The following is a 243,793-nucleotide window of genomic DNA, read 5'->3' as shown; positions in this document are numbered from 1 at the left end:
CCTAAATACAAGCTATGCTATGGTTGAAATATGTTGCCGACTCAAAAAAATACAGAGCGACAAGTCACTTGTATAGCATGGGACACTAAACCTTGCCATTACGAGTGGAATAAAATTTCCATGGTCGAAATCAGCTGATTTGGGTGTTGCTGATGCTGAAACTGTGTCACTACGTAAAGCTAAGTGGCAAAACTTGTTAGGGGTCACAAGACGCAGCGATTTCACAGCACTAGGGGTGGTACGCATAAACAGAAAGGAACCTACTTTGAATTTCCAAAATAAAGCCTACATAAACATGCATGAGAGAAAATTATATGATGCTGAACCTTAAGAGTTGATGAAGAGCAATGAAAATAAAAATATCCGTCTTTTTCTGTGCTCTTTATTGGAGATCCCATCTTGCCCTATGACACTGAAATTATCATTTAGGCATTCTAGATGGACTTTACAGGAAAGACTCTGGTTTACAAATGAGACACAGGTCTAAAAGAAGGCAGCCTTCAGTAGACAAAAGGCAAGTTCAGTGTGTTCAGGCAGGAAAAATTTGTAAGTATCAATAAAATTTGAAAAAAAAAAAAAAAGCTTCAAAAACCACACAGCATTCAAGTTTGTTCTGTTCACATGGCACATTAGCAAAACTATTTAGTCGTAACTTTGCTATCTTGGGTTTCCTTCCATGCACAGGTTTTATTTTTTATTTTTACACCACAGCACCAGAATATTGCAAAAAATATACTACGAAACGCCTTTGTGAAAGGTGATGTTCAAAGATAAGATATCTTATAAAGGTATTCTAGTCATCTGTCAATTCTAATCCCATATAACCTAGCACAGCTCACTCATAAGAGTATAAATGCACTTTGTTTTTAAGCCTCTCTTGATTCACACATTGCATTCCACAACACTAGAGCAGTTGGCAATATGACAAGAGTGAAATTTTGAGATCTTTCTTGATAGGACAGCATGGGCAGACTCAACGCAAATGTCTTCCCAATGCAAACTGCATGGAGCAAAAAGAAAGAATGCTCACAAGCAAATTCATCTGGCCAAAATAAGGTAAAGTAAAAAAAAAACGCAAAAACAAGAAAACCAGTCAAACTGCACACAATCTTTCCTATTCCGGTATTTCATCTTTGACCCAAGACATTAACTGTATAGCACTTGTGGTACAAGGCGAAGCATCTCTTAGCACGAGAGCTGATCAAAACCTTTGTAGCTGCACCTGGTTTAAGTAGTCTCGAAGCACGACTATGAATTAAAATAGACCGTCTGCATTCAGTTTTACAAGGCATGTTTACAATGAACTTGCAAGCCAGCAAGCTAGGCTGTTATATATCGGTCTCTCTGGTGGCTTTGAGTTTTATCGTTGCTTCAAGGAGGTAAACACATGAGAAAGACAGTGGTGGGGACAGAGGACAGAACTTTTAATGCATAACAAGAAAACTTGAAAGAGCGATTGCACTAAAACAGAGTGTTTAACACACTTCATGGCTGGAATGGCTCCTTGTACAAAACATTCTCAATATTCATGACTATAGCTTTTGCTCGTTCATCTTTGTTAGCATACCAGAAGGATGTCTTAATTGACTTAGATTCATGCACTCCACAAACATTACAACGGGGGCCCAACAGAGCATGCACACACCAATAATGTCACCACGAAAGGAACACACTTGCATAACAAAACACCAGTATAACAAAACACCACAGCTCCAAATGCAAGCTGCAGAAGTTGAACCACGCAGGGCACAAACACACCCCATACAAAACAAACACCAAATACCAAAAACGCATCCCTCTAAGCGAGAACAACTTAGTCCAAAAGAGACACATCCTCATCCTTTTCTACATCCACTCCGCACATCTTCAAGCTGTCAACAGAATGCTGATGCCTGCAAAAAATATCTCTGCCCTCCTAACAACACCCTCATTTAAAAAAAAAAAAAAGAAGAAATGAGACACAAGCAGGCCCAACAAGACAACAAATATCCTCTTCAATACACCCCCTCTTCTGGGGACAGACAAGGAACAAAAACAAAGAAGAAAAAGCCAGCATTGGGGGAGCACCGTGCACTCGGGGTGGTTGCACAAGAGGCAGCCATCGGCAGCGGCGGCAGCAGCAGCAGCAGCGAGGAGGGGTGCCCTCACTCAGTCCGTCTTGATGGTGCTGTAGAGGTAGCGGACGAACCTGTAGGCCGCAAAGAAGCTCACAGTGCCCAGGGTGAGGAAGAAGACGTAGGCCGTGAGGATGCTGTAGCCGAAGAACTCGACCGCCTGCAGCGTGCCCCCCATGTTGGAGCGGAAGAAGTAGAAGAAGGCCGCATACAGGAACACAAACGCCCCCGTCGACCTGCACAGGATGATGACGGGGAGTGGGTTCAGCTTTCACGGACTAGTCCACAGTTTGGCAGCAAAAATGCCTGGCCCTGCGATGTTTCGAAAAGGAGACCAGCGAGCAGGCTGGGAGGAAGAGAAAGCAGACCCACCCTCCCGTGCAGATGGCCTTCCACCACCAGTGGTAGTCCTCGGAGGAGAGCAGGAAGTAGGTGAGCACCACGGCGATGCTGGCCGTCACGCTGAGCAGGATCAGGGTCACCACCAGCAGGATGCCGTACAGCGTGTACTGCTCCCGACCCCACACCGTCGAGAAGATGTAGTACAGCTCCACCGAGATGGCACTGCGCAAGCGTCGGCGCAAACTCATCTTCTCCGCTCTCGGCATTCTCTGCTTCCTATGTCCATGTCATTCTCATACGCACTTCCAAGAGCTTAGATCGTGTGCCCCATCACCGATTGCTGCTCAAAATTTGTAAGCTCCAGTTAGACCGAAACACTACTCGTTGGATTAAGGCATTCCTAAGCAATCGCACTTAGGCAGTAAAAATGAATAGTTTTTAACCAAAAGTGCGCACGTCAAATCTGGGGTACCACAGGGCTCAGTATTATGCTCTTAATTGTTCCTATATATATTAATCATGTAGCTAATAATATTACCTCACACATACATCTTTTTGCTGAGAATTGTGTGGTTTACAGAAGAATTAGTTAATCCCGGTTATGTACCGTATAATGCGGAATATAGGTCGAGATTTTTTACAGAAAAATTTGCCGAAAAGTCAACCCTCGACCTATATTGCAGTCATTTGGCTGTTGTCATCTGGCGACCGGGCAGCCCATCGAGCCCATCCCAACCCCAAATGCACCATCGCCACCACCATCAATCGGACGCGTCGCCATCTTTGTTTTGTCGCTTCTCTCGCTGTCGGCGAATGTGTGCGTGCTACTTTCTTCTTGCTCAAAATGAGTTTAGACACTTGGTGCCAGTTCACAGCAGCATTTAAAAGAAAAGTTGGGGGTTTTCCAAGGCCAATGACGTGTCTGCCTTACACCAGTTCGGTGTCACCAAAAGAAGTGTTGCTAAGCGGCGTTAGCTGAAGGGGCAGCTCTCGGTATGCAACACTCGGAAGATCTCGCTTCATGGGCGCTGCTCTGTGCACCTTTGCTGCTGTACAAAGGGGCAAATTTTGTCCGCTAGCGTCGTGCGATGTCTCTACGAATGGATACCCCAAGATGTTTGCTGACTGCCTGCACAGGCTGGCTGTCGCTACGGTCTGCACACGAGTGTCCCATGCTTTGCGCTCGCTTCACGATGACATGGTCTTGCGAGTGTTTAATAAGTGCTGCATAAGCAATTCCCTGGACTTCACCGAGGACGACCTGCTGTGTGGGCGACAACGAGCCAGAAGCAGTCGCCCGACGATACCTTAGACAGTTGAGTAATCTGAGACGAAACAAGTTATCCATGAAACCAAGTAATGGATGGAACCCGTATGGTCGGGGAAACGCATGATACAAATTAAAAATAGACATCGACCAGCAGTGTTTATCAAAAAAAAAAAAAACTTTTTTTTTTCCTAATTTTTTTTTTGCTTTTTTCGGCTACAAGGTAAGGGGGTCGACCTATATTCCACCTCGACCTATATTCCGCATTATACGGTAGTTATTTCACGATTCGAACTAACAAAGTTAACCGGTTTCATACATGGCAGATGCAACTTAATAAGAAAGAGACAAGATATGTAAAATTTCCTACGAGTAGGTATCTATCTTCTAATCGTTACATAATGAACCAGGTGCTAGTTCAACACGTCTTTTTGTTCAAATATTTAGGAGTTACTCTTAATGCTAATCTAACATGGAACTGCCACGTCAAACTTATAACTAGGAAGCACCGAAAACACTTGGCCTTGTAAAGAACTGCTTACAACAGGCTGACTCTGTTACCAGATTTCATGCTATGTTTCATTAATTAGACAATCATTAGAGCACGTGTCTATAATATGGCACCCAAATCACCGTCATCCATTAGAGTCCATCCAAAATAAAGCTGTAAGGTTCATTTTATCATCATATTCTCGGCATCAAAGTATATCATCACTGAAAAAATCCCTTGAACTCCTGGCCCTCACCATGAGCAGAAAGTTTTCCAGGCTAACATACTTCCACTCTTTGTTCCACAGCGTCTGCCCGCTCACAAGCATTCACGTTTGCCCCTCCCCTCATGTCTCATCTTGCCTTGATCATATGCATAACCTGATATTCGCCAGAACAAACACTTATCAAAATTTGCCGCTTCTGTTCAGTATCACTGAATGGAATTCGTAACCGCCCTCTGCAGCAAACTTAAAGGGACACTGAAGTGATATGTAAACATTGCGGGATTACTTGCGCAAATTGTAGTCCGGAGTCCCCAGACCATGTTTCGACCAACCTGGGCGCGTTTACGCGATTTTATTTAGTAGAAAAATTAATTCGAAAATGCTGTCCTCCTCTCTTTACGCTCGCCCATTTTCTGCGGCGTTTTCGTGTGACGTCGAGAGGAGCCGAGCTCGCAATTGGCTGCTCTACTGCACGGCTCCCCACCCTTCAGGCATAGTTAGTCGGCCCAGCGTTTCGTCCGCCGGCCGCCGACGGGTTGTCGCAATTCGTTCGCTCAGTTGAAACGAAGCCAGGACACGTTTGTGAATGGTAGAATCTGCCTTTCTTTACTTGGTTAGTTTGTACACTGTATCTAGCTCCAAGTCAAGGTCGCTTCACACAAGCGCTGCACAAGCGCACATGCGACGCTTCGCTGACTGGTACGCCAGTAGGAAAATATAATGCCTCTTGAAGGCGGGAGAAGAGTCAGCGAAGTCAATATAGGTACTAAGGTAATAAAATCAGCTGATATTTTTACCGTACAGCGTAAAACTAGGGTGCGGGAAGCACTTTTTTGCGGTGGGCGAACAAGCACAGCGGTCGGCAGCACGACTACGCATCTGCGAACGCTTTTCCGTCTACGAAATGCAATTGCTAGACGTGACCTATTGTGGAAACTCTGGCGACGCTTACTGCACGAGCGCAATACAACAAATAGTCAGCTAAGCTACTTGAAATGCCAAAACTAAATGAAAGTGTAAACTGGTTATACAATATATACCCTATATTACCAAGGCCACCCGAGCCGCTCCGTGGCCGAGTTGTTTAAGGCGCTAGATATGCCACCGCAAGTATTTAGCAAGTCAGGAGTTCGAATCCCCGCGGGTACTTGCTTTTTTTTTTGTGTAAGTTAACTTTTTCGTTTTGCGCCAATTTTTTCTATATTGAGTTCACCTTTTTTTGGGCCGCAACGTTCATGGCTCCACGAACTAGTTCACAAAACGCGCGCAGGCTGGCACTGGCGCGCTAGCGAGTTCTCGTTGGCGTGCTGTTGCCATAAGCACCGACTGCTTGCAGGCAGTGGGCACAGGCCAGAATGAACAGACCCTTGGCCTGGTGCGAACACGCTTTTTACGATACAGGCATGAGGGAGGCAAGCTCCAAATATGGGGGAAAAGCGCATGACATTTGGGCGTCTGCGGGTATGCGGAGGGCGTTCATGCACTGCGTAGGTTTCGGCTAGTGAATGCTACGATTCCAAGCAGTCCTAGGAGGCTTATCTTTATGCATTTTTACAGCTGACAACATGGCAGAAGCGCGGTACGATGATTGCTGAGTTATTGAGAATGCCCATCCAACAACGCCACCGGTTGTGTTTTACAGAACCGAAACCGAAACCGAAACTTGTTTGGTTGTTCACCTTGGGCATCGTCCAATCACGGTGCCCGCTCCTCCTAACGTCACAGGTTTAGTTGGTGCGGCCGCCGCAAACCGCGCATGGTAGTTTTTCTTCTTTCGCACCTTGTAAAATAATTACTGATTTGTCAATCGTAAAAACGATGAAAAGTGTGCAATTTGAGCCAGTCTACACAGTGCAAGCAAAAACGGGTGCTTGACAAATTCACTTCAGTGTCCCTTTAACAGAGACGGCAGTCTTCACACACTGCCCTTTTAGCTTTCTTTCTAAATGAATGCTTGCGATGTTTATTGAGGTATTGCAGTTTCTTATTTGAGCGTTTTTGCTGTTCCCATGCTTTTTGCACCTCTACATTTATCCTTTTTTTTACAGTTGTTGCTTCTACTGGCCATGTAACTTAGTTATTGTTGATAACAGGAAGTAGGACATTCAACATTTTTAAAGGTACCCTTTTCCGCATGCAAACAGAAAAAAATTTCGTACGGAGACTTCGTTATGAAATTTCTAATAAAAACCTTTCCAAGTCTATTGAAGTCTTTGTACAATAATAAGTGTCAAAGTTGGCAAAAGTGCCATTTTGTAGTCCTTTCAGACAGAAATTTTGCCTTGTGAGAATCCCCGTAAAAATAGGGGAGGCCATTGCTACGGTAGAAATTATGTTCTACTTTCACTTGTGGGGGCCAAGCCCCTCATATCGGGGCGAGGAGGCGCTAGCGACGTCCTCCTCCTTGGTGGGGCGAGGGCGATCCTCGCGCGCTTCCCTCCTCTCCCTACGAGGCGACGGGGGATGCGCGCAGGAGACTCCCCGGAGAGACCGCCCTTGGGACGCGCAGCGGTCGCACGGTACGTAAATGCCTTTCGGCCACTTCTGGTCGTTTCTTGCATTGGCCGTTGTTTCCCACTTCCGTGGGTCACGGCACCCACCGCGTCGATTAGCGCATGCCTCGATTTGCGTCAGTGCGTTTATCTAGGATGCCCGGCGAGTCTCCGCGGGCATATTCCACTCATTGGTGGGTTGCCCCCGCGTCCGCAATGTGACGGCTTACGCCGTCTGGGGTCAGCGGACGAGCGCCGATGCCGCCCGGTCGAGTCCAGCGGCTTGAAATGTGTAGCGGCCACAGAGAGCCCCCTTCCCTTATGTCAGCGAGCGTTGCGGCCGGCCAATGCCGCCGGACGCTAACTGCTGCCCGACTACGGGCTGGGCACACGCTGACGGCTGTATGCCCCAAGGGCTAGGTGTGTAGTACAGTGTAGTGTTTGTATCGTGGTTGTCCGTGTAATAAACCCCTGTACTATGAAATGTATCGCTTCCATGTGAAGTGACTGACAACGTACACTAGCGGCGAGAGTCGTGGCTCGCTCTCGAACCCGTTGTGGGCAGAGTCTCTCGGCAGGGCAGTTCGGTGCTGTGCGAGAGCAGTGAGAATAGCGACGGCGCGTTATGCTATTATTGTTATTCTATTCCTTAATGGAAAGGATTAAGAATAGGATAGGATAATGCCCACACACTGCAGAAAAAAAATCGACAGTAAAGTTTGTTCGAAGCGAGAACAAAATTTTCGAAGATCAGCACTTGTGCATTGGGGTTCTACATTGCCTCCTAAGGTTGGTTACCTGCCAACTGTCCCCACACGGGTGTTGACTATGGGCATGCAGCAGGCTGTCCAGCTGTGAGAAAAGCGCATGCAGCAGGCAGTCCGGCTGAGAGAAAAGCCCTCACATTATGAAGCCGACATCTATGCGATTGTGCCATTACGCAATTTGGATTTGAAGAGGGGTGCATGGACGTGCAAATTTAGACAGAAAAGTCATGCACCTCTCCGTCTAACGAAGAAGATGGTTGAACACGAAGCTTTCCTCATGCAAAATAAAATGGCAAAGCGTCACAGTCAAAGCCGCTGCGATGAACAGTCCAAACTGTGTGCGAGTCAAAGTCAAAGCTCACCGAGTCAAAATCCAAACCATCTGCAAGTCCAAACTCAGACGAGAACCAAGGAATCCCTCACAAGGCAGCTTCGCATACAACAGATGTCATTGTTAGATGGTGGGGTGCATGATTCTCTTTCCACCTAAGTATGAAAACTTTGTTACAGCTTGGCAGAAAACGTTTCTACCTTGGTTTTTTGTATTTCTTATATTTGCTAAATTTATTGCACGCTGAAAGGCCAGCGACTAACGGGCAGTTATGCAGAAGAAATTTTTAGAACGGGCACAGCTTCCCCTTCCACTGTGATGATCTCGAGAAAAACTGCAAGGTTTAAGCTTTCCCTGGGAAAGCAGGCGCCTTGATTACTCAGTAAGCCCTTCTCACGATTTGCTGCTGGCTGATGATTACATCCATAGTAGGCTTTCTTAGCAAAAAGACTCTTCAAGGTGCGTGACATGAAAGTTTTTCTTTAGCAATTCTTGCAACTATGGACAACCCCTCTCCTCTCTGAATATCCTCTAATTAGCGTGCTCTTCTTTTTTTCCCAAACGACTAGCCTCACACTCCTGTAGTGCATTTCAGGTGTCTCCTGGTAGCTCTCAACACATTACTGTTGTTTTCCTATTTATCATTTTTGAAAACGTCGCGGCTTCTACTTATCCTGTTCTATGGCTCCATGCAACTGGATCCATCATTAAATGCTTTAATTCGTACCCCAGTGGGTGCTGTGCACGTCTACCAAGCACTATATCTACCAACTTAAAGTTCTCAAAAAAAAAAAAAAAAAAAAGACCTTGCTACTCTATTATATAGGACCCATAAAACAACAACCAACTAGATGTTGGTCAACTGCTTTGCTGCCTGGCCTTGGCTTCCCACAATCAAGTAAATTTTTTTTTTCTCTGGACTAAAGGAGGCCACCAATCTGCTATAAATTTAATAGAAAATACAGTAAAAGTTTACTTCTCCTCCCCTTCCCCTCTTTATATTTTTACATACCCATACGTCCCTTCACATTTTTTGGCATTCTTGTGACCATGCTTTTTGCAACGTTTCCCTCTTCTTTTTACAATGTCAATGCCTCCTGACGTCAATGTATTTGGGCATTTCTAGCCAAACTGTCACTTTTTGTTTGCCAATTTCTTTGGCTATACCACTACTTTGGTCCCATCATACCACCACCAATTTCCTAAACACTCTTTCACTATTTCCCCGACGGTTATGCTCTGCTATTGCCTTCCATTTTTCAACAGCTTTTGCACCTCTCACCCACCACTTGTGAGTAGCATTCTATTCTCAACACTTACACAGGACTAGTATTTGAACCATGGGACACCTTCCCCCTCCCTTCAACTCCATTTTGTCTTGGATTTGGCCAGCGTGCATGGCTGGCTTACCTAGGCCTTAAATTCCGCAGTATGTGTACTATCATGGAGTAGGTGCTCACTTTAAACGAATCTTGTGATGAACCGAAAGTAGCTGCCCCCAGCTTCAGCCTAAAGTTTGTTCTTATAATGTCATTCATCACTTGCAAGCTATACAGCTCAAATGATCCTTCCAATTATTGCAGTGGATTACACAAACTACAGGACCATGTAACATATGTTAATAGGTGGCACAAATTTTTGCCCCTACAACAGACGAAGTAAAGGGCAGCAGCGAGGCAATTTGCGACACATAGAAAAGCCAAGGCTGTTTTAGGCACATAAAGTACTCCTGCAATGCTACATGCAAGACTTTTGCTGAGCAGACACCACAGAGCAGAACTTCTTTTACAACTACTTGGTTCTGCCTCCATGTGGTAGCTGCTGTTACACTGCTGCTGTTGCTCTATTGCCAAATGTTGAAGTTGCTCGACTAAAGGCTTTTGACACAGAGCCGTCTTCTAAATTCGGTGGCTCGTAAGCACTCGCGAAGTCGAGGCTTGAGGCGTGCACACCATGCGCTTACGTTAGAAAAGAAAGAACATCATTCTTGGCTCCGAAGGCGGCTCTTTGATGCATTTTCATGCATTTTTTAGGGCACAAGGACTAATTGTTGCCAAATAAGCTTTGTGAATGTTGTGCCTAAGCCTCTTGTAGTTTTCTTGCTTTCACAAAAACTATCAGCTACATTCACCTCCCAGTGCTTAGAAATCCGTGAAATGCTTGAGTGTGTATGCACATAAATTTGCACTTTTGCACCTCTCTCAGTAAATGGAACTCCTGTTAAATGGAACTAACTTTTTCGGTCCCTTGAAGTTCCGTTTATCGAGAGCCTACTGTAATACCGAGCTGGTTTCAGACGCACGTCCAACTCCCCCTCGGGCCTCTTAGCAATAATTAAGTGCAGACACATTGCCGCTAGTCTCGATTCGTTAACTAGCCTTCAGCACTTTGACAGCATAGGCTACCGAATGTTCGCCAATGGGTGCTGCAGCAGCCCCTCTCCGTGAGTATGCAGGAGCTGCTGCTGCTTTGGGCAGGTGCTTTTTTCACGAGGCGCGTGCTGCATTTCTTCTGCAAAGGTGAGGCCCAGATAAAATTTTGTAATGAAACCATATGTGTTGGCACGTGTCTAGCAAGTTCAGTTTACTTGTAAAGTAGCTACTGAGTTCATTTTTGCTGGCGTTTGTCTTGTTGTCTGCTAGAGAAGCATCATCTGCTACGTGCTGCTCAAAAGGTTGAGTTCACCGCGTTTCACGAGTTAAAGTGTGCTGTCGGGCGGTCGTCAGCTGCCGTCGTCAGCTGCCGTTGTCAGCTGCCAGGCGACAGTTGTTAAATTTGTCACAGTGCATTTTTCTCTTGTTTGCTACTTCCGTCATGTGTTCGCACTTTGAACACCCAGATTTTATGGACTGCAGAAACATTGAGGCTTGCCAGAAATGTGATAAACGTGACTGATTCCCACTAACGTATTATTTCTGACCTTTGAAATAATCAGCTGCCTCACATGAAAGGTGCATTAAAAAGGCACATGCTATTAAAGGGGTGCACTGACAACGCCACATTTCCATTTTGCTTGTCTTTGAAGTAATTTGTTCCCAACGTTCGTTACAGAGATTGACACGCTTGGAGCACAACTATGGGTTTGGGTGACAGTGCGGCGGGAACAACCGAACAGCTTGTCAGTAGTTGGGACTCCGCCAATGTTACATGCCTGTTTTCTGCTATTTCTCTGTTTGTTTTTTATGACCGTGTAAACACTGCTGCAACAAAACATGGTTGCCTTGTTGTGCAAAAAGCGAGCCTGCTGCGAGTGGAGGTGGCTTCATATGGATTTCAGCAGGTGCAAAAACAGTGAAGAAACTAAATAAAAGGAAGGCCTCCGTTTTTTTTTTTCCGGCCCCTTTCTTTTTGTTTCTTTTTTTTTTTTTCCTCGCTCTCTACTCCTCGCTGAATGGCTAGTTCTGACAACCATATGTGTAACTCTATCTGCGCACACCAGCACTTGCTGAGGGCCTTCCGTCTCCCCATACTGCCTGTGGCATCCATCCCCACACTCACAAATGCGAACAAAGCCTCTGCTGGCTGCATGAGCCACTCAACCCAAAAAGTGCAAAGCACAAAGCACTCCAGGAACCTCTCTCCCTCTCAAAAAAGCCAAGGCCCCGTTTTTCGAGAAAATCAGCACTGCCTTATCTCAGCAAACTTGAGCTTTGCCATCTATGGCTGGTGAATGCAGCTGCTTTTTTCCAAAATGCTTCCTAAGTGATGAAGTAATGCCATCGCATCTCACATCTTATGTCCTCTGCAACCTTTCTTTTTTTTTTTGTTTTTTTTTTTGCATGCACGTGCCCGGGGAAGAAAATTATTCCAGCAAGGTTGGCACCTCTTGGTCAAAACTGGCCAAGCCAAGAATCAAGCGAGTGCTGGCCAAGAATCAAGCGAGTGCTGCAACTCATGTTATTCTCAACAAAGTAATGCGCCAAAAACTTCTAGCCAGCTACTTCAAAGTTGTGCACTGTGCATATTATCCTGCACTTACAATATTCAGCATCTCTAGTAAAAATAGTAACAAAAATAAAGGTAAGGTGCCCATGGCCGCACAGTATGTGGAATCTGCCACAGCAGATGAACATCCCATGCAGCCCATTGACATAAATGTCCCTTTCTTGCAGAGCCCTCTCCAGAACAATACCACATGCTGCATGTAATGTCAGCATTAAATCCATTGCAGGTACACAGACACCCTCAATGCATGACGCAACCAAGGCTATGAAGAACAACAAAACATACGCCAACGGCACCTGCCGGGAGGCTGCGAATAGTCCTGTCAGACAGCATTACAGTCCTACTGGTGTTGCCGAAAGTTGCTTATTCAGTGTTGCTGTGCTGTGGTTCTTTTAGCTGGTCACCACCTGCGACAACGATAGCTGTTCACCAATTTTTCCAAGCTTGTTTTAGAAACATTCCATTTCCTAGGTGGGCTAACAATTCGATCGAAAATAGCTTGCCTTTTGCCTCCAGTGTTCTCTTAGTGACCCCCCCCCCACACACACACAAATTCATACCTGCCAGATTTGCCGGGATGGCATTAGGGAGATCTTACCGGGAGGGGGGGGGGGGGGGGGGGGGGGGGCGGCGCAACAACAGAATGGGAAACTTTACACACATTTTTTTATTTACTTACAAGATAGCAAGAAATGAACTGTTTCTTCGCCCAAACTACCAACAAGGTACACCACTTAAATGTTCGGCATTGCTAACGCCGCCCTTTTCAGAAAGTCCTGGAAATAGTACATACTGCAAGCGCAATACAAAACAGCAGGAACTGAACTGTTTTGTTGTTTCGTCTAAACTAACAACAAGCTACACCACTGGAGACTTGCTAAACCTTCAGAATGGTCGTGCTCGTGCGTAAATGAAAGTTGCGGCGGCGAACTAACAATGGGACGAACAGGTTTACCGTCTGCGCATGGCCGACTACGCTTTTTAAGCACTTCACTGATAACGATGCCAAATGGTGTCGGGTTGGATTGTCAGGTATACCTCCGGCACATTGTGGCCATACTGGGAAAAGGATTAAGCCGAAGACGGGTGCATTTTCGGGAGATTTTTGTTTCGGTCGTACAATCGTACAAAACCATGAAAAATTCGGGAAACCTGGCAGGTATGCAAATTCAAAGGTACACGAATTCCTCAATTGTGAATTCCTTTCAAAGTGACGTCAATGGATATTCCCACTACTTGGAATGCCGTTACAAGCCCCACACTACTCCTGTGGTGTAAATGACTGCTCAGAATTCATAGAAAAACCCACAAGCCTCGTTCCAGCTTGTGCGACCGCTTGAGAGAAAAAATGGTGGCCCACCCACCTGAAGGGCAGGAATCCCCCGACGAAGCAGTGGACGGGCAGGGAGTGGTACCAGGGGATGGGCGGCACCCCCCGTGCAATCAGCTTGGCCCTGCAGGGGGCCTCAAAGGGGCCCGCCCAGTTCTTGCCCAGGATGCCCCCCATCAGGGTCAGCGGGTAGCCGCCTGTGGGGCCGAGCCAAGACTAGTCAGAGGGCCGCTCAAGAGCACACACGGCTGCACGTTACTGAACTGTGAAGGCCAGGCATGGCAAGTGAACATGGTTTGACGTGATTGAACAGAACACTGCTTTCACTTTGACTCTCTCTAGGGACCCTGTGTTTTCTTCAATGCCCTCACGTATAACAGATGCTCCCGCAGGTATGCAATTCAGGTCGCCTCAATGTTTGCACTGTTTGTTCAAGCAATTATGTTTAATACCCGTGCTACACGAGTGTTTGAAAAGACATCTGAGTTGACTGGCCTTTGAAATTTAAAATGCCTTCAAACTGGAGGAGTTCCGTATCTTCTTGAACCGCGCTGTTTTAAAACAGGACAAGGAAAGAGCACACAGGACAAGAAGAAGCGCGACACCGTATATTTCCGTATATTTGTACAACAATTCCCAAAGCCAGTGGAAAGTTTCTGCATTCACCTGCCATGTTTTGGTGTCGCCACTAATGCCCAGTTTCGTTTTCGTAATTTGACAAAAAATATAAATTTCAATATTAAAAAACATCTTTTGTGACTGTTAAAAACACCTTTGTGAGAGATTTAATTGATTATAAAATACACACATGCAAAAGACATGCACAAAATAGCAATATGCAGGAGTGGAACAGGGTGCATGGGCTTGGGAGCAGACCTGGGAGCAGGCGAAATTGCCTTTAGTAGCAGCCTAGGAGCTACCAGAAAGGCCGTTAGGCAGGAGGGTAGCATGAGCTGCTGTGCCAGCCCCTTGCCAATTAACTCTTTCGTTACCACGCCTATTCAAATCGATCACCAGTGATTGATGATTTATAATGCCTATTTCGACATATTGTAGTCGTTTCGTAAACCTAATTCGGCCAATGGTTAGTCTGGACTTCGCACCTTTAGAATCAGTTTAAATCTTCCCGTTCCGGCGACATTGAGATTTTTGACGGCGTTTTTTGTGAGCTTGGGTGCGTGTGTTTTTGAGGAAGGGGGCGTGGCTGCTGCACATGACAAATAAAGTATGCAGATTGTGGTTAGGCTGCATTACCAAAATATTTTTTTGTCAAAAGGCTCCTGGCAAGTCAAGTACCAAATAATGCTGTCAGCTTTGTAGTCCGACAGTGTGGTTAAAATTACTTGAAAATGACACCAGCTATTCACTAGTGATCTTTGGTTCAGGAAAAGGGCAGCTTTATTCTGCCAAAGCTAATTTCTGATGGTCCCCCACATGTGGCATTTTCAGCCAGTTTCCAGCAGTTTTGGTTTCATTTGTGTGTTGCGAAAATCTTATTTGGCGCTACTACACAGTTACCCAACTACAAGCTCATTTGCCATGGTGCCTCCGTTGCCCGCTACTGTTCCTCGAAACAAGCATGCTACTCGAGCTTCCACTTTATTTACGCCTTACTTCTGCGATAACAGCTTCTGCTAAAAGTCAAAAGATAACACCAAGTCGTCGGGTATCAGTTCAGACGAGGAGAACGCTTCCCATTGGCGTTGAACACCGCTAGCTGTTCACCAGCCAGTTTCGGTTTCACACGAGGCCTTTTCCGGAGGTCTAGTGTCACTGCTCAATAAAACTGTCTATTCTGACAAAGTCTCCAACAGCCTTGTATTTGTTTCTTTCTGAAATTGTTAAGTGGCGCTGCAATGTAGTAGGCTCGTAGTGCTGAACTCGCTTCATAGCACCACGGCAGCTTGGTGAAAGCTTGCTGGGCACGATTCTAGCGCATCGTACCTTATTCCTGCAAGCACGGCTACCATAGCGAGTCAGAACATGATAATAAACCACAAATGAAAGTTCTGGCTGATAAGTGATCCTCAGAACATCAACAAGCATCCACCAAAGAGTTTGGTTTTAAACTCCAAGCGGATTTTTTCGCATCACTTGCTTGCCTTCAATATTGTGCTGGTCATAATCATCGACAAGGTGTTTTTACATCACGTGGCGGCTAATTGGGGCCTTTAATAATGTCAACCCACCAGATTTCTTCTAGAGAACCATCCAAAATAGCAAAATTTGAAATAGTGGTTGGGCTTCACCACAAGGCACGGGCACCACGCGGGCTCACGTTTTTTTTATATCTGACAAACTGTACCGCACAACTCAATTTTTTTTTCTAGGATAGGTTTTTGAAATGCTTACCTACAAAATGTATATTCTAATTTTTTTCTACTACCGGTGGTTTATTATACACAACTTACTTTTTTTTATTTTCTTCCACGCCTGGACAAAAATTTTACATTCGATAATTTTCGCAATCATTACTTATGAAAACATTATTAAAACTGGTGTCGTTGGAAAGAGCGCGGAACCATCTGCATTTTATGTCACTGCAATGTGTGCCTAATCAATATGTATAGCACAGAAAAAATGTTTTGTTAGACCCCTCAAAATTGGTCAATTTCCTGCGGTAACGAAAGAGTAAGGGCATTCTATTTATCTACTACATCAGGCACTCTACCATGCATTAGAACATACTCCGAACCAGTGATGGAGTTCTTGTACTAAATCTTAAAATTTACAATATGCGGAGTTATCTACCTTTGGCCCCAGCGAGTGCGCTGCGTCATCACCGCTCAAGGATGATTCTCGCACACGGAGCCGAGAGGTATCAGATAACAGGCCTCACTTCGTGCTCAGTAGACGGTGGTGTGGAGCGAACTCACAGTGGCATTCCGTGAAATAGGGAGTGTGCTTGCATTTTCTTCGATCAAACATCGGTTTCGGTGTAAGCGAAGAACATAGCGTTGTCTTTGCCCATCACAGGGTTGCAAGAGTCGACCAACGTGCGCTGTAGACTACGCAAAGCAAGTGTGTTAGAAGGTATAACTAATACTGAACCATCCTCACATAACCAAAACTAACCGCAAAGTTCACAGGCAAAAATGAGTAATAACCTCACAACAAAGGCAAACCGAATTAACAAGCAAGGGCAAAGCGTCCAAGACACTTTGTTCAATGGATGCAGCTAAGCTCGTCATAAATGTTCGGCTAAATTGAAGTTTACTTCCAATAAACTGCAACCTTTCAAGCGAATATTATTCTGTTTTCTATATGTTTGCGATGTGGCACAAAAACATTATACTGACTTGTGGTCACTTTCCATTGATTGTGGCGTAACAGCTGGCATCGGCAAACAAAACCATGCAAATGCGACACAAATAAATCCAAAGCAAAGGCGGAGAAGGCACATAGTGCCTGCGGCCTTACAGTTAATAGCCAACTTCCATACCTGCTCATAGCTTTGATGAAACCGAAACCATAATCCATCAGATGTCGATATCTGCAGCATGGTGGCCGGTGAATTGAAATACGTAAACCGCAAACGACGTGCTAATACGTATGTTACTGTTTTCCATGGTAAACGGAAACACCAGTGACACCATAACCATAACCGCATTGAAATCGAAAACACAATGTTTCAGCAAAGTTTTCGGGCACGAGGCATTATGGCGGTCATATCTCGGGGCTCAACTAGGGCTTTGCGGCGCAGAAAGAATGTTGCGCGGTCCCTCCAAGGTCGGCAGAAAAGGCCTAGCGTCACCGCAGTTATTGAGCCATCGCTTTACAAAGCTGCGCTTACAACAATCACCAGTGCAATATTTCACTGCCCTATCACCCCCTCTCACGCATTTATAAACTGATTTTCAGTTAGAGTCCCGCTCTGGCGGATGGTGACAAGTTTTAGCTGCTGCAATGTATGCCGTATCGAGCATACACCGTACATTGGGCTCCTTGTCGACCGTGCAGGTAGATGTTTGCCGCGGTTGCGCATGTCGCGGCGTTTCTGCCTGCAGAGACGCTCCGTGTTTTTAAGCATAATTCATACCTTGTAAACGATGCGCTGTATCTACGAACACAGCTAAGCTCGTGTGACGGATGGCGACAATCGACATTCGTCCCTACTAAGATACGCCGTGCCGTTAGTGCCGGAGTGCTGCTTGCCGGAATTTCACCCGCATTTCCCCCAGAGCCGGGAATGCTGATTGGCTACAGCATATAAAGCACACCAATAGCGGCGCTGTACTGCTTAGAGTTTCATGCACCATAGAGGCTGTGTCAGAGCATTCTGTTGCATGTCGGGGTGCGGCAGTATGACGACGAGGACCGGTCGGTAAACTAGGAAAAAAAGATCTTTTTTGCATGTTTGTGTGGCCCCTGCTTTACGCAGAGGTGCAATATTTGGCATACCTTGTCGTGAAGGTGTACTCTAGCGACTGTGTGATTAAAATGGCAACCTTCCGAAGTCTATTTAGGGCCCCTTTAATTGTTCCATCCAACACCTGGGCTTCAGCAACTCTCATGATCACCAGAAATAACGAGACACAAATATTGTGCTCCTTTCATTTTCACAGCGAACTTGTTCACGGCTAACATTCTGTAAATTTTCAAGGTTCACCAACAAATCTCGATGCAAAAAAAAAAAAAAAAAAAAGAGCAGCTAGCGAATTTGATGTAAAAGCACGGGGCATTTGTGTAGATGTGTGTTTGCCTGTTTGCATGCTTGGTTCCTTCAGGCTCAGCACTTGCTTTAACGCGACAAATTAGAGCACTGCACGGGCCTGATTTTATGGCCCGAGCCCGGCCCGAGCCCACTTCGCGAAGCCCGAGCCCAACCCGGGCCCGTAACACCTAGCCCGAGCCCGGTCCGGGCCCGGGCATTCATAAGTGAGCCTGGCCCGAGCCCGGCCCGGGCCCGCCATCTCAAGCCCAGGCCCGGCCCGGCCTGGTAATTTATTTTTTGGCCTAGGGATGGTCCGCACGTGTGACCAGGCCCGATTTTTGATGCTGAAGCAAGTTTGTTTATTATATTCCGGGCGATCAGATGGAGCATCTAGTCTGTACAAGCACGTCATGAACTGAAACGCAACAAATAAGGGTTTAAAAGTGCACGTAGTTTAGTTTTCGCCATTTGCAGTTCACGCCACATCGGCGTAATAATAGCTCGTATTCTTGCACGAAAGACATCATCACCTTTGATTACCAGACTCTTGGCAACTTCACGTGGTTGTCTAGGCCACAAGTTGGTATTGCCGAAATTTTTGATCCGCATTTGAATCAACGAGTATGTACGCGCGTTGAAATACTTCACCTGCAGTGGTTGTTAAGCGGCGGTGTTTCTCTGGCACACGAGTTTGATTCCCGGCCACGGCAGCCGCATTTTGATCGGTGCGACATCTAAAACACACGTGTACATACATAAACATAGGTGCAAAGCCCCAGGATATCTGAATTAATTCATTCCTCTCTTGGGCATTCCTTGTAATCGTATCTTTGGTATGTAATACACCAAAATATAAAATCTTGATGCAGTACAAGAAATGTCATTAAAATTGCAGTATAGTGACCATCAGACCTAGCAAAGCACGTTTCTAAAACAATGCGTACAAATAACAGCAAGAAGCTCGCAACAATAAACCAAGAATATTCATTTTGATGCTCTTTCTTCCTACACTTCACGTCGGACCTATTAACGGCCGTGCCTATGAATTCAAGCCCGAGACCGGCCCGGGCCCATGGTGTCGAGCCCAAGCCCGGCCCGGGCCCACGGCATTGAGCCTGAGCCCGGCCTGTCGACTTCGGGCGGCCCGGCCCGGCCCACGGGCCGGGTCGGGCCCGGGCTTTCGGGCCGGCCCGGGCCCGTGCAGTGCTCTACGACAAATCACTAATTTTTTTTTTTTTTTCTGTCGTCGTAATGGGGAGGCCTCGCATAGTCCTGACACCGGAGACGTAGTAAATTTTCAGTGTGCTGAACATGTGAAGACAGTGCACATAAAGGTGCTGTGCCCCGATTTTCTAACATGAATGGATACGTCCACTTTTTTATTCCAGACCATCTGCCAAGACTGAATGACATTGAGAACTGGCTAGTCACAGAACAGCTTCCGTCAAGAGCTTTGTTCCAAAATGTCCCCTCACCCCTCAGCATCACTGGTCGGTCACTTACCTTTACAGAGTGGAATGTCTTATTACTTTTTTACTGGAATTTCCTGGTAAGCTGGTAAGACGCTTACACTTTTTTTTAACCATTTTTCTTTCTTCCCTTACGCTTAACCACAAGCAAAAGTAGCAGTAAGGAAAGCTAAGCTAGCCGGTAAAGTTGCCTTTCGAACAGCACTAAGAAGATGGGGCTACAGGAAGACAGATGATGACCCTGTCCTTCGATGAAACAATGCCCTAATATCAGCACGGTGATAAAACAACCAGTGAAGTAGTAGAAGTATTTCACATGAAAAGCTGTGGTGATAAATGCATAAGCCACCCATCTTTACACCTGTCAGATAAGAAAGTCAGGTGGCTAAGTTCAGAGCTAAGAGTGTCAGGGTGGTCAAAAGATTGCAGTCATTTATTGATGTAAGGACTCATTGCACATGACCAGATATGTGTGTACATATGTGCTGCTTTTTTAAAATAGACCTTGGTTGACAGTCAGCACTTGTATTGTCAGTCTTCTGAGTCTTCCTGGTCTGCTTAGAGCCGTTTAAAATGACACTAGCAACAGGCTTCTTTTTATTTCATAGATATTTTAATTTTTTTTTTCATAATAATGCTCTGAGACATACGTGCCATGTTTGTAGAGAAGCCACACCAACCCACCTAGCAGTGCACTTGCAATCCCAGATCAAAGGAAAAAATATACACTGGCACTGGCATATACACTGGCAAAGGAAAAAATATACACTTCCAGTGCTCACACATTCAATTTAAAAGAAATCAAGGTTTAACTGACAGTCTGATGTGCTACCACCAACATTAGGGTCCACGCAAGAAATTATCGTACATTTTCAACCTTTCACTTTTTATCACATTACGGTTTTCATAGGAGGGCACGATGGCACCTCCCGCAAGCTCTTCGCTTATGGCCTTGCCATTTTGCCACTGCTGTGAGAAAGCTGCCCTCAAGTGAGTAGGCTATCCCAACCCATTGCCCCATCGGAAACCTAGAGTCTGCTTACAGTTTAGTGGCTCTCTTAACCGCTCGCATCCTCTTGACCTAGCACCCTTGTGCTTTAGTGCATACTCACAGCAGATCCAGACTAGAAGCAACAAGACAACTGTTGTAGCTGGCAGGGCTTGGGTGGAATTGTAGACCCAGGCAGTGGAGTTTTGGATACTCCACACAAGGAACAGGGGAACTGTTCGGGAAAACACAAGACGACGGGGGAAGGTGAACGCTAGCACACTAGGCCAGATACAAACACGAAGCAATTCTGCTTAAGATACAAACATACAACAATTTTGTTTGTGGTCTACACTGTCCACACAATTTGTGGTCTACACTGCCCACACAAAGGTAACGACAAAGCTCAAATAATTACTTCCCAAGCATAACAGTCTACTTTGCAAAAATTCTTCAGGTGTATCTGGAGGTTTTGCAAGATTTTCCTAAGCAAGTTGCCACACCCAACGAACGAAGCCATTACTCAATGCTCTATGCAAGCCGAGTAAATGGGGGTTTTACCACACCAGCTTAGTCGCATTTTACATTGTAAGTCTGCGCCCAATGTCTTGTGAAACAGTAGCATGCCTCAGGCACAAACACTTTAGTTTAACTTTTTGCAGGAGAGGGAGGAAATACAAGCGTCCCTCCCAACACAGAATGCCGGCATTTGAATAATAGGATTGCAGAGGCATACTGCTGATATGAACACAAGGTAGCCAATATCTTCCTTCACCTTACATCGCACACAGAAATAATCTTGAAAGATGAATTAGAATGCAGCTTTTCAAGCCCCCCCCCCCCCCAAAAAAAAAGAGAGAATAAGAGAGAGCACTCACTGAAGAAAAGGCACGAGACAAGGTTGACATTGGTGACCCAGTTGGCGCCACCCATCTGGCGGTACATTTTAGACGACACAAAGCCAGCTATACCTGCAAACAAGAAAGCACACGACAAAAAAACATGTACTAACTGACGCTGCTTTGTTTCAGTGCTGAGGCCACATGAAGAAACATGCGATTTCAGTCGATATGATCTGTATGAAAAAATGACCCGTATAGATAATTACACAAGAGTTCAGAACCACCTCCCCACTACTCCATAACAGAGCAATTAACGATCGTCACTGCAGAGGACACATGAAGTAAGAAATTCAAAGACCGCACACACACCCACACACCCACATTGTTTGTGCCTCCACCCCCATGTGTACACTGTAGTGGAGGGACCTTCTTTACATGGTTAGTGAAAAGCACGCGCTAATTGGCAAAGGACACTAGCGAGTGTCCTGCGTACTACTTTTTCGTCAGCGTCTCTTTTTCGCTAGTAAAATGCAGTCAGATAACCAACTAGCCCAACTCCAATGCTGCTCCTAGTACCAATGAGGCGAAAACGATTCCCCATCTCTCCCCACGTCACAGCCATCCGTCTCAGAGTTATTAGACAAGAACCAAATAAAAACTGTGGTGTAGTCAAGACACTGGTGGAATATGAGCTTTCCTTAAGGTTAGCCACTGACCAGTGCAAGATGAGGAGTGAAATTCAATTTTGGTTTTTAATGCAATGCAGTTTGGAGTGCTTTATCACGTGGGTGCTTTATCATAAAATACAACTCGCTAGCATCCCCATGCCCGTCATCACTGCCATCATCACAACCACCACAGCAAAAGGCCAAAGGGAGCCTTTTTCTCCTCAAAGACTTAAGCTAATTTCTGAGGCAGAGGGGTCCTTTTTCCCTCTCCACCACACTGCGATTCCACTTTCTGAACCGAATTTCCACAGCTATGAGCAAGGTTTTGGAGGACAGGCTGGATGAATGCATCTTAATAGAACAGTAGAGTGGGAGTGATGGCCCCATTGGCATACAGTAAGCGAATCCGACAGGCAAGAATGCCAATGAGGGCATAGGGGAAGCAGCCTGTCTCTGTTTTGAAGGAAACTAGTGTTCCACCAATTGAGCTACATGAACAACTGAATTCCTATCTATTTTCTTGGGCACTCTTTTTTGATACGAGGATAGGTGAGGTGAGGTTGGGGTAATCTAGCATAACCACGTACAAATTCCTACGTTTGGGGGTGATAACTAATGCCACTTCAACAGCTTCGGGTTGAAAGACCTCTTTACCCCCATGCCAGTACCATGTTCTTAAAAACAGTACAAACGCAGGTAACACTACGGATACGTGCGCGCGCGCGCTGCGGGCAATAGCGATAAACTCTTGGCATTGACGGGGAGCTGACGACGCAAGGACAGCGCTTGCTCTTTAGCGAAAATTCACAAAAAAAGCTGAACTATAAGCAGAGAACGCTATTGTGTGGTGTGTCAATGTGCCAAAAGATAGAGAGGATTTGAAAAGTGGTGCTGCACCCTGCTGTTCCCAAAGAAGCGATATTTGGCTCACATGTCCTTGAGCATGAACTTGAGACCCACACTACCGCGTGAGTATATTTACCATAAAAACCCCTTTTAGAAGAAAAAAAAAAAAAAAAAAAAACATGACGCGCCGTTACCCCCTTACTGCTACCACCCAGTGCAATTAAAATTTCCCAGTCGCAGCATTTGCAGACCCCCTACCTGAAACTGCGCAGTGAGAGTTCTGTTCTTTTTGTGCTTGCTTTCCCTACCGCACGTGCTGGCGTTGCACTGACACATTTTTTTGCTTAATATCATAAAAACCAACCCACCAAGCATTCCTAACTAATTGAATGCGGGCGCTGCCAGTTAATTACGTACACTTTGCCTCAAATGTACCCACAGTTTTTTTTTTTTTTTTGAACTAAACAACCGGGAGATGTATGACAAGCACCAGTGGTTCATGAGTTTCAAATGCTTATGACTAGAGGCCGGAAATTTAGGCACAAAAAATCCAGATTTTAGGCGGCTATAATAGGCACTGAGAAGTGCCATTTAGGCATATATAGGCACTAAATACTCTCGTTTAGGCATATATAGGCTCAGTTCGGCTTAACTTCAGAAGCAGATTTTAGCACATTTTTGTTTACTTGCAGTGATACCGCGGACAAATCGTGTGCTGGGACAAAGCAATTTTATTTTATTCGGGAAAATAGGCCGCACAAGAGTTGCCATTTTAAAATTTACGTGAAATTCAGTGGGACTCACCACCAAAAGAAAGGACTGAAGGCCATGAAAAACGACACCAATGTCAATGATTTGCTGCTTGAAATTGTACCCTCTTTCAGCCGGTAATTTTGTGTGAAAAAAAAAAAAACAACGCTCAACGTCCACGGAAGTTGGGGGAGCCGTTTTCTACTTCTGGACGCTCCATGACCTCATTTAATCTAGACTATGACAACGTTTTCTGATGAGAACATTCGGCAGATATTTTACCGCACGGATTCCGGAAGTTTTCTGCCAGACAGATTTAATCAACCGGTCCTTCGGAGATGGTGGCAGATCTGGCCTGGACCTTCCAAATGAGCTCAGCAGACAGAGTGGTGCCAAAGCTCTCAGCTGTTGAAATGCCTTCTGCTAAGAATGCGAAATAAACACACGAATGTGCCCTGTCACGTTGAAGTGTAATGTGGTTCCAAAAATTGGGCGGCGAAGCTTTTGGCGATTGCAAAGCTGTTGATAGAACTGGAGTGTTTTTTGTTAGTTTTGAGCCCTCAGCCGAGTTCCTGAAAGTGGAACAACGGGCGATGGTAGAAGCAAAATCGGTAACTGCTGCTTGAAGACATAACTGCACTTCGAAAAAAGATCTTGACTGCAACTGATTATTCATTGAGGGAGCAGAACGACCTTCCCAGCTCTTCACAACACCGATGAATCCCATGGATAGTACAGTGAAGGGCAATAATTCTCTAAAAATTATTGAGCCATTTTGTCCTGCACATGCAGATCATTAGCGAAGCTGCGGGAAAAACGCCATTCAGTGACTGTGCACTATATGCCGATTATCAACAGTAGACAGCCCGCAAGATTCTTTGGAACTACACTCGAACCTCGTTATAACGTAACAGGATATAACGAAATAATGGATATAATGAAGTAAATGAGATTCCCCTTGAAATCCCCATAGACATGCATGTTTTTCAAACCTCGTTTTAACGAAGAAAAACGGACCTCCCAATGGATATAATGAGCCGAATTGGTCTCAGCAGGGAAAAAAATGCATTTTTTACACCGACAATATCAGTTTTCGCCGCATTGGCAGCCGCACAGCGTGGCAATTCAAAGCTCCCGCCTCACAACAGCAGCCGCGCTGTGTCACGGCTATCTCGGAGGCGACGCTTTCTGTGGTGTCGCCAACGAGCGGCTGCGCCAACCTCCTCGTTCTCCCAGCTGCACGCCCAGTGATGGCCCAGGTTGGTGGAGTGGGGCGAGGGGGGCCAAGTGACAGTGGTGGGAGGAGACACAAGGCAGCAGCGCGGCTGGTTGCCCGTATTTGCGGATGGGTCTTGTCGCCCGTCTTGTCGTTACGGACAATGAGTTGTTCTTCGATTACGTGAACGCCGACGCCGATGCGGTAACTACCGAAGAACCGACCGTTAACAGCATCGTGGCAGATGTCGCCGGACTAGCGGACACAAGCGATGACAAAGACGCTATGGGCGCCGATTCCCGCGCGTTCACCGTGCCTACGTCTTCACAGGCACTCGACGATGTTATGTGCTGCGTCGTTTTTTGCGGTGCTAAGGATGACGGCGAAAACGACATGACGGCGGTGGCCATCGCTGAAAAAGAGGTGCTTTGCTTGCGTCGTCTGAAGCAGAAGACCATTGTAAACTTTTTTTCCCCAAAGCACTAGCGGACAATAAAATAGCGTCAGCACTGAACAAGCCAAATATTTGTCTTGTAATCAAATTTCTTTGCATTTGAGGTCGCGTAGCGATGGGGTTAGCCGCATGGCCATCTTTTCTCCGCATGCTTAAAGGTTAAGCGTCCCAACGGGCATATGCGGCGCTAAATGGCGGTAATTGATATAACGAAGTAATGGATATAACGAAATAATTATGACTCTCCCTTCAACTTCGTTATAACGAGGTTTGAGTGTAATTCCTTTAACGCTAGGTTTCCACATCCGCTTATTAAGGATTACCCGGCACGGGTGATGACGGGTGTCACTAATAGATTACTTGTAAAGTGCTGAGATCCCCATTCCGAAGCTCCGTTTCGCATTCATTCTTCGTGCTACACACACTGCATCTTGCCAGCCGGTGGTGTACCTGTTGTCGGCGGCTGACAATGCACGTGTTCGTGGCGTCACCTTAAAACCTTGGTGTCTGAGATTTGCATGTGAATTTCCCCAGGAGGCGTCTTTCATCTTGACCGGTATGTACGCGGCTGTGTCGCATTCGTTTTTTTGGCTGCTGTTTTTTTCATTGCGTTAGCAATAGATAGGGCAACTGGCACAAGTTTTCACTGTTGGTCTGCGGGTACAGTGCGTCAGAAGCACATAGAACAGAAGATTTCGCACGGAAAGGGGTTACGTCGGTGAGCTTGGCTGCAGTGTAGCTGCGCACGGGTTTTTCCTGAGGCTCGGCCGAGGTGGCAAGTTCGAGGTGGTTGCGGTTTGGGCACGGTTTGCACTTCTCTGTGTGTTTGGCACGACGCGCGGATTTTTCGTGCAAACCGCGTCAAACAAACACCCCATTGCGGGCTTCGGAAGTGACAAGAGTCCCTGCAGCACACCGACTCAAACTACCCAAAAAAGGCTTGTATAACACAAAAAAAGGCGTTTATAGGCGCCGAAAAGTCTATATAGTAAAAATAGGCACTAAAAAGCTGATATAGTCAGAATAGGCACTATAGGCACAATAAACTATTGTTTAAAATGCTCCCCTTCCCATAGTTCGTGCTTATATATTAAATAGGCTTGATACGGAGTGAAGAAAAAAAATAGGCATTCTGCCTAAAGTTCCGGTCTCTACTTATGACTATATAAACCACTTAACTTTCGAAGCAACTGGGTTACGCTGCAACGACAGCGGCTAAGACGCAACGCCGTACACGTGGCTCTACTTGGGTCCAGCGAGTGAGCTACGATGACAAGGCGCGGCCCTAAAGTGCTCTGCACTTAAAAGAAAGAGGGTGAAAGCATTATTAGAAGAGGTTAGGGTACTTTTCGAAGTTCCCTTTTGCTCTTCACCGTGCGTGCTTTGTGCATGCCTGCATTTTCGGAATTTCCCCACACTGCGTGCGACACGATGAAAGTGTACTCCATTCCCATCGCTAACTAAACACACGCCACACCGGAGGACATCCATGTGACAAGGACACCGACACGCCCGATGCAGGATTTCCTTCGCCACCATCAGTGCACCCACGCCCCAAGAAGCGCAAAGTGGCCAGACTGCAGCAAGGTTCTCACATGACGTCAGGGCGTAGAGGACGCAGATCGCAGTGTTCATGGAGCCGTGGTTGTGCACGTTGAACACACTCGTTAGTGCCAGCACGAGCACCCCAGCAGCAATGCACAGGAACTGGGTGCCCACACCTGAGTGGCGAGAGTGGTGGGGAGGACAAAACATGTGCATACATGTGTGAGCAGCGGCACCCCCCCCTTGAACTCAAATTTAAAGGTGAGGAGACGTTTTCATGCCGGCGCAAAGCCAACATCACTGAAACGACGCAATGGACAAGAGAAAACCAAATTCTTGTAAGTTGGCTTATATATAGGCACCTTAATGATCAAACACAAATGTTCCATAGATGAAAGATGATTTTTACCAGGAGAGTTATTCTTCACAAAATGATTTGGATTATACTCTTGCTCAGTTAAAAAAGAAGTGGACGTACTTAGGGAAATAATAATAAAGAAGCGATACTTCTTTAGTGTAATATTTGTTGTTTGTGACTAGAAAATTATTGCTAACTTCAAAAACACTAAAAAATGCATGGTATGAAAAGAGGCATAGCGGACTAATATTTAATGTTAGGCTAGTTGGTTGGCCATTAAAATGCACAAAAACAGTGTATACAATCGGACAAAAAATGAAAGGTCAACCACACACTGCCCCACATAACCATTTCGACCCATCTCATCAATAACCATGCTGTGCATGGCTATTGATGAGCAGCTGTCGAGCAGCAAATTTGCCTGTTCTGCTAGATAAATTGTAATAAGTGTACTACAAGCTAATTAACCTGCTGCAGCATACTAAAATGCTGTTTAAACAATTTAGTTTGGAAGGGTAATAAAACTTGTCACCTCTTGTTTTTTTTAATATTTTTAATACTACACATATATTCGATATTTGAAGACAGTTTTTGCCTGATTAACATTAGATTCGTATTCGAAAATCTCAATATTCACACACCCCTACTAAATCGCTTGGCGTAGAATAAGATGGGACTAATTTTTTCGCCCGATCAGCTCACCCAAGATGGCGCAGAGCAGGTTCTTGTAGGGTGGAAACCGGAAAACGTCCGCATGAATGATCTTCCAGCCGTACTCCTCCACGTCCATCTCGGCCTTGCTCTCCATAGAGTTGTACCGGGCTATGTCATTCTTCAGCACACGTGTCTGCATGCAAGGCAGGCGACTGGTTGGCCACAGCTCTTGTGCAACTCCACACTGATGAATTTTTCTACTGGTACTGCAAAATTCCGCCAAGTTCACACCTATTTCCGTGCGCACTAACACATTTAGGTATTAGTTTTTTTCTCTGGATTTAACAGACCGGAACTATCTCTCCCCTGAAATTCTTTCTTCCAGTAGTATGTTGAAATGTATTGATGAAATTATTGATTTCTAAAAAAAAAAAAATTCTCACATATGTTCCAAATAACTTTGTACTGCCTTGTTCACACGACTTTCACCCACTAAAAATTGTATAACTGGTCTTAACAGAATGTAACACCACCACTCCCGCTTAGGACCATTCGTGGCCTGCAGTATTGTTTAATTAATTAATTAATTAATTAAATGCATGCTATGTGGAGACAAGGAGTCTCCACAGAAATATAAAACAGACCTGCACTCCCAAATAAGATCAGTTTGTCAAGGAGGTCGAATATATCCATACACCACACTAAAACACTCAAGTGCACACTAAGCCAGGCGCATTACTTTTTGGAAAGCTCACCAAAGATAACGATAACGGAAGCAAGGCTTACCAGTATCACACCAATGAAGCCCAAAAGCAACACGATTAGCACCAAGGAGTTGATCACCGACAGCCAGTGGATCTGGTAAAAAACATGGGAAGGGTCTGTTATTACTAAAGACAAACATGCGCAGACATTTTTATTTTATCACGCATTTCAACGCTACTGGCACCAAGTGAGAGAAAGCAAGCACATCTCTACAAGATTCCGTGCCGCAGTCCTGCAAGAACTACTCAAGGCCTACGCACCCAACACTCAAACGGGTATCTAAATTTGACACTGCATATTTAGAGACTCTCTACTCCAGTTGCCCTCATTTCCTGCTCCCCGCAATACTGGCCTGTTCTTCCAGCTGCTCTTGTTTGCTCAGCTTCAAGCACCCACTATGTTTGCGTTCAGCACCTGCAGCAACGGTGGTTACTTTAGCTCACTTCCGTTCTTACTCCCTGTGCAAGATGGCCCAAGGCACACATTAAAAGTTTCACAGGGATAAGAGTAGTAGCAAAAAATATTCCAAAAAGGAAGCACAAAACAAGGAAAATATGTTCCTCACTGAAAGTTCGTTCTTTTTTTTTTTTTTGCTTCCTATTACAAGCCCAGGTTTTTGCTGCACATATTTTTCAGTGGCGACAGGCCAATGTTGATGGGTTTTGAGCTTGGAAAAAATTGCACACGAGACTCTACAGATCTTGCTGCAAAATTCGACCACAGTTTTCCTTTTTTCAGTCTTTTGCAGTCAAAAACATGAAGGTCCTCTAGAAGGCTCCTGAAAGTCCTTTCTCTCCTCCAGTACGGCCAGCATAAAGCCGAAAACTTCTACAAGAGCTGGGGAATAACAACAAGCTATTTTCACTAGTAGGTTCACACTTAACAGTTGGACTGCAACAATTTTTCTTGCCAGCTATCAGTAAACTAGGAACAATTTTTACAGTGAAGGTGACCTACGCAAGGTTCTGACGAAAATTGCATGTGCCTATCAGGTCGTGTCGACAACGAAATGCACACGCTGGCTTAGGAGCACGTGTAAAATAGTCTGTAGCTCTCAATTTCATGTAGGTATATTGATAAAAAAAAAAAAAATCATGCTGAAATTGGCATCTAAGACAACTCTATCATTAAGCCATGTTTCGTTTGCTTGCCACAATTAGTTCGCAATGAAGTTCTAAACGTTGCGGAATTCTCGTCGGCTGTCACTACATGGACGTCTATGAAAGGAGCATGGTTACAGAAAATGGACGTAATTCCAGTTTTATCGAAACTATTCTGAAACAAATTATACGGGAATTCCGAATTATTTCAGTTATGTGTATGCGACTTTATTTGTCCCCACACATAACTCAAATTGTTATTCACCAATACAGCACAGCTTCGTTGTTTTCTATCTTCACAGTAATGGAAGGGTTCAAAATTTCTTTTTCAACACCTTCTCATCTACCGTATTTTCTGGTGTATAAGTCGCGGTATTTTTCTGAAATTTTCGTTAGTTTGTCTCATCCACCAGTGCGACTTATGTATGAAATAAATTTGGTACGTGGCGGCAGCGTGTGGTCCGCGCTCGAAAAGGTGCCTGTGTGCTGCATGATGTCAGCGCATGTTAACAGACACAGCTCTATGGTCTAAATGGATGAATTATTTGTTAGCGAGTCGGAGGAAGACGGCTTCAATGGAGTACATGCCATCTGTGTGTATCAATAAACCATTTTTGAGAAGTTAGTGCCAACTTTGGATGGTAGATGCATGTGTCTAGCACTGCTTACCGGGGGATGCGTACAGAGGCTGCAGCCGCCGCAACCATGTACTTTCGCTGCCCTTTCTAACAAACTGATCCTCTGAGTTTACCTGATTAACAAGAGCGCTTTGTACACCATTGCGTCTTACATACCGGTGCGACTTATATATACTTTTTTTTTTTTTTTTTCGGAAAAACCGCCGTTTTGAGGGTGGTGTGACTTAAACAAAAGTGCGAGTTATAGACCGGAAAATATGGCACACTGCTTCACCCCAGAGCGGCTACCTCCGTGCCCAGTCACAAGACCATCTCTCTTCATTACCAAGCTGAACACAGTAGCGTTACTGCAATTCATCTGGACCTGCGTGGCACAGCTATAGTGCGAGTTTAACTATTGCCCTGCACAACGCAGCCCTACTTAGAGCTGCTCTTCCTCGAAAAGCAGCCTAAAACTCTTGACATTACGAGCCAGGTGGCAGCCAATTCATGTCCAGTTTCCCTCTAGTTTTGAGTGAAATGAACAATTCATTTCATCTGCGCTGCCATCAACAACTTTCTGCGCAGTAATCAAATGCATTTTATTGTGAGTGTACCCTAGTTAGAGCTCTCAGCGGCTGCGAGTAAAGATTCTACAAATTTTCAACCATAGCCACCCCTACTGCTTTTGCAAGCTGTGCTGGCCAGCATTGTTGACCAGCAAAGCCAGCTTGTGATTGGTTGATTACTGGCCAATTCAACACAAGTCTGTCTTGAATGAAACTTCCTGTCATACTTCAACCTTCATATTAACAGTGGTGGCGCCATCGCTTGGGCACTATGTATATGACATCTTACTTTTGCTGGTAGTAGTTGTAGGGTGGTGTCACAAGAAAACCACCGTTGGTGCTGCCTATGTGAAGCAGTGAAGCATACACAAAAGTGGATAGAGTCAGCACAAATCTGTCCCACAAACACCAAACGACAGCTCAACTAAATAATTGTGAGTATCTCGAAGTGCTTGTCACCGACTCCTCTGATTTCAAGCTGCCCGTGCTTATTGACGGGATGCTAAAAATGAGATACAGTGGAATCTCGCTGATATGACTCTGCATAATATATTAAAAAAAAATACATTTTTTTAGACCTCCCAGCCATCATCCTAAAGAACCAATGTATGATCAGGTGTTACAATCAGGTGTTGGTAGTGATGAGTAAAAGCTAAAAAAATGCAAAAAAAGAAGCATGTGGATTTGGTGAGCGAATTTGGTTTGCCGGTGCCATCACTGAGCGTGAAGAAAGTGTGTGTGTGTGTGTGTGTGTGTGTGTGTGTGTGTGTGTGTGTGTGTGTGTGTGTGCGCGCGCGCGTGCGTGTGCGCATGTGTGCGCGCGCGCGTGTGCGTGTGTGTGCGCGCGTGCGTGCACACGCACGCGTTTTACATTTTTAAGCTTCCTTTGGACAATACGATTTTCGGATGGTATGTTTCATTTTTCAGTTCTCACGAAGATCATACTGACAAGATGCCAGCACACTGCCTGATTGAAGACTTGTGGCTACCAGTCAGCAAAGGCTCAAATTATTCGGCCCCCATCTAATTGCATGGCAGACATCAAGGGTTACATAAACACCCCTTCAACCATTTCTGCTTCCAAACAACAGAATCAACCTTGTGCCTTGGAACCACATCGGTTTGCGCCCATAATTCCCTCTCCACCAGCACAATTCGCTATGATAGACCATTTCGCTTGCTGGTCACATTAATCCGCCTTTTTCATTGCGCTGTGGCGGCCTCTGGTGGCGCCACCGAGAAGCGATATGGCAGGGGTGCAAGTGGGCCGCCACTGCAGCAGAAGGGCAATCAGGGCTGTGTTGCTGGTTGTTTACGTGAATTGTATAGCCGGCCTAAAGCTGCAAAAGGAATAACTATGCTGGTAGATGTGTGTTTTCAACAAGGGAACCATCTGAACAAGTCTGTGACGCTCGTTTCTTTTTGCAACAGTTCCGCAAGAGTTAGTACCACGGGGTGGCTATCTGAGGCTGTGGAAGCGATGTTCTCACGCCATTTTTTTTTTAGCTTTTAAAAGGGAGGAGAGGGGGACAATGTGGCATCTGTCAGACAGTAGCATAAATGCAGGCACCTAATGTGGCCTTTATAAAAACCACTGCCTGAGGATGGTATGCAGATTTCAGCGATGCAGAAAATTATACATGGCAGCAGATTTGTTCAACTCCACTGTTCTTTTTTTTTCTCTGTTTCTTATCATAACGAGCATAAATGCATGTGTGCAGATTACTTTTGTGAGTGTTTTGATCAAAGCAAGCGAAGTCCAAAGTTACCGAAGTCCCAACGTATCTCAGAAAATTGCTTTTTGTGGTGCATTTTTATTCGTAACCGCACCTGTTCATCTTAATCGCACGATTACACTTTCTTCTTTAGAAGAACTGTCAGATTGAAAAGTTGGTAATGGTTCATTCCTTTTAAACAGCGGCAAGATCACGGGCAAAAAAGAAGCGGTACACAGGAACTATATTTCTACTGAAATTGCAAGCTCCTTGTCATTTGGATCAATACATTTCCCAGCAGTGGAGGGCTGTATGCAGATTACAAAGGAAAAAAAATGTGTCACTTTCCGCAAGCAAGCCAAGACAAAAAAAATAAATAAAAATAAAATAAATAAATAAATAAAATAAAAATAAAATAAAATAAATATCCCTAAAAGTATTCGAACAACCACATTTGGGCGGTGCTCTGTATCTGACACTCTAGACCACTCGGCCACGGCGCGACAAGTGACCCCACGCCAATGCAGCGGACACAAAGCTGAGGTGTTCTGCTCGCATTCATCGACGCGCAGCGAGGCGCCACAAACTCTGAACTGCGAGTCAGCCGGTGTCCCTCCTCGGAGGGTGAAACGAGTGTGTTGTGTGTTTGTTCTTGTGCTTGTGCGTGCGTGCTTCTCCTTCCCTCTCTGAGCCGGGGACGCCGGAAAAGGAATTCGGCCCGTTTCTCCCGCTGCCCTGCAACCCCGGCGAGGTGTTGAGTTACGTTTCGCAGAACCGTGCCGCGCCTGGGTCCAGAGGCGCCACGACCACCAGTCTGCCGCTGCCAGCCCTTGAGACAGCACCACTTTTTTTACGGAGCTAACCAGAGGAAGTGTTGAAGACCAGGAAGCAGACACGGTTAAAGGAGCACCGGTTTATTATGACCTTTCAGCAGGTGATTCGGTAAAGGATGAAGATGTCACGAGCCTCGCTGCCCGTGCTGCTGCTGCTGGGCTCATTCTGTCTGCCTCGTCTTCCTTCCAACCAGATCACATTTTATAACAAGCTCCAGGCCGGCCAAATAATACGGATCTGGTTGAATAATTTCTTGGATCTGGAATGAGCTCTTTGCGGATAAGTCTGAGTGCCATAGCTAATTCGGTCGACTAGAAATGGTTCTGGCAGGCGTGCGAACTTCACGTAAACGACCTTTTCCATCTCTTCCAGGAAACATTGAGTCATTCGGCAATGTTTGTCGATGTGCGCGTTTCTGCTCAACAAGCGCGGTGTCTTCAAGGTCGAGAGGAACTGAAACTTTCCTTGGAGTCATATGGGTGGCGGGCCACTTGTGCAGGTGTTCACGCGTACGCAATCTGTTCCATCGACTGCTCAATCCATGCCCTCGATGTTTCCATCGCTCACAAATGGTTTCTGTTGACGAAGCTCCAAGCGCTAAAGCTGAGCATAAACTATCGAGGGAAGCAGTTGGGTAACGGGCAAAAAATCCCCTTTCAATTCGGCAAGCACGCTCCTTCCGGTGAAGTTCCTTGGCTAAAGAAACCCTGCTGTTTTCAGCATTCCTTCCTCGTCGAGTTAGGCGTCGAAACGTTGCACCTTTGTCGTAGATATGTTCGCCGTGTTCGAAATGGCTGATGATGTCGGTGTTTCCATCGTGCCCGGGCTTATGACGAGTCGGTCTCCTACGCAATTCTACAAGGTTACGTTCCCTGCTTTCAAACGTGATTGCAGTGAAGGCTGTTAAGTCCTCAAAATCTCCTTCGAAATGTCTTCGCTTATCTCGGAGTCTTAGGTGGCCGAGCTCCCGAAATGGTTCCGGCACGAAAACTCGCTCTTCATTTGCCACGTGTAAGTTTGTCGCCGTTCCTAATTCGGTGTCTGGCGACATAAATTTCGCGTCTTTTTGCAGTGTCTACCCAATAACCGTTTTTAGGGATGTCTCTGGTTCGTCCGTAGAGCTGGACACAGTCGTCAGTGTTTCTGTTGGGCGTTTCCAGGTTGGATCGCACAAGGAAGTAACATAACGTCCCTTGCAATGCCGACATGAAAGCTTTCTTGCATTCTTGCACTCCTTGGCGCGGTGGAAGGGCCTGGCGCAGCGAAAGCAACATCCCCTGTTAAATATCATCATCACGGCGCTTGAAGACGAAGAGCAAGAAGACTGCTCCTTCGAGCGAGCGTGTGTTACTTCTACTTCTTCATTAAACGTTCGTTATTCCATGTCGCCACTGGTCTCGCTCGTCTGAACAAATGGTGCCGTGACCAGGATTCTACCTCCACGCCCACAACAGACGTCTACCTGCGACTGAGCAGCAGAGAAGGAAACGGCAGCGGAGCAGCGGACCGACCTGGATCGCGCGACGAGACCGGAGTGGCCAGCAGAGGCATCGGAACGGCTAACAAGTAAGGCGTCATCATAAACCGCAGAGAAATGAGCAAAGAAGTGCTAACGAAGAAAAGGAAGGCGCTTCGCTGCCAGATCACGCAGCTTATCAACGCAGCCGAGCAGCAAATTAATGAAGCAGCCAGCAGAGAACAGCTACTCGCGACTCAGGCGCAGATCAAAGGGATAAGCGAAAGCCTCAAGAGTGCGAATGAGCAAATGGAGAAATATCTGACTGAAGAAACCGCCGATGCCGAATTTGAAAGAGTAATAGAGTATGACATGAAAATAACAGCAATTTTGTCTACCATCGAGTTCAGAATTAGAGAGCCTGTACAAATGGAATTAAATAGCAGCGCAAGACAGGCGGTAGCACCAAGTACCACTCAAGACGCAACGGAGCTAGTTAAACTGCCCAAGCTGGAAATGATAAAGTTTGGCGGAAGAGCTTTGGAGTGGCACCGCTTCTGGGCTCAGTATGAGTCAGCGGTTCACCTCAGACCTAATATGACCAAGGGACAAAAATTCAATTATTTGTTAGCATCTGTCACCGGAAAAGCAGCGGCTGCCATAGAAGGGCTCCAGTATTCCGCTGAGGACAATTACGATGAAGCGATAAAAATACTGCAAGAAACGTTCGGAAATCGTGAACAATCGGTGGAGCTTCACATGAGTTAGCTGTTGAACTTAGAGAAAGTGAGTTCGGCACATGAAACGGACGATCTCCGCAGGCTTGTGCAGAGAGTACAGATCAATACATTGGCATTGAAATCACTTAAGGTGGAACCCGAGAGTTACGCACCGATGTTGTTGCCAGTGTTGAAAAAAGCAATTCCACCAGAGCTATCAGTACAGTTCAAGTCGAAAGAAGCGATAACAAGCAGCTCAGAAGCGGAAGTTAACGCGGAAAACAACTCAACGGGAAAAGAGTGCGCCGAAAAAATGGACAGGCTGATGACATTCCTACGCGAACAGTTATGCTTTCGGGAAGAAACACAGCGTGAACAGGAGAAAACAGCTGCGAAACCCAAAGATAGCATCAGGCAGCTGCGCACAACTTCCAGCTTCTACAGCTCAGCGGATAGAATCTGCCTATTCTGCAAGCAGAAAACCCATGCGACTGAGGACTGTCGTAAGAGCATTCCAATGACTGAAAAGAAGGCCATTCTCACAGAGAACAGAGCATGCTTCAGGTGCACCCGGCCGAATCACACTGCACGGATCTGTAGAGCACGCGTGAACTGCAAGCAATGCAAGGGACGACATGCTACGTCTGTGTGTAGAACAGTGCGACAAGAAAAGACGGTGCAGGTTGAAGCACAGCAAGCGACGGTGACGACGTCTACTCTGCACACTACTGAAAATATACAGCATGGTTCTGTGCTTTTGCAGACGGCTGTGGCATGGATAGGGGGACACACGCCTGGCCAACATTGCCGTTTGCTGTTGGACAGCGGAAGTCAGCGGTCATTCATTGATACTGAATTGGCAAAAGAAATTGGCGCAAAAGTAATAAGACAGGAATGGCTAACAATCGGTTCATTCGGAGGAGACGAGAAAATCAAGTACATGGACGTAGTTCAAGTGACTATAGCACCACAAGACAAGCAAACAGAAACAGTAATCGAAGCTCTGAAGGTTGACGTGATTTCGCACAGTAAGCTCCCTTCTCCCAATCAGAACATCCAAGAACACATGGAACAACTGCAGCTACAAGTAGCGGATGACAGGACCAAGACGACAGTCACAGATGCGATAGGACTGCTAGTTGGATCCGATTATTATTGGGAGTTTCTTACTGGTAGAACACATCGACTTGAAAGCAAACTGATGGCAGTCGAAACGACCTTAGGTTGGGTAGTGCAAGGTCCTTCGGAGAAAAGTAAAATGAGAAGAATGGAAACCCAATCAGTCATGGTTCTGAAAGTTGAAGCTGCAGAAACAGAACTTCAACAAGACCTACAGAAATTCTGGAGCCTGGAATCAATTGGCACAACAAAACACAGTTGCAATAATACAGAAAGCGAAATAGTAGAAGAATTCCAGCGGAAGATAGAGCACCGAAAGGGTCACTATCAAGTCAGCTTGCCGTGGAAGGAGAGCGTTAATCTGGGAACCAACAACGAAAACGCCAAGAAAAGACTATTACAACTGACAAAAAGGTTAAAGACAGACAGCAACATAGGCGGAGGGCAACAGCTACGCGACGGCCAAGCGAAAACACACAGAGTAGATGTTGAAGCGGAATGGAGAAGTCGATGCCGACTCGTAAGACCTTGGTGGAAAAGATGGCATCTAGAGTACATAAAAGAAATAGGAGCGACTGTCAACAGGCCTGATGTCGTCGGGGCACACTCTAGTTTCCCGCTTTTCGGAGTTGCGCAAGCTGCAGGGGCCCGAAAGTTCGGTGACGGAAAAACCGCCTTACTTAGTGCCGGCGACCCAGTACCAAAAACCTTTACTGCGTACTGTGCATTGGATGATGCAAAGAAGAAGAAACGAAAAAAGTCGAAAAAGAAAAAGTCTGCGAAAGGAGGGAAGACATCTAAGAAGAAAAGCAACAAATCAAAGAAAAAAAGAAAGAAGTCAAACAAAAGCAAGAAATCCAAGAAAAAGAAGTCTGGAAAGAAATCTAAAAAAAGAAAATCGAAGAAACACAAGTCCAGAACGGGCAAATCGAAAAAACGCAAGAGGAAAAGTTCGAAAAGGAAGTTCGAGGAAAAATCTGAGGATGACGAGGGTAGCCTGTCTTTGTCGCCATCGTCAGCATCTGGCCCGCAGTCAGGTGTCGAAACAGTTCCGGAAAAGCAGGCTCCGTCTCCGTCCATAACCACAGCTATTACTGGAGCCACGCTAAACCACTGCGCGCAGGTGATGTGGTGCTAATTGAAGACCGGGGCCCAAGGACGTTTTAGAAAATGTGCCGAATTAAGAAAGCCTACCCTGGACGTGACGGAGTGACAAGGGCTTGCCTCCTTCGGGTGGGCAAAGCACTTCTCAGAAGATCGGCGAATCACATCTATCCGTTGGAGGGCTGGTTCAAATGACCCGCCAAAACGCAGCGCGATTCAAATTGGCCGGGCGGGAGCTTGTTAAATATCATCATCACGCCGCTTGAAGACGAAGAGCAAGAAGACTGCTCCTTCGCGCGAGCGTGTGTTACTTCTACTTCTTCATTAAACGTTCGTTGTTCCATGTCGCCACTGGTCTCGCTCGTCTGAACATCCCCGTTTTCGCAATTTGGCTTTCTTTTCTTCTAACGGAAGTTCAGCCGGGCAGTCATCTGTGCGGTGTTCGTCAGATTCACAAAAAAGACATCTATGGCGGGATATCTTGGTCGTTAGCGTGGAAGAAGAACCTTGAATGCTGTCCTTGACTTCGTTCCTGGTTGGTTCTATTTTGGCAGATGTGTCTGATCCAGTCATCATTGAAGTCATCTCCCGACTTCGTATTTCAAGGTTCAATAGGTCAAGTAGCGTTGAGACTTCGTCAGGCAGTTCCACTCGTGGTCCTCGTGTTGACGTTTGCTTTAATGTTAGCTGGTTGAATTTGAGGACGAGTTCAAAGGGCATCTTCTGCAATACCGCTGTCTTCAACATTACCCCATAGGACTGAATGTGTACACCATGATTCTCAAGCCATCTAACGTTAGTCTGTATCCGTCCATGGAGCGTCTGGAGGCCGTTCAAGTCGTTGCAGGAGGTCACTTTAGGGAGGTTCAGCAATTTTCTCATATGTTCGTCGATTAACAGGTTTCGTTTCCAAAACGCTGCTGCAGCAGTTCGATGGCCATGGGGTAGCTCTCGTTGGTTGTTGGTAATCCGCTGATTACGCCTTCCGCTTTCCCCTTCAAATAACTGCACAGGTACTTCAGTTTGTCAACGTTGGCTAGCGATGAGTTCTTATGTATCGTCAATTCGAACTGGTCCCAAAATGCAGGCCACTGAATAAATTCTCCATGAAAAGGCTGGATTTCAAGCTTGGGCAGTCTAACCTGAACTTGTTCTTGGTGTGAGGTTGGAGCCTGTATTGCACTACTCGCCGTTAAAGGGCACGCGCTTGCAAGATGCTTTTCAGCGCGGAAAATCATGCGTGTGATAGAGTACCGGTACTGTTCTACGGCTTCCAACTCATCGTCTAATTCATCATCGGGGACGGGGCCCTCTATTTCTTTGTCAATATCGTCTAAAGGAGTCTGTTTCAACTTGAGCATATTTAGCTGTTCCGTCAGCTCACCCGCCGGTAGTGGGGTAGTCTCCATTGTGGCCTTCATTTCGTTGATGATCCGTGTAGTTGAGGCCCGCATAGCACCACGCTTCCTTTTGAGACGGTCCATGATGGTACCCGGTACGCGGAGATGCCGCGCTAGCAGGTGCTGGGGCAATGCGTCGTTATTGGCCGGTGCGTCCTCTTCAATGGGTCTGCTTCATTGGTAGGGGTCTTCAACGGTGTAATCCTTCCATCCTGGTCACGGCACCAAATTGTTGAAGACCAGAAAGCAGACGCGGTTAAAGGAGCGCCGGTTTATTTTGACCTTTCAGCGAATGATTCGGTAAAGGAAGAAGATGTCACGAGCCTCACTGCCCGTACTGCTGCTGCTGGGCTCATTCCTTCTGCCTCGTCTTCCTTCCAACCAGATCACATTTTATAACAGGAAGGAACCTTTCTTTTTTCGACTTGTAACCTTTTCCTGTTTTTCATTTATCCTTAATTAAAGTTTGCCTTTTAAGCCTTCCAATGTTTACCCATCATCTTTATGGATAGCAGACGCATCGACCCCGTCGAATAGCGTACCGCGAGGCCAGAATATGAGGCTTAGCTTGTTACGTTTGGAACCTCTCTGAAAAAGTTTTTATAGTACAGCTGGCACACAAGCTGATCATTATTTGAACAGCTCTTGCCCACTAAATGTCTCTTGACTCCCCCATGAACACACGATACCCAGACACTGTGTCACTCAAGCAGATCGCGAGTCTACCTGTTGAAGAAATGGGCTCTCCGTACTTTTATTTTGCGCTTTACAATAGAAACAGCGGTTGATTTTGGTTCTTCGTTTCCTAGATTACGTTGAGTAACTCTTCTTCTGGACTTAACATGCCTCACATTTTGTACAAGCTGGCCAGCCGTGTACGCACATACAGCTTCAGTTAAGGGGGGACGCGGCTTTCAACTTCGGAAAAATGACCAAAACATCGTTTTTTTGAAACCCACATATTCGGCTTCTATGTTTCCTATTCTGTGCGTCTGCAAAGTTTTTACGCTGAAAAGCGTCGCAAAGTGGCATAAAAAAATACTTTTGTCAGGCGCGGTGACAAACTATCAGCGCAAAAGGGCGAAAAAACGGCAATTTTCGGAGCGCTCTATCTCCGCAACGGTGCCACCGGGCGCGGCCATTTTGATATGGTTAGATCGGCCGAGCGATCGTCTTTCCGGTTCCGCTCGTCTCTTGTATCTTCGTTCATTCACAAACGCACAAACGGCAGAAAAGAAACGACGCACAAACGAAGCTAGAAATAGATGCTGAAGCGCTATTGGTCCTCCGGTCGGGGCGCAGAACAGCGACTCTCCTGATTGGATGTCGCGGGCGCAACGCAAGATGGCGGCCGCCTGAGCTGCGTAGCGAGCGGATTGAGTTCATTTTCGCCGCTTCGCTTGGCCGAGTTTCTGTTCAATCTGTGGTATTCAACACGCACGTTATCGCGATGGGAATGCCAGAGATAACGAGCCAGATTACGGAAAGTTGTGTGGCTCGAAAGGCGGAGGTCATCGAACGCTTCGTGGTGCGCGTGACTCTACCATCGCCAGACCTTGGAGGGTGACGCGATGTGCGCGCTTGCGAAAGCGGTTCGTGAAGTGAACTTTTAGCTGGATTTGCGATGTTTACACGCTTAGTTATTGCTGTGTTTTGGCTGTGGGCTCGCTAGCCTTGATAAAGAAACGGTCGACGCGTCAAACGCTGCGGCGCGCACGGCATAGCCGACGCGCATTGGAGCATCACATGACTGGGCAACCGGTTACGATTGAACGCCAGTAGTTGTAATTAATGCCTGCGACGTTAGATTTAATCTTAAAAGCGACCTGACCAGCCATATCAGGTATAATCAAAGTTCGATATGTCGCGGTAAGCGTGCGCTGCGATGCGCGCGAGCCATATCGCCTTTCTTGCGCTACGTTTCCCGTGCACTTGTAATTTTCATGCAAACAGGTTTGAGTTAATAATATAGGAATAAAAATATGCTCTCTGCGTTAAAAATGTACGTTACTGTGGCAGCATTTAACAGTGATTTTTTTAGGGAAATTATTGATACCATTGCATAGGGCATACTGGCTGTGCTACGAGAAATATTGGATGCCTTGAATGTCAAAAGTGGTAAAAAAATATGCTCTTGCATTGAAGTTGGGAGTTATGCAGAATACTCTACCAAGCTTCAAAGTAGCTCATTTTCATCCTTGTGGTATGCAAACTTTTGGCAATGAACAACTGCACGTATGAGTACTAAGTTGCTGTGCCAGGCAAGATAAAACATAAAAAAAGCCAAAAATGTTCAAATTTAAGTAACAAAAATGCTTAACTTGTTGCCATGGTGACAACACTGCAAAAGGAGGTTGTCCAATGCGATACAGCCAACCAGCTAACCTACTTTGCATTGAAAGCCCATTGAAACCCATCTTCCCCTCCGTTTGGTTTGCAAAGGGGGTATGTACTCTTCACGGAGGAGCTGAAAATGATGTTTTCTGGAAAGAGAAAGGCTGTAAAAGGCACTCCAATTTCAATGCAAGGCCTTCCAGAAGCCCCATGTTCAAAAGGACATGAAAGGCTGCAACCATGGCGACTTTTGATAAGTGAAACCTATGTTGCAACTTCGGAAGCCGTTTTCTCAAAACAGTTTTTTTTTGCCACCTATGTCGCTTGTACCAGGGATTTCTTCGTGACCACTGGGTCTATTTTGATTCCGTTTCTTGCATTACATTCCTTGATGAACAGTTCAGGTCGTGACACTTTTGGTTTTCCAGATTTGTTTTTTGCGACTTTTTTATTCAAATAGTCGTTCACAATCAACATGCCTGTTGCACATTAACCTCTAAAAAAATGAAAACTAAAAAATATTGTTTTGTAAAAAATAATTCTAAAACTGTCACGACCTCGCCCATTCATTTGGGAATGCAAAGCACTTCGAACAAGTTTTCTATCGTGTTTTATAAGTCGCTCAAGCTCGGTACAAGCGGAACAGAAAGAAAATTTAATAAATAAAAAAGTTATCAAAATATTATCTTGAAATTTTGATGGTGTTATCACAGAAGCATTTCCAGTTGCTGTGCCAATTTTCATCAAAATCCACTCAGAAATAAAAAAGTTGATTTTGAAAGCCACGTCCCCCCTTAATTAAGCAAAGTCAGCTTAGCGTCGCTAGCCATGAAATACAGATCGTATACATAGCGCGTAAGTATGTACCCTTCGTTGACCTTACAAAGTTTATCATGCTCTACAAAATAACAAAATAGAGGCACACTCATCGTGGCCCCAATCTTGTTGGGGCCTACTGGCCGCCTTGGTCAACGCAACGAGAAAAAAACTCATAGGTGGACGCCATTGTTTGATGGTGATAATGATGTGGCTGGCCATCTTTACATGAGGCGCAGGCCCGGTTCGCCAAGCCGGAGCTACAACCAATCCGTATCCAGTTGAAATAGCCCGAATGTGCTCCGCTGCTGGTGCAGCGCCGTCATGTATGCGTTACGAGCAGCTGTCCCTGCCATTTTCCTTCTACCATTCTTCATAGCCAAGAGCAAAAATCATGTTTGCGTGTTCGGTCTCGAAGCCAAGTCATCCTATCTTAGTCGCCAGGTTCATGTTAAATGCAAGCGCGCGCGTCTTGCCTGCCAACGTCAGTAGCTGCTGTGCCCTGTCAGAGAACAAGATAATGGCACTGCTCCTGCCACAAGCGAGAGGGGGGCTTCCAACGGCCTAGCAGCTATCTGCAAGTAATCAGCTCGGTGGACACGCCTTGTTGTACAGCAATACGTTTTGCGCCTGCATTTCTTCACCTCCCTCCGTAATGCGTTCTTTGCATGCAGTGAAAAGACAGATAACCATTGGTATGTTTGTTATCCAAATAAACATGACGTTATTGCGCGTCACTCCTTTTTCTAAACATTATATTATGCTGCCAATGATGCGGAAACATACGGGGCTATTTTTCTGGACTTTCCGTGGTGTGTTGGGGCAGATTTTGCTTCAACAAATTTTCGCTTCAACGAAATTTTTCGCATGTCCTGTCAATTTCGTTGTAGTGGGATTTGACTGTATGTATGTATGTATGTGTGTATATATATATATATATATATATATATATATATATATATATATATATATATATATATATATATATATATATATATATATGACAGAAAACAAGGGTTGGCAGTCAAGAAAACCACGGAAAGCAAAGGGGAGGTTGTGGTGGGTCATAGAAACAGATGAAGAATTTTTTGAGTCAGAAAGAAAGTGGTGAAAAAATGCCCGCCGGGTGGGATCCGAACGACCTCCAGAATACCGGCCTAGTGCGATATATATATATATATATATATATATATGGCGATGTTTTTTTACTCTCCAAACCGCACCCTCAAAGTATTATCAAGACTGCCTTATGTAATTGAAGAAAACATGGTAGTATGTTAGCACAGACCCACTGTGGCAGCTCAGTAACTAAGGCGTTGTGCTGCTGAGCATGAAAACGCGTATTTAATCTTGCTTGTGGCAGACGTTACCCTGGTGAAGGTGAAAACCGGAAACCCAGGGTGAAAAACCTTGGTTCTTGGTCTTGGCATGAACGGGAGCGCTCACCTCCAGGGTCTGGGGGAAGAAGAACTGGTGGGCGCCCTTGGCCAGGCCGGCCTCCTCCCGCTCGGTGATGTTGGTGGGGTTCCAGCGCACCGAGTACGTGTGCGTGATGTCCAGCGGGGCCGTCAGCTCGTCCAGCAGGAGGGGCACCCCTTCCGTCACGGTCACGTTGGCCGCTATCACCTGCGCACCAGCGGTGGGCCGCACGTTGTCGCTCTTCAGGCGTACGAGCAAAACAAAAAGCTTCCCGCACTCCAGCTGATTAGGAGGTTTCATGCATGTTGAGCTAATACATTTGTTTGCCTTGGACTCAGGTATCCACAGCCGAGCACTCAATGTGCCCGCCTTACGTTAAGCTGCACAGGATGAATGAGTAGTGCCAATGGTGAACTCCCACAGCACCTCATTTGCATAAAGTGGCTGCCTCCTTAATGTAAGCCCATGTGGGCCCCGTTCGAGATAAGGTAACAACTTTAAAGCTGCTGTGTTGGATACAGTACCGCTGAGCCAGCCTCATCACTGTTAGCTTAGGCATCACCTCTTGCTTCTTCACATGTTACAGCTGTAAAGAATGGCCAATACGGCCATTACTATCTCGGTGACCTCAACTTGTGAGTGATCTCCAAACTTGTGGGATAGACAAGCAATAAACTATGATTCCACAGTACAAGATGCATCTGTAGCCCTTGCAAGTGAAGTCCTAGCGTATGCAATAGCTCTGCATCAATGCACCTGGTGACTTCCATTTTTGCCCTTGTGCAGTCTGTACGTTTCATGTTCTGCACCAATGGCTATCGGTTGCAGGGGACAATTTGAGAGAGCATGAGAAATTCCACTACAGTGGGGAAGCATCTCCAAATTCTTACCCAAACACTGCAGTATTCACCACGTAGCACTTGACCTCCTACATTCCACACATTCACTGACGTGCTGTGTCAATCAATGCCTCTTAGTCAAAACAAAGCTGCACACCCAGAAGCGCAGCAAAGGGCCAAAACGCGGGCCACGTGGCGGGCACAAAAAACTAACGAGACCATACCTTAAACGCACTCCACGTGCTTCTGGTTGGATCTCAAAAGTTGGCACCATGGTATTTGTCATACAGAATGATGTACACGTAGCTTGAAGCGATAATTGGTCCACATGTACAATCATACGTATGTCACAATGCACGGCCACCCTCACCAGGAAAAGTAAAACACCCCGCCACTACTCCTCGTAACGAAAAAATAATTACAAGGAGACCTAGCACTCCTCACAATGTACCGTATTTACACGATTGTAAGTCGACTCGAATGTAGGTCGACCCCAAAAAATTGCATCACTCTCTCTCTCTCAAAAAGGTGAGCGCCGCCTAGAAAATTGTATCACAAAGAGAAGAGCTTCCGTCAACCCATACAGCTGCTCTACCATCAATGATCGATGCTCCCAGCCTCCCACAAGAGCCGTGCACTAGCGGTATGCGCGGTAGATGTTAAAAAAGAAAAGCTTTTCTATAAGCATCCATAATAACCATGCGCCGTGGGTTGAGCGGGAAGAACACATTCGCTGCGAGATGCCATCGAAGCAAACGGCAGCGGCCACTGCCGTGCGATACCAAAACAAACAACATGGCGGCTGACGGAAGCGGCCGTGCGCGCGATTTACTTCTGAGCGACTAACCTCCCACCATCGCGTTCGGAAGTGTACTGAACAATGTGATATGATTTGGGCTACGTTAGCGCCACGCATTGAATCAAGGGATTCGCTAATGCTCATTTTGTTTATTAGAGACGAATAAAATGCTTCTTGACACGTTTTTGCCCGTGTTTAGTGCACAACAGCGTTGCGAGGGCAACTTTTGCTTCTACTGCTTTTAAGCGTTTTAAGTTCTACCTTGGTATGACGCGTGATGAGCGCGGCAGTGGGAGGAGCCTGGCGACTTGCCCCGATGGGGAGGCGCGCTCTTCATGGCGGCAGTTTGAAAGCACTCGAGACAGCCGGCTGGCACCGCCGGAGATGCTTAGGCTTGCCACGGCGGCGGATATTTGATTGGTGCTTTCCCTAGCGGCGCGGATGATGCTTTATAGTGTCGTTTTCGACCACAATATCAGCTCCTTTCCTGCACAAACGCCTTTGTTTGTGCCTTCAGTGATATCTTAAAGAGCGGTTAGAAGCGGTTGCTGGAGCTACGCGCACCTCTTCGCAGCGGGTGACGCCGCCATGTTGCCGCCGCCGATCGCGTAGCGCGCAGCATGCGTGCGCGGCAGCGTCAGCGTGGCGCATTTTCGCGAGCAGAAAACGCTCCATGCTGTTCACACTTTAGACCATAACCATGGGAACGAGGGTGCAAAGCTGTCCCCACCTCACAGAACCCCCGATTTCTCTTTTCTGTTGCCGTTACCAGCGGTAGACGGTTCGATTTCGATTCCAAGTCGACCCCCAACATTGGATTGTCAAATTTGAAAAAAGGGGTCGACCTACAATCGTGTAAATACGGTAGTCATTCTTATTATTATTATTATTATTATTATTATTATTAATGTTATTACGTATGACGCGGTTACTCCTTATGATGTAGTAAAATGAGGAGAAAAATAGTAATTCCTCTTTCCTTAAACGGGACAGTGGTGTCTGATTTGCCAAGTGGGTTTAGGTTTACAAAGTGAAAAGAAGCGTGCACACATAGGAGCCTTAAGATTACCCTCCCGTGGACAAATACCTCCACCACATATTGTGCTTATTACATTGTTCCACCAAGACCTTTAAAAAAAATTAACCCGCATATTTTTCCCCTTTCAAATTTCCCTTGCCTACTCGTTAACCAGCACACTCAAAGCCTGGTTTCAATGCTGTGTTCGCCTTCCATTCATACAGTGCAGGGGTGAGACAGCTGAATCCGATTTGGGAGCAGTTTTTGGAGCAGCGAAATCTCGATTTTGGAGCAGAAGAACCTTGATTTGGAGCAGTGAACGACATTTATTATGTCAGCTTATGTGCCTAAAAAATCAAATTTTTGGCAAATCGAGGGGGGGGGGGGGGGGGGGGGAGGAGTGCACTTTTTCATCGGTTTTGAACGTAAATAACACTGAAATAGCCTTTCGATAAAGTATGTTCTACCAGAGTCCTTGTATTCCTTGTACCAGAGGAAGCTCGCTGTCAAAGGCAGCAATAACAGCATTTCATAACACCGCAATAAGTCCGAAATTTCACTTCAGGCACGCACCGCGCGCCTCACACTCAAGGCCGAAACATGGCAAATTCGCGGGCACCGCGTTGTTTTTGATGAACTCAGTCTTCCGAGCGGCGCAACTTCCCGTAACAGATCAAACAACTAAATGTACCCACCCCCATAACCGAAACCACGGTAGAAATCTTCAAATAGCACTCTGCCTGACCTAGAGTGAACTAGCCTGAACCACGAGTAACTGCTTCGCCCGCCGATCATGTTTTCCAATGCGGCGCCCAGTGATGTCGTTCCGGAGATATGGCGCTCCAAAAATTGCCGTTTTTTCATCAGCTTGAACAAGTTTTGTCGCCTCAGTAAACATTAGTATTTTTATATAGGACTTTGCGATGGTTTTCGATGGAAAAGCTTTAAAAATGTACAGAATATAACATGTGCACCACGACATTGTCTCTTTCGAAAAAACTTTCTGGGACAATTTTATGCGTTTTTTATTGATTGATCAATAAATTAAACTTTTACAAACACCATCACCTTAGGGGTGCTGAAAAATTATGCCGTCAGAAAGCATTTTCGCCCACTGAAACTGACGGGAGCGTTCAAATCCTTGGCTCTCATACTGTTCTGGAGCAGTTTGGCGCAATTTTTCCGATTTTCAAGCTTTTGGAGCAGCCTGGCGCAGGAAAACAACTTTGTATCAAAACTGCGCAATATGCGCAGCTGTCTCACCCCTGACAGTGGGTAACATGGATGGCTACCACAGTGATCCATCAGCTGAGTGACATCTCTGCCGCAATCCAACCGACTTGCTACGTCCTGCTGCAGCCAACGGGCAAAAAAACGAGCAAAAATTTACTTCACTGCTGTTTACCCTTGACATGGTCACAAGTACGACCCCCTTCCAGTGACATGCACAGGGGATAGCAAAACTGAACCGACCGCAGCAGCATTGATTTGTGCAGCCCATAAAAAGCTGACTCCTGACAGTGCCACAAGCTGGCACTGAAGCACTTCAACCTGTTTGCCAGAGCATGATTCCACAGTGTGTGGAACGTCAGCAGCTTATCTGCAGCGCCTGTTACCGTGCAAATGAAGCGACGGAATCGCGCTTTGGGATTTCCTCACCCTTTCGTCATGGTAGGCAATGTTGAAGGTGAGATGGGTCCACAGGTACAGCTTGTGCTTGTGTGGAATCAGCGAGCCTTCTTCGAGCTGCCCTATGAAGCCCCACAGTCTCAGGCCATCTGGGAGGGACACAGGCAACAACAACAATCAGGCATATGGATCCTGTGTAAGAAGTTATCTCTAAAAGAACAAAACCGGGAAAGTACAAAAAAAAAAAAAATCTTTAAGCATAACGCAAAGTGTGAGCAGAACAGACTTGAGACGGCAGTTTGTGACATGCACTGCATCACATTTAGGAGGAGGAGGCGGAGTTACAGCAGGCAGACGCTAGGCTATCACACCCGTGGGAAGCAAAAAAAAAAAGTATTCAGGCCTGCCTCCAGAAACAAACTAAATTGCTCCTTCTGTCAGCGCGCTTGGCCAGACTCAATCACGATATTGAAGTTCACGCCACCAGCCTCACCCGGCAGGAGTGGTGAACCACCTGTGGCCGCATGGATGTGCAAACGGGAGTTGCCCAGACTTGGCGCACTTTACGTTAGATCATTGTTAGAACACGTAGTGCTGGGATGGCTGAACAATTACATGGAGTCCTGCCAACTCTTCCCTCACGCCATGCTTAGCTTCCGCTCGAAATTATCTACACAAGGCATGATTGCTTTGCCTTGAAGGGGCCATGCAGACAAAATATGAGTTTGTTTTATTCGAAAGCTTTAGTGTTTTTAATGTTTTATTGTGCCCTCAACGCTTGACCGGCAGCAAACGATGCTTTATCCATTGAGAAATTATACATTTTATGCCAACATTTCAGTTGTCTCTCTAAATCTTGAGTTTTCATGACGTCGACAATGATCTATCCAGAGCAGGGCCTTAAAACTAAAGATAGCCTGCTGACCTGGGCTGCTACCATCTCACAGACGGCCGTTTGTTTATACAGTCTAATCCCGCTACAACGAAGTCCGTTTCAACGAAATATTTCCAATTCCCCGTCAGCTAGCCAGAGAAGTCAATGCAACAAAGTCATCGCCACAACGAACTGGCTTGCTTTCGCTTCAACGAAATTTTTGATGATTTGGGCTGGGTTTGAAGAATTATTTTACAATAAAATAGGCATAGCGCCAGCTATTTGTAACTTTATACATTCAGGACGCTTAGTTTCACCGAAAACATGCGCGGTGCGCCCACACTGCCACCGAAAACGAAAACAAACTCATAGATGGACGCCGTTGTTTGATGGTGATAACGATGTGGCGGGCCGTCTTTACATGAGGTGCAAGCCAGGTTCGCCAAGCCGGAGCTATAGCCAATCCATATCCAGTTGAAATCACGCGAACATGGAGGAATTTTTCTTCCTCCATGCACGCGATTGTGCTCTGGTGCTGGCGCAGCACCATCTGTATGTGTTCCGAGCAGCTGTCCTTGCAGTTTTCCTGTTTCCTTCAACAATTCTTCAAAGTCAAAAGCAGAAATAATGTTTTAGTCTTGAACCCGCATCACCCTATCTTAGTTGCGAGCGTGCGGTTGCTTTAAATGCAAGTGCGCATGACTTGCCTGCCAAGGTCAGTTGCTGCCGTGCCTAGTCAGAGGATAAGATAACGGTGCCGTTCCTGCCTCAAGCGAGGGGGGGCTTCCAACCGCTTAGCAGCTATCTGCAAGCAATCAGCTTGGTGGAAACTCCGCCTTGTTGTACAGCAGCACGCTTTGTGCCTGCATTTCTGCATTTCTTCACCTCTCCCCTCCTCCTAAGTATTGCGCTCTTTGCGCGCTGGTACAAAAAACATAACCATTGGTATGTTTGTTATCTGAATAAACTCGACGTTACTGCGCATCACTCCTTTTTCTAAACATTGTATTATGCTGCCAATGATGCGGAAATATCCGGGGCTGTTTTTTTGCCCTTCCGTGCTGTGTTGGGGCAGATTTCGCCTCAACGAATTTTCGCTTCAGCGAAATTTTTTGCACGTCCCCTTAGTTTCGTTGTAGCGGGATTCGACTGTATTGTTTATCGTTGACTTTCATAGAGGGTGCTGTATTACCCCTGAAGTGCCAGTGTTCGCACTTTGCTTCTGGCCGGACTACTTTACTTGCCGCATTTTTATTACGGTTCATACTAACCATTTCCTAAAATGCAAGCTATGACTCGACAAACATGGTCATGTAAGTGACCGTGCCGTAATGTCAGTAGGTCAGTGTTGTGTCAGACAGCGTCCAACGGCTGTGTTAGGCAGTGTCAGCAGGCAAAGTGCCGCATTAACTGCTTCAATGTTTACATGTTCGTTAATTGTTCACCCCACAGTTCTTGCTGCTATAAGAATGCGCCCTAAATTTTAAGCGCAAATAGCTTGTTCACCAAGCTTATAAGCCCTGCCTAATTTGAGTTTGCTTTTGTCGGCACAATCCACCCGGAAACTGGGGAAGAAATGGCCATTGCACTAGCACTCTCTTTCACATCTGCCAAGATGATAGTCAGTGGCTTCAAAACAGCCCTCCAAAACTTTGCTATGGGTAGGATCTACCCAGAAGCTTGACATGCACTCCGCCAATACAGGGGTTCCCACTTTAATTAAGTCATGCCCAACTTGTATGGGTGCCTGCCCATTCGTCTCTGCCGGGAAACGAGCACACTCATGAGGCGACCTGAAGGTTTAGCTACCGGGGGCTAGTCACATATAAGGAAATAACCAATCACTACCGTTCAGGCTGCCTCAATTACCTCGTGCCACATCACCCACTGACCAGGTGGCAGTCTGTGGCATAAAGGCTTTTACAGTTCTACACATTCCCCAACCCAGCTACTCACAACTGCCTATATCCTGACTTTATCCCATTCTGCCCCTCTCCTCTTCAATCTTGGGCATAATAAGGTTTCTTCACCCACTTGATATCACTTGCCAGTCAATGCAAGGTGCACCTTAGTGCCACAGCCAGGCCATCAAGTTGGGCTGCAGTTATTTTTCTCTCTCATGCCCGTTGAGCTTTTAAGAGCAAAGCTTTACTACTTTCGTCCAGCGGTTTCGCGGAAGATGCGCAAGTTAACCTTTTGACCAGAGACACACCCCCAGCGACCCACCCCTCGAAGCGCATCGGGTGATTCGCCGGGCCCGCTGTCGCCGCTGCAGACAAGGCCCCCTTTAAGTCGTTCTGCTCACATTGCGACCGCTAAGCTAAATGGCAGCCGACCAAACTCGCAGCCTTCCACGCATGCACCGCTGGGTTGTCTGGGCCTACGTGACTCATCTTGCGCCGCGTTCGCCGAGAATGAAAGCAAGGCCGGGCCTCCTCCTGTGAGCGTTGCATGGGACCGAACGGCTTTGAGATGTGGTCGGCAATGCAGCTACATCAGAGGTTAATTAAGCAAAACCAAGACTCAACCAGGCTAAGCCAAGCTTTCGCTTTGCATATCCAAGGTTAGCTGAGCTAAGCCGCAACCATTATTTCTACAAGGGGTTCTTCCTCACCTAAGATTTTACTGGGGTGCACCAAGAGTAAAGCGGCTTGAGAAGGGCAACCATGCCTAGCTAAAGTCTACCAAATGAGCTTCACGATATCATGCGACACGCAAAACGGCTGCACACGTTCAAACAACCAAACTAAAGAGTACTGTCTCCTGGGGTTACACCAGCATGACCTGGCAGCAATATGTAGGTGTGGATTGAAACAACCGTTCAAGGTAAACAACTATAGGCATGAAAAAAAAAAGAAATAATCCCCTAATAATGCTACCAGCACTAAAGTTAAATATCAACAACGCATATGAATACTGGCATAGTTTGATGCTTACTATAATAACTTTCGACCAGTTTTAAGGGAAGCCCAGTTTGCCTGCTGTTAGGTAAATGTGAAACTTTTGTTTCAAAGAAAAGACAAGTCAACGGTTTATTTGACAAAAAAAGAATAAAGTTTTGACGGACATTCTGGACACTTTCTGGACATGCTGGCATCAAACTTTGTAACGTACATCAAAGTATATGCGAATACTCTGCAAGTTCAACATGTGCGACATTGCAACAAATGTGAAACATTTATCTTGAGAAGCTGTTCTTTTCATTCCCTAAAATTCTACGCAGATGAGCCACATGAGACACATCACAAAAGTGAAGTTATTTACATACCTAGAACAAATTCGAAGTAGTACAGGTCCTCAATGGCCTCCTTCAGCTTCTTAAACTCCTCAGCCGAGAAGTGGACCGTGCACAGCACTTTTTTGTCCACAGGAACTGCAAGAGCAAGTATGTTTGCGTGAGCATCGTCTCTCAAACAAGACAGCAGCAAAAAGGGCAGGATAGAACTATTGAACAGGAATGCTTTGTAGTAACTTCACCGTTAGGCTACAGAAACACAGACAACACAGCATGAGGACTTGCGTGCTCAATGCATCTTGTAGTGTTGTGCTTTCACGCACCAGATGGCCTTCTGAGTCATGGAACCCTCAATGGATGGATACGTGTTCACTCCCATGTGTTGCCGGAAGGTGACATGACACCTTCTGCCCCACCCCCTCGTCCTCCCGGAAAGATCGAGTTTGAGGTTTGAACATAACAGTTTTGGAATCCTATTGCAAGACAACCATGGGCACTTTCCAGCCACAGTGCACTCAAAAGTGAGAGGAAAGAATAAAGAAAAGAAACGGGGAAGTTGAGGTGAAGGGCACCTTTGAAGTTGATTGAGTACATCGACTCAGCCATCCGGTCGCCATCCAGGACCTCTCCCAGCGTGAGACTGCGATGCACAATCTGAAATAAAGCATAATAGGCAGGCACTTAACTTCTGTTTCGAGCATATGTACATGTCGCTATTTATAATACGGGAAAGCATATCGAGTCCCATACTAACTCAATATGTGTTCAAACACGACGCGGAGACGAATGTTTGACTGCGGTGTCCGCGCAGGTAAAATGAATATATCCAATACTTGAAGGTATATCGCGCACCCCCCCCCCCCCCCCCCCCCCAGAAAAAAAAGACTTTCGATTGAAAACAGACGCTCCAGTCCAATTCATTCATCGGCTTAAAAGAACGGGAGGGGAAGAAGGAGGGGAAAGCGCGTGCGAACGAAGCTCCCTGAGCGGTCAAGCATCCGGGGCGGGCATACCGTTCCGGGAAGGAACACACGAAGGCAGAAAAGGCCGCGGAGAAGTAGCGGAACAAACGCGGGTAGATAGCGCGGAAAAAGACGAGGAACCCAGCGTCCACCGCGGCGCCGCTCGCCGCACGGCCGTTCGTGGAGGCAGTCCAGAGGAGAGCGGTCAAACGACGGAGGGCGGGGCGCGGGGGACGACGTGATGGGGAGGCGTGGCCGGCGCCCCGACTCCGCCGCTCTTATCGCGCTGCCCGGAGCCCAATGCGCGGAGGAAACAATCTCAGCGCGCGGATGAGAAACTTTCTGGGCCGCGCGCTGGGTGGGAGACGGACGCAGCCGGGAGGTCCCGTTCCCGGCAAGACGTGAAAGAAACAGAGGACGGAAGGCGGTCGGCCACGGGATTGGTCCGGGGAACGGAAATTCTGCTCGTAGACAAAGGTAGCTCCACACGCTACAGGAGCAAGAAATAAACGAAAGATTTCAAGAACACTCGCTGCGATCCCTCTTCTGCGTGACTTACGACTCTGCAATAAAAACCCCTTATCCGAACAAACGTACAAGTAAGGGTTGTTCATTCGGCCTCTTATCCAAATCTCAACGCTTTGGTACTTGAAATTATACTCTCTGAGACAAAAAAAAAAGAGTAGAAAAAGAGAGAAAATCGCAAATTTTTTTCTCCCAGCCCAGCGAGTTTCCCCTTTAGCTCTTTACATGAACATGCTCAAACACCGAAACGGGAGAGAGAAATTTCTCCCCTGCCATCTGTGATCTGCTAATCATCATTTCTCATCAAGTTTAATTCAGCAAATCAAATAGGAATTATGCCCAATCCCAATTACAAACATGTTTGTTTCGCGCACTCATCATCCTTCACAGAGTAGAAGGGAATTAATTTTTTAGTTTTTGTTACGGTCAGAAAGCATTCGTCGGCCGTGGCCGCTGAAGCAGCTCGTCTGTAGCGCAAATATAAAGTGAGAAGAACTGGAATATGACGTCAAAGGAGGAGTAGGAATAAACTTTATTGCAGTATGCAATTCAGGGGCGGGTGGTGACCACTCGGCGCAGCCCGGCGGTGACTTCGGCAGCACGTTCAACCAAGGCTTTCTGGACCCCGGGGTCAGAGCCGCCCAACGCCGCCTCCCATTGATCAACAGAGGGGATTATGGGTAAGGGATTTCGTGGGCCCACCCACATAGTGTGGCAGATGGTGTCGACATCTCCGCAGTGGGGGCATAGGGGTGATAGGTACGAAGGTGTGCGCGGCACGGACAAGTATCAGTTTGAAGCAGCCGCCACAAGCGTTCTTCCCTTGTAAAAAGTGATAAGTGGGCTGGGGGGTATTTGTGGCGGAGGAGGCGGTAGTGCGCGGTGATTTTGAGTAGACTGTGGGCGGGAAGCAGGAACCGAACAAGCCTTCAACAAGGACTCAAACGACATTTCAAAAGACATAATCGCAAGCAAGTTTCACAGCGCCAGCAATGGCGGTCACAAGAAACGCCGAATACGCGCGGATCCGGATGAAAATTCTGAATTAATTTTTGTTTTAACTGAACGATCATATTAATTGATGCTGTTCAGGTTTTGTTAGACGCCAACAACGGCGTGCTGTTTGTTCAGAAACCAATGACTATAGCTGTCATTTCTCTCTCGTCTCCATCCCATTTTTACGCGACGCACAAGAATATACATCACGCACCGTGAAGGGCGGTGAAGAGTAACCGCCTACAAAAACATTCAAAACGTTTCCACCCAGGGAGGTGCTGCCGCGTAGGGGAAGCAGCAGAAACTACTCGAGCAGTTTACCAGCCAGGCGGCTGATGGCCGTATACACCATTTAGCTGATTGCGCCAGTAATCTCGGAACTTTGCCGCTGGTTGGTATGCATAAATGAGCAGAAACAGTGTGCATTCACTCGCGTAAGCCTTCTGATGGCACTCGTAGAACTATGGGAAAGCATAGGACCGCAATCGAAACCGAAACAAATCTTACCAGCAGTTGTGATGCTCAAGAGCTAAAGCTTTGTTCATGCCTTTTTGAAACATGTTCTCAACAGGAGTTCCTGCAGACATCTATTTTAGATTTGTGTGGTTGCATATTTGTTTCAGGAAACTAGACAAGCTCCACCAATCCTGTTTCACAACTTACGCTTTGCGACGTCACAAATCGTAGTGCGGGAAAGCGTATTATGGGGCGGCGATACTTATTTCGACGCTTGTGGCATTTTCTCTGTTAATAAGCAGATGATCTGCTGCGAGTTGTATATTTGTATTCACGCCTATAATCTACCAACACTATAGGCCAACTTTGTTTTACACTTTAGTACCCTTTTTATCCGCATTTTAATCAAAATACTGCTGAGAAATAAAACAGTGGGAGGCAGGTCGACACTTGCACTTCGGAGCCCAAAAGAATTTTTGTTTTGTTTTTGCCAATTTTGTCCATCTGACCTAAACACATATTCACTGCATATCTAGTAGAGAAGTTTGCTGTTATTTTTTCGTTAATCAGGACGAGGTTTAATGAGCTATGTGCCCGGGAGAGCAGCAGTCCTTCCCCCGCAGAGGGTTAGTATCGCAATGTGGGCGAGAGGGGAATTAAAGTCTGATCCTTTGATCCCCGCCAAGAAGCCGATTCGGGTCTTGCGTGAACTGAGTCCGCGGATTTCGCTGTCACGGCCTCAGATCTCGTAATCCAGCTTGAGTAGCAACTCTGTTCCCGAGGTCGCATGCCTGATTTGCGTGAGGGCAGTAAACGGCGTATGATGGACATACTTTCTAAATAAATTATTAAATCATAGGCACCACTATGTAGTCGTGCTTGATAGTTCGGGAAGGTTGGCATCTGCTAGAAGGCGAAAATAAATGGAGTTTTTTTTTTTTTTCGCCTTAAACCTGCAGATTCAAATTCGAAGCGAGTTTATTAAAGGGACACTGAAGTGAATTTGTCAAGCTCCCGTTTTTGCTTGCACTGCGTAGACTGGCTCAAATTAGCACACTTTTCATCGTTTATCCGGTTGACAAATCGGTAATTATTTTACAAAGCGCGAAAGAAGAAAAACTACCATGCGCGGTTTGCGGCGGCCGCACCACCTAAGGCTGTGACGTTGGGAGGAGGGGCGCCGTGATTGGACGATGCCCAAGGTTAGCAATCACACAAGTTTCGGTTTCGGTTCTGTAAAACATAACCAATGGCGTTGTTGGATGGGCATTCTCAATATCTCAGTAATCATCGTACCGCGCTTCTGCCATGTTGTCGGCTGTAAAATGCACAAGATAAGCCTCCCAGGACGGCTTGTAGTCGTAGCATTCACTAGCCGAGACCTACGCAGTGCATGAACGCCCTCCGCGTACCCGCAGACGCCCAAATGTCATGCGCTTTTCCCCCATATTTGGAGCTTGCCTCCCTCATGCCTGTATCGTAAAAAGCGTGCTCGCACCAGGCCAAGGATCTGTTCATTCTGGCCTGTGCCCACTGCCTGCAAGCAGTCGGTGCTTATGGCAACAGCACGCCAACGAGAACTCGCTAGCGCGCCAGTGCCAGCCTGCGCGCGTTTTGTGAACTAGTTCGTGTAGCCATGAACTTTGCGGCCCAAAAAAAGGTGAACTAAATATAGAAAACATCGGCGGAAAACAAAAAAGTTAACTTACAAAAAAAAAAAAAGCACGCACCGGCGGGGATTCGAACGCGTGACTTGCAGAACATTTGCGGTGACATACCCAGCGCCCCAGACCACTGAACCACGGAGCGGGCCGCGAAGGCCTTGCTAATATAGGGTATATATTGTACAATCGGTTTACACTTTTATTTAGTTTTGGCATTTCAAGCAGCTTCGGTGACTATTTGTTGTACTGCGATCGTGCAGTAAGCATCGCCCGAGTTTCCACAGTAGCTCACGTCTAGCAATTGCATTTCGTAGACGGAAAAGCGTTGGCAGATGCGTAGTCGTGCTGCTGACCGCTGTGCTTGTTCGCCCAGCGCAAAAAAGTGCTTCCCGCGCCCTAGTTTTACGCTGTACGGTAAATATATCAGTTGATTTTATTTCCTTAGTACCTATATTGACTTCGCTGACTCTTCTCCCGCCTTCAAGAGGCCTTATATTTTCCTACTGGCGTGAAGCGACCTTGACTTGGAGCTAGATACAGTGTACAAACAAACCAAGTAAAGAAAGGCACATTCTTCCATTCACAAACGTGTCCTGGCTTCGTTTCAACTAAGCGAACGAATTGCGACCAAGCAATTTTTTTTTAACCTCCTTGATTGCGACGACCCGCCGGCGGCCGGCGGACGAAACGCTGGGCCGACTGACTCTGTCGGCCGGGGAGCCGTGCAGTAGCGCAGCCGTGGCGCAGCCAATTGCCAGCTCTTCCCCTCCTGACGTCACACGAAAACGCCACAGAAAATGGGAGAGCGTAAAGAGAGGAGGACAGCATTTTCGAATTAGTTTTTCTACTAAATAAAATCGCGTAAACGCACCTAGAGTGGTCGAAACATGGCCTGGGGACTCCGGACTACAATTTGCGCTAGTAATCCCGCAATGTTTACATATCACTTCAGTGTCCCTTTAAGTCTGCGCCATGGGTGGCATTAGCTCCCATGGCAACCATTGCACTAAAAATGGCTGCGGCTTAGCTTAGCCTGGTTAGCTCAACTGTATGGCGTACGAGGTATTCCATTGGCTTTAATAAAATCGTATTAACAAAATCGTCCGCAAGTAGTTTCAATTGGTGAGCACTCATCGGATTCTCGGCCATTGTATGCGGGTGTTCCTCAGGGAAGTATTATTCAGGGGTGAGACAGCTGAATCAGATTTGGGAGCAGTTTTTGGAGCAGCGAAATCTCAATTTTGGAGCAGAAGAACGACATTTATTATGTCACCTTAGGAGCCCGAAAAATCAAATTTTTGGAAACTCACGGGGGAAAAGTGCACTTTTTAATCGGTTTTGAGCGTACATAACACTGAAACAACCTTTCAATAAAGTCGTTTTCACCAGAGTATCCCCAGGTACGAACTGCACTACCTTCTTACAAACCATTTTTAAATTCTTAGTCTCTATGCGTAGATAGCGTGGTGCCGTTGAAAATATCGAATTGAAAAACTAAGCAATCCTAAGGCATTTTTATTATCATGTGAATGCCGAAATTGTTATTTTTGTAATCCCAGACTCGGCTTTACGCACAAGTGTAGAGCCCCGGCAAAAGTTGTGCAAAGTGAGGTGACAGTCGTCGCACCCCACCAGGCCTCCCATTTCAATTCCCAAGATGCAAGTTCACTGTGATCGTAATTTGAGTAACGTTGGTATGTTTAGCCGCCTCCCTCATGGCATTAAATTTTACTTCAGACAAATGAACCACTAGTGTGAAATACTAGCCCGTCCCGCTATGGTGACACTGCTTGAACATTTTGCGGCAATGTAGCCTACGCCGCTAGTTCTGCAGCGTCGATCGTCTCATTCACACCGTTCGCCAGCTCGGTGTGACAGGCAGCAATAACTCGGCATTTTAAAACACCGCAATCAGTCCGAAATTTCACTTCAAGCCCGCACCGGCCTCACACTCAAAGCCAAAACACGGCGAATTCGAGGGCGCCATGTTGTTTTTGTAGAACTCCCGTCTTTCGAGTCTCGCAACTTCCCGAAACAGATCAAACGACTAAATGTGAACCCAGCCGTCCCCATAACTAAAACCAAGGCAGAAATCGGCGAAGAGTGCGCACTCTGCCTTGAACCACAAGCAACTGCTTCGCCCGGCGGCCACGTTTTCACATCTTCACCCCACCAAGATGGCGGCGCCCAGTAATGTCGTTCCGGAGATACGGCGCTCCAAAAATTGCCGTTTTTTTATAAACTTTCACAAGTAGTTGGACGCCTCAGTACACATATGTATTTTTTCTACAGGATTTTGCAATGGTTTTCGATGGAAAAACTTTAAAAATGCGCAGAATATAACATGTGCAACCCGACATGGTGACTTTAGAAAAAACAAAAAAACTATCTCGGGGACAATTTTATGCAGGTTTGTTATTAAATGATCACCCAATTAAACCTTTACAAACAGCATCACTTTGGGGGTGCTGGAAAATTATGCCATCAGTAAGAACTTTTCCCCACCGAAACTAACGGGAGCGTTAACATCCTTGGCTCTCAGACTGTTTTGGAGCAGTTTGGCGTAATTTTTGCAATTTTCAAGCTTTTGGAGCAGCCTCATGCAAGAAAACAAATTCGTATCAAATCTGCGCAATATGCGCAGCGGTCTCACCCCTGATTATTGGACCCCTTCTATTTAACTTTTACGTCAATGATATTACTACAATTAGCCAAGCTCCATAGTGCGTCATATATGCAGATGATACGACACTTTTATTTTTCCAGCTCTAATTGCCAAACCTTGGATCTGGGATAAACAAAACACTGTTAGAGTTGCATGGTTGGAGCGTGGTGAATTCCTTGGAAATTAACACTAAAAAACCGAAGTTGTTCTCTCTTCCCCTAGGCAGTCAAGCGCATTCTAAATGCAAATATTACTCTTGGCAATGAAACTATAGAACTAATAGATTCCGTAAAAGCACTTGGTGTACTATTTAACACAAATATGTCTTAGAATGACCATGTAAACAACGTAATTACGCGCATATCGAAAATTGTTGGAATACTAGCTAAAAGTTAAGTATTTTTTTCCACCAGCTGTTAAACTGCATATCTATAACTCGTGGTTTATGTCTCGCCTAAATTACTGCTTTCTTGTGTGGGGAAATACAACCAAAGCAAACCTAAACCGAATGCACGTGTTACAAAAAAAAAGCAATACATATAGCTGGCGTAGAGCATAATGCACATACAAGAAACCTATTCAGCAAACTCAATTTTATTTCAGTTCACAACCTTTATAACTTCAACCTAGCAAAAACATACAAATCTCATTTACATCATCATGACACTTTCATAACATCAATTTCGAACCTAACGGCAAAACCATACAAATACTCAACACGTTCACAAGAAATATGGACTGTACCATTTTCGCGTACTACCTTTGGAAACCAAATGATTCGACACTCTTTGCCTTCCTCGTTAAACCACCTTGTCGCAATGAGATTACTACGGAGTATGCAAACAGTGTTGTATTTAAAAAAAGCTTCGTTACAGCAGAATGATTTCCGAAAAACTGTGTATAATGATGCCTCAAAAACGATTTTCTCTTAAAAGATGTACCTTGTGATGCCCGTTGCTGTCTGTAACCGGGCTTGGTCTTTGTCAAGTTAATTAATTTCACTTTTTTTCCGAGCCCCCCGCTTGTCGGAAATAAAGCAGCTGCGGTCATATGAAGGTCAAATTCTCCGCGACGGCGCAACCGCTGGACGATATTAGTAAAGCTTTGCTTTAAAAAGCTCACACTGCAACAGCCCAACATGTCAGGCCCACGCACTACCTGGGGTAGCCACGACGATCTTCACAGTGGCTACGACGTCGACGGGTTGTCATTTCCTTCAGCAAAGACAATTGAGCATACAGCCAAACCATGCATCCCCGTCGCCAGTAACAACGAAGCAAAAAGCGACGTCACGCCGAACTATTGACGCCAAACTCGGCATTTGAAAAAGCGCTCCACGAAGCTTCGTGTCTGATGTAATAATGTTAAACAGCAGCCGCACCGCTAAATGATCATACATCGAACGGCGGATATATAGGGTAAGTCTTGCAGCTTGCGCGCATATGAATAAAACTTTGTATTTAGTTGCCAACTGGAGTTCCCAGGCGCCGGCCAGAAGCCCGTGGGCTCTGGCAGCGTATTCGGCCAGTTGGACGGCCAAGAATTGATCCGCCCACAGTTGAAGCATAGCAACATGACAGAAAAATCTGTCAGCTAGTTGCCAGGTCGGCGGCGCCCTGCATGGAACGGTGTACACGAAGCATGCATGCGCAGTGACGGCGGCGAGACCACGTGACGGGGTCCACACAATACCGTATTTACTCGCATAATGATCGCACTCGCGTAATGATCGCACCCTTGAAGTCTGTCGTCAAAATTAGATTTTTTTAAATTTCCCGCGCAATGAACGCACCCTGAACGCCATGTGTGCCAAGTCTAGCTGATGATGATCGTGCTTACCTCTGTTTCCTTCCCTTTCAAAGCAGACATGGCTACGTTATTGCCGCAGACTTGCTGATACTATTAGCGATATCGGCAGGCATGCGTTCAATATTGATGAGGAAGAAGCTCTCACTAAATGCACATAATGTACTCACAAGACAAAGAAAAAAAACGCGCTCAGCTTGCTGCGTCGGCCCCCATGTCTGTTTTGATGTCCCGCACTGTGACAGCGGCAGCCACTTCTTGGTTGTTCTGTTGTAACCTCGAAGCAAACTCGTTCCGGCGCATTCCCCAATTCATGAAAACACTGCATTTCGCGTCACTTTGCAAAGCGGCTGGCGGCGGTGTGCGGAGTTTTTTATTATGTTTTTATTATTCAACTTGCTTGCGTTTTCTGTGTTTAAAAGTTTTTCGCGAAAAATTTACCCCCCGCAATGAACGCACCCCTAAATTTGCATCAAATTTTTTTGAAAAAAAAAGTACAATCATTACGCGAGTAAATACGGTATATAAGCGACACGATACTCGTTTTATGTGACCACGAAGGATAGGGGCACGACGTTTTTTCCATCGAGTGGCCGTGCTATGGCTATCACTGTGCGGCTCCTAAGCTGTACTAGTACGCGCAGTTATGTTTATTTCACGACGGCCGCTGTGATGACCATCGCTTCCTCCACCCCTCCAGCTCAAACATGAAGTCCGCCATGGCCACGCACCGATCTGGGATTTTAATCACCAAGTTGTATTCTGGAATTCTCAAAGCAGTATTTACGGATGATCTGTGAGTAAACCATGGTGCCACTGTATTGTCACCGAAAACACTTGGATCTTAGTGGATGAAGTGCAGCCAGATGTTTAACTGATCAGAAAGCTGAAGCCAATTGCGAGGAATGGCGGTCGTGCTCGCCGATCGCGCTCCGTAGATCATCCGTTCCGTCCCCTACAGGGTAAGGTCTCATGATGACCGAATCACCCGCCGCTTGACTGGCGTTGCGGGCGAGATGACGACAAGTTAGAACTGGCAGTGGTGGCTGGCGATACGAAAGAAAGCGACCAGCAGGGTCCCGCCACCACTGCCAGTTCTAACTTGTCGTCATCTCGCCACCACAGGCCAATCCCGCACGTGGATAAACTTATTCACTAAAACAGTACACCATTTCCCGCTGCTGCAGAGTGTGATTAACATTCCGACACCAAGACCTTTCTTAACAGAAGCAGAACAAAAAGAAAGGAACCGGGGGTAGGGGGAAAGAAGGAAAAAAGCAAGAGGCAGCGAGAAAACGATAAGCAACGCATGAAAAAAAAAAAAAGGGGGGGGGGTGGAGGGGGCTGCCGTGCAGCGTGAAATTTCTGCGCAGCCGCGGAAGTGACCGACGGGCGAAGATAAGCTGCGGGACCAAGGGTGCAAAAGCTAATTGCCCGGCTACGCCGAGATAAGGAGGCGCTATTAGCGCCGCAGGTAGCGCGAGTGAACTGCCCGAACGAATAAACGTGCGTGTGATGCGAGGAGTTTAAAAACAACGAAAACAACCACCAACAACAACGCTTAGCGAAAGAGAGAGAGAAAAAAAAAATGTGCTGCCGACATTGCAAGACCCACTGGCATAAAGTATACAATGCTTGGGCAAAGAAAGGATCGCCAAAGGATAGCAAGAAGGGGAAAACGAAAAAGGAAAACACGGTGCGGCATGGAAGAGCGGTCGAAACAAACAGCATCTGGTCGAGAGTTATACCGCTCTTGTGATGCAAGAAAACTTTGCTCTCGGCAGCGGTGACAACGCGCGATAAGGGCCGAGACCATCCACCGAACTGCCCCGCCAATGGCCCGCTTCAGACAGAGCAGAGGCGGTAACCTCATTTTTTCATCTCTGTTACACTACGCGTAGAGGAGGAATTAATAAAGAAGCCGGCGCACTCTACACAACCGCGAACAACAGGTGTACGTTCCTGGTAATTGCGTAAGAAACGACCGCTATTTTATCAACCACCATACTTACACGCATAAATATTAACGCTAAGATGTAGAGCACATACCTAAGTTGTTTTAGTCTCGATGTTGCGTACATTCGTCCACTTCGCGCTTGTGTCATATTGCAGCATTGTAAAAATAGCCACTAAGCTGCTAAACATCTCTTCTGGCAAAAAAAAAAAAATAATAAGATCAGTTAGGGGACTCAGGAGGATTAAGTACATCTATAATTCATCAATTGTGGTTTTTGTCATAAAGTGGATAATAAAAATCAACTACACCTTTGTCGAAACGAGAATGATAGGGGAACGCGAAGCTTTCCAAAATCAAGCCCAACACCAAACAAACCAACCCAGATGCTATTCGTCGAGAGTATGACGTATACGAATGTGCGCTCTTTATGCGAACTTTTTTTATTTTTTTATCGGGAGGTTTACAGCACTGCGATTTCGCTAGTGCTTTACAGATACGGGAATTTCACGGCGAATTCCCCTAGCGTTCAACCATCGCCGTTGTTGGACGGATGGGTGAATTTCCTGTTCAATTTTGCACGCCCGTGCACCTCTCTCCAAACCCAACCTGCTTCTTCGACCGTGCCGGAATGACGCAATAGGATAGACGTCGGCTTCACAACGCGAGGAACAGAGGTTCGATTCCGACTACGGAAATCGGTTGAATTTTAAAGCGAAGCTTTAGTGTTCTCACTGATGGCGTCTATAGGCTCCGGACAGCGAAGTTTGCCGCGCGAGCGCAGCGCCAGCCGCGACAGACACGCGCAACTCTGGGGCGGTCCCGCCGCGCCGACCGCCTTCAGCGCCAGTGAACGCAACTTTGAAAAAAAAAAAAAAAAAAAAAACGCTTGTTATAACGTTATTTGCGCGTATACGTCCTACATAGTGCAACAAAGTCATGCAAAATGTTATACAGTCGGGGGAAGCCTCCAAATAAAACGGGGCACTGATAAAATGCTGTCGCCTCGCTGCCGAGCCGTAGGCTAGCACAACTGGTAAGCATGTGTTCAAGGCTTTGCATTCTCCCGCGGATTCTTCTTCTCTGTTTTTTTTTTCCGCAGATACCCAGCATGGTTACTGAATCTTGAAAGGCCCACATTAAGCGAGCGGATTACATGCTGCCATGGTGTACGATCAGCTTGTTAGTAGGCTGGTTAGCAGGCGGTTAATTGCGCTCTGAATTTGGTAACAAAGAGGGCCCCCAAGCACAATTATAGCATTGTAGCTTTATCACCCAGCGGTTCTACTCTGCTTCATCTAATATTCCACGTGCTTATACCGCCGAATTAAATACATATAACCACATATGGGGCGGGGACACTTATTGGCGTTAATGTTCCCAAATGTTTCGCGAGCATTTGGATAGCATAAAATCACCGCCTCTTCTAGTAAAAGGAGGAGGAGGAGGAATAAACTTTATGCGAGCCTTAGGTGCTGCTGTCTGGGCACCCGCCTGGTGGGGGGTTTCCTCTAGTCCGGGATACCCTGGCCTGCACTGGCCACCCGGGCCCTCTCTACCAGGCTACGCTGGGAGGAGAGGTCGGAGCTGGTCAGTTGTGCTACCCACTGCTCGTAAGCAAAAGAAACAATGCAACTGTTGTCTAAGCCACTGAAAAGCAAAGAAAAATAGAGCTAAGACGTGCCGCAATCAAAGTTGGAACAATATATACGTAGGAAAAAAAATTTCGCGTTCGGGGAGGAGGAGGAGGAGGAGGACAAAATTTATTTATCCCATCCGTTGTGATTGCGGTCACTCCGGACCAGTGAGGGGTGTACTCAGGGTACTAAATTTTTTCTCCCGTGACTTTTGTTGCAAAAGTGTTGACGGTAATAAAAGCGCTACTATTCCTTCCTGAGGGAGGTCTCTGCCGAACCCGTTGGCGTGGAGAGAAAAAAAAATCCGAATATGAATATTCCGTAATTTATTTCGATACGCCTATTAGATGTTCTGCTTACCCCTCCCCCATCCCATCCCTGTCCAAAGGAATTTCTTGTGATAGCCTTCTCGTGATGAGTTTCTTTTTTGGGGGCGTGTTTACATATATGCAACTAACGTAGTGGGCTACAACTGGAAGCCCAAAAGTTTTTCGGCCAAGCGGGCACTTATTAACGTCCGCACTTTCGCTATACCCCAACAAACGTGAATTTTATACTGTTACATGTATGGAGCATCACATTCGGATCAAAGACCTATATGTAACTCCCGTGTGGTCCAGAGTCGCATGCAAGTGCACTCACATGGATGGAATACCCCGCGCGAAAACATCGCGCAACGTCTGATATATTTGCAGACAAAGCCTCCTCTTTTGTGGAGTGAACAATATAAATTACGTTTTCTTTTGAAGCGGAACATGCTGATCTTCAGAAAGGTTTGCCCCGCAGTCAGGCTGTACAAGCGTTTCTCTTCTGGGCATCACGCCTATGCGGCCTTTATATGCCTTCTCATACGCGAGTTCAACCGAATAAATCCTTCTGCATTCACATGCACTATGTGGCAGGATTACTTTACAATCTCTTACTTCATTTTAAGCTACTAATATGCTTAATCCGCGCTGCAAAAAGAAGAGCGCCCCTGAGCCAGCAGCGTACCGGCTTGCGGTGACCGACCCAGTGTTGCGCTTACTGCCGAAGGGGGCGCTGGATGTCGCGGGCTCCGTGTCGCCCTCTGGGCGCTGTCCGGAGCCTATAACGCGAAAACGCCCTGCAGGAAGGCCAACTTTCTTCGACGACGATGAGTGATCGTGGGTGAAGTGAAAGAAAGAAAAAACGCTTCCCGTTGCCGGAATGGAACCTTGGTCTCTCGCGTTATGAAGCCGGAGTCTATCCGATTGCTCCATTTCGACATGGCCGAAACTCAGTCCAAACTCAGCTGACAACAAAAGAATCCCTCACGAGAAAGCTTCGCGTTCAACCATTCGAAGTGTGCATGATTTTTTTCTTCGTTTCACCTAATCATCGTCGTCGTCGTCAGGGAAAGTTGGCTTTCCTGCAGTACGTATTGGGTGGACTAAAGACGTCATCAGTGAGAAGCTGAAAGCTCTGCTTTAAAAGACGTTACAAAACGAATCTATACACCATTTTCCTGGCTAGAGGTGGGCGCCGCCATTTGCTTTTTCTGACCGGACGCTAGCGCCGTCTATGAAGCGACCGCCGAAACCTCCGCGCTGGGCTGTTAAGTGCTCCGTTCTTTCCGTGCGTCTGCTCGGTACCCGTGCATTACCAAGTGAACCGTAGTGGTTTGGCGTTAAGTTAGCGGTTGCAGTGCTTGTGTGTGTGTGTTGTTTTGTTTTCATCATCTGCGGACGGATTTTAGGTCTTCATTTGCTGCCAGAGCGGAAAATGCCGATCCCGGCTGTTGCGAGCAGCAGTAGCAGTGTGGTGGTGGTGCCGGTGGTGCTCCGCAGTTCCGCGATGCAAACGTACCGGTATGGCACCGACTGACATAGAAATCGATATCGGGAGTAAATACGTGTTTTCAATGCCACCGTGCTCGTTATGCTCACCGATTAGTCATGTTTACGGAAGCGCGGACGTCGAATGCGAAGCGCACACAGCATCTGTGGGTCACGGTGATCCGTGCTCGCGACGGACTTTCGACGAGGCGATTGCTACGCTGTTGACATTACAATGTAATATAATCTTTCTTAACTAGACTTATGGCGATTACTGACGAAACGAAATTACCTGGGCGGAAAAATAACACGACCGCACAACCACAGTCAAATTGCTATTCGAAGGTTGAGCAGAAGGGTCGACGTTCGGGCGAGTTAATATTGGTTGATCATGATCGTGATTATGATTGACCTAACTCTGCGCAGCGCAAGTGGCCTGTCGCTCGGAGCCCACCTTTGTGAAACCGCTGCTTGGACCACAAATGCTTTACGCGACCAGCAGTAACTGTTTTGTAATTGTAATTCGATTCCGTGACAACGCAAAAGGATTAGAAGCTTTTTCTTTGACCGCGTTGTGAACAGATTGAGCTATTTTCCAAATGCAGCGTTCACGCGTATCTCGAGCTGCGTTTCTACATTGGGCTGCCTGCTTACCCTGCTATCGCCCAGCAGTGTGCGATGGAGAAAGTTATCCTTTCATATCGTTTCGCAGTGTAATGCATTGGCCTGAAAAAAAGTAAACAAAACGCCATGATTTTAAAGGTTAGATTAGATGAAAAGGGGATTGTGTAATGCCAATCGGCTGTTATGACCAAACAATATATGGTATTTTAAATTGACTACAAGGAACCAGAAGTTATTGTAATGTTGTATTGTATCGGCGCTCGTGAAAGATCCCCAGGTGGTCAAAATTATCCCGGAGCCCTCCACTACGGCGCGCCTCATCACCCATGAAGCGTCGGGGCGTTAAACACCATAATGAATCAATTAATCAATCAACCAATCAATCAATGCTGTATGGTAAAGGATAAAGTTACTTCTAACATTTCAGGGGGTTCCGTTCCCTGTCGCAGCTTTGCGTGTGGTAAATGGATTTTGCTCCGTCTGCTTGCCGTCCAAGTGCACCCAACAAACCCTGGAGTTGGTCGTTGGTACAAAGTTGTTGCGATTTATCAGCGGCATCCACCAATATCTCAACTCGGTGTGTGTTGGAAGCGATGCAGCAAAAACACGCCGCAACCGCACTGCATTTTCTCCAGTCAGTGTCGTGCACATGCGTGCTGTCAGCGACTGTTTCTCGCTTTCTCTGGTTGTTCAATAACACAACACCGCGCAGTGCTGACCAAGTGACGTTTGCGCCTTGAACGGCATCGCAGCATTGGCTAAAACAGTTGAAAGTTCCGCAAAAACTAAGCACGCAGTGCGAAATACCCCCTGTATACGCAGCGGAGCATACCGCGCCGAGCGATGTTTGCAGCCCAGCGCGCACAGGCAACACTGGTCGGCCGCCGAGAGAACTGGTTTGAGAGTATTTTCCTCCTTTCCCGGCTACTTATGGAAAATGGTGTATAGGCACCAAAAGAAATACAGCAAACACGATCCCAAACCGAGTGCTGTTGGTTTCATGTTCCCATCCCACGCCACTTTTCTTTTTCCATAATCTTGGTTCAGCGATCATTGGGACATAACACGAATTAATGAGGATGCCGTTTTTTGGTCACACAATGCGGAAAGGACACAAGATTGCTATCGGTACACCATTTAGAAGACCGGGTCATCCCCCCCCCTCCCCCTCAGCCTCCTTAAGTTTGAAAAGGCATTCGTATGAAGCGACAGCGAAGAAACATTCATACTGATAAAAAAAGAAAAACAGTAAGATTTCACCAGAGAAGAGGCTAGAGTCGCCAATCATGTCGGCAGCTATAGCATTAAAAAATGTGGTTGATTCCTCTGTCATGGGAATCTGTAAAACACGAAAGTGAAATGTGCAGCGAAATCTGCAGCTGAACATGATTTGCGGGTCGACGGCTGTCTTGTGGGTGCGCTTGGCGAGCGACGTCCTGCTGGCGGGTCGTTTCGGCAAAGGTGTACTGGCGTCATTTCCGTGACGGATATGACTTGGTGTATCCCGGCGTAAGACACTTTCTTGTTAAAATATAAAACCCGAAAAGGAACAACCTTTAGTATAACGTACTCTTCAGTACTAAAGGTTGCTTCCCCGCAAGAAGACCCCGCGTGCAGGGGTACACCCTTTACAGGTCACTTGCTTCGCTGACATGGGGTCACTTCCGTGACGCATATGACGTATGTGAAATCTTCGTGTATCCGGGAATAAAACACATTCGTGGTAAATCTATCAATGCCCCACATAGTCTTTACTTATCGAATCAAAGAGGGCGGGAGGTTTGCACCATGTCTATACACCGTTTCAAGATGGTTGCTATTTTCGACTGCGCGCTCAGGGTGGCCGGGTAAGGTGCATACAGCGCAGATACCAAGTACTCATTTTCCGCTAGCCAGAAAGAGTTTCATGAAAGCCCGGAAATAAGCTAGCCACGTATACGCAACGCCTTCAGTGATGAAATTCCACCCAGCCTTCATGTCCGGCGGGCACGTATATAGAAGGTACGCACACATACACGCACAGGGAACGTAAACAATCGCGGACATATTAGTAAAGCACTCTCCTTTACAAGTCATGCACATAATCAAGAGGGCGGCGTAGAGTCAGCGGGCATATGATGTGCTCGTCCAATTTAACGGTAATTTGGCGACAAAAATGGGGTTAGAGAAGGAGATGGTGGAGCGAAACAGTAGTTCCGAAAGGGAAACCGGACCCGTCTCGTTGACCAAAACACCTCTTCAGCAGCGCGCTCGTATGCGTACGCGCACACACGTCTCGAGGCAAATTCCACAGGGTAAAGTGCTTCGTGATGCAGAGGACAAGTTGCGGTGAAACAGAAAAGCTTTCTTTTATTTGTGTGCGTGTGCAAACGCATTAAAATAAATAGGGCAAAGAAGGAACGCCAAATAGGAGTGAGCAAAAGAGGGTGCCGAGCATTATAAAAGCTCGCGCATCAACGCACTTTACTTAGCCGTGGTTTGGGAACTAGAAGCGGGAAACACAAGGGGGTCATAGGAATAGAGAATACAAATTACGAGGGACCAGCCCTAAATAAAAAAAAGAAGAAAAGCTATCTGAAGCTAACTCCCAAGATTCTTGAAAAAAAAAAAAAAAAAAAACTCGAGATGGCGGAGAGCAACGCAACCAAAAAGAGCGAACGGAGAGTCCCGAGATCTGAAGCCGGCAAAAAAAGTACAGGTTGAGACGAGCCGTAGAGAGAGATAACCACACGGTTCCGACGCGCTGACAAGAATTACTTTTCCAACGCCCCTAACAAACGGCCCACGTGCTCTGCCAACAAGGCCGTGGTTTGCAAAGATACAAGTTTCCCCAAAACACAGCAGAAAGAACGTGGATACAAGAGGCAGCCAGAAAACGAATACAAAGAAAACAAGATGAGTAAGCACTGACGGTGTACTACGCTACCACCGTGCAAAACACAACAAAGTAAGGAGGAGGAAATTCTACTCGGCTACAAGGAATAAGCAAAGATGAATAGAGAGGCGGGGGATCCTTCCGTAAGCAGCATCAAAAGCCGACGGGGCGGTGGCGCGCGAAAACGCGCTAAATGAATATTCTTTCGCCGAGCCGCGGCGGTAACCGCACGACCGCGATGTATTGCGGTACAGCGCGCTTTGCGGTGTAATAGCGGACACGGAGGCGAAGGCGGGCGGAATGCGTACGCATGAAAACCGCACACACAAAAAAAAGAGAGACAAACTAAGGCGGCTTCTTCTAAGCGCCACACCCTTCCCACCACAGAGACTGCCACCGTTTGGTCTCGGCCGATAAAGCCCGCACTAAATAAATTGCGGCCCCGTTCCGAACTCAAAGGGCTGAAAGACGGGGGGAGAGGTGGGACGGAGGCGGAAGGTAATATGAATACAGGCGACTAAACTTCGGGGGAGGCCGGGAGATAAACTTGGTGGATGGAGGGAAATCTCAACCCGTGGCGGCGGCGACGGCTGCGCGCACGCAATTGCAGCACCCCCAACAGCAGCTTGTTACACGTTACGTTCCCCCTTCCAATCTGAAACCACATTACTCGCGAAAGAAATATTGCAAACTAGAGAGAGAAAGAGGGAAAAGATAAAAAATACCTCACTGTCACAGCCTCAGCGGTTCATTTTTTTTTTCTAAGTCGAAATTTTGCCCCTTTTTATTTTTGTTTTCCTTCATTTCTTCTTTTAGATATAGACTGCGGGCGCTGCTTTAACTCTTTTTTTTTTTTTTTGCCACCTTGTTCCCCTTCTTTTATAATCACAGTGCGAGTAACGACGAAACCGATCATGATCATACTCGCATCACTGTTGGAGGGGGGGGGGGGGGGGGGGGCTTCTCTTTTTACCGCGTATGGGTAACGCAGCAATGAATTCCAGCATGCAAAATTAGGTCAAGTTCAGCTTCCGCTGAAGCAGGGTGTTTCAGACGGCAGCAATGAAAGGCTGCGAACGTCACGCCCCATCACAAATATTCACCTTAAAGTAACCGCCACAAGATTAGACAAGGACTCTTAAACGAAGGTCCTCTGGAAGCCACCCACTTCCCCTGAATCATCACTACAGACCGGAACTTTAGGAAAAGCGCCTACTTTTTCCCTTGAGTCCGTATCAAGCCTATTTGACACATAAGCATGAACTATGGAAATGAAACAATACTTTATTGCACCTATTCGTGCCTATTTCGAGGTCAGTGCATATATATGGGCTGTTTCGCGTCTAAAAATGCCCTTTTTGGATAACATTCCTTTTTGGGTGTTTTCGCGCACATGTTCCACTAAAGCTGTTCTCAATTCAGATGCTCGCAACTCGCCACTTGTCTCACGCTGTTTACGAGGAGAATCCACGCGTCATGAAAAGCGCGCGGAAACCAGTGCTCGAGCCGCCGCCACCTCGTCCTAAGGTTACCCCCAGAAACTAAACTACGCTGCCAGAGGCCCGAACGCCTCGAAACTGCAGCCAACGTAGCGGCCGGGTGTCAGCATAAGCTTTTCCTTCTATGTTATTCTGCCGCGCTACGTCAGGGTAGCAATGACAATAAATTTGCCGACATTCCCTGTCCATTGCTAACGCAATAAAAAACAATCAAAGAAGGGAATGCATGCGACAAAACCGCGCATGGGCCGCTCAAGGTCACATATGCCGACCAAGAACAACCATGCGAACTTATGACATGGGAAAGTTCCAAGGTGAAGCCACAAACACGTGCACAGTCAGCCGCCACGACGTAGCACGTATAGCACGGAGGAAGAACGAGAGGAAGAGGTTATACAACGAGCATCTTACCACTTCTTCAGTCTGGCCGCAACAACCGTCATCTGCCGGGCCCGGTAACTTTCAAGGTCATTTAAAATCTAGCTTCAAGGGTTAGTAGTAAACAATCTGGCATGCTGTCTAATGTTGCTAATCGGTACGAAGGGCACAGCTACTGAGTGGTGTTATTCCCCGAAGCTTTTCTGGCCATCCAATTCTGCAAAACAGGATGACAACTCGTTATCCGATATTAGAAACGGACGTTGAAAAGTTCCGAAGGTGAAAATGAAAACGAAACTGGCCACATCCTCAGCGCAACTTCACATGCTTTGCGGGGTTCCAAGGAGCAGAATTAAGATAGACTGACGGTACGTAGCTATAGTGTAACGACACCAGCATTGCAATTTGCACCTAAGATACAAGGTCGCAGGAGTTTTCATTGCAGCTTGTCAACCAGGCGTTTTCGACAAAGATGAGAATAGCACTGACGTAAGAGAATGACACTGCTACAATAATTCCAGGTGCAGCAGCAGATGCAGAAAAAGTATCACCTAAAAAAAACTGGTTGATTCCTGTCATAGGAATCAGTAAAACACGAAAGTAAGATGTGCAGCGAAATCTGCAGCTGAGCATGATTTGCGAGTCGGCGGTTGTGTTGTGGGTGTGCTTGGCTAGCGACGTCCTGCTGGCTGGTCGCTTCGGCAAAGGTGTACCAGCGTCGTTTCCACGGCGGATATAACGTCAGTGAAATGTTGGGGTATCGCGGCATAAAACACTTTCGTGTTAAAATATAAAACCCGAAAACGAACAACCCGAAGTATAAAGTACTCTTTAGTAGTAAAGGTTGCTTCTCCGCAAGAAGACCCTGTGTGCAGGGGTGCACCCTTTACAGGCCGCTCGTTTCGTTGTACTGGCGTCCCTTCCGTGACGGATATGACGTCAGCGAAATCTTCGTGTATCCGGGAATCAAACACTTTCGTGTTAAAAAACTGTGGCAACTTCAAACTATGAGCGCGAAGCTGGCGGGCCCCACCCGGGTGAGCATATTCTTGGTTCAACTCCGCTTATGCGTGGTTATGCTTCAAGACTCGGCCAAATTTTCTGCGTGGTTATGCGTCGAGACTCGGCCAAGTTTTCTGCGTGGAGTCTTCCGTAAAATTGATGCGGGCCGCCGGCTTTGCGGTGAAGCTCAAAGAGTAGCGGAGGGCGCAGCGGGACGAGTGTTAGCTCAAAATTTTTGAACTCGTTCACCGTTCGGCTTGTGTGGTACGGCGTGTGGGACGCTAATTAATAACCTTATTAACGTTATCGCTTCCCGGCCTTTGGAGCGAGCAATCCCGCGACGCGTTTCCAAAGCCGTGTTCGTACCGGTTGTATCGTGCCTCCGACAGGTGGCAACCTGAGTCCCGCCTGAGCTCGGTGAGGCAAAGGTATACCACTAAACTTTCTTACACCCTTTTTGGCCGAAAAGGGTGTAAGAATCTTGTCTCATAGTGTACACCTTTAAAGTGTGTTTTGGTTAAAAAATGGTGTAAACATGAAAAAAAGGTGTTCGTGTGAACACCCTAAAAAGGGTGTAAGGTTGCTCAATACCCTAAAAAAAGGGTGTGGGCAGCGGAGCTACGCGTGACGCTGTGGATGGGCCGAGAGCACAGCACCACATACAGACACATTCTACATGCCCAAGTCACACTTGACAATCAAATTAATTGAGCAAGATAACCAACTGGATGCATGGGGACAGCGAGTACATATATACTTAGAAATACATCTGCTCTTCATGCTTTTATAGCAAGCAGAGGAAAGTCCTCCAATAGAGCGGGTGGGCTTGTAGCAAAAATAAGATATTTTAACGCTAATTTCGGAATTATGCATATTTATGTAAGCATATACAAATCAGCATACGGATTTGCAAAAAACTTTTTAATCGAGAGGTATCAAATACCAGACAAATATCTCGCGCCATCTCAACACCCTTCAAGAATGGTGTTCAATATTTCAACACCCTTTTTCCCAAAAAAGAGTGTAAAGCTACAAATCAGGGTGCTGGAAACTAAGAAAAAGGGTGTAAAGAAAAAGGGTGTAAGAGACATCCAACTTTGGAGGTATTTTATACTGTTTACACTGGTGGACAGAACATTTTCTACAAGCGGAGTATGTTTTGTACCTAACGATGTTCCACACAACATAAATTGGCATAATTTATTACAAGTGAAGCTGTTTAACCTTGAACTAGGTTCGATGGCGTTAGCAAAAAAAAAAAGACAGAAAACGAACTGCGCCCCCCTGTAAAGGGTGCACCACCGCAGATAAGGTATTATACCAGTGAAGCCGACTTTGTAGCCTGTTCGAGTGTTATCACAGAAGGCGCAACGTATATGCACCTCTTACTACACCATTTCAAAGGTACTAGTCTTTTTTAGGATTCTAAAATGCAAAAAGAATTGGCGCAGCTTGCAGTGGTGGTGCAAGGCTGGAGAAACAGCATAGTTGGGGGCCGACCTAGCTTGTTTCCTTCTTGGATCCGCTGTCAGTATGGGGGGACACACTGGAATAGCCTTGTAAAATCCGGGTAAACTTGGCCTCACCCCCTGAGAGCTTATCCTAGCTTAGCAAGAACATCGCAAAGCCTGGAAAACGTAGCAAGATTTCGCGACACCGAAAGAAACTAGGTGGACCCGCAGCTGTGCTGTTCTTTTTTTTTTTTGCAACTTAACATTTTTTTCAACACCCTACAGAAAGCCAAGCGTGTTGCCGTCGTTAAACACCCTTTTTGCCACACAACTATAGTTCTTTTTATTTTAAATGTTCAAATTATATTTCGCGTGCCAAAGTTGAACTTGGGGCATGGGACACACCGTATATGGAAACGAGCGATCATTGCAGACGAACAGTCTTGTTTTTGCTTTTGAATATTTTTACGCGTAGAGGAGGGTATGAGGGGATCCAAACATGCCCTTATTCAATGAACAGCTGAACACCTTTTCCACATCCTTTCAACACCCTAACAAAAACCAAGGGCGTTGAAGTTGATCAACACTCTTTTTTTCACACAAAAAAAGGTTTAGAGCTAGGAAAAGGGTGTTGAGATTCAAGAAAAAGGGTGTAATGGGCTCCCAACACCCTCTTTCCAGTTATGCTACACCCTTTCTGGCCAAAAAGGGTGTAAAAAAGTTTAGTGTGACGGTAAAGCGATGCCGACGTGAGCGATGACGTCACCGATCGGTGAGGTTTAAATGCGCACGACCACCGGTCCAACCACTAGCTTAAACAGCCTTGCTGTTAAAAAAAAAGTGGGCGTCTTAAGCGCGAGGAAGCAAACAGAACGGGTGGAGTTGCCCACATCGATGACCATGGTGAAAAATATTCCGCCCTCCATTATTAAAACAATGAGCAACAACACGGAAGTAAGGAATTGGCCGAGATAAAATGTGCGCACACTGAAACAAAAAAAAAGCACCGTAAGAAGCATGGGCGAGATAATTAGATGCAATTGAGGCAGCATACACTTTTTCCTTTTTTAAAAGGGTATGCAGTGAACACCTCTCAAGAATTTTGCTCGGCCGGAAGCGATGCTTCTATGAGTGAAGAGTTCATATTTATAAGGACTATTATAATACCCGCTTCCCGACCAAACCTTGTGGCGTATCAGCACTGTTAACGACACAGCGGAGTGAGCATTAAGAATGGGCGGTCAGTCTGCTGCCACAATGGACGCAGACAGGAGCTGGAAAACAGACTGTCGCCTTTAACGCAGCAAAACCTAGCTGAACCTGTAACCTCGGCAATTATATATGTGGCCGTGGATACATCTCCTCCTTTTGACAATGAACCTCAGCTCCCACTTATACTTGGCTAAAATTGGACAAATTCAGCCTCCCAGTCAAAAGAGCAGGCAAGAGAACCGAGTTCCTGGTATTTCCCGGTTCCCGGTTCCACGCCGTCACAATGGGCGCACAGAGGTAGGGGCTACGCCCCCAACTTCACTATAGGGTGCATGGATGAGCGCGAAATCCCGGCAACCCAAGCGCAAACTAAGCACTGTAGGATCGGTTAATTGTTTTACCACGGTAAACGGGAAAAATTTCGAACGCCGACAACTGTTGCCAGTTCGAAAGCTGTATTTATCTTGAATTTGCGTTTGTTATAACGGCATCAGGCAATCAGCACAAGCCGTCATGTGACGTCATTTGGCGCGTGCGGGCTACATTGCATGCGGGGGCGGGGCAACCCGGCCTTTTCCCAGTAGACTAATTGACTGTAGTTTTCCCTGATCTTGAGTTAAACGTCAATGCCGAAGCCTGTCTAAGCGTTGTATTAAAAATAACAGAAAAGGAACCCGTAAGGTATTGGAGGGATGTGCAAGTAAAGCAACTTGTCGCGACAACTTCTGCTGGGCACATGTTTTTAAAAGGACTATTACACTTAGTAAACCGAACAACAGTTTCGATCTCCGTCAAATGCTTTGCTTTGTAGCAGCGCAGCCCTAACGTTAAGGCTAGTGAATGCGAAAATTACCTCCCTTTCTTATTGCCGGCGTCTATCTATATACGCTCGACAGCCCACGGCAAAAGAAAATTATTTTCGCAATTGTTTACGCGACATAGAGGGCTTCAGTGATTGCCACGTTGTACAGTCGGTCACCGTCTTAGCTGGAGCAACGCCTTACCAACTTGTCTCCTCCTGCCTTAGCGTTAAGTAATTCAGTCACAATTGCTGCTTTTCTCTGAAATTTAAGGAAGCACTTAAGTCCCCCACATTCGTCCAAACAGTTTTGCAATGTATTTTTGGAATATTCTACACTACAGTCGAATCTGATGTTCCAGCGAAGTGTAGGGACGACCGTACACTGCGCACATTTTCTACGCTTTCTCTCCTATGGGCCGACAACACGCAGGCTCGTTTAGCTTGTTCGGCGCAAGCTGTACATGGTTTATAACTCAAAATAAAATGGGAGGGAAACGTGGAAAGAATCGTCAGCTTTGGTTACACACGTTTAAACAAACAAAGCATCCTTTGCAGTTTTACCACGCCCTTCGAAAGGAAACTTCAAACAAGCAAAAGGGTGACGGAAAGATTAGCGGTGTAACGCTTAGGAACAGGAAGTATGATGATGATGTGGTTTAATGGCGCAAGAGCTACTAGGCCAAAGAGCACCAAGAAGAGTGATGGTGTTTCAGTTATTAGGATGCAAAGTCGCGTAGACGACATCCTCGCTCGAATTATGAGAAAAGGGTGACGAGGACTGACCGATCATAGTAATTAACGGTCGCTACAGAACGAAAAGCTTGGGTAAGCGCAGAGCTCGGTATACAGAGACGAACATAACGATAGGGAGACGTGAAAAACGTGTGAACGGGGAAAGAACAGATTTAGGTAACGCCGGACAGGAACGGGTGGATACCTATGGAAGATGCCTTCGTTCTGCAGTGGACACGAGCGGGCTGACGGCGATGATGATGACATTAGGACTAACCTGTATTTGGCACTGATAAGTTTTGCATCGTCCACGAACCAAACACGACTGCAGACATCCCAAATGGTTCCCAAAGTGCCTCTCAAGAGCTGTTTCGTTCTAGCCCATGATAGTTCTGGCCGCGCTGCTAGCATCCATGACCGTTTTATAAGCGAAACTTACTTCCCCTCCTTTCGAGCCGGCGACATGCTGTCGATACGCGAGAAGCGCATCACTCCACCGCCGAGAGAGCTCAACGAAAGGGAGCGGGGAAAGATTACAGTATAATAGGTGCGCAGGCACGCGTTATCTGGTTCATTTGCGTCACTAAGCGGGTCCAAGCAGATCTTGCCTGTTCTCTTTAACGTGCCTGCATAGTCCTGGTTCCTCCCTGCGCCTATGCCGCTTTTATGGCGAAAGCCACATTGGGCAGTCCAGCGAGTTTCGCCGTGCGCGAGAAGTGATACCACGTGGCTAGCCACCGCCCCTCTTCCCTCCTTCACACCACCGCGGCATGACGGAGGGACAGTGGGGGAGGGATGAACGCGTGAGGGAAGAGTGGGCAGCCGCGGCGTGAAGAAGGGAGGTTGGACGCTGGTCCATCTGTACCGAAGTTGTGCTGCCTGCGCGGTCCCAGTGGCAAAAGCGGAAAGTGGCGTCGGACCATACTTCAGGCGTCGCTCGGCTTGCTAATGGGTTAAAGCGCGTTTATGCTCCGACTTTTCCGGCGGACTGGCGCGCTGTCGGCGATGACACGTCGGATAGATTGCGCCAGTGGCAATTTCTTCCTCTGTACACTCCAGCTAGGCCGACGCAGCGTAGCTGTGCGTAGCCAGCGAGCTTTCCGGCTGGCGGATGCACAGGTTTGGCTATTAGTGCACCGTTGGTCCGGGCGGACTGGCGAGGTGCATTCTGGGATACGGGGCCAACGTGTTCGAAACACTGCGCGCGGCATAGAGACATGTCCTATCTCGACGCCCGTGCCGCCGAAGTGCGCCGAGCTCCGCCGAACGCGCCGACGGTTATATGTTCCCGCATTGGCCGACGTAGCGTGGCCGCGCCTGCGCTACGTCGGAGTATAAACGCGCATTTAATGCGGAAATGTGAGTACGAGCGCGCAAAGCGACAGGCGGAAACGAGTGCATAACGGGAACTTCGGCAAGCTAAGCGCTTGAAGAAGGGTGCAGAAAGACGACACCGACGAGCTTTAGAGGCGCCAATGGACGCCTCGCCTTCAACTTCGACGAAGGTTTCGAAAACCGAGAAAACGACGGTAGTGAGTGCTCGCAGTACACGGAACGTTCAACTAGCCTTATCGTTCGGTTGGCAAACTGTGCTTCGGCTGCTTTCACTTGCATAACCGGCCTAGCCGAGCTAAGCCGCAGCCATTTTTTCCGACGACTGCTGCGGCACCGACATGCGTTCTTTGTTGATAGCGGAGGCCCTGCACTACATACGCACAGACACCCACGCATCAAGCCACGCGCAAGATTTCCGCCGCGCTACCCCACTGAGCAGGAGGGGTGCGTGCTCACATCATGTGTCCCTTTTCTTCTCTACTGTCTGTCGATCGTTCTCCCGCGTTCCAACTTAGCGGAGTGGGAACGCCAACTGCTCACAAAACCAGTTAACATTTGCGCGCATGCGTAGTTGCAATCACTCTTCCCTTAGCCCAGCCTGCAGCGCAATTCGCGCGTCAACGGCTATCAAGCACGCTCTGCACACCCTTATTCTGACTTTCCCGCGCGGGAATCGCAGCCGCGAAGAAACACAAATCGGCAACCTCAGCGTCGGCGGCGACATGTCTTGCAGCCACTAGGCTTCTTAACGGCTATTCCAAGCTTCCAAACAAGGGCCCCCCGTTGCTGCATTTTCCCCGCACAACAAGCAGCCACGCAGGTGAAGCCACTTGCATAAAAATTTTCGCGCACGTGCTATCTTCCCCGCTAGCGTGCAACGTTTCCGCGCGCAAACCCTTCTCATAGCCCCGTCTTGCTCCTCACCCTATTCAACTCCTCGAGCGTATAAGCGCGCGAAGGTATACCCGCCTTCGGAGCAAACAAGCGGAGAAGCGAGCCGCCGCGATAACCGCGCGCACGCTCGGAGGAGGATGCGATGCGGCTCCCAGATACGTGTACACATCATACGCGGAGGAAACGGCGCAGCTATATGGGTCGGGCGCGCTAGGAAGACGATTACCGGCGCCCCTATTATTACCGTTATGACTGCGCTGTTCGTCGTTGCATGCGACACGGAGGAGAGAAGAGCGGAGCGGGGCACGAGAAGCGATCGCCGCCGCACAGGGCGCACTTTTGGGCGGCGTGGTCGCCGTTGTCTCCCGCTATCGGACTCGGAAAGGTGGTGCGCAATTTTTGAAGGCGCCCACCACCACGACGACGGCAGCGCCCAACGGCTAAGAAGAAATGGCCCACACCACGGGCCCAGTGTAGCAAGGGAGGGAGAGAGCCAGCTACGCCGCTACGTATGCAAAGAGAGCCCGGAACAACAAAAAGGTTGAAGCGCCGAGAAATAATTCAGAAAAATAATAGCGGCCCAACCTCCATCCCAACGACAGGGGGGAGTCGAGAAGCCGTAACCGTTAAAACGGCCGCGAAAAAGAAGAAACCAAAAGTGCGAAGGAAAAACACAATAAAATGCAAAGCAAGAAGAACAAAAGGGGAAGAAAAACAAGCGTTGACAAGGAAACAAGCCAAGAACGCAAAAAACGCGCGCCGGCAAAGCGAGCATAGACAGACAAAGCGGACGAAAGAAAAAGACAACTGAGCGCGCTATGCAGATTTGACGCGAAAAAAAAAAAAAAAACTGCGGGGAAGGGGGACAAGGAAGGCGCTAACGAACCTCACCCTGCGGCCGAGCCATTCTCGAGGACGGGGCTGCGACATCGTGTCGTCGTCGAGTATGGCTTTTCCCTCCCCTCCCGCTTCTTCGTCTCTTTAGCTGTACAACCAGCGCAACCATCGCGCACATTAAAAGGAAAAGAGAGAAGCTGCGGGAACAAGAAGAGCCGCTCGGAATAAGGAGATAGGGGAGAATTTCTTGCTCCGCAAACCGCGTCCCATTGAGACGGGGAAGAAGCCGAGGAGCGTGTTGGTACACCCGGCACCCTTTTTGAACGACGTGCAGAGAGAGGAGGGGCGAGAGAGCCAGCCGGGGAGGGGCGGACGCGATAGCCAGCGCCGCGAGCGCCCCACATTGCGCGAAACTCGCGCGGGCCCCCCTTTCGGGCCGCGCATATTCTCCGCCGCCGAGTTTCGATTTCAATTTTTACTCCACGTGGCTCCGACAAAACTACGCTCGTGCTCAAGCGCGCGCGCGCGCTCGGGATTGGAGCCAGCACCACAGGCGGTGGGGGGGCTTGTCGTCTTCTCAATCTGCCCGTAGCAGCAGCACCACCCCTTCGGAAAGCGAGAACGGCGCCCAGCGTGTTTTCTTTTGTTAAGCACCCCCGACGAAAGCAAAGAGAGGAGGATGGGGAGAAGGAGCGGTAATACTTGTTCTTGGGCCTCCTCGCGTTCCACCGGAGAATGGCGTCAGTGGAAACGAAGAAGTTCCGAACGCCGCGATAAGGAGGAAAACCCGCGTCCCGCAGGGCGGTACGCGTATCGTTACGCGTGCGTCGTCGAGGCAATCCTCTCCTCTTCCACAGCCACCCCAAACCGCCTCTTCTCGTTTCTTTTCTTATTTTTTTTCCGTACATACAATCTAAAAAAAAAAACCACAAGGATGAACACAGTACCAAACCAACAAAAAAAAAATACGGCCAGGAATTAATGGCTGATGCGTGTCAATAGAAGGAAATGGAGAGGGGGGAGCCTAGGAGCCGGTCATTGCGACTTACAAGAAATTATCGCGATCGACAGCTTTTTTTCGCAATCTCCGGGGGCGGCCTGCAGAACGGGTGAGGTGGTGGCGGGGGGTCTCCGGTTTGCATGTTAGCTTCCTACGTAAAGATAGTCCCCGAAAATACCACGGGCTACACATTATTCGCTTCGGACGCGCGCTTCTATCTCTAACGCCGATTCGGGGCCAGATGGGCACTTGTCTCGCCGAGTTCGTTTTCTCGATGGACCGGGTGTTTCTTTTCCTTCGACGACCCATACACGCAGCCTATCCCGTAGGCACCGCCAATCTCTCCCCCTAGTTCCCGACTTTTCGCAAACCGCGGTTCCTTTCTCTTCCCGCTACGTTCGAAATTGCTCTGAATACATCGATCGGGCCAAAAAAATTCCAGAAGGGATCGGCACCCCGGCCTCTCTGGGTCAGAAGAAGCCCCCTCCCCTCCCAAACTAATACGTAATCGCACTGGCAGGAAGGCGCCCCGAGGATACACATTACCGTCGCAGTTGCGTCTGTCCCGATCCACGTTTCTCGGGGCACCGCTCCCGTAAAATTACCCTCTCGGCCCGGCTGCCGCAGCCCACGATTTGCGCGTATACGATATCGCCGCCGCCGCCACGGAACGGCCAAATGTGGGGGAAGAGATTAGAAAGAGGAACCGACTCCAGATAGACTGCGAACGGCAATGAAATAAGACAGACCTTCTGCTTCCCCGCCAGCGACTCGACGTCTGGGATCCCCAGTAGCACAAGATTTGAAACTCGCGCCGTCGGACAAAATTAGAGAGCGGAAAATTGGCCCACCGCTGCAACAACTGCGGCCGCCGAGATGGTTCGTTCGCTCCCAACTTTCCGTAACGCTTATCGCGGCAACGCTCTGTTGCGGCGTGCCGCGTATCGTGCACTCTGTAGAATGGAACCGAGCGCACCATTTCAGCGCATGGCTTCATTACGAAAAAGAAAAAGGTATCGGCGGACAAACAGATAGTGCAGCTGAGCGGGGTATTTCGATTCCAAATTTGTGAGAACAATCGATTAAGCCAATTAACAGGCTTCCCAACAAATAAGGGAGGAGCACCAGTGACACCATGCTACAAAGGAAAAGCGCACAATAGTCTGGCCACGGACGGACTAGAGCGGAGGCGCGTGCTCTGTTCTCGCCCCGCCGTAATCTGGCTTCCCTGTAGAGGAAGTAAGCGGGCTTTTCCTCGTAACTCGCCCGTCAGCAGTGAAGTACCCTTTACAGGCCAAAACTGCACTACGTCCTTCTCGCATCTCGTTACAAGCGCGTAGCCAGACGCAATCGAGGCTGGCATGCGTCAGTATTTCGTGAGGCAGTAAGTATCGTGGCACGAACCAAAACACAGGGATTTTTTTTTTTTCAAATATCAGTATCTAAGGTGCGCATTACCAACAACCAGTCACATCGGTTGAAATGGTCATCAGAAGTACACAAAGCCTCTGCGTTGCAGCCCCAGGAGCACCAGCGGGCGCGTGCGAACTTCTACCAAGGGTTCGATACTAATGGTTTTGCTACGAGTGCAACGTTCGAGCTGTCAAAAAAAAAAAAAGCCCGCTTCCGTGTAACGACGACGATGGTTGAACGCGAAGCTTTCTCGTGACGGATTATTTTGTTGTCGTCTGAGTCTGGACTTATACCCCTGCTACACTAGCGTCCGAATGTAATTTGAACCAAATGTCATTTGAATCAAATGCCAAGTTGTGCTGCTACACTAGGTTTTGAAATGCCATTCGGCTCAAATGACATTCGAGCCAAATGAGCACCGCGGGAGACATTTGGGATTTTAAATGCCATTTCTAGCACTCTCGTGCACAGCGTTCCAGTCAGCATAAACAAATACATTACTGGCGTACTTAAAACGAGCAAAATATTCTTCATTGTGGGACTTTGTTTACTTCTCATTCACTTAAATCGTGATATCAAGATGTAATAATTCCGTACTCTCAGCACCAGTGCGAGCAAGCAACGAACCAGTGTGGCCAGACAGCACAAAAAACCTCGATTGGGATTCAGAATTAAGCAAAAACAGTGTCAAAGTTCACGTTATTGGTAATTTCATATCATTTTAATACGACAGACTCCCGCTAAATTTGATTGTTGCATTATTGTGTAAAACCAGAACTCGACAGCAGCAGCGCCATGCAGCACGGCGAGCGAATGCTAAAGCTTTTAAATGCCATTGAAATTGTAGTGTAGCACGGCGGATTCTGAATGGCATTCGAAGCATCCCATTTGAGTCAAATGACATTTGGTTCAAATGACATTCAGACGCAAGTGTAGCAGGGGTATTAGTTTCGACCATGTCGAAATGGACCAATCGGATAGACGCCGACTTCATAACGCGAGGGACCTAGGTTCGATTTCGACTACTGAAGCGTTTTAAGTGCAGAGCACTTTAGGCGCTCGCCTTGTCGTAGTAGCTCGCTCGCTGGACCCAAGTAGAGCCTCACGGCGTTCCGTCAACGCGGCGTAACAGGCCTCGAGAACCAAGCGGTTTATATAGTCATAAGCGTTAGAAACTCGTGAACCGCTGGCGCTTGTCATACATCTCCCCGTTGTTTAGCGCAAAAAAAAAAAAACTGCATCTGAGGAAAAATATACGTAATTAACCGGCAGCGCCCGCGTTCACTTAGTTAGGAACGCTCGTTGGGTTGGTTTTTACGATAGTAAGGGGGGAAAAAATGGCAGTGCAACGTTGGCACGTGCGGCAGAAAAAGCAAGCACAAAAAGAACAGAACTCCCTCTGGCGCAGTTTCAGGTAAGGGGCGCGCGAGCACCGCGAAGGCGGAAAATTTGAAATGCGCAGGGTGGTAGCAGTGAGCGGATAACGGCGCTGCAGCCCATTATGGCGAATCACTGCTCTGCATTTCCGACAGCTTTCACATTGAGTGGAACGGCTTTAATTTTTCTTTCTTTCACTTCATCCACGATCATTCAGCATCATCATCATCGTCAGAGAAAGTTGGCTTTCGTGCAGGGCGTCTTCGCGTTGAGAACACTAAAGCTTTGCTTTGGAACACTGTTCACGGAACTTATTACTGTTAAAAGACATCCCTCGGGGAACTTGGTACTGCCGGCCTGCTGCCTATACCAGGAAGACATTACCACAGGCGTAGATACACCTTCGCACAAATATTCCAACCAACAATTCTACGAGGAGCTGATTTATGAGTAACTCTCGCCACTGTTCAAGGCCAACATTCCACCCTTTCGCACCGAGAACCCGCAGAGAGACAACGACGATCGCACACTGCTGGTGAGGATCAATATAGACTGTGCCTTTACAACATACACAGCCGCGTAGCTAGCACACACAGACGTGACTGCACGCTGATACGTACGCACTACACGGCAAAGAAGCATCACACACACACAAAAAAAGAAAGTGACACCACGGATATGAATCTCTGATGACGGCGAGCGACTCCGGCACGGAGAATAAGCAGCACCTCGTTCTCGAAATCTACGAATCGCAGGGGTGCAACAAGCAAGAGAGCAACTGCGCCTTTCCCGTTCCGTGCACGGTCTTTTTTTTTTTTTTATCGCGCGCAGCAGCGGAGTTTTTATCGGGATTCCGTTTCTCCCCGCCACAAAGCCGAGAGCTGCTTCGCCTCATTTTATCCGACCGCGCTCGCGTTTTGAGAAAACACGGAATACCCCCCTCCACGCACGTTTTTCCGCTCTGTTCCGCACCACCAAACTACCACCGCAACGAGCACATCCTCGCGCACGCTAAACTTTCCATTGGAGAAGACCCTCTCCCCGCGAGGGGTAATAATACGCTCGCTTGATTCTCGCTATTCAGGGGCTCGGCGCCACGCTGCATAAAGAATGCCGGGGGGCGAACGCACTCGGCGGGCGCGGAGCGAGCAGAACACGGTATTAGGTGCCAGAGCGGGCGCGGGTGCGGGCACGTATATGCATATACACGACCGCATCACATCAGCCGATGGGCGATCGCGCGCTGCGTAGTAGTAGACCTCCCAATACTCCGGCTTCCGCGATCTCCGCGCTATTCTCAAGCCCGAAGAACACAGGGCCATTCGAGGGAGACCGGGGCGGAGTTTCCTATTCGCCCCTACAGATCGCGACTTCTCCCTACTCGAACGTGCACTCGCTGGGCGAGGGTTATTTCGCGGACCCGTCTCTCTTGGATGACGTGCTGCTTGGGTCCACCGAGTACAGCAGCTACATAAACACCATAAGGCAAACTCATCACTAAAGACCGCCTCCGTCCAGGTCATGTAACAGCGCTTTGTGAGGAAACAGAGGCGGTGAAAGCTTCCCTAGAGGTGCACAGGGGCAATGAAACGTCGTTTGCTAGTGCAGCTGCACGCGACATCACCTGATTGAGGACTCAGGTTCGATTCCCGGCCGCGGCGGCCGCTTTTTTGATGGAGTTGAAAAGCAAAATCACCCGTGTGTACGAGGTTTCGGCGCATGTTAAAGATCCCCAGGTGGTCGAAATTAATCCCGAGCCCTCCACGTATACGTCGCGCCTCATTTCCTGCGTTGCGACGGTGCGTTAAACGTAAACAATCAATCAATCAACCCCACCTGATTCGGGCCGGGTACATTAGGTGGCACGACGACCAAATCACCAGCCACAATCAACAACAACAAAAGAAGTGGCACAAAACAAGTATACACGGGAAAACGGACAGTCGCAACGGAACGGGGTGCGAAGGCAACGCAGTCGCAAAAGAGAGCAAAAAATGTCGCATATGATGGGTATGTAAACAAAAACGTAGACGTGCGCCCGTGGCTGAAAGCACAAAAACTACCAGGTAAACGCAGCGTCGAAGCAACACCTAACCTCTGCCATGCGTGGTGCCAGAGGACCGCGGAAAAACTGACCAGACCTCAGATCATTTGTTGTTTTGTTTTACCGGCCTATCAAGAACACAGTGCGACACAAAATGCGACACGCGGTCTCCAGATCGGCAGCAGAATGTCCGCACACACTGAGCCAATCGACCCGAGCTTTTATTGTAAATGAAGCAAAAGTGTGCCGTGCTACACTTCGGAAAGATGAACGACGTCAGGAGTAAAACCGCGGATCAACGGGTAGGTTGCTACCACCCTGAATGTTCATCGCCACACGTGCATCTGAAACGCAGCAAAAGCGTATCCTCGCCCGTCAGAGAGATATCTGCTACCGCGACATCGCATTCTCAAAAGCGCCCGCCGCACCAGACCAACATAGAGAGGCAGAGCACCCTCCAAAGTTCGCGTCGTCAGCGACAAGGCTTGAGAAACGAACTATCTGATCCTCACCCTGTGAGGTTTGGCCTTTCGCTGCGATGTGAACTTCTGCTTCGCGAAGGCACCACACGTTCGCTGAACGCACTGCTGCATTGCTGAACAGTGCAGCCTGGGGAGAGTTTTCCGGGCGCCTTGTTCAAAGAATTTACCGGGGGCCTCAGGGCACTTCAGTGGCTTGATGCGACAGCATCATGGTTTCACGGGCATTGTACGCCGCCTGCGCTTGCCGGCGTACCTGCGTGGTCGACCACGCTTAACCGGCGCAGAAATTCGCGATACACTAGTCACTCCGACAAACACCAGGCAGATCATCTCCCTAGGCACTACGGAGCCACGAGTCGCGCACGCTCGTAGAGGCACCAGAGGATCGCGATCGTTTTTGTTCTTTGTTCTCTCCTCTGGGCGCCCTTACGTTCGAAATCCGTGTTCTTCCGCGCACCTGCGCTAATTTTGTGGCCATCCTCTCTACTCCCAACGACGAGTTCTCCGCCTCGTGGGGCACAACCAAAATCACACCTCCACTATGCCAACAACCCCAGCCGAACTTCAAATGATAAATAAGCCGTCCCCGTTAACCGCAAACGGCTGATGAGGCCTCGAAGGGCGCACCACAACTCCCAACACGCTAACGGGCACACCATGCGTGGCCCTCCCGTGACAAGAAGGGCGCATGCTTGGATTTCGCTTCCCAAATACGCAGGCTGCTCAAGTGAAATTATGGGACAGCCTACCGAACAGGAAGACTTGGTTGGGCCCCCTGAGGGACGTTTGCCACGCATCACTCGCAAACTCTAGCCACGTCCCGCTATGAAGCGACGCGCCAGTGAGCACACGAGACTGGAGGGCGTATACCGACTGATGAAGTTCCACCAAACGTAAAACTGAAAGCTTACCCGAGCAAAAGTTTCACAAGTGCCTACAAACGATGCCCTTTGTGACGGCACTGAAGGTGCGATAAAGGCGCTCCTACATTTAACTTGCGCAACGCCCAAAGCAAATGTTTTATTTACATTCATTACTGCGAAGCATCTGCGTTCTTAGTTACCATCAGGTGGTGGTACAGTTTCAGAACAATGCCGCATAATACCAGGTGTGGGTGATTGATCGATTAACCTTCCGCTTAATCTATTAATGCTTAAGTCGCGATTAATTTCTTAACCGCTTAATCGGTTGCCGTCATGTGAGCAAACTGAAACAAGACTGCCGCGTTGAAATTGTGCGTGAGCGTGTCTAGGATCGCATTCGTGTTCCCGTAACACGTCAGAAGTCGTAACAGAAAACGATGCAAATAGCCAAAACTCAATCTAGCGAAACCCGATTTTACGAACTTTTCGATATAACGAACAAAATCCGGATTCCCCGGAAGGTGCCTATACGGCTCATAGCTTTCGAACTCGAAATAACGAAATTGATTCAGCGCCATTCACGATTTACCGAAGCATTCCGAGAAACAGACATTTAAAAAGAAGCAATTTCGAAAGTGTTCCTTCAAAGCGCCATGGAGCTTGGGCCACGTCAGAAAAATAAAAAAGAAAACGATGCATGCATCAAGTTTTGAATTCTTACGCCCCATCGCGGTGGCTGAGTGGCTAAGTCATCGTGCTACTGCGCACGAAAACGCGGGTTCACAACTTAAACAAACAAAAAAAAAACCGAGGACGCAGGTTCGATTCCCGGCCGCAGCGGCCGCTTTTCTGATGGAGGCGAAAAGCAAATCGCCCGTGTGCACGAGATTTTGGCGAACGTTAAAAGATATCCCAGGTGGTCAAAATTAATCCGCAGCCCCCCTACGGCGCGCCTCTCGCATGCGTAGCGTCGGCGTGCGTAGCGTCGGCGTGCGTTGCGTCGGCGTGTAACCATACAATCAATCGATTCATCGATCGATCAAACAATCAATAATAAATAAATAAATAAATAAATAAATAAATAAATCAGTTTCGTTTTTACGAAGCTCCACGGGATAAACTCAGCAGTCCCGTGGCTGCAGACCACGGCCTCCCGGCCAGGATGCTTTCCATATTCTTGAAGGGAAAGGCCGCCATAATCCGTGCCCCTTCGTCTTGAATTGCGTCTAAGAAAAAGAACGTCAAAACCACCTTGCACGAGAAGTTGGACGAAGCCCTGTTTACGTGGTTAAAGAATGTGGGAGCCAAGAACGTTCCGCTCAGGGGAAGTCGTATAACAAAAAGCGCCGTGTTGTGCGACGCCTTATAACGGCAAGCCCCCTATGGCTCATTATTTTCACCTCGGACTTTTAACCGCATTGCTAAATTATCGGAAGGCGAGCGCCGCGGCCGCTGCAATTACGATGTCATGGTAGCTGCTGGGATGCGAATCTCTTTAGGCATCGAATTTACGGAATCACTTGCTTATAAATTGACAGTTCCGATTTTACGAAGTTTTAGCATTGACTAAATAATTCTCGGCTCCCGGTGACTTCGTTAGATCGGGTTTTAACTGTATGGTCATAGATGATAGTGATTAAAACCGAAAGCTTCTAGCCAAAACAAACAAGAAAGTGGCTAGGCTTAATACAGATTTACACGGTACAGAAATCAGCGAGCGGGCACTCGCACCTTTTGGCTTTTGTATAAACTAAATGCGTCGTAAGTAAACCACTATTAACTGGTTTCCCCTGAAATTACGGCGAGTGCCGATGTACCTCATTATAGCAAAGTGCGTGACGAACGCGGTGATAAGCGTCTCGCCCTCATCAGCGCCATGATGAGTGATGACCAGCTGATCTCATCTGGAATGTCTCTGAAAAGACCGACGAGCACATTAAATATTCTTAAAATAGTTTTGGGGCATTTTTCTCTAAACCATCGCAACCGATTAATCGGATTAAAAATTTTAGCCACCACCCAGCCCTAATATATACGCATTCTGGAAATGCGTCTTAAACGCAAGTACGTGCTCACAGCGACTGCGCTTGCCCTTTCGACAGGGTTTGGGAGGCTACGCATTACACGTTCGTGGCACCGCTAAATGCAAGGGTCTGACCAAAGAAAAGGCAGTGTACACGCACTGACAGGGAAGCTGTATTGTCATTTTCAAAGACGGTCTCCCTTGGCCTCCTTAAACGCGAAAATTGTGGTTGTCTATCTGCCACTCGATTCGACCGCCCGAACAAAAAACTGGTGAAAGATTGCTTGAACCCGAGGTACACGTAGGCAAGGCCGTTCCAAGGCTACTAAACTGCTGGCATAGCTCATACATCCGAACATGTTGCAGGGCAAAGGAAATCCAGGCAAACTATATTTAACCGACCGGACCAGCTTCTTTTAACCCGAAATTGTTTCATTCCGGTGTTCCCGAAGATATCACTTACGTCATATCCGTCACGGAAGTGACGCCAGTACAACGAAGCAAGCGGCCTGTAAAGGGTGCACCCCTGCACACAGGTTCTTCTTGCGGGGAAGCAACCTTTAGCACCAAAGAGTACGTTATACTTGGGTTGTTCGATTTCGGGTTTTATATTGTAACACGAAAATGTTTTATGCCGCGATAAACAAAGATTTCGCTGACGTCATGTCCGTCACGGAAATGATGTCAGTACACCTTTGCCGAAGCGACCCGCCAGCAGGACGTCGCTCGCCAAGCACACCCACAAGACAGCCGCCGACCCGCAAATCACGCTCAGCTGCAGATTTCACTGCACATTTCACTTTCGTGTTTTACCTATTTTTATACAGAGGAATCAACCAGTTTCTTTTTTTCAATATAAAAGCCTGTTGTATCGGTATTTACAGCATCAAATAAAACAAAGAGAATGCGTTAAAAAGGGCGTAGAAGAGAAGCAAGAGAAAAGTGAACACTAAAACATAAGCACAGGTTGCGCCAAAGCGCAAAGGAAACAGACTCCCAACAGACCACACGGGAAGAGCGCGAATGCGCGGGGAAATTGAACGGAACGTACTTTCGTCGCACTCATCGAGGGAGGAGCGAGGGGAGTGGTGGGGAAGGAAAAAGAGGGTTAACAAAGTGTACTGTTGGGCGAGCTGGTAGTTTATCTTTAAAAAAAAAATAGCTACAGCACGAATATAAACAAGGACACAGAAAGACGACGGGACCAGCGATGTGTTCCAACGGACGTATGTTTCAAAGTATATTCCAACGTATATATATTTTTTTTAGAGAGAGAGAGAGAGAGGAAGCCACGTGGCAGGGGCGGCCGAAAACTTTCGGCGACATTCGTAGCGGAGCAAGCAGATAAGCGGCCAATCTCTCCCACGCCGGGCCCAGCGAAAGTTTGGAGAGATTTCACGGCCCGAACAGCGGGCGCCTGTCGGGCACATGGAGGTTGTGTGCGTTGGCACAGATATTTAACGCACATGTTTTCTTACTTCATTCCTCTTTTTTGCTGACTCGACCATTCTTTCTTTTTGCGTGACCACCACAGCACCCACTCACCTCGCAGCAGTTGGAGTAGATTTCAGAATCTATCGCCAAAATTTCAGAATCTATCGCCAACGCTCCACTCCAGTCTATAGTTTATAATCAATAACAAAACCGCACGAAACTAAACTACCCGCTGCTCACAAGGCGGGCGTTTACTAACCGAGAAAGCTTTTGACAGAGCCGTTCAGGCGCAACTATTCGGCGAACTAAGCGTTCACTGTAATTTTAATATTCCTTCGCATCGCAGACGGCTCGCCTATATTTTACTGCGGGTATGGAAGGCGCTCACGCAGAAACCATACCCAGCAAGGCAATCGGCCCGGATTGACAATTACACATTCGTACATCGTAAACACGCCTGCCGCTACAAGGGGAACCCGCGGAGTCGTCCAAAAGAATTCACCGAAAGAAGTATTTGTTCGGCCCGCCTGATATACCGCATAAAATTGCCCGAACAGCACACACGCAGGTCCCGTCAGGCAATGAAAGCGTCGCTATTCCGGCCTCTTTCACTTCCATACTCGCGTGAAATATACAGCTCGCGAAACCTAACTACCGTGCGCTCTCATTCGATCGCGTTGCTTTCTTTTTTTTTCCCGCAGAGAATTACGAGGCTCTTACGCATGCCACCCCACCACCGCCAAGCCACGCAGAGGAGGCCCGTGCGCATGCGCCGTGAAGAACACAGCCGCGTGTGTCTCTTCATCCAGGCAAGGCGTGCTCCGAGCCGGAAACGATATTCGCGTCGCGTTCAATTGAAATCGCGCTCATTCACGGGCTTGACAACGGAGCAGAGGTGTCGTGATTGACTGCGCGCGCCGGAGAGGTGGAATCTTGTGGTGCAGCTCGCGGCACGAACTCATCGCTGGGATAATTACGCCTTATACGCGGGGGGCGTTAGGAGTATACGCTGTCTCCTTGCGCGCATTGAGAACGTTCACAGTAGCTATCAATCAGTCCTAGCCACGAAGAAGAAAAAAAAATGGCCCCGCGTGAGAGGCGCTCATTGGGCGATTAAAGCGAGCAAAGCGAATTCAATGAAACCGCATTCGCCCAGGCTGAGAGCGCCTTTCGTATACGTCTGATAACCTGTCACAAAAAAATAATGGACGCGAGACGTGCGATGACAATTTTTGAGGAAGAAAAAAAAATTGACTGCTCACTAAAGTGAGTCGGGAATAAGAGAAGAGGGGTGAAAAGCTTGCAAAAAGACTCCAGCTAGAAGCGCCCCGGACAATGGGGCTTCACGTAAATGGCGCACATTTCAAGGAGCCGGGAGCGAAGCAGGGGAAGTTTTTGTCCGTCCAGCTGAATTGAAAGCCGGTTTGATTGATTTAACACGTATACTCGTAAAAGATTTCCCAGCAGGAACACCAGACGTCGAAAGGTTGCTAGTGCAACCTGGCGGCGTAAAGCCAAGTAGCAGCGGCTGCAAGCGTGGAACCACGCTCCAGGGCTACTTGACGACGACCGAAGCACAACGAGGACGTAGAGTCATGGACGAATGAAATAAAAACACAAAAATATGAACCAGAACGCACAAATTGCGCAATTTCTCTCCATGGAAGTCCAGTGTCGCATGGCTCTATAAGATTACAAAGTTTGGAGAAGTGACTTTCCAAATGCACCACAACCGAACCATTAAAAGATGTCCACGAAATATGTTCTTTGATTTCGTGCATTCTGGTTCATTTTTTCGTGTTCGCGTTTCATTTGTCCATGACTTCACAAAAACCTTAAAATTCGATTCGACACGGGATTCATGATGATGGTACTGGACTTTACAAGCTCGGCGATGGCTAAGGACAGATAGCTGGGTCAATGCATGTAGATGAAACCTTAAGGCGCAACCACATGCAACGTTTTGGTCGCGTCTTGCGGCCGTCTGCGGCGCCTGGCGCCGACGCGGAACGGGCGTTGGAGAGGGCGAGCAACCACATGAGACGCGCGAAGAGCGCTTCTCCGATCCAAGTTGCCAGACTTACTTTGGTAAAGGCAGCATCGTTCTGTTTAAGTCATTCCTAATAAACTGAAGAATAATCAAACCTTCAACAAACAAAACACATTAAATTGATGTTCTATTAAATAAAGTGCTAAAGAGCCGCCAAATAAAGAGCCGCCATGTTGCGTGCGGAGGGGGACCGGAAATTGAGGATAGCAACATCCGGCGCAGACGCCGAAAACGGACCGAAAATCTGGGATGCGCAGACACCGGCGCTCCGAGCGCGCTGCTGTGTATTTGGTGGCGCGCGCTGGACGCGCGTCGCCGCGGACGGTCTCCAAACGCGACCAAAACGTCGCATGTGGTTGCGCCTTTACACGCAGGGTAGAGATCGAGCACGGCACGCTTAAACTGCCAGTTTGCGTGGCAGGATTATCGGTAGTAAGCTGCACGCGCAGATAGATGCCCACACCGGAAAACCAGTAGCCTTGCAAGGCAGACTTGATCCCGACCTCCCTGCACACCCGGCAATGAAAGCTCAGCTGTTGCTTCAAGACCGAACTGCGTGGAGGAGTAGGAGCAGCTCTGGCCAAATTGAGACTGCCAAAAGACGTTTTCTGCTTTCAACGTCTCAACCGACCACAGTGTGTGGTATGTTTCGTCACTTATGAGTTGGAACGCAGTTCCCAAGAACAAATTCCAATCCTCCCACTTCCGCCGCATGACAAACTCACCTGACACATTACACTGAGCTGTGCACACCCTGATAAAGATCTACTGACGAAAAAAAAAAATTTAACAGCAGAGCTTGACGTTTGTCCGCCTGCGTTCGCAAAAAAAGAAAAAAAAATTATAAAATACCCGCTGTGAAGGTGGATGGAAAGCAAAGCTTTAAACGACACCCACAACAACCGCCCATGCGACGTCACTTGTATTCACACACTTGGCTCTACAAAGGGTGAAACCAGAGATTCTGCAGCCGTTACCTGGAATTCGCGCGAGCCGCGTCCCGAACGCAGCAGCGTCGGCCACGACCGGGCTAGAGCGGCGGACGCCGCCGCTGTAGCCCGGCCGTGAGTCTGAAGAAGGAAAACGGACAGGAGCGTCTTTTGAAGGGTGAGACAGCGGAACCTAGCCATCCTGATGTGCTAGAAGTTCTTTAATAGCATACACAAATAAAGAAATGAAGCAAAAACTGTCGAAAATAAATACTACAAAGCTTGGGGCTACAACAGCGCGCGACATATCCGCAGACACAGAAACAATTCGGCAGGTGAGCTTAGCGATTCCCATTGATGCGGATTTAAACTACTTAGTTTAGTAAGTTTGAGAATTGCGAGAAAGCTGAGGGAAATTTATAATCGCTATTGATCAGAACCAGTTGCTCCTTTCGCCTTTTGTAATACCTCTTAAAACACATCAGAATTGGCCTACACCAATTTAGAAAACGGAGTCCCATTCGTGGCAAGAAGTGCGCAAAAGGTAGCGTTTCTCTAGCGGCCAGATGCCTGTATGTGGTCTCTAAATTCTGTTTTCCCGCCCTGCAAACCAACCATTAACGTATCTTTGGCGTACGACCACTTAATTCCGTCGGGTCCGGGTTACCTAGGAGGTGCTGTCGAACAAGTTGATCAAGTCGTGCGAAGGAAGCGCGCAATGGACGCGAAGCTGCGCCAAAACAGGCCCAAAACAACCGTCGCTATAGCAGACGCCAAAGTCGTACCGCCGACGCGCCCGCAGGCGAGCAGGCACCTCCGCGCGGGGAACGCTGGGTAAATTCAACGTGCCATCTACAGCGTGCTTCGTGAGTGAAACCAGGCCCCTCCCCCCTCCTCCGCGTTGGGAGTTCATTGTCCCGCACGCCACGAAAGAACTGTTGGCTGGAAGAGGTAGAAAGCTTTGCTTTAAAATACTGAGTGCACGTGGGCGTGCGCCTCGTGAGGAGCGCCCGGCGTCGGCTAGCTCGACCTTCGAGAACACTCTGCCCAGCGTTCGTGGCGTGATCTCTAGCATGCTGTTATCCTCGCCAGTTCACGTGCGTTCGCGTAGGGAGCACAGACGCCGTGTTCGCGAAGCGGGTGTTGCGACCGGGCGGGGGCACCCGATCCGAGCTCCGTGGCCTCCGACATACGAGTGGTAGCGTGTATGATGCGAGCGGCCAGCCGCTGTTGCAGCCGTGAAGAAGTCCAGAAGCCGTAGGCTAACGTAACTGTTTACTTCATAGCGAGAGGTGAGCCGAAGCCAAAGAACAATGCCCCGACGGGCGAGGTTACAATACAGGACTCGAGCAGAGCGACAACATTGATTCGCTGCTCTAACAGGAATGAGTTACAACGCTTGGGCAGCTCTATTTATACCCAAAAGCGATAACGGTCAAAACGCCAACAGGCTGGAACATGCACAAACGTCACAGACACACGCAACGCTCTTTCCAGTGTTCGTTAGTCGTCGGTAGCCTCCGGCACGTTGAGTCCGAGAGAGGGGAGAGGAGGACTCCGTTGCGATCGACGGGGCCTCTGTGTCCTTGAAGAGCGTGGAGACGAGCCACGCAGGCAGCCGCCGAAGTTCAGCCGCCGGCAGCCGCCGAATGCACAGAGAGCGAAGCGTCTGACGAGGCTTGTCGCTACTTGTCACCGACATGATTGCGCCTGTTTTCGAAGGAGCACGAGTGGCTTCGCCGCACAGCCGAGGAGTGATGCGGGGAAGTACTGCGGCGCTGGCCGATTCGTAACACGGGTTGCTGCGGGTTCTAGAGCGCGCTAACGCAGGTTACTTTGGGAGAGATGGGAAAGCTTGCGGACAAAACGACACGGGCCTGCCAGTTATAAAGAACTTTCAGCGCCAAGTTCGGAAAACCATGTGACGTGCACCAGCCGAGTATCCGACGAAGAGAGAGAAGCCGCCAGCTATGCTGTTTCTCCAGCCTAGCACCACTAGTGCAAGCTGCATGCTGCCCTCTTCAGCCGCCGCCAACATTTAGATGGGCCATGGGTTCTCATGCTGCATGTGCAGAAAAGTGAGCGGTCTGATGGCGTACCATAACCCCTGGGTGTGCTCGAGCCACAGCTACTCGGCTTTCAGTTTCTGCTTCTGCCCATAGCCACTAATTGTGTTCCCAGAGCTACACTGAGGGGGAACGCCATTCCCCTTCTGCTAAGTAGACCCGCTTGAAGCGCCAAGTCTGGCACAGCTCCCACTGGTCCTACAGCCTGAGCTTACATGGCCGTGGATGAAGAAGGCCCACTTTCAGTTTGACAATTTCATTCGCGGCTCACTGAAAAAAAGTGCTTTTTTTTTCAGAAATGATTCATGACGAATTGCAGGACAGTTCCAGGTAGCAGCTGGCATTGCTTGTGAAACTCATCATCTAAGATGCTCTAATACCTCCGGGATAAAGGGGCCATCAATTTCTTCTCGCTTTCTCGCGAGGGTTAAGAAAGCCGCAACCCAGGCTGAGAAGAGCTTCCTATTTCCGGCATTGTCATGCTGCCTCCAAGCGCAATTGAGCACCCTCATAATTCGGCCTGCTCGGCACTTTCAAAAAACTTTTCTGTCCCGACTTCAACCATGCTGAATAGATGCTTGTGGATTGGTTGTCCCTCTTTGCCAGTGTTACTTACATCTACAGGTCTGCCGATAAACACCTATGCATAAATGCAACCAGGTTAAAAAAGTGCCTGCATGCCCAAAATGCCAATATGTACAGTTCAGTGCAAAAAAAAAAAAAAGAAGACAGGCACTAGAAAACTGAACTGTACATAATGGAATACATAATGGAACTGTACATAATGGAATGCCAACTTAGCCATTCAATTGCATAACAAAATTCCAACGTGCATGAAACAATAAGAGCAAGTCTCGCATGTCTTGCTCCCAAGAATCGCAGCATCTCTAAGTCCCTTACACAAGGAAGATTCCAAATGTTTTCAAAGCAATGTGGATGGCTGGTTGGTGATGTTTTGTATTATGCTGCAGGGGGTTGCCATCCAGGCAGACCTTACTACTGTGTATGCTCATCATTCAACTAGAGACCACTAACTAAACTCCACACACAAGGTAGAGACATGGCTTGTCCAGAGGGCACTGTGCACTGCGGCCAGTTTCGCTGCAGTCCAAACGGCCTCCTCATATTCAGTAAAGTAGGTGTAACACTTCAATGCAGTCTTAGTACCAGGACAGTAGATAACACCCTGAAAATCAATGCGGAGTCTCACAGTGCCACTACCTGTCGCGGTGGCTCAGTGGCTAAGGAGTTGTGCTGCTGAGCACGAGGACGCGGGTTCGATTCCCGGCCGCGGCAGCCGCTTTTCTGATGGAGGAGAAAAGCAAAAACGCCCGTGTGCACGAGATTTCGGCACATGTTAAAGATCCCCAGGTGGCCCTCCACTACAACGCGCCTCATCGCCTGCGTTGCGACAGCGCGTTAAACCCTTCAATCAATCAATCAAAAAATCAATCTATCACAGTGCCACTCAACAGGGACAGAAGGCATTGGTGTGAATTGGATATGTGAGTGTTCTATTTATTAAAACATTTTCAGTCTCTTCACGAACCTGCTTTCAGTTGTTAGGGCTGTGGGAAAAGGAACGCTTCCCAGTTTATCTGGAATTGTGCTGCTTGCAACCATGGCGAAAGAGCGCGACAAGAGGATGAGGTGATGTGCAGGCCAGACGGGACCAGATGAAGCAGACCAACTGGTAGCCCCACTTGCCGTCGTTTTTAGCTCCCTAGTTTCTCGGGAAATTATGCGCCATTTCACAGCTGCAGGTTTCTCATTAAATGGAATTGCCAAACGTGACGGAGAAACACGTGTTTCTCAGTCATAAAAATGCCATACACGTGCCTTTTACAGCCGAACTGTATAGGCCTACGTTTTCATGCATTTTTTCTGTGTCTGCACCTCAAAAAATCCAGCGCCCTCTACGATGAGGCAAAGTAAAACTAGTAAGGCATGTGCTGACACCTGGTGCCGCAACAGGAAAGCTAGGAAACCACCCTTACACCACACAGCATTCCCCACTCGGTGCGATCAAGAATTTGACTTAATTTGGATTCCTCGGATAAAAAGCAGGCCTCTTACGAAGCCGAACACAGCGAACGTAAACATGAGTGCGATTAGCACCAGCAGGAGGAAAATAGCAGCGAAGATCATGCCAAAGAGACGTCCCATAAATGGCAGGCTCGACATAAAGACAGGTGCCACAAAGCAGGGAATGCAGCTAAGCTACGCAGGTACTGCGCCAGTAAATTAGACGAGCCCAAAGGGTGCACAGACAAAATTTCGGAGAAACTTTCTGGACAGACATTTCGGATTTAGTTGTGCAGAGTGCAACAGACTGGTTCGAGAACGATTTCATAGCAATCGATCATGAACTTCTGAGATTTCGTAAAGTGTGAACCTGCAATGGATGTGTTGGTGCGTTCCTTTCCTGAAAAGGATGATTTGGCAATGTTCAATGTGTGCAGGATGTGCATGTGCAGGATGTGCAAGGATTCTGTGGTGCTGTTTTGCAGCTTAACACAAGAAATGGATGCATGTGCCCCCCAGGCACTATAAAGGTCCGCTAGTCATCCACCCTAGCAGGGCAGAATGGCCTTGAGTTTTTCTGAATTTTAATTCACACAATTGTCATTGGCTCATTTTGAGTGTCTGGCCAGGCAAGTAATCTCTGGCTAAATAATAGAAGACAACAGTTTTAAAGTGATTTTAGAAATGGGTACCTAAAGGCAGTAAAAGAATAAGAACTTCACACTTAGAGCTTGCCTTGCAGTGGACAAGACACTTATTTGTGGCTGCAGCTTTGATTCTTGGGCAAAATAGCTGGTGCATCAAACAGTGGCAACACTGCACCCAAATGCAAGTGGCTCCTGTGACACAGACAGTCGGGCTCTTTGATTTACAGTCTCAATCACCACAGATAGTCCGCGGTTAGTCTGAAGATTCCCCCAAACCACAGGGATACATGGGAAAATCGAATGCCGGACTGCTTCTTTGGGAATCCGCAGAGTCCGGGAATGTAAATTGAACAGCCCCAGTGACGATAAGACATGCTACCACGGTTGTCAGCAATAAGTGAGCTGCAACCCCCACATAATGGCAATGTGCAGCAAGGGGCAGTTTCAGTTTTTGTACCTGAGTTTAGCATGCATGCAATGCATTTTAATTTTGAAGACCTATTTTTTTTCCGAAAAAAAAAAGGTGTACTAGAGATGGGTAGATATAGTGGGCATCCTCAATTTACGAGTCCTGGACAGTCCACGGGCAGTCCGAGGACTGGTTTCATGCATATTTCATGATCTAATATGAACTTGCATGCAGAGCATTTTGGGCGACTAACTGATTGATAGCTGCAGTGAACTTTCTTTTGATAGCACAGTTTCAATGTAGTGATGAACGGCCCTGTTATCCAGACGTCAGTTTCAATTAATGGTTGCTGTCTGCAGATAACCAGGGTGCTTCTGCACCTCAGTGATATGTTCTGTTCTGCTTAAGCCCCTTCAAGGCACGTGCTGGTGTTTGACACGAGGAACTGTTTCCTCTGGAGAGCTAGTCTGCTGCCCGAAGGCCATCAATTTATGATGTAGAGACTATAACATGAATAAAATGGGGTGCAAACATATAGAAGCCCATAGGTGGCTTGTAAAAAGGTGCATCAAAATTTACAAGGAATTGGACTTTGATACAGTTGTCCGTTGTGCACATGTTGTCCCCATGGCAGGTGAGTGTACTGTTCAAGACAACTGCTTATGCAAGACCACAGTGATAACTATCGCACACCGCATTAACAGGCTTACTCCGAGTTTCATCAGAAACCGTAAGCCTTGGCAAGAAAAAATAACGCAGCACATGAGCTCTAATAAAACACATTTTGCCCCCTTGCAAAACTTTCAATGTCACAAGAATGGATCAAAGAAAACAAGCATATTGGTTACACATTTGTCCATTGAAAGAGAAGCCACACTGCACCTATCGTGCTCCATATTGTCACGACTGAAGTAGCTGCATTGAACGATCGAACATCGTCAGGCGGGTCTCAACAGTTCCTACTGCAGAACCAGTACAGGGGTCCTCCAGAAGTGAGTCCCACTGTATGGATTTTAATTTTCTGGGGCCCCCTTCGGCCCTCTCGAAAAATGTCATGAAGCTGCAAATTTAATGAGCCAGTTCAAGGAAAGTCGGGCTGGCCTATAGAGAAGGAATCAGACGGGTCCAACTGCTGCCTTTTTGCTCCAGCCGAAGGATATGACATCATTACTGCTGAGAAGCCAATCCCCAACTTTCGCCATGCAATCTCTACAACCAGCCTCTGACAAGATTTGTGACAGCCAACTGTACACCAGAGGCACTAATCAAAAGGTAGTGGATAATCTGGCAGGAGATAAATGCCTGTAATTAGCAACACTAAACATCTGCCTCCCAGTAATAGAGTTGAAAACTCTGCTACAGAATTTTACTGAACGAAACGATTTGCTGACACAGATTAACAGACATTGCCAACTGCAAGGTGGAGAGCACAGACTATTTTTGAGCAGGAGAATTGTGAAAGTTAAATTACAGACTGCACTGCACCCTGGACAAGCAACAAACATCAGCGACGGCACCTCTCCACCCCCCCCCCCCCTTGGGAGTGTGCTGGAGGAATTTGCTACAGGTTCTGGAATGTCTATTGTGAAGAACTCCAAGGCAGATGAGTGTTTCATCTCAAACCTACACTTCATTGACGAAAGTAAAGAGGAAATCACCACATCTGAGTAACACCTCTTTTTTTAAAACTATTGAATAAAGGAATGCCAGATGGGCAAGAAACTCCTGGAAATAGGAACACACAAACCAAAAGCATTAACCCAAGCATGGAAGAAAGTTCCATTCTACCCCTTTTACATGCATGGAAAGAGCAGTGACAGAAGGTGCAAACCACAAAAGCCACAAAAACACACCAACAGTAGAGGTACCTAACAAGTATACAAAAAATTAAAACTCAGAACGATGCACACACAGGTGATGTCCTGGGAAATACAAACTCCCAGATAATGCCAGTGTGACGAGGCACCCGTATGACTAAGATAAACCTGTTAGGCAGCAATCAAATAAGCATGAGCATGAAAGTGACCGCAGAAGATTAGCCAAAAGACATCATGACGCGAGTCCAAAATATCGCAAAAGACAATATGCTGCAACCTTTCCTTGAGTTGGACTGTTGATGGTTTTATATGAAGAAAAATCCCCGCAATCATATTTAGAGACACAACCTTTTTGGATTCCTCACACGACTGGTTTCCACAGATTTTACCACGATACCAACTACCTGGCTTCACTCATGGCCATGTGAAGTTTCATTTTTCAAAGAAAGAACGATCCTCGTCATTTATCTAGCTAAGACCCATATTTTTGTTGTGACTAGTTCCAGTTGGGACAGTCTACAAACCATGATGAATAAATTTTCTGCCAAGTGAACTCGCAAAAGCTCACAAAACTCCCATACAAGACCCCCCAGTTCGCTTTATAGCAAAGGCATTGCGGCCTACTTGCCACGGCTGTTGGTTCAGAACCCTGAAGCCCGAGTTCATTTTTGAGTATTGACAAGTGCATCCCATTTTTCAAATCTCTGCTCGCTGCCACGCACACACCCATAGTAACTTTAATGACAGTGGTTAGGAATGGCTAAAGGCACTTCATACCTAATTATGCAAAACTTTGGGGGAGGGGCACTGGTAAACTGCATGGTTTTGTGGAACAGAGCGACAGCCCAAGAACTTTCGGTGAGGACGACGCAGTTTGCAGAATGACTGGGCCTCCAAGAAGGGGCAACCTGTCCTTTTTACTTTGGGCTTACTTTCACATCAAGATGACTAAAGGGTGACTGTTCTTACACATATCAAAATATTCAGAACTATGTATGTGCAGTCTTGCAGACACATGACCAAGGCACAACGCTGATTGCTGAGGCAGCTCACACGAGCCACGCATAAGAATTTGAAGCAGGCTTTCATAAAGCGGTAAAGAACTCATTTCTTCACCCTCAGCTATGCCGAGCTGCCTACATGCTGTCTGTGATTGGGGAGAAAGGGAGAAAAGGACGAACAAGCCTAAGCATACACCAAACTAGTTATAAATGCTACAGCATTCAAGGGTGTGGTTCAACTAGGACATTGACAAGCAGTGCAACGTGCTGATGAGTAGGGACAAAGGAAGATGGGAAGAAACACGAATGACAAGTTTGCACCCCTTACCACGACAATTCTGAGCTCTGTCGTTTCAGATGCTAGTGCTCTTTTGCATTATCATCAACAAAACAAAACATGGTATGCCTATTGTTTGTAAAGCTGGGTCCAATGAATGTAAAATTCATTCATTCATCAGCCTATCTATGACCTTCGCAGGACAAAATCCCCTTTTGATATGGAAAGTTTCAGCCAAATACTACACCAGGGGGACCAATCTTGTTTTGGTAAAAAAATGCTGTTTGTGTCCAAGGGAATCTTGCCACTGTGTAGCATCCTGGTATGCGGTGATGTTATTACCTTACTGTGCCAAGCAACATTCCATACCTGCGAATAAATAGGAGGGTGGTATCTGCAGAGGATTGGAAGTTATTCAGGGACAGAGTGAACGGCACCCTCCATTGACGCATACCGTGACATCTAGAGAGCACCGCTCTCTAAAAACTGCAAGAATGTGGACAAGTGTCCCACTGAGTGTGACTTCCCCCCAAACAAAACAGAAAGAAACTGCAGACATCTTGGCGCTTGGAGGCAAATCTGCCCCTGGAATATCACTGCGCACTGGCTTGGTGCCCTCCGTAGCACAGGCCTGGAAAACAATCTAACGAACCGCACCTTGTCTGGCCGGCAGACTGGAAGCTGGTAGTAGTGGTACGTTTCATGGGGGTTGAAGTAGGGCCCAACCTTGTTCACGTACAACTTCACCTGCAGAAGGAAGAAGAGATACGGTGAGTGAACAAAAGAAAAGCCCATTTGAGGAAATCCCAAACGCATCCTATAAACGCATCCTATAGCTTAGACCGCATCCTCCAAAAAATGCAAAAGCATTTGCTGCAACTACTGCCACTACAAAAAATAAAGGGGATACAGGGCTCCTCTCGTTCAATGCTTTGCCGTATCAGTCCTGAACGGGCTGGCCAAGTGAATGGCAACATTCTCTAAATATAGTCATATTAACATAGTCACTTTCCTGTCAAACTTTGCTTCTTTTAATATACACTACACATGCAGCAGCAAGCAGAGGCAGCTGAACAAGGGGGCACAGAGCAGCGCCACAAAAGTTTCCTCCAAAAAGGAGACATGTTTTCCTCTTTCTCGCTGTCCTGGCATTATTTCACTCAGGAGGCTTCGCATAATTTTCTTTTTTTTTCCTGCATGGCAAATCCACTGCCCTATGGCTCAAAAATTACAACCAGTCTTGACGAGCACTGCGAGCCATCTTGGGCAGCTTTGCCACCCGCTGAGCACACCAATGCAGGCAGAACATGCTCCATTTACATTTCAGGCTGCAGCTGCAGGCAGGGCTTGTGCAGATCCGTGCAAGAAAAATCCTTAGCACACCCTGGTGCAATACCAAGGTGTTCCCTACGTCGTGCGACATGACTGGCAGCATCGGTTGTAATGACTTCCCAAGGAATTATTCGTACGGCATGAATGTTGTTTACAGTCAATGTTGGACTAAACTCTTTTTACTACGCTAGCAGCAGCAGTGCCTTGGTGAAAGTAGACAGAAGGGAGAGGTGGAAAAGGGTGAGTGGCGTGAATCCACTTCGCCGGAATCAAACACAACCAGAATCGGACTGCTACCAAAGGCTGCCCCCGTATTAATCGGAATGATCATCTGCCAATACCTATTACTCTGATTTAATCAAGATGAATGGTGTTGACAGGACTTCACCAATTGGCCCACTGGTAGCGTTTCTGCTGATGAAACAATATAAACCGACTACTGGCACACAGCAAGGCGAAGTGGAGGCTCAACACTGCGTGCCAACTGCCTGTATCATAAGCTCTGCTGTTTTGCTGGCTCACTTAAGACACAGTGATCACTAATAAATAATGCCGCGAAGTGGAGACCTGGCAGGGGACGAATTACAGAGAGATACTCAACAGCAGCACACCTATTACTTGAGCGCTTTGCTAAGATGGAGCCACCATAGCCAAGCTCCCGGAAGAAAATCCCATACGCAACTGACATTCTAAAGGGTCACGATGGTGCATCTCTAAAAAAAGAAGTGCCTTTTCAGCAGTTCAGCTGTCAAACAGCTGTCAAGCTGGAGTGAAGGGTCAACCAGGCATTTCGCTGAAGCTGGCCTCTAGAAGAGCCGCACGACCTAATGACCAGGCTGGTTCATTTGAAACCACCGCCACATGATCAGTGCCGCAAATCGGCATTAGAATCTTCTCGACATGCCATTCCTACCCCCCCTTCCCCCCCACCCCCACCCACCCTGCAGATGCTTGACACACCAGCATTTTTACAGCTGTTCATATCATTAGAAAGGCGTCAGACAGGGCGACACAATTTCTCCGACATTATTTATAGCCTGCCAAGAGGCCGTGTTAGGAGGATCAATTGGAACGAGTTAGCGACACAACTGAATCACTTGAGATTTGCAGAAGAGAGAGTTTCATTCAGCTGAGACAGGAGAAGATGTGCGAAGAATGGCACTTGGAGTTTGCACATTAAAAGCTATGCAGTAAACTTACGGATACTTAGAATAACTCTAAAGCAGTTTTAAAATATGTAGCAGTAAAACAGCCCTCCAAACTGAGTAAGGAATTCTACAAGAAACAGATAAATGAACGCAACAATTTTGGACAACTTTACAGCACTGATCTACACGACAACCAAGAAATCAGTAGAAAAATCAGTATAGACTGATGTACAATGGGAGAGCACTCTCAAGTAACGGGCAGCTTACTTCACACTAACCTGACAGTGCCGAAAATGCAGGATTTTACTAAACACCCTTAAAGAAAACTCTGGTCAGCTCATAATGCATCAGAAACTGGACGATAGGTGGAATGCTTGTGGATGGAAAAATGGAATTATGAATTAGAAAATGAACTCATGTTGAAGACCTGATGGCTGAACTTCAAAGAAACGTCTAGATCAAAAGCTAAGGCTGGGTTACCCGTGCCCCAAAAAAGAATGTGAATGCACCACAAAGTTAATTCTAGTGACATACCAGCAGCGCAACGCTGATACCAACTCTGGGGGTGTCCTGTCAATGGTACAGGCAGAACACTGCCCAGAGCAATAACGTTGCACAATGGTATTTTCAGATGCCACCGGTGTTTTCCGTCCGTGTAATAAAGCCTGACGGAAGTGCCACACAGAGCTTCTCTAAATGTCAAGATGGACTGAGAATTTGATGCGGATGACCAAGATGAGCTGGGCTACCACAATAACAGAATGCTTTACTAAAGGTGGGACAGGAGGTACGGAGTGTACAGAGAACTTGTTCAGAATTAACTGGGAATGGTATGAGTGTGATTGACAATAGGTGGACTGCCCCAGGAAAATAACCCCTGAAGGGGGTATGAGAATTGAAGGGTAAACGGTAGGGAAAAATAACTGAGCAAGAATGATATGGAGTTTTTGTTAAAACTTGCTCAAAATGCCCTGTTTTTACTCAGCACGGGTCACCTATCTTGCAACTGGAAATGGAAGCACGCTGCCAGTCTCACTACTGCAGCGAGGCATTTGGTGAACAAGCCGCCTGTGTCGTCAGGACAGCCTATCCCTCTTTCCTATTAATGGAAAATGGAAAGACTCAAGACCGACAGTACAGCCAGCCAAGGACACAAATCAACAAAAAAGAGCCAACAGGCCCCACAATCCAAATTGCATACTCTACTTTAAGGGACATACTCGTCTTAAACCAAAAATGTTTATGTTTACAGTTTTGATGATAAAATTGGAGGACATGTGCAGTTTTTCATTCTGATTGTAGCTATATAAAATATAGATAGGTGGGAACCACAAAAACCGGTTTGCCTTCCAAGCCTAAACTTCAAACGGTCGTAACTTCTGCTACAGACCAGATAGAATGATACTGCTAGTGTTATTGTGCTCCTTGATTTGTGCACAGTTCACTGCTACCTTGTTCAGCTGCATCACTCCAGCAGTTTTTTTACAAAAGCTGTCAAGAAATCACATATAAAAATCCGAATAATCTTGAATGCAGCTGTTTTACACAAAAACAAATTTTATATCTACAATCAAAATGAAAAACTGCACATGTCCTCCACATTTTATCATCAAAACTGTAAAAATAAACATTTTTGGTTTAAGACGAATATGCCCCCATAACAAAATACTGTTAAACGATGTTTTTCCCAGTACATCTGTAAAGTACTTAGGCATTCCCTATCTACTGTGGTCCAATCACGAGGGTTGTTACGAATTCAGTGGTCCAATCATGAGGGTTGTTACGAATTCAGCAAAGTGTCCTTGCACTCACGATCTAACTTAGTCCAATTATGTGTTCATACAAATTCAGCAAAGTGCCCTTTGCTACTAGTGCCAAAACTGTTCCATGGGACCACCCCTTGTAAAATTAGTTGTCTAAATCTCCCTTGTTCTTCTGAAACTTGACTACAGTAGCGCCATTCATGCCTGTCACTAAGCCAACCTCAGCAATACCTTGCAATCAATTCAAAACCGCACCACCAGGTTAACCCTTTCTGACCATTAGTGCAATTTCAGCACTTTGAATAGAAAATCACACTTTAAAGGCGCCATGAAGACAAAATACAAGGTCAGTTCATTAAAAAGGCTGTTTTGTTCCAATAACAACAGTATCAATTCTATCACTGACCTCAAACCAATAACCAAAATATTATAGAAAACATATTCAATAGTGGTGAGAGAGAGAGAGAGAGAGAGAGAGAGAGAGAGAGAGAGAGAGAGAGAGAGAGAGAGAGAGAGATTTATGGCGAGGCTCAGTCCTAGCGAGTGTCCCTTATGTGGGGGAGGCGCGCCAGTTAATCTTGAGCCCTAGTTGCAGTCAGGAGCTGAAGCTCGGGCGAGGAGCTCCAGGTCACCTCCAGCCAGGTAGTGGGAGGGTTGGGTAAACGGAGAGGGGGTGAGAAGGGGCATTCCCAAATGGCGTGTGGCGTGGTATCTCGAGCACCACATGCTGGGCAGTTTGGATGTGGTGGAGGACGTGTCTGGTGAGGAGGGGATGGGTCTGTAATTGTTGCCACAATAGTGGAGACTTCCTAGCCACTTTCCAGCAATTCTTCTACGACGTCAAAAAATCTAGTTTGTGCAATTGGCCACCGCAGAAAGACATGACTGGGAGATTGTGTAGTGTGGCCTCTAGTTCAACTTGATTGTATCCCTTCAACGCTGACGAGCAGTTAGACCACTGCTAAAAATGTTTTCAGTGACGGTTCATAACACATTACTCCTGCCCGTATTACGTCGCTAAGGCACGAAATTCGAAAGTTAATATTTCTCGTGTTTTTCGGTTAAAAAAACATCTTTTGCACCTGGAATGGAACTAGAGTCTAGAATAAAGTATCTTCTGTCTTCATGGCCCCTTCACCTTCCTTTCCTTTTCCCTTGCCATCACATAACCAGTTAAGTGTGCCTCGCAGCACAGTCATACTAAACAACTTTGCTGTGGTTATTTTTCGTGCATACTATGCAAGACTGGAATGAGCATCCACCAACATTGCCATCACCGTTAAAAGCAGCCACTTTAAATGTACGATAACAGAATAGTATGGCATTGCGCAGCCTGTGTTTGTTATACCCCAGCCACACTAGCGGCCAAACGTCATTTGAACCAAACGTCATTTGACTCAAATGTCAAGTTGTGCTGCTACACTAGGTCTTGAAATGCCATTCAGCTAAAATGACATTCGAGCCAAATGAGCACCGAGAGAGACATTTGGGGTTTCAAGTGCCCTTTCTAGCACTCTCGCACGCAGTGTCTTCGATCGGCAATAAAAAATATAACACTTCCGTACGTAAAAGAAAACAAAACATTTTTGTTTGTAGAACTTTGTTCACCGTTCATTTACTTAAAACATGGTTTCTCAAAGTGGGTTCCGCGGAACCTAGGGGTTCCGCAGGCCTCTCCTTGGGGTTCCGCGGGCCACTGATAAATTTTCCCTCGTTCCGCAATCGCCAAGTAACTTAGGTAGATGGTGAACCCGAGGTGCGATCGATCTAAGGAACCTCCATTACGCATGCCCAAGTGTCAGTAAGCACATCTCAGTGCACAACACAAAGGCGCGTGTAGTGCAGAAGCTTGTAGTCAGCCAGACTCTGAAAACGGGGCGCGTGGTTAAACTATTGCACTTCAATCTCTGCCTTATATTACCCCCCTGCACACATCTCCTGTTTGGAGATAGGTGGCGCTAGCGTAAGCGCTCGCATAAAGTCGATATTCACGAGCAATAAATTCAAAAGCAAGCAAGCTTGCTTCCTTTTGAATTTATTACACGGGAATGTAGCGTGAACGGAATGAAAAATGGAGAGGGGGTTGGGGGGGGGGGTTCCCTGGCACTTAATGGAGCTTAGCAGGGTTCCCTGGGGCCAACATGCCTGAGAACCCCTGACTTAAAATATGAAATCAACATTTTTAATTTTTATACTCTCAAAACCAGTGGGTCAGTTGCAAAAAAATAATAATAATAAAGCTACGCAAACAGCCACCACATTAAAGTCAAAACTGGTGTCTCTTCTAATTTGATTTCATTTTACTGCTCCTAATGTTGATTGTTGTATTATTGTAGGAAAATGAAATGGGGTGACAACAGCGCCACTACAGCACGGCGAGCAATTGTGAAAGCTTTCAAATGCCATCTAAATTGTAGTGTAGCACGGCAGATTCTGAATGGCATTCGAAGCATCGCATTTGAGTCAAATGATATTTGGTTCAAATGACATTTGGACCCCAATGTCTGCGGTATTACATTACCATGCATTGTTCCTGCAATGTTTGTGTTGACTCCACCCCACCCTTCCTTGCATAATCCTCTCATAGGGGCCCTTGAGGTGCAATAAGTAAACAAAAAATGTGATAAATAGAAACAGTCATTTTTTTATTATTTCCGGAAACCGCAAATATGGTTTGCACACCCTTGAGAAAATCTGTGCAAAGTCCCATAACTACAAATCCGTTTTATTGCCGTGGATACCGCAAAAATGGTTTTCACAGCTCTGAGAATTAATATGTGCGGACTCTCATAACACAAAATACGCTTTATTTCCAAGTTTTGCCAGTAGCATGTCGTACACCATAATTCGCTGCATTCGTGAAAGAAAGTGAAACTATAATGCCACTACCTGCTGAAACAAAGCTGAATGCTGCAAGGCTCGGGTGTTCAACGTGGCCTTGTTTGTACAGTCGCATAACCTTAAACCAGCGCCACGCGCTTGCGGGGCCCAAAAACGGCAAAGCCGAAGTCTACATCCCCCATTTCTCTCGCCTGACAACAAAGACGCGTCGTAAGCGAAAAAAAAAAAAAAAAGAACGCTACAGGAGTCGCCGCATTTTCGCGCAGCTGCGCGGCCAGTTCAAAATGCTTTTGTCTCCGATGGCAGTTCGCTTTAAGCCTCCTGTAAATTGTGCTTTCCGGCTCAGCTATAGTCAGATACGCTAGGCACCCTCCCTCCCTCCTTTGTTGAAGCTGGCGTCTTCGGAGCTGTAAAACTTCTATGAAGTATGGGCGCACATCACTGAAGCCGACGAGACACGTGCGAGCGAAACTGACGCGAAGGCACATAAAAAGCGCCTCACGCGCGCGCCAAGCCCTTCCGAATATAAGGGCCCCTTTCAAAGCACTGAATGCTGTAGCAAAAAGCTTCGGCAAACGGTATACTTTACGCTTAACTGCGTCTCGCGGCGGAGCGAGCAAAAAGAAATGAGAAAGGGGTGAGCGAAAGAGAAGCCACAACAGAAGCCAGAGTTCGTTCTCCACACAGGGCCAAAACGGCTTCCCCCGCAATGAACGCGACGAAAAAAGCATTCGCCACCGCAGCAACGAAGACGACACGAGGCAATTCCGCAGAAATCCCGGCGCCCGCAATTATTAAAAGACGGGACGCAGAACGCGGCTTGAATTACGGCGCGCGCAGCAGCAGCTCTCTAAGCGAAACCTGCCTTGACACTTTTGTAATGCGGAATAAGCGTGTCATGCAGCCGGCTACCAGTTCACGCGGCAAAGCAAAAGTCATTCATAACAGCTAACACCCCCAGAGAAGTGAGATCGAGGTGCGAAAGCCGGCAAGAAAAAACGTGTTCCACAGTCACGATCGCTTTGAATTCACGCGGGTAGAAGGTGCGACGGAGGTAGAACATCCACGCACATAGAAATCCCCCGAGGGATAAACAAGTGGCTGGGGAGAACGATCAGTAAAATTTGTCAGTAAAACGTAGCGCTAAAATAACAGCGAACGATTATTCGCTGCCGAAGTGTAGGCGCAATCAAACGTCGCCAATCCGTGCAAGCCAACGAATGCGCGAGCAACCTCTTGACGACGCAGCCAGCGAGAGAGAGGAGAGATCCTAACGACCGGCGATGTTTGACGAACCGTATCTGAGGCTCCACACAAAGCGAGCGTACCCTTTTGTGGACTGCACGACGGCAATGAAAGAGAAATAAAACATCGAAGATGCGACGGCGCGGACAGCGTCGGCGATCGTGCACCGTGCTCGCTGCGGTCGCAGATTTAATAGGCCTAAACCCGCGTACGTGGCTCAATATCACCGCGTATGTGCAATTTTAGAATGTTCAGCTTACCTGATCGCCATCCTTAAATGCTCCCGTGGTGACAAGACTCGAACAAATACAAAACAACGTCAACGTCACGACACATCTCCCCATGGTGTATCGTCCACTTTTTTTCGCTTTTGCTCTCGGACACCGCCACACACAGCTCAGCGAGAGAGAAAGAGGAGGAGGGCTCCACTGTACCACTCCGCGGTCCTAAAAACTGTTTACAAATTGCCAAAAGTATTTAAAATACAATTTTAGTGCTTTTTATATAATTATACTTGGGTTTTATGATAGTTTATAGTTTAATTTTGCTTTTATAGGAATAGTCGTGACGGACTACTTTCTGGAGCGGATCACAGTGAACATGTCGGCTTGAAGCAGGAGTGGCGTTGTGTCAGGGAACTCATATTTGCTCAGAATGGACTTCCAGTCGGCCATGGAAACTTTTGCAGAAGCATGGGTCGCAGCAAACACACAGACGCCACTCACAGAGGCCGCGGAAGCACAGGTAAGCAGTTTGTACTCCAATCCCTGCCCCTTACAACTCCACTGCGCGGGTAGCCATGCTCCGGAAAGCACCTTGGACATTTCTCACTATCTCCGTGCGCCGATTGACTTTTCTTTTGCCCCACTTACTTTCCCGCTTCGAATAAACCCTTTGATTATGCCAGCCGGTGGTCTTGGCTGTTTACCTCACGATCGGCGCGGTACCGCGACGCTGTGAGATCGTGAAACAAAACCGCCTGACAAGTCTCCTCTCGTCGCCGTGGTGACATGACCAAGTTGTAGGCGTGCTCTTCCCCCTGTGTTTCTTTCTTTACGGTTTTCGCTAAGCCGGCGTGTGGCACCAGCGCGGATGAGTGGGTAGTCCGGTAGTTTAGCCTGCCCAGAAACGCTGTTCCAACAATCGATTCGCGTTTCAGCTGCGCTGGAAAACCCCCTCGGACTAGCGCACAAATAAACGAGCGCTGCGCGACCGGCTTTATTTACATCGGAAGATGGGCTCCGTTTTAGATATCGATCATTCGTAATAGGTACGATTCGGTGCTCCCCTGCTACTCGGCATCTTTCCCTTGTTCTCGGGCCGCGCACTTGGCGATGCCTTTCGCTGCCGATCAACCCGTTAGGACTTTGTCACGGAGTTCCGGTATCGCAATCAGCCAATGCGCTGCAGCTCCGACTTCCCGCTTCGCGTCGAATATCCGCCGTGACCTGCTGCAGCGTCTCTTGCTTTAACTTTCCTCTTGCTGGCCCGCGCAGGAGTCATCGCCGGCTTAATCTCTCCAACTCATAGGCGCGCCGCTGCAGCCGTCATTAGTCGCATCGAGCGTCGTTCAGGATCGTCCCGTATCTGGCGCGGAGCTGCGTTTGGTTTCGCCGGTGCGCGATCGACGCAGAGTGGCGTTCGCTTTGTGCAATTTATTTGGCGGTTGTAATTTAAGCTGTTCGATCCATAACCCTGTCATGGGGGTGATTTTAAAGGAGCCATGAAGAGAAAACACAAGTTTGGTTCATTCAAAAGATTGTCTCGTTAGAATCATACTGACACCACTTTTAACGTAAACGTCGCTCAAATAAGCTACATAATTAGGAAAAACGGGAATGGTCATGCGACCCACCAGCTCATTTCCCGCAACAGAACCTGTGATGTCACATGGGCTAAGCTCTGCGATTGGCGGAGGCTGGCAGAAGCAGACGCAAATTAGGTAGAGCTTACAAACTAGACGAACGAGCGATTTGCGCTTAAATTTAGGGCACATTCTTTACAAAGCAATAGGAATGATGGGACAAACAGTGGAAGTTACGAAAGCACATGTAAACATAGAAGTACTGATGCGTTCTGCTGTTCGTACTGCGCACATCATGCTTTAGTTTAGCTGCACAGCACTATGGGGCTTGGGGTTGTCTCAGACGACACTGGCCGATTGACGCAAGCAACGGTGTCTTACGTGACCCCATTTGTCGAGCGAGCACTGTTTCAGGGAACGAATATTTTCTCCCAGAACAAAAACAAGCCAGGTTTAAATGCGGGCAAAAACAAACCAAACGCTTGCCACGGTATGGTGGCGCCATCTAGGTTACGGAACGTAAAGAAACGCGGGAACAAACCAACACCGCTACAGGGTGGAGACAACCTTTGAACGGTTCCGTGCCGCCGCAATTGGGCCAACGGGCTCAACGCGTTATTCTTTTCGTTTCCCACGAGACCTAGCAACGTGAAACAGACAATATGATTCAAACTTCTTCAGTAAACCGCGTTGCGGCGATAATTTTAGCGCGGTTTTGACACAATGACTTGCTTCGGCGGCGAGCGAGCAACCGAACATGGCGGCGCCAGCGTTACGTGTCTCTACCCTGTACGGCGGATGCGTGAATGAAGGTACTCTAGGCTGCAGAGCGGTCGGTTCCCGTGATGTCACTTGGGACCACGAAAACGCACGATTGAGCGGGAAAATCAAAATTTTAACCTAAATTGTTTAATTTCTCAGTGAATAAAGCACCGTTTGTATCCGGACAAGCGCTGGGGGCACTATAAAACACGAAATATTTCGAATAAAACCAACTTGCATTTTCTCTTCATGGCTCCTTTAATGACTTATCGTTGCTGAACTTCTTAGCGGCGAGCGATTGCTCAAATTCCGGGGACGATCGTTGACCAGGTTGCCCCTGTGACAACAGTGTAAAATTCGTAGCGACATATCTGAGCGTATTGTCAGCACGTTCGCGGAATCGGCTCTGAGTGGTGATCGCAGGAATCAGAGTCCTCCCCGAATTTATTTCTCGGGAACAGCAAATTTTAGCCTGGTTGGGCACCTCCTGTGCGCAGAAATTTGCAAGTAGCTTTCTTTTTTTGCTATTCCCCCTCTCCCCCCCCCCCCCCCTCAACCCTCTCTCTATAAACAGTGCTCGTTTAAACTTCGTGCTATCTCGACTGTGAGGTGCGTAAATGCTAAAGAGTCTGAAATGATTTGGACCGTTCTTGGGAGCGTAAATGTTCTCACAAGTCCCATAACAGCACCCTCGTCTTGATAGAAACACAGTCCTCAAGGACCAGAAATAGAACCCAACAAGCTCAACAACTGCACGCCTTGGCAGGTAAAAGAAGTTCTCATGGCAACACTGGAGTACAAAGATTTGTTTCAGTGCACTGATGTGAATCCCCTGCTAATCTGTAGCTGGGGAAATTAAAACAAAATTTGAAATTTTTGGGTGTTTTACGGGCCTCGGCTACACCTGGCCTATGATATGAGGCCTGCCATGGTAGAGAGCTATGGATTAATTTTGACCATGTAGGGATCTTTAACATATACACCTAGAGATAGGCACAATGTGCTGAAGGTTTCCATGCATATTTTAAGTGTAGTACTTGTTCCCTCTTGGCTATGCCGTGCCGCACCTGTGTGCACGTTTTTCAATATGTATCGTGTAAACCAAGCAGAGGATCAATTTTTAGCTTACCTTTTGGGCAGGGGCATTATTTTGCACTGCCCATGTGCAATGAGAAACGAATCCTGGGCGGATTAGTTTATTAGATCACATTTGATTCCTTCGTACGTGAGCATTGCCTATAGCAGACCGTTCCTCAAAAGGCGGAAAACAAGTTACAGGTTTAGCAGTGAAGTTTGCTTTATTTACATTTAAGAAAACTCTGAATGTGACTACTGCGTAGAAAAAATGCGCCCTTCCTCTCTCAATTCATGGCCTCCTCTTTGGTTTTGGGGGGAGGTCATAGAGACGAAATAAACTCCTTCCAAAAACTTTTGTGGATCAACATTATCAATTGGATCTCTTCTAGGCTATGCGTGATGGCCACAGCGTTGTGTCCTAGAGAAATTCCTCTTTCAGATACTTTTTGAACGAAAACACCCGTGGGATTGTTGGCATTAGTCTTAATGCTCTTCCATCTGATCTGGCAGGGTTGTTCGGTAGCTGGATTGAGATTTTCCCATAGGACGTATTCCCGAGCATACACAGAGGGTGGGTCATTGGAGCATGAAAGTGTCAACGAACGTGTATATTTTACCAGGCGACCCTGTCCACTCTTGTCCACAGAGCCTGGCTGCAGTCCAGAGCAGCGGGGTGACTCCCGCTCCGACGGGCGGGGGGACAGCGTCCAGTGGCGGGGGCGGGGCGTCCGGGGTCGGGGGTCAGCCCGGTGCGCCCAGAGCCCCTTCCACACCCCCACCCTCCTCCACCGCCACTGCTGCCCCGCCGGCCACCCACGGCTCACCCGAGGACCAAGACCGAAGCAGCAGCAGCTGTGAGGCACTCGCACCGCCCACCATCAGGCCGCCGCCCCCTGCCCTGGCAGGTGAGCCGGGGGCTGCGTGCCCATGCCTGCCCTTGCGGCTGCTGGCTTTCCTTTCTGGCTTTTTTAGAGCAAAGCTTTACTACTTTCGTCTAGCAGTTTCGCCGCGGATGCACAAGTTCACATTTTGACCTCAGACACACATTGTGCGACACACCACTCGAAGCACATCGCATGATTCGCCGGGCCCGCTTTCGGCGCTGCGCACAAGGCCCCGTTTTCAGTCATTCTGCTCAGCTAGCAGTGGCGGCCGCCTTACCGCGGTTGCGGGCGCTCAGCTGATCGGCAGCCGACGAACCCCGTTGCCTCCCACGCATGCACCGCTGGGTTGTTTCGGGCTACGTGACTCATCTTGCACCCGGCAAAGAGGAACACCGCGTTCACCGCGAATGAAAGCGAGGCGGGCCTCCTCCTGTGAGCGTTGCATGGGACCGAACGACGTTGAGTTGTGGTTGGCAATGCAGCTACATCAAGTGTTAACCAAGCGAAACCAAGACTCGCCTAGACTAAGCCAAGCTTTTGCTTTGCATATCCAAGGTTAGCTGAGCTAAACCGCAGCTCTTTTTTTTGACACCTGGATATTACACATCATATGCAATTTGCACATGCCTCGCATTAAGGTTTTTTAACACATCAGTTGATTTTCCTAGGATGACTTGTCCTATATGTCCAAGCTTTTTTTTGTCACACCAGGCGGTTGACTTTGTTTTCCCCTAGTACTTTTTTTTTCTAACCAGCAGCTGACAACTGCACTGGCATTTTCTGGAAGCATAAATGATGCAGTTTAAGGATGTAATTCAAATTTTCTTGCAGCTATTGCAATTTTCGTGGTTCCAAGGCTTAAGATGCCTGATGTCTGTCTTTAGGAGAGCAAGAAAATGCGCTTGATTTCAGTTATCACGGTCTGACAGACTTTGAATTGATGGGGTTTCACAGTAATGGAGCTGGGTGTCAAACCTGTAGTTTTGTGTTCAGCAACAGTTTGTATTCAGCATAAAGGCAGAAAATTGTTGACACATCAGAGTATTAAGGCAAGCAAAACATGCAAACACACAAACCTTCAGGCTTCATGAAGTCAAAAGGGTTGCTGTGACACCCTAGAAGCAAAATTTTCAGCAAATTTCAAGGTCACCTTATAATACATTCATTCGAAATTCATTCGAAATTCATTCGAAATCCTGAGTTATTTATGAAGCCCTTATCATCTTGCGATTTAAATTAGGCCCATTAGTCCTCTTAGGTAATTTGACAGCGGGTTAACTTATTTTTTGTATTGTAACAGGTTTTTAATTGTCATAGTGTCACATCATTTTCATCTGTTAACAACCATTCTGTTGGTCTCTGCGCAGTTCTTCTCCAACTCACCTCTGCAGTTTGTCCCACTCAATTTGTGTGTGCGCTTTGAAAAGCACACCCAATGTTTAGTGTTGCCTGTTGGAGCTTATAAAAGTAAAGCAAGGCATGTTACAGTTTTTTGCAATTCCACAGTAGTTCCAAGAATAGCTGCACTTGTTAGGGCATTGGGTTATGGGGAGAGCAGGAGGGGAGCGCGACGTGTACAGTGACGCGAACGCAGGTGCATTTCTTGGAAGCGAAAAGTTTGTCTGACATCCGTGCACATGGTGGCTAGGCCTCCACTTCGTGTGCTTGCTGCACTGGTTGTGACCTCTGATCAGTATTGACCGCAACTATAAAAGCAGCATTCTCAACAGGAAGTATCACATGCGTCAGTCCCGCTTCGCTTTTAGCTTCAGATGTTGTCAGGGTGGACTAACCGTTCTTGCTCTCTCTGGCCTTTTGGTACCACCATGCGTCCTTCGTCTTTGTCGTCCTCATTGTTATGGAATGTACTTGCATACGCAGTGGGAGATGACAGTATTGTATTAAGTTGTTTGGCGTTACTGTCCTGTACGTCTTCTACTTTTGGTAGCAACCACATTGTTCTTTTGTCGAGTCAGTGGCATGGTCCAACCAAAGTCATTAACCAGGGCTTGCTTCTGGACCTGATGTTAGTGACATTTCTAACATTAATTCATTGGGAAGAGAAGTGGTGATCACTCCAACTATTGGTGATTGGTTGTAGCTAGCTACCAATTCCAGAGATAGGGCGTAACCACCACATAGGGCGTTGAAGTTTTCTTTGAAGGCCCTAAATGCAGTCTACTAGGCAAACACCCTTTGTGATCCCTGTGTCTCGCTATGCTGGTTCCCTTGCGCTCTTGGCTTGGACTACTATCACCGCTGAGTGGGAAGTTGCTTGCACCACTGGTCTTTCCTGTAGGTAGTAGATAGGTGCTTTCACGAGGCAGCCAGCACTTTGACGCGTAGGTGTGAGTGGGAGATTTACTCGGTATCTGAGCGATGCAGAAATTCAAGAGCAGTTTGATGAATTCTCATTCGGACGGTTGTGGAAATGAAGAATTTTAGGTCGAAATGGGTTTAACAATGCGCAAAGCAACAATGAGCTTTCGCCACTGGTTGGTAAGCCTGGGGCCAATGTTTTCACCGCCATTGTTTTATGAAAACATTGCATACAGTGGTAGTGCGTGCCCATTGTATGGCACTATCGTTCCTCCCTAACCATTCCCGCTTCTTCAACTGGACATCCAGTCTCCACCCTGCCTGGTCCCTGCACATTACACCACACAATAATGCACCTTCACTGTGGCAACTTTCCTGCACGTGTTGCTCGTGTGCGTTTCCAGACTGGTAATTGAGCAGGCCTTTTCTGATGGCTCATGTTTCGATCAGGTGTGATCAGCTTCCATCGATGGTTCGGGGGTGAAAAACTGTCGCTCGTTTTTTTCTCGAATCCTGAGTTTGAGCGACAGCCACCATTTATTTCCTTTAAAGGGACACTGTAAGAAGTTTGTTGAAATTTTGTCTGTGGCTGCGTGTTTCAGTTTAACTCATGCAGTTTGTTATATGACTCTTTAGCAGAAGCCTGGAGCTTTAGTTTGTCTGTAATTAGGGTAGAAGAGAAAACACCATATTCTGTTTGTGGCCCCCTCATTAACTTTTGCGATGTGTTTGTATGCCATCTCTGTCCCTGATGATGTGGCACAATCATAGCATTTTCCAAAGCTGTTCAAGGGCGCAACATCTTCCTTCAGAATTTGTTTCGCAACTGCCTGCTCTGCCAATGTCCAGGGGTTTATCCAGAATTTCAATTTTGGGGTGTGTCGAAATCCTCGTGGGGGTGGAGGGGGGAGGGGGGTGTAAATTTCTCGTGGTTGTGGAATCTTTTTGGGGGGCTGTCGAAATCCTTCAGAGGGGATGTTGGGGGGGTGTGTATAAATCCCTGCCATTCTCTTTGGGAGAGCTTGGTGTCCAAATGACGCATCAATGCCGGTGCAGCGAGCTGTATGTGTTGTGCAGTCTGATGTCTCCCTAAGTAATGCCAGTGGACCCCAACCCCCAAATTGGGCGAATAGCCTACTCACTCACTCTCACTCACACCTCCCAACGGGGTAAATAGAATGTTGTCTCGTGCTTCTCAATATTGGCCTTCAAAATATCAAGTTGCACCCATTTCACGGTTAATATCGTCTTGCCTATTTCATGGTTAATGGTAGTCTTTTTCTTTTTTCACATACAAGTTGTATGTGTTCAACATGCCAGTAATCCACAAAATCTAGCCGCGCCGGCTTACCAGTGTGTCATCACGGCCGACATCAACAAATACGGGGGGAGGATAAGAAGCGGCTCTTTTGAATGCACTTTTATCGTTACCAATTAATGTGAACTGGGCAGAAAATTTAGAGCGATGCCTAGTGGAATTATGTTAGGTAAATAAACAATATCCATTACTCACATCAGTTCTACAACAACTGCCTGCCTGCTCGCTACAGGTTACCTGTCTTCTGAAACCTTACCTGTGCCGGAAAGTCTTAACTAGGACATCAAGAGAGTACCAACATCAACCACACACAGAAAACCATGTTACTCAGGGCAGGGGTCAGTGGGCAGAGCTTATACGCCAGTCTTTTGTATCAGCTATTTTCCTCATTAAATCGTGCATCTCTTCTATTGTGCTGCATTGGACAGAAATCAATGAGCAGACCTGAGGCCTTGATGCAAGACTCCTTAGGTTGCCCCTGGAAAAATGTCTTCCTACCACTGCGCGTCTGTTCAGTCGTGAAGCCGACTTCAAAGGGACTTGGCGTGTAGCTGTCATACCCACTATTCACCCCGAGATCAAACACAGCCTCTGGTGGCGGAGTGATGAACGATTGCCACTGTGAATGACACCTTCACATCTGCTCATTCACATTCTCTACAGGGCCAGTCAAGTGCTGATCACGATAAAAAACAAGAATTGCTGCTTGCCTTGCACAGTCAGCAATGCCTTAGTGGCCTTTTGCTCATGCGTTGTATTGAAAATAACAATAATCAGTGGCTATTATTAGATAACGCATTCATTTTATGCGGAGAATAATCGTCAGGGTGGTCATAACTTGCCATGCGCGAGGCATTAATACGTACTTTTAATACTTTTGATTACTGTTTTTAAATTACTTTTATTACTCTAATTAAATTAATTTTAATTACTTCTTAATGCTTTAATTACTTTGTAGTTTTGATTACCTAATTACTTTTAATACTTTTAATTAATACTCCCAATGAGTGCTGCCATCGGCTGTCTGCGGAACGGCACAGAATTCTTTGTTGAAAGGGATGTGGTTCTTGTGGCAGGACAAAAGTAGGCTGCATGAAAATGGGCAAGAAAGGTGGTGGTGTCAGTGGACACTCACAGATTTGCTACACCATTGTAAAAATTGCGCATGTGTTGGGGCAAAAAATGAAAATTATTCTGCACAGGAACCACAGTGCTGCTGCCTGTAAATTAGCGGAGGCATATTTTGTGCAAATGAAAGCAGCAATGAAGTCTGTGTGTTCCCATTTCAAAAATGTATGCTTAGAGTAGCCATTGGTGATAACTGTTCGACATGCTCGACTTTTTCATAATTTTGTATTTTTTGGAGCTTTGCTGGATTTCTTCTCACAGCTGTATTTTTCACTATAATTAAGCCATTCTGAGCATGCACCTGCCCAGTCGCCTTTTTGTCTTGTTTTTATGTAGCCGATTTTTACACCTAACGACTGATTAACTCTCCAAAAAATATATTTTGCTCAAATAACTGCATGCTTTAACACCAAGACCTTAGCAGCTTACATGTTTACTACCACAAATGTGCAGGGTGCGTGTTGCGACTTTCTTTTTCTTTCTTTCTCCCCTAATGCGGGCTTTACATATCAAGCTGTAAAACACAAGTCATGACATCTCGACAACCTCTTCTCAAAAAAGGTGCAGATCAGTTTCCTAAAATACTAATGTATTATAAATACATGCCTCCCTTTTCAGATGTGCATGCTCTCTTCCCCATTACGCAACACCTTAGGAACTTTTTCTGTTCACATTGCATACAATCAGCTCGTGCCGTGTCTGAAATGCTGGTCGTTCCAGCTCAAAACATTGTATTGTGAGCAAACAGACCTGTAGCTAAAGTGCATAAGGGTATCCGTGCCTTTTATAAGCTCAAATATTGAATGTTAGTAGCTACACAAGCTTAATTAGTCCGCACCAAAAAATGCTGCGCAGTTGTTTGGTGCCTGTTGGGTTATTATTTAATTGGAAAACTGTAGAGGCCAGTCTTACCACCTTTGTAATTGGGCAAGTTCAGTTGCTATTTTCAGGGTTTCGTATTTAACAGAGTGCTTATTAAACTTCCCTTGAAAGGTACGTTGTGTAGGATTGTAATGAAATCTCATGGTTTCGTGCGCCTGTAAGATTTTAAGGGAAACAAAAACACGCGGAGTGCAGCTGTAACAGAAAATTTCAGCTTACTGGGAGTTGACCAAAAAAGATTTCCTTACAACACTGTAACCATGCCAGTCAAATAACCTAAGTCTCTGTGGACGTAAACAGTTCACTGTAATTGCTATGTAAGTCGTTTTTATTTATTGACTTAAATGATAACCAAAACCTCGAAAAAATAGGAAATGCGATAGCATTATCAATCACACTTGCTTTCATTGGTGCTAAAAGCGGGCTAGACTACAAATGCAGTGCACATAAGTGTGCATCTAAGTCTGTCTGTGTGATCATTGGAATTAAGCGTTTTCTTGCTGCCTTCCCAGTAAAACAATGTGGAGTTGTGCACAAAACAAAATTTCAGAGCGCTGCGGTACTGTCTATTTTTTGGACAGCAGGGGAAGCGGTTGACACTGATTCCATTGGCATTGGGAGGCAAAATGCAAGCATGCATTTTTCTTCATTGTTCAGTCATACTCGGGAAAGTGCTTGCTACAAGCCACTGCGTGCTTCCGCATCATTCTTTTGGCTGTTCAGTGATTCCCGACCGATCACAGCTTTCTCAGCAAAGGGATGCAAGCTTATTGCTGCTGCTTAACAGTGCGTCGAATGTTGAGAAACCGATCAATATGGCATTACTCATCTACATGTTTCATGCGCACATAATTCGTGAAATAGCCACAACGTGCACCCGCCACGTACAGCCTTGCACTACTCCTCAGTGGAGCATCCACACTAGCAGCGTTATCGCCACCTATGGGCTGATAGGGATCTCACTTCAAATAGTAACTTAATCTTCATAAAGTTAGCTTTCTCACATTTGTTTGTCTTTACATGAAGTTGGCTTTTCCACATTGCTTATGTGTATTGCGGTAAATCTTTTTGTAAAGACAGAAAAATCTATCTGTGTTTGTTCAAAACAGCATTAAAAAAAAAAAGGAGATCAAAGTCAATACAGTTTCTTCTCTCTCTTTTTTTTTTTTTTTTCCTCTGATCAGCTTGGAGCCCTTGTCAATCACTTGGACTTCGAGATGCGAATTAAACCTCTTGAGATGTTCACAAGAGCCAGTTCATGGTCATCATTACCTTCTGCAATGTAGTTCTATTTGCATTTTTTAACAATGGAACCAGGTATACCTACTTGGTTACCAGGTATACATCGACATTGGATACTTTGCAGTCGAGTAGATTGGAATCTGAGAAAAATGAATGCATTATGGGGACTACGTGCGTGAAAAAGGCCCTGGATTAAGAATGGTGCCAAGCACATGTAGAAAGATTAATGATAGCAACTTGGTCGTCAGCAGTGCAGACACCGCCACAACCGCTGCCCGCTAGTAAAGATGGTTGTGGTTCGTTTGATTGATTGATTGATTGTAGGGTTTAACGCGCCGACGCAACGCAGGCGATGAGGCGCGCCGTAGTGGAGGGCTGTAAGGTCCACTTATGAGATTAGCGGCCAGGCGCCCGGGCTGCGCGTGAGAACCCGCCGCTCTGTCTAGCGACGTAGCACTGCCAACACTGCGCTGCAGCCGTCGCCAATTCGTCACGGCGTGCACGGGAGACGGGTTGTCTGACCCACCGCATACCACTGGGATAATCCCCCATTGATAAAGCAGACAGCGCCGCCGAATTCCGGGAACGTCTGCCTGACGCGCGGAGGTGGTGGGATTACCGGCGTCGGGAAGAGCGCCGCGCGAGTCTCCATTGTTCCTGGTCAGCATGACGCACTGTCGTCGTCTTTCGCTTTCACCCCGCGGGGTCGCACGAACCTGCTCGTCTGCGAGCGTGCCGTTGACCCAAAGGTGGCGGCGCCTCAATGAATATTCCGTGGCGTGCTGAGTGACAGCTGTCTACGTGAATTTGGGCACTCCTTTACGCGTGTACGAACGCTACAGGGGCGTTCCCGAGAGAGGGTGATCTCGATGTTTTATAAGGCCGAACTTGGCCGTTGGAAATCGTTCTCGTCTGAGCGCCGAGCTGGGCAGTTCCCGGCGGGACAAGGAGTCTCGACCGTTAAAGCTAGGTTGGGATTTGTGAGCCCCCTAGTCGAGGTTAAGATCGCGTCGGAGGTTTAGGGTGCAGCGCCGTACCGGGCAACTAGACGGATCTTGCAGCGAGACAGAGCCTCGGCCGTCGTTTCTCGAGCGGTTTGTGTACGCTCCGAGAATAGGAGAGTTAGACGAAGTTGAGGAACTCGAGTGATTTGTGCGCACTCGGAGCTAGCGTCTAGCCGAAGTTTGAAGTTTTTCTTTTTATTTCTCATGTACCCAGTTTTCGTACTGTAAATAGCTGTATATAAACTCTCCGTTTCACCTAATCAACCCCAACGCCTCGAGTTCGTCAATTCGACCGCCATCTCCAAGAACTTCAACACCATCGCCCTGCCAGCCTCCTGCCAAATCAACCGGAGCCCGGTTGATTTGGCGTCAGGCAGACCACCTCCGCGCCTCAGGCAGACGTTTCCGGAATCCGGCGGCGCCGTCTGCTTTCTCAATGGGGGATTATCCCTGTGGTATGCGGTGGGCCAGACAATCCATCTCCCGTGCGCACCGTGACGAATTGGCGACGGCTGCAGCGTAGAGTCTACAGTGCTGACCGAGCCACCAGACAGAGTGGCGGGTTCTCACGCGCCGCCCGGGCGCTTGGCCCCTGACCTCATCAGTGGACCTTACACCGCTTGACTGACTTTACCCTCCTTGCTTTCGCACTGGCGTTCTCTATTCTTCTGTCATTCTCGGTCCTGAGATCGGCACTGAAAACATGTTTTGTAGAGGTTTTTTCAAATCCAAGTATATCTGGGGGATGAGGGCAGCATGAGTGCGTGCAAAAAAGTTTGCAGGAACTCCCAAGTTGGAATTGTCCGATAAATGCCTAAGCTTCCCTGTTAGTCACTAGCTCCTTTCCAAATTGGCTTCACTGTTATACAAAAATTTGTTCATAGGGAGACATCTTTTTATAGTCCGTATAAGCAGTGTAATATCAAAGTATAAATGCCCCAGTACTTTAATAAACATCCCCCCCCCCTCTTGTATCCGTTACGAGAGCCATACACCGAGCCTCTTCACCGTGCTTCACCGTAGAGCGCTAGGCATCGAGCCCCTTTAAAGCCGGCTTCACTACTATAGCCATGCATTGCTGGGCAGGCCTTTTCTCAGGGTCAGTACAGGTGGTTTTATGAGAAAATATTTTATGCTGCGAAAGTGGGACGCAGCAGTTGCTACAGAGAGACACAAGTTTTGTCGAATTCCTTATGCATTGGGAACGAAAAACCTGCAGGTGTTATTTCAAAGCATATGACCGCTGGTGAAAAAAAAATTTTAAAGGATAGTTTCAACCAGATTTTAGTTAGCACCCACCCACCGCGATAATTAGGGCATATAGCGTTGCGCGATTCCGAAAGGGCGCTGTTTTTCCCGTTAAGGCGGGAAACGAAGACTGTCGCGTGTACGGCGGTTGGGGCCCAGAAGGCTGTCGAAATTAATCCACATGTAGCCCAGACGTAGCGCAAACTCCAGTTCAAATCAAAGCCTTCGAGTTAACATTGCGCGTACCGTGTTCAATCTCTCCTTGGCCATTGAACAGCCTCGCGGATCCTTGCGCAGCCATAGCGTGATTGTGAGGTGGTCTAGCTCGGTATCTCCCCTTCCGAAGCCAGATAAGGTGACTGTTAACTCTTGCGGATATACGATCCCTTGGCGATCTCGTATGCGCGCTATTCACCCGTGACCGCATTCTTATCGGCACCTGTCTGCAGTCGTCGCCTGCGTGGAGGGGCGGGCGATGCGCTCACGCACCCTTTGCCTCCGCGCTATCGAGGGCTGCAGTTTTTTTCGTGCTTAAGCGCGCGATTGCGTAACGATAACGCGGAAACTGAACAGGTGGAATAATAAAGCGCTCATCTCCAGGGCATGGCGACGGGGACAATGTGGGCGCCTTCCCCGTCACGATTGTGCGAAACCCCCCCCCCCCCTCCCTTCCGTGTTCTCCCCGTAGTACCGTTTCAGGGAAGTATTCGAATAATACCCAATAGCATCATTTAAAAGCATTTCCATTAGCTCTGAATTCTAAATTCAGGAGTATACCGTCAGGTGTGACCCGCCGCGGTGGCTCAGTCGCTAAGGCGTTGTGCTGCTGAGCACGAGGTGGCGGTTCGATTCCCGGCCGCCTTTCTGATGGAGGCGAAAGGCGAAAACGCGCGTGTGTACGAGATTTCGGCGCCCGTTGGAGATCCCCGGGCGGTCAAAATTAATCCGGAGCCCTCCACTACGGCGCGCCTCTTCGCCTGCCAGTCATCATCATACCGTCACGTGTGGCTATGTCGAGTAAGCTGCCAGTGGCACTGAATTCTCTTATGCTGTTTTCCATTCGGAGAACTGTAATGGCCCGAAACAGCGTCTGTACTTTCCGTTTATTAGTTCACCGACTGCGTAGTTTGGGACAAATCACTGGTGTGAGCTTTCGCAAGGCTTCGAAGCGCTCGGTCGTCAAACTGAGCAACTGCTTTAAAATGGCCGTGAATACAATATAAACAACGTTGCTCAGTTCGAGGAAGGAGGAGGAGGAGGAACAACTTTATTCAGTCAACAATCATTGAGTTTGATTAATGATGGGCTTCTTCTTGGCTCCGTGAGGTGGCCAGAAGACCTTGCTTCATGGCGACTTCCAAAGCCCAGTCCACGGCCTGAATTTGGGTCTCAGGCTCGAACGGCGGTTCGGATGCCTAGCCTTGTCCGACGCTGAACAGTGCTGCCATCGCCGATTAATTTGCAATCAGATGGGCTGGTGTCGAACTGCCCGTTAGCTTCTCCGTCATTTGTGACGCTTTGGGGAAAACAGCCAAAGCGTGGCGCCAAGCAGCGAAGATCTCGCCCACTGTGTGACTTGTAGCAGGCCCGGTGACACAGTTGGAACGGCTTTTCGCCCGCCTCGCAAACCCGGCTGCATTGTTGAACTCCATGCTGCGCTTAACAAACTTTTAGCGCAACCAACCCAGCCCAGAGGAATGGCCAGTGATTGTTGCAGGACTAGATATACTAATGCGGCTGTAATAACCCTTGTGGCTTAATTAAAGGGCTACTTTGGACTTGGCCGCAGTTCGTTAATCGTTTCGAAGCTGCTTTGTTTGTTTTTGCGAATTTGGGTGTTGCGTTTTAGCGGCGGCATGCAGGCGATGTCGTAAAGGTGACATCACTGGTAAGACGCGGATAGTTGCTGCTGAGGCGCCACCTTCTATCATGTGTCGCTTTTGCCGCTCCAATCGAAAGATTGCCTTGTCATTCAGGATAGCACTCATGTCACTTTTAACCTGACATTGAATCAAGTTGGCTGTATACCGAGGAAAATAGCGGGAAGGGTGGTAACCCACCAGCTATTTTAGCGCATTTGACGCGGCTAGCTCAGTGGCCTACGCAGGATTTTTTTTTTTTTTTTTTTTTCTGGAGGGGGCGGAAGACTAACCTTAAAAAATGGCCGCGTATCTGCTCCTTTCGATGCAAATGCCGACGAAAGACGATAGTCGACTGGCGCCCCTGCCAAGTACATGCCCGCCTCGGCCGGGCATCGAGCCGGCAACCTCGTGCTCAGCAGCGCAACGCCTTAGCCACTGAGCCACCGCGGCGGGTGTATAAGACTATTGCGCAGTTTCTGTTCACTTGGCCGGCTGGCTGAATCGAGTCACAGACAGATACGGACAGAGCAAAATTTCTGCGTTTAAGTAGCCCAAGAAAGACTATCGTGTTTAAAAGGATGCATCCGTGGTGCGTGGGTGGGGCTGCTTCCTTTTCTCTTGGCATCATCGGCAGCTCCTCGTGCCAGCCAGCCTGAGTTCTGGCTCGCGAGGCGGATAAAGGAAGGGGTGCCGTTTCTTGAGAGCGAGATTGGCCCTTTGTGTCCCGCCGGGCGACGTACTTTTAACCCCGACGATAAGCGGCTCGTCCTGGCCTGCTGATACACTGTGCGCGCGGAGGGGGAGAAAGCGGCCGCCGGCGGTGTTGAGCCACTTCCGCAGCCCGCTTGCGCGCCTGTTTCTAAGATTATACGGGAGCGCCCTGCTGACGTCACGCGCGCTGTGAAATGAAGGATTGGAGAAGCGCCGTTATCGGGGCCCGGCTTTGCGCGGTATTTGCATAAGAGTGGTATCACCTGCTCGCTTGCTTTTCCGAGTGCCTCTCTTCCTATTGCCTCGGCAGCGGCGCTGAGCGCTTGAACGGATGCTCGCATTTGTACGGGACTACTCGTACGCGGATTGCATTTATTGGCGTGTGCATTCGTAGAATATATATATATATATATATATATATATATATATATATATATATATACCTCTGGAAAGGAGCGGGATGAAAGTTTTCTCTAAACAAATATTCGCAAAAGATCAAGCAATAAATGCTGGAGTAACGAGACCTTTGTGTACTTCTGAACGATAATATTCGACCAGTATAGCTCCAGCTTTCTTGAGAGCGTAGCTAAGGCGAATTTGGCCCCGTTTTTTTAAGAGTCAGGGGCGAAAGTTGCCCCTTTTTACATTCACTGCAGATAAAAAATGCAAATTCAAATGATCGTTCAGCGAAGCTATCAAGGATCCCAGAATCACAAGAATTGAGTCGGCAAATTGCAAGAGACACTGCGTCGGTGATCTCGTTCCTCCCTAAAGTGGTCCCTAGCCACTCCTCCCTAACTTCAGAGGCGGATTGGGTGTTTTGTAGCGTGAGCTACACTGGCCGAGGTTGAGCAGTATCGCGTGGCTCCTGGAGAGCCGTGCTGCGCATGCGCGAGGAGCAGTGACGTCACACGGCGCACAGAACGTTGCTCGCTGCCCGGCGTCTCTCACACACCCCACGCGCCCAGCGTCTTCGCCGACCTCCGTTCCGCACGTGGCGGCCCGGTCAACTTGATGATCATGCGAGGGGTGGCCGGGTGTGCAACCGATGGCTCGTGAGTCGCAGCAACACCGGCGTGCGCCTGTGGAACCAGCTTAGCTGTGGGGCGACTGGTGACGCTTCGCCGGAGCCGCTTGATTAATATACACGTCTCACATAATGCGTATACCGTGTGTGTGTCATTGAAGCAGCAGTTAGCATGATTTGTCAGAGGCTTTCTCAGGCATTGCGCCTATATCTCTGCCCCCCTCACGGATAGCACCCGTGGAAACAATTCTGAATAATAATAATCAAGCTAATCCTAGACAACCAGGAAAGCTAAGAATAACCAGCTGAACCTTAGCTCACGCTACGTATATCCTGGCGTAGCCGAGCTAAGCCACTGCTGATTTTTTGTGTGCACGGACGAGGGACGTAATTGATGCGCGCCGAGGTGCCACGCAAAGCTTCGCTGTAAAATTTTCTCGTTCACCATGCATATAGCTGGTTTCGGGGCTGATGCAAACGCATCTGCAAAAACTGGTCCGTGGGTACGACGTGTATAGTTGCGCCACTGAACTTTCACCCATGAAGCAAGAAGATCGAATGGCTGTTTCAGCAGTATACGTGTTCGGGGTGTGAAAATTCGCAAAAGATGCCCTTGGATACGATATTTCGGCGTACGCCGACGAACCCGTAGCATTATGGTTCCGCTACCGCACGTGCCCGAGGCATATAGCATGCAGCTTCGGGGTGTGAATAAACGAAATTGATTTTTATGTCACACCTTTCTCGTGACTTGTCATGCTTAGGCGGTAAACTTGTGAAATGTGAATATACCTCAGAGGATCGGGGTTCCAAATAGATTCCCTCTCATCCTGTCACCTCCGGTCATTCTCGGTACCGCTATTCCATTTCCTCGTTCTCGGGCGTAGCTGGGAATTTCGTAAAGCACGCAGTTGATTGGAGGGCATTGTGATGGGCTCAGAAAGAATAAAATAACTATAGGGACCGGGCAGCTGGACGGGTGGCGCCACCACTCGGCGCTCCCCTCGTTAGTGGAATGAGCCGGTGCATTGGACTACGCAGCCTCCCGTTGTTTTTGCCGTGTTTGCTTCGATGCTTTGAACGTTTTTTGTGGTGTTATGAGCGGATATGCGCGGTGAAACGAAGCCTAGACAGATGTGTTGGGTTCATATTGTGGGCCTCACCTCTGTAATGCAGTGCAGCCTGCCAAGGTGCCCACCATGGGTTCGAGCGAGCCAAGCCGTAAACGGCCGCGGCGGCCCTCGCCACGCGTGCGCAGTCACTCCGTGGAGACGAAGTAGCTCCTCAGAACGTGGTTTTATTCCGGGTAATCCACGGTACAGCAACCAGCCCTGGTATTACACTCCTAGCCCTGGGGCAGAGAGGGGGGTACCCGCCGACCGTACGCTTCAAGCCACAGAGCCCGACGCGCAGGGGGGGTACTCGGCAGCTGTTGTTCCAGTGGCGTAAGCCACCGAAACGCTGCGGGTGATGGGCCCGGCAATGACCGGAACCGACCACCAGACTGACTGAGAAATCCAACTCCCGGTACGTTCGCCGACCTCACAGAAGTGAGAGAACGGCGGTCGCTCAGGCCGAAGCGAGGCGAGCAGCGTGCAAGCACGGAGTACCTGTCGGAGTCGGCACCCAGCCAATCTCTCCCGGGTCCGACCGAAGCGCGCGCCCGCCGCCGCGAGCCCTTCGGCGGGATCGCTACGTCACGCCCCACGTGGCCCACGGGCCGGCGCGCATTGGTCAGCCCGTACCCCCTTGCAGGGAGAGGGCGCGAGGGGCTATCCTCGCCCCTCGGGGAGAGGGGATCGCGGGCTACGTGCTCGCGTAATTGGGAGTAGCCCCAATTAAGATCCCCACATCCCCCCCTCCTTAAATGCCCTCGCCGACCTGAAAGCAGGCCGACAACTACTAACAAAAAGAACAATCTTCATGCAAGTAAAAAGGTAGTGCCCATCAGCCTCTCCTCCAGCCCTCAGTAATACACTACATGCATTTCTCTTACCTAAGCTACAACTTCTATTACACACCTTGACACCGTATTAAAAAAACAACACTATACACAAGAACGTTACAAAAGAGACCAACACAGGTATAACTGCATAATACAAGCTACCACAGAAACTAAATTATGTCAAACCGACAAAAAGAAGGCTACATGCACAATTCGCTGCACAAAAATAACTAAGCAAGTTAAAACTGCGAAATACTACAAGGGAAATGAACACTACAAGGAAAGACAAACTACGCAAGTTTGAATATCCCAAACATTAATTTTACCGGTGGAACCTTAATTCTGTATGCAAAACTCATTCGTATCTACACACGCACACACACACACTCACACCCACGCACACACACACAACGTGGCGCACATCGGCAACGAGGAAAAATAAATAAAATAACCGCCACTCGATATCGTTAACCAACACCAATTACACTTCTATATAACACAGCGGCGGAGGGCGTCTCTTTCACGGGGCTCCCGGATTGTTCGGCGCTCGGGGAGCGAATAGGGGCGAAAAGTTTTGGTTCGGCAAGCGTGCGTGGCGGCCGTGGCTGTTTCTTCGGGGAGCAATGCCTGCTCACCCAAGAGCGTCGCAAAACGCGTCGATGTCACTGAAGGGCTCACGAAGAAGTTGGAAAAGGTGGCGGCAGTGCCGGAACGGGCTCACCGGTGCGTCGAGCAGACTTCGCGGACGTGCAGAGCGAGAGTCGATGAGCCATTGGAAGTCGCGCAGCGCGGGCACCTGCTGGAGGTCATGGGTCCGGAATAGGCCCCTGATGGATGGGGCACCAGCCAGGGAGCAGGGCACGAGCTCCAGCCCGTCGCCAGGTCGCAGGATCATGATGGCGTTGACCCGGGAAGCAGGGCTTGCGGAGCATTGATGAGTGCCCCGGCAAGGGTGGTGACGAGCGGGCATGCTGGACGCTCAGCGCCCGCGAGGCAGCAGCCGGACGCCTGCCGATGACGCAATGCGCGGAAACGCCCACAGGACCCGAATGCCAGGCTCCGATGACGAAACGAGGACCATCCGCGGGATGCACTGCTGGATCCGTTGTAGCTGGCCCGCACGCGCACACACGCAGTTTCGCACAGCGACACGGTGCACGGGAACAGGCACGCACCTCCTAACGCACAAATCGTCCTCCGTCGGCCCGCGTGCTCACAGACACACCACACTTGTCGGCCCCGCACACACGACAAAAAAAGAAAAAGACAGGAGCAGTCCCCTGCGCATCTCTGCGGCAGAAAGTCCCCTCCCGCGTGTAGCACCGCGAAGGACGCAACCGAAACTCACTCATTCCACGCACAAAATAAACACATTCACACCAAACTACTGGGACCTTGAAAGATACGGGCGGCGAGCAGCAACGCCGCCAGACGGTCCACGCCGCGGCTCCCCATGCTCCCTCCCGTTCCGACCCTTCAAGGAAGCCACCGTCGAGCGACGGCAGCCGGGCGAAACCAACCCAAAACAACAAAAAGAATACACCACCCCTCGGAGCTTCCGAGAAAAAGAAAGGCGGCCTTGCCGGGCTCAGCCGGGACCCCAAAAAAAAGCGAAGTTTTTGCCTCTCGAAAACGGGGGCCGAGAAAATGCGAGGAAACGCGTTCTTTTGCACACAGTTTAAAATGAACCACACTATTATACTTCCCACCGAATGCGGTTGGCTAAACAGCAAAAATAAGGCATTTCTTTACGCAACTGTATACATATCATGAACAAACCACTAGTTTCTAAACGCCATGCGACACACACTACCATTAAAAAGAACATGCACACTTTGCTAAACGCGACAAAATACATTACACTAAGAGAAGCATGCACTTTTTACACTCACGTGAAGGGGCTGGAGGCATGATCACTGGCTCACCCGGGAATGCCACGGAGGAAAGCTCGTTGTGAGAAGGCTGATGTGCGCGTGTAGGGCTTTCAACCGGGAAAAGCCCGGTATTAAGCCGGCCGACTTCCCAACTGTGGGCGTCGGCGTAGGGCGTACCGATGCGGGGGCCGGAAGCGACCCGACACACCGGGTGTGCTCGTTTGCCCTGGTGCGAGGTCGTCAGACCCCGGCTTCAACTCTGCCGGCCTACAATGGTAGGCTTTCAGGTCGGCAATGTGAACGCGGCCACTGGATTTCCCTGTTCGGGGATCCTTAAGCTCGTACACAAGCGGTGAGAGTCGCCTCTCAACTTGGTAGGGCCCAAGCCACTTAGGAGCCAATGCAGCGGAAAACCCCTTGCTGGCATCGCTAAGAGCGTGGCTGCGTTTGAGCACAAAGTCACCTGCCTGATAGCAAATGCTACGGTGACTCTTGTCGTACTGAGCCTTTTGTTGGGCTCGAGCTACGCCGAGGCTCTTCCGCGCCTTGTCGAAGGCCAGATTGAGCCGGGCGCAGAGTTGGGACGCGTACGAGGAACAATCCCGGTGCGCGCTCTCGTCCGAGTCTTGGCGTTGCGTGACAATGGTCAGGGGGTTGGCCAAGTGTCTCCCAAAAGTGAGGAATGCGGGCGAGAATCCCGTCGAACGGCTCTCCGCTGTCCGAACAGCGAACGCGAGCTCGTTCAGGTGGTCGGCCCAGTCCTTTTGGCTCGTGGCAAAAGCCCTGAGCATTGTCTTCACACTCCTATTGAAGCGTTCTGTCAAATTGGACTGGGGGTGGTAGGGCGACGTGGGACGATGCTCGATCCGCAAGGATGAGCATGTTTCACGGAAAAGTCGGGCAGTAAAATAGGAGGCATTGTCCGTGATGAGGCGCTCCGGGAAGCCGAAGCGAGTGAATACCTCCATTAACTTGTCCAGCACAGCCCGGGATGTCACCTTACGCAGTGGAAACAATTCCACCCATTTCGTAAAGTGGTCCACCACTACCAACAGGTGCTGATAGCCGTGCTTGCTTCTGGGGAAAGGCCCCATAAGGTCGCAGGCGGCTATTTGCCACGGCCGCTGGCTGTCAATCGGTTTCATCAGCCCTGGCGGGCGCCCACCGCGCGATTTGACAGACTGACAGGCATGACACGACCGGCAATAGCGGAAAATGTCCCGCCTCATGCCGGGCCAGGTGACAGTGCGACTGATCTTCGAAAAGACCTTCGAGCCGCTCAGGTGTCCGGCCAGTGGCTCGTCGTGAGCGTACCGCAAAAGCGCGCACCTCAGACGTTTCGGGATCACTACCTTGAACGGGTTGATAGACTCGTCGTCAGTGGCGACGTATTTCAGCACGAGCTCGTCGTTGTCCAGCAGGTACGTATCCTCGGGACTACCAGCAATGCAAGCTGGCTCCGGTCCCTCTGCGCCCGTTGCAAAGCCAGCAACGTCACGGCGCTCCGCCTCTCGTAGGCGTCCGAGAATGTCTCGGCAAAAAGGATCGTCTCGCTGAGCCTGAATGAGCTCTTCCCGGCTGAATATAATCCCGAAAGGAGACCAGGCACGGACCTGAATCTCCTGCGTCGTGGCCTGGGGCTGCCCGAATTCGGGGGGCCGTTTTGGCTCACGAGCGTTGCTGGCGTTCCCTCGAGAGGGTCCAGCTTCCGTACACAGTGCAACAGCAGCGCGTTCTCCTTTCTCGGCGCGGGGCATGACACAGACGGTTTTCCCCTTCGGCGCTCGAGATGCGCTGGCCTCAACAACAGAGGACCCAACCACGCTTGCTACGGGTGGTGACAATGCACCAGCTGTGTTCTCCCGTATCGCTGTGCACGGCTTTCCGACTGCGGGCTCCGCCGCAACCGCCTCCTCGCCTGCGCTGGCAGGCGAAACATTCCTCTCGGCGCTGGCCGGGAGCGAAAGCGGGGCGCGTGAAAGCGCGTCGGCGACCACATTGCTGCTTCCCTTCCGATACTGCACGGAAAAATCGTAGTGCTGTATGAGCAGAGCCCAGCGTGCCAATCGCCCCGAAGGTTCTCGGAGCCGCATCAACCAAGTGAGCGCGCTGTGGTCCGTTTGCACGATGAATTTCGTCCCGTCCAAATAGACGTCGAATTTCCGCAGCGCAAACACGATAGCGAGGCACTCCCTCTCTGTCACTGAGTAATTCTTCTCAGCGGGGAGAAGGGATCGACTGGCAAAAGCCAGGGGGTGCAGCACGCCATCGTATTCCTGAAGGAGGACAGCCCCCAATCCGAGGTCGCTTGCGTCGGTTTGTACGACAAACTCCCTGTTCAGGTCGGGCAACCTGAGCTGCGCTGTCTCGGCAATTGCGCGGGACAGGCTGCGAAACGCACCTTCTTGCTCAGGGCCCCAATGCCACTCGACAGATTTCCCCAACAGCCGCGTCAGGGGAGCCTGGAGTTTAGCGCAGGACGGAATGAATGACCGATAAAAATTGGCCATTCCCAGAAAGCGGCGCAGGCCGCGTACTTCTGTGGGCGCAGGGAAGCCCAGGATAGCCTGGAGTTTCTCCGCGTTTGGCTCGATGCAGCCACCGCCCAGCGTGAACCCAAGAAGCTGCACTTGAGTTCGCGCTATCTGCGCTTTCGCCGGATTCAATGTCAAACCCGCTGCCTTGAGCCTACCGAGCACATCTTCCAAGTGACTAGCGTGCTCTTCCAGTGAACGCGAGTATATTACAATGTCGTCAAGGTAGCACATTGCATGTGACCACCTTGACTCCCCAAGAACCCGGTCCATCAGCCTCTGAAATGTTGCAGGGGCGTTACACAGCCCAAATGGCATACGTGTAAACTCAAACAAACCCCGGTGGCAGGTGAACGCTGTCTTAGCCTGATCCTCCGAATTCATCTCCACCTGCAAGTAACCCTTTGAGGCATCCAGAATGGTGAAATACCTAGCTGACCCCAGGTTCCCCACTATCGACTCGATCGTAGGCAGCGGGTAGGCATCTTTCCGAGTGAGGGCATTCAGCCCTCGGTAGTCAACGCACAAGCGAAAACTGCCGTCTTTCTTCTCTACCGGGACTACAGGAGACGCCCACGGGCTGTCGGAGCGCCTCACCACATTTGTCGCGAGTAGCTCGTCCAGCGCGCCGTCAATAGCCCGCCGCTTAGCGAGGCTAGTCGGCCTGGGGTAGCACTTCAAAGGAAGCGCATCTCCTGTCTCGATCCTGTGTCGCACGAGATCAGTGCAACCCGGCAGATCCGTGAAAAGCTCCGCAAACCGGAATAAAATGTCCGAGATGCGGGCCTTCTCCTTCCGATCCCAACCAGCCACATCGGCGATCAAGGGATGGAGCGCATCGTCGCGCGCGGGCTTGTTCTTCAACCGAGAAGCGGTCGAACAACTTTGCTCCGCCCCGGGGTATTCCCCGGTGCGCAGCACTCCGCACGGCGGCAAAGCTTCTCCCGCACAAGCGAGAGCCGGCGAAGGCGGGCTAGCGAAGGGAACAAGGGGGGACAAAAGTCCGGCCCTGTAACCGCCGCTCGCAATGTCGATCGTAATTCTGGACTTCCGAAGAAAGTCGCGGCCCAAAATCACGGGGACACTCAGCCTTGGCAGGTGGATAAAACGACATCGTCTCATCCGCCCGTCCCATCGAACTGTCAACCTTGCGGCGCCGCCGGCGCGCACTGCACCACTGGCAAGGCTGAACACAGCTCGGCACTCCCTGAGGCGAACAGAACGCTGTTGCAAGAGGTTCAACACTTCGTCTCCGAACAAAGAAGCGCTAGCTCCCGTGTCCAATAAAGCCGGGTATTCTCGTCCCGCAATGACGACAGTGATGAACGGCGCAGGCTCGCCAACGGGACAACCCGGGCGGCCTAGGGAGGGGGCCAGAATTACTTCGGCCGAACGGGCCTTCCCGCTCGGCCGGCCTCTGCGTTTCCCAACTGCGCCGGCGGCTGGGAGCAGTTGCGCATCATGTGGCCCTCTTTTCCGCAACGAAAACAGCGCAGCCCACCACGGGTATTCCCGCGATTGGCATCCCTCGGCGCGTCTCCGCCTGCCGCCGGACCTGGGGGTTGTTTCGGGCGGTTGTTCGCTGCAGAATTGTTTGGAGGCCATTTTCCGGCATTAGCCGTGCGGCGTCCGTAGGTGTATGGGTCCAAAGCGCGTGCGCTAATTTCCCACAGACCTTTTCCTTCCGCGCCGACTGCGTGGGCGGCGTGCGGCGGGTGGCGAGGAAAAGAGGAAGCTCCCTTCCACGCGCAGCGGGGCTCGAGAGCCTCGCTTGCCGGAGGAGGAGGGCGATACGCTCTTGAAGCGAGTATGTGGCCCTGTATCCGCTTCGCCTCAGCGGCTAGCTCCTCCAGGTCGCGGAACCGAGCGCCGCGCAGGTACGCCGCAAAAGTGGGGTGCGCCTGCCTGATAACCCTCTCGACGCGTTCATCGTTCGGGGCTGTCGGTTCGGCGATTTGATATAGCTCCTCCATGCTCCGCACAAACTCTAGGAGCGATTCCTCGGGAGCCTGTGTGCGCAGCTCCAGTTCACGCCGCATCCTCCGATGGTAGTCCACCGGAAGAAATTCGCGGCGGATTGCCGCCTTCAGTTCAGTGAACGTGGCGGCTCGGTGACCGGCAAGCCGGTACCACTGCGCTGCTCGCTCCGTAAGCGCAACTGGCACGACACGAGCGAGCATATCGCTGTCGCTGAGCCCCATGGCTGTCTGGTAGTGCGCGAGAGACTCAATGAAGTCGGTCACGCTGATGGTATCCTCGTAGCCGCGGTAAACTGGCACTTCTAGCCTCACCAGCGGCTTTGACAGCTTCGGTGCACCCAGGGAAACCTGGAGAGCACCTGAAAGGGACTGGATCAAGCGAGTGGCTTGCTGCAACAACGAGGTTGCATCTGGGGAAGCATCTCCGTTATGAACGACTGCGTGCGCGGCGGAGGGATCCGCGTCGGGGCGAGAAAATACTCGCGGGTCGTTCGGCGGCTCGGCGGCCGGAGGGAGAATTCGTGTGCCCAGCCCGCTGGTGTTGGCGGGTGGTGCTTCCCGAGCCTCCGCTGCCTCCGCGTAAGCGATGACAGCGGGGTCTCCTGCCGCGTTGCTCCCGAAAACGGGTGGCCTGTGCGGCAAGAAAGCCTCTCTGGTGCGAGCCAGGCTTTCAGCGGCGACGCAGCCGGTGTGAAACGGCGCGGGGCTACCGCGCGCCCCGAGAGTGGCGACGGGGGCGGTTTGCCGAAGCCCAGGTAATCCTGTGGCTGGCTGGATACATGGCTGGCCCCCAGTACTAACTGGGAGCGGCCTGGCACTTGCGGCTCTCGGACCGTCGATGAAAGTACCGGCCGGGGCTTGCAATGCAGCTCGCCCGGCATGAGAGGCGCCCAATACGCCTAAGTGCTCGCGCGCAGTCGCAGCCTCGCTAGCGCGCGCGCCACATTCCGGGGCTACTGAAGCACACCCGGGTCGCTGTGCGTACATAACAAAATCACTAGCATCCGGGGCTACGGAAGCACACCCGAATGCATTCAATACGCCTATGCGCTCGCTAGCGCGCGCGCCACCTTCCGGGGCTACTGGAGCACACCCGGGTCGCCGTGCATACATATCAAAATCACTAGCAAGCGGGGCTACGGAAGCACTCCCGAATGCGTTCAATACGCCTATGCGCTCGCCATCGCGCGCGCCTCTATCCAGGGCTACGGGAGCACACCCGGATTGCCGTGCACATATATCAACATCACTAGCAATCGGGGCTACGGAAGCACACCCGAATGCATTCAATACGCCTATGCGCTCGCCAGCACGCGCGCCTCCATCCAGGGCTACGGGAGCACACCCGGATTGCCGTGCACATATATCAACATCACTAGCAATCGGGGCTACGGAAGCACACCCGAAGGCATTCAATACGCCTATGCGCTCGCCAGCACGCGCGCCTCCATCCAGGGCTACGTGAGCACACCCGGATTGCCGTGCACATATATCAACATCACTAGCAATCGGGGCTACGGAAGCACACCCGAATGCATTCAATACGCCTATGCGCTCGCCAGCACGCGCGCCTCCGTCCAGGGCTACAGGAGCACACCCGGATTGCCGTGCACATGTATCAACATCACTAGCAAGCGGGGCTTCGGAAGCACACCCGAATGCGTTCAATACGCCTATGCGCTCGCCATCGCGCGCACCTCCATCCAGGGCTACGGGAGCACACCCGGATTGCCATGCACAAATATCAACATCACTAGCAAGCGGGGCTTCGGAAGCACACCCGAATGCGTTCAATACGCCTATGCGTTCGCCAGCGCGCGCGCCACCATCCAGGGCTACGGGAGCACACCCGGATTGCCATGCACATGTATCAACATCACTAGCAAGCGGGGCTTCGGAAGCACACCCGAATGCGTTCAATACGCCTATGCGTTCGCCAGCGCGCGCGCTACCATCCAGGGCTACGGGAGCACACCCGGATTGCCATGCGTACACATCACTATCGCACAAACCGTACCGACTATTATGTAGTGAGCACACTCGCCGGAGTCCTGGCTGAACCAGACGCGGCGTACTACTCGGCACACTCCCCGCATAAGCTGAGTGCGGCCTCTCACCTCGCTCTACAATACCGGCGGAGGCCGGAGGGGCCGGGGCACAGAGAGCTCTCCCGGCTAGGAGCGGCGTCGACCCAACACATGTGGCCTCAGGCGACGGAGGAACGGCGAACTCGGGAAATCCCGAAACTCGTACATCGCTTTGGTCGGCGTCCACGCTCGGTGAAGCGTGGAAGGATGCGATGTTCGCTAGCGACGCCCGCGTAAGCGTCTCCTCAAGGCTAGCGTCCATGGCGCGAGCGGCCTATTGCATGAGCGAAGCTCTGCAAGCTCGCTAAAGGGAGGCAACGATTGTAAGAACAAAGGCTGCCCCACGTTGTGGCGCCAGATATGTGGGCCTCACCTCTGTAATGCAGTGCAGCCTGCCAAGGTGCCCACCATGGGTTCGAGCGAGCCAAGCCGTAAACGGCCGCGGCGGCCCTCGCCACGCGTGCGCAGTCACTCCGTGGAGACGAAGTAGCTCCTCAGAACGTGGTTTTATTCCGGGTAATCCACGGTACAGCAACCAGCCCTGGTATTACACTCCTAGCCCTGGGGCAGAGAGGGGGGTACCCGCCGACCGTACGCTTCAAGCCACAGAGCCCGACGCGCAGGGGGGGTACTCGGCAGCTGTTGTTCCAGTGGCGTAAGCCACCGAAACGCTGCGGGTGATGGGCCCGGCAATGACCGGAACCGACCACCAGACTGACTGAGAAATCCAACTCCCGGTACGTTCGCCGACCTCACAGAAGTGAGAGAACGGCGGTCGCTCAGGCCGAAGCGAGGCGAGCAGCGTGCAAGCACGGAGTACCTGTCGGAGTCGGCACCCAGCCAATCTCTCCCGGGTCCGACCGAAGCGCGCGCCCGCCGCCGCGAGCCCTTCGGCGGGATCGCTACGTCACGCCCCACGTGGCCCACGGGCCGGCGCGCATTGGTCAGCCCGTACCCCCTTGCAGGGAGAGGGCGCGAGGGGCTATCCTCGCCCCTCGGGGAGAGGGGATCGCGGGCTACGTGCTCGCGTAATTGGGAGTAGCCCCAATTAAGATCCCCACAATATATGCAATAACGGCTACGTAAAGTTGGGTATGGGCTACAATAGGCAGTTTTAGCATATCGTTACCGTGTGTGCGTTACCGTTTACCGTGTTACCGGAAGCCTCTGGCGACGGTGAAGCCTGTGCCGGCAAGTTACCGTTCGCGGTAACTCTCGCGCTGCGCAGTCGACTCCCGCAAGCACGGTAAACGGTAACGTAAACACGGTAACGATATGCTAAAACTCTCTAATGACATCAGCGCTTCTTGCAGCGATCTACGCTTGGCTCCACCCGTTCTGAGTAGGAATAAAACTACTATTATTAGTATTCATTTCTTAAATGCACAAACGGCTGCGTAAACTTATTTGACGCTTCTAAGTTTGGGAATGGGCTACTTTGACATGAGCGCTTTTTTCAGCGCTCTGCGCCTGGCTTTGCGCTGTCTAAGTAGGAACAAAACTATTAATATTAGTATTCATTTATACCACTTCAAATTATCTGCAGCTGTTTTCAATGACTACGGTTTCCACGCCAGCCTTAACGCGGGGATTCCTTGACACGTGTGCTTTGAAAAGAAGGGCACTTACGTACGAGATCTATTACCGTGTGGCCGTGGAAACGCCGAGTGTACACTTTCTTTCTGTATCCGTGAGTTTTGTGCCTTCGGTTTTGGTGAGCGACACTGTGACAGCATGGGAGTCTGAGAGCCAAAGCGGAACTCCCGCGTTTGTAGTGGTCATTTTATAAAGAACCAAGGTTAATCAACCACCCAACAGCCCAAGCTACAAACCATAAACCATCCCCCGTCCCCTTCCCATTTTACCTCTTGCGTGGAATAAACGCTGGCACCGATAGTTAAAAAAATATGGCAGTGTTAACGTCAGTCTGTTTTTTGTTTTTTTTAATGCTTAAGTATTCTTCACCGACTACTTAAAAATGGTGTAGTTCCTTGTGAAGAAACCAAATACGCGCGACTAGTCCCCTCAAATAGGGGTGCACCAACCCGAGTACTCCAGCACTGACGCATTTCCGACACGCTGGAAGCAGTTAAGATTTAAAGAGGGGTGCATGGAAGTCCAAAATTAAAGAGCAAAATCATCCAGCCCTCTGTTTAGCGATGACGATGGTTGAACGCGAAACTTTATTCGTGCGAAATCGAATGCGAAATGGTCAGAGTCCAAGACGCTGTGTTGGAAAGACCAAACTCGTCAAATTCAAAGCTCAACAACTATATCCGGAAGGCAATCAAGGAAACCCACACTAGAAAGCTTTGCGATAAACCATCATCGTCGTTAGACCGAGGGGGGCATGATTTTTCTACTGTAGGTGGCAGCTTGTAAAACAACCGCAGCATTCAGTCGTGAACCTGCAGAGTACAGGTTTTCGGCACCCTCAAGTCTCTCGTCCTTCAGCCACGCAGGAATTGTTTTTTGAAAAAACCATTAACCAACTATCCAACAATCATTGCAATCCTTGTAAAGCAATGCTTTTCCACGACAAGCAATAATGTTCTACTGTCATGTGGTATTTATTCTGTAAACGATTCCCGACGACTGCAGTAAGCGTGTTTCTGTAAAACAAACTTGTTTCTACCGTAGTTAATGAATTTACGGGTGCGGCGTTCATCACAATTTCTTTTTTGAGTTAAATCTTACAAGGCACCCCCCCAACTTTGTCTTTCGCTTGTGCACGACGTTGTTTCGTCATCAACTACCAAAGGCCTGCGTCACAGCATACCTGGATCGGCTGCACACACCGGCTTTGTAGGAGCATTTAGCTTCAAAATATTCCTCGATACGCAAAACTGCATATACAAGACGGCGTCAGCTTCACAGAATACCCCGCAGATCTCCAAATCGCCATCACCTCAACCAACAAGTCGGATCAAGAGTGGGCCATCCAGCAGGTTCTCAAGGCGCTCGAAAGGCACGGACTCCGCAAAGGGGTTCCTGTCGAGTAGGGCTGCCCAAGAGGATGCAACGCACGGCCACGTTGAGGTCGGCCCGTCAACCGGGCTTTACCTACTGCAGGATTTACACAATAAAGTCCTTTCCATCCATCCATCCAAAACTGCATGCGGGCATGAAAAATCTGCACGAAGGAACGGACTTGCACTGCAGCTCAACTTCCAGCTTGACGCATTGAGCGTCGTCTGCTATTTGTAATGACTCAGTATGGGCGTAAATCACACACATGGCATGCCTCGTAAAGGTCACCTCCAAGCTCAAGATTTACCGATCTGAAAAAAGTCCTTGGGGTTATCTACGCTTTACAAGCCTCACCTCCGCAGAACGACAGAAAGTCACGCACACCAACGCTGCGCTGACCGCCACCGGCATTACGCTGACGAGCGGTTCGCCACGGGAGGCGCTGTTCGCTGAAGCGACGGTGGTGCCATACATGCAACGGCCGCCCGGTCCCTATACGGAAGCTATTGTACTGCTCTGCAGAATTTCTTGTCGGATGATTGCGCCGTACCAGCGCAACCGCGTGATGCGTGCCTCGTGTGACGTATGCCGTCGTGTCTGGTGGATATATAGGCGGAACATCTATCACCGCGTCCAACCGCAGTGCAACCGGGAGACCGTACTTGCGGGAGGAACGCGCCCTTATCGCCTTCAGCGCTGAGCGGGCGTTTTTTTACACCTTGGCCGAGGCTCACGTCAGTGCCTCAAGGAGGAGTTGCGGTGCTCTTCGCCCTGGGGATTATCTCGCTTCCCCTCGCGCCCACTTGCTCTGAGGGAGGAGGGGCCGGCCACAAAGCGAGGTCCCGTTATCGCTGTGAGAGGATAGGCGCACGCTGTTTAAGCCGCCAGTTCAACGGGACACGTGTGATTTCCTCTGCTCTGCAGTGCCCCTCTAAACAAAGCCCACCGGCGGTCGGGTGAATCTGATCGGCTGCTTGGGTGGCTGCGGTATGACGGTGCTGACAACAAATACGCGAGAGATGGGGAAATGCCTCCCTCAGATTAGTGCCACGTGCTCTTTTGGCCACCCCATGAAGTCTCCCGGTCTCGCTGCCTTGGCGTTTCTGTTAGCGTACTCGGCTAATTGAGGCTAAACTGTTAAACACTACACCACCCTCGGGCGAGCCCCTCAACTCAACCGTTCGTCCGTAGGGAGGGGCTGCAGGCCCGCGAACGGACGCGATCGCGATACGGGCCGGACGGTATGCCCCCCTCCCTCCGCCCTTGTCGGGTGCGGGAATGCGGAAAGCGATTTAGGCGAAGCGGATGACGCCGGCGCACTTAATCCGGTGCCGCCGCCCCTACTGCGTCCGTCGCCGTCGGTCTGTTTATCCGCGGACGGCCTCGGTGCTCGTTTGCCGAGGAAGCATTCATGGGGCGGCGGCAGCCAGCGCTCGTGTCGCGATGCGGCAACCCGGCTCTCCGCTTGCTCTTCTTGCATCGGCGGTGCGACCTTTCCTCTCGCTGTTCCGCGGTTGGTTTGCTCTTCGCCTTATACTCGACCGTCGTTTGCGAACGCTCGCGTGTTTTATAGCCCTGGGTACACGCTAAATCGACCTAGAGGTAAGAGCACGCCCCGAGGGGAGGAAGCTCTTTGCGCACCTTACGCGTGCGCCCGGCTGGTTCTGATGCACTCGCATTTCCTTCCTTTTGGTGACTCGTCCTTGCCTTGTTAATCGTGCCTGTAGCCGAAGGCGTGCACCTGCTTCGTCCTCGCGCTTGCGCGAAGAGGAGGCGAAATTGACAGCCGCGGTAGTAAAACGAGTGGTTAGGAACTGTCACTAATTTACTCCGGGACGGCATTTTTGTGAAATAAAGCTGTTCCCCCTCATTTGGCTGCTCCACGCCGAGGTTGGCGAACACCGTGTTAATCGCAACTTTTCTTTTTTTCTTTTGAGAGAGAGAGAGGCTGCAATGTACAAGAGGCAGGCAGTTTCCGGTATTTCCCATTTGTGTCTGTGCGGGATACGCGTTCATTGGTTCGATGCGTTGGCATTACGCACATACACCACTCTGCTATACGCCGAGCCCCTTTTAATTCGGCTTCACAACTGTGCAGGACTCCATTGTTGGAAACAATTTTTTTTTCTAGGGGCCGTATAACCAGTCTCTCCAAGGGCTCGCCTAAAGCTTTACGAAATACCTCCAAAGACCTCTTGTATCCGTACGGAGTGCCGTATGCGGAGTTGCTTTGACGTAGACTTCACTACTGTGCACGAATGCATTGCTCGGAAGACGTCTTCCAGGGACAATTTATGCAGTCTTGTACGAAAATTGCATTGTCTTACGTAGCGAAAGTGTGGCAGAGAAAGCGTTCTCGAGTACGGATATGTAAATGCTTACGCACTCAATAAGGTCCTGGTGCCAGTTTTTCGTACTGGAACCTCTGGCCGCAGCTTTTCACTTCCGAGAAGCCGCGGTAGGCGATTCGCACACGGCCACCCTTGGGCTTGCGTTCATGTTTTTTTTTCACAGCGAAGCTTCTAGCGCAAGCTTAAACGGAATTATTTCTGTCCGTTGTTGATTTAGGGGCGCAAACAAAACGATGTTTCGAGGCGGGTTCGTTATCACGCTCCTCAACGATCAGAGAACGTCCATAAACGCTGCACCGCAAAAACGCGTTGTCATATTCGCTGGTCATTTTTCGTTTCATTCCGTTTATTTTACCCTCAAGGCCGGAGGCCTTGCAGAGGGGAGTGGGGTAGAGTTATACGAAGAATACGACAGAGGCAGCACGGCTCGTATTAGGTTTGATTAGATTGATTGTGGGGTTTAACGCGCAAAATCTACGTCTGGGCTATGAGGCGCGCCGTAGTGGAGGGCTCAGGATTAATTCTGACCACCTATAGATCTTTAGCGTGCGCCAAAATCTCGGCTCACGGGCGTTTTCGCTTTTCGCCTCCATCAGAAAAACAGCCGCCGCGAGCGGGTATCGAACCCGCGTCCTTGGACCAAACAGCTCAACGCCATAGCCACTGAGCCACCGCGGCGGGTGTTACATATGGTGTAGATTATGCCGTCAAAAACAACGCCAACTAATGTTCTTCCGAACTGTGAGGGTTCTTAAATGGCAGCGGTCAATCAGAGCTTAGTGAGAGGCTCATAATTTATCCTCCCGTATTCTATAAGTATTGCCTGCAGCTCCATTTGTACGCCGCCCATCGATGAAAAAAATAGTGTTGCGTTAAAAGGGAGTCGCCGGAGGAGGTAGCTAGAAGCACCTGCCCTTGGGTCCCTTAAAAAAACGAGGCCCCGTACGACGTGTGCCGCGATCATGCGCGCTGCACGCGATCACTGGAGCGAAGTCTATCTCACGAGCCGCGCGCGTGAGCGGGAGCTCGGCTTTGCAGCGGGGATTAGGCGGCTGCTCGTGCAAATGGGATAAAGGCGCAAAGAGGGGTGAGCCACGCCGTCGCTACGGTCGGCTCGTGCTCCTAATCCCCGTCCGTGGAGCCCCGTTGAAGGGGCTTTGAGAGAGGCCGCCGCGGCCGCTCGCGTGGGCGCGCATGGGAGCGCGAGCCTTGTCGAACCCCTTATCTGCGCGGAGGCGAGTTTCTTGTGAGAATAGTTTATGGAGTGACTGCATTCGGCGCGGTTCCGTTGCAAGCCTCGGCCGCTCGTGGTCGGCCTCGAGTCCTTCTTGTCGTGATTGCTTCATTGAGCGCGTGAATGTATGGGGTTGAGCCGCGCGTCGGTAACATGCTGTTTGCGTTGTATGTCTATTGATCTGTCATTGTATGCTTACGGGGGGGCCTAAGTGCAGCGCAACCCGTTTTCAATTCCGGTCACATAATTTCGTCTGCCTCCCATCACCGTTTTCTTTGTTTCTTCTGCACGTTCAATGGAGATGTGAGCGGTTAAAAAAAGCATAAGAAAAGAACGGTTTTTTTTTTCGTTTTTTTTTTAACCGGTGTGATATTGAAAAAAAACACAGCCTCTCGGGGGAAATAAGTTTTGGTGCGACCTATCAGCAGTGAAGGAAACGTTTTCTGAAATCATTGCGTTAACGTGAAATCGTACGCAGATTTTGAGAGCCGAAGCTCTGTTGGGACTTCTGTGATGCAGCATGTAGCAATTAGGTTCTTTTCAGTGCTAACGGAAAAATTTATCGGGCACCTAAGTCTCCACTGCTGCATCGTGTTTGCGGTGACGTCAAGTTCACCTGTCATGCTGCACGCATCCGCATAATTCCTGTTCCATCCTGGCACGGTGCGGGGTTAGCGCTGTAGTTACTACATTGGCTTCGGCTCTTGACGACTCGCCTTCATATTTCATGCGATATTTTTTTACTTGTTCTTTTTTTTTACAGCGGCCGTATAGTTGGGTTTCATTCGTGTAGTCGCCAGCAACTACGGTCACTTTTCGAGTCTAATGAGATGTGTAAGGATTTCGCCTTTAATGCAAAATTTTTAAAGATCTGTGCGGAATAGTCTTTTATCAATTTTTCATATTTTTTTGGAAGAAAAAACAACATGAAAACCCTGTCTTTTTTTTTTTTTTTTTTTTGCACGACCCTCAAAATTTCGTAAAAAATTACATCTCAACCTTTTCTTGTATTACATTTTGACCCTGGTTCTTGATGCGGTTGTTTGCTGTTAACCGCCCTGTCTTTCGGGGCTTCAGGTGACCAACCGAATTGAGGTCGCTCTTTATTTGTGCGTTCCCGGCCCGCGTTGCACACTGCTGGTAACACTATCTGTGACGCGGCGTGGCGCTTTTAAACAGCGGTTTTGTAAATCCGCGCCTAGTTGGGACGGTTCTTTTACCGTGGTGATCTTGTGTGGTGTTTTCCTCAATCTCGCCTCGGCGTTTCCCGAGGAGGTGCTTTGGTCGCGGAACAAGACACGCCGTGACACAGGCGGCCACGGCAATTGTTCCCCGCGGGTTTTTCGTGCCTCCTGCTACCTAAACCCGGGGTTATAATCGGGGATAATTGGAGCACTATACTGCGAAGGCCAGCTGAGCGGGCCGCTTCACGCCGCGTCGCTTGCCTCTTGTCCGAGTTCGCGCTATCACTTTGCACATATCGAACGCTGAAGCGCGAGTCGATACTCTGCACACATGGAGGACGGTATGTGCTCGAGGGAACATATCGTATGCGCGCGATGCGTGGACGCGCCCCTTTCGTTCTACGCGATTTATCTGCCCTTCTGTTGCGCGCTGTTTCCGCGAAGCCGTGTGCGGCGCACCGACCCTTATGGTATCATTGATTCTTTTGGCCATTGTTTGTTATGGGCAAACTCCCTGCCCCCCCCCCCCCCTTTTTTTTTTTTTTTTTTTTTTTTTTGACGTGGTTAAACTGAGAACCGCCGCTCACAATCTTCCTTCAGCCACCTGTTCGCCTCCGGCGCTTGTTGTGTCGATGTAAGGAGTATATTGCCCCGGGAAAAGTGTTCTGTCATTCGTGTTTAGAAGTGAAGCCGACTTAATAAAGATCGGTGTAAGCTTGGTATTTGTAAGCTGGCTTTTCAGCGTGGAGTGTTGCACAGTGAAGCCTACTCGTAAAGGTGGGGGAAAAAATGGGCGAGAAGGCGGCGGAAGGAGACCACAGACGACGATCGGGCCGTGGACGCCAAGCTATTAGCGCGACGCCCGTCGGACCCCCGAATACGGCGAGGCGGAAAACGCAAGACGTCGGTATGGCCAGAGTCCTTCTGGCGTGGCTAAGGCCCCATCGGAGAACGCTACTCCGGCGCAGTTTGAACGGGAGCTTGTGGCCAACAGTAACGATTGCTTCGTTTTCCTCCTCGTGGTTTATCCATTCGAACCGCAGTCAGAGAGGGGTTCAGACCAGAGGTCTGCAGGTGCGACCGATGATCTGTTGTGCCGCCACAGCCGGGTGTTGAGGTGGCCGAAGGGCTCGTAACGATGGTTCCCAGCAGGAAGAGACGAAGGCCGCGAAAGGTGTATAACTTAAAGAAAGGTTTATGGGCAGAATGTAGAAGATGTACACATAATACACACAGAGTGGTAGATTCGTCAATCACTGGTCCGGAATAGCCGAAAAGAGCCTATCTGGACGAGGATTTACCCAAACGGTAGGCTTCAAAAATATTTCTCTGGCATGGCCGATGTCGCGTATACAAGGACAAAGAGTCCGACCATGGGGTCCTTGTTTTTGAAGGGTCTGGGCAGCGCCGTTACTGGCGTTCGCGTTTAGGTGATGTCAGAGGGGTGGCATCAAGCCCTGAAGCTTGGATTGACTCGGCACCAAACGGAAGAAAATAACAAAAATAATCCAATGCGAAGCGATCTGGCGCCGCTTACGCGGCTGCGCGCCGTCTCGATGCGGAGAAGACACGCGACACAGGTGCCGGATCAGGTAACTTGAGCATCGCGAGCTGCAGCGTGAGAAGGTCACCTTCCGACGGCGCTTGGCCCTCTCTGCCGAGCCAGTAGGTAAGGGGGAACAAAGCCAAAGCTCCTCAGCGGGCTTACACCAACCAGTAGCCCACAATGAGCTGCGACCTTCACGGAGCGAAATGGCACTGAATTTTAAGCCTCGTGCGTCTCGTGACGCACCAAAATTGACCGTAGTCGTCCGCGTCAGCATGAGTGGCACCGAAATGGCCGCCGCTGCAAAGGGCAAATAAATTGGATTCCAGGGGGATTTGAAGCCGTTTCGCCTGAGCAGTAACCGGGTGCGTTAACCACAGCGCCGAAATAAGAGCCGCATCTCCGTGGAAAGTTCTGTGCTGTTTTGTTGTTCCCGGCGAACTAGTCCGCCACGTTCCACTTGTCTGTGGATACGCATTTGCAGGTACTAGAACGTCTGCATGAGTGCTTGCGAAATGCTTTCATTGGGAGGTGGATAGATGGAGGGAGACTGCGCTGTAAGCCGATGCTTATTAGAATTCGAGTTCCGTGTATTTGAGCGACCAACACCGAGCATTCCTCCCGAACGTTTTCACAACTTCGCCCACTCCGAACAAACTATATTGGCCAGAGAAGTGTGGAGCTCCGCACCGTTATGAGGGCGCCAAGCTTCTCGCGCTCTTATGCGCGTACCAGAAAGTCTTCACGAGAAAGGGGAGCGAGGTAGGGTCCGAGGATCTGCATGCGCCTCTCGGTTCCGAGCTGTTTGGTAGCCGCGTAAGCTCCCAGAGAATCAATGCCGGCAGTACAAGCACTACACTACTGTACAGTGTGGAACAGAAGTGTCACTCCGTACAACTTTGGTTTTGGGTGAAAGTCCTGGGGAGTAAAAGGACAGGAAACGATTCCTTCCTCCGCCCCGGGAGCTGGCTAGAAATTCGCTTGTGAACTGAAGATTAGAGAGGGAAGTTTTATAGCGACCTGCGTGATCTACAGGGCGGCAAGGAGGAGAAGTTGTCTTGCCCGAGCTATCATCCGCTTGTGTTCGCTCTCCTTCCAGTGGCCTTCTGAAAGGAGCTTGAAAAGGGTAGAGAAAAGAACTGTTTTTAGTAGGATCGCGGGCCGTCGGCGTTTAGCGCTGCGCCAACGGCGGCACCAGAGATGGAGATAAAACGAGGGCAAGAGCTATTGAATGAGCCCGAGAAAAAAGAAAAAAGAAAAGGAGGTCGGCGGCGGGAGACTTACGTGTGCGCGCGGCCGTATAGAGTGATCGATCGGCGCGCTTGGTCAATCAGGAATGGAGGATTGGCCTGGGGTACGACAGGCCCGCGCGGATCAGAAGCCACCGCCGCCGCCTTGAGCAAAGGCGTCCTAACTCCCACGAGGGAAGAGGAGGAGGAGGAGGAGGAGGAGGAGGGCGAAGCCGAGGAAAGAAACTCGGTTTCACCGCCTGCCTCGAGAAATAAAGAAGCCGCGCGATAAAGCGGACCAACTGCAGTGGTAGGCTGAGAAACGAAAAATAGCGCGGACCGGTCAGCTGGGAGAAAGAGTAAAGGGCTTTCTTTGGGGAGGAGGTGTCCGAGATGAGCCCCCTTTTCTGCGGCCCGCGGGCGTGCGCTAATGCCGCGAGGACGTCCGCGCTTGCGGCCCGGGCCCGGGATGGCCGCCGGTGGCGCGCGCCTTTGACCAAAGTCCGCGCCCTTAATCCGCGCTTAATCCGACTCCCGGCTTGTGTGTCCCCCGGGCCACGGACACCTCGCGTTCGTCGTCTATCCCGCTGCTGCTGCTGCTGAGCTCTTCTTTTTCCTTGCTCCTTTGATCCCCCTGGTTCTTTTCTCCTCTCTTGTCAGCGTGCTCGCAGAGGCGGCACTTCTCGCTGAGCTGGGGCTTTCGTGTCTGTGGGACCTCTCGCCGTCCTCCTCTTCTCCATCCAGCCGGCCACTCTTGTTGCGCTCTTTGCCGCCGTGTTCTTTAGTCGAGTTCCCAGCGGGTTGCCCTTGTTCCTATCCCCGTGGCCACCTTATTGTGCGCGGTGGGTGGTGGCGGAGGAATCTCTCGGTGGTTGCGACCTGTCGAGCTGATCGCGTCACGCCGCCCGCGCGTCCTTCCTTGGGTCGGAGTAATCGTCTGCTCTTCAAGAGAAAGAGGGGTTAAGAGAGGGTGCTTCTTACTCCACGCCGAGACTTCCATCGATGACTTCGGGCATGCTCTGTGTCCTTCATCTCTATCGTTTATTCTAGGACTGAAAGCCTGCGGACTGTACTGTCAGAACGGATGGCGTTGCAGCGTGTTCGAACCGCTGGTTGCCGAGTTTGCAAGGTTCACGACTGACGTAATGACGTCCGCAACGAACCAAAAAGGAAATCCGTTTTGTTGTGCCCTATTGAGCCGCGTCCTTGTGACAGGTGTGAGTGCACGTGGTCATGCGAATTGAGGCTGGACAGATGTCGGTCATTAGGGCAGTGGGGCCTTCGTGTCGAATGATTTCCTCAACCGGAGCCGTGAAGCATTTTCTGTCCTCAGATCCGGCCTTCACAGTGGCCAACCAGGGCTCCAAACCGGCTTTGGAAAAGCTTAAGCACCTTAAAGGCACGATAAGGGTACACTGGGTACCGGGACACACAGGTTTGGCAGGAAACGAAAGAGCAAACCTGCTCGCCCGCGAAGCGCTTCTCCGGGCACCTGCCAACTGTGGTCAAACCCAAAAGCCCGTGACACCGCCAAAACTGCAGCTAAAAGAATACGCAGACAGCAAACGCAAATTCACTCCTCCGCACAAGAAATTATCCAGGCAACAGCAAACCACTATAAGGCTGACGCAAACGCAAACGCTACTCACACCCGACAAAGTTTACATCTACAAAGGCTGTATGAACACTTCCCCGCCAGAGTGTGATGAATGCCACGTACCGATCAATCAAGAGCACATGTAATGGCTATGCCCCAAGGTAGATAGAAGCAGTATCCGCAGGGAGTGGCTGACTCAACCGGCCACGCTAGAGCAGCAGCTATCGTTGGCAAGCTTTGTCCAAAAGTCCATAGGCACCCCGCCTTCCCGGCTAGACCCCTGGAAGACCAACTAACGAGGAATTCCAGTGGCCCCCTGGAATGAGGAGGCCTTAGCCAAAAAGGCAAATAAAATTTTCTCTCTCTCTCTCTCGCTTGAGGCGGTTCACGGCAGTTCAGTGCCAGTTCCGCCGTCCTGCGTGAACAGCGGAACCACATTTTTACGGCGAAGCTGTATACGGCTACTCTCCGGCGATGTCGATGTCCGACCCTCTCCGCGTCGCGTCGACACGGGAAAAATTTCGTCTCCAGTTTCTCGCAAATGCCTCTCAATCTAGTGCGGGTATCTTCGAAATGATCATACCGAAATTGACCGCAAAGACGACGCTGTCATTACGCCGCGTTTCATCCACTCAGGAGTTGCGCTCGTACGGTGGTGCGCTGTGCCTCTTACAGCCATTAGAGAGTTACAGAACAGCGGGAAACCGGAAACCGGTTCGGTACCCGGTACACCTGCGCATGCGCACAACCAGCTTTTCCGCCTCTTCGCACACGTAGTAGCGCCGGTCTCCTACCGGGTACCGTACCGGGACCGGTTCTCCGCTCTGTATAACCCTCTATTTATGTCTGTACACCCCTTCCCCCCCCACCACCCGCCGAGGCCTTGTATTTGTCAATTACAGCATCGCACGTCCAGCCTGAACGTCGTTAAATAACGTTTTTTTTTTCTTGCCGAGTTAACGCGCGTGTATGCGTGTGTGTGTGTGTGTGTGTGGGGGGGGGGGGGGGGGGGCGCTCACAAAAATTTGCATGGGTCGTTCCTATTGGTGGATTATTCATGTGAAAACCGGGCCGTAATGACACCACCGTCGGAAGAATTAAGTAAGGTCTGTCGCGTAATAACGCCAACATTCGTTTGCGTGATCGCCATGGACTCGCGTATTAAAAAATCACAGTTGAACATTCGAAAAAGGGGGAGTTGAGCACTTTGAAAGCCCGTAGCTCGTGGGCAACTACGTCGCGCAGTTATTTAGGTAATCGGACTTCGAGGTAAGATCATCGTAATCGCAATTTTGTGTCGGCGACCTTTATTACTGTGCACGTTATGCGCACACTCTGCTTATGGCAGGTAATAACGTTCGCTGACGTACTACTTCCACTGGTGTCATCATGCACAGACGAGGTATGCTTAAAGGAGCCATGAAGAGAAAACACAAGTTTGGTTCATTCAAAAGATTGTCTCGTTAGAATCATACTGACACCACTTTTAACGTAAACTTCGCTCAAATAAGCTACATAATTAGGAAAAACGGGAATGGTCATGCGACCCACCAGCTCATTTCCCGCAACAGAACCTATGATGTCACATGAGCTAAGCTCTGCGATTGGCGGAGGCAGGCAGAAGCATACGAAAATCAGGTAGAGCTTACAAACTAGACGAACGAGCCATTTGCGCTTAAATTTAGGGCACATTCTTTACAAAGCAATAAGAATGATGGGACAAACAGTGGAAGTTACGAAAGCACATGTAAACATAGAAGTACTGATGCGTTCTGCTGTTCGTACTGCGCATTGGTTTAGCTGCACAGCACTACGGGGCTTGGGGTTGTCTCAGACGACACTGGCCGATTGACGCAAGCAACGGTGTCTTACGTGACCCCATTTGTTGAGCGAGCACTGTTTCAGGGAACGAATATTTTCTCCCAGAACAAAAACAAGCCAGGTTTAAATGCGGGCAAAAACAAACCAAACGCTTGCCACGGTATGGTGGCGCCATCTAGGTTACGGAACGTAAAGAAACGCGGGAACAAACCAACACCGCTGTACAGGGTGGAGACAACCTTTGAACGGTCCCGTGCCGCCGCAATTGGGCCAACGAGCTCAACGCGTTATTCTTTTCGTTTCCCACGAGACCTAGCAACGCGAAACAGACAATATGATTCAAACTTCTTCAGTAAACCGCGTTGCGGCGATAATTTTAGCGCGGTTTTGACACAATGACTTGCTTTGGCGGCGAGCGAGCAACCGAAAATGGCGGCGCCAGCGTATACGTGTCTCTACCCTGTACGGCGGATGCGTGAATGAAGGTACTCTAGGCTGCAGAGCGGTCGGTTCCTGTGATGTCATTTGGGACCACGAAAACGCACGATTGAGCGGGAAAATGAAAATTTTAACCTAAATTGTTTAATTTCTCAGTGAATAATGCACCGTTTGTATCCGGACAAGCGCTGGGGGCACTATAAAACACGAAATCTTTCGAATAAAACCAACTTGCATTTTCTCTTCATGGCTCCTTTAAGGTAAATGTAATTATACGGTATTGACGTCTGCCGCTGCTGTCTAACGGTTTCGGTATGCTGGGTAAAAGCCAGGTAAATTCAATTGCGTGTACGCAAGCACAGTAAATGATCCAACGTTCAAAGCTTATATTCAGTGACCGTGTGTGTCGCTGAACCATGCGTGCCGGCCCATTTGCCTGTAGACCTTCTTTTCCTCCAAGACGGGCCAGAATACGTAAGAAGCGGGGTCTAATTGTGCATCCATAACGTTCAGCAGTGGTCTCGAGCGGTACTCGCTGGTAGCCCGATCAGCCAGGGCTGTCTTGCGAGCGCCTCACGCTCCTCCACAGCCGCTGTCTCGCTCCGGATTCCGGAGGGAAGGGGGGCGAGGTTTCGTGTAGTATTCCGTGCATTATTGGGCGCGCAGGCTGCGTGTGCGGGGCCGGTGGGGGGGGTGGGGGGGGGGGGGGGGGCCTCACTCTATCCCGTCATCGTTCTCTTCTTCTACGAGAGCAATTCACCGCGGAATTGTTTTAGCGCGCTCGCGCCGTTTTTTTCCTGCGGGGCGGCGGCGGCGGCGGAGGGATTAGGAGAGGATAGAGGCGAAGGGGGCGCGCGAGTTCGGTGTCGGATAAAGAGGAGACGGCGGGGGGAAGGAGGAGGATCTTTTAATCCGCGAGGCGAAATTTTCCGGCGCTCCTCGAAGCCCGGCTTTTGGATTAGGCGCCGGAGCCGGATTAGGCGGCAGCGAGCCTTTTCTGCCAGGCAGCAAACTGCGCTCGCGCGCGCGCGCACTGCTCGTGTTTGGGAGATTTGTATTCTGACGCACGACGTTGTCTGTCGCTGCGCCGCCGTTTCCTTTTGTTTCCCGCTCTCCTCCTCCCCTTCGTCGCGCGCGGCGGCCCTTTCAATTCTGTTAGCCGTGGATTTGCGCGGCTGCAGTCTTTTTTAATCTCGACGGGGTGCCTTGGCGTTCGTTTTGCTTGTGCTCTGCAGCGGGCGGAATGAGAAGCGAAGTGCCAGGAGCGGGTATTGTAATGGCACGAGGCGGCGGCGTGCGCGGCGCTAAGCGCTGGATTAAGCGGCAACGCTAATCGATGCAGCGCCGATCGAAACCCCGTCGCTGCTGCTGCTGCTGCGCTCGACGTTTAGGCCGTCTTCTTCCTCCGCGGCCCTTTCCCGCGGATTGGATTTGCTAGGCGGAATGTTAGCCTCCCAGCCGTTTCCATACCTTATCGTGTTCGCCCGTGAAGGCGGCGTTGCTTTTCGTTCGTATTGATTCGTACTTGCGCGTCCCATTCCACCGCCTTATATACTCCCTTCTTACAACCTTGCGTGTGGGTCGTTTCTTCTATCCTCGTTCCCTCAGCTGCAAGTAACAAGCGAGTGCTGCTCAGCTCTGGGGAGAAATTATTCCGTCCTATTATTAGTACGAATAATGCGGCCAGACTCGTTATATTGCACCTAATAACTTTGGTTCGTTGCGTCACACCGTTCGCCTAGACTGCGTCATATCGTGCTGGATGTCATTTTACCTGCTCGTGCGTCTTCGTTCGCTTGATCCAAGGATCCCTTGCCGCGTATCGTGGCTTGTGGAAATAAACTCCGTACTATCTGTGCCTAACAGGTTCATTTGGTCAATGCACCGTAATAAGCATCCATGATGCGTATCTTTGCGCATTTGATGGAGTGCTATGTTCTTCGCGTCCTCGGAGCTCCTGGGAGGGACCTGATTTTTTTTGTTTTTGTGGTTTTGCGTTTGTGTTGGCAGAAGGTTAAGCGTTCGTTTGGCCTTCACCGAGCAAGCGTATACCTTTTCAAGAAAGCTGTCCACGTAGCTTGCTCGCCGCAGTTTCTCCTTCCAGGCTGCGTTTCGCGTTGCGCTCCGCCTGAAGAAGCGGAGGAGTCTCTTTTCGTGTTCCTTGCGCTATGGCGGGATGATGATCCCCAGTCCCGGTTGTCTTCAAAGCGCCCCGTGTTGTATCCCCTCTCCGCTGCGGCATTTGCCTTGCTGGCCCGTGCTCCCGTCCACATTTTTATAGTGCCTTATTCCTTTCCCCATCCCGAATCGAGGGAAGCCGGCAAGGTCTTTCGCAGGACCCTCACTGTCCCGACGTGTGTTCGTGCCCTCGTTGCACTGCATGGCCGTTTATTCCGGTGACATTTTTGTGACCTGCGTGCGTTGCTGCTGTTTGCGTTATTTCTCTGGTTTCTCCGGAATATAGATCTTTTTGCGGGCGAGGGGCACCTGTTGCGTTTCGCGTCGTTGCGTCGGCCATCGCGTGATTCTCGCATCTTGCGGAGCTTCAACGAACTGACACGAATGCTGAGCGCGGAGTTTTGGGAAGGAATGCCTTCTTTTCAGCGCTCCCCCGTCCTGTCGTCGTCCCCCAGTGCGGCGTGTACATGTGGCGCAATGTGTGGTCGTCGCAGGCAAGACTCTGCCGGTGCACTGCGTCGTGGAGCGGGTGCCGAGCCCGCAGAGCGAGAGCCAGCAGCCGTCGGTGGAGGTGGACAGCTACGCCATCGTGCCCAGCGCCGCCCTCTTCGTCGACCTGGTGCGCACGGCGCTCACCAAGCTCGGATACTCGCCCTCCGAGGCCATCTGCGCAAAGGGTGAGCTCTCCTTTCACTACTCTCCCTCGAACCAATGCGGCCTGGTGCCTTGATACTCGTCCAGGGGCGGTATTCTCGTGTTTGTCCGTTTCGAAAACGTCCGTTTTATTGTGACGTACAGCCGGTAAAAGGCTTGTCTATAACACAGCTTTCGTACTCTCAGCCCCATCCTGCCCCGCCTGAGTGGGATTTGAATAAAACTACTGCGGAATTCTGAAGTCTTAGCCCTTCGCTTTTGTCTCCGACATGTTTGGAATGAGTATGTTTCGGCAGTTTTCGGATGTAGCTGGTTGAAGTCGAAGTCGCTGTTATAGACAAGCGTTTTACCGACTGTACTTCCAGTTGTATGCGAACTTTGGGTTGACTTTTGCGCAATTGTTCTTGTAACTGTTCTTGTTAACACATTTTATACGATAAACACATTTTAAACGACTAAACATATTTTGAACTATCTTGTATGTGTTTGTTCCGCCAGCTAACCAACAACAAGGCGACGAAAAATCGTCTGCTCCTAATCGTGTGCTCCGAGAAGCTGCCGCTCATAGCTCCGCCGTGCTTACATGACGTCACATCCGGGTGTTCGCTTTTAGTCAAATGAGGACTTACTCAAAACGGACACTTTTGAAACGGACACAAAACGGACAAAACACGAGAATACGGCCCTAGATCGCGAACCGTTGTTGCATTGGATTGATTCGCCTTGCGCATCTTGGCGTGTCTCGGAATTCCGCGCGAAGTGATGGTAACGTCTGAGCGACGGTTCAGTGAGGGCTCATTCGCGCTCTTCTTCCTTGCCGTCGGATGGTTTTGAATATAAGCGTAGAAACCGTGCGTCACCCCAACGTGCCGCGTAATAAATTACAGTTATGTCCGTCTCGCCGGGGTAGTCATCCCGGCAGCGTCAGTGGGCGTTTAGCGGTGCGATGCCGTGTTTGGCGTGACCGTAGCGGCGATTAGATAACTTGCGTAGGGCACCCAAAGCATTGCACGTGCAGTCGACGCAGCTTCGGTGGCGGTAACGCGCGGGCCCTTGGAGTTTAAACAGCCTGATAAGGTATTTCGAATGAGCAACCTTCAAACTTTAGAAAGAATGGACAAGAAAATAAACAAATCAGGGAAACGTGTGGCTTCGTGACACAAACACGAGAGAAAAAAACCACGCGCCAAGATTTAAAAAATGTCTCCAATCCACGCTGTGAAGGTGTTTGGACGTCGAGGCTGTAAACGACGCCCACAACGATTACCCGTGCGACGTCACTTGAATTCACACACGTGGCTCTTCAAAGAGTGAAACCAGGCACTTTTCCAGCCGTTACCAGGGATTCGAGAGGGTGGCGTCCCGAACACAGCAGCGTCGGCAGAAAGAAAACGGAGAGCTAGGAGCGTTTCGTGAAGGCTGAGAAGGAGGGTGGTATGCGCGCTATGGCGTCATCCCTCTCACTGACTCGCCCTCGTTCTACTTTCCACGTGTGGACGTAGCTTAGTCGGCAAGACGACGGGCTCTCGTTCTGCTTCTCTTCGGGCCCAGGTTCAATCCCTGGCGGTGCCAGTAGTTTGCTTGTGTAGCCTGAGTGTAGCCACTAGCAGCCTGGGATGTTTGTGTAGCCAGTAGTAGCCTGGGAGTTTTCTGCTGACGCCGACACGAAAATTTCCTTGGCTGGTTAGAAGTATACTGTGCAGAAATTTAGAGAATTGTCTACTAATGTGTAGCATTTTTATGCCGCTTGTATTTAGTGTGAGTTCTCCACAGACAGTTTTTTTTTTTTTGGGGGGGGGGGGGGGAGAGTTTTTTTTTTTTTCTAAATCCTATCTGACCAATTATCTCCGTTCACGCTATGATAAAGATTACAAATGGAATTTCCACGAAATCTGCGTTATTGGGGAAATGGAGGGCGTTACACGGTCCCTGCTGTGGGGATACTCGGCAAACAATGTATTAAAAAATGCCGGGCTGTTTGCACCAACGTGAAACCCGGAGAGGGGCGAAGCAAGCGTGTATAAGTGTATTCAAAAATTGTTTCTCTCTTGCCACACGGCGTGCGTTTGTGGAGGAGCAATCGCGCGCTTGCTGAGGCTGTGGCGCCCTCTCTTGCGTAGAACCGGATTTAAGCAAGCAAATGAGAATTAGACTGGCCGTAAGTTGCCTTCGTGTCACACGCCGCAGCGTGCTAAAAAGTACGCTTTACAGGAGGAAACCTGCCGTTTGAAACCAGTTTCGAGACGTAATTTAACTAATTTCTCTTATTAATGCTATTAAATCCTAATTATTCCAGTATTTTAAATTAGTTTACATCTTGTTAGTTTATTTTAAACCTATTTTATTCATTATACGCTTGGTTTTTTACCATCGTTTGACAATTTCATTTACCGTGACGGCATGAGTCGACAACGGGAGACGCCGACAGCCCGAGCCTCTGAGGTGCTTCGCCCCTAGTTCGCACAGAGGGAGAGATTGGTAAAGCGTGGCATCACTCAATGTACAGCTGTAGTGTGTATATTCCACCTTGCTTCCGAATTCCTTTCCTAGCGCGCAAATTGTTTTCCACCCCCTTTTTGGCAGGTTTAAGTTATTAATCCGCAGTGTGCGCGGCGACCGACTATGGATAGGATATAAGCGTCGCGCGCAAAGCAGGGATATTGGTCGTTGCGCGCGCGGCAGCTAGCTGAGCGGGGCATTCTCTCTCGCTCCTCAGCGACGTCGTTTTCGCCTCTCTTCATTTTCGGCTGCGCGAACCCCGAGGAGAACCCGTCCGCCGCTGCTGCCATGTTGCTGGGCTCTGCCGAGCGCATCCGGCCCTCATCCGCTCCATCCCGCGCGCCGCCTAATCCGCGCGCCTCCGCGGCACACGGATCGGGGCCGGCTAACGGGATTCGCGTGGTTCCCTTTGCCTCATTTCCCTCTCCTGCGCAGCCGCTGATGTCGAACGCGGCATGCCATCGCTCGCTCCTCCGAGCGCTCATAGATCAGTCAAAGGGAGGCGGATAGAAAGAACAAAGAGCAGAGATGAAAGAAATGGCTCATCGGATGAGCAAGGCGATCGCGTCCGACTCGCGCGCTCCGACGCTGGAGTTTCACCTTGACGAGATTAGGCGACGGGCTAAAGGAAGGGCGGTGTGATGGGGAAGGGAGGGGGGGGGGGGTTCTCCGAAAAAACATTGGCGGCGGCGGAGACAGCACGCCGATGCGGATATAACCCTCCTCCTCTCGGCGGCAATCCCGCTAGGTGCGCCCCGTGTATATAGGCGATAGAGTGCCGGCCCGGGGTCGCCCGGCCGGTGCGTGCCCCGGGGTTGTTGGTGCGTTCGCGGCCGGCCCGGTGTGTGTCGCTGTGCGTGCGGGCCGGGGCGCGCGTTGGTGTTGGCTGGTGCGCGCAGCCCGGCCTAATCTCTTGACTACATTAGGCCTCCCATGTTTTATTTAAGTCCGGATTAGACGGCGCTGAGAAGCTAAAGGGGATATAGACGAGCGGGATTGGGAACTGCGTCCATGCTAAGAGGATTAGGAACCTCTTCGGTGCCGCGCCAGCGCTGGGGGTGCCAGCAGTGTCCCCCTCCTATCCCCGCTTTTTTTTTTTTTTTTTTTTGCCTCTTCCGTGCGCTCCATAAAAGCGCGCTTTTGTCTCCCCTTGCCTCTACGTGCCTCTCTAAGGGCTGCGCTGCTCGTCCTACTGGTAACTCGCTCCTTGCTGTTTTTCGACGTTGCGCAACTTTCCAGCTCCCGTTTTCTCGTTTGGTTTCCGCGGCTCGTTGACGGGGTGTTGTGTTTGGTTTAAAAGGTGCCGCGCAGCGCCCTTCACCTTTGATATTTCCAGACCGTGGCTACGCGCACATCTTACACATTCGCATCGGTTCTCTCACGTCGCACGTTGCCTGCATTGCGGTTCATCCAAAATATATCAAGTTGCGACCAAAGAGGCACGGAGCTTCCAGCCTCCCTGGGCCTCGAACTAGTCGGTGCGCTCCTTCTTACACTACATTTGTAAAATGTTTCGTTGGTCGTTACGATCAGAAAATCCGGCTGTCTGTCGAATACTGCGACAGTACGTCGCAACGCGCGTGCGTACGTGCGGACGTGCAGTCTTCGTCAGAAGTTGCTAGACCGCGCCAAAAGTTTCTGGGCCGAGAGAATTCGAAGCAAAGGTAAAATTCAAATGGGGCCGAATTATTGGATGACAGCTAAAGTGTTTCCGCCAGATTTTTGCATAAAACATTTCAGTGTCGAGAACTCGACCGACATGGTCGAGTGTTTAGTTATTTGTGGCCAATTAACTTGGCGTGGCCTAGAAACAGTAAAGGAAAGTTTCCTTTCCTTTACTGTTCACAGAAACTTACTCCACCTTGGGGATTTCCCCTAAATCTGGTCGATTAACACCTAGAAACAGTAGCGCTATTTTGTGCGAGTAGGAGATCTTGGCGTGCGTTAAAGCACTCCACGGCGTACAAATTAGTACCGGGACCTCTACAGGGCTCCCCGAAGCACAGGTGTAACTAATGATGTATAAGTTACATACGGGGACTTCTGCCCCAGCGCGCCTTATTGCACAGCTGTATCTTTAGCGCGCCGAACTACAATTTTTTGAAGCGCGCGCACGCATAGTGTTCGTTGATTGATTGATTGATTCATTCATTCATTGTAGGGTTTTACGCGCCGACGCAACGCAGGCGACGAGGCGCGTCGTAGTGAACGGCTGCGGATTAATTTCGACCACGCGGGGATCTTTAACTTGCGCCGAAATCTCGTACACACGGGCGTTTTTGCTTTTCGCCTCCATCTGAAAAGTGGCCGCTGCGGCCGGGAATCGAACCCGCGTCCTCGTGCTCAGCACACAACGCCTTAGCCACTGAGCCACCGCGGCGGGTGCGTAGTGTTCGTGGCAGCTGCGGTATCGCGTATACCGATACCGCTATTGGACAGACTCATCAGGGCTTCTCTCTATCGCACTGTAACTGTGTTCTACGAACTATTTCGCCAAACCATTGTATCATTCTACGCGCTATTTTGCGGTGTTATCTGCGAGGGGTAATTCTGTAGGGCCGCGGATCCAGCGTTTAGGCACTCTGGCGTCCTGCCAAGAGTGCTCTGCCGCTTAGCTCGCGTGGTTCGCGGATAAGCTGCCGCAAGGTGAAGTGGAATAAGAGCGCCTTCAGTTTCAGTAGCGCTCGCTATAAAACGTCGCCTGTCTCTTTAGTCGCAACACCCCCACCCCTATCCATTTAATTACACCTCCTTCAAATAAATGTTAAAAAAAAATGACCGCGAAGTCTTGTTTTACAGCAAACGCTATGAAAGCCGCACCTTTTGCGGAACACATTCGTTCGCAGCGAAACCAACTTTACGAAGTCAACTTTGAATCAAAGCTAACTTTACTGGCGTTCTTTGTCCGAGACCTAAATGCCACTCTCCGCGCGTCTATAACCGACATTTTTTTTTCTCTTCGTGTTTCCGAAGCCGTCATGCCCCCCCCCCCCCCCCCCCCCACCTTTCCCCCCTCTCCTGGCCTCCTTAAGCTACATGACCTGTGACTGTAGCCTACATCATGTCCCGGCATGCAGCGGTCTTTCTGGGTTTCCCATCGAATTCGACACCGTAATTCACTATTATTGTTTTTCAACAACTCAACGACTGCAGATGGAATGATACAGATAAACAACTGAAAAATAAATGCGAGAGGATTAGGACGTGGAGTTACGTAAGGATGACGGCGCAGCTTTCACTTTTTCACGAATCGCCGCGAGGTGCAAAGCCGCATTTTCGCTCGAAAATTGTCTTATCGCGTGGGCCCGCCTCGCTCTAAGCTGTTCTTCACGCATTGTATATCCCCACCTCCTTTCTTTTCTTTTCTACCTTCCCGTATTGACTGGCACCTCCGGTATTCGCGGGCTTCGAGCTTTTATCCCTGCGCCCAGCTCTCTTGCCCTTCCCCTCGCGTTCGCCGGATTGTTTCGCTGTTCGATTCCCTTTGTGTGTTAAATATTCATACGATTTCCCGGCTCCGCGTTCGCACCTTAGCGCGTGCTTTCACCACGCCGGTACCTTTTGCTCCCCCGCGGGCCTCTTGTTTGTTTATTTCCGCACCCTCCATTTTCTTTTTGGCGCCCCCTCGACTTAATCCCGCGTTCCCCGTTAGTTTTTTTTTTTTTTTTTTTTTTCGTTACCCACGTTCTCGGTTCTAATCCCACCTTCCGTACTAAATCTTTTGTTTGAATTCTTTGGTGCTAACTTCTTCGTGTCTGTCCATCCATCCGCAAGCCTTTTCTACTGGGAACATATTTGCTCGGCACAGGGTTGTGAACCTCGTAACAGCACGAGAGGCTAAAGAAACTGTCGGAGCCGAGACCGAGCACGTGTCCGCTCGTTACTTGTATTCGTTTCTGTTTTATATTTCTCTCGGTAATGCACCGAAATGTGGGACCGTATTCTGGGGAGTGCGCCGGAAGTTGCGGGGCGCCGGAAAGCGTGAGAATTGAACCGCGTCGGATAAGTTGCAGCGCCAACGCAGAATACGGCGTATGAAAAAGCGCTAATTGGATCATTTTTAGTCGGGACGATCAGACGGCAAGCCCATTGCTCACTGCTGGTTACCCTAGAAACTGTAAAGTGGGTAGGTCAAGGCGAATAGACAGACACCGCGGTTGGGAGGCACAAAAGGTGAAGTTATTAATGTGTCCCGATTGTCGGCTATCCTACTCAATCCGCCTCTTTCATTGCGGTGTGAACTTCCGCTAGGCACCTAGCGTGCCTAGCGGAAGTTGAAGCTGTAGGGTTTGCCGGCGTTTCCTCCGGCTGCATTCTCGTTGTATGCACGGCAATCCCACATTACGGCGAGGAGCAGCCGAAGTTTTTCTTCTGTGTTGGTGTTATAACGCCTTAAGATGACAGCCCCTGGTCATCACATAATACCAGCCGGCTTCTTATCACTGAATGAGGGCTGGCAGAGAAATCTCGGACAGATCCGTGTGCCGTCCGAGTAGCAGAGCGAGCAGTACTTGGAGTCGTCTGGCATGAAGAGCGATCGCCAGCTCAACAAAGGCCGGTAGTTCGCAAAATGCCTTTAAGCGCTGGACACATGTACGATTGGTACACGCGATTCGCATGCGACTGATCGTTACGACTGTCGCCACGACTAGTCGTACGCGTGAATTCAATTGAGACGGCCCGATGCGCGCATGAGATGCGTCGTCGGCGTCGCTCCGCCCATTAGACGGCCCGATGCGCGCATGAGATGCGTCGTCGGCGTCGCTCCGCCCATTGTTTTTGCTCCATGGTCAACTACGATGATCGCTGAGCTGAATTTGTAGATTCTGCGCGTTTGTTCGCAAGAAATGGATAAAGCAAGCAATCGTGAAGCGTTTTCTGCCTTCGGAAACAGTCCGCGCACACGCCGGCCGCGCCTGCCAGCTCGGCACACTCAGCGGCTCGAACCGGCGCAGACCACGGTAGCAACCGCGCTTGTCGCTGCTCTTCTGAATCAATCTGATCGCTAAAAGTTCCACATGCGAGAAAGTAGGTGTTAGTGTGGTGAAAAATTGTGCTAGGGATTGTTGTCAGGGCTTATTTTAAAAGCGGCGATCAGATATATCTGCCGCGATGGAAGCGTACGCTGACCGGTCGCCGCGGCGCGCGGTGCGCCGAGCGGCCGAGAGATGGCGATACCTGCGCGGAAGCATCGAAACAGGCTACGCACATGTCTTGGTCACCGATCGCTCAAACGGCAGCCATAACTTAAATACAGTTCCACATGCGAGAAAGGGGGTGATAGTGTAGTGAAAAGTTGTGTTGCGGATTGTCATTCGCAGTTGCACAGATAGCAGCGATCAAATATCCGCCAGGATGCTAAGCCTAAACTTCCCATCACCCGAGCCGACGCGAGCGACGCAAGCCGCCGTAGCCGATCGCGTGCGGCCGACGGGAAGCGATAGAAGCCGACACCGTTCCCTTTTCGGCACTCCGAGTTACAGCGGAACGCAGCGCAAGTTGTGGACATTGTTCCGCGCATAACGAGCACACACAAAAATTCAAACGATGTAAATACAACCACGACCCCTTCCCGCTTGTGCGGTAGCTGTGGGGAATGTCGTCTGCTGCCCCTACTGGACTGCTTAGGGACTTGGCCGCTAGGGGATTGCGCATGCGCAGTGGGGTTGTGAAAGAGGCGGATTTCAGAGACGCGTTGACGACGTGCCGCCGATCGGCCGAATGTCACAATGGCGGATCGGCACATTGTGCCGGTGTTCCGGGGGGGGGGGGGGGGGGGGGGGGGGGGGGGAAGGGGAAGGGAAGGGAAGGGAGGGGAAGGGAGGGGTCGGAGCTAGCCTGTTTTCTTCGAAGGTGGTAAAGAGATTTCTGCATTTTTTTGTGTGTGTGGGCATTTAAAACTGTGGACTCGTGATATACAAACTAATCCTAGACGTTCCATCGCGCAAAATCGGCAAATAGGCTTAAAAAATAAAGCAGTCAAGGGATAACCACATGCAGCGACGGCGACGAGCGACGCGAAAAACGTAACTCAATGAGTACAGCAAACTGATATAGTGTGGGCGTCAGCGACGAACGAAAAAAATTAATACACTGCCGGCGATTCTCTCCGTCAGTGTCGCTCGCTTGTGGACTGCTTCTGGCGGGCCAAAAGCGAGCGATGTCGACGGCCCGTCGCTGTCGCCGCCCCCAGCGGCCTGGGTTAAAAAACAAATTCGCTCGTCGCTGCCACTCACAGTATACCTGTTTGCTGTACCCCTTGTGTTACGTTCTTCGCCTCGCTTGTCGCCATCGCTGCGTGTAGTTACTTCTTAGGAGTTTCTCCGGCGCTACTTCGTAAAGTACAGCGGAAGACGTCACGAAAAGTGGCCAATCATTGTAGCTGGAACATCGGCGCCTCGACAAAATTAGCACGCGACGGAATAGCTATGTCTGATCTCTCATATGCGCAACAGACATGGCGGGACTCCCTGCTTCTATCCCTTGATAAACGGGCGACTCCGTGCAGTCGAGAGTAACTGGGTTTAACGTAAGCGAACCATTTGCGCTATTTCGTTCCATTCTAAACTGCCGTTAGTTTAGAATGGTTGTTTAGTTTAGAACTGCCGTTCCATTCTAAACTGCCGCGAACGTTAGTGGCGCGAACTTTCTCGCCTGACAAGATGAACGGCTGATAGTACAGAATAGGGTTTTAGTGCGCGAACACTTTTATCGAGTGAAGCTTCGAGTAGTCAGAGATTAAAATTAACCGGTTTTTTTATTCCACAAGTGTAAAAACTGGGTAAGAAGCATTTATGATGCTACCGCAGTTATGATGAATCGTAGCGCTGCACTAAAATACGAGTTCTGGGCCGCCGCAGTTTACGATCGTGCACTGTGGTCGAGGGGCTTTGTCTGCCTGTACGTGCATGCTGGTCCGGCGGCCACAGGTTCGAATCCCACCCGATATTTTTTTTTTAAGCCGTAAACATTAATCTTTGTTTTATGGAACGCGTGAGGTATTGAAAATCGTTGTGAGGGGCACATAATCGTCATAAAATCGGAGCCCGCGCCGTTGAAGAGAAACAACGGCGCCGGCTGGGATTTTAGAAAGGGCGACGGAGCTCAGCGCCCGAGGAGGGTACGTCGCTGCTGCACGTGCAGTACGAGCCGTTTCAAGAGGTGAAGGTACCGACATGGTACCTGGCGAGGCTTTCGCCTTCGCATTCTTACGAAGTTTTAGGCGTCCCACGTAATCTTCTACGGGTTTTGCCCAGTCTCGTTGCGTGAGGGGGAGATAACGAAGAGAATCGACAGAAACTGCAAACAGCCGGTACGCCGGGAGTTCCGCTACATGGCTGCCAGGCAAGTGAAGCGGTTGCGTCACCGGTCTCGGGCGAATACGGGCTGTTTAGGGCTATTATCTCAAGATGCATTGTTTATAATGTATATTTGAGCTCGTCAGCTCTTGGATGTTTTTCACGTCAGCGCTGGTCGCTTGAAATGCGCCTGGAAACGGGCATTTGAAAGACGTCTGGTATAATCTAGATGCCATGACTTGCTGCGATATTTCGGATCCTGAGTTCTCAAAAGGTTGTTCAATCGGGTAGAATTTAGAAAAGGGAAGTATACGTGTTCCCTTCACAACCCCTATAACTGTGGCAGTTCGAATCCCGCAGTGCGAGTTGATTGCGGGGCGGTCCCACAATAGGTGTTGTGTAAATGGTATTCCCTAAAAAAGTTTAACGGTCAATTGGAAACGGCCATGCCTGTGCCGCTTCGGCACAGACATGGCGCGGCTTGTGCCACTGCGCCCCCACACCTCGCAAAAAAAAGAAAAAAAAAACCGTCGTTCGTCGTCGGCCCCGTTTCACCCGACTCTCGGCGGTGGTGTCAACAGACATGTTATTAACCGCACTCACATCGGAGTCGAGGCATTAGTTTGCGTTTGGTGGGGTAGAGTTTGGAACGTCCAGCTCACATCATGTGCTTGGCACGGACAAGTACCGCCATCCCGCGTAGCCTGACGTAACTAGCGACTGCGCACACACATGGTTACCCGCATGCGTGCCACTCCAGTGGATACAACCTATAGGTTGCACACTCTGTGACTACGCCAGGAGTTGTGCAGTTCGGGCTGCCGTTTGGATAAAGAAGAAAAAATTTCACTCTCCCAGGCTACATTGTGGCTGAATTGGTCAAGAAAGCCCCCTAGGCTTCTGCGGTTAAGGTTTCAAGCTCAGTTATCTTACTCCGCGGGTAGCCTGGGTCGGGTGCCAAGAGGTCTGGGCAGTTACATGGTCCCGCTTGTTCGGGCTTGGGGATTGTGTTGCATAACCCACCTCAGGAATCCCTATCTTCCTGTGGTTTGTCGCGTTGCGTTCTTTCCACGCAAGCTTCTAAGATTGACGAGAGTGTACCCACCTGTTTGACCTACGGATTGCAGTATCTAATAAATAAATAAATAAACGAGAAGGTGCCGGCGTTCAATTTTTTATCCTCTGCGTAGGGGTTGAAAGGTCGAGGGTGTGGAATAGCCATATGGAAGTGGGTGATTTATGTACTGAAATGGACGCACCCAGAAACGGACAAGATTCCGAGGGTGCGGCTTTTGTAGGAGTGAGCCGCGATGCGCTAAAAGGGAAAGGAACAACGGCGGGCCGTGGTTTGCGCCGTGACTTCAATGACAGTCGTATAGTGCATCTCGTTTGCTGAAGCTTCTACCAAAGAAAGCGGAGTGGCGTTAGTCCCGTGGCGACCGCGTCCTTTTTGGGATCTCTCGAGCCGTGGGCGTCGGCAGGATTTTGTCTTGAGAGGGGGCAAAAACCTTACCAGCCCAGTGCATTAAAGTGAAAGGAGAAAAATGCGTTGATTCGGCACTCTGGACGTCTGTGCTCCTTCATTCCACTTGTAAAGAATAAATTCGACGGTGCTTGTTTCTCTCGAATTCATTGTCGAAATCGTTGGTTTCCTGGGAAATACCAGACTTGGTACAAGTCGGGTTGGCGGGTCAGTGGTCAAGGCTATAGCCAGTAAATAAGCTACGCTAATTTAATGACTCTCTATTTGGTGGTACAGTCAAGGCTAGAGTTGATTGCACTAATATTGTTTGTATAAGTTCAGCAGTTTAAATTAAGCCAGCATAAGTCACTTAATTTTACCAGCGGAGCTGATCAAGGAAAGAAAAAAAAAAGGTTGTGTTGGCACGCAGTGCGCAACCCCTACAAGGAAAAAAAAAATCCAGATAGGAATTTACACAAGTATTGCAGCCAAATGGGTTAATTTTGAAGCGGAAGAAATAAATAATCGTAACCACGAATTTGGGCGCCCATAGCGTGCAAAAACCATTCATTCTCGCCTTCACAGGCCGCCTCATTGCGAGACGGGAAGGCAAATGCACGCATTGGTTTGGGAGGTTGGAAATAAATAATAAAAGAACGAAAAAAAAACGATAACCTAACCCCCCCAATCTAAGCGCAACATAAAACAAAAGACCGCCGCCGCATGAAACAAAAACGCTTCCCGCGGTCGGAATCTAGCCTGGGTCCCTCGCGTTGTGAAACCGACTCGATTGCTTTCGGGGCGCGATCTCTCGCGTGGTGTACTCCTCGCCAGTTCACATGCGTTTGCGCCTGAAGTGGGGAGCACAGACGCTATTGGCGGTGAGATCTTTGAGTGGCGCCCCCTGGCTCTGACGTCGGCTTAGGGATTCGCGCCGCTGTCGTCTGCTACACTCCGCTTGTGAGGGGCAACAGTGCCTGGGCTAGAAATCGCCCGCTTCGTTGCTGTAGTGCGTTAAAAAGCGTATTTCTAGCGACTCAGTTACTTTGCCAGCTTCTGACGCATCTGAATAATTTGAAGCTGTATCCCCCACAAGTTTGCAACACACGAAGAGATAGAGAACAACTTTCTTCAGAGTATCGGTCAGAAGATCGTGTGTAACTCGTCCTTTCTTGCTTATTCGCGAGGATCAGCGATCAGAGCTTCTCGATAAGTATTCAAAATGCGTAGGCTTCCCTGCAGTATTTTTGAGATGCGCCTATGAAGACTCAACAGTCTAATACTACGTACCAAGCAGCGGCCTCTACACGCTAATCGCACAGCAGGAAATAAAGCGGCTTTCTTCTGTTTCTTTCGTTGTTGTCTTGTATCGGATTAATATTTCTTGCTTTTTTTTTCTGCCCAACGCATTAATTTTTCTACGCCGTCACCAACTTCTTATTAGGAGGTTTCGGGATGTTTGGGAGCCTCACAAAGGTCGTGCGGATATTTTCTTCATTTTGTATGGCATACATTCCCTTCTTCACAAATTGGCTTTCATTACGGCTGCGTGCAAGAAGGTGCATATCCGCAGCGTGCTTTGTTTATTCACATGCAAATACAATGAGAAGGTTTGTGCTACGCCACCGCGATCATGCCCTAAACAACGTGGTCCACAGTACTCGAAGACGGCTCTTGTGCTCCGAATTTCTATCGTAATTATATTGTTATCATAACGAACTGACTTTCAACTCGAACAATTGACATGATTACGGTGTTGAAGGCATGATATACTCGCTAACTAACGTAATAAATAGTATACCTGCATATATTACAAGACTCGAAACCGAAGAAGAATTCCAAGTAGCTCTTTATTGCTTTTCAACCCTTCCAGGCGCGAAGAACAAATCCTATTCTACTCGGGATGGCGTTCTATGATTTGAAGAAAATTACTTTTACTCTCTTGTCCTCGACTGAGGACCCGGCCCACTAACCAGATCGATTTAATTGTTAAACAAAGTTTTCCCCTCCTCCCCTTACTCCTCCTCCTCCTCTTGAGTGCAGTTTTCCTATAACGCATATCCGAATATCGGGAAGATATGGCTGTGCAAAATGTTCCGAAATATCCCTCCAGGTCTTAACAAACATATATCTGTTACTATAAATTTAACGAAGACGTGACTCGTTTTGCTCAATAAACCTCCATACTGGTTGGATGCCTGGTATAGAATCAGCATGCGCGTATATACACACTGAGGTATTTGGAACTCAACCTGCAGTTTTTGCAGTCTATAGCGCATGTCGGCAAACTTTCATGCCTTGACAACGTAAAGTGATGTGACAAAACGCGTTCGAGCGTTCGGCAAGGTTGCAAAAGCTGTTTTACCTTACATATGATTACCGGGAATCGTGATGCCTTCTGCCAAAGCCGACAGCCCTGAAGGCCTAGAATTTGTTTTGGTCTTCCATTTTCGCTGTTGTCGGTTATTAGCAGCTGACTGTTCCTTTTGTTCGAATGCTTACATGAGAAGCTGACGCCTAGCTCCGACTCTTCGCTTTCCGCACAGGACCGGCTTCGCAAGGAATGGGGTGGCGCCGGCAATGTTTCTCCCGTAGTGGTATCCAAAACTATACTTTAATTGACACCATGAGCTAGTGTATGCAATTTTAAGCCTATTATTATGATAGAAAGTTACACACACGCAAAATCTGCAGCGAACAAGCATCAGACATAGACTGAGCGCAAAGAAACAGCAGGGAGAGCGATCCTGAGTGAAGCAGACGACAAATGCGAGAATCCCTAAGCTGACGTCATGGAGGCGCGCTTCGCAGCGCCGCCTGTGTTCGCGCTCACCGCCAATAGTTCGCGACGCCGGATGCCGCGGGTTCTAGCGCTTGCTGTGCGGCCCGCTTTGGGGGAGCTGTGAAAGGCTGATTTCTAAAACTATCCGGGCCTCCCAGTCATGGAGACCTTTCGGCGGCATGTTCGGAAATCCACGTGAATGCGGATGTCCGTGTGAGGTGCAACAGCCGGGTCTCCGACGAAGGGAGAGGGGCCGCCAGCTCTGCTCTTTCTCCATCCTTGCACCACTAGTGCAGGCTGCGCCAATTTCTCTTAAATAGTGCTGGGCTCGCACGAGGCTCTTTCTCTTAAGGCCTAACTACATGGACGCGAAATCACGCGTTGCGCGAGCGTCGGCGTCGTTCGGCGGCAACGCGCTGACCCGCAGGAGAGGGCGAGTAACCGGCGAAGTCGCGCGCCGGTCGCTGCGTCGGCGGGCGTTGCTGGACACGTATGTCATCCTGTTGAAGTCGTCTATGAGCAGTTATTGTAGATTCTTGAACTGCAACTATTAAGACCCTAGCTTTAGCCAAAAAAAAAAAAAATCACTTGGCTTCTTTATTCATTGCTAAGTATGTTGGCGGGCAAATATTGAAATGCTTCGAAATGTATCTCGAGTCAACACGTTCAAATCTGAACAAAATAAGATAGGATGATAAACGAAGACACACTTCGCACAACTGCTTTACTTGCTACTTGATTTAACCTTCACGTTATGTACCGACTGCACGTTCATGAATTCAATGTGTAAGCAAAACAAATTTCAGCGCTGCCTTGATACTGAGGTTACCGTCGAACCTCATTTGTAGGTTAAAAGGCAAGGTATTCTGGCACCCTGTGTGTACGCCGTAAAAAAGCTTATCATACCCTCTCCGCAAAAAACAAAAAGAAACCCCACAGGATTCGAACCACGGACTTTCAGAAGAGAAGTCTGGCACTCAACCGCGCGACCACGCCAGGAGACAAGGCGGCGTCGAAGAATTCGGTGTGCTAACCGAGGCTGCCCACGAATAGTGTCGGGTGTGCTTTGTTTTGGTCGTATTTGAGAGATTTGAGCAGTGGTAACGCATTTTCTTGCGCACCGATCTTGGAGCCGAGGACAATGATGGTAGTGCTACAAGCGATGTAATCACAGCTCCCTTATTTGAGTCAAGAAAAGCTATCGCACATCTCCTCTGCGCAAGCCACGGTAGCTACGAATGGAATTGAATGCGCCTCTACAATTCTGGCGTTGATAACGCTTGCTCGTCACGCACCGATCTTGCAGACAAGTCACATTATGCTAATACTGGAAGCGATGTAGCCAGAGCTCCCTTATTTAACTCACACAAAACTATCACAGATCCCCGATCTCCTCGATGAAAGCCGTACAAGCCACAAATGGATGAGCGCTTGCGAACAGAAATAGCTTGCAATTTGTCTTAAGGCAACTGATTGCCACAAGTTAAAAAGAAATTTATTGTTTTCTGCTGAAAAGAATGACCCCAAACCACGAGAAGGGCAGGAAACCCGGACGCTGCCGCCCGCTTTCCGATGCTCTCTCGCGCAGCGTCGACGCCAATATCTGGCTCGCGTCGCCATGCATTTTTGGCGACGCGCGCTGACGCGCGTTGACGCGGGACGACGTCGGCGCGTGAAAACGCCGAAAGTACGCTGCATGTGGTTGGGCCTTAATTCGGTCTTATGCTGCGATGCGCCAAGTTGTCAGGAAGAGGACTGCATTGTTGTACACGCCGCCCTCCTGGTTCTCTGCTCGCGGGGGAGTATTATTTATGCGCGCGACGGCCCGCGCTTAGCAACGCTTATTGATCTGCTAATCCAGTCGCATTTGCGCATAAGAGGCAAGCTAGCGCTGCTGCCGATCTTGCCGAGCTGCGGCAGTTCGCCGGGAAAAGAAAGGGGAGAAGAGGCGCTGCAGCGCCGGCAACTTTCCCTGCCTCATTCCCCTCCTCATCCCGCCATTGCTTCGCCGTCTAGCCCTGGACGTCGGGGGCGAACTATGTGTCGCGCGGCTTTGTCGCGGCGCTGCTGTCCGTGCTGGGGAATCTTTAGGAAGCCTCGGGGCATTCCGGCGACGGGACGCGTGCCGGCGCCCCGGGACAGTCGGCTGAATCAGCACGCAGTGTTGCGTTCACGTTTTCTGCTTTCGCTGCGTGCCAAGCAGTGTCGTTTTGGCGCGTTCGATTAGCCAAAAAATCGTCATGGCCATGGTGCGACCACCGCTCTCAATTCAACGTTCAGAGTACGGTGACCACAACTTCCCATCTGCGGCCTTATAACTCGTGGCGTGAAGTTGAAGGCTTCACCGTACTACTCTGTACGATGCAATACAGCTTGCGAGAATTTCTTCATCTGTAGTGGCTATCATGGGCACCGACTTTAAAGGCTGCGGATGGAGGTAGGTTATAACAAGGAGTGCGGCAGCGTGAACGCGACTCTGGCGTCGCTTTCGAGAAATTTTAGCCGTTCGTGTAAACGGCGTCAGATTGTGTGGTGTAGGAACAGCATCACTTACATCGCGACTTTACAGCGGAGCCGTCTGTGGGTAGGTTCCGTGATTTTGTGGCGTTCGGGCGGAGAAACTCTGAGATAAGGTAGAGAACTGGGCGAGTCGGAAAATGCACACGATCCCTGTTTTTGCATAAATAACGTGTTTTCTTAATAGAACTTCATTTGTTAGGCGGCACTTGTTTCATTTCTACTCTTCTTGTCCCGTAAACCAGGGATTTATACACACTCCCACAAGGATTTCGGCACCCCCCTCCCCCAACACTCCCCTAGGAGGACTTCGACAACCCCCCCCCCCCCCAAATCGAAATTCTGGATAAACCCCTGCCATAAACGCTGGCCGTCATGAACGAGCCGACAACAGAAGTAAACGCATTTCGCCTCTCGTGTCGGAGCCGCGTGTGTCGCTGTGAATGTGGGATGTAGTGTGCGCCTATTAGGGCGACCAAGAGGAATTTTCAATGCCGTTTCGCTCCACCGTTGCTGTGCACGGAAGGCCGAGCGTCTGCCGTAGGGGTGCCCCAAAAAGTAAGCGGAGCAAACGGGTTGGAGATTTTCGGGGGATTTATTTCTCCGCCATGTGCCTAGTCAGTCAGCTCTAAGTGACTTTTCAAGAACGTCATTCTAAAATAAAATCGGGCCGCACATATTTCATTTATGCTGGCAGCCGTATAAAATAGCAATAGTACTAATTTCACGAAGTCGTGCTAATTTTCGAGCGAGAGCATCAGCGGCAGAGTGAGACCTCTGCAAAACAAGAAACACAGTTCACTGACCAAGTCAAAAACAAATTGACGTTTCGGGAGCGCTACGGCCCCCTTGTTCACAATGAACTCTGCCTTGCACCATAGCAGCTTCCCTGCTTAACTAGCCTCACAGAGCGAAATGGTTGAGTAATTTTAAAGCGAAAGCTTTCTCAGTTGGACCGATTGCGTCCTGTCCAAAGTACTAGTGCATTTGCCCACAGACCGGTTGGTCGACCGAAAAGCTCTGATAAGATCACTGGACACGCGGCGCGTGCGTGAAACCGGCCTGTCCAAACGGTTACGTCGAAAATGGCGAAGAAGGAACAGTTCTAGATGAGGCAGCAGTCGCATCGATCATGAAGAGGGATCACAATAGCATACCCTTATCTCATAAACTACGTAACGGTATACATTCAGATCGTTCATAGATAGATGCGTTTACTGAGTGCGCGGAAACTCGTGGGTTCTTTCTTCGTTTCTGATTTGGACCTTTGAAGGTTTGACGATCGACTGGACGTTCTTTTAGCTTCGCGCTTCTCGCAATTTCCTTTAAGAAGGGATGGTAATTTTTTTTTTTTTTCTTTTTTGGAAGTCCTTCTCAGCGTCATCTTTGTCCGCGCACTGATAGTGTACCGCACGGGTGGCAGCTCTCGCTGTTACAGGGCGGACACGTTACGGGCAACAGTATGTGGTGGAGCAAGCAGTGTTATAGCCACGGCCAAATGTGGCAAAGTAATGTGTTGCAATTGATTTGCTAACCGGCGTGTAGTTATGGCATTCTTACGACGACCCTGCTCGACGGGCTCTGTCCTCGCTGCGACGCTTCCCCGGCGTAGCCTCCACAATGCGTCGTAGCGAGGGATAGGGAAGGCTTGCTGCTACTGCTGCCGCTACGGAGCAAATTTTGTCTCCTGAGCTTGTTCCAGCAACATAGCTGTTTGGTCCCTGCATTCATTTGGTCTTTTTTTTTTTTTTCGCCTTCTCGCTTGCGGCGAAAATTAATTTGTATACGCGGAAGTTAACATATCAGTCTTAGTCGCGGTAATGGAACGGTGCGTATTCGTTCGGGCTATCTTGGCGTTCTTTGGCGTGCGCCGAAGTTTTTCAATAACTCAGCCACCCCCCCCCCCCTCCCCCCGCCGTTTTATTTTTATCATTTCTTTTTCGTATCTGACCTCTGCCCGATCCAGAGCCGCCGGGTTTGTCAGGGAATCGAACCGTCCACTTCATGTATTGCAGGATGCCTTGGCGTCCACAGCGGCAAGTTCTTCAACGACGAATAATTAGTGTTTATCTCTTCGCATCCCTACTTTGTTTGCTTCGCTAGCCGGTAGTTTTTTTTCCCCTGTTACTCCTCGCAACGGGACCAAAAGAAGCTTTGAGTGGAGAATAGTCAAATAATCGAAAGTACAACTGGGAGAGATGAGTACGAGCGGACGAGCATTAAAGGGGCACTGACACAAAAATTTTGGATCTTGTTTTCTTGGTTGCGATAAGTAGCTAGTGACCTACTTATAACCTGTAGAAACCTCATTTGCTTCAGAGTGCGACGGTTGTTTAATTAGAGGGATTTTAAATGCGGCCAGTCGCAGTTTCGGTTTCAGCGAGTGCCGTGAAACGGTGGATTTTGTGGATTTTGTGTGAACAAAGCTGACCACGTGACCGTCGGAGGGATATCACAGAGCAGAGCCGCCGTAGCACTGTCGAATCCGCATCGACGGCAGTTTCTGCGAATGTCCCGACGTACTGATCTCGTGAGGCGCTTAATTAAAAAGCGACCGTGGATGTGACGCAGGCGCTGCGAGTGCAAATGCTACTGCGGCTAAAGAACGACGCGCGATGCTCGAGACGGTGGGTGGCAAGACGCGCGCTGGGAGCAGCCGGCCGGTCTGCCTACAGGTCCGCCTACAGATGTGTTCGCTCAGCACTGCGGCGGATATTCGAGTGCCGCTCTCGTAAGCGGTGCCGATGACAATTTTTAATGCAACCCGCCATCGCATCATTAACTCCTTTCTCATGTAAGCCACTATGGTCGGGACTTGGGGACAATTTCGTGCAGCGGTAACAAGCTATCACTCGAGCTACCTGCGCCGGCCTGGGCCACTTCGCGGCCGTGGCCGCCGCCTGCACAGCGACCGTGCGGCTAGCTCAGTGGGCTTTTCGTGCCTCCGGCGCGTTTTCGCATCCAATGGTAATAAACAGTAATAGAAACAGAGTGCCTGGAATCGCTGTAGAACTTTGGTCGCGGCCAGCTGCCCGATTAGCTGACGAAATCACGGCGCCTCCGCCGCCAACGATCGGGTCGTTCGTTCTCGAGAGCAGAAGCTCCGCCCTCCGGCCCTGCGATTGGAGCGGCGAGCCGGGCGAGCCCGCGTAAAACGCCGGTAGTGCGGAAGCGGCAAACACAAACTCGTGACGTGTTTGGATGTTGTTTATTTACAACTGCGCGTGGTCCTCTGCTGGCTGCTCGGTTGCCTTTCGCACACTTCAAAATTGATTTTAAATATGTTCTAGGCTGTATTCGCCGCTGATATTTTGCAGATGATGTATATGTGTTCCCACCAATCTATCTCCGACGTTATCTCGCCTTCAAAATTTTGTGTCAGTGCCCCTTTAATGTAGACGACATTCGCATTGCATTCCGGTTGAGGGGTGAAAAAGGAAGAAAAGGAACGAACGCGTGCACGCCGAGAGATCAACCGAGCAAGCATTACCCACCAGTACCTATATACGGACTGAAATCGGGCGCCCACAGCAGCATTTTCTTTCGGTGCCTGCGTGCACCGCACTTATTGGTGCCCCCGTGCAAATGCTTGCTTGCGGCGGCCGTATTATCCCGAGTAAGCGCCGAGGCTGACGGAAATAACGACGCGCCGAACGACACCAGCAAATAGGAGAGCGTTAACTCGAGTGCGCGCGGATGAACGAGAAGGGCAATACACGGGCGCGTATGTAACGGCGCCGCTGGATCCGCGAAAAAGAAAAGGAGTGTAGCTTTTAGTCTCCGTATGTCTGCCGTCGCGACCTTTTCTCGCTCAGCCATCATCCGCGCCCCCTTCGCGCTCCCTCGGAGTGTGTAGCGAGAGCTGTGTTCTTTGGGGAGAACGGAGGCGGGCGAGGCCAAAGGGGATGATAGCCTGGCTCCAGGCGCGACGTAATTCCTCGGCGCGTGCGGACCTCGCATATGCGCGCTTTCTGTTGATTCGGGGGCCCGCCTCTGGTGCTTATCCGCGCATTCGTAAGTATCGGCTTTGGCGGCGGCGCGCGAGCTGAAGCAGCCGCGACGACGACGACGACGACGGAGAAGCCGTTATTATTCGCGGATTTTGCGCTATCTCTCTCTCTCTTTCCCTAGTGCTACTTCGGGTGAATTCGTTTTGGGGAAAGCGTAGCTTCCCTAGCCCCTCTCCTCTTTTTTTCTTCCCCTTGCCGCCGCGGAGGATGATTCTTGTTTGGCGGCTTGGCGGGAGCCGGGTTAGTTAGGGAAAGCCGCTCTCTGCACGCGCGGGATGAGTTTGTGCGCCGCTGGGCCGGCGGGGGATCGTCGCGAACGAGTAGCGGATTTGCGGCGGCTCGTCGCCGTCTTCTCCTTCTCATTGGTTATGCATGAGCGGCGTTTTGAAATTTAGGAACAGATGTAATCGGGTTCCGTTCTCCTCCTCCTCCTCCTCCTTCCCTCTTGTTCTTCCATCCCTTTTTTTTCTCTCGTCTGTCGGTGTTCGATGGTGTGCCGGGTCGTCCCGTGTGCGGTGGAGGAGGAAGGCCTGCGCACGCGCGCGCGCGCGGCCGGAGATTATCTTGCCTCGGCAAGCACAGATCCCAGGCCCCGCGTTTCTTAATCCTCGGCGACGGTTTTACGGCGCTGAGCTCCTTTCGTCGCCAGAAGGCGTCTTGCCGTCGTCGCGCGGTGTCTCGTCGCGCTCTCGCACTCCTCGAAGTCGTCCTCGCTGATCTTTATAGATCCCTCGTAATGCTTCGTTCTGTTTGTTTTCCCCGTGTTTTGGCCGTGCTCGTTCCGAGAGACGGATCTTTGGTCGTCGCTACCCCGTTGCATTTTGCTCATTTTTTTTTTTTTTTTGGTCGCCGCTCCCGCGGATACCTTTCTTTTTCACCATATGCAGAAACTGCGAAATTCGGATTGGGCCTGAGGAAAAACCAAAGCAGAGTCGTCCAACTCCGCTGCCGTGATTTCGTGGCTAGTTATGTACGCCGGCTTCGGCCGGAGCCTCTGAGCGTTTCTTTTGTACGCCTCAACGTGTGTACGGCGACTGCTCTCCGAGCGGGTCCATGAAGAGAAAATACAACTTTGTTTAACTTTAAAGAGTTAAACCTTAGTACCTCACTCAGCTTCATTCCGTCCACGAAAGACGTTTTTTAACCGATGAAAACGCAAGAAATACTAAAGGACTTTCGAATTTCGCACCACAGTGACGTGTTATCGGCGCGAGTGACGTCATATGGGCCAGCACTAAAATCATAATTTTCAGTGGGTTAGGTGCACGTTAGCATTCAAGTGATTCGATCAAACGTAACTTTCAAACGTAACTACAATCTCGTCCAGTCATGTGTCCTGGCGATTGATTAGTTCGGCCGCCGTCAATCGCCCAAACAAGGTTCTGTGACGTCATAGAAAAGTTGCTGGAACCGGGCTAGCGAGTCGTCACAGCTCAACACGTTTTCTTTAATATCTCCGTTATTTTTTGGAAGTTTGCGATGAAATCGGTATCATTTTTATCAGGACAAAGGAGCCTTTCTAATGAACCAAACTTGTATTTGGTCTACATGGCTCCTTTAAGCCCCCCCGCGAGTTTTGGTTTGAAAGGGAGGGGAGCCAGAACGAGAGAACTTATTAGGCAATAATGAACAATTGTTTTTCTGCCGCAAATGATGTACACATAAGGCTTACTATGTGAATTCGCCATCTGCTGTAAGCATAACGATCAGCTCTTTCGCAGTGCCCCTGAAGAACCAGTTATAACTCTATCGAAAGCTTAAAGTACATCCAGCGCAACTCAGAAGTCATTTTGTTTTTAATTTTGAAGTTATTGCATGTCTGTTTTTGCTTTTTGCTTGAATTTCATTTTCCCCTTTTTATGTCGTCTCTCTCCTTTTGGGGGGAGTTCCTGCCTCCTCTGAAACAAAATTCTGCAGACGCCGCTACCTTTCCTTATACTCAATTTCAAATTTGCATAGGAAATTATGACACTCGTTGATTGCTGCTCGTGAAGACAAAATAGTGGCAGCATCGAGCCACGCTGTGCTAGCTGAATACTCAGGTAAAATGAAGTTTTGTCACTTGGAGAAGTTTACAAAAATACTCAGGGAAAACTTTGAAAACTCTGGGAATTTGAAATTGGTTGACGCCTTGGTATTGCTTAGGGACTCTTCACCCCTTTCTGAATGTGGACCTTGTCAGTCAGATGGTGGGTGAAAAGAAACAATCCAGGGCGGTGTGTGTGGGGCTTGTGTCCTATGCCGATGACTGACCTGCTGCATGGCCATCCATGTGTGTTGTGCGCAGGCGTGGTTCAGATCAAGAACTGGAAGCCACTGTCCTTCGACCAGATCACGGAACTGCCCGAGGCCACGGTGGGAGACATGCTGAGTGACCTGGTGCAGGTGGCCACGCTCAGGATACGCCTGTACAGGTGCGTGCTGGCTTGGATTGGCTGGGCAGGACAAGCCGGGCAGAGAATCCTACTTGCAGGGTCCTAGCCACGCTTTAGGGAGATAGTCGGCGTGCATGTTACAGCCTATGTCGTCGTAATCTACAGGAAATCAAAGCAGCTTCAGCAGTTGGAACTGCACACTGCACCATCGCCTGGCCGATCTAAGAATGTAGCCCTGTCGCACTGTCCTTGAGCAGAACATCAAAATGTTTCACTGGTGTTTCTAATGGGCGCGACAGGGTGAAGCAAATTGAACAGACTATTAGTATTGCTCTCAGATACTGGGGGTAGCAACTGCAGTCAACTGTAAGCTTCAGTTCTAGATGTGGGCTGAGTTGTGAGTAGCTCCCGCACCCTGCAATAGAAATTTCGCCCTAAAAGTTCACTGTAAAGGAACCTGACAAAGCCATTTCAAAAGCGTCACATTTTTCAATCAGGTATGATTCACACGATTACAAAATCTGAAAAAAGCACCGTTTACAGTATGTTGATAATTCCTCATCAGAAGTTGCTACGCATCATCTGTTAACTTTTATTCCGCTAACCTAATACCCTCTTGAAGTGATGCTCCTCAAATGTTTCCTCACTGCATTAATGCCGAATGTATGAGCAACAAGCGTGGCTTTGTTTATAAGTGCTCCTGGTAACTCAAATTCCTGTGTAATGTCTCGGCTTGCTACCTGCTTTAAAGGAAAAGCACCCTTTGAAATGATGCTCCCGTCTCTTCATACCATATCTGACCTGGTTATTATGGGTTATACATAGAATGGTGCACAACATATTAGGCCCAATAAAGTTTCACACAGACGAAAAATTTTGCGCAAAACGTCTTTTTTTCAGGCTTCGGCAAGACTTTCATGTGTAAACTCACATTGTTCGTTTTTTCGTTTGCTGGCTGGCTTTCGTGTACCTTAAACCCATGGTTTTATAGTTTCTGGATGTTTAGAACGCACGTATAAATACATATATGTACCTGCAATATATATGTACACACAAAGACTGCCCATTTCCCACTCAACGTGGTGCCGTCCGTCGCTCTTGGTCTCAAATGCGAGCTTGTCCAGGGCCCGGAGAAGCTTGCTACCGACCAGGGTGCCGGATGGCTCTGTTGTGAGTGGCGCTATGTACTGCCATTCGGCAGTCTAACAAAATTCGTGACAGCGAATTGCTTTGTCGAAGGTGAAACGTGCCGCGTTGCAGAATAATAAAAAAACAACGATGGGTGACTGATTTCATTCGCAGTTTTGGCTACCTTACGTATTTGCCCCTGGAGAGAGCCAAAGGGGAGTGTGGTTGAGCGAGAGAGAGAGAGAGAGAGAGAGAGCGAGCGAGAGGCTGGGGTGGGGAGAGCGGGCGCAGACTGTTCCAACACCAGCAGGACCTCCTCCCGGCGACCACCCAGTGCGGTGTTGTTGGTCGTTGCAGCCGGCCCAAGCCCAACGTGGTCAATGACGTGAAGGAGAAGCTTCTGCAGGTGCTGCTGGCTCAGTCGCACTCGCTGCTGCTGAGTTCCGGCTGCCCCATCGACCAGGTACGTGCTGCTGGGCACTCGGGGCGGCTCCCACTGTGGGCCCCCCCGTGTAGTAGCCTTATCGGGGCGACAGGGGATGGACAGGGCAGGGTGTGTCGAACTTTCCGACTGACCCGTCACTTTCTTAAAGGAGTACTGACACGAAATTTTTCTGTTGCTTTTTCTTCTTTTCTCTTTTTTTTTTTTTCGCAGCTATAAGTGCCTATGAGCTTACTAATCATAGAATGGCATATGACATTGTCGAATGCAGCATAAATAATTACAGCTTCGTGTATTCGTGTCAGTTTCGGTGAAGCGAACACAGAGGCAGCCGCCGTGACGGGAAGGCACATTCGACGTCCCTGTCCTCGTAGCAGCCAAGCCGATTCCGGTCTGGGCGCGCGTGCGCACCAAACTTGCCCGGCAGGCCGTAGTCTCACGTGACATCAGTCCCGAAAACTGTGACATGACGCTCCAGCAGCACCGCGGCCACCACGATATGTCACAGGAGCCCTGACGTTGGCCATTTCGGTCGAAGCGCAGATGTTGTCATGAGCTCGCTCTATGGTGCGGATGAGCTTTCTCATGCGCGCAAGGATTAAAATTGATTTAAAATTGGTTCTACTGAATGGTTGCCGTTTAATTCTGAGGGGATATCTCTATACACAAAGGAAGCTTCTTACACAGTTATCCGACCTTTGAAATTTTGTGTCAGTACTCCTTTAATCTATCAGTGAGCTGACTGACTCTAAGAAGCGTAAGAGGCATGTCTGAACTATTTCAAGCCCTTTCTCAAAGCCCCAGTGTAGAGCTGTTAAGCAGTTCTGACGGCACCTGCAAAGATAATTGCATCTCACTGTTTACCGTTAGTTTTGTTCAGACCACTTCTGGTTGCATTGCGTGTGCCATCTCCTGTCAGGCTTGTAAAACAAAGCAATAGAAAACTGGATAAAGGCCCCCCTATCATCCCTGTTCCTGCTTTTTCCTTATGGCATTTATAAATGGCCGCCCACCTACCGCCGAAAATGAGATGCCAAAAGCTACAGTGCTTAATTTAAGTCTTTGGTGTCTCCGCAAAGTCAGGCGGGGTTGTGCAGCTTTAGAGAAAGGTGATAAGGAGAGTCTTGGCACATCCCGTCCCGACTGTGCTGAGCTTTTGACGTGGCAGTGTCCCTGCAAGGTCTGCAGGTGTTGCTTTGGCTCTTTACCTTCGTGCTGAAACTGTCCTATTTGAATTCAATAGTTACCGCAAAGCAGCTGCATCGTTCAATAATTGTCAGGTTAATATGTCTACCACATGCTTCGTGTCTTGGCACGTCATTCTTCTTGTGGGCTCCAACCTTACATTGCATTATTTTGAATATTTTGCCCCCGATAAAAGTGCAGTTGAACTAGTAAGCTTTGTGGGTTATCCAATCTGGGGCACCTGCTATGTATATGGTTGCTGCCATGCTAATAATTTCTATGTCTTACTCATTGTCTGTTTTCTTGGCATGGTCATAGGGTTGCTTGCAATGCACCACCCGTTTGCACCCTCTCAAAGGGAAACTTTCGAGGTGGTGGTTTAGCTAGTATTGCATGTATATGGATGGGTCGTCTCGCCAGTGGGAAGGCTGCTTCCCAGACCTGCTGCCGGTGAGTTTGAACCGTTGCATGCATCCCAACATACACCAAAAGCTGGTCGGATGTGCTGGCAGCAGCATAGCAACCTGCACGCTTGCAGTGCAGCAAGTGAGCCTGGGTGTCCTAGCATACAAGGTTTGATGTGGCGGCCGGAGCAGATGCCATAGTACTGCACGCACTCCAGGGTGCATGCAACCTTCCTGAGGGGTGCGTGTCCTCCCGAGCATATTTTCTGTGTTCAGCAGAGGTTGAACGAAAGAGAGACGCGGAAACGATCCCATATTGCTCACGTATTTGAATGTGGTGTCCTCCTTTCTTTCCCCCTTGCCCTGCCCCTGGCGCGACCCCCTGCCCTGGCACAGACGACCCTGGCGGCACTGAGCAAGGGCAAACCCGAGTGGGAGATCTCGGAGGACACGCGCAAGAAGTTCGACCAGTGGTACCTGCACCAGGTGTTTCAGCACTGTCGGCAGGTGGCGCTGCTTCAGCACCAGCTGCAGCAGCAGCACCTTCAGCAGCAGCAGCAGCACGCGTCGCCGGCACCACCGCCTCCGCGGCTGCTACAGCTGACCCTTTCGCAGCCCCCGCTCCAGTCGCCGCAGCCCCCGCCGCCCTCCGCCTCTTCCCTGGTCGCTGTGCCACCCGTCAGCCTGATGAACACGCCACCCCCAGCGGGAGCAGTCCAACAGCAACAGCACCCTGTGTCGCCACAGTGCTTGCAGCAGTCGCTCAAGGGCTCGAGTGCCAACGGCTGCTCGTCGCGCACTCGGATCCGCACCTCGTTCGACCCGGAGCTCGAGCTGCCCAAGCTGCACCGCTGGTTCGCGGAGAACCAGCACCCGTCGAGGCTCACCATCCAGCAGTACGTGCGCGAGCTGAACGCGCTGGACTCGCGGCGCGGACGCAAGCCCCTCGACGTGAACAACGTCGTGTACTGGTTCAAGAATGCGCGGGCGGCGCACAAGCGGGCCGAGCTCAAGCTCTTCTCCAACGTCTCCTCCGGGGGCGGCCCCTCTTCCCTGGCGGGCGACGGTCAGCCGCCGGTGGGTTTGGCCAACGGACTGCTGCCGCCTCTGCGGAGCCCCGCCTGGGACTGGGGGCTGGACTCGACGCAGGACTCGGACGAGGGCTCCCGCCAGCCCAGGAGCAACGGGCTCGCCTCGTATGCCCTGTCAATAAGTGGCAACGCCAGGGGAGCGGCAATGATGCACGACGATTATCCGTTTGAATACGAGGACGACTCGCCGCCGGCGAGCCCCGAGGCAACGCTGGATCTGTCGATGCGAAGCCGCAACGGAGACGTGAAGGAGGAACCTCGGGACTCGCAGGGCAGCAGCGACATGGAAGAGGACGAAGGCGGCGGTGGCTGTGGCGGTGATGATACGCCGCAAGACAGCGAGGACGATGAATCGCGGTGCCAGAGCGCGATGGCGACGACGACAGCCACGACGTCGGCGACGAGCACGTGTGTTAAGTCACCCAGCACGCTTCGCGACGAGCGCCGCAAGCGGAACCGGACCTTCATTGACCCGGTGACCGAAGTACCACGGCTGGAACGCTGGTTCGCGCTCAACACACACCCTTCACATGCGCAGATTGTTCGCCACACGGACGAGCTGAACAGTGCCCCGTACCGGACGCGGTACCCGCGCCTCGAGCCCCGCAACGTGCAGTTCTGGTTCAAGAACCGCCGGGCCAAGTGCAAGCGGCTCGCCACAGGGGGATCCCAGCCGTCGCAGCGACCGTCCTCTGCATCGCCGGGGCCCCGGCCGGCGGCGGCAGTGGGGTCTGGTGGCGAGCCCGTGGCGAGTGCGGCGAGCTCACCCCGGGACAGGGGCGTCCAGTCACCGCCGCAGGCAGGCGTGCAGGGACAACACCTGTCTCCGGGCGGGCTCGCCGTCGTGCGGGACTCCTAGTCATAGTGCGGCAGACCGCCGGCTTTTTTCAAAAGGCCGCGCATTCAGCTCCGCTCGCTTGCTCGCTCTCGCTCTCTCTCTCTCTCTCTCGCGCACTCGCATGCCCTGCGGCTGCCAAAGGTAGTGGTGGAGCAACTTGTTAGCGCCACATGCAATAGAAGCTTTACATGGAGTGTTTCGCGGCCACTGAGAACGCTCGTGACCGGGGCTCTGCTTGGCCGATCAGCGTTCCTGAGTGCGTTCACACATGCGAATGCCCGGTGAAGGGAAACATCCGTTAGGGTTAAGCAATGTCAGCTGTGATTTAAACCAATAGCGGTGTGTACTGCAAAAGTCCGCCATATGATTGTTACTGTTTGGGGGTGTTAAAGGCAATGTTTCCGTGTACATTTTTTCAAGCTTGCATGTCGCAGTTCCTGTGGGAATTCCTTTCCCCAACACTGGTCCTGACAGCAACCCTATTGAGCCTAATTCCTAGTTGTCATCGGCATTAAGTTGCAGATGCCGCCATGGTGCGTAAACTGCACCGCATCGCAGAGTCGCCCGCAGACCTCATGGTTTTATTTTATTTTATTTTTTTCCCCCAATATTATTGCGTTTCATTTGCAGCGCTTTTTACAGTACCGGTGCCGTGTATTTAACCTAGCTCGAACCCACCGCATACACTTGATATGACATTGCTCACAAAGCAAACTATATTGTTTTATGCCTTAATCTCCATAGTCAGCCCATTTTATATACCACTCATCATTGATTGTCCCTATAGACATCTAGCGGTGAATCATTTTGATCTTGCAAAAAGTTCCACTATGCTTTTATCCTACTCACACCGCAGTGATTTAAATTGTGAAGCAGAACCATCTGTTGCAGGGCACTCATAATTTATACGCATAGTCCAGAGAATTGGCGAAGCTGGCTTCTGCTGAGAATTGCTATTAGCAAGTTTGTTCTCTAACTCTTATTGCATTCCAACTTGAGCACAGTAGAGTGTCTCAAAACGAAGTCGCACGCATTATATAACCAGTTCTCCTTGTAATTTCACTTCTAGACCTTGCACTGTGCTGCATTCACTTTTTTTTCTTGGTAGCTGTTGCGAGTTTGCCTGCAAGGCTCACTTCACAGGTGCCCTGGACCCACAGGACAATCAACGCCAGTGGCGTTCTTCGACCTTCTCCCATGAGCAATACAGCAACGTGCATTTCCCTCGTTTGCGGGGCCCCTTCTTTCTGTTCATCCGTCTTTTTGTGCGGTGTTGAGCAACTCCCTCGGATATAGGCAGTTCTCACGTTTGAATCTATGCAAATTGATCGGTGGTCCCGTTACCTCACTACCGTAACACGTCTTTGGGGGAGGGGGAACGGATGTACAACCATTCCCTGCACCCTCTTCCTGCAATAACGTTTAGTAACACGGAACGAGATTAACCCATTCCATAACACAACCAAGTATACGCGTATATTATACACGACAGAATGGACATATGGGCGAGTTGGTATTGGTTCATGGCCATTAACAGTGCACTTAGATGCAGAACGAAGAATCAACACACACGTATAAAAACGTAAAAATTTTGAATGAGAACTTATTGGTTGTTCTTTTAAATAAGAACCACATTGGTATACAAAAAAGGCTGCTTGTCAGGCTGTATGGCATTGCTCCTATGTAGTGACCTTCACATTGAGCGCAGGTTGCTTATTTTGTCACAGCTTACTGCATTGTTGCTAGGAAGTGTTGTAGAAACTGCTTGTGGCAGTTTTTTCAGTTTTGAAATAGCATGTCCCTTCACATTCATTCGTAACAAAGCACCAGTAGGGCTTGGTGAAGTTTTGTCGCAAAAAAATTGGAGTTTGGTCACCATAGTCTGTCAGAACTGTTTCCAATCGCGAAATGCTTTGTGCAACCGAGATAATTGTGCCTGCGTGTGTTTGTGTACGCTGAAGGAGGCTGAATTCGTGTGCTTCAGTAGCAGTATTCGATCCCACTCTACATTGGTTGCTACTCGTGATGTGTGTGAAAGGATACGTGGATCGACTAGAGGAGGAAATAAGTGGGGTTCAGTATGCCAGTGCAAAGGCACACCTGATCCTACATTGTGATGTGGTAATGTGCACCACTGTGCACTCGCCTTTCACTTTTTCTGCTCCTTTGCTACTCTTGTCGGCGAGTAAACAGTCTTGATGACCGCCCCTGGTTGCATTTCATGTACTCTGAGCTTCTTTTCCTTCTCTCCTTCTTTTCTTCCGCTCAAAAGGGGCATCGAGGAGAGTCTTATGCTGATGCTCATGCTACTATAACAAGCGTCTAATCACTATATTAGGTCTACAATGTCTTTGCCACGTTTTAAATTTTTATTGTCGGCCAGCCTTCAAGAGTTAGAAAGGAGCTTTAAAGTGCAGTTTCTCGTGTGCTGTCTTTCCTGCAAGTTTGGTGACTGGCCATCCGGAAATTGACAGATTGCAGGCACACTTAACCTGTGGGAAATTGTAGGTGCACAACGAGCCAATGGCAACGGTAAAGCTAGCGATGATCCAAATTCCGAAAAAAAAAGGTGGCGTCGCATTGCATTGCATGCTTGTGACCCCATGCTGGTAGCTCACGAAACAAAAGATGTTTTTTTTTTTTTCCCCCCTTTTTTGTTTTTGGGGGTTTGACGAATTAACTGGCGTTCTAGAGCTCTGCTCCCTAGTTAAACAAAGTATCGCATTTGTAGGGATAGTGATATTTAAGAGCGCTCTGTTAGTCGCAGTGAAATTTTTGGCATTATAGCCACTGTGAACGCAGCCGTTTGACACGGTGAAGTTGGTTTCTTACCTTTAGTTTACTGTTCCTTTAGGTGTCACAATGTGTTACATTATATGGTGTTTGATGTGTATTTTTTATTGAACTCTTCATATTTTTTAAGCATGTCACAGCTCATTAACCCCGATTAGCGATCAACAAGTAGGCCCTTTCAAGTCCCTCCTCACATGCGAAGTACACGACAGTGTGGCACCCCATCAAGCTCAGGACAATTGCGTACACAAAGGCGGTGTGCAAACAAGCTCCCTGGAAAATTTTGCAAATCCCTTGCTCTCATGGCATCTTTCAATGCCTACCCAGTGTAACTACAATAAAAGTGTGTCAAATTTAATTTAGTTTGTTTTGTGAGGGTTCACAAGTAAGCACATGGTCTTTAAAAAGTAATAGCTCACCTGTTACTGCAGCTATGTTTTCTGCCGTTTACAGTAACTTCATGTCCTTGAGGGAGAAATATCATGGACAGATTTTTTAAATTCATCTTTAAATTCCTTCTGTATACAAAAGTGCGCTTCACAGGCTTTTGTAAAAGCAAACTAAGTGCTCGATAACTCATGTGTGCCCTTGCAACATTTCGTCCCTTTTCTTAGTGCAAACAGACTTGCAACAAACAGATTAGAAATTGAGATGTGCAATGTGAGCAACTACTCCAAAAAAATTTCCAGTGGACCTTCTGAGTGCTTCATATATCTAGCATGATGTGAGGAGGGGCATCAAAGGGTGTTCTATTGGCCGCAACGAAATTATTTGCGTTACAACCTCTGTAAACCCAGTCATTTGGCAGTTCATTTGTTTTCCCACTTCCAGTTTATGTAGGGACACCAAAGTGAGTTTTAAGCATTGCCTAAATGCTCTACTATCTTCAAGTACAATATGGTCAAGCCAGTTAGTCCCCCCGCACCCCCAGCTGTACAAGTTATTTTTAACGTGCCATTCATCTCGCTCTGTGCTCTTCGCCAATTTGGTGACATAGATGGTCTCAACACACTGGCATGTTCCAAATAAAATTCAGCGAGCTGGAAACGTATTTAATTAACATTTGTGAACAGTTACATGGAACAGAGGCTCGATATGAAGCATAAACTGAGTGAAAAAATGAAACTTCAGTCTCTGAGGCAGCATCGGACGGCACTGAGAACCAATGTGCCGTCATGGCGGTGGTTCATGAGGCGGCTCCCATGGTCACCCAGTGTTCTATTTACTCCTTGGCTTGACGAATAAACTGCAGAACTAGGCTTGCACTACATGCCGAAAGAAGAGCTACATGAGTTTAACTGTACAATGCAGCTACAAGTAAGAGTCTGGTTAATTCACATCAGCATCCCGTTAACTTTTAGCTCATCGTCTTGAGTGTTTGCGCTTTTTTCTGCCAGGGTTCACCCCTAGCAATTTTTTGAAGCTTGAATTCCCACTACTTCACCTCGGTGATTAGTAGCTGCCTGTCAGTCCCTAAAGCAATACGAGGATTTGTATGTAACTGAACATGAGCAGCTGTTCTTTTCATGCCCCTCTGTATTTTCTAGACACAGAGGCAGCGCTAACAATTTTCACTTTCAAATCAGTGTACACTCGCATGCAATATTCCCCTCCAATCTCTGCACATATTTTCTGTAGGGAACTGAAGCAATAAGGTTTGATGTCGATTGAGGTTATACTGTTCGTATTTCTCCACAGGTTTTGTTCATTTGTACACGCCAAAGACGAGTTATATCAGATTATTTTCCTTGGCTGCTAAGCTACCATTTAGTCTGTCTAACAACAGGACCCTGTAACTTGTAATTTCCACTTTATTTCTAACGTATAGTGCACCTTTGGAGGGTTAAGGCCGCTTCATTTTAACCTATTCCCTCGAATCTAGTGCCACTACTTTTTTTTTTTTTTTTCGTAGTCTGTCGTCGCTTGCCTAATGAACAAACAAGCATAGTAGTGGCAGCATCTGTATCACAATTTGTTTTAAATTCATTTAGGTGTCACAACGTGTTATGTTATACGATGTTTGACTTGTATTGTTCTTTTTTATTTGTAATCAGAATTTTGACGCATGCCACGTTATAAACGCCCATTAACGATCAATGAGTATGTCGGAAGCTGGTCAACCTGTATAAAGGTTTCAGAGGCACATCAGTGGCCAGCCTCAAGTTCGTGCAGAGGTGCTTGCCGGTTTTGTGCACACACTACCAGGCCTCGTTTGGTGCTATTCCGACATTTGCGGCACAAAACATTGGTAAAGTTCAGCTGATTCCCCCCTCCCTTTATGGCACTGAATGTGGCTGCAACACCACCAATGCCGTCCGTGCTGAATTCTGACAACACTGTTGCAGTTGTGTCACACGCGTAAGTCTCTTACCCCCCCATTCTTACAGCTCTACAGCTGTGATGCTTCCACAGACTACACTTCCCACAGAGTCAGGGTCACAATCACTCCGTCTTTGTAATCCGCGTTTAGACTCTGTGCCCCTCTTAAAACAGCTGCACTCGCTATGCGGTTTTATCTACCGAAGGCTGTGCTTTACAAACGAGGGGGTCACTCGTTGGAATAGTCGTGTTGTTTCCATCGCTGAGGTGTCGCAGTTAATGAGGCTTGGCCATTGTGGCTTCCGGTGTGTGCTCGCGTACGTGAAAAAGGCCATGTGTAAATTTTTTAGAACTGTGGCGAACCAATGCACCTGCTGGACAATTCAGGACATAGAAATGCGTCTGGTTTCCTGTTGTATCTTCTTTAGTGGCGTCTCGAAAATTTTCTCTACGCTTCTTTGTGATCGTTTTGTGTGTTTAAGCCTTTTTAGAGCACTACTATTGGTTTCGAATGGCATTGTGATTTTCAAGCATGGCATAAGATGACAGCATTGTAAAAACGCTTCCATCTACCTTCCTTGCTCTGTTTTACCTATCGCTGTGTTAACCATCTATTCAGTGAAGTTGCGGAGCCCTGGAAGTTGCAATTTATCTCATGTCGCGGCATGGGAGGGGCTTGTTTCCAGCAGGGTCCGCACTCATCCAAAGATGCATTAAAATCACAAAGAAGCTCCTCCTTAGCGCGATGGCTGTAAATGCAATATACGTATGTAAACATGTGCAATGCATTTCTTCTGTTAACATTGACTGTACTCCTATGGCGTTAGCATTGTTAAAAGCGCCCCGTTTTGTTGTTCACCTCTTTTGTTGTCTGCGCTTCGTATACATGACTTGAGAGCGGCAGGAAGTCGGACTGGTGTGAGTACCAGTGCTGTACGAAAGGAAGGACAAGTTGCGCTGCTATCTTCCTTCAAAAGGTATCGCAAAAGAATGTGAAATCGGCACCTGCATCTCAAAGCAATACTTGGGCTGATGCTCATCGAAAGAGCTCCTGTTGAAGGCGCACGAAACTAATCCGACGCATTTTTCTGCACTGCTTATGGTAGCGGGCTAAGGCGATTATAAGCCATCTTTATAACGCTGGAGCTATTGTTTGCTGAGCTACAGTCCCGTGCAATTCGAGGTGAGGCAACAGTGATTGGGTGCACAACTAATGCATTCTCCCGGTGATTCCTCCTTGGCATTTCTCTCTCTGTGAGCCCTTAGAGGCCACCTGTGGGTGCGAGATGTACGAGGAAGTGTGTGCGTGTCTGTCTGTCTGTATTCCCCGTATGTACCCGCGTAAGTGTCCCAAAGACTGGTTTCAACACCAGCGATCCAACACTCGGATGGGCGCAGTGGTTTTTGCTGTGCCCTGTCCAAGGTCGTGTACCGGTGAATCTTTTCCTTTTAGTTTGTTGTGTATATACTAAACCTGTATTCCTTGTTCTTGCATTTTGGTGTTACAAAAAAAAACGAGAGAGAAAATGAGCCGGGGCAGCACTCGCAAGAGGCAAAAAAGAGAGAGCGAGAGAGAGAGAGACCCTTGGTCTAGCGCATGCGAGTTGGTCGCTGCTGCGCAGCGAGCGAGAGGACGTCACACTCAGATGCGTGTCAGTAATAACAGTAGCACACGTAGCCGCCTTCTCACTGGCATCGGAAACAAAGCGAGCCTGATGACCGAAAGCAATAACTATAGATGGGCAAGGTGTATAGAATTGTAACAGCGTGTCTTCGAGGCGACGCTTGTCTCGTTATTTTTATTATTCCTACCGTGCTGAAGCATACCGCGCGACGCGAAAGCCACTGCCAGCAAGGAGGTGCTCTGCTTAGTTCACGCTGATTTCACGACCATCACCACTAGTGGACAAGGCTGGCCACTTACCGGTGCTGCGGGCTGCGTGCACAGATGTTTATCTTGTACTGACCGTTTCTCCAGTTGGGGACGTAGCCTAACGGCCCTTCACCTTGTCTCAGTTGTGACGGTAAAAGGGCACACCTTGTGTGTAACGTGTGATGCCATCGCATTCCAGTGCAGCACAGTTTAATGGCTGGCATTCCGCAGGGCTCTTGTGCATGAGATCAGCACCGAATCGATAAGGGAGCTCCCAACCAAAAATGTACCGTTGTTCAGGGGGTTTAAAGGGGTGGGATTAACATTAAATAAGCTAAGACAAAACAATCTGGAACAATGTTTGCACCCGAAATCTTCAACTATTGCTCGATAAGTACTATTTCTGAATGACTTGTGAGAAGTCGTCGTCCTGAGCGAACGACTAATGAAAGATAATTATGAGGACGAATTAACTGATTGGTAGGGTTGGCATGGTAGGCAAGTTTATCGGGCTCCTTATCCATTCGGTGTTAGTGCAACACATCAGTCATTGCCATGGATCGAGAACGGCATCGCGTGGCGTAATCGGGCTGACTTGCTGAAGTGGCGTACGCGGCGTGCGAGTAGTGTTGTACAGGAGATACCGGTGCTGTGCGTTTCGTTAGTTTTTGACCATTTTCCGGAGCAGTTGCCACTGTAACTTCATCAAAGGCAGGTCTGTGCACTTGGGGACAAGCGTGATGCCCTCAAGTTGAACGATGACATCGTCTCGGATCGTGCTTAGTGTGGGATTGCGGCGCGGTGGCCAGACGGGATAACACTGCAGTATGCATGACTGCCTCTCCTTTTTTACAAAAAGTTTGACAGAGTGCTTGCCACATTCTGTATGGTATTTGAGCGGGGAGCTACACAAAACCTGGCTGTTGCCGTTGGAAGCAGAACAAGACTCTTATTATTACAAAACAAAGCGTAGGCTGCATTAAAGGCCAACTGCAGTGAAAATTTCTGACCTCTGAAATACCGTATTTTTGTATAGTAAAAAAAGAAAGAAAGAAAACTGCCCGCTGCAAAATATGGCAGCTGAAATAAATATATACGCACCGTTAACGACCAGCAAAAATAGGCGATTTAGAAACTGAAATTGAGAAAAGCGGTGTCATTATGGCCTGGCGGAATTGATGCTGCAGCCGGCAAACAAGCGGCTGGCTGGCCAGCCGTTTGTGCGAACAAGTGCATGTAAGGCGTGCGTGATTTGGTGGTGCCTACTGCATGTTCAAAATAAACTTGGCCGTGGTGAAATTTAGGGGCCGTTGGCCTTCAGCGAAGAGTCGTTCAATATATGCCATGCCAAAGAGCTGCTATTGTGGCGTGCGGTTATTATGTGCAATTGATTTTCACAATGGCCAGTTAGTGTGCCTAATACCTCTTCTGTAAAAGATGAAGCAAGCTCTAGCAAAGGCATTGTAAATGTACAGGAATTGGCTACTTGCAAGTGATATCAGCAGGTTTCCCCGCACAGCCGTCGCACATTGGCACTCGTAAAAAGTGGACAATCTCTTGTACTGCACAGGATTCTTCTTGAAGTAAAGAAAGTCTGCAAGTCAAGTTGTGCAGCTTGCGAATTAAGCCAAAGCTCTCACAGTCGTTCAATATGTCGATGGTAGTGGCACATTGATAATAGAATTCCAACACACTGGGTTAGAAAAAACGATGGTTCTCGAATATTGACAGTTTACAGGAGCCGGGTTTTGAGCCCTTAGGCCAATTAATCATTCCCCATCACTCTACCCCTATTGGCTGCAAACCTCACCTCTAGCCTCTGAGACATTGTGAAATTCTGAACTCCAGTGTTACGTGTTGGGCATCAGGGACTTTAATGTATGGTGGCCTCAATGTGCCGAAGTGCATAGCTTCTGCAGAGTAGCGATCTTGCAATCTTGCTCAGGGGACTTATACAGAAAAACCCAGTACGTTAAGGAAACGGGCGAGCAGAGAGACGTTTCCTCGATTGTTGGAGGGGCTTTTTTATTTCGGGTATATTCGGCCTGTGTTTATGAGTAAAATCCACAATTTCAAATCTTGAAAACTGTCGCACATTTTCCAAACGCACAGCAGTGCATCCCTTTTAATGCTTCCCTTCTGGTCACCGGGCTCTTCAGTGGTCCACGTGCAAAATTTTGCACTCTTCGGAACTAAGGTCAATGGAACGGCATTTTCCCAGCGACTCTGTTCTACTAGAGTGCGCAGTAAGCCGCGTCACACGCTAGAGCTTCGCTTATCCGTATGCGTTTACTACACGGGTACCGAACAAGTTTGCAGGCGGTGCGAACCTCCAGTAAGGATAGTAATAATAACGGTAATAACAATAACGATGCAGAGGAGCTGCGGAGAGGCTTGCTCGTGGTCCGAGGGAGCGGGTGCCCTCGTCAGTTGTGATACACGTCTCTTGCGGCCGGTCGGTGGCGCCGCCCCAGCTCAAGGGCCCTCCCCCCTGTGGCCGGGGACCGCGACACCCATCCAAAGACACGGCGATGATGCTGCCGCCACATTGGGCCTAGCTCACTGCACCCCTTCGCTTTATATACATAGAGAGAGAGAGGCAGAGTTATACTCAAAGTTCTTCTTCTGGGCCCCCGTTCCTTCTTCTTTTTCCTTCCTTCCGTGGGGCATTCACGTGCGGGGGCCAGGGAGGAGGTGGGCTCTGGAGAGAGCCCGTTTGTTCCGAGCTGTGTGTGTGCAAGAGGAGGGGCCCACCTGTCGAAGATGTTGGGTCTCTGCCGAGTCTTTTACTTTTGACCTGTTTTTTGTTCGCGGTTACTAATAAAACCGAATGTTCTCGAACTCGCACTGTGCCCGTGTCCTTGTCGAGCGCCGAGAGCTGCGGAGCGCAACGGACCTGTAAGTACACTCTGTGTCTTGCCTGGGATTACAAGTGGGAAGCAAAAAAAGCTTGCAGTAAGATAATTTTGGTGTTTGGGGATTGTTAACATAAATAAAACACAACATTGCTAAGCCGTGCCAGTTTATAGAGCAACTATGGCAAGTCTCAACTGTCAGGACATTGCGTCTTGTAACCGACAAACCAGTAGCAGCGCGTATATTCCTTCAAGGTAAGAACGTTGCTTGAGTGAAAAGGCCGGCTTCACTTTGTGGGCACTGGCGCAGGAAGGTTGTTCATGTGCGAGAGGCAAAGATAACACCTCCCCAATCTTGACCCCATCCTAACCCCTCAACTGTCTTCAGAAAAATCCCTGTTACTGCAATCCTAAATTTCTACTTCAATTCAGCCTGACCCCTTCTGCTCAAATCTTGTACGGCCACAGTGACCTCTGTCATGTTGACCAAACGCGGTTCCCCCAAAAGGTCCTGCTTACCTGAACTTGCCCCTCCTCCTTTTTCATAATGTCTTTTCCATCAATAAAGGCTGTTCATCATCATCGTACACCACCCAGCAAATTTGTGACATATGTTGAAGGTGCGTTCAGCACGGACTAACACTCGCCATGCCACATCTGTGATGTGGCACTCCTCTACTGCACAATTAGTTTAACCTGTGATTGTGATGAGAAACAGATCTGGCCAGTTTGAGCCTTCTATAAGCACACAAAAAATTGCCGATTGAGCTATCTTTGTATGCGTTAAACTGCAGGTAGGGTAAAATCTCGTTAAGAGACACTCGAGGGACCCCTTGTAACCAAAGTCTCTTGTATGCAATGTTGCTAACATGGCAAACATAGGAGAATCAACCAAACTGTCTTCGTTCAAATCTCTCTTATAACCAAGTGTCTCTTGCAACGAGGTTTTACTGTAGTTAGCACTGCAACTGTGGTTACATTCAGCGGCTTTGCTGTTCTACCATTTTCGCCTATGACCATTTGCCCACCGTTTCTCTGGCATGATCTAAAGCTTTGGTATTAAGCTGGTCGTGAGGGAATGCATAAGATATCAGTGCCAGCATAGCTCGTGCAACTTCATTCTGATGAGATGAGCGAGATGGAATACATGTGCACCAAATCTGTTAAATGCCTAGTGGCACCAAACCTTGCAAAGATGTTTAAATGGAAACGATACATGTGGACATCGTTTTCTTGCACGAAAAGGAGCATAATTCACCTTAATGACTCTAAAGGCGCTACTTCATCAAGCAGTTATTGCAAGTGATGCGATCAACAGCTGTATATTAAATGCGTGATCACATAAATCAATCTTTGCCTGTGATGCAAAAATATACCTTCACATTAATACAATGTCTAGTCGACAAATAAAGCTTTCTGTCGGGCCAGAATAGAGCGAGGCAACGGTAGCCGGCAACAAAGATCTTGTCGCTGTCACCCTTTGCATCACACGCAAAAATAGTTCATCAGGCTGCACTTAAAACCTGAATCACATACTATTTTGATCCTGTGAAGTGATCTTTTAGGCTGGATAGCACATTATCTTATAGCGTGGCTATTGCCTCATATTTATGCCCTCAAACAAAATAAATGCTTAAAATGCATCGTTTTCTTAAGTACCAGGTATTTAGTGAGGTGGGGAGAACCGTGGTTGCTTATTCATTGCAGAAGCAGCTTGCTTAAACATGGTCTAAGGAAATGATGCTACAGCTCTGAGTGACCAACACAGGCTATTGAGAAGATTTTTCTATAGATTCCTTCCAACAGTGCTCCCGACAGTTCGCATTTTACTAAAGGCCTGCATTGGCGTGCTCCGATATGACAATCCTTCAAAGCTAAGGTAGGTATACGCGAGTCCTGCAAGAAAATGGTAGATCAGTTTAGTTCAGCTTGAGTTTTTATATTTATGCTAAGCGTATTGTGTACATAAATGGAAGAAAACCTTCTATAGTGTCTTTGTCGACTGCAAGCAATGAAGCTTTCAAGTGACATTACTCGGACATTGAGGAACATTATTCCCCAGGACACTTAATGACTGCCCTTTGCAAATTCTTAACAGATAATGAAGGAGCAAATTGTAGAACAGAAAACATAAGCTGCAGCAACAAGCACCCTTGGCGCTGCGAATAAGTCTTGGTGGCATGCTGCGACTGTGCCTTGTTTTCGCTCATCCAATCTTATAGCACCATGGGATGGTCATGAACTGCACAGTAAATGATTACTTTGGAGTGAAATGGTCGAGTGGAAAATCGGGTATACTGCTAGATTACCGTGAAGCAGGACAACGTGACATACAAGGCATTTATATTTAAGTGGCTTAGCAGTGAAGAGGGAGGGAGAACAACTAGAAAACATTGGCAAGCACGTCGACAGCATTCAAGTGCGGTAAGCGTGGAGCATTTCTTGGGGTAAATAAGGCAGTGCTTTATTTACGCTGAAGTTGGTCGAGACGGTTTTTTCAGGAAAATATGTGCCAACCTGCACATTGTAGAAGTGCATGATGCCCCTGTAAAGGGTGCATCACTGCAAAATTGGTTGTATTGTGGTGAAACGATGCACTAATGTGTAATACACGTTTTTAATGCAAAGTGTGATTTTGGGCCTGGTTTCACCAATTTGATCATTCTAAAGAAGGGCATACAGGCTATCTACAGTACACGCATTGTAGCACAAAAGGATTCTGTAAGCAAGATGAGACAACTGCCGCTGCCTAGCGAAATCCATTCGACTTCCAGTTGTGTATGAAATTATAACCCCAATCCACAGTGTAAAGATGGTTCCCAGCCTATGTACACGTGTTAGCATGAGGAATAAGTGCAACAAATTACATGAACTTGGTACCAATAAACATAAGAACTTAAAGGGTCCATGAAGACAAAATACAACTTTGGTTAACTTCAAAGAGTTAGGCTTCAGTACCTCACTCAGCTCCGTTTCGGCCACGAAAAACGTTTTTTAACCGATAAAAACGCAAGAAGTACTTAAGAACTTTCAAATTTCGCGCCACGGTGACGTGTTATCAGCACGAGTGACATCATATGGGCCATCACTAAAAACATAATTTTAAGTGTCAACTGCAGGTTAGCATTCAAGTGATTCGATCAAACGGAACTAGTGGCCCACTACAATCGCCCAGTCATGTGTCCTGGCGATTAGTTCGGCCGCCGTCGATCGCCCAAACAAGATTCTGTGACGTCATAGAAAATTTGCCTGGAAGCTGACTAGCGAATCGCCACTCCTCCACGCGTTTTCTTTAATATTTCCGTTATTTTTTCCGAAGTTTGCGATGAAATCGGTATCATTGTTATCACGACAGAGCAGTCTTTCTAATGAACCAAACTTGTATTTTGTCTTCATGGCTCCTTTAACTGACCGCTAGTTACAGAACTTAATCTCGTTAGTTACAGGAAAGCTTTGGTGAGGGAGCAAGACGGTGTCATTGTGCTGGAAATTTTTTATGCAAAATAATGCATTAAATGCAATTAAAGAGCAAGCAATTGTCGCTACGGGCGGTGCAAATGAACAGCTAGTGCCAAATGGGCGAACGACTGTAGCTGCATGCAATGCGAACGAACAGCATGTGCCAAACATTGTTTGGCATAATGACCAGTGTATTGAAGCAGACTATTTGAAGTTTAATTCATGTGCGTCTAATTTCTGGAACAACATAACATATTGCAATAGGGTAGCGAGTTGGAAGATACTCATGATGGCCATCCCCCTTCTCTTCTTGTCCTGTCTTTTTTGTTTACACTGGCCAGCATGAAAATGAATTAGTTTGCCTCATCTCTAAAAAGACTATTCACAGCTTCTACCACAACCGAAATGTACCAACCAGTGTGGCCATTTCAAAATATTGTATACGTCCAATAATCGTATGCAGAAGTAGTGGCCCTGCATAAAGTCCCGCATAACACGTCAGTCATACAAACAGGAGGAGAAGTCAATGGGACATTGCCCATTTTGCTATTTTTCTGGTAAAGGGAAACGGGCATGTGAATGGGAAACGAAAACAAACTGGCAAAGTGGTCTCTCACAAGTGCTGCAGCAGAGCTTATGCTACTGTGACCCGTAGAGGCGGTACCATCGGCTGTTAAACTTGCAAAAATTTATGAGAACCTTTAATCTAAGAGCGCTAAATAAAGGTTCTCATACCACAGGTAGATGCAAATCAATTTTGACTCTGTCTGTGGAAACTCTCTTCTCAGCTAGCGAAAAAAAAAAAAAAGCAGGCTGGCATTGAACCTGGGTCCTGTTGGTGCTACACAGGCCAGGGCTACATGGGTCGATGTTACACAGGCTGATTGATCTCTGCAAGCAAAGCTTTGGATGTGATGTTTGTGCAGTTCACGTCGCTGTAGACACTGCCACCCTGACTTGTGTGCAATGATGCCCCGTGTAAATATGTGGGAAATAAATTTTTCTTTCAATTCCTTTGATGCCCTGGGGCAAAAGAGCGCAATAATATATATATATATTTACAACTAAAACGGAGCCATTGTCTGAAATGTCTGAAGGGAAGATTCCTTGTGCCAACCAATGACACATATCCAAAAAGGACACACTGGACTTCTGTAATGACATCTGATCTTAGACCCATACCCACGTGTACGTATGGCACATGCCCATGCTCAACAACGGCCTAGCAGCGTCTGACTTGGTGCAAGGAAATGGCCCATTTGGCTGAAGGAAATGAGAGCTTCCACACGATATTCTATAGTTGGCACAGCGGAACCATTCCCTTTTTTTCTTTTCTGGTTTTCGTGGTGATGAAAAATATTGTATTTTTCGGCATCACATACTAGGTTAGTCAGCACGTGGCGCTGCAGGAAGGATTGTTCAACGTGTGTTATTTGGTACCATGCATAAAACCAAGTGCGTTCCACTCGCTGGAGCTACTCAGCTTGGTGGAGCAACCATTAATTTCACACGCATACATATATGTCCAATCCTTGAAGGTTCACATTGTCAGTGTATATAAGCCAACTATAAAACTTGGCATAGCACCAAGAATGAGGTCCGCAGCGCAGCTGTCGTAGCTGAATTAGGTGCTTTTTCATTTCATTTTTATTTATCAATACAGTTGAACCCCTTTATAAGAGACACGTACCGGGGAGCAGTTTCTGTCTTTTATACGAGATGTCTCTTATAAGCAGGGAACCATGTTTTCACTTACAAATCAGACCAAAGTTCAATGTGGGCACCGTGTGACTAAAATAAGCTCAAAGGAATGCTACAGCATGTTGCAAAAGATTCATTCTAATGTATGTTTGGCCCAAGAATTTATGAAACTTTGTTTGCTTCACGACTGTATTTACACTGTTTTTTACAACCGATTCCACAAGCTTTTTTTCCTTTCCTTGTTTGTGGAAGATGAATTGTAAATGTTGAGTTCACAAGCCTGATGAATAGCCAGAGCGCACAGCTTCTTCCGCTGTGTGCTCAGGCTATTCATTACGCTTGCATGACTCAACATCTGCAGTGCTTCTTGATTTGGAGCTACGCGAGTGGGAGAGCCCGCATGTGCGATCATGCTCCATTCAATGGATGGCAGTAAGCTTCAACCACTTATGTCAGTTGCATTTCCACTGGCAGGGCTTCTCATTGTCATTTTATAGCTGACTGAACCACTGTGTGTTTGCTGAAGTTATAATAAATAGCGACTGCAGGTGTCTGTTGTCGCCCTATGTTTCCACAATGGAAGCAACTGCAATTAGTGACTGGTGGCACTGCATCTGAAGTTAAAATGTCTGTTACAAGCCAGATTATTGATTAAACTTCAAGGATGACTTGTCCCTTATAACCAATCTTCTACATCCGATGTCTGTTATAAAAGAGGTCGATTTAATGGGAAAGATAGGGCAGCCAACCATGTGGGTGAATAGTGTCTCTTATACCCATTTGTCTCTTACATCAGTGTCTCTTATAACGAGGTTCAACTGTACTGTTAGCCCAGAAGTGGGCCATTCCATCTGGAAGTGGGCTAAATAATTAGATAAACAATTGCATAGCAATAAGAGAATGATTGGACAAAAAATAGTGGCAAAAATGAGAGAAAGTACTTGCATGAAATTCAGACCCACTCTGTGGAACAGTTCTGCTTTTTTTTTTTTTTTTGTCGATAAATTTTCACAAACGTCTTCCCCTATGATTCTTTGCTAAATGATTCTCCCATACCCGCACCCCGAATTCTTCACTGCTCAAGGCACTTTTTCTTTCAGCTCGGTCTAGCACAAGTAGTGCAAGTGCGAGCCGGTGTCTACACCCAACTCGGTTCCTCCATTGGAAGTTGTGAGAGCACAGGAGTGCTACAATTCAACCTAGATGCTGAGCGTAGCATGCATTGGTTTCTGTTCACGATAAAAATTTGTGCCCAAATCGCCAAACACACCTTATATGGAATGTTCCGTGACCACCAAGTCTGAGGAAGAACTTTGTTTCATGCACAACAGGTGTTGTCGCTGTGCTGTTGATCAGTTCAGTTATCCGGAAGTCTTACACTGAAATACACCGAATCAGGCCGTTCACAGCCAGAGTACCTTCCACAGCATTACAAATGATAGAAACATGCACTCGTGTGTCGTGTAATAACTCCATTAATACTGATACTTTTCAGGAGTCGGTGTGCTCTGTAATATCAGAAAAGGGTTCTTCGGGACCATTTTGAGTCCCAGTTGAAGCTTTGTGGCACCCACTCTTTCGTACCACAGCATCCCAAGCAACCCAGATATGTGGACCGTGGACAGCGTCAAGACGGCAGTCATTCAGCTGCTGAAGGAGATGTCGCAGTCTAAGCTTGCCAAGATCTGCCCGCTCAAGCAGGTAAGCACAGTCGTTCCTTCACACACACCGTTATGCCATTCACTACACATGCAATTGAGTTGCAGTTTGCAGGCACGCATGCTGGGCTTACCATTTTGTCGGCTTCAGAAATATTTTGTGATCTCTCAGCCTTTGCGCAGTTTGCTATGCACTGTGACATTTAGGTCAAGCTGAACATTAATGTTTGTAAAAAGTGCATTTTACCTCGTGCAACACCTTAAAGAAGTACTGATACCAAATTTTTCTTTTGGGGTATTTTACCCTTGCTAGCCCTGCTAGCCGATTAACGCACAAAATAAAACTGGCCAATTTGCCGCTAATTATGAAATACAGCTCCATTTGTGGCATCTGTTTCGGCTTCTGAGAGCCCAGGAGGAGGTAGGGTTGCCACCTGCCCAGTTTTTGACCGGCCTGACCAGTTTTTTAGACAGCAGGCCGGTTGCTGGACTGTACTTGAAACCAGCCGCCATTAGCCAGTTTTTCTGGCCATGCCGTGATTATTTTTTATTATTTTTTTTTGCGTTATATAAGTGTCAATCCAGAAACTATGATGATAAATATGTATCAACAAGCTGTGCAAAGGATATGCAAGCTGAGAAAATACGTGCGCGAGTGCATATTTTCCAGACGGAAGATGTGTTCTTTAGTGTCAAAGCTAATCGGGGACTCAAAATCCTCCAAGGCAAACAAGTGGCAGTGCTGGACTTTGCGAATCTCTATGACAGGGCCCTTGCCTACCTTTAGAAGTGGTTCGACTTTGAGAATTCCCCATTTAAGACACTCGCCAAATTGGATCTGTGCAAAGACGCACCTAGCCTCTCAGTCATAATGAACACAGGGGAGATTTTTGTCATGAACTTTGAAAAGGAAGGAAAATAACTGTACTCAGAGCTGTCTTTCGAGGTTACTCTCCCTGAACTTCTAAAATGTGATGAGAAATTGAGCTTGATATGATTGAAATTCTTGAAAGCGGTTAAGTGCCCCCATTTACAGAACCTATAATGGAGCATGTTTTCTATATTGCCTGCAGCAACGAGTTTGCAGAATGCATCTTTAGTGTGATGGGGAACTTGTGGACGGAGGAGAGAAATCAGCTACCTAATTGTCCCAGTGGTTAAAGTGGAGCTCTGTGTGTGGTATAATTTGGGGTACAGCTGTGAAGGCTTCAAAAAGATGGCTAGAGAAAACAAGCAACTCATCCGAGCGGTTAAGTCGAATTTTAAATATACATCCAAGTTCCGTAAATAGGAGAAGGCGAGCGTATAGAACTTTACCTTTTGTCGTTCTGCGTTATTGGTGTATTGTATAGTATTGCACACACGTGTGCGTGCGTGTGTGTGTGTGTACCAAACACATTTTGTCATGTGCATTTCATACTTTTTAATGTTTGTTTGGTAGATTCAGATGCAAAGAGCTTTTAATGGGTGAAGTGTGTGTGGTTACTTGCAATAACCAAAATCTCAGTCACTTGCAGCACAAATGTAATGTTTATTCTTTCCTAGGAAAATTCTACCATAAATGACATTGCATTTATTTATTATTTCTTTATTATTATTATTTATTTATTAAAAACATAGCGCCTTTTCTTTCTTTTCTTTCCTTTCTTTTTTTTTTTCAACATAAATTCAACTTTTTATATACCACGCCCCCCTTCCCGAAGGGCCATTTTTTTTTGCGGTGAAATGTGGCAACCCTAGGTGGAGGCATAAGTAACTTCACATCTTTTCTGCCCAAGCAACATGCCAGCCTTGTCTCTGGCTTCGAAAGCATCCAATGCCACCTTTCACGACTATTTATACCCCACTTCCCAAATAACACAATTAAAGATTATTCCCACCACATTCAGCAGATCTGACAGTGGCCAGAAGTAAAGGGGCGGGGCGAATAAGCGCAAAAGGCATCACAAGCAACGCGAAAATGTTGACTTTGTGTCGCTATTTTTGCCATGCACAAGCTTATCAGTTTTGTTCCTAGTATTATGTATAGTGCTGAGACGGAAAGGGCGCACCATTCTGGTTGGTGGCTTCTACGTCACTCTCTCCCTGGGCATGGCTGATGCCCCGATTTCTCAAAACTGCAACAACAACGTAGATTTAAAATTTGTTCCAAGCGGCATTTGACACCCTGTAAGTATCATGGTATCTTCGTAAAACGAATCATGTCAGTTTTTAGAAATTGAGCTCTGGTGTCAATACTCCTTCTCATAAGGGAAAGAAGGCTACCCCACCTTTCCACAAGCCTTGTACTGTAATTAGCAAAAACCCTCCTGAGAGAAATACCACTAAAAGTAGGCTGACACAGCACGTACCAAATCTGGTTGACCCCCCGCCCCCCTTCTCCCTCATTGGAGTTTCAGCATTGGAACCCGGGAAGCAGGTTGGTCCTGTGCTTCTACTGGGGGAGGGTAGGGGGGATCAGAATGAGTCTTGTGCAGAAGTTGCTATTAAAGAGCACGTCAAGTGTGTGTACTGCCTTGTTCCCTCTGTTCACCTACCAAAACGGGACTCGGCTTTCCATCAGTGATAGCATCAGCAAACGTCGTTTGGTTGAGGCTGTGACCCTTCCTTGTGCAGTCCCTCCTGTCGACTATCGTGAACAACAAGTTCAACGGAAAGCTGGGGGCAGAGAAATGCAAGGAGTTTGGCCGCTGGTTCATGGACTACAGGCAATCCACCCCAGGTAAGCAATTCCAAAACTTCGTGTCGAAGAAGGATGTTGCTAGTCGGCTGACAGCACTTTCGGCAGAAAAGTATAAAGCAAGAGTAAGAGGTCCATCACTAATAACGAATTCTCCAGGAGAAAAAGGGGTGGTGGGGGGGGGGTCAGTTGATGCACCTTGTATTGGTGCCACCACCTAATGGACATACAGTGCAGCAACTGAATGATCAGTGATGCATCTGCATTCTATATTGCCACAGCACAGTTGCAAAGTATTAAGAACGACATTCCCACCACAGCCATCATCATCATTGTGGCCCACAAAATGGGCGATGTCCCTTCTGTCACAAACATGATGAGCTGAATGATGGGTATAATCACGATTCCCCTCATAAACAATAGTGCCTGGTCATCGTGCTCCTTCTGGAAGACTGGGAAGCATGACAAGATGGTAGGGCAGAATCCTGGAGCTGCCACAGCGGCTCGGTGGCTAAGGTATTCTGCTGCCGAGTCTGACGGTGCAGGTTTAATCATGACCAGGGTGAGCATTTTTCTGATGGAGGCAAAAAACGAAACCATCTGCATGTGGCTTCAGCTCAAATAGTGTAAATTAGTCCGTAGCCCTCTGCTGCAGGGTGTCAGCTTTGGCATTTAAAGCCTGTGAAAGAGAGAAAACACGTTGGCCCAGTTGGTGCATGTTGACCTCCTCTCCTTGCTTGCGGTGTCACGTGCGCATGCAGCGTCGGCGTCGGCCTTCCTGGACGAGGACAAGCCCCCGCAGGACGGCCGCATGACGTTTCACTCGAGCACAGAGCTGCCCCGCATGCGCGAGTGGTACCGCAACTGCCCGCACCCGACCAACCTGCAGCTGCAGGATTTCGTCAACCAGCTCAACTGCGGGCCCCTGCGCGTGCGCAACAAGTGAGCCCCTCCCTGCTGCCTCTCGCAAAGTTCACCTGTGACCGTTTTTCCGATGGAAGCGAAAAATGAAAACGCTTGTGTGTCAAGATTTTAGCATACGTCAGAGATCCCCAAATGGTCAAAAATTAATCTGGAGCCCTCCACTACGGTGCACCTTATGGTCCTGGTGTAGCTTCGGCACGTAAAACACCAAAATTTAAATTTTTAATTTGTTCATTGCAGCTAGTACCTCACCTATCATTTTTGGCCTGCTTTTGTTGCGATTTTGTTTGAAGTGGCTATTGCGTTTATTGACAGGGAGTCAGTCAATGGCCACGACATAGGTATTGATTAATTTTAACTGACTATGAACCTGCCATAGTTTATCTCGAGCGAGTGCTGTTGCCCCCTGCATTTTTATGGAAGGAGGAAACACGGAAAAAGTGTCGGGAAGTATTGTCTTAAGGGACGTCAGTCAACCCTTCAGGCAATGCTCAGACTGAGGAAGAAAAATGTTTTTAGCTATTTTCAAAGTTGTTTGATGGGTGCAGAGCAGTAATATCTGGCTTGGGAACTTTGTGGCCACATATCATGCATACCGGACATGCTTGTTGAGTACGATCTAGAATAATTTCAGATCTCGAAAAAAAATTTGAGGGGACCTTCGATACATCATTGAAACACCGATTTATAAGTCTGGGAGAAACTCTGTTACCATTTCTACCTTTGCATATAATAATGTCAGTACAGTAAATAAGAATTTTATTAGTAGAGAGCCAAACCTCCTTTCATGTAGTTTATGAAACAAAAGTCTTTGAAACGCAGTGAAGCATCTGCTAGGTGTTTTGAGATAATGCTTAGAAGTGTGATGCAGCACTTAAAAATACAAAGCTAGAGTTGTTCCCCTGGGCAGAAAAGAAATGCCAATCAACAGCTTAATAAACTGCATCCTTCCTACCTTTGTATCTGATGGTACACACCATGAATATAAAATTAGACGTGTCAAGATTTCAAGATGCAGTCACAAAAAATTGATTGATATTACCATGTATGACAGCACATAAAATAAGCTCCCCCTCCTCTTTTCTGCATCCCCATTGTCCTGCCCCTCCTTTCACGCAGGCCCAAAGTTGCCCTGGGCACACTCAAAAACTGGTGGAAGAACGAGCGGCAGAGAGAGCGCCGACTCAAGCGCCACGCCTCCGGGGACGAGGATTCTAGTCCCGGGAGCTCAACCAGCAGTGTCTCCACCCGCTCAAAATCCACTTCGTGTCCCATCCCCGTCAAACTGTCTGCCACGACGGCCACCCCAAGCGACCGCCAGGAGCATCCTTCGCCACCCGCCATCACGGATTCACCCGTGCACCCTCACCCGCAAGCACCGTCACAGCCGCCGCAGCCACCACCACCATCACCACCAGTTCGACCACCATTGCTGCGCTCGCCACCGCTGCGGTCACCACCACCGCCACAACCACCGCTACCACCTCCGCCTCCCAGCCTTCCCCCTCCCATCAATCGGCCGCAGCATCCGGAACACGATGCCAGCGGCTTTGCAAGCGCCGCAACGGCCAACCCAGTGGCCCTGCGCCGCATCCAGTACATCCACTACCCGCACTTTGCGCACGTGAACGCCAACACTGTGCCCCCGCCGCCAGCCTCCCCCGGCGAGGTGGTGATGGCGTTTTCGAGCACGCCCCCTTCATGACGCTACCTACTCAACGTCAGCGGCCGCCATTTCTTCCCCATCCCATTCCCCATTGTCCGGACTGTCCCACAGCCCTCCCCGAGAAACCAGCTGGTGCGGCAGGAGAACGCCAAGTCTGACGACGCGTGACACGGGCTGCCCAGCCCTGGCGGCTGCGGTGGAGACCGACATTCATGAGAGTGCTTGCGGGGTCTCGCCAGCCCTTGCCTCGGACGCATGGCCTGGGAACTGCAGCGGGGAATGTGAATGAACAATGCACACACAAGGAACAGTAGGTGAATGTGAATGCAGTGAATCTCTGGGTGCACGATTCATCACCGGTTGTGCAAATGTCGGGAGTTGTCTAGTCGTTTGTTGGGCAGGAAGAACTGGGGGATCTTAAGGATGGGTTGCTTGTTTTGTGCAGCGGTACTGACGTTGTCGCAGACATGGAGCTTGGTAGGCAAAATGGGCATCAGGGGCCATGATGTACTTCAGGGGTTCATTGTTTGCTTATGCAGAAACAAAGTTATTGCATTGGTTACGATTTGACGACACGTGTTTAGCAGTGAGAAAATCACTTTGTTTGCTCTGTAACCACTACTGTGGCCGCCAACTACGTAGAAACATGAAGCGTGATAAGCTTCGAAGTTCCAAATTGAATGCTTTTTCTTTTTATTTTGTGTGAATATTTCGCTTGCATTTTGCACACAATTTTACGTATTCCATTTATCACTGTATGTGATATAAATTAAGATAGGGCTATGAGCTACAAGTTCGTCTCCACTGCAGTGGTAGAGATGCAGCACCTGAAGCTGTGTGCGAAAAGTGGTGTCAAAAACTGGCAGGGATGCGTTCTGCAAATGGCTGCAAAGTATGTGAACAGTCAGAAGCTGCACTGTGCCAAAGAAGGATTTATTTGGAGTTGGGGAGCCATTTTGTGGCTGTTCAGCTGTTTGTGTTGCCCTATACGCTTCCAGCTTTCGTTGTTCATTGGTGCGGATAAGTTGATGTGCTCCATCCACGGAGCAAGAACAATATAGGAGGGGAAACGAGGCTTCCTAACGCAGCCAGATAATGTCACAAGCGCTCGTCATAGGTTAAGCTAGCGGCATCTGCCGAGGGTGAAGAAACTGCGGGGCTGCCACTTCCGGCATTGCACTGCACAGCCACGGAAAGAAGTGCGGCCGCTATCATTTCGTCCATCAGGTGCCGCTACTCTCTTCTTCATCGTCGCAGCGACGAAGCTTTGCAGTCCGCCTTGGCTTTCGTTGCAACATTATCTGGTCGCGCACCCGCGCTTATCGCGATGGGCCGTTTCGCCTCCTCTATATTCTTGCTCCGTGGCTCCAACCTTCGCTACTTTTTTTTTGTTGTTGTTGTTGGACCTTTTTGTTTTGTGTTTTGCACTGAGAGTGAACAGGCCTCGAAACTTAGATTTGCCAGTTGCTAATGACGTAATTTTGCAGCGACGCAATTTTCATGCAAACTGCAGAGCCGTAATTTTCGTACCGTATGCGCTTTGCTAGACGTCATTCGTATCCCAGGTGTAATGCGATGAAGGACTCTTCAGCTCGTCCACGACAATGTTGAAGGGATGCAAGTATTGGCATCGTGTGCACTTGCTGAATGTCTAATTTAAAGAGCATTAGTTCTTTGCAGAGAGAGACTGGAGCTTTAAAACTCACCTGAAAGCAGTCTGCCGTTTTTCAATGGGCTTTGCATAGGAAGCTACGCTATGTTTTTTGCTGAAAAACTTGCCTGTCTGTACGAATGCTTGCCCGGCGAAATAAAAACTTGTCCTTATCAGATGCTACAACCCTGTTACTAAAATATTTTTTTGTTTTGAAGCCCCAGTGTTGCCCTATAGCAGGCCAACCTGCTTCCACGCCTATCTAGATTCCTACTGTTGTCCTTCAATACAGCTGAACCTCGATGTAATGAAGTCGGTAAAACTCATATTTTACTTCGTCACATTGAAATTTTGCTACATTGAAATTCCCGGTTAAATAGGAGTGTTAACCACGTGAAACGGTTCCTGCAAACGAAAACGTGGTGCGCATTGATGGTTGGCACACTGTTTGTTTGTCAGATTGATTGATTGATTGATTGATTGATTGTATGGTTTAACACGCCGACGTTGGCAGGCGATGAGGCGCACCGTAGTGGAGGGCTCCGGATTAATTTTGACCACCTGGGGATCTTTAACGTGCGCTGAAACGGGCGTTTTTGCTTTTCGCCTCCATCAGAAAAGCGGCCGCCACGGCCAGGAATCGAACCCGCGACCTTGTGCTCAGCAGCACAACCCCTTAGCCACTGAGCCACCGCAAGAACTGCATGTGCATGCAAGGTGTACTTGGCAAATATGACGGACAACAATCAACACAGTGCTATGCATGGTGCATAACAACCTAAACATATTTGCAAAAGGCAAGAAGTTTTCACCTAAGGCAGCGTGGGCACGTGCCGTACAGCATGTGCTGTAAGAAAGCAAGAATGAATGGTTTACAAAATGTTTGAATTTGCTGTTAACCTCCCTCTATGAAAAAGACCAGCATACAAAAAAATGTGCTCACTGTACTAGCAGCCCCTACAATGCCGCACAGTACTCACCTGTGAGGCAACTTTCTATCGCGACTCAGAATTGCTCGCACAGCAACTAAAGTGACAGCAAAGTTCTCTACCTCTTTTTCTGTTAAAAACAAGAGGATGCAAATTTTCTTTATCCGACTTACTACTTACAAACGGCACGTGCCACAGAATGTATAAAGCAGCACTGGCAAGTAGACGTGTAAATTCCCACATTAAACACACAGATAGTCTCACTATAGGAGCAAGAGATGTGGACATTTTGTATTTTACTCAGTTTTATTTACAACCACTGCTCCATTGAATGATTTATTTATTGCCATCAAAAGCTGCAAAAGTAGAACTTGACACAAAAATGGAACAGAAAAACAAGCGGCTGATGTGTAAAAGGGGGGAAAAAATGGATGACTATTCCTTTACAAAACAGCACATTTTATAACAAAAACACGAAACGCAATAACGGTAGTGACATTTCGGTCCCTGTGAGTGACTGCACACCACCTCCCAGAGTAGAAAATGTCCAATCCACCCAGTGGGCTACACAGGGTGTAAATAAACAAGAAAAAAAAAACGTCTTCTTGTTCAGAGAAGATCGTAGAAGTAGTCCAGCCCTTGGCCTAGCTCCCAGACGGCTAGACCGGTGCCCAGAGTCTCGGCTAGCTTCACCCGCTGGTGGATCGAGTGCAGCGTCGGATAGAAGACCGTGCGCCTCCCATCCGGTAACCTGAAACACGTAGAGTGGCGTAGATTGTTACACCAACACACAACTGCAATAGCCAGTTCGGTGGGTAACTAACCAGCCTTCAGGCAAATTGTAACAGCAGCTGATGACAATTGCAAAGCGACATCAAACTCAAATGCTGGGGTGAAGCATTCATCTTCTTCTTCTCACATAAAGACGCAACTGCTGCACGCAGGTTGCGCAATGATGATGTGCTGAGAAAGAGCATCCGAAGGGTTGCACATGCTTAATATACAAAAAGAAAAAGAAAGAAATTCAGCTCCAGTACTTACACACTTACCCACTCGGTAAAGACAAAATTGCAAACTTACAGAAACAGGAGGCTGGTCGGCCAAACTTGCCATCTTTTGTAGTTCACTTTGGACTAATCAAGGTGGAATATACTGTTAATTATAAGCTGAAACACATTTTTTTTGCAACTTTGATATTTATTTTTTGTGCATAGAAGAGAGTTCTCAGGTATAAAAACATTTTCAATAAAGAATATCTGCAGGGCCAATAATGATATTTTGCACAACGACCAGAACACAAAAAATGATTGTCTCGGTGAAATGCTGAAGTTGTAGCGATGTTCACGAACTTCCACAATTTTAAAAAATATTTTGGGTGCAAAGCAAAGACTCAACTTCAAAAGCCTCAACTTCAGTATTTAAAAAATGCATCGAGCATTGCGCAGCAAGTCTAATTTCTAATCATTCCTAAACGGCACTACGTTGCACATCTTTATTTGTTTTGAGAAATTCAAACGCATGAGCATAGAACAGACTTTTCTCATCATAAGTATTTTTAAAAGAAAAGATTACACATGCTGCAGCAAAAAGTAATAATTTATTTTTGTTTAAATCGGAAGAAGTCCAACACAATGTATGGGATGTTTGGCGTAAAGTCACCCTGTTCACTAACTATAATCCCCTAAACAAAAAGTGACATTTTCAGGTGTTTCACTAGCTTGTCACAGCAAATATACAACAGCAATGTTCCTGATTTGGTGTCATTCGAAAGCGACCCTTGTTGCATAAAACTGCAGCAAATTTTACTTCCAAGTGGGCGATATTGGCTCTTTGAAGTTCTGTGCGTTATATGGCGCTGACCCGTTGGCCTCCTTTCTTGTTTACCTTATTTACTGTATTTATTTGTATTTCAAATAAACTTCAGCCAAGTTTATAATCTTGGGCAACCGGCCAGCAAACCACCATCCTTGCACACTATCACAAAAGCCTTGTAGCCTTGTTACATGCAGAAAGTCGGAACAGTTCCACAGCTTTCTCTTGAAGTCGTCCTTCATCACTTGCAGTTCCACCCATTAATGCCCACGCTCTCCTGGGAAAAATTCTGCCAAAAAACTTCACTCTAGGATAGGCTGCAGTATTGCATATTTTCAGTGCTTATATGTAATGTGCTTTCACATTAAGCAATAACATTTCTTGCAGTGATGGGAAATAGATCTGCACAACAACATGAAGCATGAAGGATGTGGCTTTCAGTAAGCCTCTTGGCACTCTTTGCTCTTAGTTGGCCCTGCGCCACTGAACTCGACAATCATAATCAAGTTTCTTCCGTAGTGAACAGGAAATTTGTTTGTTCATCCTAAATCCTAACGCTCCTAGTTGGCTTTTGAAAGAACGATCCTAAGGTACGTTAATTGTCATGAAAATAAGCAAGAAACTCACTTATAGTCAAAGTAGTGCTCCGCGGCCTGATCATCCCAATGAATTTGCGACTTCTTGGTCTTTGAGAGTTCTTGAATGAGCCTGAAAGCAGTCATTGCAAGAGGGGGGCATTACAAGTGAGCACAAACAGGGCATTATTAACACACAGAATTGAAGGCCAGTATATGGCCATATTTACAGTCCAGGGCATAATTCTACAAATCGGACGATGCTGTAAAGAAAATGATGCAAGCATGGGCATTTGAAAAAGTTTTTAGCACTTTAATTAAAGGTCATTTTTAGATCGGAAGATGAAAGCGACTGCCCTCTTTGTTCCCTCTTGCCAGGACACCCATGAGCACATGCATAGAGAACCAAAGGATGAAATACAAATCAACTCCCTAATGCAAATGCCACGATCAGAATTGGCCTTATTTGGAGCTTTCTACATGAAACCACCAGAAGTGCAAGTGGGCTACATGGCCAGCTATTTGCAGCTACATCGTTATAAACTCCCATGCCCTTACATACAGTTCCAATCATCAAATGAGATGCACGGCCAAGCCTGCCAGCCTAGTTTTTTATTTCTCATGTTGTACCGTGAGTGCTTTCACTTGCACTGCCAGCACAGAACGACAGCTTAGCTTACAAGTATTGCAAGCACAAGTTTCTTGCTGAGGCCTCCATCACTTTGAAATTAAAAAATAACGGAAAGCTTCACTGTGCTTTTGTTGGAGAAGAACAGGGTCACTCACTGGCTTCCCAGGATTGGTCCGCCCCCAACGCTTGTGTAGGAGTAGCCGTAAAAGTTGAGGCCAAGAAGTATTTTGGCACGCTGGGAGTCCTTCTTGGGGGCTATGAGTTCGATGCACTTTTGAACCCAGCTGATGGGGCTTGTCGGTCCAGGCCTGCAGCATAAGACATAACATCTGGATGCAGGATCTCTCTACACACCCAATTACTGCCATGGATACTCGGCCCGCGAGAGTCCAAAGAATTTGGTGCAGCCGACTCTTGCTACTTCGTCCCTGACAGATACTGCTGAAATATGGCCGAATTAGGCTAGGAAACAAATTACCTTAAAGTTCAGATACTTTAAGGCAGGGTTCACGCAGCTTCCAGAGACAGGAACTCAAGGATACGGAAGTATTTCCAAGGCCCTGTTTCTTTCAAGGGTGCAGATCGGCACAGCGTGTATCAGCTTTACACTATTATTCAGCACACCCACTAAACTGCGCTCTGTCAGTTAAAACAAAGGTTATTCATTCATTCATTCATTTATTTTGCATTTTTGTAACAACAACAGAAAATGCAGGAAGAAGCCTTTAGTGTCCCTTTGACAACACTGTTCTCTTACAGAAATTGCCAAATCAAATTTTTGAGCATATGTTTGTTGGTGCATATGAGAGTTGGCATCCTAGTCAAAATTACGTAAAGAATTCCTCATTACACTAAAGGGAGTTCCTAATTACACTAAGGGCAATGAATATTTCCTAATTACACTAAAGGCTAACAGTAATTTTCATCTGGCATCTGAACTTGTTTTATCCATCTCACTACATAGCACTTTGGCACACTTATGCTCAGGCAACCCTGCTCCTCTTCCCAGCCTATCACCTGAGCAGTGCGAGCCTGTGCCAATCTGCTCAGCTCCACGTCAACTGAGCTATGGAAATGGCGCAGCCTCCTAAACTTGGAAGGCAGACCACATCCCTCTCAACCCCTTTCCTTCTCTGGCCCATAAACATCTTCACTAGCAGTACAACTCCTTACCCTCACTTGCAGATATAAGCAAGTTGCATTGTTATCTAGTGCCATGGTTGCAAGCATTGATTTTGGTGGTTGTGCAGCCTACACAATGTTGGTGGATCTAATAAAAAATGTGCCTACAAATGTTTCACAACACTGCCAGCAAAACAACTTCGGCATACAATGTTTGAAGTGACTTTCTCTCCTCTGGGCTGGGGAGCATGCATGTCAGTCCCTTCACACTTGCATGCTGCGGACGTTCCCACAGCACGGTCAAGCAAGACGAGACTTTCCATACCTTTGGGGACTGGAGTAGTCGTACGTCATTAGGCTAAAGGCTGTCACGTGGTTCACGAGGTTGTCAAAGTCCTTCTTCAAAAACATCCCCGGCATGTCTCTGGCAAGCGTGAAGAGAAGGAGAGATTCAGCAGACAGACTGGAAGGTTGCCCTACAACGCGGGGCACGAGAAACAAAAGCATCCTCTCACCCTTGGTACACAGCCGGGGGGATAACCAGGATCAGGTCTAGATTTTTTGCTCGCAGATCTTTGGCCAGGTGCTGAACAAGCTTTGTCATCTCGCTGAAAGATGATGAATAGAAATAGTTCTCAACTAAGCATGTCAATTACATTTTTTGAGACCAAATTTTCACACATTTGGCCAATGATATAAATATTTTCTATGTGTGAAGCTTCATAACAGCATGACGGGCCAGGTTGAAGGAGTAATGCAGGTGAGAAGCATGTTAGCTAATGTTGACAGACCAACAAGCTTAGTTTACAAGTATACCACACACAGTGGCAACAGCACTTCGACAAGCTGAGCAATGAAAAAGGCGTAGAGTATTAGTGATAATCAGCCTGGACCGTACTTTGCACCACAACACTTTCTATTGCTACAATTCGTGTTGTGAGCACGTACTAAATGATGAAGGCCAAGATGCACCTTCCAAAACTTCTCCACCTTGCTACCTCTGATGTGTAGCATTTTAGAAAACCCACTTCTTACCACACTGACTGTGATGATTCATTCTAGGTTGAAAAAAAGCAGGTCAGCGGGAAAGGAAAGATGAAACAAAAAAATTCCTGTGTCATTTGGTAACATCTGAGCAAATAAAGGTACTTTTCTAGCAGAATATACGCTGAAAAAGCTCTACAATAAAGCAAAAGAAAACGAGAACTATTTTCGATGTAAGTGCAGGCTTTGTGTCTGAAACTGTTCATCAATAGCTCCACACAGCTCCTTTTTGTCCATTGTAGCCATCGGTAAACAAGTGTCATATTAAGCTTGACCTCTCCAAGGTGATGAATATCCCTTCCTAAAAATGAAGGAAGTTCACACTTACAGCAACAATTATGGAGTAAAGGTCGGTGCGGCAGTGAAGAAGAAGCAAATGAGCTGCAATCGTGGACTCATCGTGATAGTCGTAAAGGTTGCGTACAGCTTTGCTACCTTCAAGTCTTACGCGTTATTGTGAGCTTCCTTGATCTGCTACATGCTGTGTGACTTGATGAAGTGCACAACAATCTCAAGAACCAAGCAGGACTCAATCTAAGGCAGTGCATGAAAACAGCTACGCACGACTCGCAGCATGTCGCACTAATTTGTTTTAAAAAACATTCTGTAGCCACCTAACCTAGCATATAGTCAATTGTGTGTTCACACACATTATGAACGATATGGAAACAAATGGGGCATTCCTATATTGATAAGAAATTTGGCAATCGAAATGCCACTCCCTACATGTGTACCCACCGACTTGACTGATTGTAGGTTTTGCAATCAAAAGTGCAGTATCAAAAATTATGTCAAGACGTAATGACTATTTCAAACAAAAATGACACGAATGAAAGAGTTGAGATTGATAATGCAGATTGCTGGCATGAATGGTTATTAATGGGCAAACGTTACCTACAAGTCTAGCTCACCTATAACCCTACCATTTATAACGAAAACTACGGAAGGCATTGCGACAGCCACGGCATAGGCTAGGTCAGTGAGAGTCAGCTCATTAAAAATTTTGCCAACAACAAATTAGTTCCCCAAAGCCACCAGATTTATTCCAGGCATGCTTAAATGCGTAGGCAGCCCTCAATACAGACTTGTAAATACTAACCAGAAAAAGTCTTCTTTAATGAGCTTGGTGAATTATGTGGCCAGGAACTGCAGCTTTTGGTCATTACAGCTCTACAAGAGCAAAGTGAAGTTGCTGAAGGTGGACTCACGTGGCCATTTGCCCTCCAAACTGTGACCACAACTCCAAGACGTAGCCGTCAAAGCCACTTTTGCTCGCAACGTCCGACAAAACTGATGCCATCGCAGTCATTTTCCTGTTCGATGCAGCCACCTTTGACAGCTGCTGCGGCGTCCATTTCTCGAACAGAATCCTGGGCACTGAAAGGGAGCAAAATTATGCCACAGATATGCGACCTCCGACTTGTCCGAGGGAGGCTTGGTAACAAACGTATGCGGAAAAACTTTACAAAGGCACCAACCTAACTTAACCGCTTTCCCAGCGGATTTTACGTCCTGAATCCAGCCAACATCAACATCGTGCTGTCCGGCGACCGCAAAACCTGCTTTCTCTTGCGAGAGCTCGAGCTGCAGCCAGACGGGGGAGACGTAGCTAAATTTTGCGCCGAATATCTTAGCGATGTCGTAACCTCGGTTATTCCACTGCAGGTGAAAAAGAGAGAGAGAAAAAAAATCAGGTATGGTATACGACGACCATCGAGTCACGCTGCAGTTTACAATTCATATCACAGAGATCACTACATTGTTTGCTACAACTCACCGGTGTTACGTAGCCCAGTATATCTCCTTCGAAACGGCGTTCCTTGGTTTTTGTGTTACAGTAGGACCGGTGATATCGCAGGACGTCGGCTGATTTGAATACTTCTTGAACTAAGCCACGTTCGAATACATCCGTAGCGCCTGGATCTAGTTGTTCGACAGCCTGCGATGTTTACGCAAACCAAGGAATGCCACGAAAGCATTAGCACGTTTTGGCAGAACGGCGCATTCCCATGCTAGTGCTGCCGCTCGGAAACAATTGTAGCTACCTTTGATTTCTTTTTGTCCGATGGGGACAAAGTTCCACCTGCAGCAGAGAGAAGTAGCGATAAAGCAAGAAAAAAAGTGACGGTGTGAGTCGGCATTCTCAAATCCGAAAAGACGCGCTGCCACACTTCTTCCACTTTGGATTGTCTAAGCTTGAACCATGGCTTGGACCGTCCGGTTACAACAGTTACAAGAGTAAAATTATGGTGGTAAATTATACGCTAAAGTTTACATGTAATATAAAATGCCAGAATAAAAAATAAACATATTTTGCAAACACTTGTTTATATTTAAGCCCAAATTTAGAAAAAAAAACGCGCTAATTTGAGATCATTAAATTTTTTAAAGTTTCGGTTTCGTTTTCACAAAAGTGAAGGCGCAATTTTGTAGCTGAAATTTTATTGCTAGCTTTACAGCGTCCAGCACAAATTCTACACTGATAGAGTTCGAGTATTGGTTCGCTCTGAGCCTGGATGAATCCATCACAAACTAGGCAACGGCTTATGCAGCCTGACTCCAGCGATTGAGCCCTCGCGTCACAAATGCATCGGCCGCCACGTGGAACATGATGATGATGATGATTGTAGGGTTTAACGCGCCGACGCAACGCAGGCGATGAGGCGCGCCGTAGTGGAGGGCTTCGGATTAATTTTGACCATCTGGTGATCTTTAACGCCGTACACACGGGCGTTTTTGCTTTTCGCCTCCATCAGAAAAGCGGCCGCCGCGGCCGGGAATCGAACCCGCGACCTTGTGCTCAGCAGCGCAACGCCTTAGCCACTGAGCCACCGCGGCGGGTGCCACGTGGAACAGAAGTCTCCCCTCTGAGCTGGGTGATAAACCTAACGACTGGAGGCCGAGCTGGTTCTGGCGTCCACAGCCAAGACTTCCCGATCGGTAATACCACTGATCTCCAATACTACTCGCACATAACGGAGACGCTTTGTTGACTTGAAGTGACCCTGGGGTGGACTCGTCACGCGCCCGTTGGAAGGCGCATTGGAAGCCTGGTGGTCTCGCGCACTTGCTGCATTTCAAATACCAGCAGTGAAGACTGCTTACGTGTAAGAAAACCGAGTGACTGCGCCAGAGCACCAACGTACGTACCCTCCTCGAGCAGTTCGGCGCTAGCCACCGGAAAGCTACGGCGCTCCTCCGCACCTCCGCTGCGCAGTTTTTGCAGCTGAGGTCACGTGAGTTTTAGTGCCATTCGGATTGACGCCGGCGACGACGGCGGTCACTTTTCACGTTTGACGATACATACGGCTTTCGCCTTAAAATGTCGTTATGGTGGCTTGTTTCGTACTGATAAAAATTGCAGAGCCGCTGGTGAATGCGCGCGGTGGTAGCAGCTGGTAGTGTCAGATATCGCTCTGGCGCACGCGCCCAAGCGCTCACGTCCGACAGCGGTGAGACCCGTGGAGACAGCCGAAAGAGGCGGAAGAACAAAAAGACTAAAGGACAGCAAGAAAGAGGAGGTCGCGTCTGCGTTGGCGCAAGAGGCACATTATAAAGGCTTTAAAGATAGTTACTCAACTACATAGCGTGAATAAAGGTCAAAGCTTTGAGCAGATACACTAAAAAGCGCAGCGTAATACTGGTGGCTCTAGTTGGCACAAGCAAGCCGCTTTGCGCCCACCCATCGTGCCCGTGCGTCAGGCTCCTCTTTCTTGCTGGCTCGGCATTACAGTTTAACCTGGATATAACGAAGTTGACAAAGATTCGCAATTTTTCGTTACATCCACTAAGTTACATGCAAATTTTGAGTTAAGGCTCGCGTGAAAGAAGCAAAAACGAAACCAAAATACTTGACATAAGCGACGGTGAACTGCTTTCCCACAAGCGTAGTCACTACACGCGGCAAGAAGTAAGGTCAGTTACACCCGTATTCGCAAAGGTAACTTAACTATCACTTACGCCTTTGACACTTGTCGGTGCCTTAACCCATTTAAGGACCAAACTTATGCTGGAAGGGCGCCTTTTCGCAAACTTGATGCTCTTTTCTGCACTCAAAATTGTTGAGAGGGTGCTAGCTGGACCGGGTAGGTCGACGTTATTCTTCCTCGCCGGTGGAGACGGCATTTAAAAGCGCCAGTTTGTCTTGGAAAGACAAAACTTTTTTTTTTTTTTTTCTGGCAGCAGAACTCATCACCGACGAACCGACACTACAGATAGCAGTGGAGACTCGCGATTACATGCCTTCAGGCAGGCACACCGCATTGACAATGGAAACGCACGGTAATTTCCTGTGCGGGCGAAGTTCGCTAAATCAATGCATTTCTCTAGCCGATTTTTCAGAAAAAAAAGGCAAAAAAGAAAGTCTCATCCGCGTAGTGAATTCGTTACATCAAGATTAACTGTCGCAACGCCTTCGTTACATAGAGGTCGCAAACACGTGGGTTTCAATGGAGCTGGCAATGGGGGAGTGAAAATGTTCGTTAAATCCAGGAATTCGTTCATAGGGGTTCGTTACATCCAGGTTTAACTGTATTTCGCTCAGGAGGCCTCAGAATCACAGCCTTTTTCAGGAACGCATAAACTTTATTGAGTTAAGAGGTCAGAGCTGGTCGGCATCTCCACTCACTGCTCATATATGTGTGTTGAGGTTAGGGAGAACTTCAAATGATGATGAATCAACTTTATTTGTCAAAAAAAAAAAACCTATTTTCCATAAGCAGCCGGAAAAGGAGGAAAATACTCGCAAGCCACCCAAGCAACCACGGATGTCCGTGGAACGCCCGAAATACAGCCGAGCATTCAATGCCCAGTTTCCACTGTACGTCCGTTTAGATGTGCATTTTCGGACGTACAGAGGACATCCAGAAAGGGATGTACATACAAGTCCGAATGACGTCCGCCAGTGGACGTAAAAAGTTATTAAGATGCATCAAATAATGGCTTAAATTGAATATAAAATCAAAAACGAAAAAGGCTACTTTACTTTTCAATGAAAAACACTTTCTACATCAACATCCTGACTTGTCTATTGCGTTTTATCTGCATATTGTTGAAATTAAGCCGCACTTTTTTACTTTTTTGGAGCACCTCACCGACTCCAACGATGATCTCTTTGGGGGAAGGATATATAAGAATTGAGAACCTCTAACGAATTATGTGAAGCAAGTTCACTGTGTTCATGTATGACTGGTAGTGCGTTGGTCTTGGGCAGTGTTAGTATTCTTTGTAGGAACATAACCTTCTCGTTATGTGATTCTGGAAATTCTTACTGAACATCCAAAATACATCCGATTTCGGACGTCCGACTGGACGTACAGGAGTGTTAAACCCGGACGTCACACGGACGTACATGTCACGTCCATGGACCCATATACGGACGTCCTACGGATGTCCGCAGAGCCGGAATGGACCCTTCATCTGCTTTAAACGCCGATCAAAGGTAGAATGAACGTACAGTAGACGGCCGACGGACGTCCGGTGGTTGTTTGGGCAGTTCTCTCGGCGGCGCACGCGCGCTTTCCGCTTCCGGCGGACCAACATTGCCTGTGCGCACTGGGCTCCGCTGCGTAGTACAAGAGTGTTTCGCACCGTGTGCTCAGTTTTTGCGGGACTTTCAACTGTTTTAGCCAATGCTGCGATGCCGTTCAAGGCGCAAACGTCGCTTGGTCAGCACTGTGCGGTGGTGGGTTATCGAACAACCAGAGAAAGCGAGAAAAAGACGCCGACAGCACACATCGGCACGACACTGCGTGGAAAAAACGCAGTGCGGTTGCGACGGTGTTTTTGCTGCATCGCTTCCCAACGGACACCGAGTTGATATATCGATGGACGCTGTTGATAAACCGCAACTAATTGTATACCAACGACCAACGTTCTATTCGGTGCACTTCTTGAACGGCAAGCAGGCAGCGAAACCCATTTATCAGACGCAAAGCTGCGATACAGGCGACAAAACGGAGCCCCCAAAAATGTTAGAAGTAACTTTATCCTTTCCAATACAACATTGATTGATTGATTGATTGATTGATTGATTGATTGATTGATTGATTGATTGATTGATTGATTGATTGATTGATTGATTGATTGATTGATTGATTGATTGTGGGGTTTAACGCGCCGACGCTTCACAGGCACGATGAGGCGCGCCGTAGTGGAGGGCTCCGGATTAATTTTGACCACCTGATCACGTGCGCCGATACAATACAACATTACACTAACTTCTGGTTCCTCTATACAGTCAATTTAAAACAAAGTATATTGTGTAGCCGATCGGCATTAAACAATCCCGTTTTCATCTAACCTTTAAAACCACTGAGTTTTGTTTACTTTTTTTCGTGCGAACGCATTACATTGCCAAACTACATGAAAGGATAACTTTCTCCATCGCACACTGCTGGTCGACAGCAGGATAAGCAGGCAGCACAATGTGGAAACGCAGCTCGAGATTCGTGAACGCATCATTTGGAAAATAGCTCAAACTGTTCACAACGCGGTCAAAGGAAAAGTTTCTCATCCTTTTGCGTTGTCACGGAACCACGTTGTCACTACAATTACTGCTGATCGCGTAAAGCATTCGGGGTGCAAGCAGAGGGTCCACAAATATCATGCTCCGAGCAACAGGGCACATGCGCTGCGCACAGTTAGGCCAATCATGATCACAACCTACGAATAGTAAACTGACTGGTTGTGCGGTCGTGTTAGTTTTCCTCCCAGGTAATTTCATTTCGTCAGTAACCGTCATAAGTCTATTTCACAAAGATTTTATTGCATTGCAATGTCAACAGCGTAGCAATCGTCTCGTCCAAAGTCTATCGCGAGCGCGGGTCAGCGTGCTGTGCGCGCTCCGCATTCGACGTCCGCGCTTCTGTATACATATGACCAGAGTCCTTCGATGCGACTCTGATATGACTAATCGGTGAACAGTACAACAAGCACGGTGGCATTGAAAATACGTATTTACACCCCGATATAGATTTCTATGTCAGTCAGTGGCATACTGGTAGCGTTTCATTAGCGCACCCAGGATTTTTGTCTGGGGGGGGGGGGGGGGGGGGAATTGAAATTTTGACAACAAATATAAAATGTAAAAATATAAAAGAACAAATATAAAGACAAATGTAAGTAATACAAATACCGTATTTACCCGATTCTAACGCGCACTTTTTTTCCGGAAAAATAGGCCGAAAAATCGCATGCGCGTTAGAATCGGATATCGGATACAAAACCGAAACTTCCGAAACAGCGGAAATTTCGTCCCACCCATCGCCATCTCAAGATGGCGCCAAAGCTTTTAGCAACGATTTTTCGGACGCAGCAAGTATTATATAGCAGCAAGCCTAGGCGCCTAGGTTTTTCTATCGGCGTTCACACAAATCGTCAAATCAATCGTTTCACTTGCGCGCTTGATAACAGCAATGGCAGCAGCGGCTCCCACGCGTTCAAAACGAGCGGTCGGCTGAAGCGTGTACCTCTGGAGAAGCTCTCGGGATGGGCGTGCGATGCATGGGCCATGATCCCATCGACCATGGTTGAACGTTCGTTCAGAAGTGTGGCATCGCGAACGCGCTTGAAGGCACCGAGGCCGAGATGTTGTGGTCAGCGGTGAGATTACTTCGGGAGTGAGATTACTTCGGGAAATAAATCGCCCGTTTCTCTCGCATTCATTTGTCTGGGTCACGAAGTCCCGTGCGCGTTACAATCGGAGGTGCAAGTGTTTTCGGTTTTTTTGCCAGGAAAATCGGGGGCGCGTTAGAATCGGGGGCGCGTTAGAATCGGGAAAATACGGTAAATAAAAATAAATAACCATAAAGCAGAAAATATATAAAACTATAATGAGTAGGTGAGTTTTTATTATTTTTACGCGAAAAAATTAAGCATTAAATCAGCCGCCATAACCTATACAATTCGCCTTCAGGAGGAATATAATAATGGGTGCACCTTCACATAAAAAAAGAAGATACGCGAAGCCTTTTGCCATTGCCCGAAGCCCCGGACTTAGGTTTGGAAGTAGAATTGGAAGTAAGGGATAACAGGAGATCAGGTTGGGGAGGAAATAGAATTAAAGCATTCCTGAATGCCTTCTTCACTGATGAAGTAAAGCCATGAGTAAAGCACGTGCAGCCTCCTCGTGACATTTATTTTTACAAAAATGCAGAGAGAAAAAACTTCGCAGTACAGCTGAGTAATATGTAACGACGAATATTGTCCCTTATCTGCTGCTACCGTAGCATGGTGATTGGCAGGGAAGCAGTCGAGAAGTTTCAGTATTTTTAAGTTAACTGGTTCAATATGCTAATAACATTGGCAGATCATTAACACATACAAATGTCAAACAATACACTTATTACATGAAACGAGAAAATAGTCAAGAGAGTGTACGTAGCAACGAAATTTGGCCAATAATAACTGCCGCTACGGCAGCATATTGGTCGAGCAGTGAAGCAGTCGAGATGTTAATTTACTGATCTAGTTTACTGATGACCTTGTCTGATCTTCAACACATACAAATTTGAAACAATACAATTATTACATTAAATGAGAAAACCAGTAAAGAGAGCAAGAGTACTTAACGGGGCATGGATCGCGGTCTCCTGGCGAAAGGGCCGGACGGCGGGCGGAAGCGTTTCTCGAATGATTTCCTGGTGCAGGGCCCCCTTGCAGCCGGCGGAGCGGGTTTATAGTTACTTCAAGTAGACCCGTGGAAGAAAAGCAAATTCTGGCCCCACTTTCTGCAGCCAATCCGGGAGACGCTTATGAACACCAATCAGCCATGTTCCCGCCAAAGAGAAAAGGACCAATGACACGCAGACACGAAGTTTGCACTGGAAAACGCGCACTTGCAGAATTATTGACGTAAAGAATGTAGTTCATACAAAACACACCAAAGTATGGAAAAGTCAGCAAGGTCGTTTGAACTAGACCGAGTGCCTGGAGCCCGAAATCGACCAGTGCCGACGCCACGGGGGTTGTGGAACGCCGTTGCCACGCTGTAACCCAAGCTGGGCCAATGGCTCCCCATAAAGGCCGACCTCCATGCAGCGAAATGTAGGCGAAAAGGCGGCGAACGTCGCCCGGCGTCGAAAATACTGCTGTTCGCCGGCGATGTCGAACGCGCGGCGGCGAACGCGCGGCGGCGAACGCGTCCGCAAGCGGCAAACTGCATTTTGAGGCCGCAGCCAATCCCAGCCTTGTACTTCCTTGTACTGCCTGTCCTGTCTTCCATCAGCGGCGTTCGCCGCATGGCCTGGCATCACGTTGCATGGAGGTTGGGTGGACGAAAACTGAGCGGCGCGTCAAACCGCGGCGTCCGCCGCGCCAAGTTCGGCGAGAAACTTCGCTGCATGGAGGTCGGCCTTAACAGCCGCTTCTTCCGGTCGGTCGGCGCGCAAAGACACACTCCGCACGCATTTCTTAGAAAACCTGGGCCTTGGCGGCCGAAGAAGTAGTTGAAATAAGAAAAAAAAAACAAATTGAACGGGGGCTTCGCGACAAGAGCAAAAGTTCTAAACGGAACATAGCTGATGGTGAGGGTTTGGACCAACGACGGGCGGCAGCGTTTCTTAAGTGAGACCCCGGCGCCGGCAGCTGCTCCCCGTGAACCCGGCGGAGAGGGCTTTGATTTGTTTCGACCGGGTCATTGAAAAGAAAAGCGCATTCTGGGCACATTTTCCGCAGTCAATCAACCATGGTCCCGCCAACAACAAAGGAACCCAACAATAACAGACACAAAGTTTGAACCCGGAAACGCACGCTCCAGCAAAATAATTATTGACGTAGACAAAATAGTTGAGACAAAACAGGGAAGTAGAGTGGAAAGAACAGGAATGGCCGTTGGAAGTAGGGAGAGGGCTCGGGAGTGCGGAATCTTCTACAACGCGGATACCCGATCCCCTGCGACACTCGGCCAGGACGATCTCCTCACCCCGTAATAGCCGCGTCCTCCGGTCAGTCGGCTCGCAAACGCAGGCTACATGCGTTTGTTAGTAAAACGGGGGCCTTGGCGCCCGAAGTAGTTCTAAACAACATGGAAAGACAGCAAACGCAACGAGGGCTGCGCAGCAACTACGCAACCATACGCAAACAGTTAGCGGACGCAATTTCTTTGCGTCGTTCTCACTGCGCATGCGCCGTAAGTTAAGCCGCTTGTGCGTTTAGCGGACGGACGCTATTTCAGCGAAATAGCGTGCGTACGTGAGGCCGCTTGCGTTTCCAACATGGCCGCAAGTAGCCCGGCAAGCATCCACGATTCCGCTTTTCTGTCGACAGTAATTTGCTCCCGATGAACCATATTCTTTGCCTCTGTGTTTTTAAATACGCCGAGTGCTTAGCACATCGCCCCTCGCGCAGCTCCGTATCGTCGTGACATCGCTGACTGTCCGAACTACCCGAACGAAGCTTTGTAGCCAGGCCGGCGACCGGAGCGGTGTTTGTGTGTGTGTGTGTTGTGGGCGCCAGTGGCGTAAATCATGGGGGGGGGTCAGGGGGGTACTGACCCCCCTTGTGTTCGGGCACAATCGGCGACGTGCACAAGGTGCAAGCGGAATCACTGAAAGCAGGTAAAACCTGTTTCCGCTGTGGTTCGCCGAAGTAAATTAAAATTATTTCCGCCAATTTGTTTTGAAATTGCTTGCGGTTACCGGGCTATATAAAACGCTGGCTTTCATATGAGCTAGAGAACATATACGCGACAAAAATCGGTTGTCTGTCCCTTTAAGAAAATACAGCTGCCAATAAATACTTTAAACACCCAGAATATGTTAAAGAAGCACTTGAAAATATTTAGCTACTTTTAGCTCCTTGCTGGATTTTTTAGCTACTTCTAGCTACTTTCACGTTGCCATCTAGCTACTTTTACTAGTCAACATTCGGTAACACTGAAAACACCGTCTCGGTGTTCATTATAGTGCCTGGAATATACTAGGCACTATAGTGTTCATTCACTTACTTTGGGGTGACCGGTGAAGTTGTGCTCGCTGCTGCCCGATTTTCTTTGCCTAGTACGATGGGGGAGGAACGCCTCAACTGCATGGCTTTGGCACACGTTCATCAAGACATTATAGACCTCATAACGTTGCCAGGGTTGTTGAGTAACTTTGTCAGTGCGTGCAAAAACCGCGCTCTCGTTTTTGGACCCTCTAGAAGTGTCGAAAGCTAGGAAACATGTCATAGGTGATCAGTACTCATATTGTACAGAGTATTTCTTATTGATCTTTTTTTAACGTCTGCAATAGCACAGTGCAATTACGTGAGGTATGAAAGCATGCTCGTTTTTCTTATTTTAATTCAAATCACGATAGTAATTTGTCTATAAATGAAAATAAAGCACAAAACAAAATGGCCGCCTTGGCAAGATGTGTGTCCCCCCTTGTGATTTTTCTGGATTTACGCCACTGGTGGGCGCGTTCGTGATGAAATGCGACGTTGTGTTTCTGCGGGTGGACAGTGCTTCCCATGCTCTGGATTATCTTTCTAGAGCGACGTACGACTCAACCTCGCATCGGGTATGTACAGTGTGCGTGGCTAAAAGCCCTCTCGGCTTGAGCGCCAGAGTTAAGTGACTTGCTGTTCCACCCCGCAAACCGCGCGCGAGGTAAGTAAGTGCCGGATTTACGACGGGCAGGAGGAAGCAACCGATCGCCGGTCGATTGCAGTTCAGATGGTTCAGACTTGCAACGCATGTCGTGACGTTGTGTTCGTTCGAAACGCCTCTCTGGATTGTTTTGAAATTGAATAAAATGTATGCGTCAAACCCGGGCATTCGGTTCAGGGCGTTCTGTGCGATTGCACGAAAGAAGTTGCGCGGGACTTCAACGGTGTCTTTATGGAACTATAACTCTGGTAAGAGAATATTCATGCCGTGCTGTCGCCGTGCTGTCGCTCTACTAAAACTCCGCTCGCGGTGTTTACGTAGCGGGACGCAAAAATTTAGCGTTGAGCGTGAGCAAAGGCAACAAACGCTGTATTAAAACTTTCTAAAAAAAAGGCTGTTCGCCTGTCTACCAACTGCAAAATACGGTTTACATGGCGAAGCCAGTTTCGAGGAACAAAGGCAGGGCCTAAACTTAAAATACGTCTGAATGCGAAAGTTTACTCAAATTCGATCATCTGCAAGTGAACGAAATCTGTTCTGGCACAATTTGCACTGAGCAGTCACATTAACACATATGTATTTCTGAAAGCCTATTCAACACAACATCATTGTTATCCGTGATCAGTGGTTTTCGTAACTGCTCACGAAGCGTTGCTGCCTTCCTCGCGAACTCAGGCGATATATATAAAGGAAAACCGAACCTTTTTTTTATTCAACAGGAGAGGGAGGGCTCGCACAGTGCTTATAGTATTGAAGAAAAAACAGTTGTTTAAGCTTTCAAATGAAATAAAGTAACTTCAATCTGATCTTGTTAGATTTGATTTGAGGTCAGAAGGCAAGCTCGACAATACTGAGTCCCAACCTATGCGAAATTTCAGCGTCCTTTTTTTCTGGAAGACGACGAATGATTCAAGTCTCAGTTGCGCACAGAAGTTCAGAAAGTGGTATAATCTGGCCCTACAAAAATTGTGCTACTATTTGCGGTTTAGCGTGGGCTATGAGGCGTGCCGTAGGGGGGAGGGGGCAGGGATTCTTAAGGATTCAGAAATTTCCTGACCACGGACACTTTTTGTGTCACTAATATTTTTTTCTCATTCTTTTTCTCAAACTATACTTCAAGTTATAGACGCAACTTGGTCCGCACAGTCTTAAAAGCACAATCCTAAAAGCTCGTGCTCTAGTTTTCTTTTATTTTTAATGCCGGTCATACAATATTCTTCTTCGAGATTTAACTGCGAATGTCCGATTGGCGGTGAGCGCGAACACAGGCGGCGCTGCGAAGCGCGCCTCCGTGACGTCGGCTTAGGGATTCTCGCATTTGTCGTCTGCTTCACTTAGGCTCGCTCTCCCTGCTGTTTCTTTGCGATTGGTCAACGTCTGATGCTTGTCCGCTCCAGAATTGGCGTGTGGGTAACTTTTTGTCATAATAATAGGCTTAAAATCGCATACACTAGCTCAAGGTGTCAGTTAAAGTATAGTTTTGGATACCGCTACGGAAGAAACACTGCCGGCGTCGCCCCATTCCTTGCGAAGCCGGTCCTGTGCGGAGCGCGAAGAGTCGGAGCTAGGCGTCAGCTTCTCAGTTAAGCAATCTTTCGAACAAAGGGAGCTAATAACCGACAACAGCGAAAATTGAAGACCGAAACAAATTCTATGCCTTCAGAGCTGTTGGCTTTGTCAGAAGACATTACGATTGCCGGTAATCATATGTAAGGTAAAATTGCCTCCTTGCCGAACGCTCGAACGTGTTGTCACATCACTTTACGTTGTCCAGGCATGAAAGTTTGCCGAAATGAACAATAGACGGCAAAAACTGTAGGTTGAGTTCCAAATGACCCAGTGTGTATATAGGCGCGTACTGATTATATACCGGACATCTAACCAGTATGGAGGTTTATTGAGCAAAACGAGTAACGTCGATGTTAAATTTACAGCAACACTATGTTTGTTCTGAGCTGGAGGGATATTTCGGTACATTTTGCACAGCCATATCTTCCCGATATTCGGATATGCGTTATAGGAAAACTGCACTCAAGAGGAGGAGGAGTACGGGGAGGAGGAGAAAACTTTATTTAACAATTAAATCGATCTGGTTAGTGGGTCGGGTCCTCAGTCCAGGAGAAGAGAGTTTCAATTCATAGAACGCCATCCCGAGTAGAATAGGATTTGTTCTTTGCGCCTGGAAGGGTTGAAAAGCAATAAAGAGCTACATGGAATTATTCTTCGGTTTCGATTCTTGTAATATATGCAGGTATACTATTTATTGCATTAGTTAGCGAGTATATCATGCCTTCAACACCATAATCATGTCATTATTGTTCGGGTTGAGAGTCAGTTCGTTATGATAACGATATGATTACGATAGAAATTCGGAGCACAATTAAGCCGCCTTCGAGTACCGTAGACAACGTTGTTTAGGGCGCGATCGCTGTGGCGTAGCACAAACCTTCTCATTGTATTTGCATGTGAATAAACAAAGCACGCTGCCGATATGCACCTTCTTGCATGCAGCCGTAATGAAAGCCAATTTGTGAAGAAGAAAATGTGTGCAATACAACATGAAGGAAATATCCACACGATCTTTGTGAGCCTCCCAAACATCCCAAAACCTAATAAGACGTTTGTGACGGCGCAGAAAAATTGATGCGTTGGGCAGAAAAAAAAGAGCAAGAAACACTCATCTGATACAAGACAACAACAACGAAATAAATAGAAGAAAGCCGCGATGCGCGTGTAGGGGCCTCTGCTTGGTACGTACCATTAGACGGTTGAGTCTTCATAAGAGCATCTCAACAACACTGCAGGGAAGCCTACGCATTGTGAATACTTATCGAGAAGCTCTGATCGCTGATCCTCGTGAATAAGCTAGAAAGGACGAGTTACACACGATCTTCTGGGCGATGCTCTGAAGAAAGTTGTTCTCTATCTCTTCGTGTGTTGCAAACTTGTCGTGGATACAGCTTCGAATTATTCAGATGCGTCAGAAGCTGGCAAAATAACTGAGTCACTGGGAATACGCTTTTTAACCCACTACAGCAACAAAGCGGGCCATTTCTAGCACAGGCACTGCTGCCCCTCACAAGCGGAGTGTAGCAGACGACAGCGGCCCGAGTCCCTAAGCCGACGTCAGAGCCAGGGGGCGCCACTCAAACATCTCACCGCCAATAGCTTCGCTCGGTGAACTTCTGTTTCGGTTTGGCGGAAGAGCGTGCGGAGGGGGTTTGGGTCGACGGACCTCTGGGGGAAGGAGGGGGGGGGGGGGAGTTACAACCTTCGAAACCCCTCCCCGTGGGTGCGCCACTGTAGCGTTTGCATCGCGGAACTGCGGAGCACCACCGGCACCACCACCACCAGTGCTACTGCTGCTCGCAGCAGCCGGGGTCGGCATCTTCCGCTCTGGCAGCGAATTAGGACCTAAAATCCGTCCGCAGGTGGTGAAAACAAAACAGAATACCCACACACAACTGCAACCGCTAACTTAACGCCAAACCACTACGGTTTACTACGCTGCATCCTGACCATATATAGCGACCATAGCTCCTTATGCACGGGCACCGAACGGACCGAACGGAAAGAACGGTTCGGCGTTCGCTTCATAGACGGCGTAGCATCTGGTCAGAAAAAGCAAATGGCGGCGCCCACCTCTAGAAAGGAAAATGGAGAAGCAACCGAACCGGGAGTATTAAATTGCAGCCATGTCAAAAGACAGCTGTAGCAGGTCGAAACTATCATATCGGGTGGAAAGAAGAGTGAATACGTTCGTTTAGACTACGTCAGGCAGAGTAAGACTATATTACAAAGAGCGAAAATATTCGCGGTCGTCTGAGCGATATGCGTGCTGCACACGCGGTGTTTCTTTGGGCAAAGAACGTTCGGAGGGCGGGGCACTGTGACGTCTCATCTCGTTCCTCACTATAATGTGACTCCCCAAGAGTATACCAAGAGGGACAAGTTCGCTCCTCGTAACTGGGAAAGAGACGCGCACCACACGCTTCAGTAAGCATGGGATCTCTCATGAGTAACCGAGTGGTGCTTCCAGCATTAAAACGAAGCAGGGTATCAATTTGATTTAAATATAGATTCCCGGCCAATCACCCGTGTTGGCATGTATAATTTTTCGAAGTCGCCAACTACCCAACCAAGAACAAGAATAAAACACGTAGGTTTCGTTCTCACAATTGTTAACATCACTTTACTCCAATAGCGGTCCCAGAGATTGTTTTTTTTTTTGGGGGGGGGGGATTTTTTCGGGAGGGGGGCGTTGGGGGAGGGTCTAAAAAGGAACCGCTCCCCTCCTTGTACCAGTTCTGCAGAGGAGGTGGTAACCATGCCGGCGCGTGCGCGTGTGCGGTCTAACCCGCTTGCACACAAATCACTTAGCGACACAGTGGTTTTTGGCGCCACTTAGGTGGTGCAACGGCTGGCTCGAGCCCGCATTTCTGACGGTCGCAACACGTTTGAGACCTCGCGCGAGTGGTATGCTAAAAAAAACAAAAATAAGGACCTCTTCACCCCCCCCCCCCCAGAATCTTATTAGTTCGATTTTCCTCTTAGTTTTAATTCGTAACCTTTTTACACAATCACAATCTGACTCGGTCAACCCCCCAGAGTGGGCACGCGCCAGCCAACCAAGCAGGGACCTATTTTCTAACAATTACCGCCCGAGCGGAACTGTTATATCTGCTGTAGCCACGCATTACGTCAAGGCAACCTTTTTCACTCGCCTACGCGAGCAGCTGCAGGAAAGTAAAACGCCGCAGTGTACCATCGCGGAGGAGTCTAACTTTGCCGTAACTATCGGGCCCGGAGGTATCGAAAAGGTGGAGCCCAAGCTATGGACGACAAGAGAGAAATCCTGCCCAAACAACCGCAAAAGGAACTCGGAAAAGACGCCAAGTCAGACGCCAGTGCCATAAAGAAGCCTCCTGAGAAGAGCCCTACGCAAGTTTCGGCGGAACCGGCCGCAGACACCGAAAGCCCTCACAGCAGAAACGCGGAGGCAAGCGTTAAGTCCCCCAACGGCAGCGGCCGAGCTCCCAACGACAAGAGAGAAGTCATACCCGACCAAACGCAAAAGGAACTCGGAAAAGACGCCACATCAGACGCCAGTGCAATTGAGAAACCTCCTGACGCGAGCAGTACGCAAGTTTCGGCGAAACTGGCTGTGGCCAACGGAGGCCCTCCCACCAGAAACGCGGAGGCAAGCGTTAAGTCCCCCAGCGACAGCGGCCGAGCTCCGAACGACAACAGAGAAGTCATGCCCAACCAACCGCAAAAGGAACTCAGAAAAGACCCCACATCAGACGCCAGTGCAATTGAGAAACCTCCTGACGCGAGCAGTACGCAAGTTTCGGCGAAACTGGCTGTGGCCAACGAAGGCCCTCCCAGCAAAAACGCGGAGGCAAGCGTTAAGTCCCCCAGCGACAGTGGCCTAGCTCCGTCCAATGGCCAGTTTAAAGAAGCAGCTTCTCAGGGTTTGAGATCCATGGCCGAAGGCTTGAAAAAACTAGCTGATGCGCTTGAAAGCCGGGAGAATCTACAAATCTCAACCAAAGCGCCTCCGGCGGATGGCCAGCGAGACGACGACTTAAGTTCTGTCAGCAGGGAGCAGAGTTCTCGTCCACAACGCCGTGGCCATGTTAATACACGTCCTCGGGATCCCAAGGTTGTAATTACTCTCGATCCCTCCGACGAGGTCGCCGCCAAGGCGGCAGGTGACGATGAGATCGAAACCAGTGTCAGAAGGGCGCCAGGCCGAGGGAACTTTCACCTCGTTTTGGAGACACCTTTGAGCCTCGAAGACGAATTGAAGTGGGCGCAGGGCGGACATGACCTGCTAATTGAGATTTCAGAAACGACGCAACTTCCTGAAGAATCCGAAGAAACGGAGTTCATCGATAATGCCAGCACAAGGCGAGCTTCCGGAGTCACCAGAGAGGTGTCCGGACGCACGCATGGCGTAAATAACGACGAGAGCTCCAGCGTGAGACGATCCTCCGGAGTCTCGGTGGAGTCGTCTCAAGGCCCGCGCGACGTCCTTAACGACAAGAACGCCATCACGGGACTGACCTCTATAATGGAGCAGTTAGAAAGCGTACAAGTGGGAAATATGGACGCCACCGACAGGACAGACAACAGGACAGACATATCTGCAACGCAGGGACCCAGGAAGTATTCGGTGAAACAAACGCTGCAACAGGCACGGTACGCCTCTGATGACGACTTGGCTGACAGAATTGCCTCTTCGGCCCCTGCCCATAAGTCGCTGAACAATGCACAGGACATACAGAACGGCAAGATGGAGGACTGGACGACACGTGCAGATGGGCCACCCCGGGACAGCCTTCCGATGACGCCCACGAAGACTTCCTTGAAACAAACGCTGGAGCATGCACGGTACGTCTGTGATGACGACTCGGCTGGCAGCATTGGCTTTTCGGCCCCTGCCCATAAGTCGCTGAACAATGAACAGGGCAAGATGGAGCACGGGGCGACACGTGCAGAGGGAGCACCCCGGGACAGACTTCCGAAGACCGAAGACATTGCCAGGGAACCTGCAGCGCGAAATGAAGGAAGGCAGCCGCCGCCGCAACGTGGGAATGACCCTGAGACGGAGGTCGTGACAGGGTATAGGACGGCCGTGGCTCTCACTGTGGGACTGATGGTCCTGACGATCATTGTAATGGCAACAGTGGCGGCCGACGTCTACTACCGCCACAAAGGAGACTCTGACAAGACGTCGTCAACCGCGGCTCCCCAGGCCCGGATAACGACCGAGAATCGTAGCGGACGCGTCTTCGCATTTAAGCTCGAAGATGAATCCAAGGGCGCCGATATTGCAATCTTGGATGTGAACGACGAGATATGATGCCTTTATTTTTGAACTTTTTGTCAGCACGTCCATTAAAACGTGTGTCAAAAGCTGAATCTCCAAATTGTCTCTAAAACGGTTGTGCGGGATACAACACGTTTTACTGCGTTCTGACGATAGTGCAACGAATCCCCCCGCCGACAGAACAAAAATCGTGGTAGTTTGTAAGCGTCCCTAACGGCTAAGACAAAATACATGGTTGGTTCATTAAATAGACTCCATTGTCCGGATAGCAATGCTACCAATCTTATCGCAAGCTTCAAAGGAATAGTCGAGATATTAAAGAAAACATAAGAAGCAGTGGCGAATCCCCAGCCAGCCACTTTCCGGCAATTTCTTTATGACGTCACAGGATCCTGTTGGTACGATTGGCGCCCAACGACCTAAACCACCGCCACAAAACATCGAGCGATTGTTGAAGGGCCTCTGGTTCAATTGATCCTATCATGTGAATTTTACTTGCTGCTAACTTATAACTACGTCTTAGTGCTGGCCTAAACTACATCACTGCTGCCGATATTACGTCACTGCAGCAAGAAATTTCCAAATTTTTTTTATGTGTTGCCTGGCTTCGGTTGAAAAACGTCTTCTGTGACTGGACTGGAGCTGAGTGAGTCACCAAAGGTTAGTTCTTTCAAATTCAACAAGGTTGTATTCTGTCTTCAAGTGGGCTGTGTAAGGTCTCGCTCATGATATTGGTGTTGATTATGATGTTATTTTAGGGCCAGGTGAAGTTGTAAACGGGGGAGAAATCCCGTTGGTGCACAAACGTGGTGCAAATCTGCGCCCGTGATACGGGACGTATACTGCACGCACGGGCACCTTGTGCAGACATTGCATTGAATGACCATAGTTTCATGTGATTACTTGCTTTATTTCAACGTGTGTGGTATGATGAGTGTGACATCCGCAATAAAAGGGCTAGGCCTTGAGAATGAGTTTTTTTTATTTAGTTACTGTTGTCCAAAATGCAGAAGAAAATTTTTTGCTTATGAGCATTTTACGCGCGCACAGCCGCTTTCAGTGTAAGGCCAATGGAGCTCATTTTGTGCAGTCCACATTGAATCTATGCACTTACGTTATGTGTAGCGCTGGTCTGATTGCACGAACATGGTAGGATTAGCCCTCACGCAAAACGGAATAATTCAGCCATCAGTATTGTCAAGCCTTGTCAGTTTAAATTTTCGCTTCTGTTTTGATTCTGTGACGCAGTCCACCTCGTAGCTTCTAAAGACGCAGGGCGGACATGAGAAGCTGGTGCTTTGTAACAACATCAATCTGGTTAACATTTCGGTACAGCCCAAATGTAGACTCTGCTGTAATGAGCCCCCCCTTGGTGCTTAAAAATGCTTGCATTATTCTCTGTCAAGTTTTCAATGCTTCGTGCATAAATGCCCTATAGTCTGCCTGAAGGCGCGTGCTATCCAGCAACTTTTCTGGGGCGGCCATCCCCTTTAGTTGTAGGTACCACTCCTGGATAAGGTAGAGAAAGTCACGGCAAATTTCACTATTCAATGCTATATAGAACTTTAAATTTAGCAAGAATAAATAATAATGCAAAGACGGCATTGTCTGACCATACTGTTGCGGTTGGTCATGTTCTACGCAAGTTGAGCAAAATCTTGCTGCGTTTGAAATTTCGTTGTGAGATCTGAGGAAAGAATTATAATGAGGTCCTACCATTCTGGTTTGAAACATTAATGAAAGAACATACTTTTTAGAGGACGCGTGCGCTGCTTTGTTCAGCCGAGTACACACTGTCGGTTTTAAAGCTAAACGATAAAACAGCAAGGGCGGGAATGCATAGGGCGCATAGGAATTTTGTAGTTTTCGTTAGCGACACGGGAAATGGAAACTATGTTGGGAAGCTCCTTGGTCCACCAGAAAACGGAGCATTAGGCAGTTGTACAGAGCCAGCATGACCTTCGGGCGTGGGTCGATGCTCGAAACAAGTAAGCATTTTGTTGCCAGCAGTGCACCAAGAAAACATGCGTAAGGGCATGACCTCGCGTACATAAATGCTACAGACTACCGTGTTTCAGCACGAAACGAACAGTAATAGTAGAGTTAAGGCATTCGCTTGGTTGACAGCGACCGTGATGTTCAAGCATGGTTTCAGGATACGGTATAATATATTGGCAAAAAATTGCAAAGTTTGCGGAGATAATTTCTGTTTACGGTGATGATTCCTCGGTCATTTTGGTTACTTAAGTAATGCTGACTGTTGCTGAAAATCCAGGCAGTAATACATCAGCGCGCACCCGTATGTGGGGTAAGGGAGAGGGGGGGGGGGGTGGAGCGCGGAAGTGTGCGTGTGTTCTTGAGATGGCCTGTGGACTGTAGCCTGCTTTTTTTTTAAATGACTACATTCGTTCATCGTGCCAAATCGATTGAGCATTGAAAGAACGATACTCTTGAGCCCACAAAACTTCAAAGAAAGGCCATAAAGAGGGCAAGGAAAATTCTACTAGAAAGGCACGTTCGTTTCGTCGCCACCAGTACGAAGGCCCTTCACTTGCGCACACTGCTATGATGATTTTAAAATTGGATGTAGCAGTGGATGCACACGTCGGTATGTAACGGGGCAACAAAAGTCGCGATGACGGGCACACCGTGCAACAGCGGCTACGTTACATGGAGTCGCATGCCTGTAAATGAAGCAAACTACTAGAACTGCAGCGAGAACAAATATATATTTTAACTCTTCATGTACTGTAACTCTTTGTGTACTTCATGGACAGCGGTAACTCTTCATGTACGTAACGCTGTCCCGATACGCTCTGAGTAACCCTCGCCAACTGTGCATCATGGATAATCAGGTGGATATGAGTTGAATTTACGTTTTCCCTCGTTCAAAGTTATCTATCCGCTTCATCGTGGGCGCTTTTTTCAACAACCAATTCAAACGCAAATATTGCATTTGATATAAAACGAGATACAAATTTTTCGGCTCGCATATATAAAGGTACTGTGACGTCATGTAAATATTAGGAAGCGATTATTTAAATATTAAATGACTGCAGGGATAACGCAAGGATAAATCAATGGTCAGGGGAAGAAAATGACTTACAATTGGGGTCTCTGTTGTGCGTTGGCACTTCGCAAAGCCAGGGCGCTGCTGTCCTTGCGCCGTTTTGTCATATCGCCGTTGTGACTACGGCCCCTGAATATACACTGCTCTGGGCACCCGCCGCCCAGGGAAAAAGCGACCGTGGACGCAATGGAGGGGCTTCAGTTGTGACTTTGGTCGAAGATGGCCATCGGGTATTTGTTACTGTCGCGACCGCCGTCTGCAGGGCTGGTGACCGTCGCGCCATCACTCGGGCGGCGAGCCGCAGCGAGCCGCAGCGTGCCGCAGAAAATGACTGTGTGCAACACCGCTTTCAGAAGGGGGCACGCAGTGCGCGCAAGCTGAGACCAAGGAATTATGCCACGTCAACACCCTCCCGGGCTCCACAGAAACGTGAAAACGAAAGAGGGAAGGGAGGACGCACGGAAGAAGGGCATACTTTGCCGCATCCAGCTAAAGCACACATTTCGCCCCTGACCCATCGCTTTCTTCAGTTAACTTGCAGGAGTATTGACTCTCTGCCACCACGGCTTGCACGTGGTTCTGCTTACACACACAAAGATATTTTCCCTTATCGGCCTTCATCGTACCAGTCTTCACCCATGAATGGCTAGTGGTCTTTTCCTACGCTTCCAGTAGTGCGGACCACTCCTTGGTTGCCCGGCCGTGATCAATCTCCTCTGCTGAGAACGACTCAGCCGGCCAATCATTCTTTGTGTGGTGACATGCCACACACAAAGGGACACAACGCATGCCTTTAGCGTCCCGTGGGCTGAGCTTACCCGAGGGCGCCATCGCTTTTGGAGCTGCACCCCTCCGCAATTATCCTAACGCGGGCGCTTCGTTTGTGTAAGCACCAATGCGTTAGGACAGGTATTGAGTCGTGAATGTTTTTAATAGTGGCACATCCGAACGTTGTGCGCCTTTGTTCACAGGCGATGTACTAGGCATAACTAAAGGGCTTTAGGCATAACAGGCAGCACGGTGCGGGCTGGAAAATTTTCGGGAAGGGGGTGGGGGCTCAGCACCCCCCCCCCCCCCTCGCCTACGCCGCGTGCCTTCAGGTGACTCATCCACGTACACCCCGGTAGAGAGCTTGCGAAGAATTTTTCCCAGGCCCGTGTTGGCCGATCTTAACAAGGCTTGTACCGAGTGGACTAGTCGGGCTAGAGGGGCGAAACGCGCCGCGGAAGGAAGCACTTTGCTTCCAGTCTTTTTTTTTTTTTTCTTTTTCGGGGGCCCCGAAAGTCTCTCTCTCTCTTGCTACGAGACTAGTTCGCCAATTTGAGAAAAGGAGGCACTATGCGCGGCGCTGTGGGGCGAATATGGTTCCTTAAAAACTACGGAGTGAGGAGGGGGCGGGGTTCAGTGAAAATTTCGGGGGGGGGGGGGGGGGTCCCCCTTGGCTACGCCACTGCCCCCGAAGGTATACCCGCATACTCGCCTACGATACGCCAGAAGCGATCACAGCCAGTATCGTCCTACCAGCCAACCCCAAAGCCCTCCAGGCGCGCCGCATGGGCACAACCAGCACCACCATAATGGTCTTCGACGGCTACATAGAGATAATATACTGACTACAAGGTACCTCCATACATTTATTACCGTGGTGCCGAATAGAGATGCTACATCCATCGTCAGAAGATGGAGGCATGCCTCGCCTGTGGTGACAAGGGACACCGCGCCGACGTTTGCCCACGTCCCAACCCCACGCGCTGCAGGATATGTGGGGACCATCTCGTCGAAACCTCCTCCCACACGTGTGAACCCAAATGTGCCCTGTGTGGCGGCGCACATCCTCTGGGAGATAGTTTGTGCAAGCAACGCTTCAAGGCGACCCCTCCTTGTGGAAAGACCACCAGCCTCCGCAACAATGGCGAGAAGATAGCGCTGCAATGTCATCACCACCAGAAGTCACCACCAAGTCTCCACCTGCTTCCCATGAACAGCACCCACCTGCCTCCCAAGAACGACGTGCCTCTGCAGCTTCTGCAGCAGCCACACCAGGGGACACCACCCAAGGGAAAAAGTCATCGTCCCGACCTTCCAAGTAGGTAAACTGGGCAGCAGCGGCGGCCTCCAACTCATCTTCCCCATCAAATGAATTAGTTTAGTTAAAGCAGTTACGTAATCAGGTTCTCGAAGAAAATGAGAAACTCAGAGCCGAGATCAAAGAGCTCAAAAAATCTCCTCCACCACCCAGTGAATCCGATAACTCAGCAGTCATGGAGAGTGATAACCCGCCTCCTTTTCACTCGACCCCTCCTAACCCTCCCCAAATTGGTTCTTCTACACCCTACATCACCAAGCAAGATTTAGAGCATTGTATTCAAAACATCACAGAAACTATCACCTCCAAGCTCGCTACAGAATATGAACCGTTCTTCAACCTTGTGACGAAACTGACCTCCCAGGTAGCTGCATTAGAAGAGCGGTTATTGACAGTAGAGTCACGCCCTACTACCAAAAAAGCTTCCAAGCCTTACGACAGGCCGTCCACCTCCCAAATAACCGATCATGGCAACTGCTAGTTATACCATTTGGCAGTAGAATTGTCGTGGGTACCGACGTAAGCGCGGCAACCTACAACAAACCATTGATAATCGAATTCTAGGTCCGCCCCCAGATGTATTGTGCCTTCAGGAGACAGGTGTCGTGGCCAAACTATCGGGATATAAATCCTTCCCCGACTCACATCCCATTTTTACAGAAACAACTATTTTGGTTCATCGCAATATCCCTGCTGTACAACACACTCTTGAAAGCGAGATTGACCACGTCTTTGTAGAAATCATCCCCCCCAGAAAAGACGCCCTCAGTCTCTTTATACTCAACGTTTACAGTAGCCCTCGCTTTCATAGGCATCGTTTTCACTCTCTTTTCAAAAAGGCCGCTCTTGTTTCACGGAAAAACCCAATCGTCATAACAGGTGATTTTAATGCGCACCATCCAGCGTGGGGCTACAGAAAGTACATCATTATGGGAAGCAGCACAACAGGAACAACTTACCCTCCTCACAGATCCCGCATACCAAACCAGGCTGGACAACAGTGTTAGCGTAGACACTACCCCCGACCTAACCTTCAGCAGATATGTCAACCCCCAAGCCCAGTGGGTAAACACGCGACAGGATCTATAGTTCATCTCACAAGCTACATGCAGCACTGTGGAGGCTACATTGTTGTCCCCCTCAGGGCGCCTAACTCACCGCGAAGGAAGCGACAAAAGGCGCCGGGGCCGTGCGGTGCCACTTGCCGAGAGGGGAGAAGGGAGTGTCCTTTCAGGACCCCCTTCACGGCGGATTAGGCGCCCTCAGTGGGCGCACTATTGATAACAATGTAGCCTCCGCAGTGCTGCATGTAGCTTATGAGATGAACTATAGGCAGTGACCACAAAATACTGCATATATCTGCCACCATCGTCGATTGGGACGCCTTTAGACATACGGAACAATCTCCTCGTCTCACTAGGGACACAATTTCTGAGTGGGAGGACGGTCTGCTCAATCGCGTTAAATCGGCCACACGTGAATTAGAAATCGATGCGGATCTCCCCCAGCCAGATTCACGCCTCGCTCATATGTGGCAATCTAAATCTAGCATGCAAAAACGCCTCTCCCAACAGAAACACAACCGGAATCTCCGAAGAAGGATCGCTCGACTCAATCGAGAAATAGAAAATTACTCTTTTAAACTTGTGGCTCAAAACTGGGAGGCCACATGCGAGTCTATTGACGCCAATTTCAATTCGAAAAAAACTTGGAACATCCTCCGCCATCTAATTGATCCCAGTACCACTAAAACAGCTCAATCCCAATCCATACAATACCTAATTCACAACTTTGAAGGATCAGAGCAAGACCTTCTGAACTACATCACTAAGAAATATGTCCAACAGAGTCCACCCATTCAACACCCCTCATACAGAGAGAGAGAGAGAGAGAGAGAGAGAGAGAGAGAGAGAGAGAGAGAGAGAGAGAGAGAGAGAGAGAGAGAGAGAGGAAACTTTATTCTGCAGCTCAAGTCCGAGCCGCGGAGTTATGAGTCCTCGGAGGAAGGGGGTGTCCCATGGTCCTCCGACGGTAACATACAGAGGCAACTCAAACGACGAATTGGATGCCCCCATAACTGAGGCCGAGGTAAATGCGGCCATACAGCGGCTGAACACCAGATCGGCCCCTGGACCAGACCTTATAACAAATAAAATGTTACGTAATCTAGACGATTTATCAGTGGAGGGTGTCACACAACTCTTCAACGAATGCTGGGAGTCTGGTTTGTGGGGATCGCGACTTTCACGCGAACCCCTTTCTGGCTAGCTTCCCATCGCGGCCGGCGTGCACAACGCGCCTCGCTCACGCGACGGGAACCATACGGGAGGGCGCCAGCGAACGGACAGTTTTAGGGAGCCTACATGCGCCGCGCCTTCGTCGTTTAGGGTGGCGACAGCAGAGTCCAAGGTTTCCTAACGGTGGCTGTGGCGGCCGCCAAACTTGACGGGCCGCCATATTGGTCCACTAGTGCCCGCCCGACCTAGGGCGCCGGCATGCGCCGCGCCTACGGAAGCGCGGAACAGGCTATCTCTAGCACGACCTGCTTCGAAACGATCGTGCCTGGTTAGTGGTTATCGCCAAGCAGCTTTCCAAAAACTTGCTGCTGCTGGGCACAGTTGAGATCGTGGGATCATTCGTTTAATGCGGCATTCACGTCCTTGGTAAAAGCTTGCCCGTGCCTCCTTTGGAGGCACTATAGCTGTGCGTAGAAGCGCGCGACTACGCGATTTTTCGTGCCTGGAGCTTCATGTGGCGCATAGCCGGTGTATCTTGTTTTTCACATGCAGAATCGTGCTACGGTGCAATTATTTTCGTAGGTCAGTTCCGTGGCAAGCAGGAAATATATCTCAGAATTATCTACTAATACATAAGCATTCTTCCGCCGCTTGTTGCACCAACGTTTCATTTCCTTGGTGGCCTCAGATTTTTCAGTCCATCTTGTCGGTGCTGCTCAAAACTTGAATCTTCAAAATGTACCTAGAAGAAAAAAGTCAATCTTAACAACAATATTTGAAAACCACATAATGCACTTGAATTACTCGCTCGCGAGGCAGAATGCTTGTTCTCGCGCGTTTTTTTACCTTTTGGAATGGAAATTGATTATGCCCTCTAACTAATGCAGTACGGGAATTTTTATGGGACGGTTCGCCACAGAAATCTTTGCAGACTTTAGTGACCCCTCATACGCAGTTTGGCAGTGTTGCAAGAAAGAATCAATCATATATTCCACCCCCGTGCGGAATATCAGCACAAGCAACGCAGGGGACAATTTTTTGGCCGACCCGATGAATATCCAGCACACGGCAGCTTCAAAGTCAATTGCCGAACGCAGCTGAGTGATGAGAACATACTCTGAATTGCAGCGCTTTCGAAGATTGGCAGCCGCCCAGCGATCGCTTTTGTCGCTTGGTATCAACCAATTTTTGTCGCAGTGACGAGAATCGCGCCTTTCCTGTCGCAAGCGTGAACGCTCCGGGCCTTTCGGGGATGTTTTATATAACCAGGCTTAGTTTTGAACATTCACGTTTCATGCATGGGTAATCCGGCATAATCCGGCCACGCAAACAATCCACTTGCGCGCACGCTGCAATCGCACGCTCAATTGCCGCTCGGCTACGTGCAGCCGTCGGTGAAAGCAATCAAAACAGGCCATGGCCTGCGCTACCGGCGCGCAACGGCGCTACGGCGACGGAGGAGACGTTGAGGACACGACGACGCTCGCTGAAAGCGTTGCAGGAGCAGAGCATCTAAATATTAGAATATAGCTGCAAGTACGCGTGCAAAAAACATGAACCGAGGTGCAATACTCACAGCGCAAACACGAGAAGCAGCAGTAGGATCCCAGGGGTCCCTTTTCACTTGAACGAGCCAGCGCTTTCTTCGGTTCGGGCTGGCCGGGAAGCGGAACATCCGTGTGCCTTTTCTGCAATGGTTCGTACATTGCGGAACGCAACAGCCGGGCATTTTTGGTGCTCATACAACTCCCAACACGTTCACCGAGCTGGCATGGTTATGAAAAGCTTCCCGTGGTCAACAAAAGTCACCGCGAGTCAGAGGCGGCAAAGACGCAGCCCTACGCACACGGCGGCAGTGAACCGACTGGGGAACAACATGGCGCCGTATCGGCACGGCGCATGGCACGGCGCATGTAGGCTCCCTAGTAGGGTCGTACCCAGAAATTTTTTTTCGGGGGGGGGGGGGGGTTATGAATTTTGGGAAGGGGGTAGTTTTGCTGAAAGCAACAGTAAGTATTGTTTACGTGCTGCCTGGAAAAAATTTCGGGAGGGGTTCGAACCCCAAACCCCCCCTCTGGGTACGGCCCTGCGAGTCCCTAGACGGTTTGTTGTCGCCCTGGTGGAGGGGTTGACCCTTTTCCCCTCTGCCTTACCCGAGAACCAGTTCTTCCTCGATACTAGCGCCACCAAAAGGCGAGGTGTGGTGGGTTGTCGGAAGACGTGAGGACGGTCTCTTGTCTTGGGGATGCGGTATCGCGCGGACGTTTCGGCGCGCTGGTCAGGGCCTGGGGAACGCGCCATAATGGGACGCATCCGGGCGAGCTGGGAGACTGCAACCTCGCTCGCACGCGCAGCGCTCCGCTGCTCCGGTATGCCATCGGTGAGTCGAACCATCTCGATCTCTAGCGTTGTTTAATGCCTCGCTCCCAGTGTTACCGTTATGGCCTACGATTAGTCTGTATGCAGTGTATTTGATTTGCACTTTGCAATAAATGCTGCCATTGGTGTTTTACCCCCTCCGCCTTCTGCCTTTGTCTGTCTCCGCAAACAACGGACCCGTCCGCAGCCGGCGCTTGCAAGGCATGTTTGCTGAGCGCGGATGGCTGCGGGGTGGGAAATAACTAGTGTGTGAAATGTAGAATCCCACAGGTTCTATCCCGGAACGGTGGCGTACTGCCAAAACGATCCTAATTCCTAAACCCGGCAAACGATCACACGTAGATCACCTTCGCCCCATATCACTGACATGGTGTTTGGGTAAACTCTTCAAACATGTTATCCTTTCCAGATTAACTAGTTTTGCCGAACGGACACATCTCTTTCCGCCCTCCATGTTTGGCTTTCGCCCTAACTTGTCCACCCAGGATGTTATGCTCCAACTCCAGCACCATATTATTGACCCGGCTTTTGCTCTTGTGCGAACAACGAAGGCTATCCTCGGCTTGGACGTTACACGAGCATTCGACACCATCTCCCATTCGGCAATTCTCGCAGGTATAATGAACTCACATTTGGGAGAGCGGGCTTACTATATTCGTTCTTTTAGATGCGGAGCGTCTTATGCTCGGGGGTATGTCCCGCGGCGTCAGCGGTGGTCCGGCGTCCGCACACCACCGTTTCTTGGCCAATCCCCCACGTGGGTACGTGTCATAGAAGAGGAACAACAACAACAACTTGACTCCGTGATTCTTCAGATGAAGTAGGATGGAAGCAACAGCCCCGTCAGTGAGTGTGCTGACGCAATTAAGTGAGAGCATCAGCGCAAACACTAACAGCAATTACACCCAACTACAATCCACGTAACGTGTATCGATCTCGTCTTTACCAACTGCAACGGAGACGACTGCATACAACCGCTGCTACGAGATCCACTGACTGTGCACTTCAGCGACCATAAGGCCGTCATACCCAAAGTAAGAAGACGTGCAAACCTAAATAAAGACCTTTAGATACCACTTCAATCTCGTCTCACTCACGTATATACGCATACAATAAGGAAAATTACACCCATCTCCCCGAAGGGAACCATGAGTAGGATATATGAGCATTACGGGGTTCACTATTTGGCTAACAAACATAACGGAAACGCAAACGGAACCCCCATGACGCTCCGCTTCCTACTCATGGTTCCCTTCGGGGAGATGGGTGTAATTTTTCTATCGGACAGAACACTCACTCTGCACCTGGGTCCCATTAAAACGTCCTCAATCTGTTTGGGAAGCACTGGCACTCCCCAGGGCTCGGTGCTATCACCCTTTCTTTTCAATATCGCCATGAAAGACCTTCCTCCTTTACTATCGACCCTACCGGACCTCCACCATTCCGTTTACGCAGATGACATCACTCTTTGGATTTCCAAGGATTCGGACGGACACATTCAGAACACCCTTTAAACAGCTACCCAAATGATCGAAACATACACATCTAGCCGCGGCCTCTCCTGCTCACCACAAAAGTCCGAGTCCGAGTTTTTCCTCTTTCAGCCCAACGCACATGACCCCCCCCCCCAACATCTCGATTACCACCCAATCAGGCAACATCATACCTACCGTCGACACCATCAGGGTCCTTGGTTTGCGCCTCCATAGCAAGGGACACAACCTGGACACTATCCGAGAACTTGAACGTGGGGTATACCAAACTACGAGACTAATATCTCGAATAGCTTCGAAGCATAAGGGTGTCAAGGAGGGCAACCTCATTCGGCTCGTACAAGCCTTTATCCTGTCCCGAATAGCATATTCGACCCCCTTCCTAACCATGAAGCTAAGTGAACGAATCAAAATTGACGGCTTGTTACGTAAATGTTTCAGGGTAGCCCTCGGACTCCCTCCAAAAACCTCCAACGACCGCCTCCTTGCACTGGGTGTCCACAACTCCCTTGACGAGATAGTTGAGGTGCAACGCAACGCCCAATTAGAAAGACTCACTAAGAGTCACACCGGTGGGCACTTGCTTGCTTCCTTAGGCCTTTCACCACCCACCTCCAACTATCAGCAATTGGTAGACATCCCCCCTTCCATCCGCCAGACCCTCCGAATCAAACATCTTCCGCGAAATATGCATCCCATGAGGATCGCAGACTGGCTCGCGCGAAAGCTCTTGAAAAGGCGTACCCTCCAGGCTCCCCCACGCTATACACAGATGCAGCAACCTATCCTACCAGAGCGGCTGCTGTAGCCACGGTGGTTGACTCAAAACAAGTCCAGCTCGTTTCCGCCTCCTTGCCTACGACATCACCCACGGCGGGAGAGGAGATCGCCATCGCGTTGGCTATGACCCACAGTCCCCACCTTAAAACAACTATTATCAGTGACTCTAAATCAGCCATCCTAAATTTCCTTTACGCAAGAGTTTCCCCATCAACTTTATCAGTCCTTTTGAAGGCACAGAACATTCGATCCCGCTCTTTCACTCTCGTCTGGGCTGCTACCTGGGAACTCAGCGGCCCACGAAGCTGCTCGAG

At 48.7% G+C, this 243,793-nt stretch overlaps 4 protein-coding genes across 4 annotated transcripts; 1 reads left to right on the top strand and 3 right to left on the bottom strand.

Annotated features, from left to right (window-relative positions):
- Positions 1–365: 365 nt before the first annotated feature.
- On the bottom strand, positions 366–110,797 carry LOC144174711 (transmembrane 9 superfamily member 1-like). Its single transcript, XM_077703534.1, has 14 exons — positions 110,658–110,797; positions 102,726–102,815; positions 52,682–52,763; positions 52,143–52,247; positions 48,031–48,149; positions 43,743–43,922; positions 28,535–28,606; positions 27,797–27,941; positions 26,787–26,912; positions 21,294–21,386; positions 20,540–20,650; positions 13,339–13,501; positions 2,487–2,678; positions 366–2,350 (listed from the first exon to the last, which is right to left on the bottom strand). The coding sequence occupies exons 1-14, from the start codon at positions 110,739–110,741 to the stop codon at positions 2,149–2,151; spliced, it is 1,764 nt and encodes a 587-aa protein (XP_077559660.1). The 5' UTR covers positions 110,742–110,797; the 3' UTR covers positions 366–2,148.
- A 196-nt stretch (positions 110,798–110,993) lies between these two features.
- Positions 110,994–186,710, top strand: Dve (SATB1_N and homeodomain domain-containing protein dve). Its single transcript, XM_077703532.1, has 6 exons — positions 110,994–111,141; positions 114,687–114,945; positions 155,127–155,309; positions 178,142–178,268; positions 179,715–179,820; positions 181,785–186,710. Exons 1-6 carry the CDS (start codon positions 111,052–111,054, stop codon positions 183,336–183,338), a joined length of 2,319 nt encoding a protein of 772 aa, XP_077559658.1. The 5' UTR covers positions 110,994–111,051; the 3' UTR covers positions 183,339–186,710.
- LOC144173664 (uncharacterized) lies at positions 134,374–138,346 on the bottom strand. Its single transcript, XM_077701997.1, has 2 exons — positions 138,115–138,346; positions 134,374–136,896 (listed from the first exon to the last, which is right to left on the bottom strand). The coding sequence occupies exons 1-2, from the start codon at positions 138,344–138,346 to the stop codon at positions 135,398–135,400; spliced, it is 1,731 nt and encodes a 576-aa protein (XP_077558123.1). The 3' UTR covers positions 134,374–135,397.
- A 21,402-nt stretch (positions 186,711–208,112) lies between the features above and the next one.
- On the bottom strand, positions 208,113–215,213 carry LOC144174710 (chitinase domain-containing protein 1). The gene is made up of 9 exons (XM_077703533.1): positions 215,055–215,213; positions 214,787–214,948; positions 214,488–214,668; positions 214,218–214,386; positions 212,481–212,573; positions 212,291–212,389; positions 210,999–211,151; positions 210,265–210,345; positions 208,113–208,576 (listed from the first exon to the last, which is right to left on the bottom strand). Exons 1-9 carry the CDS (start codon positions 215,148–215,150, stop codon positions 208,435–208,437), a joined length of 1,176 nt encoding a protein of 391 aa, XP_077559659.1. The 5' UTR covers positions 215,151–215,213; the 3' UTR covers positions 208,113–208,434.
- Positions 215,214–243,793: the final 28,580 nt, after the last annotated feature.

This window comes from Haemaphysalis longicornis, unplaced genomic scaffold, assembly GCF_048455015.1.
Source record: "Haemaphysalis longicornis isolate Haplotype H1 unplaced genomic scaffold, Haemaphysalis longicornis Haplotype H1 scaffold_3, whole genome shotgun sequence".
Taxonomy (NCBI): domain Eukaryota; kingdom Metazoa; phylum Arthropoda; class Arachnida; order Ixodida; family Ixodidae; genus Haemaphysalis; species Haemaphysalis longicornis.
The sequence above is the reverse complement of the archived record's forward strand: the minus strand, read 5'-3'. Positions and strand labels throughout refer to the sequence as shown.

Excerpts from the sequence above, each read along its gene's own strand:
- LOC144174711 (XM_077703534.1), bottom strand. The coding sequence starts at position 110,741 with ATGGGGAGATGTGTCGTGACGTTGACGTTGTTTTGTATTTGTTCGAGT. Across the intron at positions 48,150-52,142 it reads CTACTTCGAATTTGTTCTAG|ATGGCCTGAGACTGTGGGGC; the intron begins GTATGTAAATAA and ends TGTCCCTCCCAG. Across the intron at positions 43,923-48,030 it reads TTGCCTACCATGACGAAAGG|GTGATAGCGGCCAACGTGAC; the intron begins GTGAGGAAATCC and ends GCTGGTGCGCAG.
- LOC144174710 (XM_077703533.1), bottom strand. The coding sequence starts at position 215,150 with ATGCCGACTCACACCGTCACTTTTTTTCTTGCTTTATCGCTACTTCTC. Across the intron at positions 214,949-215,054 it reads CGGACAAAAAGAAATCAAAG|GCTGTCGAACAACTAGATCC; the intron begins GTAGCTACAATT and ends TAAACATCGCAG. Across the intron at positions 212,574-214,217 it reads TTTGGAGGGCAAATGGCCAC|CGAGATGACAAAGCTTGTTC; the intron begins GTGAGTCCACCT and ends ATCATCTTTCAG.
- Dve (XM_077703532.1), top strand. The coding sequence starts at position 111,052 with ATGGACTTCCAGTCGGCCATGGAAACTTTTGCAGAAGCATGGGTCGCA. Across the intron at positions 114,946-155,126 it reads GCCGCCCCCTGCCCTGGCAG|GCAAGACTCTGCCGGTGCAC; the intron begins GTGAGCCGGGGG and ends TGGTCGTCGCAG. Across the intron at positions 179,821-181,784 it reads CCGGCTGCCCCATCGACCAG|ACGACCCTGGCGGCACTGAG; the intron begins GTACGTGCTGCT and ends GCCCTGGCACAG.
- LOC144173664 (XM_077701997.1), bottom strand. The coding sequence starts at position 138,346 with ATGGACGCTAGCCTTGAGGAGACGCTTACGCGGGCGTCGCTAGCGAAC. Across the intron at positions 136,897-138,114 it reads CGCCGGTATTGTAGAGCGAG|GCGTATTGGGCGCCTCTCAT; the intron begins GTGAGAGGCCGC and ends GCGAGCACTTAG.